The 288,358-nt window shown below is 44.0% G+C and overlaps 1 protein-coding gene and 2 long non-coding RNA genes across 16 annotated transcripts; 1 reads left to right on the top strand and 2 right to left on the bottom strand.

Moving 5' to 3' along the window:
* Positions 1-80,688: 80,688 nt before the first annotated feature.
* Positions 80,689-84,113, bottom strand: LOC109495985. The gene is made up of 4 exons (XR_002151721.2): positions 83,895-84,113; positions 83,511-83,599; positions 82,498-82,609; positions 80,689-80,746 (listed from the first exon to the last, which is right to left on the bottom strand). It is a non-coding gene; the product is annotated as an uncharacterized LOC109495985 (long non-coding RNA).
* LOC123383147 lies at positions 84,100-90,157 on the top strand. Its single transcript, XR_006592584.1, has 2 exons — positions 84,100-84,278; positions 89,923-90,157. It is a non-coding gene; the product is annotated as an uncharacterized LOC123383147 (long non-coding RNA).
* A 2,142-nt stretch (positions 90,158-92,299) lies between these two features.
* FAM110B (family with sequence similarity 110 member B) lies at positions 92,300-236,819 on the bottom strand. Of its 14 annotated transcripts, XR_006592774.1 has the most exons (6): positions 236,471-236,819; positions 200,561-200,658; positions 167,575-167,652; positions 158,640-158,847; positions 153,630-153,718; positions 98,181-98,380 (listed from the first exon to the last, which is right to left on the bottom strand). XR_006592774.1 is itself a non-coding variant. In XM_045050183.1 (5 exons), exon 5 carries the CDS (start codon positions 94,892-94,894, stop codon positions 93,782-93,784), a length of 1,113 nt encoding a protein of 370 aa, XP_044906118.1. In that variant the 5' UTR covers positions 94,895-95,223; positions 153,630-153,718; positions 200,561-200,658; positions 218,744-218,842; positions 236,471-236,814; the 3' UTR covers positions 92,300-93,781. The 14 variants fall into 14 exon arrangements, 9 of the variants coding, with proteins under 9 accessions (XP_044906118.1, XP_023104432.1, XP_023104435.1 ...); XM_045050183.1 differs by lacking the exons at positions 98,181-98,380; positions 158,640-158,847; positions 167,575-167,652 and adding exons at positions 92,300-95,223; positions 218,744-218,842 and having other exon boundaries at positions 236,471-236,814; XR_006592773.1 differs by lacking the exon at positions 153,630-153,718.
* Between the last annotated feature and the right edge of the window lie 51,539 nt (positions 236,820-288,358).

Raw genomic sequence — 288,358 nt, 5'->3', positions numbered from 1 at the left:
TCACCTTAGAAAGTTCTGTCATGCTACTCCTAGGTTAAGTCTTCCCTTCCCAGAGCCAACATTTTTGTTCTGATATTTTTTGACACTGATGAGTTTTGCCTTTCTAGAACTTCCTATAAACTGTATTATATAAGTAGGCACTCTTTTGTGTCTTGCTTCCTTCACTTATAAATTGTGTGGAATTCAACTATGTTTTTCACCTGTCAGTTGTTCATTCCTTTTTATTGTTAATCAGCATTACATTGTTCGATATACCACAAATTATCTACCCATGGTTCTGTTGATGAGTATTTGCAATGTTTCCAGTTTGGGGCTAAGTAAATAACTATGAGCATTCTGAAACAGATAGATATTTTCATTCCTTTAAGTAATATCTAGGGCTGAAAATTCTAGTTGATAGGGTAGGTAAACATTTAATTCATGATAAACTTCCAAACCTTTTTCCAGAATGTTTGTACCATTTCATCAGCAAGGTATTTTAGTTGTAGGCACTCCACATTCTTACCAACTCCACATTCATACCTTGAGTTGAACTCAAGGGTTTGGGTGTTTTGTTTTAATTAACCATTTTAGTGGTGTGAGGGGCATTAATTTGCATTTTGTAGATGATTACCAATGTTGAACACTTCTTCATGTGTTTATTGGACCTTTGTATACATTCCATTTTAAAGTGTCTTTAAAAAAATGTTTATTTATTTTGAGAGATAGAGAGAGAGCACATGTGTTGTAGGGGGAGGGGCAGCAAGAGAAGGTGAGAGAGAATCCCAAGCAGCCTCCACACTGTTGGCCCCGAGCCCAGTGTGGGGCCCGATCTCATGAGAACCGTGAGATCATGACCTGAGCCAAAATCAAGAGTTGGACGCCTAACCAACTGAGCCACCCAGGGGCCCCTCCATTTTAAAATGTCTTCTGAGGATTTCTCTTCATCTTAATTTTTTAGAGTTGTTTGTCTTAGTGGTAAGAGTTCTTCAAATATTCTGGACATATATTTAATATTCTGGACATGTATTATGTGTTATAAATTATGTATATTTAATACATAAATATATATAAAATATATGTATATATGCAATACTTTTTCTAGTGTGGACTATTTACGTGCCTGTTGGCATGTAAAATTTTTAGGAAATACACTTCACCAATATTTTCTTTTATGGAGAATGTTTTCTGGACCCTAAGAAATTTTCTCCTACCCTAAGTTTGCAAAGATATCCCCCTGTTTTCTTCCAGATGTTCCCATAGAATATTAGGTTTATTTTTAGCTCTATGATCCATTTTGAGTTAATTTCAGCCTTTTGCTCTATCAGAATTTGTTGACAAGACTTCGCTTTCTCTACTGTATTAATTTTTTTCCTTGGCTAAAAAATCACTTGATCATATAAAACTGGATCTATTCTATTAGTTATTTATCAATCCTATATCATTACCACATTATCAAGATTAATACAGCTTTATAGTAGCTCTTGAAATCTGGTAGTGAAAGTCTTCCAAATATTTTCTTTTCTACTGCCACCCGAGATTATTTGGCTATTTTAGGTCCTAAACATTTCCATATAAATTTTGAAGTCAACTGGTAAGTTACCTACCAAAAATATCCCGCTGGGATTTTAACTGAGATTGCATTTGCTCTATAGGTCAATTTTTGGAGAAGTAATATTTTAACAGTATTGACTCATCCAATCTATGAGTATGGATTTGTTTATTTCTCCATTGAATTCTGTCAATGTTTGCTTTGCTATTTTTTAAGCTCTTCAGCTATTGCACAAACTTTATAATCATTATGTATTTCTGGTGGATTAAGGTTTTATCATTATGAACTGGCCCTCTTCCTCTCTGGTAATAATCTTTCTACTGATGTCAGTTTTCTTCTGGCATTAGCATAGCCACTCAGATTTCTTGTGCTTGCTGTTATTTTTATGGGGTATCACTCTCCATATTTTTACTTCTACTCTCTATATTTATATATAGATTGCCTTTATATTTAAGGTGTGATTCCCACAGATGGCTTTAAAATTTTAGTCTGGTAATTTCTGCTTCTTATTGGGAGTCTGTAATTCATTTATGTTTAATAATTATTGATATGTTTGGATTTAGGTTTATACATTTTATTATTCATTTCTCTTTCTCCTATCAGTTTTATATTCATTTATTCCTCCTTCTCTGCCTTCTTTTGCTTTATTGAATACTTGTTAGTGTTTCATTATGATGCTTCTGTGGACTTTGTAGCCATGCCTCTTTGTAGTGTGTGTGTGTGTGTGTGTGTGTGTGTGTGTATGTGTTTGCCAAAGCAATTACAATATAGATACTTAATATTACAATGTACTAGAGCTCATATTGTATCACTTCATGCAACATGTAAGGACAATGTGATAGTTCATTGCAATTTACCCTTCATCCCACGTGCTCTTGTTGTTGTGTATCTTACATCAAATACATTACAGATTCACAGCTCCTATCGGCTCCCTTTTACTTCTGCTTTAAACATTCTTATGGCTTTTAAATATATCTAAAAAGCAACAAATACATATTGCTTCATACATATTATATGTGCATACAAAAATACATAGTCAAAAAGAACAAGAGAGAGTCTTATATATGTATCCACATAATTAACATTTCGAACACTCTTTAGTTCTTCCTGTAGATCCTTGCTTTCATCTGTTGTCATTTCCCTTCCAAATGAAGAATTTCTATGAGTACTTCTTGCAGTATAGCTTTGCTGGTGTGCTTTCAGTCGATCTCCACTGCCGACGTGTAGTTGTTTGTTTTTAAAAATATTTTGCCCAGAGTTTATCTTTGTTGTCTTCAGGGAGGTTAGAGTCATAAAAAGTCCTTTACCACTACCAGAAGTAGAGTGCCCATTATACAATTTTTAAAGACATTTTTGGAGGTTAAATAGGGTGCTTAACTAAATATATATAGGTCAAAAGTTATGTACTTATCTTTCAATGAGTATGCGTCACATATCCAATTATGTTGCAAGCCCATTGAGGGTTGGCTCTTGGTCTAGCTTCCTGTAGTCCTATTCCCTAACCCTGATACTCAACAAAGGTTTTATGATGATGAAGAATGCCTCTATTCCTCGTTATGTGGTTAAAGAAGCCACGTGCAGGGGTGCCTGGGTCATTCAGCTGGTTGAGCATCCGACTTTGGCTCAGATCACGATCTCACAGAATGTGAATTAGAACCCCGCATTGAGCCCTGTGGTGATGGCTCGGAACCGGGAGCCTGCTTCGTAGTCTGTGTCTCCCTCTCTCTCTGCTCCTCCCCCACTTGTGCTCTGTTTCTCTCTGTCTCTTAAACATAAAAATGTAAAAAAGAAGCCACGTGCAGATTTTTACTTTTATTATCTTCTACATCCAAGAAGAGAGGTCTCAGTTCTGAACAGGTGTGGCAGATTTTACTTAGGGGATTAGAGATTTCATAGCTTTAGTTTTTACGTCAGCAAACTATAGCCCACAGGCCAAATCTGGCCCGCTGCCTGTTTCTGTATAGAAATTTTCATTGGAACATGGCCAAGTTCATTCGTTGATGTATTGTCAATGGCTGCTTTCACATGACAATGGCAGAATTGAGTAGTTGTAACAGAGACTGCATAGTTGGCAAAGCCAAATATATATAAGGTCTGCCCCTTCACAGAAGAAGTTTGCTGATCTCTGATCTAGATCAATAGCAAATAATCACCAACACTTAAACAAAAGCAGTTCAAAGTGCATGCTGCATTGACATCAATATTTCGAGAAACCTTTTTTTTTTTTGTTGTTCAATATGATAAACACTAGACTCATTATGGTAGGCAGAATAATGACCCTCTACAGATCTCTGTGGCCTAATCCCTGGAACAGGTGAATATGTTACCTTACCTGGACAAAGGGACTTTGCAGATAACTTAGGGTATGACCTTGTAAGGGGGCAGGGGGTGATCATTCTGGATTATCCAGGCAGACCCAATATAATCACAAGTCTTTAAAAGCAAGAATCTTTATGGGCTGTGAAGTGACAGTGGAGGAAGGACCAGAGACAAAAAAGAGAAAGGGGCCATGAGCCAAGGAAAGCAGGTGTTTTCTACAAACTGAAAAGGACAAGGAAATGGATTATCCTTTAAAGCCTCCAGAGAGAAACACAGACTTGTGGACACCTTGATTTTAGTCCAGTGAGGCCTGGGTCAGGCTTCTAACCTCCAGAACTGTAAGATAATAACTTTTTTTTTTTTTTTAAATTTTAAGCCACTAAGTTTATGGTGATTTATTATGGCAGTAAAAAAACAAAACAAAACAAACAAACCAAAAAACTAATGTATTCACATACTATAATGCATGAGGAAATGAATTCACTTTCTAATTATTAAAAAACTTCTATTATACATTAAAAATATATTAGCTAATGAAGCAGAGTCTCTCTTGCTGCATCAGCTTTGTTTTTGCAGCAATGCATTTAAAGCAGGTATTTCCCTGCTATCTGTGATGTCTATAATCATTAGAAAACCTTCATGTGTGAAAGGAAGGCAGTTCTAAGGGCTTTCATTGGGTTATGGTTGCCATGGAAACCATTTTACTTGGTAATCAATATGTTCAGTACGTCTCTGTGGCTTTGCACTTAAGTCCTGAAGATACCATTGCAGAGTGGGTCCATGGAAAAGACTGAACAGGGAAAAAGGAAAACCTTGAAATGTTAACTTCAGTGAAAGACATTCTGGTTAACTTATTCTCATTCCCATGAAGCAGAAAAAAAAAAAAAATAAGAGAATGAATGGCTTTGCTTTGATTTTTGTGCAGATTGAATAGACTGAGATGCATTTTTCAATAGCAGATTGGCAGGGCTAAGTAAGGTCCTCCGGACTCTCTCGCAAGGCCACGGAAGCAAAGACGCAGCCCCTCCAGCAGCCAACCAAGGTTTTCTTTTTTAAGTTTCCCTCTCTTTCTTTGTTCTCTGTCTCTGTCTCTGTCTCTGTCTCTCTTTCTCTTTCTCTCCCCGGCATTTTTCCCCTGAATTGTCCCTCAATTAAGAAATATGAAAAAATGAAATAGACTTGTTTTTAAGGACTCTGGTCAGTACACAGTATTAGAGTCTATTCACTGTCACATAACATCCTAGACTGCTTTACACAGCCAAGAAAATGCAGCCCTACAGAAACAGAGTAATTCCTATTATGCGGAACTAGAGAAAACCACAGAAATGTTTAGGGAGGAACTCAGGGCACCAAGGGACCATTTCATGTGTTACATTTTGAGGTCATTAAAGTACTTTTTGCTGAAAAAAAATGTAAAGTTGACACTTGTGTGTTTGATCACAGCCAAGCAACTCAGGATGAGCATAATCGGGTGACACCGTGACTCATATGCAAATACTTCCCCCAAATTAGCAAAGGCTAGTTCTTGAGAAATAGTCTGTCTCCGAACCTGAGGGATTTAACATTTGCACATCAGTACAGTTGCTTTTCCTTATTTCGCATGTAAATCGTTTTGAAATACATTATTATGAGCATGATTAAATTTGAAATCATCTTGGTTAGAGAGATAGGCAGGCAAAAAGAAATGACACAAAGTGATGGAGTAATAAAAGAGCAAACATGAAAGAGATTTAAAAAATTCCTGTAAGGAAAGTGGAGAATTGCAAGTGGATAAATGAACGTATTAGTATCTATGTTTATCCAATTCAGTAAGAATTTTACTTTTGCATTACTTTTTGTTAAACAAATGAAATTTCTGCACTGTTTGGTTATGAAAGAAGAAATGCAGGGTGAGATATATTCATCTAACTTCTCTTTCAAAAGACAACAGTTAATAAGCGTAAAAGACTAAAGTGAGATTTGTACCTGGTCCTGAAATGGTCCAAAAGGATGTCAGAAACAGTTTAAATGGTTTTTAATGTTTTTTTTAACTAATTTTTTTTTTTATTTTTGAGAGGGGGGAAGTGGCAGTTAGAGGAAGACACAGAATCCGAAGCAGGCTCCAGGCTCTGAGCTGTCAACACAGAGCCTGATGCGGGGCTCGAACTCACAAACCGCGAGATCAAGCCCTGAGCCGAAGTCACTCAACTGACTGAGCCACCTAGGTGCCCTTGTCAGAGACAGTTTAAATGAAGACACAATAGCAACAACATTTCTGCATTGCTTCAAACAAAGAGAATAAAAATTGCTTAAAAGATATATAGTTACTGGGGCACCTGTGTGGCTCAGTTGGTTAAACATCTGACTTTGGCTCAGGTCATGATCTCGCGGTGTGTGAGTTCAAAACTCACCTTGGGCTCTGTGCTGACAGCTCAGAGCCTGGAGCCTGCCTCGGATTCTGTGTCTCCTTCTCTCTCTGACCCTTCCCAGCTCACACTCTGTCTCTGTCTCTCTCTCTCAATAATAAATAAATGTTAAAAAAAATTTTTAAAGATATATAGTTACCTGAAAGATATATAATTACATAGATACATATTTCCCACGTGAGTGTCCCCTGTGACCTTGTTTTTGAATCCCCTCTGATGACCTCTGTCTTTTAATTAGTGTATTTAGACCACTCATATTTAAAGTGACTATTGATTCTGATGAGGAGACTGTTGCAATCCCTCTCCTATTTCTCTATAGGTTAAAGTTCTATTTTCCTAGCTTTTTGAAGTTCTTTTCCTCTCTCTTTGGTTTTCTGCAGTGTGAATATGATATGCCTAGACGTAGACCTTTTGGTATCTATCCTTCTGTATAATCCTCTGAGTTTGCTGGATTTTTTACTTGTTGCCTAGCATTAATTTTGTAAAATTCTCAGTCATCACTAGCGAAAATATTTTTTTCTGCTCCCTTTCCTCTTCCTTCTAGTTCTGGTATTTCCACTGCATGTATGCTATACTTTTTGGCTGTTGTTGAAAGCGCTACTATAAACATTGGGGTACATGTGCCCCTATGAATCAGCACTCCTGTATCCTTTGGATAAATTCCTAGTAGTGCTACTGCTGGGTCATAGGGTAGTCCTATTTTTAATTTTTTCAGAAACTGCCACTCTGTTTTCTAGAGCAGCTGCACCAGTTTGCCTTCCCGCCAACGGTGCAAGAGGGTTCCCATTTCTCCACATCCTCACCAGCATCTGTTGTTTCCTGAGTTGTTAATTTTAGCCACTCTGGTGTGAGGTGGTATCTCAGCGGGGCTTTGATTTGTATTTTCTTGGTGATGAGTGACATTGAGCATCTTTCCATGTGTCTGTTGGCCATCTGGATGTCTTCTTTGGAAAAGTGTCTATTCATGTCTTCTGCCCATTTCTTCACTGGATTATTTGTTTTTTGGGTGTTGAGTTTGTAAGTTCTTCATTAGATTTTGGATACTAACACTTTATCCTGTATGTCATTTGCAAATATCTTCTCCCATTCCGTCGGTTGCCTTTTAGTTTTGTTGGTTGTTTCCTTTGCAGTGCAGAAGCTTTTTATCTTGGTAAGGTCCCAATAGTTCATTTTTGTTTTAATTCCCTTGCCTTCAGACATGTGTCGAGTAAGAAGTTGCCACGGCTGAGGTCAAAGCGGTTGTTGCCTGTTTTCTCCCCTAGGGATTTGATGATTTCCTGTCTCACATTTAGGTCTTTCATCCATTTTGAGTTTATTTTTGTGTATGAAAGTGGTCCAGTTTTATTCTTCTGCATGTTGCTGTCCAGTTCTCCCTGCACCATTTGCCAAAGAGACTGTCTTTTTTCCATTTGTCCTGCTTTGTCAAAGAGTAGTTGGCCATACATTTGTGGGTCCAATTCTGGGTTCCCTATTCTATTCCATTGGTCTATGTGTCTGTTTTTGTGCCAATACCAAGCTGTCTTGATGATTACAGCTTTGTAGTAGAGACTAGAGTTTGGGATTGTGATGCCTCCCGCTTTGGTCTTCTTTTTCAACATAATTTTGGCTATTCGAGGTCTTTTGTGGTTTCATACAGATTTTAGGATTGTTTGTTCTTCCAGGTGTGCCTCCAGTGGCAGAGGTCAGGCACGACTGTCTGGATTCTGCTGTTTTTTTTTCCAGATCTCTGGGTAGAGGTTTGCTGTGCAACCCCAGTTCTCTGATCGGTCCAAGAAAAGTAATTTCTTTTCCATTTGTTTCACTTTTTCGTACATTAAGGGCTGGAATGACAGATGTCTAAGCTTATTTCACGTCAAAGCTGAAACTGGGAGTGGTTTTCTATCGATTTTGTCAAACCTAATCTTTCGTCTAAGGCCGCACTTGTCAAGGGAAGTTAAAAAGAAGAAAAAGATACTACAAAGTAATTATAAGCAGTTATTTCCGGCACATTTTGGGGGAACATGGACTCTCTCCTTTAGGGAAACAGCCTACATAATGAATTGAAAAAGGCACTCTTAGACATCTCTTCTTTTCCCTTTTTCTCTTTCCTACTACAATTTGTGCCTTTGGTCTTTGGTTCACTGGGGTTTAGACTTATAAAATTGACATTTTGCTGGATTTCTTTCTAGTGTTCCCAGATTACCGGAGGAGGTGGGGAAGAAAGAGAAGCCTCTGTTCCCACCACCATCCATCCCTTCCACCTGGGTGATTGTCTCCAAGGAAAGCCCTTTTTCGTAAATGCTGCCGGAGTTCAAGGAATGCAGTTTTCAATGGTCCTGTGTCAAATCTCCTTTGCAGCGACTTCACCTTTGTGTCCCTGTTTGTACAGCCTCTCCTTAAATATGGGTGGAAAATTTTGAACAGCGAACGAGTCAAAGACAGGGTGTGCAGCTTTGAGAGCAAAGACCTCTACTCTGCACCTCTCATAATGAGATTTTCTCTGTGAGATGAAATTTCTATGTCTTCCCCAAAGCCCCAATTTTCCAGGCCAAAAAAAAAAAGAAAAAAAAGAAAAAAAAAAAAAGAAAAGGAGTCTAAAGAAATGGCACAACTAAGGAGAAAGCATCCGTGTGACACAGTTTTCCCTTATGTGATATAGTGTCACTTAATACTTCAACCCATTTCACATCTCAGATAAACAGCATCTTGACTTTCAATTTCCTCTCACTCTATTCAGCCTGGAGTGGCCCTCTCGTGCCGTGTTAGAGAATCCGGCTCATTTTGCACAAAATGGGTTGAAAGAAAACTGCTTATGGTGAACTTGCCTTTGCCTGTAGCAAAAATGTGAAATGTGGAAGGTTGTAATGGAATTAACGTTGTGGGCATGTGTCGCTAAGAAACTTGATGCAGAAGTGCTTATCATTAGAAATTCTTTAGAAAGCGCGTATCTATGAGGAAAAGGGCTCTTCCTTCTCATACCATTAAATAGAATTCGGTTCCCATTAACACGCTGAGCTGCCCACTGCACATTCAGAAACGAAAGTTCCTGGAGTGCGCATCAACTTCCTATTTTCAAAGGCTAACCTGCATTGGGGGCTTCCGAGGGGAGTCCAGCTAGGGGGGCTCGTCATGAAAAGGTTTAATAGGTTAAAAAGGTTTGACGGTGATGAGAAGGGGGAGGGGCAAGAACAAAAGGACAAACAATATGTTAGGATTATTCATAAAGAACATTTCAGAGGTGACTGTCTCTCTAGGGCAGAAGAACAGAAGTGGTGAATATGGTGATATTAAGTATGAGTAGCGGGGCTCCTGTTCACGTTGCACCTTCTTTCTCCCAGTGCTTCAAGACCCCCCAGTCATTACCACCCGTCTTGCCTATGTTTCCTCCAGGTGGACGGGGGGCTCTGTCCCTTGCCTATAGCTGGGAAGCGAAAGTCACCCTCCAGGTTTGCTGTCAATCCATGTGTTTCTGGCTCTCACGGTTAAATTTGTTACAGCCCCGTGTTTCCTAATCAGTGGTTTGCAGGCAGCACTGGTTTAAGATAAAGTTTCCACAAGTCCTTGAAAAAAGAGTTTTCATAAAGGCAAATTCATTTCATTGGAAAGACTGACGGCCTCTAAATTGCAGTTATGTCCTTCCTATTTTTTTGGTTCTTGGAAACTTACCATTGTTTGCTTATTTAGCAAAATTAAAAGAATGTTGGCTCTAAATTTTTTTTTTTTTAATTATTGGTCCTGAAATCCTAAAGACTGTTTATTGGTCCTTAACCCCCAAATTGGGATACCCATACTGACTTGTCTGACAGTCAGATGTAAGTAATGAAACACATTGAAGAAATTCCCACGTGTATTAATACAGGCAATTTTTTCCCTACTGACGTTTCCGAGGGCCTGGGCATTATTTATAGTAGGACTATTCCATGCTCCTTCCGGCTACTATATATTGAACACTTACCCTCTGTTAAGCATTGGGTTGATTGCTTGACATGAATCATCCCATGTAAGCTGCAAACACCTCAGGAGGGGAATACAACAATTATTCTCGATTTACAAATGAGGGAACTAAACCACATGGGGTGTGGCTTCTCAAGATTCCACTGCTTTTTTTTTTTAATTTTTTTTAATGTTTATTTATTTTTGAGACAGAGAGCATGAACAGGGGAGGGGCAGAGAGAGAGGAAGACACAGAATCTGAAACAGGCTCCAGGCTCTGAGCTGTCAGCACAGAGCCCGACACGGGGCTCGAACTCACGGACCGTGAGATCATGACCTGAGCCGAAGTCGGACGCTTAACCGACTGAGCCACCCAGGCGCCCCAAGATTCCACTGCTTTAAGTGAAGAAGCAGAATTCAAAAGCAGGCAAAATTCAGAACCTCCCCCCTTAACTATAATGGGGTTGTGCCTTTTGACCTTTACATGTGGGAAATGTTCAGAAGGTAACAGAACCATTGAGCAGTATGTTCAATTGGAAAAAGCGACTAGGTGCATAACTTATTGTACAAATTCTCCTGGTTTTAAGAGTCTGTCAAATTCTGGCCATGGACTGAGTCAGACTAATAATAAAAAAGATAACGGTCAGTATTTATCTGCCCTTATTATCTGCCAGGCACTGCCATGGTCATCACAAAGAGATGATCTGATTTAATTCCCACAACAACTCCGTGGGATAGAAGCCTTTATTATTACCCCCATTTTCAGGTAAGGGAAACTGACACTTTGAGAGAATAAGTTGACCAAGATCGCAGTTAATAGAATGGGTGCATACCACCCTGTTGTAAAATCCTGTGCTATTTTCTCTTATCAAGTTAGGTGAGTAAAAGCTCTAACCTTGGGGCATGTGAGTAGAAAAAGGATGATGAACCAAGTACACTTTTTTGAGGAAGAAGTTTGTCGACTTTTTAAAATTATCATCCGAACGTTCTAACCTGGCTCTTCCTCATTCCTTGCTTTTGGTTTTGGTTCTAAATGTATACTCAAATTGTGCAAAAGCCGAGAGTCCTACCTTACCTTACATGCTGTATACAAGTATCTGCCTTGTCTATTTTCTTTTCTAATGCTAAAAAATACGAGCGTTTGCTAAATCCATGGATATTGGACTCAATACCAATCTTGGTCATGAATGTGGCAGAGAAACCACCAGTGATTCCCACATCCTGGTACTCACACCCTTGTGTATCTCTTCTGTTTGAATGTGAGCAAAACCTTTGGTTTGTTCCTGAGCAAAAGAATATGGCTGAAGCCACGGGGTGTGACTGCAAATTGTCCATGCCCCTGGGTAAGGCAAATCCCTCTGCTTGTCTGCTACTCCCGATCCCTTCTGTCCTACATGAAGGCATTTGCTTCAGCAACTCTCCCCTCTCCTGCATTATTATTTTGACTTTCCTTGTTGGATCACGGTCATGTACTTATGTGATAGGCTGATAATGGCTCCCAAAGATCTATTCATGCCTTCAACCCTGGAAACCGTGGATGGTCAACTAACGTGGGAAAAGGGTCTTTACAGATGTGATTAAGTAAAAAAAAAAAAAAATCTCGAGATGGGGAGATAATCCTGAGTTATCTGGGTTGGCCCTAAGTGCAATTACATGTATTCTTATAAGACAGAAGCTGAGAGGATGGGGGGTTGAGATACACAGAAGACGAGGAGGCGGTGTGACAATGGAGGCAGAGTTTGTAGTGATATGACCACAAGACAGGAATATGGAGGCTGCCAGACACTGGGAAGGGTAAGGAAGGATGCTCTCCTTGAGTCTTAAGGAAGCATGATCCTGCTCATAGCTTGATTTTGGACATTTGGAACTCTGGAACTGGGAGAGAATAAACGTCTGTTGCTTTAAGCTGCCCAGTTAAAAAGACACCCTCAACTCAACTCTACTTTCCCTCTAGCTGTCGCCATTTCCTTTAGAGCAAAATTCCTCAAAATGGTTGTCTACACTTACAGGCTCCAGTCTATCCCCTCTCATCCTCTCTTGGATCTATTGCCATCAGGACTTTGCCTCTCTCGTGCTACTGAGATTGCTCCTCAATATTGTTGCTGACTTGTACGTCATTAAAGCCAATGGTCAGCCATCTTGGACACAGAGGATTACTCTCTTTCCCGAAAAACATTCTTCCTTTGGTTCCCAGGACATGGCACCGGGCTGGTTCTCCTGTGTGCTCTTAAGAAAGAGGTCTGTGCTGGTTCCACTTTCTGTTCTTGAGGATGGGGAGATGGAGGGCTTTTCTCTCTTCTCCCATATTCCCTTTGTCCAACACCCAAATTTATGTCTGCAGCCCAAGTCTTTCCCTGGCATTCCAAACATGCATCTTCAACTGCTTCCCCAACCTGTCTGCTCAGCTGGCTCACCGGCATCTCCAGCGTAGCCCGTCCAGAACTGATGTGAGCATCACTCGAAGGTTGCTTCTGTTTGAACTCTATCACCAATCGTGCAGGTGCAGCTGTCAAAACCTTTGGGGCCCTCTTTGTTTCCCCCACCCCCACATTGCACATCCACCCGACTGTGCATCTTGTTGGTTCTCCCGTCCAAATACACTCGGAATCCAATCTCCCTCATGCGTTGTGGCACCCAGGGCCACGCCCCCTTCCCTTTTCACCTGGATCATTGCAGGACTTCCTTCCTCACTGGCCTCCCTGTGCTCCCCTTCCCTCTTTTGTACTCTTCACAACTCGCAGCCAGAGTGGTGCGGCCACATCCTACGTGAGGTCCTGACATGCCTCTGCTCAGAGCACTCCCGGCACTTCCTGTGGCCAGCTAGTTCTCCATGGGTGGGTCACCTGTCTGACTTCAACTCCTAATGCTCAGCCCCGTCTCTCTCCATGGCTCCCCGCCAGCAGTTTCTCCCAGCTGTAGGTGCATGCGCCTCCCCCATTTGCTGTTCCTTCTTTCTAGAAGCTTCTTCCCCTAATAGCTCCATGGCTTGTTCCCTCATTCCTGCGGTCTTCACTCAAATGTCACATTTCCAGTGAAGCCTTGCCTGAAGGTTCTAGCTAAAATGTTAACTCTCTTGGGTGCCTGGGTGGCTCACGTCATGGTCTCGCGGTCCATGGGTTCGAGCCCCGTGTCGGGCTCTGCGCTCACAGTTCAGAGCCTGGAACTCGTTTCAGATTCTGTGTCTCCCTCTCTCTGCCCCTCCCCTGCTCACACTCAGTCTCTCTCTCCTTCAAAACTAAATAAACATTCAAAAAAATTTTTTTTAAATGCTGACTCTCCACCCCTGAACCACCCAACTTTCAAGGCACTTTCTTTGCTTTATTTTGCCCCTTGATTCTTACCCCTTATATTTTACTCATTTATTATCTGGCACCCACTAGAATGTAAGTCCCCTGAAGGCAGGGAATTGGGTTTTACTGGTGCAATGCGTGCAACATGAAAACACTGATCAAATATCTTAAATAAATGAGTATATGAACATGACACATGAATATTATAAACAGCATGAAGGCACAGGCAAAAACAGATACACTGAGTGGATAAGAATAGCCATTACAAAGGCCAGCGGAAGGAAAGTATGATTATCATGTAAACAACATAAGATAACAACATATCATGTAAACATATCATATCATATCATATCATATCATATCGTATCATGTAAACATATCATGTAAACAACATAAGATAAATTGGGCTTATACGTTACATTAAGACCTTTTGCCTCCCCTGTGATGTAAAGCCTTCACGGTTATTATTTGCTGTATCTTCCCGATGTCTCTGGGAGGTGGGCCAGGAGCTTTATTTTTGTTTCCTTTATTTAATTGTTGGAGCTCCTTAAAATGCTATTTGAATCATTCAGATCGTGGCCTTGATTTTTCCCTTTGTTTTTGTAGTGGAGACAAGGCCAGTGGGTTCTTGGTACATTGACAGATGTTCTCATCAGGGACCAAGGTGAGGTCTATAACCTCGTGAGCAGACACTCCGATTCCTGTCTCAGTGGTCAAGGATGGTTTTCCCCTGCCGGGGGTGGAGCGCGGGAGGGGGTTTACATAACACAACACTGCATCTGCCGATGTCAGACCGCTCCTCCCCACTGGAGAGAATGTTACTGGACGTCTCTTTCTTGATAGAAACCAGTTTCCGTTTCAGTTTAACCAAGGCCAGAGTCAGCGTGAAAGAATGCAGTCAGTGGCAGCTGAATGGATATTATGAGAGAGATACATCATTGCCTAATTCTCGTGAATCTAGAAGGATGAGGAGGATACTACAACAGAGGTGTGCACGAAGAGGTTAGAGGACGTTCACATCTGTTCATTGTGCCAAGTGCAGGGACTCAGAGAGGGGTTGACGGAGTGTGAGGACACCGGGCACGCGACAAGACAGCTGCCCAGTCTCCAGGCTGGAGAAAACCGGCCTCAGTTTTAGCGCCGTCGAATAGCTTTGCTCCGCTGAGCGTCTTTTCTGGGTGTCATGCTCTAAAATACCTAAATGAACACATACGGACTAATGGAAAATACAAATCATTTGATGTCAACTGCGTTTTATTGGAAGACAAAATATTTCCCCAGTCTGGGGAACATTTTCTTTTGTACGTGCCGGGTTTGGGGAACTGGGAGGCTCCTACCACTCCACGGGTACCAATGGCCATCGCCTGGGCTGTCTACCTAGATTTTGACACCTTTGGTCACATTTTGAGTGTTTATAAGTGACTTTATTTTCCCAGGTGGCTTTGGTGATTATGTATTGGAATAAATATACCTGATGGCATGGAAATGCTTTAATGTTCTGGGACATTAGAACCCTAACACGGGTTAGGAAGACGTGGATTTTAAGCTCCTTCAGGGCAAGAAACGTACCCAGGGCATGTCTGTCTCCCCCTCTGAGCCCCAAACGAATGCTCACTGTGTATTTTCTGTGGAGTCTGAACTGTGGCCCCTGTCAAGGAGAACAGTGACAGTGACGACGAGGACTTGGTAGAACAGACATGTCCAGGCACATCAGCGGGCCTGCCTTATAAGGAGCTGAACGGGCGCTGGCAGGATACGACCTGACGAACTTCCACGGACACTCGTGAGGGAAGAAGACATCAGTCCCTGAGAAACCGATCGTGCCACTTGTCGTTGGGGAGGGCACCCTCCTGGTTCTATCGCGCCCTTGTTGGCAAAGGCAGCAGAGGACATCAGAAGCTTCGGTCGGTTTCCTTTGCTATTCGGGGGTATTTTCGGTATTGCGGGGACCGCTGGCCTCACCGAGCTCATTAAGCTCGATAAGCTTTGTGCCAGGAATCGTGACTTGGTCCAAGGTGACCAAAGGCATGTCTTCCCTACATCACGTAGGAGTGGTTTACAGCCCTGGTCAGAGAGGCCTGAGGCGTGAGGTCATGGACGCACTCGAAGCTTCGTCTGTAGGAAAACAGGTTGAGGGGGGACAAAACATGCAGAATGTGACCAACAACTGCAGAGACGTAAGCAAATATGAGCGCGTGCGGGTGCGTGTGTGTATTTGACCGAGAGTCAGACGGGCAGAATGTGAAGAGAGACATACAGTGCCTGACAGTTGTGTTTGGTTTTTTGTTTTTGTTTTTGTTTTTGATAAACTCAAGTGTTTTGGATTCCTGCAACTCAGTAGTACTAAGTACCAAGAAGCCGGACTCAGAAGCGAAGCCACCCCTGGAGCTGTCAGGCTGCACCATGCACCAACCAGATATACTCCATTCTTTTTTTTTTTTTAATGTGTATTTATTTTTGAGACAGAGAGAGATAGGGCACGAGCAGGGGAGGGACAGAGAGAGAGGGAGACACAGAATCCGGAGCAGCCTCGGGGCTCTGGGCTCCGAGCTGTCAGCACAGAGCCCGACGCGGGGCTCAGATCCATGAACCGTGAGATCATGACCTGAGCGGAGCTCGGACGCTTAACCGACTGAGCCACCCCGGCGCCCTGTGATATACTCAATTCTTAAAAGCTGAGTCAACCAGAACACCTGTAGTATGTTTTTAAGGAGAGAAGATGGGGAGACAGGGATGCCAGCTGCTAGACTCACTGGTCACTGCCATCACATAGCGGGCTATTTTCTTTTCCCCCTCACATACTCCTTCTCTTGGAACAGTTGGCAGAAAAAAAGCAGGGCAGCAAACTTGTTTAGTGCAAAACAGCTAAACAGTGCGTCACCTGGTCACCCCTAGCATGCACCCCAGTTTCCTGTGCAGCACAATGCTTCTCACCAGGGGACTCAATCCAGACAGGCTCTTGAGAGTTTTCCATTTGGTGGATAACTACTTAGAGAGCTTTGGCGGTCACCAAGCACTTTTTGCAACCCTGGAGATCCGTTTTATTATTCCCCCGTGAGGAGACTGAAACTGGAAGAGGCGCGGGCTGTCTTGTCCCCAGCTCTACACTCGGTAACTCGAAGAGCTGGATTGTGATCCAGACAGTCTGGCTCCAGACGCCATGCTCTCAGTCACCACACTCAAGTGCCTCTCCGTCTCAGGAGCTTTTCAAACATCAGAAAGCATAACTTTGGAAAGTAAAACAACGTTGGAATGTGTAAGGAAAATGCCAATATTACTCCCCAACTGTTCTAAATGAACATACGACAGTAGATTGGTCTGGCTCTTTCCACATCACCTTTTACTCCATTTTTTCTGTAGGCGCAAGTGTAAGGATTTTGGTTCTGTCTTTGATTATACAGAACGGGATGATGTAATGATACAATATGCATTATATCACCACTTACTTTTTTCGCTCAACAGGATGCTATGGACATTGCTTTGGGTCAATATTCATAGAGCTAGCTAATTCTCTTCAGTAGCTGAACCACATTGCTTACAGACCACGATGTACCATAAAATATTCAATCATTCTCCTAGTAATAGATATTAAGACTGTGTGTGTGTGTGTGTGTGTGTGTGTGTGTGTGTCTTTTTGTGGTTTTTTGGGTTGCTTTTTGTTTCATTGTGTTTTTGCTGTTCTGCAACAACTGCTGGAAACATTACTGAAAAAAAACTCTTTGCGTATCCATAAGTACTGGAATATTTGTTTCTATATATGGACCCCTCAAGTTAAAATCATTAGGTCAAATGGGATGCAATTATTGTGGTAAAAGTTTAACAGATATTGACAGATGTATGCAATTTGATCTCTACAAAGTACAAAAATGTGTCTTTATCTTCAACTTCAAGGCCACCAATTTCTCCTTTCAGCGAACAATTGCTCTTGCCAGAATCTTTCAATTACAAAATATTCCATGTCTTTGGAGTCTCAAGTTAATGAAAATATCTTACTCCCCACATGGGCCTAGTGATTGATATCAATGGCATTTCCCAATCAAGCCACCCCAACTAAGCTATCTTAATAAAATGTGTGTTCATAACTTCTAGGCAGGTCCCCAGCCCTGCCTCAACAGGACTGCCCCTTCCTAAGATGCTCCATAGTGGAAAACCCAGAGCTGACCCTCTCACCTTGACGATTTCCTTGAAATGATGAGTCTGTTTATTTTAGTCTTCACACGATTTTTATCTTCTATATCAGAGGGTAGTTGATAGAAGATTGATTCTAGAAGATTCTCCAATATTGGTCTTGGGAAAAGAGCGCAAATAGATATGGTTTAGTAAAAATATATGGAGTATGGCTATTAATGTCTATAGGCTAACTACTAAACAAACAACCTCAAATCCCAAAGACTCAACCAATACATTTTTTTTAAAGTTCTTTATTTTTAAGAGAAAGAGAGAGACAGAGTGTGAGCAGGGGAGGGGCAGAGAGAGAGGGAGACAGAATCTGAAGCTGGCTCCAAGCTCTGAGCTGTCAGCACAGAGCCCGATGTGGGGCTTGAACTCACACACCGGGAGATTATGACTTGAGCCAGAGTCAGACACTCAACCGACTGAGCCACCCAGACACCCCTCAACCAATAAATTTTATTTCTTACTCCTGTCATTATACAGTGCCACTCAGTAGGGGACAAAGAGAGAGAGCTGTAATGGGGGTGTCATACTCCATACAGTCACTCGGGATCCCTACCCCTTCTGTCTAGGGCTCCATCCCTTGTTGATCTTCTGCGTTTGCTCCAATTAGCCAGTGGAGTGGAAACAATCAGGATTGGGAGTAGGAGAATCAAGATTGGGAGTAGGAGAATCATCACATCGCAGTGGAGAAGAGTCCATGGTCCGTGGCTCACCTAACGGCAGTTAGAAGTACACTCCAGCTGAGTGCCCAGAAACAAAAAGTACAGCGTGGTTTTGTACTTCATTTTCAACTACAATGAGAGTAAAGAGTATTTGTGAGAAAACAATGGAGAGTTAGGGTAATCAGTAATGAAATGCTGATATGGGACGCAAGTTACCAGTGATTGAAGACAACATAGGAGATTGTTGGCTGGCCAGCTCATATAAAAAGAGAGGTGGGATGGGCAGCACTGGTGTTGAGTGGGAACCAAGATAGAAGCTCCTCATCTTGACTCCACCATGAGTTCTCTGGGCAAGTAGCTTCGTTTCTCTGGGCCTCAATTTCTTCATGGATAATAGACTTGAAGCAGAAATACATATATTCTAAGATGTCTCACTATTCTTAATGGATTGACTGCAAAAATATGTCCTTGTTATCCACTTAGGCTGTGATAGGATTGCCTTTTTTTTAATAAAGTTTTTTTTTAGTGTTTATTTATTTTGAGGGAAAGAGAGAAAGAAGGGGCAGAGACAGAGAGAGAGAGAGAGAGAGAGAGAGAGAGAGAGAATCCCAAGCAGGCTCCATGCTCAGCGTGGAGCCCAATGTAGGTCTTGATGCCATGACTGTGAGATCATGACCTGAGCCAAAATCAAGAGTTGGGCTGTTAATTGACTGGACCACCCAGGTGCCCTGATATAATTGCCTTAAAATTTTTTTTTTATATTATGTATTTTTGAGAGAAAGAGAGAGAGAGAGAGAGAGCAGGGGAAGGGCAGAGACATAGGGAGACACAGAATCCAAAGTAGGCTCCAGGCTCTGAGCTGTCAGCACAGAGCCTGACACGAGGCTTGAACTCACAAACCATGGGATCATGAACTGAGCCAAAGTCAGACGCTTAACTGACTGAACCACCCAGGCACCCCTATAATTGCCTTTTTTGAAGAAATTTAGATGCCTACATTCCATAGTTACAAATAACCCTAAAGAGTCCAGTTTGTTGTGTTTACTTTTTGTCATTTGAAAATTTAAAATCCATTAGTTCAAGATTTGAAATCTCTTCGATTTAGATTGTCACTTTAGTTTTGGATAATAATACCCACACTTTGCCTAGCACTATCTCTGGGCCAAGTCCTTTACCTAGTATATCCTTACAATAACCACTGGAGATAAATGTCGTTAGCCCCATCCTCAAGATGATGGAATTGGGGAGGACAGATTGGCATGACTTCGTATGCCACGGAGCTGGAGTTAGAAGACAGGCATATCTATGCTTCTTTTGACCCACAAAGAGTTTCAACAGCTAACACAGAGTGATTAAAGTTTCAAATTGGCCTTCTATTTCTGAGTATTATATATTCTCACATACATATTTCTTGTTGCTTGTATTTCTTGTTAACATTTTGAAAATCTACAAATGTTGGTATCCTTGATGCTATTGTTTGTAGCTATCAAACTTCCTCACTCTTATTCATGTAATATACTCTTTCCATAAATTTCAGGCATGCAAGTAATAATGCTACTTAAGCATTACTCTAAATGCAAGTTTGAGAATGCTTTGTAAAATCAGGACTGATTGTCGAAATGAAATTGGAAATGACGATCTCAAAGCCAGCAGACAAAAATTCTTGAAGCAAGAATGTGGATTCCATTGCTTTGCTTTCCCAACAAAGTCATTTTACTTTATTTTTTCAGTACTGGTTTATTTAGTCTGATAACATTTCCAGAGAAATAATAATCCTAAAGAAAATAGAAGGTGGGGGCCTGGGTGGCTCAGTCAGTTAAGCATCTGGCTTCAGCTCAGATCATGATCTCATGGTTTGTGGGTTCAAGCCCCACATCAGGCTCTGTGCTGACAACTCAGAACCTAGAGCCTGCTTTGGATTCTGTGTCTCCCTGTCTCTCTGCCCTCTCCCACTCATGCTCTGTCTCTCTCTCTCTCTCTCTCAAAGAATAAACATTTAAAAAAAATGTTTAAAAAGAAAATAGAAGCTGTTCTTTATATTTATGATGTTGGGGAGATATTCCCTATGTTCATTTAGAACACTGAAAATACAGTTGAATATTTTCAGTAAGTATGAGAATGTTAGCTGTGTTTTTGAGGAGTCTGGTGGGTTTGCATAACCAATTAAATAGCTTTTATTTATATATTATTATTATTAATATATTATTATTAATATATTATTAATATTAATAATATAGTATTTAATATTTTATATTGAAGTAAAATAGCTTTTATTTTATTTATTTTATATTGGGTAACAATATATTGGTATTTTGAATACTGTTGAAACAGAAGAGCCAGTATATTAATTCCATCTAAAGAAGACATTTGCTCATACTTTATCACATATAAGAGAAATTTACAGCTAATTTTCTGTGTAAAGAATTGTTTGGGCTTATTTAAATATTGATGCACAAAGATGTTCATTTCCCTCTCTGTAGAGATGGCCAAGTAAATTGCTCTGTGGATGTTGAATTACCTGGTTATTTATCCTACTTTTTTGTGGGTTTACTCAAAATGTAAATATCATCTATAGGAATATGTATAGTTGATCTGTATATTACACAGGAAGCTCATTTTCTAACTTACAGAGATTTTATCAGATTTTATCAGGGTTCTGCTGCAACATTTTCTAGGGAGGTTTAGAACAAGCAGTACCATAAAATACATTATATATTTCTTGAAAGCAGGCAGAGTAAGAAAAGCTTAAATTGGAATTGTCACGCCTTTAGTTGAAATACAATTTTGAGAGCCCAATTTGTATCATTAAAATATAGGGCTCGGATTAGCAGTACAATGATTATCTATTGTTGTTACCCAAATTTGTCTTCCAGGCCATACATTCCTTTGGTTCAATCTCTTGCCTGCCTGCAAAGGGAGGTGGCCAAGGAGCTGTTTGTAGTATCAATTTTCAATTATCACAATCATGCAATAAAAAATAAGGTAAGAAACATTTCGATGATAATAGTGTCTCAAAACTGAGCTACCAAATTGTCATGTTCATTCATTGCCTGGCATGAGATGTTCAAATTACTTTCCTAACCTTTAAAATCTGTAAGGCTCATGCTGTTGAAGGAAAAAAGCAGTGTTACAGGTTTTGTTTACCCCTTTGTTAAAAGCATGAATATCAGCAACTTGTATCAGTTGGGAAAGAGATGATTAGAATTAAAGGGATTTGGTGGGGGGGGGGGACAAAATAGACCCACAGGTGCAATCACAGATTAATGGATCTCTCCCCCCATTTGTGACGTGCCTCCTTCCCAGACCTTAAGTCATCACTTTGCCGCTTGCAAACGTCAGCATGGCTTAAACCTGTGGTCTGATGGATATTTGTAAATACAGATTTAAAAACACAAATAAAGTTCTGAGTCCAGTATGAGCCACTCTAAAATCTGCCACCGCCTATTAGAAGAAATCTGAAGGGCTTATAAGGATAGTAAAAATGTCTTCTTCCAAATCTTTTGGGAAGCCAACATTTTTCATTGGGAAAAAAAAATAGCACCCTCTTTCAACAAGAATCCTTGGTAAGAATCTTTCTAAATATAGCGTGTTTCTTCAGAGCGGCTCAGAGTACTGACTTTTATATTTTGGTTTTTTGAAAATAAGATGTAAAGGACAAGAAGAAATAACCAAGGAAAGGATTTTGTTTGTTTGTTCTCCGGCCCTGTTTACTCTCAGTTCCAGTCACCCACGTGAATCTGTGCCCCTGTTCCCACGACTCCAGGTTACGGGAGTTGAGAGATCTTGGTCCTTAATGTTGGTAGATTTCCACCAGAGGACACGACAAGCGTCCTATTAATTTTAAGCCGCTACGACCACCTGGGCACTAGACGCCTTGTGCCAGGGGACCAACAAGCAAGAGGCTGAGTCATCATCCTGAGGGGACAGTTGGCCCTGGTCCCCAGGAGGAGGTAGGGCTGCTGTTACACATGAAAGAGACAGGACTACGTTGGACATCCACTGTCTCTTTCTCTTCTTCCCCAAAGACGCGAGGCCCTCCAAAATCCTAAAGGAGGTGCTTCCCGAGCTGGTATGAAGCAGTGGCTCAGGGCACGCACTACAGTGGACAGGAGGCGGGTACTGCCCAGATTACTGTTGGAGAAAAGGCTTGTGCGCCAGTTTTCAGCACCAGGCCCACAGCTTCAGCTCCTCAAGAGTTTGCCTTCCCTGCGGAGACGGCTCTCCCAAAGGCACGCCCACCCAACCACTGATTGTGGCCCTGCCACGTCATCTTGAATCCAGACAGCTCTGCTGGGCCCTAGAGCTCCCCGTTGGGCTTTGTTCAGGCTTTGCTGCGCCTGCCTCATGATCTGACTTTTCCTCCTGCCCAGTTCGGCTTCCTCACCCTGCTGTCTGTGGGTGCCGATTCCCAGGAGACATCCTCTCGGCATCTGCCTCTGGATAACACGACCTGTAGCAACCAACTCCACCAGTGCCATTTTAGCATATCAGATAGGGTCTCAAAAATCTCTTAGGAGGATTTTGATTTAAACGGGACCTGAGTTTCACGCCCTTAGTGGACTCTCCAAACCTCCATCGAGACAACTGTACAGGCATAACAAAGAATACAAACGCACAACGTCGAGGATCAAACTCTTGCCACGTTAGGGAGTTTTTACTGATGGCAAGGCCAATGAAACTGGGTTGCAATACTGAGTCGGTACAAGTGAAAACCGAGCCCAGGTTCCTGAGCATAAATATGGCAAAGTACTGATACAGCCGGGGCAGCCGGCACGTCATGGCACGGTTGTATGGCTCGCTGACATCTTAGCCGATTTTTATCATGTTTACTAGATCAGGTAAATTAGTAAATTGCTAGAGCAAGTACCTCACTAAGCCTTAGCTTACAGAACGCTGATAGCCAGTCCTGCTGTAGAATGTAGGGGAGGGTACACAGAATGTGCCCTTGGGTCCTAATAGAGGCTTATCACCAGGGAGGAGGGATGTTGTCTCAGATCCCTCTAAGGATTTAATAATGCTCTTGACCACAGCTGCAGACAAATGCATACACTCAGCCACATTTATATAAAACTGAAGTTCACCTATGACTCCTCCAGGGATCCACGGATCCTTGGTTAAAGAATGCTTGCGTTAAGAGTTGGTCATTTTTTTTTAAACTTTTTAAATGTTTATTTATTTTTTGAGAGAGAGACACACACAGACAGGGATGAGTGGGGGAGGGACTGAGAGAGACACACACACACAGAATCAGAAGCAGGCTCCAGGCTCTGAGCTGTCGGCACAGAGCCTGACGCGGGGCTCGAACCCACGAACCGCAAGATCATGACCTGAGCTGAAGTCAGACGCTTAACCGACGGAACCACCCAGGCGCCCCAAGAGTTGATCATTTTTAAATGTAATTTCTCAATAACAGATATTTATTTAAAAAAAAAGCCCAACACTGAAATAAGCAATTATCTATTAGGTGCTACTCCCCACTTGGTATTTTCTACCTATGTTTTCCCAAACTCAAATCCTGACTCTGCCATTTACTTGTGGCAAGACCATGGGCAAGTCACTTAACCTCTCGATATGTCAGTCTTCTCAGCTATAAAATAGAGGTGATAATAATTCCTACTTCATGGGGAGATTGGAAGAGTAAATGAGCAACACAGAGCTTAAGACAATGAGGGCTCCTAGGATGTTAGCCACTGTTGTGGTTGTGGCGGCATTAAGTACCTTGTTATCACTCCTTCTTTGTCCCAGTGAAGGGTAAAGTGCACTTTTTCATTCTTGTAGATGACAGTTTATAGAGAAAAGGCAATTTTAAATTCCATACATCACCGCAATATTCTGTTACTCAGGGCAGCACAGCAAATAGGACTTAGCTTCCCATAGACCCTGGGGAGGCGGACTCTGTGAGACAGCACACCCAGTGCTGTGCCTTCTTGACAATATATCAGGAAGTCTGGATTTTTTGGATCTCAGTTGCCATGATGCAAAGTAAATGATTTTGCACAGGGAACTTGCAGGTCATTTGAAATCAAACTGAAGGGAGGAATTAGCCATTTCCTAAGTCCCCAAAGAGTACATGAAGCTTTAGAAGGAATTTAGGTGGTGGCTTGTCTATTTAATACAACTTCTAAGAAAAAGAATCTTAAAAATATTAAACGTGTCCTTGGGATAATGGGGAATGAGGCTATGATGCTACAGAAGATCTTTCGATTGAAGAATCAGACAAATTCCAGTTGGCGAATGGAAAGAAGTGGAGATGAGTTGTAATATAAATGAGATGTTCTTTGATTTTAATTGTTTATTTATTTGTCCTCCCCTTAAAAGGGCTTAACCATATATGGCTTATATAGAAAAATTTAGAAATAAAATGGGGTTTCCAAGGTCTTTAAGATTATCCAAGAGCACATAGGAAGAAATAGCCAAGAATACCAGACCCATATTGACCTCCAGAGGGAAATGAAAGAGACAAAGCTGCTATAATTGGATTTTTCCCAGAACATGTCAAGAGTTCTTGCTTTTGCAAAAATGTTCATGGGTCAGTAATCATAACCTAAGATCTGTATCTCTCCTGAAAACCAAAAGATACTTCTTTGGTCATGGCCTAGATGAATTCCAAATGGCATAGAATACTTAATTTTCAATTTCCCACATGCTTATTATTGACCCAACACTCAACATATCTAAAATATAAGTTCCATTTATCCAAATGGTATTATTTCACTCTAAAATATTTTTTCTCTTGAACAACCACGCTGTGTTCAAATGTTCTCAATGGATTCCCTGGGACAGGAAGCATTAGATGCGGATCAGGCCCTTCGAAAATGTTCTGGCACTTAAAATCTGAGTGCCAAGGGCCATGGCGTGAACATAGCCAGAAGAGCCATGTTTCCACCTTCCAAGGCTTCAAGAGCAGCCCGGATGCTTTCTGAAGAACTGTGCCTGCTTGTTAGATTCTCCAATGGGAGATGTTTATCCAATTTTAGAGACAAAGATGTCTCATGGGGAATCTGGCAACTCCCATATACTTCATACCACTCACAAGTGACAGGGACTGGGTAGAGGCAGAGATATTTTCACATTTTATTTATAAGCCTGTGTACCATGTAGAGCAATAACTTCTCCCAGCTATACATTATATATATATATATATATACATATATATGTATATATATATATATATATATATACACACACACACACATATGTATATATATATGAATTTTTAGTGTTTGTTTATTTTTGAAGGGGGGTAGGAGAGAAAGCGAGCATGGGGGGCGGTGGGTAGGGGCAGAAAGAGAGGGAGACACAGAATCTAAAGCAGCCTCCAGGCTCTGAGCTGTCAGCACAGATAGGGTCCAATTCAGGGCTCAAACCCATGAACCCATGAACCTTGAGATCATGACCTGAGCTGAAGTCGGACACTTAAACAACCGAGCCACCCAGGTGCCCCACATTTCATGTAGTTTTTAAAGTCACATACTTTAAACTTGCCCCCCAATTTTTGTCTGAGAAGGTGCACACTCTCTTCAGAATAAAGATATAAAATAAATTAAATGGAATATGAAAGGGTATATCTTGGAAAGGCCTATTATATCTTATAGTAAGAGCATAGTCTTGTTTTATTATACCTTCTAGAACCTTCTGTAGTTAATTTCACAATCACAAAATGTTTCATAATCATCTTAATTAGTAATTCCTTTTAATAATTTAACAAGCCACTTATCATCTGCATTTCGTGCTTGGGCAAACAGCTTGTGGAACCAGAAATAGAAGAAGTTGTGCCTTTGAGCTTTTTCTTTGAGGTTTATTCCACTAGGCAGGGATATCTCCGTGTGTCACATTTTTTTTCAAAGATCCCCACAAAGCTCCTCCAAGAATGTCTCTTCATTCCCCAAACCGAGTTCCCCTATGGATCCATCAGGGAGGCAGTGGTGAGAGAAAATTCAATATTGTACATTTATGCTCAAATATTACCTTCACGGGAGCCTGTAAACTACACATCACAGGATATCTGGCTGTTTCGAGTGTCTTACAAGCAGCTGGAAATTCACACAATGCTTTGGTTCAGGTCTCTTGGTAAACAAGACCTAGGTATGTGGGGCAGCCTTGCCACACTGATATATAAGGAGGCAGCAGGCCCGGTAAGGCCAGAAAACACCTAGCCCTGCAATTTGAAAAGTGGGAAAATGCTCTTACTGCAGACAGGGTTGTGGATTTATGGAATATGCAGTCTGTGCTCAGCATATCGCCACAGAACGTGCGAAGTGGTGAAGATTTCTTCTTCTCCATCCCAGACAGACTGATGTGATTTTCTTGTCCTTCCTGGTTTGAAGCCTGACTACTTCATGTCGGACCAGACTTCAGCCTTGGACGTCTCATAGTCAGTGTCCCTTTGGTGTAAGGATGACAAACAGCACGTACTTCACTTCACAAGTAAATGTCAATTGGGACAATCCCGTGGGGCATTGCACTTTGGTGCCCAGTCTTATTTAAATGAGCCTTAAGCAAAAAAATAAATAAATAAAAAATAAAATAAATTTGAATATTTGGTCTTCAGAAAAAATAAATAAATAAATGGGCCTTAAAATCCTCAGCTGCTTTGCTAATATGGGTCAAGATATTGATTCCCCGGGTTTTGGCTGTGAGCGGCTTTTGATGAAAAGCGTCGACTCAGCTGTTCAACTCAGCCGAGCTCCTTTGAATGCTCAGAATGCGCTGCTTTTGCTGCTGAGTCGTGAAAATCAGAGAGGATCTTTTAGTCATTGGAAGCCTATTCAGATCCCTGTTGGGTTTGAGCTCTGTGTTGCAGAGCTGGGAAAATAAAAATAAAAATGATTGCTTTCATCATCACGGGGTCCTGCTCTGTGCTTCCCCGCACACAGAAGCATGGGATATCTTGAGAAGAGACTTTGTCATATGTGATTTCATTATACGCTTTCAGGGATAGTGTTTACAAACCTTTCCCGGAGTCACGGACTAGCCAGTTTGCTACTGTGCTCTCCCTCATTGGAGAGCCAGCTCAGCTCTGAACATCAACAGCTGCGGGTTTCTTTGGCTGTGTCTTTTTGATCATTCAAAAATCGCTGATTAAACGGGGTGCAGAGATGCTGATAAACATGATTTCACAGTGTAAATTGACCAAAAAAAAAAAAAAGGCACCAAAACATTTACTTCTGGAATGCAGACTGTAAATTCCTTCAGGTCAGAGAGGACTGGGCTTGAAGAGAGTCAGTAAGAGGCTGCTGTGTACCACAGGGCTCGGTAAGCATCTCTATCATTGACATCATGATCAAGTTATTAAGCCCTAGTCTTTTTTTAAATGTAGATTTATTTATCTTAGAGAGAGAGAGCGCGCACACACAACCAGGGGAGAGCAGAGAGAGGGGGAGACACAGAATCTGAAGCAGGCTCCAGGCTCTGAGCCGTCAGCACAGAGCCCAACGCGGGGCTCGAACTCACAAACTGTGAACTGAAGTCGGACACTGACTGAGCCACCCAGGTGCTCCTCAGCCCTAGTCTTGAGACCAATAGTATACTCGGAGGAACTGGTAAGAATTTAACCGTCCTTGGAGGATCAAGAGAGGGCAATAAATTCTTCCAAAATATTAAATGAGTATATTGCGGCCCTAGGCAGTGTACCTGACTACATGATATGCAGGGGCTCTAGGAATGCCTTCACCTCCTTTGGCCGAGCACTCTGGCCTTAGGTCTTCTGTGACTCACCCGTAATGCAACCGGCCCTTCTAGAGCTTTGGAGAGGCTCATTTGCTAGTTCTTATTATGCGGATCACATTGCTTGAATGCCAAAAGTTTGTCCACTCACAGCTCCTAATATGAGGTTTGGAAAACCTCAGTCTCAAACATATACATATATATATATGTATATGTGTGTACATACATATATATATGTATACATATATATGTGTATATGTGTATATATACATATATATGTATACATATATGTGTATGTGTGTATATATACATATATATGTATATGTGTATATATACATATATATGTATACATATATGTATATGTGTGTATATACACATATGTATACATATGTATTTATGTATGTGTATATATGTATATGTATACATATGTGTATACATATACACATATGTCCCCAAACCCAGTCTCAAACACATATATATATGTGTATATATATACATACACACACACACATATATACACACACGTGTGTGTGTGTGTGTGTGTGTGTGTGTGTGTGCATTTCAAAATCTAAATAGAAGTGATGTGCTTCAATGGTCCGGCTTTGCCATGAGGCTAGATGGCTTAGCTCACACAGGTTCATGGATGCCTTCATTCTATGTGGAATATAGCAGATACTCCCACATTACGATAATTGTTTTCAACTGACTACAATAGCTGCCCACTAGCAATCCACGATGCTGCCCTCCGAATGGCACTCGAGCCATTTACTGAGTACGGTCACAAGACAGGTGGCGTGGAAAGGGTTTTTACAAACAGCCTTTATTTCAATCCTCACAAAATTCTAGAAATTAGATGTTATTCTCTCTAATTTATGGAAAAAGGAGAAGTTAAGGTGCTTGCGTAAGGCCGCGTCCCTAATAAGCCTACAGTTGTGGTTTGAACAAAAATTGGTCCAATCCAAAGACGGGACTCTTCCCCTTTGTGTTAAGCCTGCAGGGTCTGGCGTGAAAGTGCTCTACTGCGCACTAGAAATGAGGACTGTGGCCAGTCCAAGGTGACCTGTGAGGTACACACTGGCTTCAAAGACGGTCTGAATAAATAGGTCAAATGTCCAAATAATTTTACATATTGATTAAACGCTGAAGTGATAGTATTTGGGGTCCATTGGATTAAACAAAATATGTTATCAAAACTGATTTCAGTTTTTTCTTTTTAAAATGTGGCTACTTGAAACATTTAGCGTGCCTACGTGCTTCTCTTTGTATTTCCAACGGACGGAGCTGTGCCAATCTGTATTCCGTTCGAAAACTTTTTCCACTTTCACAAATAAATGTAGGTTTAGATCTGAGAAATTCTTTTCTCTCTTCCAAAACAAAACGAAACAAAACACCCCGTTATTAACAATAAAGAGTGAGAGACTAGTTTTACAAATTCCCCACCGTTTCTAAGGATGAAATATAATTTTGCCTTGAACATTCCTCTTTCAAAATTTTAGTGTCATTGCTTTCTGTCACCTGAGTTTTCTTCAAGTGTCCACAGTTGTTCGTTGTATTTGTTTTGCCTTGTTTATTTGCTTGCTTGCTTTGGTTGATCAAACGCCATGGTGGGGGGAAGGGGTCTCTCTCGATGTCTCTTTCTTTTATAGGGTCTCTTTTGTAATCCATTCATTTAAAAACTGTGTACAATCCTATGGAACCTTCCTGAAATGCTTTCAGGGCAGGACAGGAGACACCCAGCAGAGAGCTATGGCACTGTAGCAAGTGTTTAAAGTCTGCACTTCTCAACTTCTAGAGGCATGAAATTCAGAGTATTAGACTCTTCTTACCACATCCCACTGAAGCGTTTCTCTGGGGACTGTCATTGTGTGTGTGTGTGTGTGTGTGTGTGTGTGTGTGTAACAGCTGAAAAACAGAGTTCTGATATTAAATCACGTGACAATCCCAGGTGTTCCGGTTTTCAGTTCTCTCCCTGACGGCCCTCAAGACTGCATCTGAACCACCATTTCAAGGTGTCTGAGAATGGCGTCTTCAAAAACCGTGGCACATTTTTCAGATCAGACATTGCACTCCGTTTAAAACAAATAAACAAACACGATCCCGAACCCTTGCTGATGCCACTGGGGAGACGCCCAGTAAAGACTGACGGGGCCTATTTTGCTCATTTCTGAGTTGGACCGTCTAGCTTCAGAAACAGCTTCTGATTCTTAGAGAAAAAGGCACCCCCAGGATAAGGCACAGCAAAAAGAGCTTTGCCCACCTGATTCCAGACCCTCTTCAATGTGGAGGATTTGGGGTTTCTTTATTCTCATGATGTACTTTTTTGTATCTTGTTTATTGTTGTTGATCAGACAATCTAATCTTGTTTCCAATTCTACTGCAGAATCTGAATCCGAGACCTCTTCTAATCATGGATTTCCCAAGTTCCACAGTGGATTAAATGCTTCTTTCCAATAAGTAATGTGAGTGAAGCACCAAGTCTGTCCTATCACAAACCAAACCAAAATGGGACCCACCATGATGGGCCGGTTACCAAGGACCAAATTGCTAGGTGACTTTCTTAATCTATCGCTAGTAATCATCTATTTGCTAAATAGCAAAATCCCTATATAACAAATAATTAAATTCAATCTTTTCTTTTAAGGCACTACACTGGCTGTAATTTCCCTCTCCTATACATTAACCTTTTATCACAGGGGAGGTTAAGATAATGGTTCCACTGGTACAGAAAAGACTTTCATAAACAACTTGTAGTTTGCAATGATCCTTTGGATTTTCTTCTAATTATTTCCCAAGGGGACAGTAGAGACATACTACTTTCATATATGCAGCACGTTATAATCACAACCTTTGCCCCCCAGTTGTGTTTAAGGAGCATGCTGTTTTTCTTCACAAAGAGTCTGGAGGATACAAAATACCATTAGAGTGACTTTTCTGTCTTGGAATTTGGCAGGATGCTTTTGAATTCCACCTAAGAAAAAGTACTGCTCATACATAGAACTACTTGCATTTATTTGAGTCCTTCAAAGTAGCCTCCTTCTTTACCTGGTAAGTGTGTGTGTGTGTGTGTGTGTGTGTGTGTGTGTGTGTGTAGTCAAGCAGTGAAGCAAAATTTACCACTACAATTCACTTGGGCATACATCCCATGAAAGAATTTATAACACTTTCATCAGGAGAATGCTGACATCTCAGAAACATGACAACACAGTGCTATAATGAATGATATTTACAGTATAGGTGTGATGAAGAACCCACCTGGGAGAGGCAGAGTTGAAAAGACACCACGATCTATAAAAATCAGGAGCAACCTTGTGTTGTACATGAACCAGAGAAAGATGGTAAATACTACGGTTGAGTTTCTCAGTTCACCTCGTGGAAGCTCCAAGATGTTCAGACCCATGCAAGTCGGTTCCTTTTGACTGTCCCGCTCTAAGAGCCCCCATTAGAAAGTACCATTTTATTTATTTATTTTTAGGTTTATTTATTTATTTTGAGAGAGAGAGAGTGCCTGCAAGCAAGTGGGGGAGGGGCAGAGAGAGGGGGAGAGAAAGATCCCAAGCAGGCTCCTTGCTCAGCATGGAGCCCAGAGCAGGGCTTGATATCATGAATGTGAGATCGTGACCTAAGCTGAAATCAAGAGTTGGACGCCTAACTGACTGAGCCACTCAGGTGTCCGAAAAGTACTATTTTATTTATTTATTTATTTATTTATTTATGTATTTATGTATTTATTTATGTATTTATTTATGTATTTATTTATGTATTTATTTATGTATTTATTTATTTTTAAGAGAGAGAGAGAGAGAGACAGAGAGACAGAGGATGAGCAGTGGAAGGACAGAGAGAGAGGGAGACAGTAAATGAAGCAGGCTCCAGGCTCCGAGCTATCAGCACAGAGCCCGATAAGGGACTCAAACTCACAAACCATGAGATCATGACCTGAGCCAAAGTGGGACCCAGGTGCCCCCCAAAAGTACTATTTTAAATATTGGCCAGAATGGCTATAACTATGCCCTCAACGGAGAGATCAGGTAGCCCTCTTGGGACTAAGGTGACAGACATCTCTCCTTCTTTTCTGTTTACTTCTTTGTCTTCTGTCCTCATCTAATACTGAAGCAATTGGCGAGGAGAATAGAGGTGGAGAAAGGGATTTGTTTCCCCAGGTATCTGTTCTTCGCACTGTAGTACAAATAATTTTTATAATTTTTACAACGATCTACCAATGCATGGTAGTAAACAAATTAGAACAATTAAATTGCAAACCCTTATTTCAAAGTGTGTGTATATTAAAATTATTCAATACAAGTGTGTGCTAGTTATAACACTTTCTTAATTAACCTTGCCAAATATTAGAATTTACAAATACATTTAAAGGATGTTTATTTATTTATTTTTTGATGGGTGGGAGACACAGAGAGTGGGAGACCGAGAGTCCCAAGCAGGCCTGATGCCGGGCTTGAACTCACGAACGGCGAGATCATGACCTGAGCCCAAGTCAAGAGTAGGAGGCTTAACTGACTGAGTCAGCCAGGTGCCCCTGTAATACATTTTTAAGTTTGAAAGCAAAATAAAAGAAAAATGCGTTTTGAGACTATCAGAAATATCAGCTCATGTTTCTTCATCTTAAGTAACTTAATTTTAGGGCTGGATTATTTCTCCCCACGGAGGTAGCAACTATTAGGCTATCAAAAATGTAGACTTAAAGAAATGCATGATAACCTCAATGTTACCGTCATCATATCTCTAAATAGCATTGTCTTAAGAGTAAAGCAATGATCATACGTGGATGGCATGGGAAACGAAGCCAGATTTTTGCTGTTTTGGTTCCTCATGCTGGGGCCTCCTTGCATGGCATGTAACATCTCTGTGCCTCAGTGCCTTCACTTGTTTAACGGGGACCATAACATTATGTACCCCATAGGGTCGTATGAAGATTAAGTGTTTCAATACATGTTAGAAGCTCAGGGCACTATGTGTTAGATGTGCTCAGAAAATATTAGCAATGGTTACTTGTGAACCTGGTTGGAGACTTAAACTTGGTGGCAAGTCCTCTGACAAATTTGGACACTAACACGTCTGCAGTGTCACAGACTCTCTTGTTTCCACAGAAAAGTGCTCACCATGTACATATCCGTGGATATGCCAAGTAGGCGATAGAGGCAAATATTTAGGAAAACTTAAAAACTTAGGGAGTGTGAGTTACCCTGTAACATAGTATTCTTAATCAATTAAATAAGGGCCCATACAGATTATTGAACCAGATCCCTAAAGAATACCGGTGTTCCAGAAAATTCAGAAAAGTAGTATTTTATTTCCGAAAACGCTTTTTACTTGGTCTGTCTCTCACACGACTGAAACAAATTTTGCTCAAGAGATATGGTAATAATAAACAGAAGACAAAAACTTTCGTTGATTGATTTAGACAACAAATAAAAATCTGAAGGTAATTAAAGGAAAATTGTAAAAGCTCTCCATTCTATGATATAAGAAAGAGTCTCTAAATCCCAGTTTAATATTTCCTGTCATGTAGAATATCCAGCTGCAATAAAAAGATGAAATTTTCCAGTCTCTGCTTTTGTGTATAGATTTGATAGTCTTTTCTGCACCTTAAATGTTGTCAATTAAGTCACTAGTCAATTAAGTCACTATCCCCAGAGCCAAGGCATTTTGCTTTAAATTCAACAGAGCTTAAGGTTTAAAATAATGAACTGCATATGTAATGATTAAATATAAAATCGCCATTTATCATATTTTATTAACAAAGATGGCTCGGAGATGAGTTCATACGAAAGAAATTTTTCATTACCAGCAAAAATTATTTGCTAAATGAGACAGATTCCGATGCTCCGTCTACAGGAGGGAAATTTTCATTGTAAATAATTAGGCGTTTTATAGATTAATACTGTTTACAAGCAACAATACTTTAAATTCTTCAGGATCGGGGATGGTGGGCAAAAAATATTTAAATGGAATTGGCCTTGTACGCCTGTCATGGGAGAGGAGGAATGAACTTCAGAGCAAAAAATACAGAAAATACAAAAAATACAAACATTTTTGATGATGCTGAAAATAATAGTCCTGGCTGTTCCATGATGAGGTAGCTGGCCCCCTTCCTTCCCCGGCTTCAGGGCACCTTCCGTGGGATGGATGAAGGAAAGTTCCCTTTTCGGCTTTCCTCTTCCACACCCAGCTCCTCTGCCATATTGTCTGCCTTCTGTACTGCCTCATCGCCACTACTCTGTCTTGTTGTGCAAGACTCCTCTCCTACTGACCAAATGTAATCTCTGCGAGTGCTAAATGTTCCTTAAACTGTACTAAAAACAAACCAAAAATGCTTATCGAGATCTCTTTCGCATTTTACTTCTTCACAACCCAGCTCTATCTTTGGCTGTATTTTGTCCGCACTCTCGAGTGTGGTGAATTAAGTTTTCTGGAATGATCTCTCCAGGTTTCCCCCGTCTGGGTTTTTACCCCCTCCCTTTGTTTCCAGCTTTTTACTACTCTTGTTTAGGATATTTTTTATTGAATCTTGACTTGTTTTGCAGCAAACTAAGTCTTACCGTCCTTACCATTTTTCTGTCTATTTCACCTCTTTCCTTACCTCCTTTGGCGGCTCCACCAACCATCATCAGAAGCATTTAATCTCTTGGTCAGAACTCTCTTGTCAACACCATCCCTTGACCCTGACTGGAGGGGTCCCTGCCCTGTGCTCTGCATTTTAGAGAGCCTTTCATTGGCCCTCTTCTGGAAATACCCTTCCCCAGGGGCTGAGGAATCTGTGGGGGAGAAGGCAACACGGCCAATTGAAATCCAAGCCCCCTTTTAGAACTCTTAACGTCACATTTAGGTACCCAGAACCCTCGAATTCCCTGCCCAAGCCCATGTCCTGGGCCTCCACAGATCTCTTCACGGAGACCATGCTCCCAAGTGCAGATACAACCTACCAAGTGGCCACAGTTTGCCGGAATGTAGAGCGTTTGCACTCAGACATCCCCAGGCAAGTGCGGATCCCTTGTATATGGGATGAAGTCAGAGCGAAAAGAGAAGCGATGCAGGGCTTCTCCCCCAGGGAAAGTTCTCATCGAAGAACTCAAGAGAGCACAAACATTCTATATTTGACGTGGCTTTCTAGGTTACAAAGGGCCAGGAGTCCAAATAGGAGCCTAGAACACATTTTATTTAGCAATTTCTTACCTTGATTTAGATCTTTCGACCATTTAGTCTTATGGTATCTGGTCTTCCTATCCTACAAAGTCTGTCTTATGGTCTTAGTTTCTGTTTTATTTCATAGAGCCCCTTTAAAATATATTTTTGGGGGGGGCGCCTGGGTGGCGCAGTCGGTTAAGCGTCCGACTTCAGCCAGGTCACGATCTTGCGGTCCGTGAGTTTGAGCCCCGCGTCGGGCTCTGGGCTGATGGCTCAGAGCCTGGAGCCTGTTTCCGATTCTGTGTCTCCCTCTCTCTCTGCCCCTCCCCCGTTCATGCTCTGTCTCTCTCGGTCCCAAAAATAAATAAATGTTGAAAATAAATAAATAAATAAAATATATTTTTGGGGGGAAAATGAAAAAGAAATATTTTTGTCCCTTTCTCTGCTGCATCACAATAATCCCAAATGCCATTCTTCTGCTTACTTTTACCTCTTGTTGCAACGCTCTGTTTCCATCTGCCTCATTCTGGAAATAGTTTCTGATAGATCAGTTTCTGATTCAGCTGTCCAGGGCTGCAGAACGGACTAAGCTATTCCATATAAGCCTTAAAGCCCGGCTTTGGACAACCAGCAACACCTTTCTATCAACTCCTTCAGGGCTTCTGATGACAGCCAGGTGTACCTCCTTCTTTTGTTTCATGGAAAAACTACACAAAATTGTTGGCAGTCAGAATGTGAAAATAAATGGCAGTATTACTATACTTCCTGACTTAGGAATGCCAGCACTCTTGATAGGAGTAACAACGATTATAAGTTAAGAGGCAGAGATCAAATGCCCCCAGGTATTGCACAAACAATTTGCGTTGGCTTTTTAAAAAGTTTACCCTTCTCTAACAATTGGATTGCTCAATTCATATTTCAACCAGTTGGCCGTGATCCTTGGATCGTTAGTATCAGGTACATACGACCTGATGTCGTATTAAATGGCCATTTAATTTTTAAAGCAAATGTCAATTCTCTTTACCCTGGCTTCCTTGTGTGAGATTATCATAAAATCCCAATAGATGGGGCCGATTTTGCGCTCATATTTTTCCCCCTAAATCTGACATGGGAATTGGAGATTTAAATCTCTGTAAGTCTACTGTTTTGGTTTTATTTCTAACTCTAGGACCACATCTCCAGGAGCTGTGGCTCCAAGGGCACTGGGATAACACAGGATTGACTCATAGAATCTTGGGCGGTTTGGCTGATGTTATGGTGTCCCCAGCACCGTAAGTGCAGCTTACATGAGTGGGAAGCTGGAGATCTAGGCTTGTATATAGAAACTCCTTCTCCTCGTCAAGCACTTCACAGACCACTTCTAGGCTGATTGCCTTCATAAGCAGGAGAGGAATCCTTTGCCACTTCTACTGTACCCCGATTGCACATGCTTGCTTAGAAGTCTCTTCCTAGCTTCTCCTTTGAACTATTAACATCTCATGGCCTTAGGTCAATGGTGTCTTGTGGGGCCTTCCCCATGTCTCACATCCTTTGATCAGTTGAATAAGTGAGAACCTTCCACGGCCACTAGAAAAAAGGTAATTCATCCTAAAACAGAGGGTTGTCATCGGTCGAGCTGGACAACAGTAAGAAGTAATAGTAACTGAACTGACTCATTCGTTTATTTATTTTGTTTAGCTCTTGGCTCAGGCCATTCCAATGAGGATCCCCAACATAGTTCCTTTGATTTTTTTTTTCTAATTTAGGTACAACTCAGGGCACCTGGGCTGCTCAGTCTGATGAGCATCTGACTCTTGATTTTGACCCAGGTCATGATCCTGGAGTCCTGGTATCGAGTCCTGCATTGGGCTCAGTGTTGAGTGCTGAGCATGGAGACTGCTTAAGACTCTCTCTCTCTCTCTCTCTCTCTCTCTCTCCCTCTCCCTCTCCCTCTCCCTCTCCCTCTCTCTCCTTCTCCCCTGCTCATGCACTCTCTCTTTCTCTCTAAAAACCAAAAAGAAAAAAAAAAATAGGTGTGGGGAATAAGTTTAAGGAGTCTCAAAGCTTGGCACCAACGGATTAACAAAGCTTAGGGTGGAAAGCCACCACGGGAAGAAAGCGCTCAGCATAGAACAAAGCTTAGTGCAGAAAGCTGCTTCCACAGGATGAAAAGCGTCAGAGAACAAGTAGGGGGGGGGAAAACCACCGCAACAGTTGGTGAAAATGCCCAGAATTTATCATTAAGTAAAACAAAGCATAGAGTAGAAAGCCACTGCAGGGCGAAAGTGCCCAGAGCTAATTAGCGAAAAAATGCCTTGTTAACCCTGTGGTATCAGGGTTAACCTGATCATGGTCTACCTGTCTTAGCCCCTAGAAAAATTAAGATAGGGACGCCTGGGTGGCTCAGTCGGTTAAGCGTCCGACTTCGTCTCAGGTCACGATCTCACAGTTAGTGAGTTCAAGCCCCGTGTCGGGCTCTGTGCTGACAGCTCAGAGTCTGGAGCCTGCTTCATATTCTGTGTCTCCCTCTCTCTCTGCCCTGTCCCTGCTCATGCTGTGTCTCTCTCTTTCTCAAAAATAAATAAACATTAAAAAAAAATTAAGATAAACAGACACGGTGCCTGGTGCCTGCAGTAAATGGCCATCTGCTCGGTGCTGGGACTTTGATTTGTATTGACCCTAACCCCTAATACCACATACCTTCAAAACCCCCCTTTGCTCACACACGAGTTAACGATCACTGTTTTATTGTCTCCTTCTGCACGTCCATCACGTATGGACGTCCATCAGCCTTCTGATCCTAATAAATATGGAGCAAGGACCTTTACTGAGGGCTCTTGTCTCCTCCCGGACATTAGCCTCTCTCATAGTCAATGCTGTGCCTGCCCTCTTGCTGGACAAGAGAGAACTCCAGACTCAAAGTCGGCAACATTTATGTATAATTCACATACCATAAAATTCATTTTTTAAGGGTGTACACTCCAGTGATTTTTTAAAGTTGTGTTAATTCTAAAACATTTTTGTGAGTCCCAAAATAAACTCCATAACACATTAGTAGTGCCTCATTCCCTTCTTCCCTCAGCTCTTCGCAACTACTAAATCTATATTCAGTATCTATGGATTTGCTTATTCCAGACACTTCATATAAATGGAATCATGCAATATATGGTCTTTTGTATCTGGCTTCTTTCACTTAGCATAATGTTTTCAAAGTTCATTCACGTTGTAGTATAAATCAGTACTTCGTTTTTTTGTTTTGTTGTTTTTTAATTGCTGAATACTATTGGATTATGTGGTCATACCACATTTGGTTATCCACTTGTTGGTTGGACGTTTGGGGTTGCTTGGTTGTGTCCAACTTTTGGATTTTATAAATAATGCTGTTTCTTGACGATTCATGAATTTATGTGGATATATGTTTTCGATTCTTTTGGGTAGACACCTGGGAAGTTGAAATTGTTGGATGATATGGTAAATCTATATTTGAGCACCTGAGGAACTGCCTGACTGTTTTCCAAAGTGGGTGCACCATTTTACATTTCCACAGCCTCATTGACATTTGTTATTGTCTTCTTTTTTTTTTTAAATATAACCATCCTAGTGTGAGGTGGCATCTCATTATTATTTTGGTTTGCATTTCCGTAATGAGTAATGATGTTGGACATCTCTTCATGTGCTTACTGGACATCAGTAAATCCTTGAGAAAATGTGTATTCAGATTCATTGCCCCTTTTTGTTTCGTTATTATTTTGTTTATTATTATGTTTTTATTTTAATTCCAGTATAGTTAACATACACGGTTGCATTAATTTCAAGTGATTCCACAATTCTATACATTAGTCAGTACTCATCATGATAAGCACTTTAATCTCCTTCAGCTCTCTCACTCATCCCCCCCCCCCCCCCCCGCCCCACTTCTCCTTTGGTAACCATAGTAGTTAAGAGTTTGTTTTGTTTGTTTTTTTTGGTTTGTCTCTTTTTTTCCATTTGTTTATTTATTTTGCTTCTTAAATTCCACATATGAGTGAAATCATTTGGTTTGTCTTTCTCTGACTGACTTATTTCACTTATCATTATACCCTCTAGATCCATCTATGTTGTTGCAAATGGCAAGATCTCATTCTTTTTTATGACTGAGCAATATTCCAGTGTGTGTATGTATGTGATAAAACTTGAAGTACCAATTCAATATCTTTTTACACGTCTATTCATATTTTTAACTTTTTATTGAGTCAGTTTCTGCAGTTTATATATTTCTAGGAATCTGTCCATTTCAAGTAGAGTTTCTAATTTGTTGGCAAGTAAGGGTTCATAGTATTCCCTTAGAATCCTTTTTTTCCCCATAAAGTCTGTAATGATGTTTCCCTCTTCCATTCCTGATTTTTGTAATTTGAGTTTTCTCTCTTTTTAGCTTGGTCAGTCTAGCTAAAAGTTTGTCAATTTTGTTGATATTTTCAAAGAAGCAACTTTTGATTTCATTGATTCTGTTGTCCTTTTTTTTCCTTCCTTCCTTCCTTCCTTCCTTCCTTCCTTCCTTCCTTCCTTCCTTCCTTCCTATTTATTTTTTAGAGAGACAGAGAATGTGCGTGAGCTGGAGAAGGGGCTGAAAGAGAGAGAGAGAGAGAGAGAGGGAGAGAGAGAGAGAGAGAGAGAGAGAATAGTAAGCAGGCTCCATGCTCAGTGCAGAGCCCAACCTGGGGCTCGATCCCATGACCCTGGGATCATGACCTGAGCCAAAACCAAGAGTTGGACACTCAACCGACTGAGCCACCCAGGCGCCCCATCTTCTATTCTCTATTTAAACTCCACTCTGTCATTTCTTTCCTTCTGCTAGCTTTGGGTTTACTTTGTTCTTCTCTTACTATTTCCTTCAGAAGTAAGGTTAGATTATTGATTTGAGATCTTTTAAAAAAAAATGTGTGTGTTTACTGCTATAAATCTCACTGTGAGCCCTGCTTCCTCTGCATTCCATAAGCTTTGGTGTGTTGTGTTTTTGTTTTCATTGGTCTTTATGCACTTGCTAATTTCCCTTAAGATTTTTTCTTTGACCTTTTAGTTTTGTAAGAGTGAGCTTTTTAATATCCGCATATTTGTGAATTCCAGTTTTCATTATGTTATTGACTTTTGGCTTGATTCCACTGTGGTCAGAGAAGATACTTCATGCGATTTCAATCTTTTAAAACTTATCGAGACTTACCTGGTATCCTAATGTACAGTCTATACTGAAGAATGTTTCATGCGCACTTGTGAAGAATATACATTCTGCTGCTGTTGGGTGAAGTATTCCATAGATGTCTGTGAGTTCTAGTTGGCCTATAGCATTTTTCAAGTTTTCTGTTTCCTTATTGATCATCTGTACAGTAGTTTTATTCATTATTCAGAGTGGTACATTTGACTATAACCTGTCTGGTGTGGCTTTCTTTGCAGTTATTATTTTTGGAAGCTGTCGAGCTTTTCGGATGTAAAAACTAATGTTTTTCCTCAATTTTGGGAAGTCCTATTTCTTCACATTTTCTTTCTGCCCATTTCTCCCTTCCCCCTTCTTTGGGGACTCATATTACGTGTATGTTGCGACGTTTGATAGCGTTTCACAGGTCTCTGAAGCTCTGTTTATTTTTCTTCAATCTTTTTCTTTTCTGTTCCTCAAACTGGATAATCTCAACTGACTTAGCTTCAAGTTTGTTTATTACTTCTTCTGCCTGCTGAAATCTGCTATTGAAATCCTCTCGTGAAATTTTAATTTTAGTTATTGCACTTTTCAACCGCAGAATTTCTAGTTGATTCTTTTTTGTAACTTCTCTCTGTTTATTGATAATCTCTGCGGGGTGATTTAAAGACTTCTCCTATGGCTTATGTCCAGGCTTCCTCATGGACAGTTTTTATTAATTGACTTTTTTCCCCTGTGTATGAGCCATACCTTCCTGTTTCTTTGCTAGTCCCATGGTTCTTTGTTGAAATTGGATATTTTAAATAATGTATCGTGGAAATTCTGGCAATCCCCTCCTCCCCAGGGTTTGTTGTTTTGACCGTTTGTTGGGGTTGTTTATTTTCGTAATGGGTTTTCTAAACCAATTCTGTAAAGTCTGTCTTCTTTGTGTGGCCCCTGACATCTCTGATTGGTTAGCATATTGGTCAACTAATGATTAGAAAGAGATATACTTTACAAATAAAACCAGTAATTCTTACCAGTATTTACTAGAAGTTCTGTGTGTGTTGAGGCATGCCTCCAACACTCAGCCAGGCAATTTGCCGTTCTGTCTGGTTTTCACTTCCTGCTTGTGCAGGACCTCAAGGTCACCCCAAGGTGAGTGCCTAGAGCCTTCTCTGGTCTTTTCTGAGGCATGTGCACAACCAATCCCAGGCGTGCAAATAGCCCTATCCAAGCGTGTGGCTTTCTAGATGCCCGGCAATAGGTCATGGCTTTTCAAAGCTCCCTATGGACATCTCATGCCCCCACTTTTCCTATCAATCATTTCGGTCAGGTTTTGTTTGTTCCAACTACCTTCTGTTTCAGGTAGCCACAATATTCAATTGCTTCTGATTATTTTCAACAAATGTCTATGGGAAAAGGGCTTTTTTGTATGGGGTGAGCGCCAAGGAAGACCAAACAAAGGGAGTCTTGCAAATGGGATATTGCAGGAAAATGCCACACAGGTCAGATAATGTTAATTCTCTGGGAACGGGTCTTGAAGGAGCTCTAGCAGCTCCATTCTGCCTGCAAGCTGCCAGGTTGCTGATCTTCACCGTGATTCGTGGCTGTTCGTTTTCAAGGTTCCTGCAAAGCTTGAGAGGAGAATGAGGATAGGAGAGGTGGAAACTCCCCAAAACTTACTATTCTTACCGAGACTTCGCTCTTGTACTTGCATAAGTGCTCCCCGGATTGCGACAAGCTCTGGTTAATTTGCGGAGCCCAGAAAAAGTTGATTCTGACCATCTTTGCCACTGCTCTCATCGCTTTGATGGAGGAGAGAATTTTTGGAGGTCTTTACTCCACCATTTCCGTTGACGCCCTCAGCGCCTTTGATTCCAACGGAAACAACACCCAATCTGGTCTCTCCTAGCAAATGTATAAGAAAAGTCCTCTTTTTAATTAATTATAGTACCTCTTTGAAAAGTCTCCTGCATTTAAACCTCTTTCTTCCTTCGCTGGTTTATTTTCTGTGTCATTTGAAGCCAGGGACGCAAAAACACCACCACCATATACCTTGGCTTTCTCCTGTTCTTTTTCTCCATAGTACCCATTCACCTCTGGCCCCAATTTTGCAACTGTCTCTCCCGAGCCCCTGCCCTTCAAGGCTGCTGTCTGTGCTGCTGGCTGGAGTTCGCCGTGCCAAGGCAGGAAATACTTCCAGATTGTGTATCTCTAAAATCCTGCTGGTCTCCAGCTGCTCCTGCCGTTTATACTTTATTTCATTCTCCCTCCTCCATGTTCATCTTAGTTGTTTCTCCAGGGCAAAGGCTTTCACCCTGGAGTCTACAGAGCTTGACATGTGGGGACGGGGGAGGTTGGGAAAGGCCACCGAGGTGAAGCTCCAAGCCTCAGTCACTCTGATCAGATCCGCTCAGCTTTTATCTGGTTTATTTGCTGAAATCTCCCTGTAAGCCTTCCTTTAAACAGAGTGCTCCCCGGTATTTAAAAAAAAAAAGTTTGAAAATTAGTTCTCTAAGGAAAACAATGTCATTGTGGCCACAGATGCAACCGATAGAATACAGAGCCCAATAACATTAAAGGAAAACTCATTATTAAAGAATCCCTGTTTCAGAGGACAAACTTGAAACTGCTGGATTCTCTAGAATTCCATAATGAAAGGGAAGCCTTTTGTTTTATACATGAGAAAACTAAAGCCCAAAGGAGGTGAGTGACTTATCCCAAGGTCAAATAATGGTGCAGCCAAAAGTGAAGGCCACGGTGTGTTGGCAGGGGTGGGTCGTTCTCAGTGTCCTTCAGGCAGAGCAGTTTCTCAGCCTTTGTAGCTCCTAACACATGAATGCATGATTCTCCTTCACCCAGCCTGAGGCTCGTTATAGGTATTCTCCGCTCTCCTTCACTTTCCACTTGCCTGCCTTTGGTGAGCCTCTTGTGTGCTTCAGAAGATGTCCACGAAGCCTCTTATAAGGACTTATTTTCATCAGCCCTGTCTGGTCTGACCATTCCAATGTCTCTTCATTCAGATCCCTAAGATCAAACACTTGTTTAGTTCAGCCCAGCAGATGGATTAGCCACCTCTAATGTTCCTAGTCATTATCCACCTCTGGTCCACCTCTGGACCAAGAGGTTTGGGATACCTGGAGCTATCATGACCACACAGACCTGCCCCCTCCCTGGGTCTTGAAAAAATTCAGAGTGGCGGGTAAGCCAGATATTGAGAACAAGGCATATCTTCTCGAGCAATCGTCTTTAGTGTGGTTTTAGAAACCAATAAATATGGGATCCAGAGTTCTATACGTCTACTGATGAGCAACGAGTACAATTGGTCTGTTGATGAATATCGTACTGCATTAGTCAAGGCTCTCCAGAGAAATAGAACTCACACACACACACACACACACACACACACACACACACACCTCGTGTGAAGAGATTTATCATAAGGAATCGGATCGCATGGTTATGGAGACTGGCAAGTCAAAATATGCAGTGTTGGCCAGTATGCTTGAGACCCAGGAGAGTTGATGGTAAAGTTCCGGTCCAAGAGCCAGGAACCTGGAGACCCAGGAAAGCCAATGGTGCAGATGAGATCTGAAGCCACTCTCCTGGAGACTGTCTCTTACTTGTGAAAGCTGGTCTTTGTGTTCTACGCAGGCCTTCAACAGATTGGATGAGGCCCATCCACGTTATGGAGAGCAATCTGCTTACTCAGAGTTCAGTGACTGAAATGTTAATCTCACCCCAAACACCCTCCAAGTTGGCACATAAAACTCACCATCACGTACGCTTTCTGGGATCTCATCCAAAACAGCTCAGGTACCACGGAGGGAACATGATTCAATAGTCTTCTTCAGGGACTCATTCCAATTCAGTTTTTCATTAGCCCCGACCATTCCTGCTTTTCCTTAAGTAAATTTTATGAACTTCCATATGTATAGAACTGTCACAGAGTGCAAAGAGACTGATATGAGAAGAGTAGAGCATTAAACAGAGCAAAGGGGCTGTGCTATCTTGATAGAATCTCCCTGACGCAAGGCTCCCTGGGGTTTCTGTCAGCCCACCAGTTTGACCAGTGGATAAGTGATTGTTTCAGAATGACCCAGTGTATTCTGTAGGGTTGGAAATTCCTCGATTGCTGACTAACTTTTACATCAAGAAACACAATAATAAACAGACTTCCAACTGCTGTGGCCACATGGTGAGATTCGTCACTAAAGAATGCCTCTTTTTGCTCTCTCTCTCGACTTCCTCTTGAAAAGCCAGACATCCTGTTTATCATCCAGGATATGTCAGCTATATAAACAATGCCACAAGACCTAATTCACAGAATGTGGTAGAGGCACACTAATTCATGATCAATAAATATTTTACAGTATGTGTACTCTATGCTTTTTTTAATTTTGGAGAAAGAAAGAGAGAGGGGGGGAAAACGGGGGAGGGACAGAGGGAGAGAGAGAGAGAGAAAAGTCTTAAGCAGGCTTCACGCTCAGTGGGGAAATCAAGAGTCGGACGCTCAACCAACCAAGCCACCTAGGTGCCCCAGGACACATCCATCGTTGCTGCCATCACCCCAGGTATCAAACCAGTAATGTTTAGGGATATTGCCCCTCCCACTCCTACAGGTCACATGAGGATCAGTTTCTTTTCAGAGATGTAAATGACTTATTAAATGGAAATAACATAAATAATTTATTTGCCACTCTTCTTTAAAAATGACACAACTCTCAAGATAGCACTTGCACCTTAGGACTTCCAGACAGAGAGCTATGGTTTTTGGCATTTCATGGTGCTGAAGGCCATGAGTATACTTTCAATTATATGAAGGAGAGTACAATATGGAATTCATTTTTGATGTTACATCTTTTCCAATGACTGATAACTACTGACATAGGGCCAGTACACTATCCAACGGTGTTAGGCAATGTATAGGAGAAAAAATGAAAAATGGAAGTCTGCTAAAACAGTTATTCTGTTGGTACGATAGAGCAGCGTGGGTTCAACTTAAGCAGGTGAATGTGATAAAACCACAGAGATAACAATGCTTTCAGCGCCATAGCCCGATAGAGACAAACAACGGATTGCCTGTGTACAACATCATTTTCCACCTTAGTTTTTTTTTTTTAAATGTTTATTTGTTTTTGAGACAGAGAGAGACAGAGCATGAACAGGGGAGGGTCAGAGAGAGAGGGAGACACAGAATCCGAAGCAGGCTCCAGGCTCTGAGCTGTCAGCACAGAGCCCGACGCGGGGCTCGAACTCACGGACCGTGAGATCATGACCTGAGCCGAAGTCGGACGCTTAACCGACCAAGCCACCCAGGCGCCCCTCCACCTTAGTTTTTGACAGTCCTTTTAAGTTGGACCCTAACTGGAACATTTCTAATAGTGCCTCAAAAATTGCTTTTATGTCATGCTCATGTATGGTAGGATGAGGAAGCATTTTAGGAAATAAATTACAAGCAGGGTACAAAATCTGTACCTAAAGAAGTTAGAATCGCATTAAGTCCGGTAGAACTTCCATTTTTTTTTTTTTTTTTTTTTTTTTTTTGGTATTCTTTCAGGTTGTTGGATCCTGCAGTGTTAGCTAAGCTATGTTTTAGAAGTTTGAGGCTGTTGGTCGATATGGCTTCAGGCTACCAGGAATATTGTTAGTAGGCGTTATCCCCCAGTCCCCAATTTCACCATAGCTGTTGAGCATAAAGCAGTAAGTGTTTGGTTCAGTTCAGTAATCGCTGTGGAGCTTGTACGGTGAGACCTTGGGTAGATGTACACCGAGGGAAGTCAGTCTTGCGCCTCATCCATGAGGAATGTCCAGTCTGGTGTCTGAGAAACGCCCTATGTGACTGTTGACCACATGATCTGGTAGATATAAGCACAGATGGCTGATAGACATGAGCGGAGAAGGGGACCTAAACCAGCCTAGATTCAAATAATGAAAGACCTAGACAGGCATTCAATTCTGAGTTTGTGTTTCATAACTCAGCCCGTTGTGATCCAGAAGTTCCCGCATCCAGTGCTTGGGGCAGGCGGGTTTCTCAAGCCCCCTGCCCTGCCCTGGGCACTTCCCTGAGAAGCACCTCCCACCCCTCCACCCCCCCCCCCACCCCCGCTCCGAAATGTTTACTGGAGAATTCAAATACACTGCTCAGCCTGGGTACAGCAGCTCAATAAAAAATGGGCTAGAAAACCTTTGCCTCCAGGATCACCTTCCTGCCACCCATCCTCCAGCCCCTCTCTGAGAGGCAAGTGTGATGTTCTCTTCCCGGATTAAAGCCCTGGGGGGTGGGCAGGAGCCGAGCGGGTGTCTCTCCCACAGCTGGCCTGGTAAGGTCTACAGTTCTCTTCCTTCTGGCTCCGCCCCTTCTCTGGCTCTCTTACTAGCCCAGCTCCCATTCCACTGATTTGCGATTCCTCCCTCCTAGAACGTTCCCTCGCTCTTGGTGATAATCCTAATCACCTTTTAAGACCCAGTTCAGGAGTCTTCGCCTTTGGGAAGCCTTCGTCGGCCTTCCCGCAAAGGGATCTCTACCTCCTCTGTGCCACCGCCGTGGCCCATTCGCATCGCTTCGTTGTAGTAGCAACAAGGGTAGTGTCTTGAAATCGTCTATGTGTCCGGCTCCACACCAGGCCTCTAAGCACCTTGACAGTGCAAGAAAATATCATATTCATTTTTATTTATTTTATGTTTATTTTATTCATTTTATCCTGGCATACAGAAAGTCCCCCAAAAGTAGCTTGTGATGAATTACTCTGCTTCGTCATAGCAATTAATTCAGTGTTTTGCAACTATTTATTTACAAAAGCCACTCCACTTCCAGTTTAAGTATCTTGAAGGCAGAGACTGTGCCTCAAATATACTGTTGACCCTTGAACAACATGGGTTTGAACTGCACGGGTCCACTTATACACAGATGCTTTCTGATAAATACGATACAGTATTGTACATGTGTTTCTCTTCCTTATCATTTTCTTAATCACATTTTCTTTCCTCTAGCTTACTTTATTGTAAGAATACAGCCTATAGTACATATAACATACAAATATATGTATGTTAAAATAACTATGTTATCATTAAGGCTTCTGGTCAACAATAGGCTATTAGTAGTTACATTTGGGGGGAGTCCAAAGTTCTGTGAGTTTTGGCTGTGTTGGGGGGCATCGGCGCCCTTAACTCCTGTGTTGTTCAAGGGTTGACCATATTTATCTGCCTAGCATATAAGAGGAATGACTAAGCAAATCGATGAATTAATTTGGGAAATTACCAATAATAATATTCTATATCTGTGATGCCTAGAAAATTTTCTTAATGAGAAGACTTACAGCATAAATACTGCACTACCTGTGAAAGGTATGTCAGGGGTGCTATGTGGCAGATGTTACCAAGCAAGGTGATCTTGCAAGAATAAAAATAACCCTGTGTTTTCCCCTCCCGTAGAATATTAACTAACGATGATCTGGAAAAGATGTGGTACCCGATACACTGGAAGTCACCAAGCAACAAATGAATTCAAGTGGACTTCGGGGCATACATTCTCTTGCAAAATGACTTCTATGTGGCCGTGCCATTGCTCACAGGCTTTGGGAGAGATCTGAGTCCTGGGGCATCAGCCCATTTTGCTGCTTGGGGTAATCTAATGAGGAGGCTTATAAAACTCTAAGTGCCCCTGACTTGAGAGAGCTTCCAGAGCATGAGCTAAGAGCCTTCCTTCCACTCACCAAGACTCAGCCTCAGAACATTAAAGGGCACCTGCAAGACTCCAAGGCTCCTGTTCTCATCTGGCTCCTAGCCAATGAGTGTGTTGTCTCTCACAATGAGATGTCAAGCAGCAAACACTCTAAGCACGAACTGTTCTCCTTCCAGTTCATTTTCATTAGCGTTCCTATTCAGTAGTTCACTAAGCCCATCTAGACCTCCAAGTCATTTGCAATTTGTCACATGCTCCTGTGTCCACGTCATGCATTGCCCATTCTCGAGTCCATCACTACAATAAGTCCCTTGCATACACTCGCCAATTCCCTGGCCAATGGGACAGTCACCGAAGGTCCCGAGGCCAGATCGGCCCACTGTTTTTATAAATCACATTTTACTGGAACACGGTCACACCTATGCAGTTGGCGCATTGTATTTGGCTACTTTTGCACTGAAGCGGGGAGCTGAATAGTTGTGACAGGGACTGTATAGCCCACAAAGCAAGTTTAAAATCTACACCGCCTGGCCCTTTACAAGCAAGGTTTTCTAATCTCCACCCATCGGTGTCTATCATACCCACTTGGAACAACTCAAGTTCTGCACGTGCTGCTTCCGGCCTCGGAGCAATAGAATGGGCTGAGCAAAAGCTCAAGCTGAAGCTGCACACGCTTGCTGTAAACTGAAGGCTGTATTTTTCCAGTAATTCTTCAGCACTGCTCAAAACTTCACCTTAATTCCCTAGCCAATGAATGATTCCACTCTCTGAGGTTACAATTTTCCATCTCTTTCCTCAAAACTCCAATTACCCTTTTCCTCTTCGCACTCTGAGATGATTGATTTACTTCTCATTTCACTCAGAAAATAATAATATTAAGAAAAGAAATACCCTGCCTACCTTTCATCAAATCTACCAACCTATTGACAGCTCGGCCCATCTTCTCTGTGTGCCCTCTTACAAGGCTTGAACCACCTCTACCCCTATAAGAGGCCAACCACTTGGTGAGTGTTTGGATCTCATGTCCTCAAGGACTTTGATCCTCTAATTATTTCCTCCTTCTTCTGTTTCATCAATTTATTTTTCTCTATTAGACCATGACTGTCAATACACATACTATAGTTCCCATAAAAATAAAAATGCTCTTCCAAGAATGCTCACTGCCTTTAGCCTCGGCCTTACTTACCTGTTGCCTTGTCATCATCCAGCTAGAAAGAGTTGTCTCAGCGGACCATCTCCACATTCTCATCTTGAACTTTCTCTGCAACACACTCTACTCAGACTGTTCCCATGCCTCCAGACTGAAAACATAACTGTCAAGGCCACAAAGTCATTGCACTCACCCTCTCAGGAGCATAGGATGTAGGGATCACTCTTTCCCTCCTGAGGCACTTTCTTCTTTTGGTTTTCACAGCACCGTACCCTCCTGGCGTTCTACCTGCTTCTCTGTGCCTCCTCAGCCTTTATTGCTGGCCTCCCCTATCCTCGGTTGCTAAATTGTGAAGGTCTCAGAGCTCCGTGCCCAATCCTTAGAACTTTTCTTTCTTATCTATGCTCAATTCCTAGAGAGTCTTGCCCCGTCCCATGGATTTAAATACCATCCATATCCTGATGCTTACCACATTCATATCTCCAGCCCAGACCACTTCTCTAAACTCTGTGTTGACTTCTCTACAGGCATCTCAAACTTAACGGGGCCATAATGAAGAGACTTCCGAAACATGCTTCTCCAGTGTTCTGTTTCCATAACTTATAACTCCATTCTTCCAGGTATAAGCCTATAAATATCTGTATCCCACTATTCATCTCTCCCTTCACATTCAGTCCATCAGCAAATCTTATCAGCTCTTCCTTTGAAATGTACCCAAGTGTGACATCTTCTTGTCACTTCTGTCACTATTTCTTGTTCTAAGTCTCAGCCATCATCTCCTGCTCGGTCTTCTTTGCTTCTTTGCTTCTACTCTTGCCCATGATCTCCCCCTCCCCTCGCAGTGATTCCATAACAATCAGAAAGGTTTTATTTTAAATACAAACCTGCTATGTCGTTGCTATGCTGTCAACTTTCCAGTGGTTTCCCATTATTCTGAGATGAGATTTCAAGTCCTTCCCATAATCGGGAATGCCACCCATGATTTGACTTTGGTCAGGCTCTCTGACCTCCTCTTGACTCACTCCATCTTAAGCTTCATCAGCATTTCTACTATTCCTTTTATGTCAAAGCCTCTCCTCTCTCAAGTCTTCTGCATTTCCTCTTCCCCTGGGATGCCTCCCACCCCACCCCACCCAGGCCTTCTTCACGCGGCTCGCCACCAACCTTTGTCAGCATGATTCTGTGTTCAGATGTCACTGCCTCAGAGAAATCTTCCTTGACCACCAGGGAAGTCTTCCTTCTCCCAGGTCATCCTCCACCCACTGATTCTGCTTTTCTTTACTTCAAAAGCCGTTGTCACTGTGCCCATGGCAACATGTTTAGTTTGTATTGCCTGGATTCTCCCCTAGAACATAAACTTTGAGGTCAGTGACTTTGTCTAATCACCTCTGCATCCTGGGGTCTAAAATAGTGCCTAACACATAGTAGGTTTACAGTAACTGGTTTTTTGTTTGTTCTGTTTGTTTTTTAATGTTTGAGAGAGAGAGAGAGAGAGAGAGAGAGAGAGAGAGAGAGAGAGATCATGAGCAAGGGAGGGGCAGAGAGGGAGGAGAGAAAGAATCCCGAGCAGGCTCCATGCTGGTAGTGCAGAGCTCCACTTGGGGCTCTATCTCAAGAACCATGTGATCATGACCTGAACCAAAATCAAGAGTCAGATGCTTAACTCACTGAGCCACCCAGGTACCCCTATGTTTTGAATAAATAAATAAAATCATTTCTATCTAATTTCATATCCTTGTAATCATCATTAGGAGTAGAATGACTTCTGTAGTCTTAAAGTGAAAGTCAACAGAGGAAGAAAGAATTTTATTCTGTGAAACACAGAAATGCAATTTAATAATGACTTGATGTTCTATTAAAGGTCAATTAAATCTCTACTCTTTACTTTATTTTGGCTTCTGCATTGAAGCCCTTATGATAGAGTAGAGATCTCTTTTTTGGTTATGTCTGTAGGTACAGGGGACTTGACCAGGGCTTATGTTAGGAAGGAAAACAGAGGGTGGTTAGAGATGAAGTGAATTGACCTGCAGGATGTGTTTGGCTACCATAGGGAAGACTTAATTTCATTAATTATCCCAGGTCTATGCAGTGATCACATTTGCCAACAGTCTGTCACTTATGCAAGAATGCATATTTCCTCTTAAACGTCTATCAAGAGAGTGAAAGACTTCATCAAACTGCTAACTCCCATCAAGTTCTAATTCATGGAGGTGATGTGGGCCCAGGACCAGCCAAGAAGGTCCTTGGCTTTGTGCAGGATGGAAATCAAACTCAAGCTGGAGAAAGTGAAAGCAGAGTTTATCAAACAATGTGAGTGACAGACATAGAACAGCAGAGTGTCGGGGAGACTCAGAAAGGAAAGAAGAATGAGTTTTTGTCATAACTTGGGGTTTGGGCTTTATATTAGAAAGGGCTCTAGGATATATACTCCTTCAGGAACACAGGGTAGGGTCCAGTCAAAGGTCAGTAACAGGTGAATACTCAGTGTTATTTTCTAAATTATCCAGAATAAGGGGTATTGATGTCAGCATTAGCCAAGGTTTGTTTGAAACTAATGTTCTGGAACATGTTTGGGATCAGGCTCTTCTTAGATGTTATCAGATGTTTAGGGGGCCTAGGAAAAACTAGAGAATGATTAACTCTCTTGTTTCCCCCTTGGAGGGGGACCATAGCTTCTTTGGTTTATTTAGAGACAAAATACAGAACATGAATACGTGGGGCCGAGCAGAAAAACAGCCGAGATAGAGCCTTTCCAAAATGGAGTCTCTTCAGTTTCCCTACCTCGGAGGTAAATTTCTCTTCATGTGAGGCCTCTATGCATCAGACTTTGCCTTTTATAGACCAGAAATTCTAAATACCCTTCATCTATTTCTGATAAACATGTAATTACATTTGGCCAAAAAATAGAGAAACCTGTTGTTTCAATAAAATGAGTCTTTTGACAAATACCCATGGAGCTATAGCCAAGGAAAAAAATGACATATTCACATTAAAAGAAAACAAACCCTCTGAAGAAAAGCACACGGTAATTATGCACATTCAAGAATTTATTCTCAAAATACAGTTGAAGAACAACATATGCATTTGATTATCTCCTTCTTATACTCTAGGCTTCCCCTTTACATCCTTTTCCTGCACAGACACTTTTCACAATCATGATTTTGATATACAAACAATGTCACCAAGAATCTGCACTCTCAGTGACACAGAGACAGCCAGTAAAAGGCCAAATAGGAAATGAACTAAAGTTCTGATTTTATCCCAACAGGAAAGAAGATACGTTTATAATTTCCCCTTGGGAAATCAGATCTATTTCTCTGCATAGCTTGACAAGATGATGGTATGTCTTTTCCCTCTCTATTAACATAATATCAAAATAATGGTAACCCAGAGTTAAATAAACAGGAATAGACTTCTAGTCTCAATCAAAACACCTGCCAACTTCACTTCTACTGTCGGTTGTGTAGAACTCAAGTTTATTACTAAAAGTATTTATAATGTTCTTTCCTCGTTGTCTAAATCAGAAAGAGATTTAAGAGAAAAAGGGGGGAAAAATGCCAGGTGACAATATTATCATATCATTTCGTTTGGAGGATTACCTTCTTATGAATTTTTCTCAACTGTTCTCATCCAAACACCCACCCTCCCACTCCCCCCTCCCCACCACCATTTTTAGCTGGAAGGTATTGGTGATGGGCTACTTACATTTACCTGAAAATGTGAGCATAAATCCTTTTATCCAAAAGTGATTCTTCAGTCAAATTTCCAGACTCAGAAACCTCCCGTTTCATTTGCAGAGGTAGCTTCAGATGAATTTCCCTCAGAGAAACATTCTGTTGCTTTTCCGAGTTGAAAAACATATTCTAGATGACTAACGTTTCAGTGCTATTTTTCCCTTAGCAACATAAAATGGACTTTGGGGTAGAAGGAGCCTGATTTACTGACAACAGTTCTCTCTCTCAGTTGGGGGGCATTGCCAAATGCCTCCATATGCTCTGTACTTAAGATGCTCCTTCTAGGAGGCTTTTATCAAAACAATGTGTAAAGCAGTGACACGCCTGGAAGAGTTACAGGGTAAAGAGAGAAACTGTGATCTGGCACCCAAGACTGGCCTGGGCTCCTCTTAGGACGTCCATGAATTCCTGACCTGAATACTTCCTTCATCCTGTGTGGGTGGTCATAAAGTTTGTGGTGAGTCTGGAGCTGAAATACTAAAATGAAGAGGGCGGAGGCTTAGCTTCCATACTTGCATTTATTTACGCATTGGGCATTTATTCAGCGGGTACGGAAAGAATAGCTTGACAGACCCTGGGCTCCTGGACCCCATACAGAACGGGCACAAAGTAGAGGGAGAGAAATGGAGTTGGTTAAACAGTTTCACATACACGTGTCTGTCTGTCTCTATTACCTATCTATCACCTATTTATCTATTAAAAAGAGTATACACCCGTAAAATTTATTATCGAAATGTCTTTGGAGAATGCACTACCTCAAAACAAACACACCAACAAACCCCGAAAAACCCAACTCAGGCTTGCACTGAGCATGTCAGTATGCAGTTAGTTAATGACCTTGTTGCTTAACGTCTAGCCAAACGCTTTTTACCTTTGAGGCTGAAAATATTTTTGGAAGGTAAAGTTCCAACCATTCTTTACATTCAAATTGTTCTTTTTCACTGTGTTCTTCCATAAGACCCTTTCGGGAAGCTTTATGAAAGGTTAAGAGGAACTCCAAACTTCGCCCCGCCCACCATGAATGCCGCAGTCATTAGCTGTAGCTAAGGCTTAAATTAACTGGTATAGTAAGACCTTCTAGAATCTCACATGTGGATCTCTTCATATAGGTAGCTCCTTGAAAGAGCCCACAGAGTTCACACAATGTTTGGGAAGAGCCAAAGATTAGGAAGAGTCCTATTCGATTCCATAAATCTAGGGAAGGTTATGGCTTACCAACTACAAATAATGGCTGTATTTAATGTACTATATGAAGTTGCTTCTTTTTAAAATAATACCGCCTCGTAGGTGCCTCATGTAAATCACTTTTACTCTTGATCTCCTGAATTTGATACTCTAAAAGCCTATTTTATGATTTATTAATTAAAATGCACCTCTTATGCCTGCAAGTCTTTTGTAAGCCCCTTAAAACAGGCAGAAGGAAGAGAAATTAAATCAAACTTCTCAGTTGTTGTTAGATTATCCAATCTGATAAAGGAGTCTCAGTGAACTCTACACCAGCAGGCAAAAGCAACAAATAAAAGGAGCTACTGTAAAGTTAAAATCAAAATCAGCTGATTAGCAACTCCTTGAAATTCCTTGGTAACAAATGCAGATAGTCTTGGCTTTGTTCTCTGGGCAGTGATGTTGCTGGAGTCAGAGCTATTTAAATCTGAGCTACACCCATTGGTTAGGAAAATTAAAAAGTTTATTTAACTCTGGCACATAACCATGTGGTGGCAAAACTACTGTGGTTAAAAAGAAATTAATTTAGGCTTTATAAGTAAGCTTTCTCAGCATGTTTTTATCAAGGAAAAAATCATCAAAGTGATAAAGTAGTAAGTACAAATGTAAAAATAATACACAGACTCTCAAAAGAGCCCAGCCAGTCTCTGAGTGCACAAGGAATTGAGGAAGAAGCCAGTTCTCAGAAAATTGAGATTTGTTGCCTATGATCCAGGAATACAGAATAAAATCTATATTTTCTAAAACACAGTAGTTCCCACGCTAAGATTCTGCGTTTTTCTGTTTTGTGTTGTTTATTTTGTGAATGTATGGTTACCGGAGTGAAATTTTCCCAGAAAAATATTTCCAAAATGTTTCAGTTTACATAAATGGTCAGGCAGATCCTAAACAGATGTATTTTTTGCAATGAGTGCTAATATGGTGTCATCACTACGGAGGGTTTACTTCCAAAAGGAGTCCTACAGAAGCATTTGACGATTTGTCTGCCATAATTTGCAATTAACAATTCACACAGCCGCTGGTTTGTACTGCAGTTCATATGAAATGCAATCCCCTTAATTAATTCTTACCACAAAATATACAGCTGAAATGATAGATAGCATTTATATAAATATTTAACAACCAGGACTTGAGGCTGAGGGTTGGAGTGTTGCCCTGATTTTAACATTTATCTATATTATGGGTGTCAATATGCCCATCATGACCAATTTCAAGCTACCAAGCTGACATCACAAATTGTGGAGTTGGGGAGAGATGTACGATTAGCCAGCATTATGTAGTATTTCTACCAAGTAGGTACGAAAAGAAGTAAAAATCCTCAAGAGCACAGCTGATAGTAAAATGCAATAAAATGATCAGAAACTATTGAGTTTCAAGTGTTTATACCTTTTTATAGAACATAATAATGTAACATAATATTGTATAATGTGCAATTTTTAATAATGGCTACCTTTAACAACCGGCTTGAAAAATTCCTGAAACTTTGATAATTGATTCTTGTGAATTAGTGTGAACTGGCTCCAGCATATCATGGTAAGACTTTCAGAGCTAAGTAATATTATTCCGGAAAAAAGAAATTTCATTTAAAAAAAATTTCATTAAAAAAAATTTTTTTTTGACACTTATTTCTTTTTGAGAGACAGAGAGATAGAAGAGCGTGAGTGGGGTAGGGGCAGAGGGAGAGGGAGACACAGAATCTGAAACAAGCTCCAGGCTGTGAGCTGTCAGCACAGAGCCTGATGCAAGGCTTGAACTCACGACCCGGTGAGATCGTGACGTGAGCCGAAGTCGGACACTCAACCGACTAAGCCATGCAGGTGCCTCAAATTTCACTTTTAAAGGATGAAAACTTAGACGCCTTCAGTTAGCATCCAGATTAGTACTTTCTAGACATTCCATTTCTCTCACCATCCCCTTCACACTTCTTAGGCATCTTCTAACACACGTTTTCAGTGAAGGGGATGCAATGAGGAAATAAAGGTTTCTTGTGAGTGAACACATCATCATTGATCCCTGACATTTCGTTTTCACATTCCCTCCTCTACGGGTTGTATCTATTCTACAGAGCATGTCTGGTGGCCAGCTTTTCCATTTGCCCCATCCCATACAAACCCACAATGCTACCCTAACTGCTCAGACAGGGGTGCACTGCTTCTAACCCTGAATATGGTCTTGAAAACAGAGATTGCAGAAGTGCCGTAACTTACCTACGTTCTCCTTCTCCATTTGATCTTTTCTATGGCAAAATGGTCAAGTACAAAATGAGGTTCTAAAGATTAAATGGGGCATTGTATTTAACTCTACCTTTGCCAAAGTCTCTTATACAGCTTTGGAAAACTTCCCAGGGTGTAATCTAATAACAATGGTTCCCAAACCACAGTTGGATGACATATTTCATGGGGTAGATGTGGCCATTCATCCACCGTTCCTCTTTTTTTCATATTCTCCCTTAACAATGTTATACTATCCTGCAACGCCAACTATTGAGCTGAAGTGGATGTTATAAGTAAGAGTCACCATCCATTCTGGGTTGCCTGACATAGCTGCAATTTATGTTCACTGTCCTGGTGTAGGTCTTAATACTGTCCAGTGCACTCCAAAGGGGTCCATCCTGCTTTGGTTGATAAATTGTATGGTCATCTTTCCCCAACCCAACCATGATTTCTTGTTCCGATTCCTGACCCAACTAGATATCCCAAAAGACATCGAAAGTCAGTTCATCCCAATCTTAACTGAAAGTCTGTTCCCAAAACCTACACTTACAGGCTGCTGTTTGTGTTGATGGTATCTCTAATTTATCACATTATTGAGGTCTTTCTAAAAATTGCCCCTTCTTTTCCACGTAAAACAATTTAGGAACTTCTATCCACTTTCCATAGATTTGTATCCTGAACCCACCCCACTGCCATCAACTTAGCTTAGGTTTTCTTTCCTGGGCTGCTGAAAATGTTTTCTAACGGCCCTCATTATTTTGTTTCTCCAATTCATCTTATACAGTCTCACCAGACTAATGAAATATTTGCTAGAAAGGACCATACAAAGTTCTCTTTATGTTGCCATCATTTAAAACGCACCTGGCACATTTTAAGAGCTCAACGTTATTTGTTAAATAAAAGAATTAATAAACACACGTTAAAGTAATCTTCCTAAACCGGTCACTTATGCCGAAGACCCATTTTACAATGTTCTTTCAATAGCCTCCTTCTATCTCCCACAGCAAAGTCCTTTCTCTGCATCCAAGGGCCTTTGTGTCTTAGGCACCTCCTCTTTCCACCATGTCTGATCATCTGGGTTCCTGTGCCATCACGTGGGTCTTGCCACAGAAAAGGGCACACCCTTCCCAGTATTGTTCCATGCTTATCTGCCTTCAAACTGTTGGTCCTGCCATTACCTAAACACCAATCATCTCCCTCCTTAACTGTCCCCAGCCCATCTTCCAAGAGTGCGACAAATTGCTAAGTAAAAAGACTGATTATTGCAGCAAGGATTTAATGGGATGCAAATCTCAGCGTTCACTCCCAAGTCATGACTTGCTAAAGTCATGTTTCTGTTTCCATAGGTAATCAACTGTACCTTTGGGGGGGGAGGGAATCCAGTGTGTTTATAAATAATGTACTTCATTTTTCTAAAATGAAACTAGATAAAAAAATATGACACCCAAAGAGATGATTTAAGATGATTTATTTTATTCAGAATATCGCAGCTTATAGTAGCTTTTAGTCTTAAGATGAATATAAAATACTCCACATGAAGTATTTTATGTGTTTTTTATGGTTCCATCAGTACATTTCTTTCTCTAGTAGCTTTATAATAGATTCCATAAAAAAAAGTCATCACCAAAACATAAAGTTAATATTTGTAGGTAAGTCTTCTAAAATTTGAAAATAGGACACAATTCAAGAGGTCTTTTGTGCCTGACTTTTTTTGTCAGGAGCATAGATAAGAAATAGAAATAAACAATAATATTTTAAACAAATGAAATGATAGCAAATATAAGAATTGCTTTATTTGTCCACTTAACTCATACCCTTTGGAGCTATTTAAGGAAAATTAAATCAACAGTTTTAGTTCCATTTATAATTACTTAGGAGACTTTGAGAGACAGATTGTATTCCCAATATTTTTTTTCTGTGACTTCTTTTATAAAAAAATAGGAATTTTAATAATTCTAAGAGTAAGTATAAATCTGAACTTTGAAGGGGTCACTTGTAGTTCAGGATTTGGAAGATAAAATGTTTAAATGAGCCTTGAGCTTACTATAAACACATGTGCTGCTTCTATCCTTTTTTGCAATAATACCTCAGAGCAAATAAAACCAGCTGTGTAAATCAAAAATTCAAATTAGATATGTTTAGAACCGCCGCTAGTCCCAGAGAAGCCATTTGAAAATCTATTCTATTCCTTCTGTTACCAAATACAAGCAAACAAACTGTCGCTAAAACTTCACGAGTGACCGAGTCAAGACATCTCGGACTTATGACAAAAATTAATGTAACCCAAAGGTTATTCCCTAGTAGAGCTAAAAGGTATCGGAGTGTAAGATATAGACAAATGATAGATGGGTACATAGATAGATTGATAGATGATAGACATGAATAATGGGTTTGTGTTTAATATTGTGAATATAAAATATCCCAAGAAAGAGTCAATGACCAAGAATTTAAAAATTGTATATTTGTTTATGGCCCATATAAACCAGTATGTGATGTAAATTGCAGAATGGTGTCATTTTCCTGTGAGACAGAAGTTTGGAGGGATTAGTTTATACTTTTGTCTTCGAGAGTCGGTATACAGATCACTCCTCAAAAGTCGATGACCTGTCTTCCTGGAAGCGTTGGCCACATGAATGTTGCCATTGGTCAAAACTCGGCTTTAGTGCGGCCTGAATCCGTTTTCAGCTCACGCAGATATATCGAGCCCCATGCGTTTCCTCCGAGGAAACGGTATGAGCCCACGGACGTAGCATACTCATGTCCTACCTGTCCTGATGTGATTCCCCACTGCGTTCCATTCCCAGAGCACAGCAGATCGCTCCCCTGCATGCTCTCTACCAGGTGGCTAATCCCAGCCCATCGTGGCCAGAGAGGTCACTCTGTCACTCGATATTCCATTATCGAGGGCTCAATCTTTATGAGGGCCCAGTAGCACGTGAAAGCCGCCGTTCAGTTTCCTGCTGCAGAGAGCCGGTCCTCACTCCAGAACTCTAAGGATCTGGGCCCTTAGACTCTTTAGCGAGGACAGCCATGCAAAGAAATTTCCGGCACTGTTGGGTCTGCTGGGCCATGCAGCATGAGTGGCAGGGCATAGACCTGAAGCAGGGGTGCCTTGGGCACCCCTCCCAACAGGCAGCCTTCCGAGTCACGTGATAAATGGTTGGCGCAGTGGTGGTCCCGAGCGTGGTATATGTTGCCTACAAATCCAACCGATACAGGTATGCATGCGAGGTCTTGTCCTTCATCATAAAGGGGTTGACCTAGCTTGCCCAGACCACTCAGTCCCTTAAAACTTTACAACGTGGCAGGCCACTCTATATTTCTAAGGCTGATCTCCTTCTCTTTGGCACTTTCTTGCTTACCAGGGCACCCAGAGGCTGGGTCCCTTCCTGTACACCGTGTGCACAATGTCATCAATATAGGGGACTAACACGCTGTTCCGCAGAAGGGTCAGAGCATCCAGGTCCCTGGAAATCTTGTTCAAAGCATTATGTAGGCCAAATGGAGAAAGTTTACAACAGCTGCTGGGTGTAGTTGTATGTCTTTCTTTTTCACCTGGTGTTATTTGTAAGTATCTTCTCATGTCGTTTAATATTCCTTTAAAAAATTTTTAACACTTATTTTTGAGAGAAAGAGAGCATGAGCAGGAGAGGGGCAGAGAGAGAGAGGGAGACACAGAATCCGAAGCAGGCTCCAGGCTCCGGGCTGTCAGCACAGAGCCTGACACGGGGCTCGAACTTATGAGCAGAGAGATAGTGACATCAGCTGAAGTGGCCGCTCAACCGATTTAGCCACCCAGGTGCCCCCAACATTTAATATTCCCTTAAAGATAAGTCTTAAATGGCTGTATAATACTCCATCATATTGCTATATGATATTTGTCAAACTGTTCTCCATCTACTAGATATTTACATGTTTGACAATATTTGTTATAAAAATAGTATTGTGAAACCCTTTTTGCATTTAACTCCCATTCATCTTTATTTCCTCCAAAGAAATTCCTAGACATGAAATTACTGCTAGAGTGTACTAAATTCATACAAACGGTTCTCTAGAAATGGTATCCTGATTTATTGCCAACTGCCCATGTTTCAGAGGGCTCATTCCCCATGTGCTGGCCGGCACTGATGTTGGTATCGTTTTAACTTCTGCAAATTCTCATTATTATTTTCCTGATACAGACCCTTGAACAACATGGGGGATAGGTGTGCTAACCCCCACCCTGTGCAGTTGAAATTCTGTTTATAACTTCTGACTCCTCCCAAATGTAACTACTAACAGCCCACTGCTGACCAGAAGCCTTACTGATAACATAGTTGATTGGCACATATTTTGTATGTTATGCATAATACAATCTATCTATCTATCTATCTATCTATCTATCTACATGTATATATACATATATATGTAAATATACTATATATATGTGTATATATATGTATATATATACAATATTCTTACAAGGAAGTAAGCTAGAGAAAAGAAAATGTTAAGAAAATCAAAAGAAAGAGAAAAGGAAATTATAGCACTATATTGTAGTTATTGAAAAAAAATCTATGCGTCAGTAGACTTGTGTGCTTCAAGGGTCAATTCTCTTTTATTTTGATATAAAGTTGAATATTTTCATGTGCTTATGGGAAATGCTTATTTCCTACTTTTCCCCCAAACTTCCCAGAGAAGGAGATAGTATGATTGCCTTCCTATTATTCCATGTTCTCATGGGCATCAAATCTCTCTCATCTTTTTAAAAAATGTTTATTTATTTTTGAGAGAGAGAGAGAGAGAGAGAGAGAGAGAGCGAGCAAGGGGGGAGGGGCAGAGAGAGAGGGAGACCCAGAATGTGAAGCAGGCTCCAGGATCCTAGCTGTCAGCACAGAGCCCGACATGGGGCTCAAACTCACAAACCCGGAGATCATGACCTGAACCAAAGTTGGACACTTAACTGACAGAGCCCCCCAGGCACCCCAAATCTTTCTCACCTTTAATATTGTGTTACTACCCATTCAGTTTAAGGCTCCAATATGTTATCAAGTTTTCAGAAGAATAACTCCCTTTGATTCAATAAAATATTCAAGATACTCATTTAATAGCTACTCTGTAAACCGTTTCATTGTCCTGACCTTGTAGGATGAGTGCCTTCACCTCTCTTCTTCCTTATTGTTTTCTTTTATGTTTGTTTGTTTGTTTATTTATTTATTTGAGAGAGAGAGAGAGGGAGGGAGGGAGTCCCAAGCAAGCTCCATACACTGATAGCATGGAGCCTGACACAGGGCTCGATCCCATGACCCTGGGATTATGACTTGAGCTGAAACTGAGAGTTGGACACTTAACCAACTGAACAACCCAGGCTCCCCTCTCTTCTTCCTTATTCTTATCTACCCAGCCTATGGATGCCATTCAGTCTGAGGTCCCCTCAGGTTCATGGCCGATCATTCTGGGATGTGATTGCTATGAACAGTAAGTAGGTAATCCCAGGGTTTTTCATTTGGAGAGTAAATGTTGATGCAGACCAGTGCTTAACTAACCAAATTTTAGTTATTTCTTTATTCTTCTCTAAACTCTTTCAAAGTGTTTACTGTTCAATTTTTACTCTTCAATTACAGAAATGAAAATGGAATGGGTACTACATGCAACAATATGGATGAATCTCACAAATACAGTGTTGAGTGAAGGAAGGTGGCCCCAAAGTGTGTACATACTTTATAAGCGGTTCCATTGACATAAAGTTCGAGAATAGGCAAATTAATCTCCAGTGATAAAAGCAAAATAACAGTTAGCTTTGGTTGAGGGAATATTGGCTGCAAGGGCCTTGAGAGAGCCTTCTGGGATGTCCTCCTATTTTATCTGAAGGAAGGGTTCATTCACGGTATAGCCACGTATTAAAATTCATCAGTTAAGATTTGTGCATTTTACCTCAATAAGCATGTAGACGAAAGGGAACAGGGTGCCCTAATATGTCTTTTGTTAAGTAAGTAAAGAATTTTATGGGTTTTTTTTCTGTCTGGATGTCTCTGTAACTAAATAATCTTAAACCTCTTTTGTATGACTTTTATTCTGAGGTTAGTATCTCCTTCCAGGTGAAGTGCAAGAAAATCATTTCTAACTAAAGCTCTGGAAGTTACAAGGATAAAGATCTATATAGTAAATTTTTTTTCCCATAAAGCCAAATATTTTACAGCAAATCTCATATATCTTTACCCATTTCTTAGGTTAGTTTAGCATCGGTAATTCTTAATAAGGAAATGCCACAGAAATGCACTTTGATATTAATTACACTAGATGCTAATACAATTGACAAGATTTGTAACCTCACCAAGTAACTTATAAAGTTGTCTCAAGAGAATAAGAAAGCAAGACAGAATCTTCATATCACTGTAATTATATCTAGCTGATTAATGGTTTTTAAAAGCTTTTAAAAAGTGTTTCTCATCCACTACCTATATATTTTCTCCCACTCTCAAAAAAATAAATGGTAATAACCTTTTGTTTACATTTTCTTTCTTTTGCCATGCAAGAGAATAATGCATGATAATTGTTTTGTCAGAAACCAGGAGGGTGGGTGTGGCTGACTCAGTCGGTACAGCAGTCAACTCTCGATCTCGGGGTTGTAGGTTCAAGCCCCATGGTGGGTGTAGAGATTACTTAAAAATAAAAATCTTAAAAAATCTTGACAGCCATTTGGGAAAACTTGATTTTGTTTTCTTCCAGGAAATATCTGAAAACAGTCAATTTTAAAGTGGTTCTCACAAGGGGACCTCTTCTGAGGTATTCTATGCCAGGTATTAAGTAAACAGGTATCATATGGCAAATCGTTTCAAGAATACCTTTACTACGTTACGTGTCTAAGAATGCCCCTTGCCCTCCATCGCCTTCATTAAATCCCAAATTAATCTATAAATGTAGTAGAATTCTAATCACCATTCCTTGAGAGATTTTTGGAAACTGGAGCATAATTCTGAAATTCAACTGAAATAACACATGCTAAAGAAGTGAGGGATGTTTAGAAAAAAAAGCAAGATAGGAGCATGCCTACCAGATTCCGAAACATGAGCTTGTAATTACCAGCCACCATCTACTGCAGTGTACTGTGGTCTACTGGCTGCTGAGCTATAGCAACCGTGACCACTGTAAGTCACCTTGTGACAGATTGGTGTGCCTTTCGTGGAGTAATAATAATTGGTCCTCAGTGGAACATACACAGGTATATTCTATATTTGAAGTTACTTTCTTGCCCCAAACCACTTGTGACTGATTTGCTGAGGACCTTATTTTCTATCATGAGAACCCAGACAACATTATTTTTGACCAAGGAACTTACTTTACTTCAGTAGATGTTAAGATGATAATTATTGTTCATGTGACTTATCATTCTTACTATGTACCCCACGACCTAGAAGCCTATTATTGATAGAGTGACTATCTGTCTTGCCGTGCCTAGGGTGGCCTTGATTTATGCCTTGTTGTTCCAGAATAATTAGTCAAAGTGCTCCCTTTTGCTCTCGAAATGTCCTTCTTTAGATGATAAATTGTATGGTTATTCAACTTATGGGCATCTCAATTACAGCTTTAACTGGAAAACCACCCTTGTAGGTTTGTGATGCTGTCCTTTAGGATTCAGTATTAGGTCTGAGCCCATCTCCATAAATAAATAAAATACAACCATCCAGGAACCCATGGATGTAACAATGAGTGTATCTCTCACTATTATACTTAATGACCCTCTTGCATAATTTTTTTTGCTTCTCATACCTAAGACTTGGACTTTGCTGGCTGGAGACTATTGCTCAAAGGATTTGGATTAGTTACCTATTGCTGTAGAGAAAGAATTCACTCCAACACTTAATGGCTTAAAATGGTAATTGTCATTTATTAGCTCCCATGATCTCTTTGGGTAAAAAAATGTGGGTGTATTTGACTGAATGATTCTGGTTTGTGGTTTCTCATGAGGTTGTAGTCAGGTGGTAGCCTGGACTGGGAAGACTAGAACATCTGGAAGCCAGAATAGCTGGGGCTCATTGAATATCTCATTATGTAGCCTCTTCATATGAAGACTTCATATGCCTCTCCAACATGGCAGCTTCAGGGTAACTCAGAGTTCCCAGAGTACATAGAAAGAGAAAGAGTGAGGAAAGGAAGGAGACAGAAGAAAGAGAGAGAGGGAGAGGGAGGGAGAGAGAGGGAGAGAGAGAGAAAAAGAGAGAGAGAGAGAGAGAGGCATTACGTTGATCAAGGCAATTAGAAGAATTTTTTCCAGATTTAAGGGGGAGGGGGTCATAGACTCTCAGTGGGGGAGTGTTAATAGCACACTGGGAGATGAACATGGGGAATGAAGTATTAATGTAGCAATAAAATGCAGTCTGCTATAGGATACCATACTTGTTCCATTGAATTAAAAACTGAGACTCAGGGCCAACTCATGGGCATGTGGTCACGGTAGCCGCACAGTGTTCCATGCTTAGAGCACCCCAGGCTTGGTTTAATGCTCAGCTGTTGCCATCTTGAAATCCTTCATACATTTTTAACCAAAGACCCACATTTCATTTCACAAATGATTCTGCAAATTATGCACCTGGTCATGCTGAGATTGTCACCTAGATATTTCGGGCTCTTCACTCACTGGACAAACAAGTAAGAAAATAGGGTTATGGTTTACTGTGGTGATTAACTCTAGGGAAAATCAGGTTGCTAATAAACTATAGACGTAGTTAGGACATGAGCCGGTACATGAAAAACTAAAGGAAGCCTATAAAGGAAGTACTACCAAGGGAACACGGCCCCTAGAAACAAAACTTTTCATCATCCCATAAAATGCTGGCCGAAGGCAAAAGGACTGTGTAGAGAAAGAGGCAAGGCATAATTATCAAGTGAAGCCTGGGGACTCGTTGTGGAAACAAGGACTGTGGCATGTAATTGCATTTTATTTCTTGTATTTTCACGCATATATTTATTAACTAATATTGTTCTTTCTTTTATCTCTGTGTATGTGTGTGTGTGTGCGTGTGTGTGTGTGTGTGTGTGTGTGTGCATGTGTATGTTAGTGGTTGTTGACTATACCATGTAGTCCATAGGCTACAGAATAAAAAGAAAGGATTAGGACAGAGCTAGAGAAAGAATGGACATAGTTTTGACATTTTGAATCATGATGGCTGAAATAATTGAAGAATTTGCATTGATTACTTTTGGGGAAGTGGTGAATATATTTTCAGTTGTGAGAAGGTTAACTGCATTATACGTTGCATTATAATTGTATTGTGTGTGTGTGTGCATGTGTGTATGTGTGGTGTGTACCATTGTTTCTATCTTTGTTTTAAAATTTTTTTTAAACGTTCATTTATTTTTGAGAGACAGAGAGATAGATCATGAGCAAGGGAGGGAGACAGACTTGGAAGCAGGCTCCAGCCTCTGAGCTGTCAGCACAGAGCCCGACGTGGGGGCTTGGACCCACGAACAGTGAGATCATGACCAGAGCTGAACTCGGCCGCTTAACCGACTGAGCCACCCAGGAGCCCCTTATCTGTCTATCAAGAGGTGATTTGTAGTGGAAATTTGTCTTCTTTTTAGGCTGTAGCATCTGTGAGGAATCATACGGGGGAAACTCCTTATTTTATGGATCCAAACTTGGCTTCAACTACAGAAGCTGAAAATGTCAGATACTTCTTTCCCTGGCTCTCTTGCTGCTAAGGTGTATATGCTTACCAAAGGCCTTTGCCAGTCAATTGAAGTAAAAATTGGTGATGCAAAAAATGTATTTTGGTGATGGATTGCATGGGTAGCAATAGCCGTATCCATAATTTCCAATTTTGTGGTATCATTTTGAGTGCTGTTTTGGCCAGTGAGCTTTACCCCTGATTCTCCAGTTCCCTAACTGAATCTGCGAGCTACCCAATATCCTTTTCCTAAGTTCCCTTTCTGTTAATTTCAACCAGAATCAAGTTTTGTTGATTGCGAGTAAGAACCTTAACTAATACACGTAAAAAGATGATTATGAAACATGACGAGTAATTGGGAATTTACCAAAAAAGTACAAATATAATCTCATTTTAAGGATAGAGAAGGGAAATACCCATAGCACGAATATTGGATAGAATACACAAAAATTCAAACAGTAACTGTCTCTGGCTTGTGAGACTATCAGAGGTTCTTCTTTCTTTTCTTCTTCTCATTGTCTCTGTTTCTCTGTTATTCCATCCTTTCTCATCTTTTCTTCTTAAGACATCTTGTCAGGTGTTCCTTTACTGCGTACAGAATAATTGTTTGAAATGCCTTTAGTGATTCTTAAAACATGAGGCAGAAAGAGGGTTTACATTTCCAGATTTTAACAACTTGTAGAAATGGATAGGAACTTAGAAATTAAGTACTCCAACTTCTTCACTTATACGGACAAGATATTCAGGACCTGCAGGGTTATTAACTCTGGGTCGCACAGCAAGTTCAAGGTGGAGGTAGCTCTGGAACATGGATCTTCACTCCTTCAACAAATATGGATGTGTCAGGCACTGGTCTAGGCATTGGTGACAGAGTAATGAATGAGACAGATAAGGTCACTGTTATCCTGAAGCTTAAATTCTATTGGGAGAGATAAACAGTAATCAGGTAGAATAATAAATAATATAGTTCTAAGTAGTGATAAATGTTATGAGCAAAATAAAAGAATTACTTAATAGAAAGCGATCAGGCGAGTTGATAGGAAGCCTAGGGGAGATTCTTTGTAAGGTTTCCACTTCAGTTGAGATGTGACCAATAAGAACGAGGCAGACTGGGGGATTTGGGAAGAGCATGCCAGGAAGAATGAACAGTCAATGTGAGGCACTGAAGTAGACATGAGTTTTACATAATCAAGGAATAGAGAAGGCCAATGGGATAGGAGCACTGGGGTAAAAGGGGGGACACGCCATGACATGTGATTAGAGATGTAGAAAGGGACCAGAACATGTGGGATTGTACGTGCTTTGGTTAAAAAAATTAAAAAAAAAAAAACAACAAGTTGAAGCCATTGGAAGTTTTCTTGTGAGACTGTATGATCTAAGACAAAAATTCAGCAGAAAAAGTTAACTCAGCCTTCTGGGCTGTATTAGAATCCCCAGGAGGGCCTGTTAAAACGCGTATTTCTGGGCCCCACCCCCAAATTTATGATTCAGCATTTCACAATTTGTATTTCTAGCAATTTCCCAGATGATGCTGATGTTGTTGGTCCAGGGACCATACTTTGAGAACTACTGGTCAGGTGCCATATTCTTGGTGACAGACGGTGATGTCTTAGACGAGGGTGGTAGTTGTGGGGTGAAGGAAAGAAACTGGGGATGCATGGTGATAATAAAGCCAATAGGACTGACTTAGTGATTTGAAGTGGGGTAGTGAAATGGCTTGAAATGCCAGGGGGCAGTGATGCTGATCGCCGAGACGGAGAAGGCTGAGGGGTGAGGAGAGAGGTCAAGAAGTTCGATCAGCGATTAGGTGGTCTTTTGTTGCCATGTATTTCATTTTGGGTTGAAAGTTATCCAGGTAGAGATACGAAGCAGAGAGCGGGCCTTCTAAGTGTGCAACTCAGGTGTGATGGGGGAGCTGAAGATACAAATATGTGTCATCAGCATATTGATGAGACTCAATGAGAAATCAGGAAAAAAAAATGAAGCAGAGGAGAACAGTGGCCTCCAAAGCAAGCGCTGAGGCGCTCCACCATTTTCTTGTTTTGGCAAAAGAGAGCAAAGAAAAGTAGGAAGAGTGGCAGGCAAAGCCAAAGGGAAAGCACGTGCGGGTGGTCCATGAAATGGGAGGGGGGAGGCGATTCAAGGGGGAGATGAGCGAACGGGCCCGTTGCTGCTGCAAACTTACCAAGAGCCGGGGTGGGCTGGGAAGGCCCGCGTCATCTGGTGACGCGGGGGGGTCAGGGAAGGCCCCAGCGAGGGCAGTTTCAGTGACCTGAAAGCATCAGAGTTTGATTGTAGTGAGTTCAGAAGAGAACCTGACGTGAGAAGGCAGAAGCAGAGAATGCAGCCAATCTTCCCAGAAGTGTGGCCTTGAACAGACAGACAGAAATGAGACAGGGTAGCCGGAGGAGGGTACGGATCAATCCCAGGAAGGGGATTGTTGGTTTGGTCGGGCTTTTAACTTCAAGGACTCCCCCGCCCAGGGTTAAGTGCTAATAGGTAAGACCACACAGAAGGGAGCATCTAAGCCGCACAAGACCCGGGGATCAGCACTGCAGAGACTGAGTCCTTGGCCGATGGGAGAAGTTGCCCCGGATGGTAGCTTTGCTGCTCCCCGGTGCGGTGAGACCCCAGCCTTCTTCCTCCTGCCCTACCCAAGGAGACAGCCACCATCATAACACATTAATCAATTGCCGTATCTTTGTCAAACAATTTGGGAAGCCATATGAAGGATTGATTAGGAGGTAGATGAGACAAGGGAATAGTATATCCCTGATGAAAGGAGGTAAAGCCCACGAGACTTGGACATGCCCAAGGATGTTTGGAACCCGTAGGCAAACTTGGTTTAAAACACAATACAAGGGGAACATTTTGACTGATGAGTGACATAGTGAAAACGTTACATGAGTGACATAGAAGAAAATAAGATGCCTTTATATTATGTTATATAAGTAATCAGGGGAGAAAGGGTTGGCATGAAATACTTTACTTCCTCCATCCCGAGGAACAAATTATGTGTTAAAGAGGCTCTATCATGCCTTTTTTTCTTTTTAACTTTTCCATGATTTGTTACTCCGAGTACAGAGTTTAAAGATCTAATCAAGGTGATAAGAATTATGCACTTGAATTTAAAACATTCAAAAACTCAATTTGGTATTTAAAAATAAACCCAATGGCCTGAGATTCAGATGTTTTAATACGTTCCAAGTTTTTATACTATTAGCCATCTGCTTAAGCAGCAGACAAATTGAAAGCCCAGGAATATACACACATCAGATATTCACGGAGATCAAATTCATGGAGAAATACATTCTTCAGGGAGAGACATTTCTACTTCAAGATGTGTCACAACACACAAATCTACCGGATTTTGCTGTTAGGATCGTGTCTGTTAAGGGTACATCACACGCTATTTACTGTGTTTTAGATGTGCCCTACATAGGCTGATGGTTGTGGCTGATCTCAAAATATTGTCTGTCCTCCTTCTGCGGGAAGCCACTAGGAGCAAGGGGGCATTTACACTTAAACGTGATTTTTATTCATGAGCTCGCTCAGTCTTTCTTATTCTCTTGCTTCCGCTCTTTTCGTGTGTGACAGGTTCAGAGGTGTAGTCTTGATAAGCGTGCAAAACTTTGGATGTTTGTGTCAGCCCCCTGCATCTGCACGAACCTGGCCAGAGTCTCCTGAGGGCTGCTTTCTTGCAAGTTCGCCGGGCTTTCTTTCATACTGGCAGTCCTGGGCAAGTTGTCTACCTCAGGCATTTCGTCACTTCTGCTCTGAGCCCAGGCAGCAAGGGACAGATGCAGGGACTGAGTGAACATCGACATCTTGAGAGAGAAAGAAAGGGCTGCATTTTGGGCATTGGCCTTCGGTGACATCAAGGGACGCGTAGGGATGGAGACCTGGCGTGGCTGTTTCAGAGTCGAGACACTGAGTTGTTACCACCTTTGAGGGACGCTCTGCCTCTGCGCTGGGAGTTTTGGTATTAGTAATTTTAATCCTTTGGATAAAAAGTCTTGTTCATCTCATATACATCACTTTATATTAATCTAACTTAGTTTTGGTATTCACGCATCTATTTATGTTAATTCCATGCTCGATGCCAGACGCTGGCGGAGGCCCTGGGGATCCACTCACGGATAAGCCTGCATAAATAACGACTCGAGGAGGTGCTCTTCTAGAAGGACTTCTTTCCACCCCCCGCCCCGTCCACCGTGTCAGTACCTTTTCTATGCCCCCCATGGCACCAGATACATTATTCCACAAATATCTCTTGAACCTTTTGTGAGTCAGGTATTGCTGAACCATGATGGCAAACCCTCAGTGATACGCAACATTAAACATTTTATTTCTTGTTCGTTCATCTTCTGGTTGGGCAGGTGTTGCCTGATGGAGGCTGGCTTTGCCATTTGGTTCTCAACCATGAAATAGTCCTGAGCCTATGCTATTCCATATCTTCCTCAGACCAGTAGATACCTAAGGATCTTCTAAGGGTAATCGCAGAAGCACCAGAGGGCGAGTGGGAAGGTGATACTCTTGTGGTAAAAGCTGGCATGCTGACCCATTCTATTAGCCAAGCAAGTCACTTGGTCACGTTCACCATCAGTGGTGTGGGATCTACGCATCTTGCTTGGAGTCTGGTTGGGGAGGGAAGGAATGAACGTCTGCTGAACAGTCATCACCTCTATCCCAAGAACCTACTATGTACCAACCATTTAAAAGTTGCTAAAGAGGCAATGCCTTCCAGAAGGGTAAAGTTTCTCACTAAACAGGCAACTACAATGTGATCAGTTAAAAGCAACACAGGTACGGGTTAAGAATTTGAACCCTGAGGTCAGGCGGTCTGTGAATTTTGCTTTTTCCACCTATGAAATCTATGGCCTTGCACAAGATTTTGTATTCTCTCTGAGCCCCAATTTCCACATCTATACATTGAAAGTGACAGTAAGGTACCCATCCCAGAGGCTTCTTGTGGGGATTAAGTAGAGAATGCATGTAAAGTTTTAAATCTAGAGGCTGGCACGGTGTAAATGCTCAATAAATGGGCACTATCATCATCAATCCCAGGCATCCCGAATAAGCAAGAAAAGCATCCTTGCTTTGGAGGTGCGGGGGAGGAAACTTAAAGAAAGCTTTAGTCTGGCATCTATCCGATTGGGCTACAAGAGTCTGTTGGACCATTCGCTTTGCCCACCGAACGGTGCGCCCCTCAGGGACAGTCTCCAGGCCTCCTTCCCCAGCGGCCAGCACTCAGTGCACGTTGATAAACCACTGAAACCCACCCCCCTCCCCACTGTGCTCGCCATAGCACTGCTGTTAAAACTAGCTGCAGTGAAGAAGGTTTGGGGTTTTGGTTTGTTGTTTTCACTTCTGATCTGTCACAGACCAGTGTTCCTCGCCTCTGCTCTGTTGGGGGAAATGGATCCCTCGAGCATACGCTGGAGCATCATGGCCGTGTCAAATTGCCGGAGACGTTTGTCAACGATGACTCAGTGTTTCTGTACCGATCTCTCTTTGAAGTAGCAGCAATCCTTGTGGAGGCCCGCACCAGTTCCCAGACCCCACCTTCGAAGAATGTTGCTGTACAGTTTGTGTTTCCTCATTATACAGTCTGATGGGAAATCCTTGCCAAAGAAGGTATGTGGATAAGCAGGCACACCCTTTCTGCTATCCTTCCAGATACTTAGAGCCGAGGGGCAAAACCATCATTTATCTTGTCAGTGGTTCTCGCTCGGATGCTTCATCCCTCCTTGTTCTCCATAGCCCGGTTTTCCCAAGGAAAACAGCAGAGGCCGCACTGCAGAGGCAGGTACGGGAGTGTAGCGTTGGGTCAGCTCCAAAGCACCCAGTTCGGGGGTTTCTGTAAATGGCTACAAGAGTTCTGGGGCGCCTGGGTGGCGCGGTCGGTTAAGCGTCCGACTTCAGCCAGGTCACGATCTCGCACTCCGTGAGTTCGAGCCCCACGTCAGGCTCTGGGTAGATGGCTCGGAGCCTGGAGCCTGTTTCCGATTCTGTGTCTCCCTCTCTCTCTGCCCCTCCCCCGTTCATGCTCTGTCTCTCTCTGTCCCAAAAATAAATAAATGTTGAAAAAAAAATTAAAAAAAAAAAAAAAGAGTTCAAATTCCTTAGCCCTGAAACTACCCTTCCAGTATCGTTGCCCTCTCCTGAAACGCACATGCACTGAAGGCAACTGAACTGAATGAGACCAGTGGTTCTTTGTACAGGACCGACTTCTCACCCCTTGTGTTTGCTTGTACAGCTCCTTCCTTCCATCTCTACGTGTAGACTCTCCTCATTGTTATCCCCCTTAGTCTACATTAAACCTTCCTTGGTATCCCAGAGCCTAATGCCTTGCACATAATAATGCTCACCAAATATCCCTGGAATGAGAACATTTAAGCAAAGACTGCTTCATCTTCACGGTGGGAGCGGCAGTGTCTTTCTGTTGTTCAGATGAGCCAATCAAGACTTAGGTTTCTAACCTCTAGAGGGGTTTTACAGAATGGAGATTTGTTAGAGATGTGGTTTTGGAAGTAATGGATCAACCACATGATTGACTGATTGGATGAATGAAGGCATGAATGGTTTTGACCTGTGGTTGGGAGTCCTAGAAGTTTTGCTTCGTTTTCTATGGCACCTGGAAAGGTTTTCCTGATGGCGTATGATTTTTCCTTTTGGTTCCTGTCTCAAATCTAAGATATTGTAGTCATTGTGTCAAAACATCTGACTCTGAAGGAAATTGCTCATCTTAAAAGATTCACAGCAAGTTTCCAAGTCACATGACAAATGAATGGCTGCCAGGTCTATGCATCAAAAGTCTAGACAGAACTATCTACTTCCTGGAATCATAGATGATACAGGAACCATCTTTTGTTGTTTAAATACGTTTATTTCTTTGAGAGAGAGAGAGAGAGACAGAGAGAGACAGAGAGAGAGAGGGGAACAGAGGATCCAAAGCAGGCTCTGTGCTGACAGCAGAGAGCCCAATGTGGGGCTGGAACTCGTGAACTATGAGATCATGACCTGAGCTGAAGTTAGATGCTTAACTGACTGGACCACCCAGGTGCCCCATTTTTTTTTTCAAGAACCATCTTTTACAGAAAAGGAAGCAGTGGTGCAGAGGACCCCTCATCTGCGTTCCCATGGGGGGTGGCCGGGGTGGGGCTGGAACTGGCCTGCAGACTCCCTCTCCATGCCCTGGAGTCACTCAGTCATCTTTTTTGTGGGTTTGAGGGGCTGGGAGAGGCAGCAGGACATGGGGGGAAGATGCAGGTCAGAGCCAGAAGTCCTGCTTAGAGGTCGGGCTCTCACACTTTCTAGGGCTGATTGTTGGCCAACTCATCGAGTTCCACTGCAGGTGCTTCCTTGTTTGTATTATGGGTACGGGCCCTTCCTAGAATCACAGGGTTTGTGTGTCACCGGGGTTGTCATGAGAACAAGGAAAAGTCTTTCTGTTCCTTCCATATTCCAATCCTACTCCACATGTTGGTTTGTCCCGATTGGTGACACTAACTTGGATCCATTGGTTAAGGTGGTATCCGCTATCTTAATCCATCCATGGTAAGGGGTAAGGTTACTATTTTTCCTTTCTAATTAACTTGTAATTTGGGGGGAGGCTCTTTGAGGCTATGTAAGTATCCCTTTTCCTCATCAGACGTGTATGTATAAGTTTTGTTGCCTGAATCAATTGTTGCTCTGTTGGTGGTAACCTGGTGAAATCTTAACTCAAATGATGTCTTCCACATTTATTAGTTGCCTAAATTGAGCTCTGATAATATGAACAATGAATAACACAAAGGAGTATACGTAGTTTGCTTGTTGGTTTGTTTTTGTTTGTTGGTTTGTTTTTACTCCCTCGGTAAATATTCATGTCCTGGTTACTGTGGTTAAGCACTGGGGGGACATCAGACATGACATCACTGTCCTCTCTCTGTGGTTCTCACTGTCTAATGCCAAACATATGACCATCAGCACAAGAGCAAATAGCTAAAAGTAGACAAAATCTGCAAAAAGTGCTATGGGATCATAGGACCAGGGTGTCAGGGAACGCTGTTTAATCTCCGTAAGTGGCATTTACTGAGAAACAAAGAAGGAGGTGGCCTTTGATGGTGAGGGCATTAGGGGCTGACCAGCACATTCCAGGCAAGGGTTCTCATGGGCAGAGGTCGGGACAGACAGCTTGTAGGGATGCCCCTTCGTACCCTTCAGCACCTCTGTTGGCACTCACACAGAACTGAAAGGCTGAGTTCCCCTCCCCAGGAGGGAACCCCCAGTGGTCGACTTTTCTGGAGGCCTCCCTTGCCCTCCAGCCTCTCATCCCCAATAGGCCCAGTCAGAGAGATGTCCTTGTGTCTTGGAGGGAGAAAAAAAGAAAGATCTCCCTAAAAGTATTGGGTCAGACCTCAACAGCCCACAGAAAACAGCCCCCAGAAACTCTGGCCCCGAGATAATGTTCTAGACTGAGGATGTACGGTCAAAAGCTTACCTGGGTGGCCTGAGTCTCGGCTTTCGTCAGCTATGCAGAGGGGAATCCTGCACTTCTCTCTCAAGGATGCTGCTAGAACTAAGTGTGATTACGTTTGAAGAGCCCCCTGCTCAGTGCCCCCGCATAACTAATGAGATGCGTGTATTAATGGCTGCTTCTCATGATCATTTTATTTCTTTCTCATTTAGAGACAGGGCATATTTGGGGGATTGTTATTATATGGCAGAACATACCAACAATTAATACAATATAGGATGCCACTAACATGCACAATACAGCAGCACCTAACACATTTTACTTCAATGTAATATTCATTAAGATATCTTTTCGATATAATTTTACATCATATAGAAAGAGAACAGGGGCGCCTGGGTGGCGCAGTCAGTTAAGCGTCCGACTTCAGCCAGGTCACGATCTCGCGGTCCGTGAGTTCGAGCCCCGCGTCAGGCTCTGGGCTGATGGCTCGGAGCCTGGAGCCTGTTTCCGATTCTGTGTCTCCCTCTCTCTCTCTGCCCCTCCCCCGTTCATGCTCTGTCTCTCTCTGTCCCAAAAATAAATAAACGTTGAAAAAAAAAATTTATAAAAAAAGAAAGAGAACAAACATAGTTTTTGAACGCTGCTTTGTTTCCAAAAGAGAATTTTAAGATCTAAGCTTGCACTTAGGTTCAGACTATGATTTTTTTGTTGTTGTTTATTTATTTATTTTTGAGAGAGAGAGAGAGAGAGAGAGAGAGAGAGAGAGAGAGAGAGTCGGGGAGGGGCAGAGAGAGGGAGACACAGAATCGAAGCAGGCTCCAAACTGTCGGTACAGAGTTCGACACGGGGCTCGAACTCACAAACTGTGAGATCATGACCTGAGCTGAAGTCGGAGGTTCAACCGACTGATCCACCCATGCGCCCCCAGACAATGATTTTTAAGGACTGACAGATAAAAATTAAAGAGGACCTTTGCCCCTCATTGCTAATTATTAGAGCTGGGCTTTTCATACAAGCCTGCAAATTGGTCCTTGTAATCCCTTCGATACCTGGGACTGAGTGAGGTTGAGCAGGGTCACTAGGCCATGTGGGGGTCGGGTGCAAGACAAAGCACACATATTGGCTGTGTACTAGTAATGCTCTCTTAGACAATAAGTGGATGTGATCGCGAGAGACGCTTGACCCCATTCGAATAGTACATTACATGTTCCCGAACTAAGGTGACTGGGTATTTCCAAAGTGATTGCAGTTGTATGGTATTACGATAAGGACATATGCTTTTCAATAAACTGGCTGGAACTCATACATTTAAACGAGGCTTATCCTTCAGAGCAGTTATTATGGGAGAGGATACCCACATTCTCACAGAGGCGTCATTTCTTAAAATATCCTGGAGCTCGGTTTCTGGAAGGGCTCTGTGATAACATTTAGTTTTTAAACTACATCAGAATGATCAATGCATGCTCTACTCTATAATTGTATCGTATCCTAAAATAAAAATAAAATTCGATCACGCATATTATTTTCCTTTCATTGTTCTCCCAAATGGATCCAATTTCTAAATATCAGGATGATCCATCCAAAGCTTAATGTATCCCGCTTGAGGTTTGTGGGCCCAGGTTCAAGTCTGCATTCCAAGGAGGGCACTCCCTGTCCCGGGACAAGGGCTAAGGAAAGAAGAATCATGGTTGTGCGTCTTGAGAGGACAGACCCAGCATGTAAGATCACTGCACCTGGCATTGATTGAAACTCAAAACCTGGTGCATCTCCGAGCCAATGCAAGCCTGACTCACTCAAAAGCCAACCTCTGTACAGAACTACTCCTGAACTTCTCCAACTGCATCACGAGATGTGCCTGAGATAGCGCAGCTAAGCGGGGCTAGGTCTTCAACTGCAAGTAGCCTCATTTATCCCAGAGTGCTTTGCAAATATGACTTTCTCATGGGAGCCCGGAGGGTTTGGAAGTACTCCATTGTGTCGCACCATTTTCTGCATTCGCTCGCTCGCCCGTTATTTTCATCGCTTTTCATGAGGGAAGCATAGTGCTATATCTTGGGATCATCATAGCAATAACCCTGTCTGTGTGTTTCAAGTGCAATGGAGGGACTGACAAAAATTCATGACATGTTTACCTATATGTACAGTGAGAATTAGGGCGAAATGATCCCTTTTTTCTTTTTATCCGATCTTTTTTTTTTCTGATTTCTTTTTTGTTTCCATCCGATCAGTTTTTCCAGGTTTTCTATAATTACTATGTATTGCTTGCACAATAGGAATAAGCAAGTTTATGTTTTAAAGTGCCCATATCATTTCAGAGGGCAGTTCAACCCATGGTGGAGGGAGTCCTTGACTTGGGTAGTCGAGTGGTGCTCTTTGGCCCCGCCCATTCTTTCTTATTTATTTTATTTTATTTTATTTTATTTTATTTTATTTTTTTAAGAGAGAGAAAGAAAGCATGAGAAGGGGGGGAGAGAGAGAGAGAGAGAAAGAATCTCAAGCAGGCTTCACAGTCAGGTCAGAGTCTGATACAGGGCTTGATCCCATGAACCTGGGATCATGACCTGAGCTGAAATCAAGAGTTGGATGCTCAACGGACAGAGCCACCCAGGCACCCCTGGCCCAGACTATTCTTAGCAGTCCAGGGATCGGCTCCTTCTGGTTGTGCCTCAACACTCTCATGACTTTGTGTGGCCGAGGTCTCCGAGGAGAGCATGAGACCTAGAAACTGGCCCCAACTCAAGGCAACTATTCACCATCTTTAAACTAACCAACCGTCTCAAAGGCACCACACCCAGGGCATTAGTGGGGACTCTGGTGTTGAAAGTGACAGAAAACCCAAATCAAACCTAATACAGAAACGTAGGGGGTGGGGTTTGGTTCACAGAACTGGAAGTCGGATGGGCGTGGCCGAACAGTAGCCCCGTCTCTGCTGGGCCTCACTCTTGGCGGTGACCCCCAGCAGCTCCAGGGTCACCACTACCGTTTATTCTGGTAGAATCTCTTCCCCCTTCTCACTGAGGACCTCTGATTGGGCCCCATGGCCTGAGAATTGGGACACTCTATTATCGGCCCTGCCCGGGTCACTGCCCGGGTCACAGCTGATGCACAAGGGTATGTGGTGGCAGGGTGGGGGGAGGAGAGAGGGGAGCCGGGGGGGGGGGGTGGTGCGGGAGGGCCGTACTGCACGGTCACACCAACAGTGCCCACAGGCACGGCCTCCGAGGACTGTAGCACACTGAGGACGATCTGAGATCAATGGAACTTGTTTGCAGTAGCCCGTTTAGAATTCTCTGGTAGTAAATGACACCAAAACAGAGAGAAGGACAGCAGTGTGCAGACCCTTTTGGTGTTCCTCCCTTATGCTGGCGATGTGGCCAGAGCTCGGGGGGGCCAGGGGCCAGGCAGCCTGGTGGTCTCTCCGGGCAGGCTGCACTGTTCTGTGGATCCACTTGGGGCTGTCACCCCAGAGCCACCGGGCCTCCTGGGCGACCTCGCCGCTTGACAAAATATTTAGGCACTCATCTTGAAAGAGGATAGTTGTGCGAGGTTAACAGACCCTGAGCGTTCACAAATCAAACCACCACCCACAAAATCTAGGCTGGGAGCATCACTTGGACTGGTTAGACTTGTCGTTCTGGAAGTGTCCTTGGCTTGCCTCCCTCCCTCATTTCTGCCCCTGTGTTTCTTGAGCGGATGTTGCCGTTCGCCTCTTCAGCCGTCTTATCCTTAGAACAGACTTTGCCCTTTGTTCTGGGGAGAGCACCCGTGTCCCATCGTCAGCTCTGCATTCTCGGGGATACAATCTCCTTTTGCAAATTGACAAACTGCAGTCGTTTGAAAGAAATGCCACCTCACACAGAGGTCAGTGCTGGTGGAGTTTTAACGAGCTATGCTGAGCGCCGAGCGCTCGTTGGAGAGACAGGATGATTCCTTGTTTTTGCTGGTCTATGACTGCGAGGGAGGGGACAGTGCCAGTGAGGGTGTGTTCGCAGCGTCACAAGCCACCGTGTGGTGTGCATTCCTGCCTTGTGTGTTACCTGCAGGGACATCCATTTTATCCGCAAGGTCTCAGGGTAGAAATGAGATCAGTGCACTTAAAATACCGGCTCAGATAGAATAAGAATCGGCAAACAAGGGACGCCTGGGTGGCTCAGTTGGTGAAGCGACCGACTCTCGGTTTCGGCTCACGCCATGATCCCACGGTTCGTGAGTTCGAGCCCCACATGGGACTTCACGCTGACAGTGTAGGGCCTGCTTGGGATTCTCTCTTCCCCTCTCTCTGTCCCTCCCCCGCTTGCTCTCTCTGCCTCTCTCTCAAAATAAATAAACTTAAAAAAAAAAGGCTCAGCCAACAAAACCTATATTGTAGAATCTTGTGCCCTCTCTTCACATTCAAATCCCGAAAGTAAAGAGGACAACTTCTTTAATAACAGTATGAACACACACACACACACACACACACACATCTCTGTAGAAAGCTTTCACACAAAATCCTTTCAGTTCAACACTTCTAAGTCTTCCAAAGTTGTCACTTTCCAGTAGCATCTAGAACATCATTTACTCCCGTTTGACGGTCTTGCAGCTTCTAGGCCTTTCCAGGCTGGCAGTGGGAGCTGTACCTCTAAATCAGCTCCGACAAGCTCTGAAAATATGCTCGTTTTCACTCGGTCGCCATTCTCGGCCTGTCTTCCGGCGGACCGCCTCTTTCGATTTCAAGTTCAGTGCCATAATACAATTCTGCACAACCAAACCCTGACTTACCACGAGTAGACACAACTACCTACCTCCTAGGTGCAGCGTTTCTAGCCCGTGGAAAAGCCATAATAAGTAATAAGTTCTACAGAAAGCTTTATTTCAGTCAGTCAAGTTCACACGGGGACACGGCACTTAGGGAGAGCTGCTCTCCCTCTCCTTGGCTTCCCTCCCTCCCATGCCAGGTTCACCCAAGTTCCTATTCCTGTGACAGTGCAGCACCGTGAAAAACCCAGTTGGTTTAAGGGATATTGGACCTCAGACGTGCACAATGAAAGGAATAGCAATGTTCAGCTCAGAGCAGGGACTGTCTACCTGGGGTTTTAATTAACGGCACACGTCTATCTACAGTCTCTACATCCCATTTGAATCAAAACGATTATTAGCACTACAGTTAATTTTACAGAGAAATGAAACCCAGAAACTCTTCCGAAGTCAAGTCAAGTGGGAGTTCATTCTGGGCCGCGTGTATGCAAAGTGGGTTTTCCCAGATGAAGCCGCAGTGTGAACATTTAGAGGGGTGGGTTTTCCATCGCTTTCTCGGTGGGAAAAGTTAAATAGACTGACGTGAGATTTAAACAACATTTTGAAACGACAATTAAAACAACAATGGGAGACGTGCCACAGGGCCACGTGTGATTTATTGCCAAACGTTCTCTGCAATAAATAATTGTCACACACACGCGCGGGAGGGAGGTGGGAAGATCAGCTGTGTGGTGTGACGGGGCAGGAAGGCTTAGGAAGGGGGAAGTTTGGTTTGGGGTTCACAGTATTTGAGTTAGAAATTGGGGGGGGGATGGGGTAAGGATGCCCCACGAGTTGTGTCCTCTCCCCTCCTAACCTGTTGGATTCCCCTTTGTGTCCCACAAAACCCTGGACAAGCTGGTCCGCAGCGGGAATTGTTACGTAAATGGATGAAAGAAAGTTTTCCCATGGCTAATTGTTTTCTAAAGTTCAGGCCCCCTTCTTGGTGACAATGCATTCAGAAATTCATGAAATGAAAGAGAACAGGGGGGGAGGAGGAGGGGAGACCCCAGGCCCCACTGGGTGCCGAGTACACGGATTTAACCCTCACAAAAGGATGACCCCTTCCTCCTGAGGAGGAAGAAGCACCAAACAGTGTCTCTGTTTTGCAGATGAGGAAACTGAGGCCGAGCAAGCTTGCGTGAGCTGCTGAAGGTTCACAGCGGGAAGAGAAGGTATGGAGAGCGGAGCCCTCAGAAACCAAAGCGGAGTGGGGAGTGGGGGGGGGGGTCTGGCACTTTTCTGGGGATGGGAGAGTGTGAGATGCCACCACTGGCTGGGGCACGGACACGGAAGTTTCCAGTTCGCAGAAATGCTTCTGCCTCCGGTTGGCTGCAGTCTAGGCTACTGATTTTTCTGTCTCCGGGAGCCTCCACCCTGCGAGGGTTTGCTGGTCTGCACTGGGCTGTTGGTTTCCGTGGTCTTTGTCCTGAAAATGAGGCCTGAGGGGCGCCTGGGTGGCTCAGTCGGTTAAGCGTCCGACTTCAGCTCAGGTCACGATCTCGCGGTCCACGAGTTCGAGCCCCGCGTCGGGCTCTGGGCTGATGGCTCAGAGCCTGGAGCCTGCTTCCGATTCTGTGTTTCCCTCTCTCTCTGCCTCTCCCCCGTTCATGCTGTGTCTCTCTCTGTCTCAAAAATAAATAAACATTAAAAAAAAAATTAAAAAAAAAAAAAAAAAGAAAATGAGGCCTGAGCTCAAGTTGTGTGACCAGCTTATGTAGGTATGATATATATATACATATATATATATACACACACTTGCGCATATATATTTTTATTTATACATTTGTAGTATATGTATGTATATTTATGTACGTATATATGTATGTATATTATATATGTATAATTGTATATGTATGTCTGTTATATACGTATACATAATGTATTTCCATATAGTTATACGTGTATATATATATATTTATATACAGATCTTTTACTTTATTATAAAGATATGAAAAAGTGTTTATTTGAAATCATGTATTACTTGGTATCATTTACTTTTCTGTTACAGAAATGATTTTAATTAAACAAAATAAAAATAAGACTAGCGTGGGGCACCTGGGTGGCTCAAGTGGGTTCAGTGTCCAAGTTTGGCTTGGGTTATGATCTCACGGTTCGTGGGCTCCAGCCCCGCATTGGGCTCTGTGCTGACAGGGTGGAGCCTGCTTGGGATTCTCCCTCCCTCTCTCTCTCTCTCTCTCTCTCTCTCTCTCTGTCTCCCTCTGCCCCTCCTCCACTCGCACTGTCTCTGTCTCTCTGAAAATAAAGAAATAAAGCTTAAAAAAAAGTAAGACTAGCGAACAGTGGCACTTGGTGGTGATTAAAGTAGGACTAAGCAGTCGGTTGAGTGTCTGACTTCAGCTCAGGTCACGATCTCACAGTTGGTGAGTTCGAGCCCCATGTCGGGCTCTGGGCTGACAGCTCGGAGCCTGGAGCCTGCTTCGGATTCTGCGTCTCCCTCTCTCTCTGCCCCTCCCCCACTTGTGCTCTGTCTCTGTCTACCAAAAATAAATAAAATGTAAAATAAAATAAAGTAGGACTAAGCAAACAAACGCTCTGTGTCGGGAGAACATGAACTTTTGCCAGTGTGCCTTCTGTCATCTGACGCCACGGGTCACCGTAGCCCTCTTCTTCTCTTTCCTGGACGTCTGACTGTTGTGGACTGGGTACGGAGGTACCGGGGACACAGCTGGTGACAAGGGCGGGCCATGAGGCCACGCACCCGCCTGGCCGTCAGCTGGTTTCTGTGATCTTCAGGGAACTGAGCTCCTCCAAAGCGGTTCCTGACTCAGTGCAATCGTCTACACTACACCTGTCTCTCAGGATGGAAGCGTCCCCACGGGGATTCCAGAGAACAAGCTTAGGTTTACTGGCGTGTCCCAACCCGCAGCGTCCCCTCCAGGGCATCTGACTGATACTACCTTTTCCTTTCTTAGGGACTCACCACTAAGTAGCTAACCCCTTTTCTTCTCCTCAGCCCCGTGGGTCCCGCAGTGTATTTGCTGTGTCTGTAGCCGGGATTGCTTTTCTCTGATATGTCCGAGGTCCCTCCCTCACCTCCCTCAGTTTTTCCTCAAATGACACCCCAAGTAAGGCCACTGCCTATCACTGCGGCCCTGTTGTATTCCTTTGTCCCAAGCTTGTGTGATTGTCTCAGCGTCTGTACATCTGTCTATTTAGTCTGTCTCACAGGGAGATCAGAGCTCTTGAGAGGGGGCGCATTCTGCCTGCGGGGCTCACCGTGGTGTCCCCAGGCTCAGAGCGGCGCCTGGGACAGGGCGGCCACTGGCAGAAGGGAAGGCTCTCTGCTAAGCCTTTCTGGTCTCTCCCCTGAGATTAGGACTCCTAATCTGAGATCTTGGGTTTTTTTCCTTACCTCGTATTCATTCAGTGAACATGAAGCACCTTCACGCAATACGCGCACCACAGTCAAGGAGGCACTGGCGACACAGCAGCGGGGCAAGGGTCCCCGTCTTCAGGGAGGTTACCTCCGCACGGGCGCGTGTGAGAACAGAGGAAAATGGAACGGAACTGTGTTACCACCTTAGCTGTGGCTCCCTCTTCTCACTAGGCAAGATGTTTGTTCTCTAATCTTTTCTTTTCCCCCAAACCTGAATGCGTTCAGGACGTTCAATCACCAGGCAAAGAGGGCTCAGAGTACGTATATGTTAGAGAAGATGCTTTACTTTTTCTTTTCAGTTCGAAATCGGCCTTCCTATCTGCTGGGCTACATGTCACGTCAAATTCCCCTGCAAAGAACCCCCTCTGCCAAATCGCCAGGATTTTAATTAAAAAAAAAATAACGGAAGTGTGGGGCGCCTGGGTGGCTCAGTTGGTTGGGCGGCTGACTTCGGCTCAGGTCATGATCTCACAGTTCGTGAGTTCGAGCGCCGCGTGGGGCTCTGCGCTGACAGCTCGGAGCCTGGAGCCTGCCTTGGATTCTGTGTCTTCCCCTCTCTCTGCCCCTCCCCTGCTCACGCTCTGTGTCTCTCTGTCTCTCAATAATAAATAAACGTTAAAAAAAAATAACGGTAGTGTAATGTGACCCCCAGTACATTTGTCTGGAGTACATTCTTCAAGGAGTCTGACACGTGCATGCACACGAACACGTAATCATTTAAGTGCAGAAAGCACAAAAATCCACTTCGGCCATTAAACTGGATTTAAAAGGCATCAGGTGGTGAATTAAAGGCTGGAGACCAAACCTTGGGAACCCGAAATGCTGTCCAAATCTCAACTCGCAGATTCCTTACACCAAAGAATTCTCAGCAGATGGAAACAAAATCCATAAACTCCGAGCAAGGAGTCTTTAGGGAAGGGGGTGGTTTTTAAATCCCAGGCTCACACACCGAGCTGCTCTGAGAAATCCGCAACATGGACAAAACATACCAAGCCTTTGTTCAGACCGAATGGAGTAATTTTCTCGCCACCGCAGACATCCGCCCCACGTTCCCGGACCACGTGCACCTGTCAGTTCACTGGGAGAAAAGAAGAAAAGCCTTTAGTGAACTAGCCACATGCCCATGAGGTTACCGAATAAATGTGTCCACCACGTTTCCTTCCAGAATAAAATGCCTCGTCGTTCCGGTCCTTAACATGGTCGAGAACCCCGTGGGGGAAATGATGTGCCTGCCGGAAACATTTGGAGTTTGGAGCTCGGCAGCCGAGAGCTCAGGGTGCACACAAGACACTCACCTGGCTGCCGTTCTCCGTCTCTTACAAAAAGGCACAGATTAAGCACGCCTAGAACTCCTCGAAAGCTTCCAAACTTACCTACACTCAGAAAGGCAAAGCAGGCTACCCCAAGCATCTTGGGAGGCAGAGCCCTGAGAGCCCTCCCTCCTAGTTTCCCTTCTCCCAGTCGATCTTCCGTATGTTCCCAATCACCAGCCACCACAGTTTCATCCAGTTGAGAGAGAAATTGCATTCATGCATGGTTGGCCTTTTCCTTTTTTTTTTTTTTTAATTCCCCAGTGAGCAGAATTTCCCAGAGAACAGGCTGGTGAGCCCCTGGTTGAGAGGTCAGTGTGCACAAACTGAAAGGCTCAAATGGGAGGCGATTCTGAGCCAGTTTTGCCGTGGAGACAGACTGCCAGGGGGGCTTTCAACGGTGTATACCCAGGAGCGCTATCTTGAGTATGTATTTTCATTCAAAAGGTAAGCTTTTGTATTCAGGTAAGGAAATGGGGTGTGTTACTCCTTGGCCTTGGAGACAAATGGAGGAAGGAAGTCAAGATAAAGATTCTGCATTCTTAGATGGTCACTATCCCCAGCCCATCCCAAGCAGAGCTCCCCGCTGCTTTGAGCTACGGTTTGGAGGGAATAGGAGACTTTTGCTTTCATTTATTTATTTTCTGAGAGAGGGAAGGAGGGGAGGGGTGAGCAGGAGAGAGGGGCAGAGGGAGAGAGAGAGAATTTTAAGCAGGCTCCATGCTCATTGTGGAGCTGGCCAGCAGACTCGATCTCACCCATGACCCTGAGATCACGACCTGAGCTGAAATCAAGAGTCCGTTGGCTCAACCCACTGAGCCATTCAGGCGCCCTGATTCCCCTTCTTTTTTTTTTTTTTAATGTTTATTTATTTTTGAGAGAGAGAGAGAGGGAGAGAGAAAGAGAGAGAAGGAGAGAGAGACCTGGGAAGGGGCAGAGAGAGAGAGAGAAAGGGAGACATAGAATCTGAACCAGACTCCGAGCTGTCAGCACAGAGCCTGCATGGGACTCAAACTCACGAATGGCGAGATCGTGACCTGAGCCAAAGTCAGATGCTTCATCCACTGAGCCACCCAGGCCCCCCTCCACTTCTTTTGAATGAGTGAGAAATTCTTGCTTATAAAATCCTTTTATGCAGGGAAGTCCCTCTTGTGGACTCCTATGACCTTAAATGTGTTTTTTTTTTTTAATTTTTTTTTTTAATTTTTTGCTTTTGTGTTTTCATTTTCCAAAAACAAATACTAGGGCGAGAAACTCTTTTTTTTAAATTTTTTTTATTTTTTTAAACATTTTTATTTATTTTTGGGACAGAGAGAGACAGAGCATGAACGGGGGAGGGTCACAGAGAGAGGGAGACACAGAATCGGAAACAGGCTCCAGGCTCTGAGCTGTCAGCACAGAGCCCGACGCGGGGCTCGAACTCACGGACCGTGAGGTCATGACCTGAGCCGAAGTCGGACACTCAACCGACCGAGCCACCCAGGCGCCCCTAGGGCGAGAAACTCTTAGATGCCAACCCCAGTTCTCATCTGTAGCAGGACTCTAACAGAGTGTCACTGTCAGAGGCAGGAGGGGCAGAAGGACAAGCTGATGAGGGGACCCTGAAGCCATGAGGTGGGATTAGGTGAGGAGCTAGGTCTGGATTCTTCCATTCATTCTGAGGATACCCCACAGTCAGCACTCCTGTACCTGGAGCTCAACGGGGTGAAGGGGGCGAAAGAACACCCAAGATCGACCATAACTTACCGAATGAGAGGATTTCAGATTGCGCTAAATGCCAGGAAGGAAATTAGCAGGGGACGGAGATTAATGAACACAAGGAGTCAACTTTACGGCAACAGAAATGAAACCTGAGAGGACAGGTCTGCCACGTGAGGAGGGAATTTCAAGAGGACAATGGCCTGTTAAGGAGGCAGCGACCCTGGACCCTGGGAGTTGGGGTGAGAGGAGCTGGTGCGCTCACAAACACGAGTGAGAGCGGAGGGAATGGGGAGCCTCGGTGTTGGGGGGCCAAGCCTGTGAGAGACACCACAGGGTCTCACGGCCTGAGGTGCAGCATTTTTAATTTTGTCATAGTACAAAATTAATATCGGTGGGAAATCACTGAATGGTTTTGAGCAGTGGAATGATACTACGCACGGTTGGTTTTGCAAAGGTCGCCTTTGGTTGTTTAACGGGAATGAATTGAGGGGGGAGCAGAGTGGAGCAGGCGTTCAGAGGCTACGGCTCAGAAGTAGGATTGCAAAATGTAACAAAAGTATCTCCTTTCTTTCTTTCTTAAATGTTTATTTACTCTTGAGACAGAGACAGAGCATGAGTGGGGGAGGGGCAGAGAGAGAGGGAGACACAGAATCCGAAGCAGGCTCCAGGCTCTGAGCCGTCAGCCCAGAGCCTAACGCGGGGCTCGAACTCATAAACCGTGAGATCGTGACCTGAGCCGGAGTCGGACGCTCAACCGACTGAGCCACCCAGGCGCCCCTCAAAAGTATTTTCCAATACCAGACAATGATAGCATTCTCCCTGGTTTCCATTTAGTCACTTTTGGAGGGTACAGGTTAAAAAGGCAGATACCTGGGCCCACTCCTTGGGATTCTGACTCAGGATGTCTGGAGTGGCACTCAGGAATTTGCTTTGTATTGAGAACCTCAAAGGATTCAAATACAATGTTTCAGGGGCACTTTTCGAGAAACAAAGTGTTGGAGCCGGCCCTTTGATCCTGCCTCTTGCTGGAATAATGTGACCATCTTTTAAGCCTTATTGGTTGCATTCCAACTGAGGCAACAGTCTGGATGGGCCAGGCTGTGCCTTAGGGCAAAATAATCCCCCAGATGGGGGTCATTTACAAGGGCAGAGTTCATCCCCTGGGGTTTGTATATCCACTCTGTGTTGGGGGTGGAGGGCTCTGTTCTACATTGTCCTCATTCGGGAATCTAAGGGCCACTCCGCCTTCTGGAACTTTGCTGGCTGCCGTGTTTGAGGAAAGAGAAGATGAAAAATCTGGGACTAGCTCCTCCCTCCTCTAACATAGTCACTTCCATTCATGGTTCATTGGCCACAACTAATGCTAGGGGATGTGAACAGGCAGTCCTCTTGTGAGCAGGAAGGAGGAAGAAGCAAATGCCCCAGAGGATCCGGGATGCCGAGAATCAGGCCGGTAAAAATGGTCCCTAAGCTCCTGAGGAATACTGGGCAGCCACGGATGGCAGGGTTACCAAAATAACACGAAAACAGTGATAAGTCTTTCCAAAATTGCTAGAAGCTTCCTGAGAGAAATTTCTTAATCTCTATTAAGTATCTTATATCTGCTATGGTTAAATTGAGAAAGAGGTCATGCACATTAATAGGAAGTCTAATTAAAGTTTCTTTAAATATCTAGTAGTTTTTGAGGCCAGGGGCCCTGCAAAGGAATGATAGGGTAGATGGCGACCACGTCACGTGACGGAATTGTTAGGGGGCGTGGTCCCCCCCCCCCAACCCCGTTCCCTGGCCCTGGTGCTTAGTGAGGGTGGTGGAGGTCTCGTCTCCCTGTTCTGGCTCCACTGGTCAGTTCACCTGCTCCGCAGCCCTGCCTGAGTCCCGCCTCCTCCTTGCTCGGCACCCGTTTCCTCCTCTATAAAATAGGATAGAGAGGGCTAGCTGATCAGTGACGTCCCTCTCAGAAGAACCAAGAAGCTTCAGGCCTGATGGGATCAAAAGCGAGAACTAATCTGGAGTCACTCACTGCACGGAAGAATCACAAGCCAGCCTACGTAACTGGGTTTGAAAGTTCTGGGGAACGTCCGGCAACACAGTTTACCTCCCGCAAAGGAGCAAAAGTGGCTCCCCACCCTGCTAGGTGCTAATAACTCATTACGGACTGAGTGCTTTATGGACATGGATTTGCATTTCACTCTTCCCACTGACTGGATGGGTGCCTTGGAGAAGTTGCCCAAGCCTCAGATCTCTCATCGGCAAAGCAGATTCTAATTCACTTCTAACGTTCTTGTGAGAATGAAATGAGAGAATGTGACAAAGGGCTTCTTAGCATCGCATCGAAGGCATACTAATGGTTGTCTCGTGAATGTGGAATGAATAAAGTGCCCGATAAAGTGAACGACTCTGTCATTATCATTATCACGGCTTTGTACATTGGTGTGCACTCGGCCACGTTCAGTTCTGTCACCTTCTGACACCAGGACATGTTTCTGGAGATTCCTTCCATTCAGAGAAGAATCTTTCTATAGGCTTCATTCCTTTCCCCCGCTAGAGGCTGGTGCAGACAATGCCAGTAAGTGAAGTATTTGGCCCCCATCAGGCCTTGCCTGCCATCTCACTTGCCATGACCACATGAACCCAGCCTTCTCTGAATTTTCATAACCCCGCACTTCATTCTAAAGTTCCGAAAACAGCTCTCGGTGCTGCCACGAAGCCCTGAGGCCAAGGGAACACCCGCGCCAGATGACTTTTCTTCTGTTTTGCAGGTGAGGGAATGGAGGCAAAGTTTTGGGCAGACGGGTCTCGGTTAGCGGAGGAGGGGGGTCTCACAAGGCTGCCGAGGCCCATCTCTCTTTGGCTTTTCCTTCTGCTGGGTTTCCGCCACAGCAAGAGAGTGTGAACCACACATAGGAGAGAAACCCTCCACGCAGGTGACTTTGTTCAGAGCCAGACACACAACCACAGAGCCTGTCTTTCATCGCGTCACTCTCGGACAGCTGTGTAGAAGCCGAGGGAACTCTCGGTCACCTTACAGGGCTAAGTGGACAAAGCAGGTGTCACATTTTCAAAACTGTGGTGAGATTAATCATCCTTTCTGAGTGAAGGACCTCTTCAGTTTTTCGGGAGCATCTTTAACCTTCTTATTCCTCCCCCAGCGCATCTTCTGGCCAGAACACTCCGTGTACCTCCCCAAGGACGGCAGAAGGGAATCATGCTGATTCACCAAATCGCCCAAATGTGTTCCCTGATTGTTGAATTACGGGCAGACATTCATCTCTGTTTATCCCTTCTGAAAGTCCTTGGTCAGAAAAGACAGGACGTACCTTCAAAACACAGCACACCCAGAACTGAAAGAATGCCATTCTGAACAGCGTTGTCTCTTTGAACTTAGCAGGCTGTGTGTTGTTATTCATAATGCAACGGCTTGAAGTCTTTTTCTAAATTTTATTGGTTACCGTTTTGGTAAGAGTGAAAACTGCAGAAATTCTGACTGTCTGAGACATGTTTGTATATACAGACAGCAGATGAAATTATCAAGATGGATTTAAGAGCACTTTGGTTTTAAAGTACAACACTCAGTCTGCCTTTTTCTGTCTTGAGCTGGAATTGCAGTGTTGAGTTCACGCCCCTTTCTGCCACTTACTTCCTCTGGGATCTCGGTTAAGGAGCTTAACCTCCATGGAACTGAGGTGCTTCACCTGCAAAATGAAACAATAACGACCACCTTGGGTTCATCTGAGAACACTTTTGGAGTAACTAGCACAGGACAGAACAGTGATAGGTTAAAAAAAAATCCAGTCGACACTTACGAAGCATCTACTATATATTCTAGGCGGCTGTGCTGTGCCCTGGCCAACTCTGGGATCACAGTTCACCTTATACTCTGGAGATTTATGAATTAATAGGGCAGTTTTGTTTTTTTTTTTTTAGCCCGGCAGAAAATAAAATGTTTTGAGGAAGGTATACCTTATAACAATTTACACAAAGGCACCATTTAGGCTGGCAAAGGCTGGGTCAGTGGGCAGGACAAAAAAGTTACTATGTAGTGGGAGAAGGCAACATCGAAACTCAAAAATATCACTGGTTGATGGTTGTGTTGAATCTCGAAAAAGCAGGAGTCCGCGAAGTCAAGGAGGAAGGGAAAGGCATTCCTCACAGAATTAAAAACTACTGAAACTCAGCAGTAGTGATTTTAAAAGATGGGTATAAATTCCATGATGTTTCTTCCTTTAAAAGATGAGGACTAATCCTCCTCTCTAGGAGGGTGGGTTGTATTTAGTGACACGCTTTTAGTCAATTGAATATGGTGGAGGTGTGTGTGACTTCAGATATTGGGTATCAGCAGATATTGGATCATAAAACGTATCATGGCTTCCTCCTTGCTGTCCCTGTTCAGTCACTCCCTGTAGAGGAACCCAGACGCCATGTTGTAAGGACTCTTGGCAACATCACGTGATTCATCTTGGACTTTTGGATTCTCCAGCCCCAGTCAAGCCTCCAGCTGATGCAGCCCCAAATGACATTTTGTCTGGAGCCTAATGAGATACCCTGAGCCAGAAGCATCTGACTAAGCCACTCCAGGATTCCTGACCCACAGAGAGTGAGATAATAAATACTTGTTGTTATAAGTTGCTCAGCTTTGGGGAAATTTATTTTGCAGAACAGATCACTACCACACTGGCAAAAACTCCCAGTGGAAACTTCCTCTGATTGGAGACTGGGGCTTGAGTGGTTGGAGCCTGGGGGCCTGGAGACAGAGAAAAGGGGGTCTGAAAAGTAAACACCCCACATTCGCTTAGAAGAAGTTAGGATTTATCCTATCAGCAATATATTCAAGCTGGAGGATGTTTTCACATAGAGAAGAGACATGATCAGAGTTGATTATGATATCTTTGGCATGAAGTGGAATGGGAAGGGAGATTGGCTGGCAGCAGAGGGATCTCCAGTTAGGAGGTTAGAGGAACAGTAGTTCAGGTACAAAGACATGGCAGAGGGGTGGAATCTGGGAGGACTGTCTTAAAATTTGGTGGTTCTCAGAAACAACCAGTATTTGGGGCCATCTTGTGAAATCATGCTTCACCCTGCATTGTGCGTGGGGAAAAGTATGCTGAACTATATTCCTACTAACGTTATCATTATCATCAGACACACACACACACACACACACGTGCGTGCACACACACGAGATAACTTTTCGTGCTCTAACAGAATCAGCACTTTGTGAAAAGGACTTTAGGAAGTCCTTTTAGGAAGTCTCTCACGCTTAGGATTTAATAGTAAGCCTCTGAAACAGTCCTTTATGGAAACTCTAATTTCAAGAACAAAAAGGAAATAAGGGGCCCCCACCTTCTATGAAAGGAACGAAAAGGCTCACATTTGTTCACTATTCTAACGAGGCCACACAGGATTAGACTGAATTATGGTGGGATGCAGATTACATGTGGTTTTCAAATGCTGGAAGGCTCAACAGGATCCATGACTAAAACAGCATGGGCAGTGATGTTAAATTAGCTAAGAAGTGCTCTTCTTCCAAAAAAAAAACTGGTTTCCTTAGAAAAATGACACAATTTTTGGTATTTCAATAGCCCTAGAAAGAGATGGATATATAAATACTAAGCCATGAATATTTCAAATGGCCACATTTCTTCCCTAATGGTTAGGGAATATAAGAATATATATATATGTGCGTGTGTGTGTGTGTGTGTGTGTGTGAGTGTATTATATATATATATATATATAATATAGATAATATATATAAAACATATATAATATATATTATATATGATATATAACTATAAATGTTTTATATATATATAAAAAATATATATATATATAAAACTTATTTTGAACTAAATGAAAGAAACCTATTTTCATTCTATTATCCTGAATGTGCTGTGTCATCACCCACGCCAAGCTGCATTTCAGAATGTTTCTTCTGGGAAGTAGAAGTCTAGTTGAACTGAAAACTAATCAGAGAACCAGAAAGAATTCAAACCCAGCAGAGAGTCAAGGAACCAAATTTGATCTCCAGAAGGAAAGTGTTACAAACAGTAGTGGTTGGGAATCTTATCATTTCTGTTTCTGAAAAGTTTTCAAACGATGCGTTCTTTCACGCTAACATATCATGTGGAAATTTGAAGAAGTGTTAGCCTTCAAATAACTTGATTCAGTAAACAGTTGAATACTCAATGTCCTCATAAGAGGAGATAAGGTAGGTCCATTAAGAAGAATGATGTTTCTCGGAAAGTAAATGTGAGAACCTGTGCTCCTTGAGGCAGAGACCGTGATGTTGACCACGATAGTCATGTGCCTACCGTGGGTGCTGAAAAAGGGAGCCGCTCGTCCAATGACCTGTTGAAAGAGGAACGAATGAACGGGTGGGCAGGCGTATGGACACAGGTAATGTTCACGATGTCGGGCTTGTACAAATAAAGACCATTCAAGGGGATGTCTCCGCTGTATGAACTCATAAATATTTACAACTGGAGTCTTGGAGAAGATGTGAAAAATCCTGATGTGTAAGAAAAGGTAAAAATAACAAACGTGTGAACTAAGTAAAGAAGAGGCAGCATATTTTAGGAAGCCGGATGAAGCTATTTTAACAAAAGCACATTGCTATCGCTATCATTCGGAAGAACTGTGATGTGGTGAAAATAACTTAATGAAACAATGTGTCTTCAACACGATCAAAAATCCGCTTCTGGCCCACAGTCCAAAGTTAAACGTTGAAGGAGGGAGCAAAGAAAAGGACAAAGAGAAACCACCACCATTAGTGCCTGCACCAGAGCTATTTATTAGCGTAACTTTTTTTTTTTTGTTTCTTAAAGATTTCATAACAACTGAAGTATGTACAAAGTCTTACAGCATTTACACCATAAAAAGTTTCCCATTAGCCGATGAAGTCTAAGGTAGTGCTGCTGAGAACTTCGGGGCATGAGTACAGAGCAATGAAGCAGACTGCCACACGTTTACCTCTCTGCGACCGCACCGCGACTATCAGCTGGTCCACAGCTAACTAACCACCTGCGGGACAGGTTACTGGGGAAAACGGGGAATAAGGTGATAGGCAGCACTAGAGACCAAAGGCGGGGGGGCGGGGCGGGGGGGGGGACGGGAAGCTACATGGCATCATGTCTCTACAGTTTCCTAGAGCTGTAACAAAGGTCCACAGCCTGAGAGAATAACATAGGCAAGACAACACAATCGCACTGCTCGGATATGGTTCAGCTACGGAAGGTATTCACTTCTGCATGGGAGGCTCTATACTGATATGGCTGGTATTTCCATTTGTGTTTATGTCTTCAGAGAACTCAAACCTGCTCAAGCCCCACCCCCCTCTCCCAAATAAATCAACAACGCAGGAAGGGGAGGAGAGAGGGAAGAGAATCAGCATAGAATCAGTTCTTGATCAAAAACCTTTTTGTTTTGTTTTGTTTTGTTTTTTAAGACATTTAGTATCAGCTTTAGGATGGCCATTCCCGTCAAAAGATTAATAGTAGGAATTTTGGAATCAACCCAAATCAGAACATCAACAAAACCCCCAACCCCCGGACTCCTAGATTTAATCGCCCTCGTTGTATCTGATTGTCTTTCCTCGGGGTCAGTATTACACAGAAGCACCAACATTTTACACACGGAGTCGGACACAGAACGTAGCACGGTTGCCCCATTACTTTAACGAGTGGCAGGAGAATTCCAATACGCGAACGCTTAACATCAGGCTCACCGCTTTTCTTCCTCAGAAAACCCAGCCTGGTTCTCTCACTCAGGTCAGTCACTGTTATCCGTTTGGTAGCAGATCCCATTTCCTTCCCCACCGTTTGGGTCTCGCGTGTAGGCAAATTGGCTTTTTACTTCGAAACGGTTCTCCTCTCAACTTAAAAGCCAGTGGATGAGATTTTTAATTAAGACACAATAGCGCGGGATAGAAAAACACAAGAACCACATAAATATCGAAGAAGTTGTCTACCGTTTTTCGTGTAAACAGTTTTGCTCAAAAGATCGAAGCCCTAGTTGGGTTCTGGCCGCAAACTCTTGGCAGGTGACGTGCGTTCAGCCGGGCTCTGCAGCGATGGTGGACGTGGAAGCCGGGTCGGTCCCCATGTTGACAGGCATGCAACTTGGAAACATTGCACAACAAGCAACACAAAGAGAGTGGAGAAGCTCACAACACTTCAAGGAGACCTCACACCCTTCACGACTGCGGATGCACAGACAGAGACCCACCCCTCCCTCCTTCCCACGGCCTTTCTGTCTCACACGTGGGAGACCTTCTGTGACTCTCTGGCTTGTTTGATGCTATACAACCACTTGATGATCCTCGCGTTTCTTTCGATGGCAGAGATGCCGTAGGGCACCCGGTCATTGGCACTGTCGTCATTCCTAAGGTCACTGTTACTGTCCTGAGACTGTTCGCAGTCTGAGCTGATCATGCTTGCGCTGCGGAAGTTGAGGGATATGATGTCGGAGTTGGCCCGGGCAAAGTTTTCCATGCCGAGGTTCTCCAGCTCCTCGGGGTCCAGTCCGCAGTAGTTGAAGAACCTCTCCACGTCCGCGTCCACCCGGAAATACCGGTCGCTCAAGTCCGACTTGGACCGCTGGAGCGAGGGCCTCCGGCTGACGCCGCAGGCCGGTTCCACCGCGTCGGCCTCGGGGGACTTCGCGGTGGCCGCGGCCGCGACCTTGGGCTTGGGAGGCAGGGGGGGCGCGGAGCTGCTGCAGGGGATCGCTTTCAAGGGCTTCGCGCTGGTCACCCTGCGGATGTCCGAGGAGCTGTGCGAGACGTGGAGGAAGGACTCGGCCGCCGGCTCCAGCAGCCGCCGGCCCCCGTGGGAGCCGCCCTCCTGCGGGCTGCCGCGGCCCTGCGTGGGGTACACCTTCAGGGACTCGGCGAACGAGTGCCGCTGCAGGTCGGCGGAGTCCGGCCGGTGGGGCGGCCAGTTCCGGGCGCTGTGCTTGTGCCCCGAGCCCGAGCTGGAGCCCTCCGAGCTGTTGATGATGTTCTTCAGGATCTCGAGCTTCAGGGTCTCCCTCTGCACGCCGCTCTCGGTCTTGGCGTGGCCGCCGAACACGCGGAGCGTCGGGCTGCCCAGGGCGCGCTTGGCCGCGGGGCACACGGGCGGCTTGGCCAGCACGGCCGGCTTCACGGGCTCCTGCTTGGCGTTGATGACCTCCTGGCTCTTGACGTACTTGGCCTTGTCGGCCTCCAGCCTCTCCACGGCGCTGAGTCTCTTGGGGTTGGGCTCGGCCTGCCTGCGGAAGTAGTCGGGGCCTTTGTTGAGGATGCGCAGGGGCACGGCCGAGGTGAAGGTGCCCGCGGGGCTGACCGGCTTCACCATGCTACCTGTCTGGAGCGTCTCCGTGGGCATGGTGGGTGGCCTCTCCCCGGCAGCCGTGTTGGATTCTCGTCTGGGCGCCTCCGGGTGCGCGGGGCAGACACATGTACATGAAGCACGCAGGGCGGCGCACGGAGCCTGGGGTCTGGGAGTCGTCAGCAGCAGCAGCAGCAACAGCGGCGGCGGCGCCTCATCTCACGGCTCGCCGACCGCCCCCCGCGCCCCCCGCCTCCGATCCGCTCGCCCCCTTCTCCGGAAGGCCACGAGCCACGAGTGCCTCTGATGCGCCCGGCCGCCTCCTTTCTTCTCCCCGAACGACGTGGGAGTCTCCTCCGGGTCTTTGTGTTCGACTGCAGGCAGAGCTGAAACACACAACAACCAACCGCGGGTTAGGACGGGCGAGTGACATCACGGCTGTAGCAACAGAGAAAGCCCGCGGCGCCCCCGCCCCCGCCGCCGCCCCCCCCCCCCACCCCACCCCCGCCGGCCGCGCCTGGGCGGCGGGGCCCCGGGGCCCGGAGCGCGCGCCCCGGGCGCCCTCAGTCGGACGCGGGGGCTCCGGGCGCGCGCGCACGGGGGCCGCGCTCTCCCACGCGTGCGGGCTCTCGCGGCTGCCTCCCCGTGGCCGCGATCCGCCCCCCGATCACGCCCGGCGGGCGTCCCTCGCACCAAACCCAGCAAATCCTGGGTGGGTGTGGAAATGCGGGCCTGGCCAGGGCCGGGTCCCCGGGGCCCTGAACCCCGCGGCGTTGCGAGGCTCCCGCATCCGCGCCGGCGACCGCGTCGGGGAGTCGGGGAGTCGGGGAGCGCCGTCTCCTTCCCTCCGGCGGGCGGCCGGCCGGCGCAAAACCGCTTCGGGGTTTCTTCCTACCGACCGCTCAGTAACGTCTGAAAGGAGCGCTTCCTTCACTCTTCAAAAGCTGAAGATAACGGGGCGAGCCACGGGATTGGCAGCAGAGATGGAAACAAGTTTTTTAAAAGCAGGTTTCAGTTATCTTACTTTGGACAACCCATATATTTGAAAGCACTTTCTCCCGAAAGCCAAGTCTACGGCATGGAGCTCCTCCTGTTAAATAAAGCAAGCTTATTTATTTATTTATTTTTTAATTAAAAAAGAAAACTAGAAAGACCTCCGGATTAACCAAGTTAACTAATTTGATTATAAATGCTCCATAATGTTTCACACTTCATGAGCAGAAATCAAGGGTTTCTCTGTGGTATGTGTTTTCCCCAATCCCCTGGAGAACTAAGAACCAAGAACACGTGAAGATGTCAATCATACCTAAGCATGTCTGTGCTCTAGAAAACTGGTGCAAGAATTGAGTATTCACGGATGTATTATTTGTGGCTTTCTGAACACTCTGACCACCCCCGCCCGCAACCAAAACCACCACAACGAAACATTTATCAATACTCCCAGTATCAATCTATCGGCTGTCTCTCTACTTAGTGAACGATATATGTAGCATTTTTCAAAAAAAATAAAAAAATGTTTATTTATTTTTGAGACAGAGAGAGAGAGACAGAGTGCGAGCAGGGGAGGGGCAGAGAGAGAGGGAGACACAGAATCCGAAGCAGGCTCCAGGCTCTGAGCTGTCCGCACAGATCCTGACATGAGCCTTGAACTCACGAACCATGAGATCATGACCTGAGCTGAAGTTGGAGGCACAACCCACTGAGCCACCCAGGCGCCCCCTAAAATTTTATGTTTATGTATTTTTGAGAGGGAGAGAGAGAGCGAGCACAAGCGGGGGTGGGGCAGAGAGAAAGGGAGACATGGAATCGGAAGCAGGGTCCAGGCTCTGAGCCGTCAGCACAGAGCCCGAGGCGGGGCTCGAACCCAGGAACTGTGAGATCATGACCTGAGCCAAAGTCCAGCGCTTAACCGACTGAGCCACCCAGGTGTCCCATGTAGCGTTTTTCTAAGAACAAGTCTCTTTGCCTGTTACCGCCGACAGAGAACATTTATGAATGCGTCAGCATCCCAGGGTAACTGGTTACAGCACTTTTCAGCATCTTTGGTTATAATAAGCAATATTAAGGGTAATGTACTCACTAACATCAAATAACTAATTTACAAAATAAAGTGGCGTACGTATAAAATCATCTGCTCTCACGTTAAGAAAATGAAGGGTCCATTAATAACAAGCATGGAGGTGGGGAGGGGAGGGAAGCCTGAGATTCCTCTCTCATCATCTTTTACAAGCTCAATCTCCAAATACATCCATCGCCGTGTTTTGTTAAGAGACGATTTGGGGAATCTGCAAAAGGATTTGTTCTAATAAAAATATTTTCCTATGCGAGAGTTGAGAAGCCCCAAGGCAATTCCTACACAATAACTTCCTTTAATTGTGCGCTATGTAGTTTAAAATGTCACCGCCTCCTCCCCCCTCTCATGGATTCAGTGAGATTGTTTCTTTGAACACATTTTGAGCGAAATGCCAGAAGGGAGCGACTATTTCTCTGCGGAGTCTTCTGCGTTTGGTCATCCACCAACCTGGGTCCACCTTCCTGGGAAGATGAACTGGGGCTCCCTTCACAGAGGGGCTCAGGGCCAAAACAGGCAGGAGAGCCTGGGGTCAGAGGCAATCCACCGGATCACAAACGGAGTGCGCGACAGCAGGCTGCCCCCAGGACAGGCGACGTTTCTTCCCAGCATGTGTAACGTCTCCTCTGATTAGTTACCTCTGGAGTTTCCAACCGTGTCCACAGAGGGGACAGGGGCAGTACATCTGGGGACACAGTGAAGGACAGGACTGAGATTGGCGCCCAACAGCTCTGTGCTCAGGGACCAAAGCCAACCTCTGGGAAGGTGAGCCGAGGGGAGAGGATCGTCCAGTGGGTTGCAGGAGACAGAGCTCCTGGAGCCTCTTCTGCTGGGGCCTCGTCTCCTCATCTGGAATAGGAGGTGCTTGGGTGAGATTCCCAAGATCTTGAGAATCTCACCCAAGCACCTCCTATCCCTCTAAGTCATGTGGTTCCCTCCTCCCTCCAAGTCATGTGGTTTGGAGCAGCCAAGAAGGAGCGAGCTACTTCCAATTTCAAAATGGCATATGGGAATATTGGCTCAGGACTGCATTGTGGTTCCTGTATTTACCGTTCTTAGGACAATATTCTCCGCATGATGAATTGTCCTTATCATGTAATATGAACTGGCATTAGAGCCCATGCTGGCCTGCTCGACTGTCTCCCCTTCTAACCCTATCCTGCTAAGACCAGAAGCCCCAACCTCCACTGCTACTGACCTGACCGTACCGCATGGCCCTGTCTGTTAAGGCGGGCTTTGGTGTCGTTGAGAACACGAAACAAAAATCATTACTTTCGGCTCACAAGACTGGCAGACACCAGTTTATTTAAATACCCGGGCACCCGCCTCAGAAAGCTCCCTGTCTTGCTTTCACAGTTTGCTTTCTTCGTGGAAAAAAAGGCGAGGCAATGGGTAAACAGAGGCAGACGCTCAGGATGGCTCCCGCAGGCACTCCCATCTGTTCCACGCCATCTAACCTTCGGAAGCACGCACTAGAACAAAACCGGTGTGAAAAGATTATGTTAGAAAGGTTGTGACTGGAAGCAGTTCGCACTGCGTTTCCTTGTTGTTTCCACCCCTTCCCTCTCCCTTTCCTCTGGCACCCCCAATCTGCCTAGTAACTTTCAATGCCCTGATATTTACAAACGACCAGGTTCCGAGCCTACACGTTTTAATCCGGACTCTTTGGAGAGGAAAAGGAAAAGCATCTTCCTGGAAGAAACAGGTTGGGTGCTACAGGATCTGTTTTGGCCAACAAACTACAGCTACTTCAGACCTAATGAAGGCGGCTTCGGTGCTCCTTCTTTTAATGCTCCCATAATCCCTAACTTCTGTTCTTTTCCTTTTCAACGTTGACACGGTGCTGGCTGAGATCGGTCAAATGGTAGATGCCGTGCCTGGAACCCCGGGGCCACATCTCGAGGTCATGAGTGTGTGACAACCACGATCCCTGCTCGGGGAGCAGAGGACGCCCCTCTGACCCCTGGACAGGTCCCTCGGGTGTGGCCAGGCACCGGCCAGGAGGGGCTTCTACTTCTTTACCTTATTCTAGGAAAGGAAGATCAGAGCTCTGCCGCCTAGAATTTCATCGACAAAGGTAATTATACAGTCCTGCCTGATCCCTGACTTACCTCTACGAAGAGGGAACATAAGCCCGAGGCAGAGAGACACTTCCGCTCACCAACTATTTGGCTACATTCTCCCCTGTTTAATATCCATTTGAACATTTCACGGAAGTAAAAAATGAACCGGAGAACAAAGCTTGGCAGAGGTGAGACACAAAACGGTCCGCCGTATCAGGGTGCACGTGAACTCCACAGCAATCTGGCCTCGGGTGACAGGGGCAGGGCCCTGCCGGTTCCTCCCCCCGTGGAGCAGAGGGGCTAGAGGGGTCACGTTATCTGTGGGGGGGTCCTGCTCTGGGTGGGGAGGGCTGGAGGCCACAGACGCACATGGTGACTCTCACCCACTTGAAGCAGTGTTTCTCAAGCTGTTACGTGCCCGTGCACCCCAGGGGATGCCCTGCAAACGCCCACTCCTGAAGTAGATCTGGGGTGGGGGGGGACCTAGATCCTGTGCCGCTCACAGATCCCAGGCGAGGCCTAGGAAGCTGGTGCACCTTTGAGGGGCGAGAGGAAGCCCACCGCTGCACTCGCGAGCATCAGGTTAGAACCCCAGTGCCTCGGGCGCAGAGGAAAACAGCCAAGCTTTCTTGTCTCTCAAGTGAATTCAAGTCTGGGGTCTTTGGGGCACGTAGGGAGAAAGCAAGGGAGTTAGAGCCAGGACCTGGGGACTCGACACAGTCCCGGATTCACCCACAGACATTCCTTAGCTATGTGAAGACTGGCCATTTCCCACGCGCGTTACTACGGAGAAAAGGTGGAAATGTTGCCGTCAGGTGGGAACCGAATTCCACTTGCGGTCACCAAACGTCACCTTCTCCACGAAAACTGAATGTGTTGAATTTGGCGAGCTTGGAAATGCCTTCAGCTCAAACATTCCTGGAGGCGGACAACAGAAGAAGCGGTTTACCTTCCAGGTAAGTAAGAATTCTCGAAGAGCCGATCTTCCGACTTCCTACCAAGTCAGGGCACGGAACACTGACAGTACGTATCAACCTGGGCCATGCTGCTTTCTGATCTTTTTGTTTGTTGTGGTAACAGTATTTGTGCTACCGCCTTGAGGCATCGAACCCCAACCTGGTAGGAGGGTCACTCTTGCAACTACAGTCTCGGTTTTTCCCACTTAAGGACAGACAGACATCCTTGTCGGCGCGGCAAAAATGCAGAGTTTCACACGACAGTGTTAACCTTTGGATTCTTTACAAACGTAAGAGAAATGCACTCACAATAGAAGAGTCAGAACCGTCCGGGGGAGGGAGAAGGTGGCTGGGCTTGGAGTAGCTGCCTCTGGGTCTGGATCCTGGCTCAGCCCTGCAATGGCTGAGCCGCCGTGGGCAGGTTAGGGCATCTTCCTGGGCCTCGGGTTCCCCGTCTCCAAAATGGGGACGATAATAGTACCCACCTCTTTACAGGACCCGAGAAGGTTAGATAAGGGCACAGACACTTTTCATTCATAACCGTTATGCGGAGGGTGTCTCTGGGGATGGAGAGAAGTGTGGACAATTTCGAGAGACATTGGAAGAAGTACATTGGGCTGAACTTGGAGACGCGCTGGGTGTGGAGGGTGAGGGGGGCGTGTTGAGGACGATTCTGGCTCCCAGTTTGACTGCCGAGAAGTGGTTTGTGGGGAGGTACACACTCTCTCTTCCATCCCTCCCTCCTCTGCACCCCAGGCCTGAGCCAAAATGAACTATGGTAGTCTGTCCCTCCAGACCAGCTGTGTGCATTCACACCTGTCCTCCCCTCTGCCTCAGATGTCTCCTAACCAGCAGCATGGTGGTGAATGGTCTCCTAACCATTCACAACGTTTGTCACGTCCTTAATACCCATCACACACGGTTAACAATATTGTGGTTCTCACAGAAATTATTTTATCGAAGCAAAATGCATTCACAAATAATGCTCAGTTCTGTGGGTTCAAGGGAGCAACGCCATTCCATTTGGAAGACGTTAATGCGTCCATTTTAATTAATATGCCATGTTCTCAACGTGTTCCCGTCCTAGCGCATGCTCATTTTTATTCATTTCTTTCATGCTGGGAGAGTAACTTGCAAAAAGTGCAAAAGCAAAGGAGAGTACCAAAAGTGGAAAAGTAACTGGGGAAGTCACAAAAGCACGTTTGAAAAAAAGACTGCATTTGCACGCTACAAATTGCACAGAAACTAAGAAATCAGAGGGCCCACCATCTGGAAGCATTAAGTCAAAACCACTGCCCTTTCTGGACCTGTACTTTTTCAATTACTGAATGACGTGCCTCGTTCTGTCTCATCGCCCGGTGAATCCCTCTCGTCTATAATTCTGACGGCTGAATCTTCTCTTTTTTGGCCTCAGTGTTGCCATCCACATCAACTCCAGGCTGTCGGTGAAATAATCCTCTTCCAACCACACTATCCCTTCGTATGTTCTTGGCAACCGGGGACTTTTCCCACTAACATTTTGACTTTTGATTCCAGTATCCTAGTCCTTTTTCGGCTTATTTTTTCGGTTGGCTACAGAGTAGGTCTTCACAGATGATTTAATAACAAACCCTTGCCCTAGGTTTCCATTCCTTTGTTTTAGTCTTCCACAGGTGGCGTAAACCGTTACCCCCCTTTTGCGGCGCCCCCTTTCAGCCCTGTTTCTTCCGGCACATCCATTCTCTACAACCGCGGGATAGAAAAAGATGTTGGAATGGGTGCAGAGATGATGGACAGGCCAACTCTTAGCTTTTTTTTTTTTTTTTTTTAACATTTATTCATTTTTGAGAGTGAGAGAGATGGAGCGTGAACAGAGGAGGGGCACAGAGAGAGGGAGACACAGAATCCGAAGCAGGCTGCAGGCTCTGAGCCATCAGCACAGAGCCCGATGCGGGGCTCCAACTCACCGACAGTGAGATCATGACCTGAGCGGAAGTCGGACACTCAACTGACTGAACCACCGAGGCGCCCCGCCCCCGCCGTTAGCTTCTTATGACTTCATAGACATGGACGAAGAGGAACTGTCTGTCTCACTGGCTCTCATATGTGCCAGGTGCACTGGTGGGGCAGCACACAACTTGTGCCTGCATTTTGATCAAGGTGTGAAAATTACTGGGACAACCGGGGAGGCCCTGTGTTATGGAAATATCCCCCAGGTGGCGCTGTGAGCTGAGCAAGGCTGGAGGGAAGAGCGGAGGGGGGTGGGTGCCACTTGCTACGCCCAGTGTTTCCTCATGAAGCTCAGGGGGCACACAAAGGCGGCTACGGGAGACAACTCTGCCTCAGGAAAGCAGTATGGAGGGCAGTCTCAGGCTCTCTGCTCGGAGCTATGATGGAGGACGGTGGCTCCTGTCTACCTTCATCTCAGTGAGATGAAGCCGTGTTTCCATGAGTACAAGAGTGGGGGTTTCTTAGGTGCACCTAGGTATTTGGGAGAAGGTGCTCTGGAGTGATGGTAAACAGAATTGCCCCCAAAGATTCACCCCCAAAAGGAAGCCCCCAGCCCTGCGCTGAGTGGGAGGCCGTGAGCACCCCCTAGCGGTAGGAGGGGTGCGGCTGCCCCCGGGGAGCCCCAAAGCTCCCAAAGAAAGGCAGCTCTGAAATCCCCCGTCCCCAGGGGACCACACCAGATGACAGGTGTCAGAGCCCAGGGCAGGAAGCTTGCGATCCTCCCCTTAGCACTCTGCCTGGCCTGCACATTCACACAGCCTCGCGGGACCTACTCAGGTCAGAAGGGACGCCTGCTCATGAGAGGGAAAGAAGCTGGAACAAGAAAGGGGAAAAGCCACGATGTTTATTACGTCCCCTCCTCCACAGTAAATCCTCACCCCCCCCTTCTCTCCTGAGCCAACACAGGCCTGAGCTGGAAGAGGGAGAAGCTAATTTAAACCGGATGAAAGGCTGGAGTTTGGGTTGAGACAGACCGATGGACTGGGCTCTTTGGTTCCTGAAACTGATCTGAGAACTTTCAATTATTTAAGACCCGCTGAAGAGGCTATGGGTGCCATCTGAGATTTCATCCCAGGGACGGAAAGGAGAACTCAGCAGGGTGAATTCTTCAGGCACAGAGAAAAGCGCACACTCACTTCCTGTTTATCCCTCCTGAATCCAGGCCAGAAAACAAAAGGGCTCCATCCGCACAGTATCCCTCAGGTTTTCTGTTCCCCTGTTCACTCTCTGCCACTCCTCAGTTCAGAGCCCAGGTCCAGGGGTCAAGGTCGACCACACCTAAAGGTCTGCAACCCTGGGAAGTTACTCAAGCTGAGTGTGCCTCAGTTTCCTCTCTTATGCGTAATGACTGCTACCCTCCATAGGGCTGATGTGGGAACTCTGTGAGGTACATAAACGCGCTCAGCATGGAACTCAGCACCACGTTTGTTCAGTAAATGTGAGCGGTTATTAAATTTCGTCCCCAGTGTCCGCAACTTGGCACTGATAATCGCCGTCATCAGATCTCGAGCGTTACGGGAACTGAATGATCTTTTGTCTTAAAATGATTCCATTACTCTCAAGCCATAGCGTGTGTGTGTGTGTGTGTGTGTGTGTGCTATTTCTGTCAAAGTGGATTGACTATGCAGTTTCTGTCTGAAAGGTCATTCGCATGACCCCATTTTTATTTGAGTTACAGAGAAAATATGTGGTTTCAAATTTCAAAGCAAACAGTTATGTGAGTGAACCAGGCTAGAGTAAATAATAGAGCCATTATTAAAAATGAAATCAAACCTAAAACTGGGAGGAGAAAAAGAGCAGGTCAAATCTCAATCCATGATGGATTCTTTAATGTCATTCTCCAAGGTCATTTAGAAAATGCTTCGTTTTCATTTTGAAGTCAATCCGTTATTTTAAAATGTTACGGGTTCCCTTTAAAATGCCTTTCTACGGGGCGCCTGGGTGGCGCAGTCGGTTAAGCGTCCGACTTCAGCCAGGTCACGATCTCGCGGTCCGTGAGTTCGAGCCCCGCGTCAGGCTCTGGGCTGATGGCTCAGAGCCTGGAGCCTGTTTCCGATTCTGTGTCTCCCTCTCTCTCTGCCCCTCCCCTGTTCATGCTGTGTCTCTCTCTGTCCCAAAAATAAATAAACGTTGAAAAAAAAATTAAAAAAAAAATAAATAAAATGCCTTTCTCCTATTTAAGACCATTAGAATGAAAACAGAATCAGGGGGACAAAAATCACATTTCTGGTCCAACGTTCTTCCTTGGCCAAAGGCGAAGAAAATGCTGCGAAGAAAATGCCAGCAACTTGTTCCACTGTTGGGGAGCCCTGCCTTTCACCTGAGATTACAGAAATCAAGGCTGCGTGTAGCTGGGCCCCCAAAATCATTTGGCAATACAATGGCTTGCTTAATGACAATAACTACAAGTAATTAAAAAACAGGGCCACTAGGATTCCTAATGAAAATCCAATAGGACCGCTTGCCTTATCCAAACAAACATAAAACGATCCCACTCGCAGCCACTTTTTATCCTCTCCTAGAGTTTTATGTGGTTTTAAGTTCCGCTGTGAGAATGCGGGAGGCCAAATTCTAAATTAACGTCAAGTTCAAGGGACCACTGTCCTCTTTTAAAGACTAGTGTGCTCAAGTCACAGGCTTTAGAAGTCTTGCTAATTAACGTGGGTCTCAGTGTTAGCTGGTTCCCTTAGTCAGGTAGACCAGGCGACCCTTCCAGGGGCTCAATGATCTCAAAGATTCAGAACTCTAAAAGGATCCGTGTTGTGCATGGAGACACTGTCAGAGGACCACCTCATCCGTGCTCACAACTGCCTCCTCGAGGCTGCCTGGTGCCCCTGTGTAAGCAAAAGGGTAAGTACTTGTGAGTGGCCCCTGATGGCCCTGACCAGAATCCAGGGTTGGGTGCATCTGGGGACCCTGCACCTACGTTCTCCCACCAGCATCGATGTTAAGCATCTGTGCTTCACATACTGCTTTTTCCTTTAGCTGTGTGTTGACTTGTCCTCTACGGCAATCGTAGCTCATATATACGATAACAGAGATTAAGGGTGGCAATATAGATCGAACCCTTATTTCTGAAAGTATTTTTAATTTCTAGTGATCAGCCTTGGGGAAGAGGAGATTTTACTCTGGAATAAACCTTAACATGTGTTAACATTGTGAACCATTTTTCAACTTGAAGGGAGAAAAAGTAAAGCAGCATTTTTTTTTTTTTTTTTTTTTTTTTTGCACAGTGGGCCAAGTTCGCTGTAAGTGGATTAGGTAAATTCCTTTGTATTACGTTTGAAAATGAACCTGTTAATCATGGCCACTTCTTATAAAGCATATACAATGTCCCCAGGACTGTACTAATGCATCTTATAGGTTTTTAAATTCAATCCTGCCGATATCTCTAAAGCAAGTATTATCCCGATTTTATAGATGAGGACACGGAGGTCCAAATAGTCTAAGGTATTCAATACTGAGTGGCTGTTGGCTCTACACCCAGGTCTGTACAGGTACACTTCGGCCCACCTGTCACCCCAGAGCTCTTAATGATGTTGTTTTGAATGTTTTATATTTGGGTAATATGGCCATAGGAGCCCATACTAATTATATTTTAGTTCCTAAAAATCTCCTCTTTTGGCTGTGTGCTGTTCAGTACCAGCTTCCCCCAGAAGGTGGAGAAGGAACAGAAATCTCCTTAATTTTTTGCTAAATCAAATAACCATGCCATTTGCTAACAGCTTAAATGCACAAGCGGAGAAGGTGAAGTGTTTATAAATTGGGTTCCATTAATTTCATTTTCTTTCGTGATACCACTGACTGCGGATCTATGAAAGTTAACCGAACTTTGATGAAAATAATGAGAGATATTAAAAGGAACAACAAGCAACATAAGACTGTGATTTCATTCTGTCTTACTACACAGAGCATCAGAGAGCAGGGATCGCACACTTTTTATTGCCATTTCCAGTAAAGCTGCCCGCCTTGCACATAGTTAAGCACTTGAGTTGAACTAAAACGCTAACCACTCCGTAGAATATCTAGCACGTCAATTTATATTGCAGAGACCCAATGAAGATGTCAGATATAAAGCTTGGGAAGTGAAACTTGGAATAAACTGTTTACAAATTTGAAACCACACTCAAATCGCCTCCTTTTTCTTTCTAATGTTTTTTTTTTTTTAATTTATTTTTGAGACAGAGAGAGACAGAGCATGAGCAGGGGAGGGACAGAAAGAGAAGGAGACACAGAATCCGAAGCAGGCTCCAGGCTCCGAGCTGTCGGCACAGAGCCCGGTGTGGGGCTGGAACCCACGGGCCATGAGATCATGGCTCTGAGCCGAAGTCACTCAACCGACTGAGCCACCCAGGCGCCCCAGAGCACCTCCTTTGGACTGCAGAGTTTGGTATAATAGGACACAACTGCACAGAACCTGTTCTTTCACAACTTCATGGGCACATTAGCCCGGAATTGTGGTTAGGGAACAAATACGCTGCAAAAGGACATCAATGCAAGGTAGAATTTTCAAGCATAGCCAGTGGGTTCACTTAAAAACAAACAAAACACGTGGTCTCCTTTGCCAGGGAACACCTAGAATCGTCTTCGAGTTCTCGAATAGCTCTTAGTACCGCAGCGGTTCGGACAAGTTCTTTGCCTCAAACGTACTCAAAAAACGTAACAGCATTTTCTCATTTTCCAGGATTCAGACTGCACTGTGGGAGAAAAAAATAACCTTCAAAATAAGATATGTAAGTAGCCAGACACGTGTTTTGTGCAGCACATCTTTTGATCTTGAGCGTTTTGACGCGTCTCACGCGAATCATCTCCAAACCTAGAACGCCACGAGGTAGGGCTTCACCACGACTTGGGCTTGAAGTGATACTTTTGGGTCCAAGTGACAAGGAGCTCAGGAATGACTGGTAAGTTCATTCTACTTGCCCGGGCCCGTTCCGGCACCAGAGCACCAGGCACGGGGCCAAACTGTTGGCTCTGCTGGGCAGTTTAGCCTGGAGGTGTCTGGGGGCAGGCACTGGGCCAGGAGGGACGGGAGATCCCGGGGGCCAAGGGCAATCTGGGTGTGTGGCCGCAGCCCCCTCCCACCTGCCGCCAGGACCCCGTCTTCGCGGCCACGCGCTCTGATGCCTGCTTCCAGCTCCGGCTCGCTCCTCTGCCAGGCCTTGACCGGAGCCTTCCAGGCTGGAGAAAGTGTCCCCGAGGCCCCTGAGAAGCCTCTACTGACCTCTCTCTCCGCATCCGGTCCTTCCTCCCTGGCGCTTCCCTTATGGTCCTGATAGTCAAGTGGCGGTCCCGCCCTCTCGTCTCCCAGCCGCACACACCTGAGGGCAACCCGGCTCTCGTCTGTCTGTCCAGCCCAGCACTTACTGCTGGGGACGGCAGGCTTCAGAGATCTCTCGCAGGGACGCTTGTCTGACCCGAGTCCAGTTCAGGACATGTCTGTGCCTCAGTGTAAAAGAATAAAAGCTGGGGCGCCTGGGTGGCTCAGTCGGTTAAGCCGCCGACTTCGGCTCAGGTCATGATCTCGCGGTCCATGAGTTCGAGCCCCGCATCGGGCTCTGTGCTGACCGCTCAGAGCCTGGAGCCGGTTTCGGATTCTGTGTCTCCCTCTCTCTGACCCTCCCCCGTTCATGCTCTGTCTCTCTCTGTCTCAAAAATAAATAAACGTTAAAAAAATTTTAAAAAAATATGAAAAAAAAAAAAGAATAAAAGCTAACGCTATCCCCAAGGCTTTGCTTACTTCCCCGTCTCCCTCCTCCTGCTGCCCAAACGCACAAACACACAAACAAAAAGCTGCTCACTTAAGAGGCGCGCTAAGGATTACAGTAATCTTAAATCTATATCAAAAGTAATCGGATAAAGACTTAAAAAAGCCACAGGCGTTGCTGGATGAACAAAATGCATCTTTCACGCGCTCTGAAAACTCTGCCTTTGGTATCCACTCACATACAATGTACTTTTTTACTGCCCTCCTTCGTGCTTTCACTTCAAAGCGATGCTATCTGCCTCTATCTTGATTAATTTTAAGCTTCTCACTCCTGTTTACTGAAGAAAAATGACTCATTCAAAGTGAGAAAAGGGGGTAGGCTTTTTGAAATAGTTTTTTTTTTTCCCCTGTCTCTAGCATTTTTTTGTTTGTTTGTTTGTGTGGCAAGAAATGGGAGTTTTCCATTACTTTTTAACAGGAAAGAATTATTGACGTTCAGTGCTTCACGATCTCTCAAGCTTTTGATTTTAGGCGCAATCCCTGGGTCTAAAAAGAGAAATACAGTAGCAACCGTTTGTGGGGTACCTTTCCTCTGTCGGACCTCATGCCGGATAAGTGCCTTACATTTATCAGCCTCGCCCAACGGGTGTCATGTGTCCCCCTTAGCAGATGGGGAAACTGAGGCTCGGGAAGTCTGAGGGGCTGGCGTGAAGCCGGTCAGTCAAAGGAGCTCAGTGTCGACCTCAGGTCTGTTTTCTAAACCTGTGCTCTCCCACTGCTCTGCGGAGACATGGAAACATCTGCGGCTGCAGGGAGTGAAGACGGGCCGGATCTGGACGAGAGCCAGGAAGGAAGGGCGGACGGAACAGAGCGGGCGCCCTCCTCACCACCCCCAACCCAGATGATGCCAGGCCTCTGGCTGCTTTCCTAACGAAACCTCCTTCCTGCTGTGGCGGCAGAATCTGGGAGGCACTGCAGTTAGCGGTAGTGGCCGCACCAGAGGATAAAACAGTGAGGGGGAGTAAGAGGCAGGAGGATGTTCTGAAAACTTTGTGAGACGGCATTCGTAAAATATGAAAAATCGGCCCGATAAGCCCAACTTGTGGCAGTGCCCATAAAAGCTCTGCTTGGTAAGATGCTCCAAGGGGATCTCAAAATTGCGCTCTACCCTCCTTGTGGGAAATAATTATTCTATCTTTCTAAGGAAATGACAGTGTTTTCCTAACGACCGAAAAATAACAATCCAGTCATCACCGGATGAGATAAAAGCCACGTTCTGTCTGGACGAAGCTGGGCCCACCCCTGGGCATGAACCCTTCGGGTCACGGAGACCCACTCAATATGGCAAAGACAGCTTCCTATCATCTCCCTGCCCTCAAGGGTACAGGCCCCTAAAGGGACATGGTCCAGCCAGTTTGTACAGAGAGAACGGTCTAGAATGCAGGAAGCGCCAGAGGCATCCCGGTTCATTCAGAGGATGCTTCCTGAGCACCTACTATACGCCGGGCCGTGAACAAGATGAACGATACAGACGGGGCTCACGTACATGGCAATACCTAAGAGAAAGAAAGAAAACACATAGTCCGGTAAGTAGAGCCGCTAAAAGGAAAGACAGATCGTGTATTTTAGCAAGGTGGAAGCTACGGCCGACTTCAGGAAAACAGAGCTTGGCAAAGCGTCGGGCGGGGGGTTTAGGAGAGAATGGAAGAAAGAAAGGAGACACTGAGGGCTGGCGGCTTGGTTCAGGAGGTGATAGCTGGAGGGGAAGCAGGGTCAAGGGAGGGTTTTTTCTTTAAGGGGGTAGAAATGACAGCACGTGTGTCTGTGACATGTTTTTGAGACAGAGAGAGACAGAGTGCAAGTGGGGGAGAGGCAGAGAGAGAGGGAGACACAGAATCCGAAACAGGCTCCAGGCTCCGAGCGGTCAGCCCAGAGCCCGACGCGGGGCTCGAACTCACGGACCGCGAGATCGTGACCTGAGCCGAGGTCGGCCGCTTAACCGACCGAGCCACCCAGGCGCCCCGCCACCGTTCTTTTTTAATGAGCTGGAGCAATACCGCGAGGCGGCCGCAGAAGTAATCTGCAGACCGGTCGAAGGAAGCATTTTTGGAACAATCAAAAGTATCCTGAGCAGGAGTTAACTCCTTCGTACCCAAGAGCGAGCTCCTTCTCCCAGGACGCGTGTGTACAGACACCGACCTCCCACCTGTCCGAGAAACATTAGAGGGGATTCCCGGGGCGGGTGGGAGGGCGCGGCTGGCGAATGTCAAGTGCCTCTCCGAGAAGTCAGCTTCTCTGAAACTTCTCTCACTGCCTCGACTTCGTTTACCGCGCTCAGAGCAAGAGGACAGGAACGCGAGGACAGACAGCACGTGAAGTCAGCAGAAAGATTTGCAGACAGACTGTCCTAAGGTACCGAGCACTAGTTGCACAGGTGACAGCAGGATAGCGGCAAGAATGCTTATGATAAGCTGTCGAGGTCTTCCGAGAAAGAGCGAAGAAGAGGAAGGTGTGAGTGAGGAGGGCTGGCTGAAGGAGAGGGGAGAGAAGAGAGAGCAACACGTCTTGTCAACCGTGGCGCGGAGACCGAGCTGTGCCTTGCAGACCGACGACCTTTCTCCCCGCGCTGTTCTCCTGGTTCTCGGTCGGCACCCGGGGTTGATTTCTGACATCTCTTACGGCCCTGAAATTCTTCTCGCAGGGCGTGTCTCCCGATGCAGACTGTGCAGAGTCCTTCGAGCAGTGCACAGCCCCTGAAACTGCCCCACGAGTTTATGGGCTCACCAAGGAAATCACCACGTAGGAGCCGTTCACTGGGCTAAGGAATGATGACAGGTGGTTGATACCTGAAGGCCAGAGGCCGCCTCTAATGTGACCCAGAGCCGGGCGGTTAAACGTGACACCGTGCTACCAGCAGCATTTCGTTTGCGTGTGATGCCTCAGCTCATTCGGGAGGTCACGTCCTCCCAAAGGCTTTCGGAAAACCTCCGCCCACGACTGCAGTTCAGAGATGGGAGTCATTAAATCCTGCAACAGGTGGCCACTGGCTCTGAACTGAGAGATATCACCAGGAATCACTGGATATAATGCCTACCTCTCCAAAATGAATGTTTTGATTCATGCCATTTCCCCCTCCATTAGCTTCGAGGGCACCTAACTCCTTTGTGATATTCTTTTTTCCTTATCGATTTCTAGAGGGAGGGCACTGGATTTTTCTCTTTTGTTTAAGAGCTTTAAAGATAGACAGAGGCTTTTCAGTGTTCACCTGTTTTACTTAACAAGGCTCTCTCGATCTCTGCAATTACTGTTTCTGGAACATAAGGAGGTTAGAGCATAAGGAGGTATATCTAGAAAAATATTTCAGGGGCGCCTGGGTGGCGCAGTCGGTTAAGCGTCCGACTTCAGCCAGGTCATGATCTCGCAGTCCGTGAGTTCAAGCCCCGCGTCAGGCTCTGGGCTGACGGCTCAGAGCCTGGAGCCTGTTTCCGATTCTGTGTCTCCCTCTCTCTCTGCCCCTCCCCCGTTCATGCTCTGTCTCTCTCTGTCCCAAAAATAAAATAAAAAAAAAAAAAAACGTTGAAAAAAAAAAAGAAATTTATCTAGGGAGGAAACAGGAAAATGGTATTTTTTTGAAAAAGCTAGTGTCTATCTCAGAAAAAAATCTTAGTAATCCATATCTCGTCTTTGGACGAAGAACTACTCAACATGCAACTTCTCATTTTTCAGTGTCACCTTTTTCAAGTGTTATGAAAAATACTATAAAGTGACCTATTTCCTGACCCCTACAGAAAGTAATGCGTCATTCCAAAATCCATTTCTTCCACTTGCGGGACAAAACACACCTTCTCTGACAGATGGGAAAGGCCCCTTTACATAATCCCTCCGTCGCCCCCACCCCGACGCACGAAAAAGTTACTCTACAAAGTATCTATTAAATGTTGCCTTATAGCTGGACAATCTACTACAACCTTCGGGTCCAACTCTCTAGCCAGAACTGGAATGTTATGGTACAGTGGGGATATTCAAGATACGGCCTTGCTGGGAACTAGGTAGCAAACTGATACAGGGATTACAGTGATTTTCAAAAAGTAGGATTATCTGAGAAAGCGGTTGGTAGGAGTCCCTCGCAGGAACCGAGGAAGACAGCAGGACCCCTGCGTGCAGGGCAGGCTCTGGACTCAAGCTGGTCTGTGTTTCGAACCTGCTTCCCTACGCTCTAGTCCTGTGACCTTGGGTGAGTAAATTCCCCCGACGTGCTATCCTCTACTTTTCCGTCTCTTAAGTGGAGACGACAACGCCTTCCTCCTTGGGTGGCTGTGAATTTGAAGTGATAGGAAGGACGGAAGGCCCTCAGCCTGGGGCCTGGCATAGCGAAGGTGTGTGCTCAAATTTTACAGTAAAGGTGTTACTTCTAATGGAAAGTATTAAAAGCACTTGGTGGTATTGGCAAGTCATTTCTTTGGTCATCATTTTCCAAAACACATGGAAATTCTAGACGTTCTTGTTAAAATAAATGTAGGAGAATGAAAATTGTACCAACAAAAAACAATCTTTCTGGGGTTTTGGGAGGCATCGCATTCAACCTGTTTAGCAATTTGGGGACCAGTGACATCTTTACTAGACTGAGTTTTCCAGTTTGCTAGCATGGTAGGTCACTTCATTTATTTAGATCTTCCCAGACCTCTTTGTCGGAGTTTTAACCGTTTTCAGCATACACGTCCTGCACGTGTTTTGTTAGATTTACCTTTAACTATCTCATTTTTTTTTTTTAGCCATTGTAAACGATAGTGTATTTTTAATTTTAGTTTCCATGTGCTCATGACTAGTGTATAGAAATAGAATTGACTCCTGTGTGTTGATCCTGTACCCTGCGACCTTGCTGAATCTGTGTTTTAATTCTAGAGTCTGGTTGTTTTTCTTTAAGTTTTTGGTAGACCCCTTGATATTCTCCAAGGAGACAATATGCCAGACAATATAGACAGCGAGAAGAAGCCGGCAGAAGCACAGCAGGCCAAAACGAAACAGTGCAAGGCAGGAGGAGTATCAAGTAAAACCTCCTATCAGTTACATGCAAACTCACAGAAGATTCAAGATTTATATAGAAAGGAGGGGCACTTGGGTGGCTCAGTTGGTTGAGCATCTGGCTCTTGATCTTGGCTCAGGTCACCGTGACCTCATGGTTTGTGAGTTCGAGCCCCATGTCGGGCTCTGTGCTGTCAGCGCCTGCTTGGGGTTCTGTCTCTCTCTCTCTCTCTCTCTCTCTCTCTGCCCCTCCCTCTCGTCCGCGGTCTCAAAAAAGTAACAAAATAAACTTAAAAAAATTTATATGGAAAGGCAAACGAACTCTAATAGCTGAAACAATTTTGAGAAAAAAGAATAAAGTGGGGGGAATCGCTCTACTTACTTTCAAGACTTAGTAAATAGCCATAATAATAAAGACTGTGTGATACTGTGAAGGGACAGACTTACAGATCAGTGGAACGGAACAGAAAACCCAAATATAGTACCAGTATACTCACGCACGAGTACAGTCAGCGGATTTTGACAAAGGTTCAGAAGCGATTCAATGAAGGAAGAATGGTCTTCTCAACAAACAGTCCTGGAACAACTGGGCATCCATAGGCCAAAATGTGAATCTTGACCTAAATTTCATACCTTATGCAAAAATTCAGAAAGGATCACAGATCTACTTGTAAGACATAAAACTATAGAATTTTTAGGAGACAACACAGGAAAAAGTCTTTGAGATCCTGGGGCTCGATGAAGCAAAGTTCTCGGGTACGACAACAAAAACGTGATCCAACAAAGGAAACATGGATAAGTCGGACTTCTCAAAATTAAAAAAAAAAAACTTTTGCTCTGCGAAAGACCCTGTTACCAGGAGGAAAAGACAAGCTACAGACTCAAAGAAAATAGTCGCCCAACACGTATCTGACAAAGAACTCATATCCGGAACATATAGATAAGTCAAAACTCAACTTAAAAAAAAAAAAGACAATCCAGTTGGAACATGTGCAAAAGACACGAAGAGATACTTCGACAGGGAGGGCATATGAAGGGCAGAAAACACGTGAAAAAGATGTCCCACATCACTAGTGGTTAAGATGGCAAAGCGATATCTTTACACGCTTGTTAGAGCAACTAAGATAAAAAAAAAAAAGCGCCACCACGGAGATCATGCCGGTGAGGGTGCAGACAAACTAGATCACTGTGTGCACCGAGTAGGAATATTTTCCGGTAGAGACACGCCGGGAAAGAGTTTGGCAGGTTTCTGTTTTTGTTTTTTGTGTTTTGAAAGCTAGGTGTAGACTTACATAGAACTCAAGAATTGTACTCCTGGGCATTCATTCCAGGGAAATGAAAACTATACCCACATAAAACCTATGCATACTTGTTCACAGCGGCTGTATGTGTAATAGTTGAACACTAGAAGCAGCCAAAATGTCCCTTAATGGGTGACTGCTTCAGCATAAGCATCCCATGGAATGCTTCTCAGAAATCAAAAAGAACTACTCGTCCATGCAACAAGTTGGACGCATCTCAAAGGCATTACACTGGGTGAAAAAAGCCAATATCCAAAATCGTATACTGACTCATCCCAGTTATGTAACATCCTCAAAATTATGTAACTACAGTGATGGAGAACAGCACATACATGGCCATGAGGGGCTGGGGGCAGTGTGTCCATGTGTGTGTAAGGGGGTACGGAAAGGGAGACCTCTGCATACAGAAGAGGATCTTGACTGCGGTGGTGGTTACATGAAACTATACATGTGATGAGAGTGACATATGTATGGCATCCCACACATTGTCCCAATGTCCATTTCTTGGCTTTGATCTCTGATACTACACTATAATTCTATCAGACATAACCGTGGGGACAGAGAGTGCTGGGAGACGGTACGTAGCATTTCTGTTATCTTTGTAACTTTCTATGAATCTATAATTTCAGAATAAAAAGTAAAAAAAAAAAAAAAAAAGCCTTGCCCAGGACACAGGGTGGAAACACACAATCTGTTTCCCAAATAAGTGAAAAATCATTACTTTAAAAATAACAGAAATTTGGGGGCACCTGGGTGGCTCAGTGGGCTAAGCACCTCACTTTGGTTCAGGTCATGATCTCATGGTTTGTGAGTTCAAGCCCCGTAGGCTCTGTGCTGTGAGCACAGGGCCCAACTGCAGATCCTTCGTCCCCCTCACTCTCTGCCCCTCCCCTAGTTGCACGTGCGCTCTATTTCTCAAAAAGAATAAACGTTTAAAAAATTAATTAAAGGGGCACCTGGGTGGCCCAGGTGGCTAAGCATCTGACTTCAGCTCAGGTCATATCTCACGTTTTGTGGGTTTGAGCCCTGCGTGGGGCTCTGTGCTGACAGCTCAGAGCCTGGAGCCTGCTTCTGATTCTGTGTCTCCTTCTCTCTCTCTGCTCCTTCCCCACTCACCCTCTGTCTCTCTTTGTCTCTCAAAAATGAATAAATGTTAACAAAAATTTTTTTTAATTAAAAAAATAAAAATAAAACAACACAGATATAAAACATAATAGGTTTTACGATAATAGTTCTATAAAATAGGTTCTACTATAGAAATTAACATGTTTGTCAGATTACGAGACATTTTATATGGAGAAATGGGCTTTAACATTTCTCAGATTTTCATATTGAGAAACCAACCTGAAACTCAAGCTTTGGCCTCAAAATAAAAAAATGGGACCGTGTTTTCTAAATTGCTAGGAGTTTCTAAAATGAAACTTTGTTTTGAAAAAAAAAGTGTTTTTCCCTTATTACAGTTCAGAATCTGGCCTGGATTGTAATATGCTATTTAAATAGTACTGAAGACAGTAATGTACTAACCTAAGAACTTACTCATGCTTATGAAGGTACCAAGCTGGAAGTATTGGAGATGAGGTTTAGAGATAAAAGAAATTTCACACATGCATAGTGTTCTTTGAAATTGTTTCCCAAAAAGTGTTTTCAAGGAAAAACTTCATATGTAATTCAAACAGAGCAAAAAACCAAACAAACAAACAAAAAAAAACCCAAACAGAACAATTACAGATTTCGATGATTTCCTACTCCAGACTGAAGTGCTTTAAACTTATTTTAACAAGAAATTTAAAAAAGAATTAGCATCAAAGAAAGAGGATTTGGGGCAGAGCGGACTTCACGGTCTAGCAAACTTGAAAGGAACGAATCATTTTTTCTTCTTAAATTCCCCAGTAACTGATTTAGAGGAACAAGATTCAATGATTTCACATTTGGCATTTCCTAAGCATTCCCCATTCATTCTATATTTTAAATGACCATGCTAGCACAGATGTATGTAAAGTCGGTGGGAAAGTTTTAAAAACACGTGCTTTGCGAATTTAAGTTCTATTTAAGTATGGGATAGGTGATGTAACAAAGGCGATTTTCCTACCGTCTGGCACATCTTAAAACGTACCGGTCAAGTTGACGGTGTTGCCTCCTCCTTGCCTCTGCCTGTCTTTGCACGCATCACTAGGGTGCAACCTATTACGGCATTTGTGGGATTGAAAGGCTGTGAGCAAAGATAATGAAAAAACTGAGGTGTGCATTGTAACGTGGAATCCCGATGTTTACGTATAGCTAGTCTATCAGATCTGTTTGGATTTGGGAATGAAACTTTGTTGGCGGACAGTGCAACCCAAGAATAGATCCAGTACAACTTTTCTGAGCAATGGTCTACTATGCTTCGCTAGCAAGAAAGCTGAGGGGTTCACGGTAGATGTTACCATCAGAACGGCGTGAAGAATCTCATCTGGTCCAATTCATTTTACTTCAGGATGACTGAATATCCTAATTCATCTACTGAAGGTTCTGCCAATATACGTATGGCCTCTCATCTGTAGACCAGAGACCAGGGCTAATTATTACCCCAAGAGTGGCCAAGAAGATGTTACTTGGGAACCCTGTCTTCCTTTTTAGAGCTGAATGCTTCCATTATTATCTTCTCTAGATAGACACTCCTATTAAATAACCAGGGATCCTCCCCCCAGAAGAAGAAGCTAAAAAAGATAACAGAGAGATAAAGTAAGGCAGATTAGCAGAGGTGCAAAAGAGCAAATCCAATTAAGAAGAACTGTTTCCTATACGGATCTCATATCCTCCTCATTTGTGTAGAATCAGGAGAACACGTTTTCTCTATAAATAGAAGAGAATTGAATCCCTGTCACAAACACTGTTAATTAACTTAGAACTCTGCTTTCATACTGTCTTCCCGAGGAAGTCCGGACAGCAAGAAGCTGTGTCTCAGACTCTACAGTCAGGACAGCTACGCAAACGCGCCTGGCACAGCCGACAGAGCCTTTCTCAACTGATCCTTATAAAGCATAAGTCATGTCAATTAAATAATTTATAATTAGTGTCGGTGTGCAAAATCTTTACCGTATCATGTTGATGTGTTACAGAATTTAGCATTTTCTGCACGGTGTTTTCTAAAGGTGGATGCCTCATGTGGAGAATACAGTTAGAGCAACGGCTATAATTTGAATAATGCAAGATGCATCTAAAGCCAGTGGGGGGAAAAATACCAAATGTGACTTTCGGTTCAGAACGGTCGCGTGATTTCTTGTATCTCCTTTCATTCCGCGAATCTTGTTAACATGAGACGAGAAGAATAAAAATGGCAAAAAAGAGAGTAAGAGAGACACAAAGCAGAGGAATGAATAGTAGCTAACCTAACGGGTCGCTGGAAATTAAATCCCACTGTGTGTCAGAAGATCCCAGTGACAAGCCAGTGGATGTTCCTGGCGACACCCCCAAAGAAGCAGGACCCTTGCACAGGACAGGCCCAGAGTGGAGGGCTAGAAAGCAAGCTGAAAGCGTGCTCCGAACACAGTACTGGGGGGCCCCTGGGACCCCCACCCTGACATGGCATGAAGGCAAGTGTCCCCCCTCCCCCATCTCTGCCATCACCCGCGGGACTCCAGGTGGGCAGCGCTGGGCCCAAAGCAAGACTGAGATACAGTGAAGGCACCAGCACGGGGAAGAGGAATAGGCCTATGTCTCATTTCCTCTGCCAAACTCTCAGTGCCAACAGCAGGACATAAGATGCTTTCCGGGAAGGAATTTTTTCCCTCGGAAGAAACCGATCAGATCGGGTAGGGGTGTGTGTGTGTGTGTGTGCGTGTGTGCGCATGCACGCACGTGTGTGCTGGGGCAGAGGGAACGGGGCACCTCCTGAAGTTTAGGGGTTCCAATCTGGAGAAGGTGGCTCAGCACAGGGTTTCATACAGCGCATTTCTCCATCCACAGCGTTTACCTTCTCGCACGGAGACCCTGATCTGATTCTCAGTACCTCCCTTTTAAGTGGTAACGGGCGGCCAAGACTCTAACATGAAAGCCAGAGACCAGAATAATCAAACAGAAAAAAAGAAACCTGGAGGAAAACAAGATACTCAAAGGACATTTGAAGAAAACTTCAAAAGGCTTAGGAAATCGTTTAGAGAAATAAGTAAAGGTATTGCAGCCCCAAAATAAAAAACAAACGCTCCCTTAAAAAAAAAAAAAAAAAAGCAAAAATAAGAGCTGTTAATTAAATACGGAATTGAAATAAAGATTCCGTAGGAGAATTTGAAGGAACATCAGGGAGCTTTCCCAGAAGGTAGAGCCAAAAACCAACAAACAACAAAGTTAGGAAATAGTTAAGAAAAAAGGTGATGACATGAAAGGCTCCATCCAGAAGTCCCAGTATTCAAGTAATAAAGATTCTAGGCAAAGACAACAGAGATTAAGGTGGCAGAGAAATTATCTAAGAAATACTACTAAAAAGTTAGTCATGGGGGTGCCTGGGTGGCTCAGTTGTTTAAGCGTCCGACTTCAGCTCAGGTCATGATCTCACGGCTCGTGAGTTCGAGCCCCACGTTGGACTCTGTGAGGACAGCTCGGAGGCTGGAGCCTGCTTCGGGTTCTGTGTCTCCCTCTCTCTCTCTACCCCCCCCGTGCTCACACTCTGTTTCTCTCTCTCTCAAAAACAAATAAACATTAAAAAAAAAAAAAAAAAGGTTAGTCATGGAAGGACACAGGCATCCAGGGCCAGGACGAGCAGTCCCAAGAAGAAAGACCAAAGAAAGCAAAGACTAAAAGAAACCAAAAATTCACGGTAAGTCACATCACTGTGAAATCTCAGCCCATCAGGATCAAGAAAAGATCTTTTTTAAAAAGCTTCGAAAGAAAAACAGGACACATACAGGCACCCGAATGGCACTGTCCTTCTTAAGAGCACCACCAGATGTCAGAAGACGATGGTGCCGTGTCTCCAAAATTGAGGGGACGTGCTCGTTTGACCCGCAGTCACATGCCCAGGCACTCCTTCTTCAAGCAGGAGGGTCGAATAAAGACACTTTTTAGGAACGCGGGGATTCAAAAGCACCCCTCCCAGGCAACTTTATTTAGGGAACGTACAGAGGGTGTGCTTTGTCAGATGGCAGAACAAACCTACAGGGAAAACGCCCAGGAATCCAAGAAGAGAGACGGTCTCCCCCCGACCCCCTCCGCTGTCTTGCATTGTCTCGCACTGTGTTGAGAAGTCACAGCACAGCACCTGTGGAGGGGCTTTAAGAGTAACCAAGAAATGACCCTGGGGGATAAAGAGCTCCAGGAAGGAGAGACATATGAGTATTTATAATTAAAGGCACCATGTATGCATACGGGCAAAGGCGATCGATGGCCCTCTGGTTTCCTCCCCAGGCTCAGATGTCACTTCTCAGACCAGCAGCCACACAGCATGTACATTCCCATTACAGTCCCATTAAATGCTTACCTTTCTGCATACGCTTGCCACTAACCGAAATCTTATCTGTTTGTCGGTCTCCTGCACCAGAAGGTAAGCCTCCCTGAGGACAGCACGGCGTCTGTCATTCGCCTCTGTATCTCCGGGGGGCATCACTAGAGTCAAGTGATTGGAGGAGCAAAGGGGAAGTGAGGAGGGAAAGAGGATTCTCATATGCCTCCGGGGCAGCTTCGTCTGCGCACCCCCTGAACTGGAGCTTTTCACGGGGACACTCTGCGTCCCAAACCCTTCAACTCCACCTCACGCGGACGTTGTCTGGACAGGCGAGGGATGTGTCTGTTGAACAGCTGCCTCAGCCGACTCGGATTGCAGTCATCCCTCCAGTGTTTTAAATCACTGTCCCCTCTTCTCCCTTACGGCTCGGTTTCTCCACCTTGGGGACTTCGTGGATCCCAGAGGCATCTTCTTAAAGGCTAGATTCTTTATATCAGGGCTCTTGGGCAGATAAGGCAAAACCTCAACAACGTGGGTGAGGTATTCCCTCCCTTTGAATTCTTGAGCAGATTATTCGCTGTGGATTATCCTTATCTACAGCAAAAGGGCAGCCCGCTCTGGGACGGGAAGGCAGTCCGTAAGCAAGTATTCTGATACAAAAATAAACTACAGAGGAAGAAGTTCACCTGTTGAAATACCAGACTTACTCCCGGAGGTACCCTGCCTGGAATTTCTCCTGGTAGATAATAGGTATCAGTGGGGCTATTCCCTTATTCCTACATCCCCCATCATTCTTCACCATTAAATAGCGTACAGGGCATTCCAGACAAGAAAAGCTAAATCAAGTAGGTCAAAAGGGAACCACCCAGAAAAAGTGATTTCCCAAAGCGATCTCAGTAAGAAAGCAACATGTTAGGTACGGGGCGGGGGGGTGTCCCCCATAATGATAAATATTTATGAGCACCCACAATTTGCCTGTCTTCTTAAAATATGCTTAAAAAGGGCCATGGGCCCTTCCTCAGCCTCTGATAGAATTATCAGAAATCGCGTGCCCTTGCGGAAGGTGCCCTTGGAGTCGCTCAGTCAGGGACACAGGTCTGGGAGGCAGGATGTTCTGCCCACTGGTTCGGTGACGGTACAAATAGCGACTGAAAGTATGAACTCAGACGTCAGACGGATGTTGGCTTCACTCTGGGCTCCACGGCCTACTGACTGCATGTCCCTGAAGCAGATTACGGCTTTCTTGACAGCAAAGGAACGGCACATACAACCTACCTTACCAGATGGCCGTGGACTTAAAATGACGTAACACGTACAGAGCACCTAGCAGGCAGGTGAGTGCCGAAGGGCACAGCCGTCACTCTTGCCGCACAGAGAAGGCTGAGAAGCAGGACAGTCCCAAAGAACGTCTGAAAACAAGTCAGTGGGAGGAAGCAAAGCCACCGGAGTCGTCAATCTATTTTATGGCGACTGCGACGAGACGACTACAAGGACCCACGAGTAAAGCAAAGCATACGTCTCACCCAATTTCTCAAAACCCTGCTGATGAGAAGCGAGTTACTTGGAGCGTTGGATCTACTATCACAACGAGAAATTTACATACCGCCATTTCCCCAAACCCCGATAAAGAGCAAACAAATTAAGATAAAAGGAAGCATGCAGGCTAACTTTCTTCAGATTTGCTACTCGATTTCCATTTGTTCCATCCTGAATTTCAGCTCAGCCATCCCGAGACAGCAGGCACGAGGATGGGCACGTATCCGAGTTTCTCGGGCTACAAGAGGATACCCTTACCCTCCCTGTTCAGAAGACTCATGGATCATACGAATTCTGAATGTTTAAAGTAATAATGTCTGCAGGCGATGTTAAAACGAGGCTCTGCAAAGGAGATTCGAAGGCCAGAAGCACAAGTACGGTTGAGTGGTTTTTTTTAGACGTGTCAGTATTATGATGTGTTTTAGCGTCGTAAAGTTAGATGGTTTTCCCCAGTCTGCACCAAACTAACATCTGAAATGGTAGCTGTAAAAAAAGAGGTGCTTTGCTAACCACACTTGTAAGGTTCAGAGGGGGAAGAAGTTTTGGAGTCTTTACCCTCAATGGCACGGAAGATATTTACAACAGTAGCTGCTACAGATCCTGCTGATTTGCAACTGAAAGTATGAGTGTGTTGAGTAAAAGCATCGCTCTTAATGCAGGCTCTGTGGAAGCATCTTGGCAAGCGTTACCGTGGTCACGCATCCCCCTCGATGAGAAGCCCCTGCTTAGAAGTAACCGTTGGCAATAACGCTTTCCACGGAGGCTGGCCACGTAGCTAAGCTGCCCGCCACTGTTCTGATGCAGCGCGTTGACCTGACGTTTGGTCCCTCCCGCCTCCTGCAAAAATAGATGACCAGTTTGGGGAATGAAAAGCGTTTGAAATCTGAATGCCCTGCAATGTATCTGGCTCCTTTCCCTTTAAGTTTTCGGTAAGAGGCCAGACGTTTGTAGCCCTTGAGATGTGAATGATGTGCGCTTCCTCACTGTGTCGACCTGCAGTACCCCGAGTACCAGGGATTGGCGTTTCCAGGATAGAATACGCGCATTCATCAAATTTATGAGAAATGATGTCATGGAATAAGGTCAGTAGAGAGAGGAGGAGAGAGACAAGAAATCTCTTGGGATCATGGCAATGGTATTATTATCAATATAGAGATTGATGGTAACCAGGTAAACTTTTTTTTCTTTTTTAATTTAAGGTTCCTGACATTAGCACACATAAGATCTATCTTTTTTTATAACTAAGGACCTTATTCTAGAATCTTCCTGAGACTTTTTGGAGGCCGAGAGATTTCACGGTATTGCATAAGTGTTTATAAAGATACTTTTTGATTTAAATTTTTTAAATGCTGTCCTTTATTTAATCTCTTTTTGTTTTCTAAGGAAACTAAGTTTAATGCGGATTAAATAAGGAGATTGCAAAAATGCCTTGGTTATAGACTATGTTTATTAATATACACATGCATTAGGTGCCTCATACATAGGAGTAATGATTACAGAAATAACTCCTGGCTGGTGCCTCCTGTAGGTGCCTTATGAATATGAACACGTTAACGCCTACAACAGTTAGGAGGGGCTATTACTGTCCTTCACTTTACAAACGAAGAAACTGAGGCCCTAAGATGTTACGATGTTCAGTAACTTCCTCAAGAAAATGCCCGCCCGACCACGGCTAGAAAGAAGTAGGGCTCGAATGCAAACAAGGCAGTCTGGGTCCGCGCCAGACGTCTCTCGGGGTCACGTGTGGCCAACAAAGGAAGTGCAGTGCTCAGAGGCAAAGAGGCCCCCATATCTGCCATCCCCACTTTTGGCAATCGTTCTGTGGCTCTGTGCTTCTCCATGCAAACTGGGGCCTCTGCAGCTCTCCCCTTTCTAAGTTTTCTCTGGCTCTTTTGCTGAATGTGGGTTCATGGATTGTCCCACTGGGGAGTAAGCTTGAACAAACCCCTCTTTGTTCCCGTATCTGCGTCCAGCTGCCACCAAGAAAGCGGTGCCCAGAATCATATCAGCTCTTCTCATGTAGCTCGGCTTGCCTTCTGCTTTATTGGACTCACAGAAACCACTTCACTTAGGTTCCCTAATTGGTTTACCTACGATCGATTTTTTTTTTTTTTTTTTCCTGCTTAAGGGATTCTGGACGGGGCTAGCACAAAAATGTGGAAAACAAGCCCACCACAAAAGAGGCCCTTTGCTTTAAGCCATCCCATGGGGTCCCGAGACACGTGCTTTCTAGCCTTACCACTTGTCCTTCTTTAGGTCTTGAGAGAGCTTCTAGCCTTAGCATCCTAGAGGCAGCCCCCAAATGCTGTGTGCATCGCACTCAGGAGAAGCTTGAAATGGTTTGCGGTTAACAAACCTTTCCTGAGGCTCTACAGTCTATTGTATCCCCCAGCCTCCAGAATCCAGAATTACAAGCCTGAAATGGAAGAAATTCTGCACAGGGACAAATAAGGTAACTTGCTTGTCTTTTCCTTATCTCTTCCAAATAGGATGAATGCTCATTCGTTCATAATCTCTGGATTTATTATCACGACACCTCTGAATAAATGTCAGCGTCTATAGGAAGAAGGCTCCCGAAACCTTCAGAATAGGTTTTTATTCTACTGATGGGTTAGCGAACTATTAAAAGTACTAAGGAACACATCTGGTCTGAATGTTAGGGTTGGCATATTTGTATGTTCAACAGGTATGGTAGCTCCTTCCACATTCAGGCAAGATTCTGTATGTCAAAGAGGGAGGCTTCATTGAGGAAGAGATCTCTGAGCCAAGTTCTGGAGGAGGTGAGGGGGTGATCACAGAAATGCTGCAGAAAGACAGATGCAGAGGCCTGAAGGCACACGTGTGGTGAGCGTGAGAGGGAGGAGGGGGGCCACCTAAGGGGCACAACCTCGCCATACTGTGCGATGCTACAAAGGCCATAACCACTTCCATGGGAACAGGTGCCACTGTAGCGTTTCAAGCCCAGGAGTGAGGATTTGGACTCAGGAGTTAGCCTGGGCTCTTTGGAATAGGCTGTAGGGGCCAGAATGGAAGCAGGGACCAGTTAAGAGACTACTGCAATGATCCCAGCGCTTTAGATCTCAATCACAGCAGTGGAACCGTAAGAACCAGTCATTTCCTGGAAACGTACCGAAGGCGGGCCAACAGGATGAGGACATATTTATTTATTTACTGTCTGTCTCCCACGCTAGTATTAAGTTGCGCTGGAGCAGCCTTGGTTTGCTTTGTTCTCTGCATCTCCAGAGCCCAGAACAGTACCGGGCACACAGGCCCCTGGCAATGTCTGCTGAATAAGTAAAGGAACCTGCCAGAGTCTGGAGTGCTACCAAGAGGCTAAACTAGGATTCCAGTCCAGGGGTTTCTCACTCCCAAGTTCCAGTTCATAATCACTATGCTGTTCTGCTTCTACTAACATATTTTTTTTATCAGGAATAAGAGGTCCCCCCCGCCAAGTTATACTCAGGGTAACACACTTCTTAACATCTGAGTAAGGCACACACTGTATCATTAGTGTGTGTGCAGTGTCGACATCTGGAAGAAAAGGGTCAGAAACAAGGCAAAGGTCCCAAGAAGCTCCTACATACTCTAACATGACGTTAGCATGGCCTTGGTTAGTGTGTGTGTGTGTGTGTGTGTGTGTGTGTGTGTGTGTAGAACTTACTATCTGGTAAAGATACTATATTAATAGCACTCTATAGTTACACAAAAGACATACAAGGGGAATTCTGTTTTGTAGTTCCACAAAAAAAAATGGAAAATGAGCCAGAGAAACAGTCTTTAAGAAACTGAATGGGATGGGGCATTGAGGTCGGCACAAGTAAGTGAACAATGAAATATTTTAAACAACGGTGTTAGTCCAGATGAGTCACAGGTTCGGAGGAAAATGGGATTTTCCTGGAACTTACAGTGATCCCACCACAAATTAAAACAACAAACCTTCCGGGAGACAGGAACAGGTAGCCTCAGAGCACCAAACTAACTCTAGAGGTCTGATGCCAATTAAGATGACCTGTCATATCACCCTTAATCAGAGGACAGCACAGCATGAAGCCTGGAGAGACACCTGCTGGGTTTAGATAGTGCCTCTACCCGACTAGCTAAATGTCCTTTGGCAAGATACTTACATTCTCTGTCTCAATCTCCTCATCTGTAAAAAGAGGTAAAAAATATTACCCTTCTCCGAGGATTAAGTCAGGATTAATTATACTAACACATGCAAAACATTTAGAACTGCTCCTGGCTCATATCGATAGTTAGCCGTTACTGAACACTTGGTTGTTTCACCTAGTGACTTTGTCTCTCAGCTCAGGGCCAGAAAAGGCCCCTAAAGCACCCCCCCCCCTGCCCCTACCAACGTGTCCAGCTAACTTTAAGAAGGGGAATCCCTTTCCGGTGTTTCAGTCCAGAAGGAGGAGCCTTGCGTCCTGTGCCTGGGGTTCAAAAGAGGTGAACTGGGAGTCTCATCAAGAATGCAAAATCACTGAGGTCAATGTGAGGCTGGCTGGGACGAGGAAGGCCACTGGGCCCGAGAATGAGCACACTTGGAGAGAATGCCACTGAGTGTTACACATAATTACAGCTTTCAAAGAAAGTTCTGAGAATCCATGGAAATATTTCATTTATTACTCTATCATTACCAGAATAAATCATTATGAAATATCAATCTATTTGACCTGAGGAACAACAATGATGATTCTAGGAATAATTCTCTCAGACTGATACACTCTCTTGTCACGGAAAGCGGACAAGTTATAGATGGAACCTAGCAGGACTTGTGATTCCGTCTCATATCATAGTGATCATCTGGGAAAAGAGTGTCTCCCTCTACAAATATTAGTCTTTGAGTTATTAGTGAGTCTTTCCCTTCTTAAGGGACAGGGTATGCTCATTAAAGACCCAGAGGGCAGGACAGAGCAAACTTCCTACGTTTGCAGATGACATTAATGTAAAGGCAGGATGTGAGTTACTTTAAAACAGAGAATACCAAAATAAAGCGACAAGGGGCTGTGAGTGAGCACGAACCTTTTAAAAAATGATGAAGAAGTCACTTAAACTCTCCTCTGACATTTATTTTCCATGCTTACTAAGCTTTAGCCAAGACGTGAGTCCAAAGCAATTCTGTGCACGGATACCTATGAAACACCATTAAAGATCTGTACCCAGGAGACCCTTCTTTATTAACGGATCACCCCCACTCAGCGATTTGCTTCCTTCTTTGCAGGAAACTATAAAAGATCCCTTAAAACCATAAAGCCAGATGATGTTTCCTATGGGAGTGTTCTTGGGAAGACAAAGCTAGAAATTGTTTCCAGGTTTCATGGGAATCAGCATGCATCTGGAATGAGGCCGGATCAGGTCAGGGCTGCATATACCTAAGAGGTGGGGCCGCAAACCCGCCAGGGGGACCCAGGGACCAGGTCCGGCCCTCAGCAGCACCCTATACATGTCACAGGGGAGTCACAGACAGGTGACGTTCACCTGCAGGGTGAGTGAGGATTGTTACCAGACCTACAAATGCTCAAGGTACAGATCTAGATACTTGGGGACTTGGAACTCTAGCTTTTTACAAGGTCATATTCATGATGTTTCAAGCAAAAACGAGTTAGAACTTCCTTGTAAAAACTACCAAGTAAGCTGTCGACAGGATGATATTAATTTTAAACTTGCATATCGTGATTTTAAACAGCACTAAAAAACAACGCCAGAAGGATTTGCTTTTTACCAATGACCTTTTGCTTTACGTGTAACTAATCTGAATTACGGGTATCTGGATAACTGAGGGTGAATTTGTTTTTATCTCAGTTAAACAAGACATGGAAAGTGCCTACCACAGTGCCAGGCACAGACTGTGTGCTCAGCGAGTGACTGACAGAATGCAGAATTAATCCCTCACTACTTTCCACGGTTGGGGGAGGAGGGGCTGGTGCACACAGAAATTAGAATTCGTCTTTGCACTCAGACTCATCACATGTCTATTTAAGGATCCAGACAGTTTGCTTAAATAAGCATTTGTGACGGTATCTTTTACTTATTAAAGTTTATTTACTCTGGAGCTCTCGAGATAGAGTGTGAGCAGGGGAGGGGCAGAGAGAGAGAGAGAAAGAGAGTCCCAAGCAGCCTTTGTGCTCTCAGCATAGCTGACCTTGGGCTCGATCTCACGAACCTCGAGATCATGACCGGAGCCGAAACCAAGAGTCAGACACTTAACTGACTGAGCCACCCGGGAGCCCCTGTGATGGTATCTTCTCAAAGTAGTTTATATACTTGCATATCTGTGTTTATTGATGATTCATGGTTATTATACAACTATAGTACATAGAAACCCTGCCTGGAGATGTCTGCTGTTTTAGGTTTCTGGTGTTCCTCATGGAATCAGGCTATTAGTTCTAATTGGCCATTATTCTTGGGTCCAGAAGTTTCCTCACCCCGTTGCAATTCCTGCTTCTAATCTACTGAGTTCAAAAAGAATTAAATTAAATTATAAATTAAAAATTTAAAAGTCTGCATTAAATGTAAGCCAACAAGATATCGATTGAATGGACAGTTTAGGAGTGGAGAGCATATTCCGGTGCCATTATATCTAGACAGCCATTTTCTGAGCACAGCATTATTTTTTAAACTTAGGGGGTACATGAGGGCAGGGTCTCATACAAGACGAACACGTGTGTTTAGAATGTTGCTTTATATTTGCAAAAAGAGATTCATGGAATTGTAAATAAATACAAAACATAAAATTATCTTCATAAAGATTAATTAATTCTCATTATTCAGAAGTCCAATGTTTTTTGTAACATAAAATTTATGAATTGCTATCAAGTAACAATATTCAATCAAATCCGTTTCATACAATTAGGCGTTACACTATCTTCTAAAAGTGATGTTCTAAAACAACGTTTTAAAGGTTTTATTTTTGGCCTCCTATAATTTGGAATCCATTTTCCTGGAGCAACTTTTATAGCTATTTAAAGACTAACCTTTTATTTGAGGAATAATCACCATCAGTGTTCCCGCCCCGCCCCCCACCGTGTCACTCAAAACGTCTGGCACAATTTTACACTATTGTTCAAGTGACATGTTCAAATGCCTGACGTATAAATGACTTTCTGTGGAAATTTTCTCAAACACTGAAAAAAAAAATCCCCAAAATCTGTTCTTTCAATCTGATTTCCTAACCCCTGTTGGTCTGCATTTGAAATAAAAGAAAGTGTAATACTGGGCTGATAACACAGTCCAAATCAAGTTCTGAAGTAATTTTTTAGAAAAGAAAAAGAATCTTTGGTCAGAGGCTCTGATCTATGGTAAAGAAAGAAAGAAAGAATAAGGAAGCTAATGCTACCGCGTAAAATACACCACGTAAAATACGCAAAAAACACTGTTACCTTTACGTAACACGGAACTAACTTTTCATTACACACAACTTAGGGTAACACTTCCAACTATGACCCCTTTCTGAGCGATTTTATGGGCCACCGATTCTCCAAAGAAAAATTGAAGTTTTAATCATCTTAACCAGTTCCTTTCTGTTTTCTCTCCTAATTAAAATGCACAATAACGTCAGCAATAAACTTCATCAATAAACCAACAGATTCCTTTTTTCCTTTTTCTAATCATAGCAGTTGGTCGTCCTTTCTGGTTTGGGGCAAACAGACTGATAAGTACATTTCCTCGTCCAAACAAATGAGTATGATGATACGATCATCTGCCTTGAAGAGTTTCTTGAATAAATAATTCTAACCAGCCCAAATGTACACAATGGCTATGAAGTAGGTAGCAAGTTTAATTCCCCCGCTAGCCCCGAATCTTGGATTACTTCTGTTGGATGGAACCTTCAGGCCTCTGGGAACCCCACCGCTCAGTTTCTCAGGACTACCGTCCCTTCTGTGGTTTAGTCGATGACCGTGGAAGAGAAGAATAATCAGAATAAACATGGAAGGCACGAGGTTCCCAACTTTTCTGTTCGGCCTTGTCTCTGAGCCACTCACTACAGCCTTCGAATGAGTAGATTGAATACGTTACAGTAGACTGTTCTCTCCAGGCCGGACTCACCTCCCTAGTAAATGAATTGCAAAGAAGGACAGAGTAATGACTCGAGGGCACTAGGGTGTTATTTAGTCGGAGGGTCACCAATCACGGCAGGCGGGATGGCGCTGGCTCAGATGGCCACTCTGGCAATCCCACAACCTTCTGCTTTTCTGATGGCACGGGGCATGCCTGCTGGCCCTCTGGATTCTCCATCAGTGTCCCGGGCACCCTGCCACTGTGTGGGATCGTCTGGGATCTTCCACGTGTGGCTGGGCTGACGTATGAGGAACTCTAGACAAGCCCCCCTCCCCAAACTGCCCTTCACATGCTGCCTGGCCAGTAACCAGAAAGGGGGCCTACACAGAGTTAGCGCTGTGGAAAAACTAAACTCCCATGTTTCAGGGCCCTTCATCGAAACAGCTTCTGTGCCTTTGTTTGAGGCCAACGAGTAAACTCAGCCCTAGAGACTCTACGAGTTCTGTTTACGTAGACTCTCACCGTGGCCAGATACGTACAGCCGAAAAATATTCCCGCAAATACGATGTGCCGTTTATAAAATTGGATTTCAGTCTTTATTCTTACCCTGTGGCTACCCGGGAGTGGATTCAAACTTTCGATCAGTCACTCATCTGGTCCTCCGATAAACTTTATTCATGGAACAAGGACCTTGGGCCAAGGGTGGTGGTGCTGAATGTTTAGGGCCGAGGTAGAAGTGATAAGCCGATTACGACAGAGAACCTCACAGTCTAGCGGGGAAGATAAACATGAAGCAGGCACACAACCACACAATGTGTGACATGCTATATGAGAGAGCAAGTATTTCAATCCAAATTTCCTAATTACTGGTGACTTCTGGATCGAGGTGGTCGTTTCCTCATCTATCAGAGTCTGTAACAGGGCTGAACAGGGCTGCTGGGTGGGTCGACATCACTCATGTCAAGTGTATTGGTGCATAACAGGCACCACCCCCCCACACACACCCAAACAGGAGGTGCCATGGTGGCTAAGAATAAATTACTTCCGGAGGAAGGTAATGAAGGCAAAGAAGTAATAAAGTTCTTGGGGAAGGAAGGAAAGAATTCCTTATCACTATCTGTGGTTCACAGAGTGACAGAGTGACAGTGACGCAGTGGGAGAGGGGCAGGCAGAAGGCATGGTCTGAGCGAGGGCATGAACCACTAGAAGCCGAACCAGGGAGGGTGGGAATTTGCAGCTGCCAGAGGAGGGGATGGGGAGGGAGGGCAGGGCTGTGGCACCGCAGGCTGGCCTTGTGGCCATCAGGGGCGGCGGGATGCAGTCAGGAGGCCCGGGCTGTGACGCCCGGTGTCCCTGAGCGGGGGACATCACTGGCCAGGAGGCTAATGAGAAATAGCACCAAATTCCAAGTCACCCATTTTCTTAAAAGGTGCTAGAAAGCCTCCCGTGGGATCTGAGCCAACGGAGAGGCTTTCTGTAACGTTTTAGACCGAGTCTGAAGTGCAGGCCTGTCCCGGAGGGGCCCGGGGTGGCCTTCTGTGGGCCTACGAGGATTGCTGAAGGTCTCCCCTATGTCACTGTTGGCTCAGGTTTGTGCCTTACTCATTGTCCTGCTGCAGAAATTTCCCTTTTTACAGATGGAAGTCAAAGAAAATAACTGGAATTTGAGAATTAGCGAAGGGTCTTCAAAATCACCATTTCTGACCCTTCTTTATGTTTAATGCTTTATCATTTACTTTGAGGGAGAGAAAGAGAGCATGCGGGAGTGAGGGAGAGAGAGAATCCCAAGCAGGTTCCACGCTAGCAGCACGGAGGCCGACGCGGGGCTTGATCCCATGACCCCGAGATCATGACCTGAGCCAAAATCGAGGTGCTTAACCGACGGAGCCACCCGGGTGCCCCAGACCCCCTTCTTTACTATGTCTGTCACCTTCTCATTGTACGTCATGGAATCTCCACCTCAGATTCAGGAAACAAATGTTCTGGAGTAAGAAAAAAAAATTTTTTATAGAGCTGATAAATATGATAGGATAAATTACATGATAAACAGCCATGTGCAAATTCATGTACATAAAGGGGGCAGGTCCCGAAAAGAACAAAAGCAATTCATCTCCTTGCTATATCCACAGACCACAGCACAAGACATTAAAGATAACCCAGAGGCCCTTATTATTATTCATTATACTAACATCTTTCAAAACCAACCAATTTGGAGGTTTTAAATTACAGGCAATTATTACAAGGTTGAATGATACAAGACAGGTTTAATTATTTTAGAGGTCTTCAAATCAAAACGATCTGCATGCATTAGCATGAGATACACAACAAATCCCCTCCGCTTGGTGACTTAAGCTAGCAAACAAGATTACATTTCTCACCCCTCAAGAGACTGCAGGTATGAACGGGAAATCTAGTAATCACGACAGAACTGTCACTAAAACCTGCTACGTATAATGCAGTGATCTGCCTGTTTGCCTGCGAAACATAGCAGCAGGGCCTTCTTTTATGATGAAAACAAAGAAACAAACCACTTTCGTTGTGCAAAAATATTGCACCAAGAGCACCACAAAAGTAGGAGTCTTCGAATATTTAATTTCTGGCCTTTCGGAAAATTCAAAATAACCGATATTGAGAAGTCAGAAAAAGGTCTACGATCAGTAAGGCATCTGTTAGTAGATGAACTGCCTTTAAAAGGTGAGGACAGGGGCACCTGGGTGGCGCAGTCGGTTAAGCGTCCGACGTCAGCCAGGTCCCGATCTCGAGGCTCGTGAGTTCGAGCCCCGCGTCAGGCTCTGGGCTGATGGCTCAGAGCCTGGAGCCTGCTTCCGATTCTGTGTCTCCCTCTCTCTCTGCCCCTCCCCCGTTCATGCTCTGTCTCTCTCTGTCCCAAAAATAAATAAACGTTGAAAAAAAAAATTAAAAAAAAAAAAAGGCGAGGACAGTAATTGAAAATAATGACAATATTAAAGAGGGTATGTGAGCTAATTTTTCAGTAATGGAAAATCCATATGGCAATAGGATTTGTTTTGACTATTTTTCACTGCAGATGGCCCTCACTTTTTCAAGGTTATGGCTAGAAAAAGAACCTCAGGGGCACCTGGGTGGCCCAGTCAGTTAAGCATCCAACTCTTGGTTTCAGCTTAGGTCATGATTTCAGGGTTCGTGGGTTTGAGCCCCCCACTGGGCTCTATGCTGACAGTGCGGAGCCTGCTTGGGATTCTCTCTGTCTCCCTCTCTCTCTGCTCCTCCCCCACTCCCATTCTCCCCCCACCTTTCAAAATAAATACATAAACTTAAAAAGAAAAAAAGAAAAAAAGAACCTTATAGGCTGAAACCATGCAGTGGGTACTTACTAAACAAAGGCAAAAATCATGAAGGCTCTGTGGCCTCTACAGTTTCTTGTCAAAACCTTGAAAACTTGCTTCTTGTCAGTTATAAATGTGTAGGGAAATGAACGCTACAATTGAAAACACTATACTCGACAACATAAACACATTGAGAATTTTTAATTTCTTGTGGGAATTTAGCAAGAGTGATCCAAACGATCAATGCTTGTTGCCTTCTCCACCTCACCCGACAGGAATGAAGTTGAGCATCTTTTCTACGCCTTGGGGAACCGTCACACTCTGCTCCCACCATTTAATCCTTTCTGCTTTCGATGCCATGCATATCCCCGAAAACTGCTTTAACAGGAAGTCGTGGATCTTCCTCTGGGACATCTTCAACCTGGTCACCTCCGCTTCCCTCACTGACGCGGGAAGCATCAGCTCTCACTGCACATCTGGAAGTCTCTCAAACAACGCAGGGTCAACACTCCCCACGGAACTCTTTCTTCTGTGTCCCTTTGATGCCAATGTCATTGCTCTGTGGTGCTCCCATCCCGGCTTGGCCAATTTGCCTTTTTAAGTATCCACTTTCATAAAATGTCGCGAGATATTACCAGGAGACAAGGGGGCACTGCAACTACACCTACAGCTGTCGGTAGACGCTCGATGAGCAGTGACTCTGAAGGAAGTGACATGACTGTGACATTCGCCAGAAGGAGCACCTGCTATTTCTGTAGTGATCTGTGGCCTGAAGGGCTGGCGATGAAGTTTGCTCTTTATGCAATTATGGTCAGCACACTAATGAGAACTCAAATCTGAACTGTGGTGTGGGGTAACTGTTTTTATGAACTAAACGGCGTGACTGAAACTCATGTAGACTGCAACCACGTAAAGGAAAGAGAAAAGACTGGGCACAATTCCAGTCCACTAGACAGTTTTATTCTAACTCCATGGCCTACAACTATTTCGCATTTGTCTGTGCTGGGGCAATCACCAAATCCCCAAGCTTTGCATACACGCTCAGAGTTGAAATGACACTTGAGTATTGGAAAAAATGAAACACTGAAACACAGTTCAACCCTTTTCAACGCAATGAAAATTGGCCCATCAAAATAATAACAGAATAACACGGTATACTAAGTATTTTACATCCAAATTCCCATTTAATACATCAAACCTTAGGAAACAGAGGCTTATAGAAGTTTCCTGGCTTGCCAAGATCACTCCCCTAATTGGTGGTAGGGCTATAATGAAACCCAGGTGTTTCCAGCTCTAGACCTTGTTCTTCAACCTTAGGTAACATGGAGGCCAAAGCCATTTTAGACAGACTTCGGTTTCCTCCATTAAGAAAGTGTTTTTCTAGCCTTTAAGAAATCGCCGAGCCAAGTCATCTGAGAAACTTTTTGGAATACAACTTCACACAATGTGCTTTGATTTTGATTGGTTTTATTTGCATATAAAACCGTAATTTCCAATATTTAAAGAAGAGTGAAAAAGGCAATCAGATACGAATCTTGGAAAATATGTAACGGTAACACCAAAGTAAAGAATATCCGTAGAAAAACTGTGGGGAGTAATTATTTCAAAAGCAAGTAGGTACCGCATTACAGCACAGAAGACTGCAAGCAAGTTATTGCAGGTTGACTTTGAACAGTGAGAATCAATTTTACACATTATAAAAAAAAGCCTACGATCACTATCTTTTAATCTAGTCTCACTCTGCCCTGTGGTCTTCCTCCTCCCAGGTGCAAAGAGGGTGAGGAAGAAAATGCCCTGTATGTAAAAAGATAGGTTTACATTTCATTTTTATTTGTAGTTTCAATAGATGATTTTCTACTTAGTCCTAGAACCCAGCTGGCTCTCAGGTGTTCTGCAATCTTCTTTACCAGACTTCCGTTTTAGAAAAAAATTAAAAAAAAATTTTTTTTTAACGTTTATTTATTTTTGAGACAGAGAGAGACAGAGCATGAACAGGGGAGGGTCAGAGAGAGAGGGAGACACAGAATCTGAAATGGGCTGCAGGCTCTGAGCTGTCAGCACCGAGCCCGACGCGGGGCTCGAACTCACGGACCGTGAGATCATGACCTGAGCCGAAGTCGGACGTTTAACCGACTGAGCCACCCAGGCGCCCCAGAAAAAAATTTTTTTAATGTTTATTTAGTTTTGAGAGAGACAGAGACAGAGACAGAGTGTGAGCAGGGGAGGGGTAGAGAGACAGGGAGACACAGAATCCGAAGCAGGCTCCAGGCTCTGAGCTGTCAGCACAGAGCCCGACCTGGGGCTGGAACTCACAAACTGGGAGATCATGACCTGAACCGAAGTCGGACACTTAACCAACTGAGCCACCCAGGCGCCCCTTCTTTATTAGACTTTCTTAAAACCTGTGACATGCTCACACGACTGCCAAGTCTTTGCTGCAATTCTTGGAGAAAAACAGGTGGAACCATAGTGTCCCTGTCTAACCACAAGATTCCGTACAACCAGGAAACATCTGAGCCGATCAGTATGTTTCTTAAGTTGACAGGTTAAACCTCAAAAGACTAATCTTGGGAAAAATCAAAGCGTGAAATAGAAGTACGTAGAGAAGCAAAGATTAAGGAGCCGGCTGGAGGCTCAAGACATCGCTGTCTTCCTCCTTTATTCGTTCATTTTGCAAACACATATTGAGTAATAAACCCAGCGCTGGGTGATGAGAAGTGAGTCAAAGAATGACACAGTCCCTGCTCTTGACACGCTGGGCTCTAGCTGGGCAAGGCAACCAGACAACTACATTAGAGGGTGATATGCCATCTAGTAGAATTATGAGCGGGGCACTAGGGACGCTTCAAGGAAAGGCTGGTAAGTGTCAGGTAAGGAGACAGAATGTGCTGGGAAAATAAAACTGTTATGACTCATTTTTGTCCTCTTATGGCTCCTGGAAGGAGTCAAAGTAGTGAAAATGATGGGGACATGGGGAACTGCACCCGTGCAGTTTACTATCAAGACTGATTGAAATGGTCGGGACGTAACACGGGTACTTGCGTACAGAAATACACGGCAGGACTCTATATACTGCATTAATTGGGTCAGCTGTACAAACCGTTCTCTGTATCCCCTTACAAAGTTTAATTAATTTTGAGAACTGAAACCTGCCTTAGACAAAACAAGAAAAATTTAAAATTAAGGCATAAGACCCTCAGGTATATATTCAACCCTTTTATTGCCTTATTTCATTCAACAGGTCTTCTTTTTAAGATGCACTATACTCTATAATATTACACACGGAAAAACGATGACAGGCTTTTCTAAAACACGAGTCTCATCATGTCACTCTTCTTTCAAATCCCTTTACTGGTTTTGAAGTTTCTAGCCTGGGTGACCAGTCTCCATCCTGGGTAATGGCACGGCTAAGGTATGAGGAGTCGTACGTGCGAGAAGGCAGTGGGCTTGTGTGCAGGTATGATGTGAACCCCACTTGGGGGCTGAGAGTGAAATATGTTGTTACGACCTTGGGAATCAACTCGTTTCTGCAAAAACGTAAGCAGCTTTGTACTAACACTTGCCCAGATAAATTTCTTTCCATCATTAGAACTCATGTATTCTGGTTTAAAGGAGCTGGCTACATTAAAAAATATATATATTCTTAAACAGTTTATTTAGATATACTCTGAACCCAGGGTCAGACAGGAGAAAGCTGTATTTTATTGGAGATCAAATTATATAAACAGTGGTAAACCTCTAGGATGAAAATCAAATTACATAATCAGAAATTGGTATGCTGCGAATAGATAATTTCCCAATTTTGGCTCTAAAACAGAAGTGGATTGATTCGTGGGAATATCCATTTGTTGCTCCGTATCGTCTTTTCCAAGTTCTGTCAATCAGAGCCCCTCTTTCCGTGACTGAGGCAGGGTGACTCATTCTGAATGCCACCGAAGCAGTGCAAAGTTATCTGCAATCTGGGTCTTCTAACATCCTGGCTCTGCTTTAATGTAAACACATTCCTGAAAAGTGTTGGTGAATAAGCTAGCATTGCTGAGAGAAGGGAAAAGTAGACGTGACGGTCCAGAAAGATAACTAAAAGCAGCATTAATACTGAAGATTTCCTTGCCTTTCGAGTTTTAGATGTAGGGCCCGAGCGCCATTTAAATAGAATAAATAGAAGTTGGTGGATGCTATAGTTCCAGCTTGCCGCTTTAGTGTCTCCCCTTGGGGGGCACGTGAAGCCTGTGCCCTGGGACTCCAACTGACAGCGACAACTGCCACATGGCTGGAGGGCACAGACTCGCAGCTTCGAGGAAACGGGTACCGAGAGTGCCAATGGTGAGCCACTGGATGCCATCTGCCACTGAGAACCTGGCCCTCTCATTGGCCGGTGACTTACGTAAGAAAATTTTAAATTAAGGTTTAAGACCTGTAGGTATATATCCAATGCTTTCAAATCCCCTGTGATTAAATGACAGTGTAGTCGAGCACGATCAAGAAACTAATTCTTGAAACATGAAGAACATGAGGTTTCGGAGGAAGTGAGTTCATCGAGGTTGGAAATCAATACGGCTCTCATTAATAATATACCGTGGTTTACTCTCAGTAAATATTCATATGGTCCTGGTTATTTTTGGATTAAAATGGAACCATCATCTGATGAAAAGGTTACAGTGACGTTGAACGATCTCACTGTCATGTGGGGGGGTAACAATCGCTGGCACAAATTTAGACACAGTTCGTTTATTTTTCAAATGAGGTTGAGCTAGTATGATTAGAAATGAATGGACCCTCCAAGTACATGAACAATCAGAGTGCCAAGCAGAGCTGGCCAAGGCGTAAATGCTCACGACTTCATTTGTTAAAAGCACCCACACCAACTGTGTTTGACTTGTACCGCGATCCAAACACAAGGTCTACCTGTTGTAAAACCATGGAGTAGACTCAGGATATAAAACAAATTTTGTTGTAATGATATGAGCTAGGGGTTGAATCGGGTCCCTCTAAAACTCATACAGTGAAGTCCCTCCTACTCCTCGGTAACAAAGAATGTGACCTTGTTTGGAAATAAAGGTGTGCTGATGTAATTAGCGAAAACGAGGTGATAGTGGAATAAGGTGGGCCTTAGCGCAATACGATCGGGGTCCTTATAAAAATGGGGAGATCAGGGGCGCCTGGGTGGCGCAGTCGGTTAAGCGTCCGACTTCAGCCAGGTCACGATCTCGCGGTCCGTGAGTTCGAGCCCCGCCTCGGGCTCTGGGCTGATGGCTCAGAGCCTGGAGCCTGTTTCCGATTCTGTGTCTCCCTCTCTCTCTGCCCCTCCCCCGTTCATGCTCTGTCTCTCTCTGTCCCAAAAATAAATAAATGTTAAAAAAAAAATTAAAAAAAAAATGGGGAGATCTGAACACAGACACACACAGGGAGAATGCCATGTGAACACACAGGCAGAGATCAGGGTGACGCTTCTACAAGCCAAGCAGTACCAAAGATTGCCACCAGAAATTGCCAAGGATGGAGGACCACCAGAACCTGGGGGAGAGGCAGGGAAAAGGGAATGAGCCCTGGACACCTTCATCCAGACGTCTCTGTTTCCAGAACAGACAGGGAATACATTTCCGTTGCTGTAGCCACTCAATCTGTGCTACTTTGTTATGGCAGCACTGGCCGACTAATATGTGAAATGTATTCCACTGAGAAGGGGACCAAAACATAACAACTTGTATGCTGTTCTTTGAAGGAGCCCATCCTCCTTCAGAACACATCCTGTGGGAATAACTTCAAGGACCCTAAATTGAATTAACGATTGTTTTTTTCCAAAGGATAGGAGGAAACGCCGAACAAAATTTAGGGCATGCTATTTCAGTATCTAGAGCTCGGGAATGTACATGGGCTGGATAGTACAGAGAACTAGAGGAACAGAATCCCTGGCTTCCATGAGATTTCTAGAATCTACATGACAAGAGAAAAGAAAGGGACAGAGATCAGAGAGTGGGGAAAAGAAAAGCTGAGCGGACGGCACTGACACAGCACTCTGGCGGAGCAAACCGTGCACGGATTCCCCAAACGGGAGTAGGACGCGGGAACAAGAGGCTGATATCTCGAATGCTTAGCAATCGGGTGGTAGGAGAGAAAATGAAGAGATGGACGGGAATCAATGAAAATTTTCAAAACTGGAAACGCAGCACACAAAACACAGAGCCTTCGTTCGGCCCACTTACGTGTAAGGCCATAGGCTCCATGAGAAAACACAAAACACACTTGTGAAATATTATGAAATATTATGAAAAGTACACAGGAAACAGATGAGATATACTCTGAAAGATATACTCTGCCGATATACTCGGCAGTGAGGTTGGGTACGTGTGTGTGCGCATAATATATCAGTGCGGTATTCATATCTATACACACTTAAACATCTAGACGACAACTAAATCCGCCCAGGGAGACCAGAGGATCGGACCTGAATGAACTTAACGACCAGAACGAAGAGAGAAACTTTCCTCGGAATTTACTGAAGAGATTTACATGCTGAAATTCCTTGTGTTCAATTTTTTGGAATGTAAGTATTCACTTTTAAAAACTACATTTAAATATTTAATATACCCCAATTAATGACTATCAACTTGAATATTTCTGTACATTCCTTTAGATTCTATTCTCACTATTTTTTTTATTTATTTTGAGAGAGAGAGAGAGAGAGACAGCGAGTGAGCAGGGGAGGGGCGGAGGGATAGAGGAAGAGAGGATCCCAAACAGGCTCCGTGCTGTCAGCTCAGAGCCCGATGCTCAACTCACTGAGCTGCCCAGGTGCCCCTATTCCCACTTTTAAACTAACGAGTTAGCAGGCATGTAGACACCGCACACAAAAGCTACTGTCGACGGGGAAAAGTGAACAGTCACTTATCCTGTCTGTGCAGGGACAGTACGCTTGATAAATATAGCGTGTCTCCATAAGGAAGCTGAGATTTAAAAGACAAAAATAGTACATAAACAGCAAAGTCTGACAAAATAAAATTATGTTCTCCCAGATGACTCCAACGCCAAACCCAAACTATGATACGGGAAAAAGAAGGCTTAGTTAGTGGCAGGAGAACATCGACCTCCTAGCGGTGGTTACTCGGCTTGTGCGAAGCATTATTATTAATAAGAAAAAAATGCAATACCCCTCAGATGGAGAGTCTATTTGGAATTTGAAATGAATGCTTTTCCTCCAATAATGGTGCATATTCAAAAGCCAGCTATGAACCTTAGGTTTATTTTTTTAGGACTAGTATAGAGTTAATGTTCCTGGAACTAGCCAGAAGGGCTTAGAAACTAGTAAGTGCGTTTCCATGGTAACGGGCTGCTCTGCCAAGGAGAGATCGGTTCACACATTCCCTATAACCCAGCGACCGCATGGGGAGAAGGGAGATCTGCATTTGGGGTTTTCAGGGTCACTGCCAGCTATGATTTTTGCTAGGTTATTTGTTTTCATGAGAATTCACGTGGCATTCGTGTTTACCTAAGCTTAATGGCGACGGCCATCGGCATGGGCTCTGAGGGAGGTATGGTGGTGACAAAGGCACCCACAAATTTCACTTTAATTCACTCTGTGGGTTACAGACCCCTGGCTGGAAGAGTCCAACGCGGAATCCCGACAGAGGAGGGGCTGCGCCCAACAGGTGCGGCACCCTTCACGTACATGAAGCGCAGAGAGTGGCTGCTGTCCAGCAGGGGCTTCGCGAGCCCCGCTGGACAACTGACTTGTGACAACCGACCAGGGGATCGTCAGAAGGATCAGGCAGAAAGCATGGTTTCCAAAGACACGGGAGACAAGTGCGGGAGACGCTCCGTAACCCGGAAATGAACGATCACAACTTCCTGAATAAGGGTGCCTTCTTCAAGGGAGATTTTTTTCCCGAAGGAAACGTTCTCATTTCTGCTTTGCTTCACATGTAATTCTGGGTGGCGAGAGGAACATGAAAATGTCCTTCTCTTTTGTCTTACAGGGTTCGCCTTCTGGAGTGGCATTAACTTTTGGCCCATTACAGAGGTTGTACGGTCAAGGATTCACTAGATGGGTGAAGGCAAGGCCACACTTATAATGCACAGCTGCCCCCCCCCCCCCCCCCCGCAGAGAGTGGTCCCACGAGGAGGGCACTTGCGTGCTGCAGTTTCCTCCCCTGTACCAAGGGCATATTGTGAAGATGAAGGGGGAAAGTCCAGGTTAATGCTTAAAATGGGGCCAAGAGTACAGCAAGCATCCAACAAATGTCAGCGGCTACATGTCATTACCATGGATGTTATCAGATTGTTAATATTAAAATTGAGGCAGGGTCTCTTACGAGGCCTTGGGAAAAGTGCAGGTCAATCTTATAAATGATGAGATGAAAACACAAGAGATTCTCAAAGGAACTCTCCAAAAGTGTATACAGATACCTGAGACTTTATTTTGAATCAAACTAATTAATTGAAGGTCTTCTGAAGACCTTCTGAAGGTCTTCTTGCTAAGGTCACAGCACATTTGGGGAGAAGCACAGAAACTGTACTTCAAATGTGTAAATAAAACGTTCTAAAAGATGCCATCACGGCAAAAATATGTCTTTAATGTAGCGGTTAGTTTTGGTGGTATTTTACTTCTATGAAACGCTTTCTCCTAAAAGAGGACTGCCTGATGTAAAAATAGAAGAAGGACTATGTGAACTTTTAATATGAATAGCCAGCTTTGAAGCAAAACTTATCAATGCACACCCATAGTATATCTACTTCTCAAATGACCTGTATCAAATCATTACAATGTCAGGATGTTTACGGCCTTCTCCCACCCAGTGAATGTGTTGTCCAATTGCCATAATTATTTTTGTCTTTATTTCGGTCATAACCTATTTATCATGCCAAATAGAGTATCTGCAAAGCAGAGCCATGGATGCTAATCAGAAGAAAATGACCAGGGAAAGAAATGTACTCTGGGCAGTAGAAGGTAATGTCTTTGGACTCAGCTTTTATTCTAGTTTTTTGTGGAAAGCAGAACTCCTAAAACTAAGGCACCCACAAATAGATCAAACCGTGGAACTAAATCACTGCGAATTTAAGGCACAGTGTTTTAAGCACTACACTGAGGGAAGCAGCCGCCAAAGAGAAGCAGTAAACATCGAAACAGATCCCCAGTGCAAATGACAAGGCTGGCAGAGATCTGGAATGTTCTCAGAACTGTAGAGATTATAGCTCAGCCACAGATGACCTTCACCCGATGACATACTTTATGAGCCTCGCCCACTGAAGTTCACCGATCCACGCGGATGATACACAAAGGCAGCAACTGATAGACAGTATTAAGACCACAGAGTTGATGTGAAATAAAACCAATCATCTGTGAAGGTTTTATTTCAGCTTCTCCCTGCCCTTTGTGGGACCATTTGATTGTCACCTAAAACTTCAACGCCTTACTGCAGAGTTTTCACTACCGCTAAAGGCACATTCGTGGCACTAGCTCCGATCCCGTCAAAGGCAGTATTTATGTACACGGGAATATAAAACTGTTGTAACAAGGAAAAATGTTGCAGATTTACAAGGGATCAAATTTACAAGGGAGCAAGTTGAGGTGCATGGGTTTCATCTTGTAAACGCTCCGATCAGAAAGGCAGCATGAAAAGCAGAAAAATCTGTCCTTGATGGTTTTCGGATAAAATATCGCTTCCCCTTGGAACACGCTCATAACTTATTGTTCCTCCTCACATCCAGGATGGGGCCACGCCAAGCACCAGGCGTAACTTGGAAGCAGAGTTCTGTGTTCTTGGGACTTCCACATAAATTCTAGCGCGCGCAATCAACTGACAATCATGTCTTTCTCAAGTTTGGAAAATGGAGAACATACGATTCGGTTTATTAAACTAAGTGTTCATTGCATCCCATAAAAAGAAGCATACACAACCCCCCCCCCCCCACACTCAAATCTCCTCCAAGAATGAAGAGAATACAGACAATGGATTATGGAAGGAAAAAGGACCATTTCACTGAATTCAGAACTGAACTACAAAAGATGGGGAAGCCTGTCTGGAAACGTCATTTTATCACAGGAGTTCTAAACTGGATGTGTGAGTTGAAGACATTTAGGCCTTGCTACAACTAGAAATTCATCAACTCAGGAAAACAAGGAAGACAGCTACGGAGTGACTGGGTAACTGGGGAAATGCACTGTTATGTACAAACTCACTGAATATATGTATGCACATAGCAAAATGAGATTTAATGGAAAAACCGAAAGATGTGATTATCCTTTAAAATCAATTATGAAATTATTTATCATCCTCGCATACTTTAACAGGTATAAAATAAGTACATTTTTGCTATTCTGTGCACCGCTTAAAATATATACTATAACGGAATTTAGTTTTTCATTTAATTTCACCTTAGCAAACATTTACTGGGCCCCTCTCATGAGCCAGGTGCTAGACTAACCATGAGGGATACAAAAATGACCGATACCTGTGCTCTGTCCCTGAGGAGATCAGATTAGAGAGGGAAAAAGATACCACTGGAACTGAAACATTTGATCTCAGTGCAGAATAAAGTATGTAAGAGCCACGAAACCACCCAAGAGGAGCACGTGGGGGTAAACTGTAGAGTCAAGGGTAACGAAGTCTTCCTGGAAGGGATGACGTCTGGGCAGACTCCTAAAGCTGACTGCCAGGCCAGAAAACAGTCTAAAACCCAAGCCCAAGAGCATTAAGAATGTGCTATTCACAGAGGCTGTGAGTCTTTTCATGATCCTTCAGGGAAACCCTGTGTGTGTGTTGGGGGCAGGGGCGGGCGGGGGGAAGATGTGCAGGAGACCGTCATGGGGAATCTCATCTGAAGTGAAGCGGCCTGAACCTGACCTTGTAAGTGATGGGAGCCAGTGAATAGTGGGGGCCAACGTGCCACTTGAAATCACCTGTGCTCTTTGGAGCGCGCAGGTAGACCTGGGCAGGCAAGGGGAGGAGCAAAACTTCAGAGAAGGTAGGACCAGGGCTTGAAGGAGATACATGTATCGAGCTGGGTATCAGATGTTTTACTTCCGGGGATCCCTGCTGGCCTCACCCAACAGAAACATCGTTGGAAAGCTGCAAATTAATTTGGGAAGCCAAATCATATTTGGTAAGCCAAATCACACCACCGACAACTTACTCGTGTTTCTATTAATTTCACTGATTATTAAGTTGGCGCTGGGCCCTAAAGGGTAGAGCTTAGAATGTAATACGAATGGAAGTCTTCACAGCATTTTGTCGGCTGCGGAAGTTGTCTCTAAAGGAAAGGTTATGTGGGACATCGGCGTGTAAAACAGACAGACACACGGTGGTTTTGGCTAAAGCAGGGCCTCAAATCTCAATGCCCCGTCAGCCTGGAAACGTCTGTACTCCAGGGAACGGTGCTGAAACCACTGAAGAAGCCCCATTCATTGACTCCACTGATAAGCAAATGAGGTCTCCCGGGCAGAGGCCTTGTTTCAGAGTTGTGATGGAGAAGGAGACAGATGGGTTCACTTGCACGGCTTTTCCAGTTATGAGCCACGTTACTTAGACAAGTCACTTTCCTTCTATGCTTCTGTTGCTCCTCTATAAAGTTGAGGTGGCAGTGCCCCCCATTCCTCAAAGCGTAAGCGCTTTGTAAAATGTATACGTCTATGAAAAAAAAAAAAAAAGCAAATTGCCAACCTCCATTCAGAGAGCTGGCAGCAAAGCCCAATGATCCGAGTCCCAGACGGCCGGGTGAGCCATCCGAGACCCCTCCCCCTAAGGATAAGGATGGAGGTGACAGAGAGCATGGGTCTCTTTGAGGCCACTACAGAATCCACAGCCTGGAGGGGAACTGTTGTTGGCATCTACAGCAAGTTTTTTTTGTTGTTGTTGTTCAGAGAATCCTTTAGTAGATCTAATCTGCCAAAAGAATATGGTTTCTAAATAAGAAAACATTTAGCTCCAAAGTCTGGGATCTGGCACGTAAACCATCACTCTTGACACGCTTTGGCAAGGTGTACAAGAAGGCTGCATCTGCAGCCAAACATGGGCTTGTATCTTGCCCCCTGATTACCTGCTCCGTTCCAACAACCGCCTGCTATGAGAATTAAGCGAGATGATGCATAAAGGCCAGATGACTGGCCTCTGAAAAGCGCCTAGTAAATGCTAGGCCAACACCGGTTCCACAACCTTCCGCTCGTGCCCCATCGTGTAAGTCACTATGCTATGGAGCTATTTGTCCATTGATATTCCACTGTCTTCACCGGGAAACACAGCAGCATTTAACACGTCGTCTTAGAGGATCACCATCCGTTACTGACCAGTGAGGAGACTGGAAATCAGAGAGGGCAGTTTGTGAAGTATTTTACACAGCAATAAGGCGTGGGCTTAAAACAGAGGTAGCACCCTCTACAAAATATCCTAAGACGCGCACGGTGGTCTTGCTTATGTATGAGGCCAACTGTCAACGACATGGCTACTTTTACTTTAAAATAGAAGAACATTTCAGCTAGCAGTTCAAAACCAGGTCTCAACAGTCATAAAACATGAGATCGACTGGATGTAAACGTCTAATGGTCATAAGGTGCTTTGAAATACGGTTGTTGTATTTAAGGTGAACGCATGCCGTCAAGTGTCATTAATACAATGAAAAACCCCCAAACGTTGCAGATTTGGCATAAAGTGTCTTCAGGGAGAGACTTAAAGTCACACATCCATATAATTTTTCTTAATTGCACTTTAGCATCTCTTAATCGAAAGCTCAGTGGCCAAAGGATGTGAAGAATAAGAGAGAGATGCTCTTCCAGGCTCCAAATGAGGCCATTTGCTTTGGTCTGGCACCCCCGGAAACCAGCTGAGGATGACTGGAGAGTCAGTTACGAAGACGTGAGCACTGGCCACGGCTGATGAACAGCAGGGCAGCGGGCAGGTCCTCATTTGCAAAAGGACAGCATCAAGGAATGCGGCAAGGAATCAGTTACACGAAAGCAGAATGCAGCACGTTACGTAACAGGGACAAGTTCCGGGGAAGGTTCAAAGTGCAGAAACACACGTCGGTAGGGGAGGAAATGCACGCGGCCTTCAAATGCCTTATAAGTAAACGTGCCAGGTGTATTCTGAGATCATTCATTACATTCTCTAAAAACCCAATGTGAATAAAACCTTTTCAGGCTCAAGTTCAACAAACGCACGCATCTATCTTTCTGGTTCGCGACAAGCCAATGGTCAAAATCTTAAATCTATGAGGGTATTGGCTTTCTAAGATCTCCTCATTGATTGTATGAAGAAAAGAAAGGGGGGGTGGTTCTTAAAAGTATAGCATGAAATGAACCACAAATAAAACTAGGAGAATAAAAGAAAATGAAGCCCTGCCTTCTCCCCTTATTTTTGCTGTCTACTGCCAGGGTTCTGGAGCAAGGACACAGAGCCTGAGACAGAGGCAGAAGAGGCAGTGGGATGGGGAAAGACAGTCACGTATCAGTGCCGACCCTGACTCACCAGGGATGTCCATGCTGATGTAGTCTGTAAGACAGTGTGCAGAAGGGGGTCTTGAGATCGCAGTATGGGAGCTCACGCCTTTGCTAAGTTTAGGATCTAAGGCTACTGGGTGGGGATATTGACCATGATTCCAGCAATCAAGTATAGATATCCCACTGACACCTCGGTGGAACCTCTTGGGAAGTAATCCACATTAACAGATGGAAAGAACAGCCTCGCAGCCCCCTCGCTACCTGGGAGATGGAGAGTGGCAGGGTATAAAAGGTGTTAAGCTTTGCAGTGAAAAGTCTTGTTTTCAAAAAACGGGATTCAAGTCCACGGTTCACTGGATGGAAAGCAAGCACGAGAATCTCACAAAACCACTTAAAATCTCAAACTCTGCCACTACGTATGGGCCAACTGCCTTCAAAACGATGCTTGAAAACAGTATGTTTGTCTGTTAACCGGGGTGCGCACCATCAATGCGTTGCACTTCCTCCTTTGCACGTCCACTATATGAGATGAATGTCAGCCAGCAAGGTCTAGGTCACAAACACACCTCTCAGGAAAGATAGCATGGAGGTTTCAGAGGACACAGAGAACAGACCCTTGGCATTCACAGACAATGCGACGATCTACGAGAATAGACCAAAGATTCGAATACACAGTTCAGTCGTACTGGAATCTTCCATAGGTCATGGATCTGAGCTACCCACGATTTAGCCATTCTCTTCTGGCGTGTGATCAGGGCTTCTGTTCTGCCTAAAATCCATCATTTTCTTCGATCTTTTCGCATTTTCTTTACAACCAACCCCAAGATGAGTTAACGGACACTCTCCTCAAAATTAGTTTTCAAACACAAAGTTTTTATCCCTTCATGAGAAGGACTGAGAATGTCAGTGTCTCAGGGGGCAGGAAAGGTTCCTTATACCCATTAAATCCCCAGGTGCACTAGGGCAGTGCATTCCTGTATTTTTTTATTTTTATTTTTTTTAAGGAAAAGATGAATGGATTAACACACAGGCAGAACGCGAAGCCGGGGTGAGTGTGAACAGTAGGCATGGCTGTGCTCATTCCTCATTTTTCATGAGCGCTGATGTATGTCTTTTGAGGCGGTACCTCCCCCCAATTGCAAATTAAGGCTATTATTGAACTTGGGGCCAAGCACAAATAATTGAGCTTTTGAATGCTGAATCTGAGTCCCTAGGGAACACAGACTTTGAGCTAAGGAACAGAACTGTATCTAAACTAAATTTTGTAAACAAAACCCTATTTAAATGCAGTTGAGGAGTCCAGATTTAAAGAGCCTTTTGATAAAGCTAATTATGCGTTCACTGCTCCCTCGTTTGACTAGCTGAAAGTTGAAGCTCAAGTTCTTACCATAACATTCAACTGTAACTCGCTACAAATAACTCAACTTTTCCTTCTTTTTTTCCCCTTTCTTTTTCCTGACTTCATTTTCTCCTTCCTTTTCCCGCATGTAGACTGTGTCTTTGTCTTCCAGCGAGGTGATGCACCCGGTCCCGTTAACCCCTCCTGCTGCCATGTCTTGTGTCTGCAGAGGATGCTGCTACCAGAACTTGTAAAAGACAGAGGAGACCTACAGTGATTTTCCTTTATACGCAGAGGAAACCCTTGAGTCCTATTCAAGTCCACAAACTATTCTCGATCGTCTACCGTTTGCTAGATTCTGGGCTGGATTCTAAGACACGGGGTTCAAACATAATTCCTACCCTCCGATTGCTTATATAATCCGCCAGCAAGAAGCAGAGGAAACGTAACCGTAACACAAATCAGGTAGCGGTAAGTACGCCGTATGTATGCAGAGACTGAAGAAAGTACACGACAGAGACACTCATGGTCCTAAGGGGCTATGAGTGCTTGTAATGTAAGTTCTGAAATAACAACGATTTAGGAAAGAGCAAAGTCTTCACGCAGGAGGGGAAACTTGAACCGGACCTCACAAATCACGGGGGGATTCTGATCGGGTTTCTACTTGTGTTTCTGGCCGTCGGTGGGTCTGTTTTACCTTCCAGTGGAGATGCTGTGGTTTCCTCTCGACTGTGTTTTCCCTAAGTCTATTTAGATGTCATTCTATTATGGACATTTCAGAACCGACAACGGCTCTCCAATCTGTGCTGTTGAGCGAAACTGTGATTTTCCTGAAGGGCTTCCAGCATTGATAAATGACTTCTTTTCCCTTCAGGAAGCTCGTCGGTCCACAGAAGCATACTGAGGCTGTAGGACATCCTAAAGTCTTCTCTAAGATTTCAGCCCCACCCGTGCCCCTTCAGGGCAGGTGCCGATGGATGCCCGCCGTGGCTCAGACGCCACCGTTGAGAGCCTGTGTTCTTTACAGTAAGAGAAAATTGTTAAAGAAACTTACCATATCATTTGAGAATCATACAAATGCTTACACCAAAGGATGACTGCGAGACTGTGCCTGTAAATGTACATGGTATATACTAAATTGTGAAGAAACTTGGTGAATGAATGAGTGGTAGAAAGTCTTGGATTTTGCTCAACAAAAGCTTTTTTCTTTTTTAAGGAACAGGTAACTTTTGAGATGGGCCTCCAAGGAACTCCTCGACTCCGAGAGTGAGGCGCTGATAAGGAATTGTGGGGAGGAAGATGCACACAAACTCTGCTGAGCCAGGTGTGAAGGGCACACGAGAAGAGTAATAGATCCTGACTTTGGGTACGTGTGGAGAGGCCAGCCGAGAGGTGGCTTTCGCTGCAAGGCTCTGGACTTTAAATGTGATCGATGGGTACCTGGGAGAAAACAGGGTTTTGGAGCAGGGAAGGAACAAGATGAAAACAGTGTTGGCAAAAAAATGTTCTGCCTGCTAAATGGACTGGTCTGACAGCAGAGACCAGAGGGCAGGCTGACTGATACAATAAGGCGAAGTCAGTAACAGAGCTGTTTGGTGTTGAAGGGACGGGGTCTGACGTCTAATCCCGGAGGAAAAGCCGGTCAGGCTTGGCCTCCCTGGACACGGATGGTAAAGAGCCAGCAGTGACTCAATGGGGCTTCCTTCCAGAGGAAGTTCCTTCCAGTGACCGTCGTGATGGAAACTGCATGTGTTTGTCTGAGGATGATGCTGAGCTGAGCTCGGCTTTACACGTGTCTTCTAGAGTGAGACCCACCAGACCCAAGTAAAAGCAAGAGATCAATTTCAAGACAGTGACAGACCAGTGCTATGGGAAGCTATGAGAGCAGGTACGTCCAAACACCATCCAAAGGCCATGTGCAGAGGCAACTTTCTCCTAGGGGTCTTAGTCTGTTCCGGATGCTACAACAAAATGCCACGGACCGGGTGGCTTATAAACAATAAGCATTTCTTTCTCACAGGTCTGCGGGCTGGAAGCCCAAGATCGAGGTGCCAGCGTGGTTAGTCCTGGGGAAGGCCCTCTTCTGGGTGCGTCCTCACATGGCAGAAAGGGCAAGGGATCTGTCTGGAGCCTCTCTTACCAAGGTACCTTCCCATCCCGAGGGCTCCACTCTCATGACCTAAGTACCTCCCAAAGGCCTCAGCTTCTAGTACGATCACATTGATTAGGATTCCAACATATGAATGGGGTGGGGGACACACTGAGACCACAGCACTAGGCTCTGGAAGAGAGTGACCAGTTTGGAGAGGATACTCCAATGCTCACTAGTCACGTGGTCCTGATAAGCCTCCACCTCTCTGAACTTTGCATAGTCAGGATGCTTGGACGCTTCCTCAGTCCACACCTCATGGTGGAGCAGAAACTCAACAGGCTGGAGAATCAAAAGTGAAGGGCTTGACAGGCCAGCTTTTTACTTGCCACTACTCTGTATGTGTCCTCCTCTCTCTAATGGGTGTTTTCTTACAGCCCCTTTCTGTCATCACTTGGCTTTCTGGTCTCATCCCTTCTCTAATTGAAGACCAGCCATAGTTTCTAGGGAGTGGTTCCAACATTCCACAAGATATCCATGTTGTCTTGTGACTTTCCCGTTCCACTTTCCCACTGTCCAATTATCCTCAACTATGTTTCCCATTCCATTTATGACCCTAGCATTATAAAGAAATCAACAGGTATGAAAAGTCTAGTAAGGGATTGAAAGAAGAGCCTGGGGGTAGACTTGGGATTTTATACCCAGTGCATCTTATCACACGGTTGCCCTTTCAGGAAGTTTCAACCCCTTCAGTTCTTGGATCCTCATCCACACGATGAAGATTCTTAAAGCCTTCTCTGCAGGGCAAGTAAGCAGACGAGGCACAGGATGCCTCTAGCACAGCACTCCCCAGGTAGGCCTTCCACGGACCATGGGCTTAGCTCTTCTTCCAATCTTTGTAGAAAACCAGTGACTAAGGGCGCCTGGGTGGCTCAGTCAGTTAAGCATCTGACTCTTCGGCTCAGGCCATGATCTCACAGTTTGTGAGTTCAAGCCCTGCATCAGGCAGACCATGTGGAACCTGCTTGGGATTCTCTCTCTCCCTCTCTCTCTGTCCCTCCCCCACTTTCTCTCTCTCTCTCTCTCAAAATAAATAAAAACACTTAAAAAAAAAGAAAAGCAGTGACTACATTGACAATGAACTGATGTATACTGTAATAATCACTAGTAATTAACAACAACAAAAAACTATGGGCACACAGTAACTTACAGAAGTTCTTTCCTTTGATTAAAAAAGAGCATTTCAAATATGCCAAATAACTTAACTGGTAATTTAACAATTTAAATTGCCATCAGTAGTGGCCTCTTGAATTTCATAATAAATATGCGCGAAATCCTCAAAAACAGAATTCTACTTTCCGTCTGAGTATAGGACTATTTTGTTTTAGAGAGGAGAATATCCCTACGTCTAACTTCACAGAAGCCTATATGATTTTTGTGAAGGAGAACGAGACAAGTAAAATCCCAGCTACTTTTTCCCAGAGAATGCCCCTCCTCTTCCTCTGCTTTTTGAAGAAGCACCAAGCAAGGTCAAAGCCTGGCTCCACTGGGCTGCACGGCGGGTCTCATTACCGCCGCTGGCTTCCCTGGCTCCTGGGGAGACCTTGCTCAAGGTCAGCTGAGCCGGCTTTGGGAGAGCCACACCTGACTGTACCGGTGGAACTTGAGCTCTGGGTCATTTGCTTGGCAAAGAGCTGATCTGGGAAAAGGCAAAAAGTCAGGGATGCTGGCGTGAAAGGTGGATGAGTCACGGACAAGGAACAAATCTCTCGTTAGGGAGGACCAGCGTTAGGAGACACTAAAATGGAGGAACAGCGGTTTGGGGAAAACTAGCGTGGATTTTTGGTCAGGAGCATTTAACACACACAAAAAGCAGGCCAAGGCTGCTTTTGCTCCCGGCAATGTCTCAAGTACCCAGCACTCACACTACGAAGGAACAAACATCTGTGCCAGAGAAGTTTTGGAGAAGGAAGCTTTCTAGGCGAAACTGCCTTTATCACTTGCTTAAGTTTGATTCCAATAATAAGAAACTGAAACACTGTAACTTATTTCCTCAAATTGTAATCACATGGATAATGCACAGAAACCGTTTGTTTCTTTCACGGTGACTTACATAAACATTACACAGGGGGTTTCGTATTCGAGACTGAAAAAACTCAAACGTGTAACCAAGAGAACACTGCGAGGTCATTTTATGCCTTTCTTTTCTTTTTTCGTTTCCTCGAGTAAGGAACCACGTTTTAAAAAGACACACCTTGTACTCTTAAAACAGCGTACTCTTAAATGCACGTCTTGAGTAATAGTGAAAAACACAAATGACAAGATTAGTACCTAGGTCTCCAGAGGGTTACTTATCTCTATTTCAAGAACGCAGAACAAAACAAAGTTTGACTACACTTCAAATGCAAACACCACCCCAAACAGTTGAACACATTTGGATGGCGAGACAAAAACTATGCTTTTCAACAACGATCTTTTAGAGCCCTCTTGAAGTAAATGTTTCCATCTTATTTACGGGAAAACCAGCAGAAAAACAACTGAAATCAGCTTGTGTACAATTAACTGACTTAGACACGGGGCCAAGAGTTAGTGTCTCCAACCCAGGCGACATCGCATTAATGAGTCAACGTGGCTGAATCCTTCCTCATCTCTCCCATGCAGGACCTCAGCTAAATGAGAATACTGACAAATATCGACAAACTCAAGATGGTTATGCCTGGGACAGTAACTGCCTGTCTTCTCCGGAATCTGTCTGGGCGGGAGGAAGGACGTTCCTTCACTTCTTGCATGCCTCTGCGGAACCAGGCACTCCCACAGCTATGTCCTTGGCCTTCTCCAAACCCCTACTAGCTTGCTGTTATCTTAGCTGGCATGTGGGCAACTGAGGTTTCAGAGAAGTAAAGTCCGTTCGCAGGGTTGGTAAGCAGTGGAGCTGAGTTCACACTCGTGTCTACTCAACCCCTCAGTGTTTTCCTGGCCACCAGGGTCGCAAATTCACCTGCTCTCAGGAGCGAGCCCCCCCGGGCATTAACATCGCACGGCGGTGTCTGAATAAGCACAGGAGCTGGGAATCATAAAAGGGACCCACAGGCCCATTGGTGGGGGGCCTACTTTTAGCACCAGAAAACCCCCTCCCTTGTGGGCACATCGGGATGGGTGGGCTCCTCGAATGAGGCCGAGTGGAGAACACGGGCCCTGCCGGAGGCACTCCCTATGACATCCCGTGTGCAGGGGCCGTTTTGCAATCTCAGACCTGGGGATGGAGGGCGTGGAGTTCCTTCCAGCCAACAGGAGCCTAGGGCTTTCCTCTCGGCACTTCTTAGATCCGGGATAAGAAGATAAGGTGATGGATTTCAGGGCATATCACTGGGGGGCACTGTTGGCTTTTTCTGTAATGCCTCTCTCTCCACAGATGGCAGAATTCCACCTGGCACAGGCCGGTTCTTACCTGTCAGCCTAAATTAGATTCTGAAGTTCCTGGACAGTGGTAACATCTACCCAACAATGTCATGCATAATGCAGCAATAATAAACTACAGAATGCGTGACATGCTATACGGGCAATGGCCCAACTCATATGGATGCTGGAAAAGAGGCTTGAGGAAGGCTGTCAATCAAATCGGAGCTTGTGGCCACTTGGGAATATGGCGCTGAGGTTAAGACTGTGCTCTCGCGACGTCTGCGCCTTAAGTGACTGCAGACGTCAGTTAACTGGAGAGCTGTCTCTCAGCTCCCTAAACATTTCCAATGTCCTCGTTTGGTGATACCGAACTCTCAGCCCCTCTGGAAAAGGGAGGAACCGCCTGGACCCTGACCACTGTTCATCCACGTCCTTGCTTCCTTCGGGGGAAAATGGGTCTGGTTCTAGGATGTTTCCAGGCTCTCGATCAGCTCTGGAGACCAGGAAGGAATCCTGGGGTGGTGTGGACGCAGGAAGAAATGCCCAGCAGTCTCTTCATGAAGCACGCACATTTCCATAGCTGTTGGCTATCTGCCAACACTTGCCCCCGGCCTTCTCGGTCTGTCCCTTGGCTGGCCATTAGGTTCTGGCCTCTTGACATGGCCTCCTTTGGGAGCCATCCTGCAAAACTCTCTCTCCCCAAAACTCCCAGGGCACTTAATGCTGGCCCTACACCATTCGGCCTGTCAGAAAACACCATTTCATTCCCCGACCATAGACAGTGTACTTTTCATTAAAGTACAAAGATGTTCACTTTTTAATGTTGCCTTCAAACCCACGCACTGACAAGTAGCTGGTCACTGATTATTGGTAAATACAACACGGCCTTTGAAAAAACCGTCACTACTAAGCAAATACATAGAAGACATATCATGGAATCCCTTGGAAAAGCAAAAGTAAATCAAGGTTACTGTAACTTTTAGTCCCGGTAGAGACCTCCAAGACAGGGGCTCCTTGTTTTTCTTTGTCTTTTTTTCTTTTTTGGTCAGACAGCAAAATATCTGAAACCTCAGCCTCTCAGCCGCTTTGTCTTAATGTAATAATGTCACAGGTTTTCAGAGAGAATCAATACCTTCTGCTCAGAACGGGTCCAAATCAAGCAATGTACTTACTTGAAAGAGGAATGAGTATTTTATGGACGGTAGGCAGAAGTCACAGGGAATCCTTTCTACCCTAAGCTACTCTCTGCAGCATGCAATATCTGAAAATAGAGAAAAAACTGCTATTGCTTTTTTATTTGACAGAAATAGGCAGGCTACTAGATATATATAGCAATGGAAAACGATGGTTCTTTTAAAAATGTGCGCATGAATTAAAACAAAACAAAACAAAACAGATAACAAACAGGTAGGTACACCAAAATGTGTTAGTTCTCACACACTTCACTTAGAGGCGAAGGGTTTTTTGCTCACCTCAGCTACGCTTTTAAGGAGACATTTAACCATGGGCGCCAATTATATAGAAGAACCTGCACGCTGAGTTGTGAGGAGTCACATAAATAAAGGCTGACAGGACGTCATCTCATTTCTGGAACTGCTGCCCTGCACATCCCGAGTCTGAGTCTACCCAAGGTCTGACAGGGTGTTGGCATGTCAAATGGCCTCAGGGCCATCTGGTTGACCCCCCACCCCCACCCTTTCAGAACAGGAAACAGGCCCGCTCAGGTAAGGGGCTTCACAAAAACCACTCAGCTGGCTGGGGCAGAGCTCCAGGAGTACCCCTACCTGCACTGTCAAGCCCCCATGATGGTATTCATTCATTCATTCATTCATTCATTCATTCATTCATTCTCAGGTACTGGCAGAGCACTTTCTATGAACCAAGTTCTATTCTAGGCTCTGTGGGTGAAGGGAAAAATGTCTGACCTCAGCGTCTCCATTCCAGTGAGGGGAGACTATATTCTCAGAATGTCTCGCTACCATGGCGGCTGGAGACATCTGAAGGCAGCGGGGGAGCTAGCCAGGGGTCTACTGGGGGAGGCACATTCCAGGCAGAGGGGGCAGCCAGGGCCCTGAGGCACAAGGAGCCCAGGAGGCTGCTAGGACTGGAGCAGGGGACATGCGGGGACCCAAAAGTAGTGGCTAAGTCTGTGGCAATGGACGAACCAACCAGTGGAAAGCAGGTGTCAGAGAAGCTGAGGAAGCACAGGACTTTGGAGGGTACCTACTGAACAGGTGGGCAGAAAAGAAGGAGCCTGGAAGGAAACAATTCAAGACAGGAGAAGAATGGAAGGGGGCTGTTTCCCAGAGGCCAGCAGGCCAGCTCCCAGCTGCTGCCTCTGGTGGTCAGCTCTGAAGGAGAATACGTCCAACACAGAGAGTAGCGGTAGAGCGAAGGCAGAGGGAAGTCAAGGCTGCGATACGACAGCTGTGAAAACGTGGATACGGAGGCCCGACTAGAGCAAAACACTGCAGAATGCTGACTGCAGGTCCCGAATATCAGAAACGCAGGACCCGTATCCACGCAGACGATTCACTGGTGGCAAGATCTAATGCAGACTTGTCCTTCAAGTGGACCTTCCCCCCACATTGGGCACGATTTAAAAGACGCCTAAATTCGATGAAACGTGTAAGGAAAGGAAAGCGGAAGGCCTCCATCATAGTAAGGCCAAAGGCAAGTGTTCTCATCCACGCCCCAACTTTACAAGCCTGTCTTTGGTGAGCATCGACAAAATAAATGACTCCCACAAAAGAGTCGACAGGCCTCTAAGAGCAAAAGATTATTCCTGGCAAGGCGCACGGTTGCAAAAGTCATCACTGAATTGCTCGGGAGTACAACAGTAATGAAGGTATCTTGCGATTCCTTGAAGGTGGATTTTTAAATTACGAGGTACATTTAAATTACTGGATGCCTCAAAAGAGGCTTTTTTAAGGCCCATGTTATGTAAATCTCCTAAAACATAAATACTTCCGTGCAACAATCCAGGGTGCATTCTGCAAAGGTGCAGAAGGAAAAAAAAAAAAACAACGGTTTATCTTCAGGACGTTCATTACAGATCACAAACAGGACCACATAGTAAAACCGAAAGTCAATATAAGCTACAGAACAGCCCTGTGGCCCACGCCAACTCCTACAAGACATTAGCTCTGGTGGATGTGGTGCAAAGTGAGTGGCAATCAGAAAGTTCTGGATGGGGGGCCGGGCGTTACCATCTCTCTTCTCCTGAAGCCTTCCCTCCCTGCCCTTTCTCCTTGGGATCACCAAGCTAAACGCCTCTGTTCTCCTCTTATCCCCTATTATTATTTATTTCACGGTCTCTCCTCTACCACAGAGCTGTGTCTTCTACCCTTGTCTCATGAATGCTTAGCGCAGAACCTGGCACTTGGTAGGTGCACATCATCACAGAGTAAAATAATAAAAAAAATGAAATACACTTAAATGAGAGCCCTGTCTCTTCAAATATTTTTCCAACCCAGGCAAATCTGGGGGGGGGGTCAATCCTGAGATATTAATCACTTGCTAAGGACAGATGTCCCTTGCTTTTTGCCATCACAGATGCCCAAGCATCTGGCCAGAAAGCCACCTCGAGGTGCCATACCACAACCTCACATCCAAGACCCTGTACGACACCTTGGTCTTTCTTCTCTGCAATTATTTTCAGGCTGCGATCAGCCCAGGGGCTTTGTGGCACATCCTATTCTACATGGAATGACTTTTTGTTTTTAAACTCACTACCATTTTTTTCGGCTATGATTACGAGCCCCTAGGAGAAAAAGTCAGGAAGTAGCCCTTGATGTTTTAATTTAAAAAATTAGACATTTTATATTCTAGTTCATGCTAACGGACTTATTTCCGATTGGTCAGAAATGCCGTTCTCTCAGCAGTAAAGAGCCACAGAATTACAAGGATGGGCAGAACAAAATTTTAAAGTGTCTAAGAAACTTATTTTCACTTTCTCATTTCAGAACTACATAAAGAATCCTCTGAGCGTAGTAAAAACAGGTTGTAATTGACCTGAAGATAAAAGTGTAGGTTTTGGTACTCTAAGAAAAGATGGCTGGCGTTTTGTTTAGTGCTATTTGAAAAATGCCCCTTTAGTATATGTTAAAAGGCCCTTTGGGATATCATAGTACCTTACACAATATCCGTGCACATTTATAGTTACATCGCATTTTTAAGAAGTTCCTTCTAGACACAGAAAGTCTTTTAAGATCCAGCCCTTGAGAATCAACGTCATTTACAACTATTTCCCACAGCTTCCCAAATGCTAAGTGGGGCTGTGCTCAAAAGGGAGGTTTACAATGGTTATGCAGGACAACAATAATTTACTCTTCAGGCAGCTTCCTTCTTGGAAATTCTGTAAGACTAAGGTGATTAAGGAGGGGTTTCGGGAGATTAGCAGGAGAAGGAGGACAGGCAGTTACGGAGCCGCATCAATTTATTCTTGTGCAGATGAGTGTCCACGCCCAACTGTCAAATGCGGGTTATTTTCCACACCTGCAGCAGGAAGCATGTCAGGCAAAGGATGGAGGGCTGTAACTGGAGAGAGGGGTCAGGCCGTGTGAAGGACAGCACGATCACCGTAACCAACTGCGCTCCCGCCACGGCGACGCAACCTTCTGAAGTCAGAACCAGGCGTGGCTGGGGGCAGGGGAGTCCGAACAGGAAGTCGGAGCTCTCGGGAGGGCGACCCTTCCCACATTCATCCCGTCACACGTGCTATCTTAAAACCAAAACGCTGCCACTGCCTGTAGTCACAGAGAGCCCCTGCCTTACAATGAGCGACTGCCAAACTTTGTTATTTATAGATGACGCTGCATTACCATAAATGACCCCCTTTCTTGATATATTCTTTATTTTTTTTTCTTAAAACTGTGATTTGGGAGAAATGTCACATTAGACAATTTATTACAACCTCCGGATAGACTAGGGAGGGGATCGGGGCGGTGGGGAGTGAAGCAAAGTTAGTATTCTGAAGTTTTCCTCTGCCTAAGAATATACGGAAGCCCTTCCCACCAGATCGTAGCTTTCAATCAAATCAGTCATTTTAACAAAATACTTAAATGGCACTGTTTGGCTTTTCAGGAGCAGGGCAATAATTCCTGACAGCCTTCAGATATCAGCAGGGCTCTCCACTGATAGCAGACCAGACGCATGGTGGCAGCCAGCCAGCCGTGTGACCGGTGAGTCAATACACAAGTTTCTCTGGTCTCCACAGTCGGCGACGGTAAGGACATCAATTGTTAAGTTTGAGGACCAGATGATAACAAGGGGTTCTTCTGTATCAAACAGCTCTATGGCGAAGGTACGCTGAGAAACAAAAACTCACGCTGCGTTTGTCTGGGTATCTTGAAGCTCAGCCTTGGCCATTTAGATATTTTTCCTCCAGACTATACCACCTTTATTACACCATTTAAGATTATTTAGGGTTTGATTTGGAAAACAGTCCAGGCGACCATGAATAGAAATTTTCAAACGTCGTCAGACCTCAAAGTGCTCAGAACCCCACCTTTCTGTGATTTCCTTTCAACTCCGAAAGCAACGTAACATCCCTGTGAAACAAAAGCCCCGAGTGAAAAATTCTCTCTTTGGCACAGCTGAATACGCACCTCGACATATTTCTGGCACAATGGGATATGCTAATATTCTCCATATTAAAAAAGCTTAATGGGAACTACAAACAGTGAAACAAAGAAAGCCATCCAAAATGAAGGCTGCACACATCTTTGCAGAAACAATAGCACATTACTTCTGCGCCGACACCGGGAGAATCGCTCCCCCGTCCTCATTAAAGTGTGTTTCACTGAACTCTCCTCGATTGCTCATTATTCATGAGAGTCCGGACTCCATGCAAACAAAGTCACCCGGCTACGGAAACGCACCTCCACAAAGCCACCTAAATTGAGGCAACACCGGACTTTCCAAAACAGAAGAGAACCAATAAGAATCATCCCCCGCTACCTGCACTCTTGAATCCAGGTAAAAACAATATTCCTTCGTGAACAGGGGAGCTGTTTACCAGCCAAGCCTTCTCCAGGAGAACACATTACAGTCTGGGAAAGCTGGAGCACGCGTGATATTAACAAAAGCAAGATCAAATTAAAACGGAGGACATGACGAACGCACTTCGTTTCACGCATGGCCCTGTTTTTCCCTGCGAGATAAAGCCTCAAAGTAATTACCATGAACTGAAACTTCTCCAGTGACCTCCGGGAGCCGGCAGCCGGTGCCTCCGATGAACCACAACAAAGACGGACACCTTCTCTCCGGTGCCTTCCTCCTCCTTTACTGTCAGCAGCCAAGCACCTCCGCCGTCGCAAGAACACAGTAGAGTATCTCTGTATCTATGTCTCCAATGCAGCATAAAGAGTACTGTGGAAACCTATCAAACTGGCGAGCAGCAGGGCGAGCAACCAATGAGGAGAGGCTCATGCAGAATCCAGCACATGCTCTCTGAGGCGCAGGCTGTCACCAGCGCTTAGCAGGCTGCTAATCTAATTATAGCTAGTTTGCTAGCACAGGGCTCTTGGAGCAAAAGCACAGGAGCAAATTGCATTTTAATAAATTAAGCCCCACAGACAAAAATCATCTTGATTTCCTGTCATTTTGAAGATGGATGCATCACCTCATAAACGAGAAGTGTTTCTTACAAGTGCATGCCTGTGTGCTCTCCAGTCTGGAGAAACAAAGAGTGGTGAAATCGATGTGCCGTGCCACCAGCTTCCTTCAACTTCACAGAAGCCAGCAGGGAGAAATAATAAAATCGATACCGCGAGGATATTAAAACCCAAGTCCTCTAAAATCTGCGCCTCACTTTATTTACCCTGGGTCAGCAATTTGCCACTCATTTGTCCTAAAGTGCTAATTAATCTCTCAATATCATTAGAGATACCACGCACGTTTGTGTCCATCGGGGAAAAGGGCTACTCAAGGTGTCAAAAGTCATAATCTTGATTCTCCTGATGAATAACAATTCAGAGTTACAAGGGATGGAAAAGGATTATCAGAAGTCATTATAAAAGCAAAAATTAAATAAATTTGCCCACCTCACGCTTTAACGGTAGAATCAGTTCTAGAAGCCAAATCCTGTCAGGGATGGTTTGATGCAAACCTAAAGGGCATGCGTCTAAGTGGCAAACTGGCTGGGTTGAAGTTCTGGATCAGCTATTTCCTACCTTTGTGACTGGGCAAGGGACTGGATTTCTCTGTGTCTCAGAGGCAATAATGCGAGACACCTTGCAGGATTATTGTCAATGGGCTATTAGCACTTAGCACGGGGACTGGCACACAGTGAGTTCTCATCAAGCTATTATTAATAGCAGCAATCTCTTCACGATGTCCTATTACCTACCTTCTTTTCCAGTATCACACTACTCTAAAGAAGTATCTAACCACTTCTCCACTGTGGAATTTTGTCAGAAACACCATTTAGAATTAACAGTGACAAGCTAATGGCAGACTTGATTAATCACAGAGAATCATTATTGTATTCACTCTAGTAACAAAAAAAAAATATGACACCTCCTTCTTTTTGCCTACGTAATTGCTACAATTTCACTTGATTCTGTTAAGAACCGATCTTAAAAGGACTTTTCAGGAAATTATGGGCATATAATTGTATTTCATTTACGACTTGCAATATGGATTATATGATATACATTTTGAAAGTGTTTTCTATGGAATATAAATTGGGGAAAGTTGGTAATGAGAAGTTTGATTAAATTTATTTTTTTTTTAATTTTTTTTTTTAACATTTATTTATTTTTGAGACAGAGAGAGACACAGCATGAACGGGGAAGGGTCAGAGAGAGGGAGACACAGAATCTGAAACAGGCTCCAGGCTCTGAGCTGTCAGCACAGAGCCCGACGCGGGGCTCAAACTCACGGACCGCGAGATCATGACCTGAGGTGAAGTCGGCCGCTTAACCGACTGAGCCACCCAGGCGCCCCAGAAGTTTGATTAAATTTAAATTGACAAATTTATATGAGAAGGGGAGAGGAGAGAAGTCAGCGAGTCAAAGGCAACTTTTGTCCCTGCAGCCTACTTACACATTTGTTTTCCCTGAAAGTCATTTCTTTCTTGTATGTTCCACAAAATTAACGATCCCGGGATGATATTTATCAAATCTGTTAATCTGTTCAGTGTTCTTTCAGTAATTCCCAGAAACTGGTATGTTCTACCAGTTAAATTCTGATCCGACGATACTGGGCAAACTTCTCATTTCTATAGTTTTATTTTGCTCTGCTTTTTATTTGAAAACCTTGATAGAAAGCTGACATTCTCAAAAGGCACTATGATTTGCTCTAAGGAACCAAATATCCCCAGGGATTAATCAGTGGCCATAGAAAAAGGAATCCTGCCTAAGGATCATTTTTCATCCACCAGTCTTTGTGTCCCACAACCTGTTTGGGAAATAAGCTAGTGAAAGGGACGACATGGCCCATAAACTCCAAAGGAGAGCACAGAAACTCATGGCCCATCAACTTAAGAATGAAAAAGGGCATAGAAACGTACACACAGACACACAGTCGGGGGAAACGTGATGGAGACAAGTCTGCTAAAGGAAAGTATTGCCGCGTGCGTTACTTGGAAGCATCGACCACCGAATTATCAAAGCGCAATCAGCATCATCAGGAGCTAAAACTCCAAGAGGAATTGGCTTCAGTGATTTGGCCTAAGGCACAGCTCCCCAGAGGCTGCCAGGATACAGACTAGTAACACTTCCAGGCATTTATCTAGGAAACATCGAACAGCTCTGCCTTCCCCTTCATTTAACAGACTGCTAGCTCAAAAAAAGGCACTTTAAAAAGCTGTTTGATTAATTTCTCCCATGCCTGTTTTGTAGAGGCATTAAACAGACCCTTTCTGAGAGACGGAAGCGACTGTCCTTTCTTCGGTCTTATCTTTCCACATGTTTAGAACCAATATTTGTTCGAAACTGGGTAACAGTTCATTGGTCATCTTTCTTACTGCCACTCTGCTGGGCGAGCCTATATATTTGGTTTTAACCTCCGGAACGAGCATTTTTGTCTTTGAACTTTTGTCAACTCGTCCTTGATTCTGAAAAGCCATTCGCCCCCTCAACGAACGGTGCTTGGCACCTCCTGTGTGCAAAGACCTGCTGGACATTGACAACAGCGGCACAGGGAGGCGTCAGAGCGTTCAGATTCTTAACGGAGCTTCCACTCTAATGAGGGAGATGAACATCAAGCGATTCATTAACAAATGAGCAACCATGATGGCGGTAAACCCTTGGGAAGCGCTGGGGGGGGGCAGGGGGCGCTGTGAAAGCATGTAAGTGGGGGGGTGGGGTGACCGGTCTGTGGCTGGAGTGTGGGTGAGGGCCAGGGGTGTGTCAAGGTCCTGGAGAGGCTGGTGGGACTGGAGGGCAAAGGAGGGACTTGGGAGACACAGCCGGAAACAGCATCCACCAGAGAAGGAAGGAAGGGAGTTTGGTCCAAGCCTTCTGAAAATATGACTGCTGATTTCCTTTCCAGTTCTTTCTAGAGTAAGAGGTTCCCACAATCTTCTAGGTCAAAACCTTCGCTTGCCCTGCCCTGTACAAACAACAGAAACGTGTGCATCTCACATGTGCCACACTGGGCAAGGAGGAGCAGTCACGCACCACGGGCATCAACCTCCCTGAACGGAATCCCGCAATTCTGTTTTGATCCTCTAACCTTGGAGAATGAAGAGAGGAAAGCGTTAAGCGTCGAGACTTTCCATACAGAGTTCTGTTAGAGTTTTCTTCTTCCCTTGGGAAAGAAACCAGAGTTCCCATACTAAAAATGATTCTTTCTAAGCCTGTGGCTCCTAGATAACTTTAGACTGATCCGAGGTGTCTCTGTTTTGGTTGTCTGTCGGACTCCAACTTGCCGCAAGGGGTCCAGGAAAGCGGCTCCTGCTCTGAGGAACCAGATCCGGTTCCACCGTGGGGAGGGCCGCTCATAAGCTGGGCCTCCATGGCCAAGGATTCTCCCGCTTGGCCGACCGGAGCCGCAGCTCAGCTCTCCTCTCCCGGCTCTGCCAAGGGAAGGAGCAAGGACCAGCGGCTGACTGGTGGTCCGAGACGTGCCACGGATCCCAGCCCACGTGGAGTACGGGCTGGCCAGTATCGGAACAGCCAGCCTGGGATGGCGTGGCCCTGACCAGCCGCGTTTCCATCATGGGGTTTCAAGGCGCCAACCACCATGCAGTCGCCGTGCGTGGGACTGGGCAGAGATGCTAACAATCGGCTCCCCCCAGACCCTATGAAGGGCTTTAGCATACCACCGACTCCCAACTCCAAGGGAAAGAGAGGCACGCCCAGGCTGTGAAAGCCTCCTCTGGCTACCAGGGGTGGGACAGCTGATGGAACAGCATATGAGTAGTTAGGAAGTATAGTGCTCTTTCCTTCTCTGTTCCTAACACCCAAACACTGGCCTGCCTTCCTTCCTTCCTTCCTTCCTTCCTTCCTTCCTTCCTTCCTTCCTTCCCTCCTTCTCTTGCTTCCCTTCTTTCTTTCTTTTTAGAACGCAGCACACGGGTGCCTGAAGCAGGTGTAACACGGACAGGCTGGGAAAGACCAAAACGGGCTGCTGGAAAGTCCCCCACCCGTGCCAAAGACCAGGTGCGGTCCTCAGCCCCCCCCCCCCCCTTCATTCGGATGCTTCGCACACTGCCCCGTGCGCCACGAAGTGACCCCGCGGTGCAAACAGGGCCTCCGACGTTCCTTCGTCCATCAGCGCAGGATGCCGTCGTGTGAGTCGGCTCTCGGGGCCTCCTGGGAAGCCACCTGCTGAGGAAGATGATTATGTCTGGACGACCATCTTGCCAGCCCTCGTAAGCAGCCGGTGTGAGTCTTCTCAGTGCGGCTCGGTTTCCAATCCAGCCGTGCATCCTGTAGGGTCTTCTCAAAGCCTTGTCTGCGCCATCGCCTTTGCTTGTCTTTCTTTTTCTCCGAACGATTCATATTTTATAGTACCGGTGGAGACAGATGGGAAGGTAGGGGACAGCGAGACAGCTAAGGAGGTATGAATCTGTGGGGCGGCTAGCTCCAGAGAGACTCTGTCCTGGAGGCTGGCTGTGAATGGCTAGCAGTCGCTCGCAGAGTAAAGCCTTTCCGACATCCTCGCACTCTCGGCATCTATCCTGTCAACGAGGACCCAGGGCGGCCCAAACACCCTCGCGGAGGGACTTCACAGGATCCACAAGCGCATGGCTGCACAGCACCAGTCGGTGGTACTTGACCACAGCACTTGGACGGACTGTTTCCCAGGGGCCCCCTCTCCCCATTTCCTTGGGCCCCTTTCCTGCTGTATCCCCCTATAACAAACCTATGAGGCCCTGTCTGCTCTCAGCCTCTCTTCCAGTTTGCCACCCCAGCCCACCCAGCGGACCACCGAAGTTAAGGCTTTGGACTTTGACACGACTTAATCATAGGTCAACATTGCACGGGGATTAGCCCTATCATGCCGATTTAACCGAGAATGTAACTGGTTTCTCAGGCCCAGAGGTAAGAAGTCACCTGGGGGAGAAAGAGAACAAAGAATTCCTTAGGTATGGGACTAACCCTCAAAACAGCTTCTACAGGCAAAGTTTACCTCTGCAATGTCCCATACCCTTCTGTACCGCACCCTGACGCCAAGGATGCCCAAGTACCAAGCGCCTACAACCGTAGCAGGCCACGTAGGGCTGCCCAGCCCCCAAACCTCCTCGCGTTCTAAAACTAACCAGCCAGGACTTTGTCCTCTTACAGGCAAACGGGCCTCCTACGCCTGTTGTGCACAAGAAGTAACAAGTCTCCTGCCCTGGGGGGTGAGCTCCTGCACCTGTTAAGAGGATGGTAACCTCAACATTCAGCGTGAATTAAGGAGAACCCACAGAGGTGCTTCCGCGCAGGTCCACGGGGTTAAGAAGAGAGCTGGGATACGGTAGTGCAAAAGGGGCTTCCCCCCCACCCCCCCAGACCTGAGAAACTAAACGATTAGGGTGACATAAGCAACTTTTGAAATTCCGATGCAAAAAGCACACTTCCGTGCCTAATGAACATCAGATTAAGAAAAATCGTCGTTAGATGATTTCATTTTGCATCTAACTCACAAACACAACATTCTTAGGAAAGCATCTTTTCGATTCAGCTACTTCCTACAGCAGCCCATTTCCACCCAAATGATTGTTTCTTAATTATAAAGTCCAACAGTCAATTACAGGGAGTGTTAAAAGTATCTCAACGCGCAGGAATTTAAGCATTGCATAATAACGCACAGGAATTTAAGCACTGCATAATAAAAGAACTTCTATATTCTCCAGAAACCAAAACTCCTACCTTCCTTTCACTTATATTTATATATGGTTACAAGTCAAACATGGGTTTTTTTTTTTTCCAGCCGATGAGGCAGAACGCACAAGGACATTTCACGCGTGTGTAAGTACATGTTGGTATCAGAACACGCATGTGGACAGCAGGGAGCCTTGCACGAATGGACATTCGAGCAATTAAAAATTAGTATCACTTAGAAACTTTAACAATAACAACAACACAACCATGGTGGTGGAATAAGACATCAGTGATCTATACCTTAATGGGAATGATTTTAAATAACCGATAAGAGGGGCGCCTGGGCGGCTCAGTTGGTGAAGCGCCCAGCTCTTGGTTTTGGCTCAGGTCATGATCTCACAGTTCGTGGGTTCAAGCCCCGAGTTGGGCTCTGTGCTGACAGCACGGAGCTTGCCTGGGATTCTCTCTTCCTCTCTCTCTGCCCCTCCCCCACGTGTGCTTCCCCCCCCCCCTTCTCTCTCAAAGTAAATAAATAAACTTAAAAAAAAAATAACCAGTAAGATTAATCCTCAGCATTCTGACTTGTAGCCTTTAAGAAATGTAAGTTTAGGACAAGGAAGAGAGGGTTATTTGAAAACCTAAAAATAGTAAGGAGACATTGCCTCAGTAGCTCGAGAAATGTATATTGGGCCCCTACTTATGTGATCGTGGGTTGAGATATACCGTCTTCCTTGATGGAATTTACAGGTGAGGGAGGCAGTGAGCACCAGAGAGCTTGTTGGGAAGGAAGGGAATCAGAAAGGGGAGTCACAAACTAGGACTTGCTCAGGAACTCCAATTTGTTCCTATTTTGCTCCTTTTCTCGCTAAAATCATGTTTGTTCTTATACACAAAAAATTAATTACCCCATGGGTATAATAATTAAATATTATTAAATAATCTTATATATATCTTATATATAAAAATAACAATACTGTATAAACACATCACATATCATATATAATATATATACATAAATCATCTTATATAGAATAATATAATACACTTTGAATTGGCTTGCAGTAATATTCCTAAGCATATTACCTTTTCTTCTGTTCTCAAATCATACCATGGTTTATGGACACTGACAGGCATCTTCTTGGATGTGAAGGTGTTTACCTTATCAATAATCTCTGTTCTACCAAAAGGACTCGGGCTTGGACTCTTTCTCTACTGACCATCGATAATTCCTACACAACTTTAAATTACAATAAATGGACTAACGTCCTAAATCGTAGCTTTGACTCCTAAAGCGGCATGCGTAAATATTTCAGTTAAATGAAGCTTCCTATAATTGTAAACAGTTCTGCATAGTATCAGCCCCCGTTCTGGAGGGCATCTCTACAATTACCGTCCAAAAATCAAGGCATGTAATCTTGCATGACTGAAGCCTACTGCAATTTTAAGCAACAGCTTCAAGGAATCACTTCAAACATGTATCGTACGAAATGTTCATAATTATGTTTTAACGTTACTAACTTTGAAAGGTTACTTCATCCAAACAAATATCATTTGGTATGAAATTCATCTGGGGTCTTTCTGAAACATTTAAAGTTTCCTTTAAAGCCTAAGGATAGGTGTCTTGAAAGGGGTCATATGAAAACTTTGGAAGTCATATCCTCCTGAATGATATTCTTTGGGGGAAATTATGTTGCTAGAATAACATCATCATGTACTTCTCACCTCCTATCCCATTACACTTTATACCAATCTACTCCTTTCCAGCTGGCCACCTTGGGTAAATTACTTAACTTCTCCATGCTTGAATGTTCTCATCTACAACATGAGGATGACATTATGTGGATTAAGTGAGTTAATATATACAACAAGCATTTAGAGAGCACCCAGCATTTTGTAAACATTAAGTTCTCCACACTTGGCTGATGGCAAAATTAAACATCCAGGCCAAATGATATTCATGTTATTAGAGAAACCGACCCTTTCTTAGAAAAAGAAGTATATAATATAAATACATAATATATACATAAGTATATAATATAAATACATCATGCCCTGCGTGCAACCCAGAGGGGAAATGTGATACTGTTAAGAGCTTGTTAGTAACATCTAGAAATCCTGGAACTTCAATGAGCATGGCTTTTTTTTTTTTCCTGGGGGCAATGTGGGAAAATGTCTTGAAAATGTGACAAATGTGTATACCTTTACCCCTGGCCATTCAACACGGGGAAATTATCCTACAGACCATATGCAAAAATAAATTAGAAATAATTGAGGATATATGAAAAAATGTATAGAGTGATGGTATTTGTCATATCACACTATCCCTTAGAGAGTCAAAAGAGAAAGGAAATCCCATTCAACAATAGCCAATCGGTTACATACATTATGGGGTATAAAATTAATGGAATATTATACTGAATTTAAAAAATTTTTCTACTGTGCTATCACTAACATAAATTATTTACTAAAGCTTTGTGTTTTTTCCCACTCCCACCCAAGGAAAAGAAAAACCTAGGGTGGCCAGTGTTTAATGAGTAGAGCCCCTGTAATGTCTCGGCCTGGAGATTCTTGTTGCCCCCCCTACCCCGGTGGACAGATCTAGCCTACAGCCAGTCTTCAAGGTGCAACTCAGCCTTGCTAACCATTAGGTGAGGAATCAGCCAGTAAGCAGCAGCCTCAGCAACCACGATTTTGATGAGCTAATTGTTCTCAGCCGTAAGTCAAACCATTAGAGTAGGAACCAAAAGTTCAGCCTGGATTGTCAGCCAATTTGCTGATGATTATTAGACATCAGGGCAAGCCTCTGCTGGCACTCACACAAGCCCTCATTGCTAAGTGCAGCTCAGATATTCCTTACCTTAGTTATTTGGATAATTCTCTCCTTTTATCTAAAAGCGTTCTTACATACTTGGAAGACATGGCCAGGTTCAGACGTCTGGAAAGAAGCCAGTAAGTTTAAGTGCTGTAGAAAATGGAAAATAATTTCTTTGGATATAAAGTTAGAAACATTAGCATGCTTCAAGATCGACTGGGACCTTGGCAGGTGTCTGAAGCTTTATGGATTGTTGCTACTACAGCAGGAATCAAGTTTAAAATAAGGTAAAGCGAAACAATCCCCTTTTAGCGTGTCTGCCTAGATACTGTTTTTACTTTCACAGTTTAAAAAATCTTGTGAACCCTAGCTCAGTATCATTAATAGATAATGGTTCAATGGTTTTGTCAGAAAGATATTTCCATTTACATGTGTATATTTTAAAGATAATTTTATTATATCTAGGGACCAATTTTTTAAGTTCCACAATAGAAATTAATGTGCAAGTGGGATTTGTTTAAAAGAAATCTGCCTTGCAGCAACCTGAGCCCTACTCCATCTATATATATTATTAAGTGTGTAATTACCTGTAAAGTCAAGACTTTTTTTTTCCTGCTGAAAATAATCACCCCCAGTTTCTTTTTTGAGTGTTAAGTGTTTTTTTTTTTTAATGTTTATTTATTTTTGAGACAGAGAGAGACAGAGCGTGAGGAGGGGTGGGGCAGAGAGAGAGGGAGACACAGAATCTGAAGCGGGCTCCAGGCTCTGAGCTGTCAGCACAGAGCCCGACACGGGGCTCGAACTCACAAACCATGAGATCATGACCTGAGCCGAAGTCGGACACCCAACCCACTGAGCCACCCAGGCACCCCGAATGTTAAGTTTTTCATACACGGTGACCAGTTTCTGTATCTGGATTCCCTATATGTCTCCTGTTCCTACTTCCAAATGTACACATTCTTTCCATGTTTTCTTTTAGAGCAAAGAAACAATTTTTCATTACATAATCCCGTTAAAGGCAGTGGCAATAATTAGGGAACCCTTTTCCTTTTTTTTTTTTTTTTTTAATTTTTGGGACAGAGAGAGACAGAGCATGAACGGGGGAGGGGCAGAGAGAGAAGGCGACACAGAATCGGAAACAGGCTCCAGGCTCTGAGCCATCAGCCCAGAGCCCGACGCGGGGCTCGAACTCAAGGACCGCGAGATCGTGACCTGGCTGAAGTCGGACGCTTAACCGACTGCGCCACCCAGGCGCCCCAAGGGAACCCTTTTCCTTTAACTCATGTTCCGCTCCTGGAGCGTTTCACCACTCAGTGATTTTAAGGAGAAAAAAATAACGTGTCCCTCAAGAATGAATAAGTTATTTGAAGAGAAAGAATCTTCTGCAACTATGAACATCTGACAACTTTCTAAACAAACAAGAAAATCTGTGTTACTTACTTAAGGTTCTTTCTTGGGTTGTCACTTTATGCTTTATGGACACAATAAAGGGGAAAGTTCCTCCTCCAAACGTTACCGAAACAGTGTGTAAATCTGTGGCGATATCTGAAAATCATTTCTGCGGACGTGGGTTCTCTTTCTGGAGGGTATGTTTTCTAAGCACAGCGTCAGTATATCAGGAAGAACAAGCACAGGAAAAGATAAGCTTCACTGCCTATTACTTTTATCGTGGGTATGTTATTAACTTTGAAACTGGAAGCGATGGGAAGGACATGAATTCACCTTCGGGAAACTTTCTCGCGTCTCTCTTCGGCTTTATTTTCAAAGTCAGATTACAAGCTAATTTAAATTTCAGGCAGTCAATTACATTCCTCTTGACTTGACTGCTCGTGATCTTTGCCAAATCAGCGCTCCATTCAGGGAGAAGCTATTTTATTTCTACTGCAGGCAGGTCTTCTTCTGAAGAGGAGAGTTTAAATTCCTTTTCCATGCAACAGCACGTGATGAATGCTTTTTATCCTAAAGTCTGAGTCAAGCCTACACAAGTGGATTGTGTACTAAATTACATAGAAGGCTTTTAAGTTAACATCACAGAAATGGTCTGCACTAGGAATAAATGGCATAAAGTACCTAGCAGGTGAGCGGAAAAGCGCCATAGGCGCTCAGAGGGTGCCAAGGGAAACTGTCCACCTGATACCTTGATGGTACCCACCGCATTTTATAAAGCAGCACGGGCCGTTTCGGTCGTCTTCCTCCAAAGGCGCAGCATAATCTTTGCATTCGTTTTTAATGGTGTTTAAGAGCAAATACAATTTGAGGATGTGACGTGAGTCGATGCCAGGCTTTAAAAGATGGTTCCTGGCGTTCCGTGAGGACTCCTTCGGATGCTCCAGATGAGAGGGCCAACACCTCCTGCCTCAAACCCCAGCCGAGGACAGGCCAGGGAAGGAAGCACAGAGAGGGAAGACCTTTCTTGATTTGTAGTTGCTACTGTTCTTCAAATGTCCTCATTTTCAGCAACGGAGCTGACACGGAATTTCTTCTCTGATTTTTTTTTCCTTCGGAAACAAACGTAATTTCTGTTTTCCCCAAAGAGGCCAAAAGATGTTCGTGCTGTGTACCTTTTGGAAAGGATGTATTTTTCAAGGAAGAAAAAATACTGCACCGACAACCAAGAGGGAGCTGTACTGAAGCACCGTCATTTTGAACCCTGGTTGGACTCAGCTGTGTGATATTAATTGGAATATCAATTAACCGAGCTTCCTTTTTTGATTTACTAGTTTGGGGCTGCTCTGTAGTCTGTGCTCGCTCAGGCCTTCATACATACTTCTTTTCAGCATTGTTCTCTGACCCAAATTGCAGTGAAATGGAATGTATTACACCAAATTTTTCATATCTGAATAAACCGAACTCATCCAACTGCAAAACACATTCCACCTGCAAAATTCCGTGTCAGCGTCAAACATCCGTGATGTCTCACACTTTGTGTTCATGTGTCCCGCTGTGTGGAACCTAGATGGTGAGTCACCTGTGTTTCCACTGATAAGAAAGCGTCCTCCTCCTCCTCGGGAAGGACACTAAGCTGTTCCAGAAAGACACTGAAAGGCCAACACTATGGTGTTAGTAAGAAGCAACTGTTAGAGCAATGACCCAGAAGAGTCCAGAAATAGATCCACAAATACACAACTGATTTTTGAAAAAGGCACTCGGACAATTCAATGGAGAATGAAATGTATTTCAATAAATGATGATGGAACAGCTGGATACTCACTAGAAAAATAGTAAACTTTGACCCTTACTTCACACCAGAAGTATAAACCTGAGATAGATCATAGACCTACAAGTTAAAACCCAAAACTGTAAAGCTTCTAGAAAAATCAGATGAAAATATTTTTGCAACCCCGAAGTAGATAAAAATTTTCTAGAGTCACGAAAAACACTGTTAAAAAATTGACAAATTGATGGGGTGCCCGGGCGGCTCAGTCGGTTAAGCGCCCGACTTCGGCTCAGGTCATGATCTCGCGGTTTGTGGGTTCAAGTCCCGTGTCGGGCTCTGTGCTGACGGCTCAGAGCCGGAAGCCTGCTTCGGATTCTGTGTCTCCCCCCCTCTCTCTCTGCCCCTTCCCCACTCACACTCTGTCTCTCTCTCAAAAACAAACATTAAAACATTTTTTTAATTAACAAATTAAATTAACAAATTTAATTAACAAACATTTTTTTAATTAACAAATTGGTCGTTGACCAAAGTCAAAACTTCTGCTCATCAAGTGACACTATCGAAAAAATGAAAAGGCAAACACCAAACGGGAGAAGTAGATCTATTACTTACATCTGAAAAAGAACTTTTAGACAGAACCAATAAAGAACTACAAACCAGTAACAGAAAGACCAACAGTCCCACTTTTAAAAGGGGAAAAAGGCTTGAACAGACACTTGGCAAAAGAAGATACACAAAAGACGTGTAAGCACACAAAGAGGTAGATACTCATCACCACTAGTCATGAGGGAAACACAAACTTAAACCCCAAAAGACACTAGCTCATGATGTGGGAAACAAAGGCAAAGTTTAATTTCCCTACAACTGGCGAGTCCTTGAGACAGGCAGGGTGACCTTCTTCTGAGAGCTCCACTGTCTTGATGTGGGCACTCGGCTAAGGTAAATAGACAATCTTAGCCCGACCCCCTAGAATCCTGTGAGTCTACTTTAACATATAGAAATTCGTTTGGAAACGTCCTTTATTTATCTCTACCTCTCCAAGATATATGTTTCCAAGCATATGGCCCACTGATCTACATCTGGAGGGTGTCATGACTGAGAGTTTACGAGACAGTCGTAAATGACCTTTTCCTGACCATAGCTAGCCTCCTCGAGGTCCTGGAAACCTTGCTTCCAAAATTCCTTAGAGACTTATGCTGTCCCTAACCCCCAACTAAAGGTATAAAATCCGTCACCCGTCATAACGCCAGTGCAGCTCTTTCTGCCCACAGGTCACATCCCTGTGCTTTGACAAAACCACCTTTTTTTGCACCAAAGTCGTCTCAAGATTTCTTTCCGGGCCGCCGGCTCTGAACCCCATCACTTCAAACCACATCAGTTCGCAGCCACTCAAATCACTGAAAATAAAGAGGCAACAGCAAATGTCCGCAAAGACGTGGAATGACTGGAACTTTCACGTGGTGCTAATGGGACAGTCGGAAGTTAACCAAACATCTGGCCTCTGAGCCAGCAATTCCGCTCAGGGGTCGTGTCCGAGATACAGGAAAACATCTGTCCAGTTGAGCGATGCTCGTAGCAATTTGATTCAAAATGTCCAACTGGAAACAAGCCAACTATCCATTAACAGAAGATCAGAGAAAACCCAATCGCGCTATTGACACACAATGGGGTGCCACTCAGCAGTAAAAGGACCCAGCCACTGAGAGAGACGACAACATGGATGGATCTCCAAGACGTGATATTGAGTGAAAGGAAACAGGACAAAGGGCATTTACTGTGATTTCACCGATAACACGATTTAAAACCAGATAAAACTAACTTATGGTGATAGAAATCAGAACAATGATTTCATCTGGAGCGGAAAAGGGGAAATAGGGCTGCAAAACAGCAAGAGAGAACTTGTGGGAGTGAAGGAAAGGGTCCACATTTTTATTAGGGGCGTTGTAAGAGTGTTTGGGTTTGTTAGACCTTCCTTACCAGACTGCACACTAAAGATCTGTAAATTTTACCCCCCAAAAATCCCATATTGTATAAAAAACCCAATTATTACCAACAGAGTCTCACTACAAAGTGTTCAAGGTTTTATTACCAATTTCACACCTTCACAAAACTATTTTTATTTTAAGTTCTTCTGAATTTTTCTTTTTCTTTTCTTTTTTTTTAATTTTTTTAACGTTTATTTATTTTTGAGACAGAGAGAGACAGAGCATGAACGGGGGAGGGTCAGAGAGAGAGGGAGACCCAGAATCTGAAACAGGCTCAAGGCTCTGAGCGGCCAGCACAGAGCCCGATGTGGGGCTCGAACTCACGGACCGTGAGATCATGACCTGAGCCGAAGTCGGAAGCCCAACCGAGGCGCCCCAGTTCTTCTGAATTTTTCAACCTCTTATTTCTATGTAGAATGCCGCATACACACAAAGAAGAAATGAGAACTCAATTCGACACGAGTTTATGTCAGGTACAGTTTACGCACGTGAATGTCACATTGTACCTTTATCTTCAGATGACTCTATCAGGCCTGAGAATCTGTTTTTCTACTGAGAGGCCCTGGGAAAACTCATTTCCAACAGTTAACTGCTGTTAGCAGCCATTTAAAACGCCTTTCCGGTAAGTTATTTTTGCGTCTTCTGCCTTTACCTGACCAACTTTTCTTTTATTTGTCTCATGTTTGTAATAAAGCAGTTTTCTGGAAGAAATCAAAACATATTTGATATGAAAAGACTGCACCCACTTGCCATTTTCTCTGACTTGTGTGTCACAGAAATGAGCTCACGGCGAAGCATCTTGGGCTCGAATTATCTGTTCCATTCCTTACTGGTTACCGGCAGGTAGGTAAAATTACTTAATTTCTTTAAGACGCAGTTTTCGCTTAGCGAGAAAGTTGTGTGGATAGCTATTTCACAGCTTTGAGAGGGGAGGGGTGCTGGCCCCCTTAAGCTAATAAGGGGGTGCACTGTCTACAGAAAATTAAAAAAAAAAGTCAAGCTGCACGCAGACGATGCTAAAACGTATCAGTGATAAAGCTCCTGTCCCCAGTGACAATGCGTCTGAAATTCAAAGCAATGCAAGCTGCCCACCTGTGAGGGTGGGTGAAAAGAAGAAACAAGAGAACACAGGACTGAGGCTAGTCTCCCGTGAAGTTCCGGCCCAGGAGCAGCTCCCCTTCACTGAATGCCGTCTGCGTACCTGGCCCCATGAACGAACCCATTAATCGCTCAATCCTCGCAATGACTCTGTGAGGCAGATACGAACTATTGTCACCACTCCACAGTTCAAGAACTGAGAGGTCTGTGACCTCAAGGCTACCAGCAGGGGCTGGTCGAATCAGGGGCGTCCTGGCAGGGGACCCTGACAGGCGCCTTTGCAACCATGAAGCCACACGATTGCCTCTGAGCTCCTGAGCCTTCGCAGGGGCTTCTGCAGGTGACCGGGAAGGGGGGGGGGGTGGCGGGGCAGGTCACAAAAGGGGGTCTCTCGATGGAAAGCATTCCACTTTGGAGAATGCGGGTCCTCAAGCTTGAGGCACAACAGCACGAGAAACAAGAATGAGGAAGAGGGCAGTTCTATTCTTTAGGAAAATAAGCTAGTTTCAGTTCCCAGTGCCCTGGAAATGGACAAGAGCAGCCTTGCCAAAAACGTTGCACGGAGCTGTCTCAGTGTGCATTGTGCGTGCGTGTGTGCGTGTGTGTGTCCAGCAAGCCCAGCAGGACCTCACCCATGCCAGCATCATGTGCCTGAGGGGCCCTGGCATGAGGTCGTCCAGGCTGTGGACCTGCAAGCCGGCCCGGTGTCCTCGCCAAGGAGAGCAGCCCTACTGCAGGGGCCGGCGGAGGACAGCAGAGCCCTTCAGCCAGCCCATAACCGGCGGAGTGTGTTTCATGGCAGGGAACTCGCCCCTCAGCTATAGTGTGGATGTGGCTATAAATCAAGCGGTAATTAGATTTCGCCACATTTAACACAGCCCCTCTGTTGCCCTCATTTACCAGCTCCGGATGGGAAAGAAAGGCCGATCGTTCCCACTGAAAGCACAGACTTCTTCGCTCGGAGCTCTGTGTCCTGCGTTAGCCCTCAGAGCCCAAGACCGCCGTGGAGAGGATGTTCTCTTCGGGTCCGGGTCGTAGGACAGTACCCTGCAACTGCTCCGGTGACGGGGATGGCAAGGGCACCGGGAAAGAGGGGATCATCTGTCCTTATCATGCTGGAACACACATTAACCACCAAAAGCCTACGGAAAGGGAAACGGCAGTTCAAAGAAGCCGTGCATTACTATGAAAATGTAATTAACGTACCAGAAAAGCACTGAGGTCTTCCCAGACGTGCGCACACACAAAGAAACCTATGCAAACTAGCCTCTCATTTGATTGTAGTCCAAGGAAATCCAGCCTTCCCGTTAGGCTATAAACATGTCAAACTGGGTGGCTTACGAGGGAGACCTCCAGAGAATTGTGTGAATTATGCCTTCGTGAAGGTTTTAGTTCTAAATGTTATCAAGCCCTGTGAAAATGTAACCTAACACTGAGGTTCTGTAGAAATGCCAACGTTCTCTTTCAGCGTGACCTCAGATGCTTTTCATTTTACATCGCCACACGTTATGCTTCCTAACCTGTGAAAATGGGAAGTGGTATTAGACAACCAAACAACGCTGAATTTTGATGTATTTTAAACCACTGGCTGTTTTCTCAATGGACTCTCCCCGACACTTTTCAAAAGATGGAAATAGCGATGATTCCAAAATTGGGTTATGGCCGAAAATGTTTAGTTGAAAAAAAGTTATAGATTTCAGACCACAGTTGGCAAACGTTTCGGTAAAGGGCCAGATAGTGAGTATTCTAGGCTCCACAAGTCTCTGCCATGACTTCTCACCTGTGTTACTACCGCACGGGGCAGCCGCAGTCAACACATACACAGATGATCGTCGCTGTGTTCCAATAAAACTTTATTTACCAAACCTGACAGTGGGCTAGATTTGGCCCATGAACCATCATTTGTCAACCTCTGTTCCAGACCAGACTAAAAACAGAGGGGAATCTGGTCTTTTATATCGGAAACTGACGCTTCAGAGCAAAAAAAGGACTATACGCAAGCAATGCTCTGCATCCAAGTATATAATGTTAGATGTGGCAAATGTTTCTTGAGTTTCTGGAGGTTGCTAATTTTTATCAAGAAGCAGAAGACTTGAGGGTGTTTATGCTTTTTTGCACACAGCATATTAGCCGGTGTCAATGCTGATCCCAGCTGGAAACAGCACGTCCTATGCGTGACTCAAGATGGCCAGAGGAAAGGGTTCTTACAAAGGAAGGCTTCACTTGACCACGATTGGATCTCCACAGGCCCAAAGCATCTTTAAAAAAAAGTCACTGCTGTTACTTAAGAGCACAATTGATTCACTCAACTTGAAAAGGGCACTGAAAATGCCATTCTTTGAAAGCATACACGACACTAAGGGAGCGGGGAAAAGCATGATGTCTTCTTCTCAAATGACACAAAAGAATTCGTGTTCACAGGTTTAAGGAAAATTAATTGAAGTGAAATCCTCAGAATGGGCATGGTAAGTATTTAAATGCCAAAAAGGAATATAACCCGAAATGGGGGGGGGGGGAGATGCCACACAGAGGTGGGAGAAGGGTGAGCTTTCTGCAAATGAAGTCAGAGGGGAACAAAGATCCTGTGCTCTGCGGTCGGGTCTAAGCAAATGCTCCGGGCAGGTAGAAAAGGACAGGCAGGCTAACACCATAAATCAGGGTGCATACCATCCAGCACTGCTGCCCTTTGACCCCACTGCTCACTGTCCCAGGTGACAAGGCCAGCATGGTGTCCTCATTCCAGAAGGCCCAACCAGTTGAAACCCAAACTCTTCATGTTTGCTGCTCAAGCCCTTTCTGGAGCAAGAGAGGGTATGAATAACCGTCTCAGCTCCCAAAGATTTTATATCACCACCTGGGTGACTCTATTTTAAAAAAGGTACTACCTTTGACAATGTAGCAATTCAATACTAGATTAAATGACCCACCTGATACGATGATGGAAAATGGAGAAAGAGAAAAAAAAAAAACAGAGAAAGTACAATGAAATAACTGTTCATTTGTAAGACTTGTGAATAAATATGTAATTAGCCTTATAGAGAAATTTACAGACTAAAGGGATTACTTACATAAACACAGATGTATCCACAGGTAGGCTCTTTTGCTTGTGAGGGTCACGCCTCTCCCCACACCCACCAACCCCGACGAGGCTTGGGCTACATACACCAGCCCCGGGGCTCTTGATAAATGCAGGTTTCACAGGGGTCCAGGCACTGCTCTCTCACCTCCTCCCAACTGCCCTGCTTTTTGGAGTTCTGATCTTTCCCGATCTACTAAATCCCCAGAGGGTGCCTTCCCACTCTTGTCTATCGGCTGAGTTGTGTCTAACTGAAGAAATACAGCAAACTATACGAGCGAGCCACGGGTCTTCTGCAAACCCCATCTTGAAAAGCCACACTGACTGCTTATCTGTTCTTCGGTAATGAAGCCGAGGTCAGGGTAGGATATATAAATGCTTTGCCTGCTCTTGTGAAACTGGGGCTAGGAGGAGGCTCTAGGCTTACGCATCTATTTGCCCTCAGGAGGAAGAGATCTGCTCCTAGTTCGTGCTGGAATCTTCCCACCAGGGTCCAGCAGGTAATACCATATATTGAAAGCAAACAGAAAAAGTGAGCTGAGATTCTGGAGAGGAAGAGAACAACATTTCATCCCTGAGATAAAATAATTGAAGATATTCCACTGGTGCGCCAATGTTTCGGTCTTAAATCTCTTTCTTGCCCGTCTACAGTGACGGTCTTAGGGTCCTCATGGCCTTAGGTCCCGTACATGTGCTAACTACTTCCCTGTCTTCTCTCCTGAACGCCAGACTGGTACACCCAGCAGCAATTCACTGTCTCCCTTTGCACACCAGCAGCAGCTCGAGTGTACGAGGCCCCACGATCCTGTCCCCATCGTCTTCAATGGCAGCACCTTCCTTCCGGGTGTTTTAGTGAGAAACCCTGGAGTCATCCTTTATTCTCCCCTATCACACTATGCATCTGAGATGTCATTAAATCCCACACGCTCGATTTTGAAATATTTCCTGAACCTGACCTTTCCTCGCCCACCCATACAGCTGGACCTTGGCTCAAGCGGCCAAACCTGTGCTCTGAGTGACTGCAGGTGTCTTACTGGTCTCGTCCAGTGTCAGCACAGCAGCCAGGGAGACCTTGTTAAAAGGAAGGTCGGATTCAGTCACCCTTCTGTCTGTAATGACTTCCCACTGCCTTTAAGGGCAAACGCCAAAACCTTAACAGCCCAAGGGCCCTCCCCACTCTGGCTCCAAACACTCTCTGACCTTACTTCTGATAGCATGGGGCTCCCCTCCACCCCATTAATGTTGCTCATCTGGCCGCTCCCACTGCCTGGGCCCTTTCCCACAGAAACCTGCATGTACTCTCTCAGGTACAGGCTTGACTCAAATACACCCCCCCCCCCCACCCCCAGCTGCAGTCGGGCCTTCCTTGGCTCTCTGTCTGCCTCAGGTCTCTGCTGCTGTGTAACCAGCTACCCCAAACCCTCCGGCTTAAAACAACACCCAGTGAGCATCTCACTGTTCCCGTCAAGGCCCACAGCAGAGTCCTCGGCTCAAGGTCACACAAGGCTGCAGTCGAGGTGCCCCCCTTTGAGTTCTTGTGGCTGTTGGCAAAATTCAGTCCCCGGGGGCTGGCGGACTGAGGTCCCGGGTTTCCTGGGGGCTGCGAGCTGGGGCCATTCTCGTCTCCGAGAGGTCGCTCCCGGTCTCCTGCCACGTGGCCTTCCCACGGCTCACTTCTCCACGACCAGCAGGAGAAACTCTAGCCCAGTCTGCTAAGATGGAGTCTTACATAACGTCATCCAGTAACGCATCGCGGCAGTGACACTCATCACCCGCTCCACACTCCGCTGGCCCCGCCACCCAGCACAGAGTCCTGCCTACTACAGCCTCTAAAATTGCCCTCTCCTACAACACACATCTATCCCCCTGCCCTTTAGTTTCCCGTGTGGTACTTCTGCCCATTCGAAGTCCCAAATATTTCATATATTTATCTTCTGTACGTCTGCTTCATTTCACTGAAATATAAGCCCCCCAAGGGCAGAACTTACTGCCTCTTTTTGTTTACTACTCTAGCCCCAGCTATCGAAGAACAGGCTTGGGGCAGGTTAGCGATAAATATTTATTGAGTGGGGGGCGCCTGGGTGGCTCAGTCGGTTAAGCATCCGACTTCAGCTCAGGTCATGATCTCGTGCTCCGTGAGCTCGAGCCCCGCGTCGGGCTCTGTGCTGACCGCTCAGAGCCTGGAGCCTGTTTCCGATTCTGTGTCTCCCTCTCTCTCTGCCCCTCCCCCCCCTTTCATGCTCTGTCTCTCTCTGTCTCAAAAATAAATAAACGTTAAAAAAAATTGTAATATTTATTGAGTGAACAAGTGATTTATTACGTAGGTTTCCTTTAAAACCCTCAGCATCTCAATGTCTCCGATCCCCCATCGCTAACCTACAGATCACTATGCCCTCTTTTTACCGTAGATGCGTTGCCAGTTTTGGTCACAAAGATGAAGCTATGTGTGCGCCTTCTCAGGCTACAAAAGCTCTGTGGTTTTAGTTTATCTAGAGTTTTATCAGCCAACTGTGCGGTGAGAACTCCACGCTGAATATTTGCAAAACCAGCAGTTTTATACTTCCGTGCAAACGGATATGTTCACGGTCTGGTTCCCAGGCCCAGGGAGGACTTCTATGTTTGTTTGTTTGTTTCTAATCTTAAGAATCTTTCAGTCAAAAAAATGCATGGAGGGAATAGGAAGTAAAAGCCAAACTCCTTTGGAATACTGACTCCAAGAAAACCAAGGGTATGTGATTTAAACAGAGAAGTATGGTATTCAGAAGCAACAACCCGTCACTGTAGTAATAAATGTTACGGAACCACTACCCATCTCATTTAAAGGAGTGTTACTTTTTGCCAGGGGTAGGGGAACAGGCAAAGCCAAGTGCTATAAACGTGAAATACAACTCCCTGTAAAACACACATTGGGTATCCATTTTACCCCATGTGTCTCTGGTTAGCAAAGCTGTTTGGACGATAAGAAAAATGTATATGCACCTCAAACAATACGTATAAACCCAACTGCAAAGGCGGGTAAGTTAACAACAGACTGATCACTTACCTGATACGCAGCCTGAGAACCACTTATCCACGGTCTCCCCTAAACCTGACTGATGCTATTCAGGTGATCACAACTCATAAAAAGCAGTCTGATTTTCTCGTTTATCTTGTTTAAGCTCCCCCACTATTGCTATTAAGGTAACTCAAGAAACATAATTAATTCCTGAATCTCCCTTGCCACGGATAAGTAAACATTCACTTCTGAATTTCTGGCTAGTTTCTGCTTCTGGCTTCTCCCCTGTAACCACAATACAGTTTCCAGGTTAATCTGCCAAAAAACAGTGATTCTGGCAAGTCATTTCTCTGGTCTTGAACGGAGGGAGGCTCTCTATGGCCTGGCTTGTCAAGTTCACTGCCTTCCCCATGGCCTCACTTGTCAAGTTCTTCTCCTGGATGAAGCCCAAACTCGGGTCAATTTGGTTTCCATGTTAATTGCAGACTCTGCTCACTTGACTCCTGTCCTCACATCTGGCCACCACTGGCCCTGGAGTGACTGTCTGAAACAATACAGATCAATAAATGAAAACCACAAACATTCAGCCCTATGCCCTCCTGACTGTAAAAACATCCCTTTATATGAAGGACTACTTCTCTCTTAGGAATATAGTAAGGTTGAAAAAGAGAGAGCCCATGAAACACAGTCTTCAGGATCTCAAAGTATAAGTATGAAGGTAAATTTGGTCTTTCCCAAGTATCTTATCTGAGCTTTTTATGGAGGCAGAATTCTAACATGGTCCCCAGGGATTCCCAACCCGGTACGCACCCTGCATGGTCCCAGGACAGTAAATATAATGGATTTTACTATGCTTAGGTATGCCATATGGTGCATTAACCTTAAGATGGTGAGATTATCTGGAGGGACCTCACCTGATCTCATGGATCCTCTGGAAGCAGAGAGGTTTCTCTGGCTGGTCACAGGAGAGAAACCAAAGAGCTCAGAAGTGAGAGGTATTTGATGAGAGATTCTGCTAGGGTCAGTCAGAGGGCACCTGAGAAGGCCCAGGGCAAGGAACTGCCAGCAGTTTCTAGAAATTTCTCGGAACTGAGGGCACCCTTGGCTGATAGCCAGGATACAGGGACCTCCATCCTGCCAAAAACATGAATGAGCTTAGATACTGAATTTTCCCCAAAGTCTCAACCGAGAATACAGTCCGACCAACACCCTGAGTGTGAGACTGTGAGCAGAGGACCCAGTTGAGCCATGACAGACTGGGGGGCAACTCAACTGTGAGGTAACAAATGGCTGCCTGCGGAGATCTGTTACCAGACACAGAAAAACGAATATGCTTTCTTCTAAGCCAGCCTCTGTTCACATAAAAATGACACTACCCTAAAAGCACCTCCCAGGATTGGCCAACTATCCTCAGGAGCATGAATGTGTAACCAACAAGTGGAAAAGAAAGAAAAGCATAAGGAAGCACTGAAGGAAATCTCTATCCTTCCTATGAAATGAAGGCCATGAAATCTGAGGCCAAGCAGGACGCACACATCTTTAATGAGAGTGACTATTCTAAAGTACTGCATGCAAAAAAAAGCAATACTTCTCAGAAATGTTAAAATAGAAATCAGCCCTGCTGCAACAGGCTAATGCTAACATCAATAAAAGCGACATCATTGTTATAGCTTGTTTAGGTTCCTATGATGTATATTAGGGAGAGTGTCCGTCTTTTATTCATCAAAATAGTAATTGACTATCTACTATATGCAGTATCCTTTGTAAGTGCTTATTGACTAATTCTAGGGAATGCTAAGGTACATGTGACAGCCACATATTATAAGAAAAAGTAAGCATCAGAGGCTGTTTGCCTATTGCTTTTCCTATGAGTAAATACTTACTAAAATATAAATATTCAGCATCTCATTTTGTTTCTATAAGCAATTCTGCTGTGATTTCAACTTATAGAAGTTTGTTTCATTTCAACTCCATGCTAGGCTCTCTGCTAGGTGCTAAAAACAGATAAATAAGTCAGCCCCTGCTTTCCAGTAACCCTCAGGCTATTAAGAGCGAGAGAAACAAGTCTATTAAGAATTGAGATAAACAATTTAAATCAATACAGTACTATTACTGGTACGTATGATGTGTAAGATACGGTATAACCTGGGTATTATATAATGTTTGGTGTGAAGGTGCTGAACAATCAATTCAGAAAGTGTACATTTCATTTGCTTGGTTTTTTGCTTGTGTGTGTGTGTGTGTGTGTGTGTGTGTGTGTGTGTGTGTGTGTGTGTGTTTCTGAGATTCCACATATAAATGAAATCATAAGGTAGTTGTCTTTCTGGGTCTGATTTATTTCACCTCGCAGAATACTCTCTAGGTCCATCCATATTGTCACAAATGACAAGATCTCATTCCTTTTTATGGCTGAGTAATATTCCTGTGTGTGTGTGTGTGTGTGTGTGTGTGTGTGTGTGTGTGTATACACCACTTCTTCTATATCTATTCACTTATAGATGGACATTTGTGTTGCTTCTCTATCTTGGCTATGCTGTAATAAACATAGGGGTGCATGTACCTTTTTGAATTAGTATTTGGTATTTTATTTTCTTTGGGTAAGTATTCAGTAGTGGAATTACTGATCATATGTCTTTCTATTTTTAAATTTTTGAGGACCTCCAAACTCCTCCATACTACTTTCCGGATGGGCAACACAGGTGATAGGGAGGGGGACGTATAGGCTTCCAGTTATGAAATGAATAAATCACAGGGATAAAACATACGGCATAGGGCACATAATCATTGGTACTTTAGTAGCGTGGTGTGGTGACGGATGACAGCTACACTTGTGAGGGCAGCATGACGTACAGATCTATCGAAATCACTACGCTGTACACGCGAAGCTAAAGTAACGTTGAACGTCAACTATACTTCAATGAAAGAAAGAAAGAAGATGCAATGAAATTAAAGACAAAAAATGAGCAAAGTAAAATCACAGATTTTGGGGGGAAAAAGCGTATATTTCCACCCATCCATCCTTCCATCCATCCAGACTTATATTAAGAGTTACAAAGAAATATCTGATCTAATTCAGGGCAGTTCGGCCATTTGTTGTAGGTACGCCTAAGGATTGTGACCAACTGCATTCTTCTCATTAAAGAAAATGAAATTTTCATGAAGTATTTCTATCCACTGTCATCTATTCACATATGAGAGGTAGTTGACAGTTCTTAATCACAACCGAGTTTGCGCATGTCTGAAACAATAGCCTAAGTACCACAAAACGGTGCCCATCCACGGGAAGGGGACACGAGCTCACCAACTTCTAAAATTCCCCAACCAGAAACTTGTACGAAAGCCAAAGTGACTTCCCAGAAACAGAGTATATGAGAGTGTGACCTAAATCAAACACGAAACCTTTCATTCTTGACCCAGCAATATAAAATGAAAATAACCATGCTATTGAGGAGACAGAATGATTCTAATAGATAATACTGAGCACTACAGTTTAAAAGCGCACACACGCACACACACACACACTCAAGTATCTATCACACTAGTCTTGTTGGGAGGAAATAAAAATCTTAATCCCTATTACTCTACAAAGATTTCTCTTAAGTGAGAAAATCCCCCCCCCCCCCCGATAATGCTTGTCTTGCTTGGCATTTACTTTTTAAACGAATGAGCTATGACTCTTTATACAAGCTGTTTACAAATTCCACCACCAAAAATTATTCCTAAAAGAAATTTCTTAAACTCAGTTGTCAGATGTTTAACATCTGCTGTGTGAACTAGACGAAGTCGGGGATGCAAAACACAGTGTTTAGAAACAACAGGCACATAACGAATGCACTGACTTAAGGCAACGCAGCCAAGAGTACGGAACCCAAGTCTTTAAATAGTTTATGTATCAACGGTTGAGATGTGGCTAATAAACCCATGAAAAATTGAAAATAATATAAAACAATAACACACCACCACTGAGAACTGTACACTTAGAAATTAAGACGGTAAATTTTATGTTGTGTGTGTGTTTTTTTTTTACCACAGTTAAAAATAAAACAGCGAAGAGACCCACTGATAACTCAAAACTAATTGCCAGGTCTTAAGACAGGAAGTGCTATAAATTCATTTAGAGTCTTGTCTTTAAAGGAAGCACGAGGTGACCCTTCCGTTTTGTGGGCGACAGCACATATTGCCGTGACTGAGCTAAGTGAAGGAAATGGGACGGGGACTCTAGGCCCAGGTGAGAGCAGAGGAATCGAGCAGGGTTTGCCAAAAGCATTCAAGATCTCAAGCAGGTCAATAAAGCTGATGGGGAGGATTCCAAGATGGAGAACAGAAAGGACTGGAAAGGTAAGTCAGAGCTCGTCTATGGCAGCAGGTAGGTGCCCACCCTACCCCCCTACCCCATCTGTACCGTTTACCCCCCACAGTCCGTGGAAGTTACTAAAAGGTTTTTAAGAAGGAAGGTAACACGAAGACAGCATTTTATCAAGATGCACCTATAGGTAACACACAAGCTGGACAGGAAATGGAACCCCTGAGGGATGGAGTCGCCAGCTGGCGACAGCTTTAGTGACGCCATCTGATGAAGGAAGATGGGCACTCGACTTGGAACTCAGTAAAGAGAGAAAGAAAAGGGCAAATATGAACAAGTCAAGGAACAAAACCACTTAATGAGTGAATGCCTAGGAGTGTGGTTGATTCTCCAAGTTTTTCCAAAGATGGTTCCTCCGTATCAGAAGCTCAGTGGTACGTTAGCAGAAAAGCTAGGAGAGATGCTGGTTTATTAGCAGGAAGATCTGGAGATCCATTCGTGTCCTCGTGAATTTGAGTTTGGGGTAGACTATCGATTGAGTGAATCTAGCAAGAGACATAAATGTTGAGATAATCACTGCAGGAAGAAAAGCTGGAACCAGGCTTGAATGTGATGTTCCAGGTTGAAAATGACCAAATGGCTGAGCGAGACCCCTGGTGGGTGTGCACATTTCAGCCATAGTAATGGAATGAACAAAGAGGACAGGAAAGGGAAGAGATGAGAGCCCCTGACCTAGAAGACAACAGAAAACAGAGCAGTAAGTCACAAAGTCCCGAGGCCAGGGGGGGAAAGGAATGAAAGCGTCCCAGATTTGTGTATCAGGATGGAGAACCTCCAGAAAGTACCAAAAAGAGTGCCGAGGGAAGGCAGAGGGGAAAGAAAGGACCAGGGTGAGCACAAACAGGACAACAGAACCCACTGACATGTTGTGAGATATGAGGCAAGGAGGGAACTCGGCGGCGGTGGAGGTGAGGGGGTCAGGGCTCAGCAGGGTAAGAACAACAGTGAGATCAACGTGAACATTCTTTTTAAAATGAAAAATATCCATCGGGCTCTGGGCTGATGGCTCAGAGCCTGGAGCTTGTTTCCGATTCTGTGTCTCCCTCTCTCTCTGACCCTCCCCCGTTCATGCTCTGTCTCTCTCTGTCCCAAGAATAAATAAATGTTAAAAAAAATTTTTTTTAAAAATAAAATGAAAAATATCCAGCAGCACCAAAATATTCTCCACCAAGCCTGCACCAAAGGAATATTCAAAGCTTCTATTTTTATCCTCCAAATATGAACAGATAATTTTCCTGAAGAGAATTTGCAGGTGCATCTGAAAGGGACTAAGCAAGAGAAAAAACACTGCAAAACAGCTAAGTAATTCACTGCTGACTGGCTTCGTAATAATGAACTGTGCCTAAGCACCCTAGAGTTTCAGGCTGGGTGTAGGGATTATTAAGCAAGTATTGAGAACCAAATGCTGAATTTCAGCAGCACATATATAACCCAGGGAGTGTGAATCCATTAGGCTTTCATGATAATAACTTCTGTAGAAGGTGAAAGAGAGTTAAAAGAAAGAAGCTAAAGTTTAAATCAAGTCCTACTTTGCCATTAGCTTTTTTTTTTTTTTTCAAAATTCTCAAACTGGTGACCGAGCACGATAACCTCCTGTACGAAGCTGTTTTTAAAAACTAAAATCCCGATATTCATTACCCACGTGAAATGGCCTCTTACGTATGACGAGAGAGCAGTCATTTACCAAAACAGGTATAAACTGTACAAAGACAGAATTCCTCTATTACTGTTTGATGGGACATTGCCTCTTCAATGATTTACGAAGCATCACTGTTTGATTAACATCGGTTTAAAATGAAGAGAGAGAGAGGCGGAAAGAGAACACGGTTCATTACAATCTCAGGAAGTCCCTCGTGCCTCTGGACAGCCGCTGTGCCTCAGTGCCTGGAACCACAGCCCACGCCCGGTGGCCTCTGGGGACAACCCCGAGGACACAAAGAAGAAACAAACATGGCAGCTCCCAAGTGCCCCTCAGATACAGCTAGTCCTCAAACCTCATGACAAGCACCCTACCAAACACAGACCATGATGCCAAAACTTGGGTAACTGGTATTTTCCTCTTCCCTACAGATAGGCAGGGACCACTGGATTGACTTACTACATCATTTGATGCCCTTCAGAATGCTCGTATCACCGCTTCCCAAAAACGTAGAGTATCTCATTCTGACATAGTCTTTACTGTTTTCAAAGGAAAGAAATCTACTGATTTCCACATTCGCTCCTGGGATGACTGGATTTCGGTATCGTTCGAAGACGCCCCCTACCACCACCAGTATTTTCTCTCTGGAACTCTCCCACCCGACTTTCTCCTGGTTTGAAAGTGTGCTAGCCTCACGGTTGCCCAACAACATCAGCTCTGGAAATCTGCCGTGTCACGGGCTCCCCGGTTCAAGCTACGGCCTGTAAAGCAAATTCTCTCCAGCATTTGTCAAGCCACCTGCCACTGCATATTCCATTGGAGAGTGACCACTAATAAACCAAGACCCCACAGCCAACGTCTGGCAGAATGACACAGTCTAGCGTAAGGCTGGAGACGTCGTATTTTGAAGTGGACAACTGGTAATCGCTGACTTGACGTAAGTTATCGTCTTGCAAAAGTGGACGTGAGTAGGCGATACAAGTTGAAGATCAAGAAATGTGAATACGAGTCCATGTGGCCAGCTATGGGAAGATGTACACACGGAGTTCCTTCTTCAGATCTCTGCTCTAAGAAGGTTCCTAAAGTTGAAAGGTCAAAGAAGAAATAGATGTATAAGTGGTACTAAGACATTCTGTTTATTCTGGGTTTGTTAACGGGTGATGACGCACTTAAGGAGGGCGTACCTTTATATCTGAAAGGTAATGCCTGACCCCCTACAACCTCCCTGTGCCTCAATTCCCTCATCTATGAAACGGGCACTCTTCAGAATCGCCACAGAACATACAGATCATTTCGGAGAATGCAGAAGTCCCAGAAGTCTGGATCACTGGACCATGGACCGGGTATTAATATACAATATGGGGTTAGATCGGGACACAGTTGAATTCATTCCATTTGGTGACTATTCATAGGGCACCCATTGGGTGTTAGGCACTGCTCTAGGCGCCCTGGGGAGACAGCTGCCAACACACCACACTTCCTGCCCTCACGGAGCTTACCACAGACCTCTATTAGGCGACGTTCGCATGGAAGAACCACAGAGCAACAAGGGAGAGTGTGACCATGCTGTCAGAGAGGGGACCCCACTGTGTGGCCGTGATTACTGCTGACGTATCCAGAGCTGCTTTGAGCGGCTAGAGAAGGCAATTCTAGTGTCCTCTGAGCCCCGCAACGTGGCCCACTCAGGGCTCTGCCTCCCCCTGTAATAAATGTGGCCGTAACTGTTCTAATTGCACGCGCGTACATCACACTGACTTACTGTCAGGTTACAATTAATTCACTTCACTAATTTTTAAACAACTTTTCAACAGACGATTACGCTTAAACTTCTCACCAATTAAAGCTGCTTAAGAAGACAGCTTTATTTTTACCTGGTTCACTCATTACTTCCTAACACTACATAGTACAGGTGGTATATAACCTATTTACTACTGAGCATATTTAGAGAGTACAGCAGTTTGAGGGCTTTGTGTCCATCCATCCTTGTGTCCTTGTCTCATGAGAATTTCCAAGTGCCACCCGCTTTTAGCCAGAAGTGGCACTTGGCTAAAGAGCATCCCCGAATCTCTACAATCTGATGCATTGCGCGAGTTGTGCTGCCTTGAAGCTAAGTGACAGCTGAAATAGTTCAAACTGGCTTTTATTTCGGGACCTTGCTGGGTGAGGTCTGTAATTTGCAAAATTACTAAGCTGATGAGTTTGTAATTCTAATACCCACACAGTCTGGCCAACTAACGTCCCTGTAAATTAGAAATTAGTACAGGGGCTTATTTTGATTCTTCTGTGGCATTCCAAACGGCTTCTCTATTTACCTGGTAGCTACTGCTTTCACATGGGCATCTTAGCATCTAGAGGTTTGCTATGTAAAGTATTTATTTTTTTCACTTCATTCAAAGGTAGCTTTGATACACTAAGGTGGGTTTATAAATCAGGAACTATGATCATAGGTACACTACATTTTCTACATGTTCATGAAAGTTTTCTAAAAAATTTTTTTTAATGTTTATTTATTTTTGAGACAGAGAGACACAGAGCATGAACGGGGAAGGGTCAGAGAGAGAGGGAGACACAGAATCGGAAGCAGGCTCCAGGCTCCGAGCTGTGGGCACAGAGCCCGACGCAGGGCTCAAACTCATGGACTATGAGATCGTGACCTGAGCCAAAGTCGGACGCCTAACCGACTGCGCCACCCAGGCGCCCCGAAAGTTTTCTAAATAAGGCTGTCAGCTTGCAAAAAGCCGGGCACACAACTGTACAGGCTGTGGACAACGCAGTCTAAGAGATGTCATGATCTCGCACAGGGGAGATCATGGGTCCTAGGGGGCCGTCTATGCGAGGGGCCCCCTAGGACCAACACAGAATTCATCTGTACCAGGCTATGTGGTGCCTCTGAGCACCCCAACGTCTAGGTAGGAATCCACGCTGCTGCAGGAAGTGATTCCTAAGTAGCATGGTACTTTGTGCAGCCCCCGCAGAATGTATTTAAGTACCAGCCAAACAGCGTTCACATTCATTGGTTCAAATACCTCCCACGAAAGAGTAAATGTACATTCACCAATTACAAAGGAATCAGTGACTATTATACCACTTTTTTGGAGAGCCAGTACCGCGTATCATTTAAGGGAATGCAATTCTAGAATCATCCTGGTTACATGCAAGTCCTATTTTACTACTGTTACCTGTGGAACCCTAGACAAGCTCTTTTACCTCTCTACGCTTCAGTGACCTCATTTATAATGGGGATAATAGCAGACCCTACCCCAGAGCTGTTAAGAGGATCAAATGAGGGAATAAGTTGCGCAGTACCCAGAATGCTGCGTGCCCACGGTAACCACTGTTGAAGCGTTCAGATCTGGAGTATCCACTGGGCAAGAAAATCAAAGCAGAGAGAGGTTAAATAATTTGTCGTAGGTTTAAGGGTTAGTCAGTGATCTCTTCCGGAATGAAAATTAACTCTTGATCTACAAGAAACAGTTTTTATGAGACCACGCTGTCTTATTTATTTATTTTCTTGAGAGAGAGAGAGAGAGAGAGAGAGAGAGAGAGAGAGAGAGAAGGGGGAGGAAGGGGGAGAGGGAGAGAGAGAGAACCCCAAGCAGACTCCACACCCAGCACGGAGCCCCCCACTCAAGGCTTGATCTCGAAACGGTCAGATCATGACCTTGGCCGAAATCAAGACTCCCACGTTTAACCTACTGAGCTACCCAGGCATCCCGAGACCACATTGTTTATATCCCAACTTTCTGACCAAGGCAAAACCCATGGCTTGAAGTACTTATTACATCTGAAAAAGTAAACGCCCACGACACCCGAGTGCTTTGATTACTGACACGCGTCATCCTTAACAGGCCACCACCGGGGCTGGGCATTCTGAAGCCACATGCTGCCGGCCCTGGGCTGACATTTACTAGCTGCCTCTCCTTGCAGGGAGAGGCACGCTCTGTGGACAAACAACTCCAGTTTGCACAATCAGCCATCGATAAGACTTGCAATCCTAGGAGGAAATAACTGTCCAAAAGCTGTAGCCTCGTGCCTCTGCAAGGCACCTAGCGCTTTCGTTCGCGTTCTTTAAATACCAGCCGATCCCGGGTGCCCTGCCCTCGTAAAACCATCTCATTGGCTACAGTGCAAACAGCGTCTGCCCCCGGTGCCCTGAGGGAGAGGGATGTGTTCTAAAGTTGAAAGTGTCACTCAAAGTCTCCGGGGCCAACAGGAGCCAGGCCCGTTTCCAGGGTGTGAAGCGGGACATCTAGAAATCACGAAAAGGCCTGGCATGCTAATGACCGGATGCTTTATATCTATTTCACTTCTTCTACAAGGATCCAGGGAGGTTTGATAACGGGTTTGGACACAAATTGTAGCTCTTTTTTTTTTTTAAGTTTATTTTATTTATTTATTTTTGGTGGGGGGAGGAGAGGCAGAGGGAGAGGGGGAGAGAGAGAGAGAGAGAGTCCTAAACAGCGTGGAGCCTGACGCAGGGCTCAATCTCACGAACCGTGAGATCACGACCTGAGCCGAAATCAAGAGCGGGACACTTAACCGACTGAGCCACCCAGGTGCTCCTCCCCTTTAGATCGTAGCTTTTAGGTAGCGGAACATAACACGACACTGGAGACAAGTTCCTCACCCACATCTTCATCTAGCATATTAGAAAGTGGAGTCCTACGCCGTAAACTCTGGCACACAGAGTTCACGCACTACCTCGGTGTGCTACAGCCGGCCAGAGCACCTCTCAAACCGTGCTACAGAGGCTGTGTTAGCATCACCTAACTAGTCTCCCTCACTTATGAAAGGAGATGGGGAGAGCTCGCTGGGAAAAAGTTACAATCCGCAGAGCAGAAGATCCAGGTAACCTAGAAGGGTGAATAAACTAGAAACAGACCGGCTGCGGGAAACGATCTGTATAAAAAAGCAGCCCAAACCCAGAGAGGTCACGTGCTGTCATCTCTGCGTTGACACTGACATTGCACCCACAACCCTCATTACTGTTGCTTCTGGCTACACAATCAGGAAAAGGCACCCAAGCCCTGTTGGTCAACAGCTGAATAAAAACGCATATGTACTATTTTTAAATCAATTAACATCTGCAATTTTAAAATGCCTTCATCATAAATGCAATTTTAGTGCAATATCCTGGATCGAGTATAGGGTTCAGTATCTAAAAAGAAGGAATAACATTATTTTCAAGTCCAATAACATTACGTGTTCTAACTTAGCCCCTGATCATAATGGTCGAATCAAAACTTGTAGCTTACGGAAGCAGAGAAATCGGAATCTATTTCTCCGCACGGTACACACAAGGAGGCTAAGGCTGGGAGACTTTACACAGCCTCTCTGAGGTCAAATCCTTCTAAGAACTGAAGCTAGACCCCTGCTTACTCCCTGTGAGAGACTCAGGGACAAGGAAATATGGTTCCTTTTTCGAGCCGCTTCCAGACTTAAAGCAGAAGTTAGCCGTCTGCCAACCATCTGGTGATCAGATTACCGCAGGATTACCAAACCCTATCGCTAAAATGGAGAAAACGGCCATACACACACCACTTTAAGGAACGTCTTCACTTACCAGATGGTTCACACCAGGAAGTGCTGTTGACCCCAAGTTCTTCCTCCACCAGCCAGTGTAGCCCCACACCTCGATGCCACATGTGGGTGACAGCTGGCCATCACTACGGTGAGTGAACTGCATCATCCAGGGTAATGCCCTCACCTTCCCTATCTGGCATCGACACTCCCAGCTTACGGTGCACCTGCTATAATTTCCTCTGGCTGCGACTTCCCTGAATAGGGGCTACAGAATACTGACCAATCCAGTTGAGGGAGGGGGGAGAACCAGTAGCATATCAACTTGCTAACATGGTGGCTGAAATGTCACCACCAATTAAGTGATGGGGACCACCAGAAATACCTACTCATGGCGGCATGTTTTAAGTTTTGGTAAAAGGGAGAATAACAGAAGAGTGGGAAACATCACCATGCTTTACGCTGAAGGCGTGGTCCTATTTCCTGCTGGAATGAACATTTCCACTTAATGTTTATTCACGTGGTTAAGTTACTGTGGTGTACCTTAGCAATTCAGCTTTCCCCATTTCTGACCCCCCATCCCCGCCAAAAACAAGAAATTGTGCGCATTTGTTGCGAAAATTTATTTTTTTATTTATTTTTTTTTTTTTAAATTTTTTTTCAACGTTTATTTATTTTTGGGACAGAGAGAGACAGAGCATGGACGGGGGAGGGGCAGAGAGAGAGGGAGACACAGAATCGGAAACAGGCTCCAGGCTCTGAGCCATCAGCCCAGAGCCTGACGCGGGGCTCGAACTCCCGGACCGTGAGATCGTGACCTGGCTGAAGTCGGACGCTTAACCGACTGCGCCACCCAGGCGCCCCTGCGAAAATTTATTTTATCAACCATCATATGGCAACAAGACTGCTGAAAAAAAAAAAGGATCGTAGAGAAAGGAAAAATATCATATGTGGACATTTTAAGCCTCACTGAACATGGAATTTAAAAATGCTGGTCCTGGGGTGCCTGGACGGCTCAGCTGGTTAAGCGTCCAACTTCGGCTCAGGTCACGATCTCGAGGTTCGTGGGTTCGAGCCCCGCATCCGGCTCTGTGCTAACCGCTCGGAGCCTGGAGCCTGCTTCGGATTCTGTGTCTCCCTCTCTCTCTGCCCCTCCCCCACTCACGCTCTGTCTCCCCCTGTCTCAAAAATAAACAAACATTAAAAAAACTTTTTTCAACGCTGGTCCTGATCTAGGGGGGCGACCGTCCAGGAGCACCTGGGTCTCTAAATGTTTGTACATCAACTTCTCTTTGTGAGCATTATTTCAGATACTGGAAAACACGAACTGCTTAGAAAAAAACCAAACTGCTTTGCCTTTATGTTCAATAAATAAACTGTCACAGCACACAGACGGATTAGCTCTGAGGACAGAATGATCTGTGCCCAAATCAAAAGCAGGAGAAAGTAAATGTTTTGCAGGAAAAGAAAAAAGGCAGGGCGGAGACAGTATAGTACGTCAAAGAAGAGGTGACCTTCCGAGGAGGAGCTGACCTGTCCGGGCAACTCAAACCACAGTGAAAGAGCAGAGCAGGACTCAGTTCCGAAATTCCTGCAGCATTTCCCACGGTCCAACCGACTGACCTGGTACCCAACACAGCCTACCAAACAGAGATAATTAATTAAATTGCGGTTTTAGAAACAAATCACGCGAAAGGAGTACCAGGGGAATACGATGTCAAGACCCGTGACCTCCATGCGATCCCATATGGGTAAGACTTTCCGCGTGGACGGTGAAGGTGTTCCAAAGGGAGCAAACGGAGCCGGTGACAAAGGCCTCTTGGGGAACACCGCCCGTGGCTGGTGCTTCCGGGTTGGCCACCGGCCCTGTGCCAACCAGCATGGGATCGAACAAACAGGTAGGTAAGCTCGTCACACGCATTCTAAGGGAAAGGAGTTCAGTCTTTTGAGTCACACGAAGGCTAATAATCTAAGCTCTTTGCATTTTTAACGTGACCCACACGGAGGAGGCCCTCACAAGGACTTCCTCCCAGCATTCTTAGAGTGAGGATGAGTCAGGGCTCAGTTTCCCTCCCCAAAGCAGGGCCAGTGAGGAGGCCCTGAACCTGCCAGCCAGCCAGGATAACTGTAATCCAGTCTCCGGCACGGAGGGCAACACTGTGAAGAATTACCTAGAAGGACAGGGGTGGGGGGGGGGGGGAGTTGTATAAATTAACATGGTAGGGATATGCTTTCTTTAGCTCCGTCGGGGAGTTTCTTTTTTGGTTTTAATTTTTTCAATGAAGTTTATTTATTTTGTGTGTGTGAGAGAGAGGAGAGGGGCAGAGAGAGAGAGAGAGAGAGAGAGAGAGAATCCCAAGCAGGCTGTGCCCTGTGAGCACAGAGCCCAATGCGGGGCTTGAACACACGAACCCATGAGGCCATGACCTGAGGTGAAACCAAGAGTCAGAGGCTTAACCGACTGAGCCACCCAGGCACCCCTCCCTCAGGGAATTTCTATCAAAACAATCTCTGTGACCTAGTGGAATGCTCAATTTACAGAAGTGCAGGAGTGACAACAGAAAATGACATCTTTGCTGAATTCTTAACAGATATCCCAAGCGGAGGCGACTGTAAACGTGGTCTCAATTTTCTCCTCTGTAAAATCAAGGAGTCGGAGTGAAATCTGCAATGCGTGTATCTTGAACATGCCATGACGTCAGGCGCAAATATGACACGGCGCTGAACAGCCGTCAAGAATGTTCCCAGGGCCGACGGGGAGCCACGAGGGCAGCGTTGCAACCCGATCTGGAGTGAGTGATACCTGAGATTTCGAATGTAAGTGAAAAGAGGCTAACACAGATTTATATGCCAGCAGTAATCACTCGGGGAGAGAAAGACCTTTTGCAAGAGGTTCAATTATCCTCCTAGTAGTACCTTTTGAAGATGCAGAAACAAAAACTGGGTGAGTTACTAGGTCAGAACCATCTAGAATTCATTTGGCCCCCTACACCCTGCATTTCAAACCCAGACAGTCCCTGCCTGTGTCACGTCGTGGTGATGCCTAGCCATCCAGCCGACAGAGAGAGGAGAGCAGCCTCGGAGATAAAATGCTAACCGTGGAGGCTGGAGAGGCGAACCTGTACAACAATGAGAAAAAGAGAAAAGAAACGTCTGCTTTCCAGTGCTAATTAACATAGGAAACAACTCTGAAAACAGAGCCGAGAATGGAACTCATTGTAAAGGGATGCAACGAGAAAAGCTTCAAAGATTATATAAACACCGTATTCCTGGTTGAAACAGAGCCTCGTCTGTACGACTGAAGTGTGCGACTTAAATCAGAAACATCTGAAATCCATACAATAAACAACCTTCCTTTTAAAGAAGGAAAGCCAAATTCCATATTTGTGTATGAAAACCGGAAAAAGTGCTAAGGACTTGGTTCTTTTAAGAATCATATGTAACAATTAGAATTCATTTACTGTCGATATCAGGCTTTGGAGGTCAATCAGAGCCTAGGATTATAAAATCAAATAGGAAAAAAAAAATTAACATGCACTTAGTGCCACTCATACATGGAAGGCCTACCGATTACTTAATTGTCTCTAAAATCACCCTGAAAAACGACAACATACTATCAGATGTTTTTCTTCGTCCTCTAAACATAAGGAAGTGAGGGAAGGAAGTGAGGGAGGGAGGGAGGGAGGAAGGAAGGAAGAAAAGAAGGAAGGAAGGATGGATATTTATCAGAAAAAAATTGAAGAAAATCTAAGTTTACATTACAGAAATACAATAAAAAAATAAAATAAAAAACAGGACACTCAGTACTTGGAAAAGGGAAATTCAAATGTTTCTAGGATTTGAAGAACTGTATATTTAACCTACTCAAATACACTCCTGTTTAAATGGTTTGCTCTTCGATGGCACTCAGGTCAGATCTATACCAAAAGCAAACAAGTCTCCGTGAGAGTTTAAAGCCCAGGTGACCCCAGGGTAGAGGGGACAGGGGTATGGATAGGAGGGACTCACTAACATCCCTTAGCAACTAAGGGATTCAGAATAGCAGAATAGCAACTAAACTATTCCCTGGTTTCCAGAAACTTTCACTGGTCACTGCTACAAATTTTGAGGAGTAGCCACACTCTTTTTACTTGTTTAATCTCAGGGCAAACCATAACCTATGTGCAAACACGTAACAAAGTCGAATTTGTCAAGTTGTGCACATCTCCAACGGAAAAAAATCGTAACGATTGCGTGCCAACTTACGGTCAAATACAAAAACTTTTAAAACTCAAAATGAAAAGAGATTAATGTCTATTGCTGGGAATACTAAGCCAGTTCAGGAGTCACTGTATCGGGTCTCTTTCTTTCTTTCTTTTTTTCTTTTTTTGTAAACGTTTATCTATTTTGAGAGAGAGAGAGAGAGAGAGAGAGAGAGAGAGAGAGAGAATGCAGGGGAGGGGCTGAGAGAGAAGGAGAGAGAGAGAGAACCCCAAGCAAGCTCCGCACGGTCACGCCCAGAGCCCACGCGCAGAGCCCAATGCAGAGCTTGGTTTCGTGAACTGTGAGATCATGACCTGAGCCAAAATCAAGAGTTGGATACTTAACCAGCTGAGCCACCCAGGCGCCCCCACAGTGCTAGATTTCTATCATGAAGAACACACACTGACAGATAAGAGAATAAGTCTGATTCCAAACAGAACTTAACACTTCTGGCTGAGCCTGGGTCTTTCCTGTGAAACGCAACCATAATACTGTTCTCTGCCAGAAAACAGTGATGTTAATAGAAGCAGAATGCTTCCTTCCCAAATTAGCTGAGGAATGATGTAGCAAAGGACGCCGACAAAACCACTCTAAGGGCGGATGTAACTCAAGAGCACAGACGTACCACCACGGATTCTAACAGAGAGGCAGAAGGCTCCCTCAGGTGTTTAAGTAATAAAGGGGGGCTGCCCACCAGAATACAAGTCACAGCAGAATGGGGTGGTGGCGTTACTGCTCGCTGCTGTTGGTTTGAGCTCTTACCAGGACCTCTGAAGACGACACCCAGGCCACTGCACAGGGAACACGAGAGCAGGGACAGACAGGGGCTTGTTTAAGGTCCATCTCAAGAACAGGCAGGAGGTGGGTGGGGGGGGAGGGGCAGGAGGGTAGATAGGGAAGGAGGGGGGGCAGGGAGAGACACAGGCGGCAGGAAGGGAAGGCAGAAGGAAGGAGGAGGTGGACCCCGGCCCATCAGCATCCTAAACTTAGGACAGAGCAAAAAACTCCTTTCAAATACACCCAAAGTGTCACCCCCGCTACAGGGTCTTGATTTCTACTTTAAACTCGATTATGGTAAGATGAAAGGCAAAGTTGAAAAGTCATCATATTCTCAGTATCCTAACAAAGGCATTTTCAGTTCTCCAATTGCCTTTGCTGTGTTTTTAATTCAGTTCCCAGCTTCACCGAGCATGTCCGTTGCCAAGCACGGGTGCAAAGAAAACACGACAGGCCTCTATCACCAGAAGGGCTCAACAACAACATTCACATCCTAAGGTCACTCACGGGCACTCGAATCATATACTCTGTCCTTTAACTGATGTTCTTAAGCCACGGAATGCCATTTGTCTCAGGTGTACCCAAAGCGAACATATAAAAAAAGGGGTAAGAAATTCTCCAATACACCAAGGATTCAAATGTGCTTTGGTTCCAAGTATAGGAAAAAGAATGTCAAAGATTCTTCTAAAATTAAGCCCCATTTAATTTAGGTCTAGTAGAATCAAATGTTATTAGAGTTCAGTTTGCTTCCTCTTTTATAAAGTTTCTGAACAACCACATAATATGGGTGGTAATATTTCAGTATACTTAAGAATGATGAAGGAAAGGCCGTGTCTAATGAGAGAGACCAAAACATCGACACATCTATAAATATGATCAAAGACATGTGTGGACAGGCTGATGGATTCTAACATTGTTCAAGAGCTAATATCATTTATTCTTAAGGTAGTTTAAAAATTTTGTAAAAATTCAAGAAAAGGCTGTCCTTCATATTTAAAAACTTAGAGGGGCGCCTGGGTGGCGCAGTCGGTTAAGCGTCCGACTTCAGCCAGGTCACGATCTCGCGGTCCGTGAGTTCGAGCCCCGCGTCAGGCTCTGGGCTGATGGCTCAGAGCCTGGAGCCTATTTCCGATTCTGTGTCTCCCTCTCTCTCTGCCCCTCCCCCGTTCATGCTCTGTCTCTCTCTGTCCCAAAAATAAATAAACGTTGAAAAAAAAAATTAAAAAAAAATAAAAAATTAAAAAAAATAAAATAAAATAAAAACTTAGACACTAATAAGAATCAAAAGATGAGCGGGGTATATAATTCTCAACTATTCGCTCCAATAGTTAACCATACACAAAGCCTTTTTGAGTTAACTTTTGTGTCCAAAGCGTAGACAATGATTTAACCAGCTAATGATGAGATTTTAAACAATGTCAAGTTGTCAATACATACGTACCGTGTGGTCGCCAAACTGAACTTGTAGCTGTTCTTGCCTGCTACTGTTACGTATCAGCTAGCGTTCAGAGTCACAGTCTCTGTCCCCTTCTGTCCACACTTGCTGTGACAATGCTATTGTCATTTTGATCAGCACCACTGAGGGCGACCATATGTTGAGTGCATTTACGTGCCTGGCACGATGTATTTTACCGCTGATGCTTGAACAACGTGGGGTTGGGGCACCAATCTCTGAGCAGTCAAAAATCCACATATAGCTTCTGTCTCCCCCCAAACTTACCTACGGATGGCCCACCGGAGACTGGAGGCCTTACCGGTGACATAAAAATATCGATCGACTATATTTTGGATGTTATATTGTATATATACATACACATATACATATATATATATACATATATATTTTGGATGTTATATGTATTATATGTATACATACATATATATATGTATACATACATGTATACATACATATGTATACATACATATATATTTTGGATGTTATATGTATTATCGACTGTATTCTTACAATAAAGGAAGCTAGAGGAAAGAACATGTTAAGAAAAGCATACGGAAGAGATTACACATTTGCGACACGGTACGTAGATCTATTGAAAAAATCCGCATAGAGGTGGACCCACACGGTTCAAACCGTGTTGTTCAAAGGCCGCCTGTATATGACCACCTCATTTAATAGGTAGAGTAACCAGGAGAGGGAAACATTACTATCTCCACTCTGCAGAAGGTGATGGCAACAAATAGCTACTAAGCATTCCCCATGAGCCCGTCTACGTTGCAACTCAATAATAACTCACTGAAGGCTCACAATAATCCTATGATACAGCACTACTATCATCCTGACTTGACAGATGAAGAAACTGGGGCACCAAGCCAAGAGCTCTCCCAACATCACATCCACCATGTGGCAGAGCACAGATGCTGACCCAGATGTGCTGAACGCCGAAGCCACGACCTTATTTACCAACCCCGAAGAATCTGGCTCTCCCATGCCTGCCCTCCATGCCACCTATGATAAGGGCTATAAGAACAGACAGGAGAGGGCAGGGTTGGTGCGGCCACAGCCGAACACCCTAATCCACAAGCCAACTCATAAATCTGGCTGGGCACCCCCCCCACCAAGTTTCCCTGAAGAAACTCACAAGGAGGAAACTGAAATCTGGCCTCATAGCTGGCACATGTGACCCAAAGGCCAGGGCTTCTAACTGCCCAGAGCACAAGGCATCCCAGAATAAAGAGCCCTGCACAGATGCCCTATGTCCCTTCAATGGTCACCAACGGCTATGTGCCCAGCCACACTAGGCTCTCAGTTACTGAGCTTAACTAGTCAGGGACCTGCCTCACCAGCTAACAGTGCAGGGAAACCAGCAACTGGGGAAATGACGGAATAAGGGCTTTTGGAATCATGGCAAATTATTTTTGGATATAGTGGGGAGGGGGTTCCAGGGGGGACTGACTAACTTCACAACCGTCAACCTGAGGACAGACAGAGGCACTGTGCAGAGAGGAGACTCACGTCCCAAGAATCATGCTTGAAAAGGTTTTCAGTTCAGGGAGAAGCTCCCCATTCCCACCGAGCGTCCAAGGCCCAGGTTCCCTAGGGAATACTGTAGTGACTGACGCATTCCTAACACCCTGTGGCCTAAGTAGTAGCTTGACTAGCGTGTACTACAAAACATGAACATGAACCAGGCACGTGGGAGCCCCAGCGGCCACCCCCTGCCCCCCCCACCCCCGACAGAAATTGCCCGTTCAACTTGGCAGTTACCAGGAACGCGAAATAAATAAAGGTGCGATATTCCACAGAAAATATGAAACCACTTTTACCCCTGATATTTTTGCCAACTGGTTCAGGGCACTTATTACTGACTGAATGTCTTTATTAGCCACACGAGTCCATGCATGGGGAGGAAAGGAATTAACATGTTCGCACCTCCATTTAGGCAGTATTATCGCTAGGGAGTAGCATGAGTGCAGACGGTCACATCCTGTGTCGCAGACCTGTAACGTTTCATTTTTGTGCAATCTCTGTATCATGTTAGTGGCTCGGAAAAAGATGCCAAATCTCACACCGAGCGAGAACACTTACAAATTCACCAGTCAGGGGCCAGCACACCGCTGCGCCTTTCTTTACTTACCCCGTGAAGCGACTGCGATCCTGACAGTCCCAACTGGGGAGTTAAAATAGCCACAGAATTCACGGAAAAGCCCCTGCAGGTAAACGCCCAGGCAGCTTCAAAAAGGTCGGGGAGAGCCCATGGGTTTCAGGGACAATGAGGACAGTGACAGCCAGGGGCAGGAGCAGAGACCAGCAGACACGGTGCTCAGGTGGGCAGCAGGTCCCAAGAGGGGCTTTCTGGCAATCCCTCCACTCCCCCAGGGCAAGAAAGACAGGATGACATGGGCGGGCTCAGGACAGTGAGCTGCACCACGGGACAGATGTCACAAACATCTGCTGGATGAATGCATGTAAAGAAGGGGGGGGCGGGGTGAGAAAGAGGAGGGGGGAAGGAGGAAGGAGGGGAAAGGGAGAAAAGAGACAGGAACAGCGAAAGGAGGGAACAGAAGAGAGGAAGGGAAAGTAAATAAGAATGGAAAGGTGGGGGCGGGGGGAGGGCAAGTGGTGGAAGAAAACACCTAAATTCTGCTCAACAAATAAAAGGTTGTATTTACTTTACGATCATCAGGGTTACACATCAATTTAGTAAGAAAAGTTTTAATTACCTTTTATTTCCCCTTCAGACCTTAGAGTGTCCTGTTAACGCTCGATTCAAGATGCAGAAAGAACAGGGTAGGCGCTCTGGATGCCCAACTGGGGATTTCTAAAGGAAAAAGACACACAAAAATTATTCTGGAGGATATAAGTGATTAACTTTTCAAGTATCATTAAAAAAAAAAAAAAGACCGATTTTCACTGAATAACAGAGACAGTGTATTTCCTAACATCCCCAGGGAAAACAGAGCCCAAAGCCTCTTTCAAATGCAGTTGCTCTAACAAATTTCAAGCATGGGGGGGGGGGCTGCGTTTGGGAGTTCATTGGAAAACAAACCCAACAAGGAGCCTGTGTACTGCCATCTGCCGGGAGCCCCCACCCAGGTGGCTTTATGGCACTCCAAACTCAAGGCCCCCACAGGTCTTGTCAGTCCTAGTTCCCCAAACCACGCAGGAAACGAGGGAGCTCCTTCACCAACAACTGTATCACTGGGGAAGGAAACAGCTACGCTGGAGGAACTTGGTTAACGTTTGGAAGGGAATAAGATATTACGAAACGGGCCACACTGCTTGTCCCATTCTCCGAATGCAGTTAAGCATGAGCTCACACACACACACATGCCTCGTTGTCCCGGGGCTTCTTTCTCTTGGAGCCAGGACAGACCTCGGAGGCAACGACGTCCCAAACTGTGAGCGCACAATGTTTCATTTTTAGGAAGGAAACAATTAACATTGACCAGGCGTGCGCTCAGGCCCAGAAACAACGCGATTCCGGTTCACAAAGGGGGGAAGAGACGGAGAGTCCAATCCGTATATCTGTCTGACACATAAATGCTCTTATTATACTTGGATATACTTGCATCGGTCATGAAAGTGCTTGTTCTCTAAACATCCGGCAACTCAAAAGAAAATACCGCGGTGGGAAATGTAAACGTCTTCTCCTCTTGTACCTGTTCTCCTTGTGTATCCTCAATCCAAATAACTAGATCTTTGTTTACGTGAAAGTGGGAGCTACAGACAGGAAGGAAAATGCACTGACCGTAACAAGTTATCTTTTTTATTGAGATCTACTGTATATTTTGCATGGATATAGGAGTAAGCAATAGTAAAAATTTTAACCACTTCATTAAGGTCAATGCCAACTTTCCCAACCATCATTATCTCCTTTCTGGAGTGATGCGTAATGAACGATAAGCCAGAAGTTTATCAGCAAGGCTGCAGATCTTGACCTAGATTTTGCATAGCTTTAAAAAAAAAAAATAGAAAGCAAGCCTGAAAATGTCTATTTAAATAACAACTCAGACTGACACTTCCCACACTCACAGTTAAAACTTTCAAAACAATCTACTTTCCCTGTGCCTGTAACTAACAAGGTTCAACAAGAACCTAAAGTAAAAATTAGTACCAGATCAGAAGAGAAATATGAACTCCAAGTTCTACATTTCTGTTTAATTGTTTACTAACTGCAACTTAAGACTTTATCTGGTGGTGCCTGGGTGGCTCAGTCGGTTGAGCGTCCGACTACAGCTCAGGTCATGATCTCACGGTCCGTGAGTTCAGGCCCCGCGTCGGGCTCTGGGCTGATAGCTCGGAGCCTGGAGCCTGCTTTGGATTCTGTGTTTCCCTCTCTCTATCTCTACCCCTCTCCCACTCACACTCTGTCTCTGTCTCTCAAAAATGAATAAATGTTTAAAAAATTAAAAAAAAAAGACTTTATTTGCCTGCTGAAGTATATGATTCCAGAATTCAAATGAATAAAATCATACACCTTTGACAAAGCATTAGGGAAATTTTTATTAAATTGGGCCCAGAGGTATTTGGGATTGATGGTGACTCATGATAACAAAGTAAAAAGTTTCACATTTTACTATTTTCCAACTACAATTTTTTTGTTTTGCGCTAAATCGTATCACAAATTCCTTTTCACCTTTATCATTACTTTTGCTTTCTCTTTCTCACACTTTTGAAGAGAGAAAACAACAAAGAGGTCAACCTTACTCTAATGATTGAGAGATGTCAAAAGTCACACCTCGGATCGGGGTGGAGAATAACACCGTAAATGGATTTCAGGATTGGATTTGTCTTCAAAGTTGCCACATGACACCGAAATCATCCTCATAAAAAATAATTCACAGCATGTATTTCAAAGCTAAGACCATTGTATGGTCATCGGCTCGAATTGGCTCATTTCACATCCGAGGAAATGAAAGCCCAGAGTGGTCAAGTGACCTCTCCAAAGTCACACAGCTCACCTGGTCCTATATCTCAGATTTCATAGGTGCCAATCCAGTGCTCTATTAGATTCTCACTGATCTTTAATTCCTATAAATAAATTCTTTAGAGCTCACATTTTCATCTATTTTCTACACACCTATGACTCTACACAGCATGAACACCACTTGAAACGTCAACTTAGCTTTACATTAATATGAAACGCTACTCAAAATGATCAAAAACATACTCTGCCCTTTGCTCCACTGATAAAGCTAGATTAAGCCACAAATGCCCAGGAGAAGTCCCAAATAAAATGTGGGATACTCTTAGGTTTTCTAACCTAGATACGTCTACTCTAAAAATAGAATTTCCCTCTCTTATTCACAGTCAAATCATAATCATAGCTTTGCTACAACACATTTTCAAGAAGATTTTATAGAGAGCTAGCAAGCAAAATGTAGGTATTCTACAGTAAAAGCTTATATAAGCAGTTTTTAAAGTAAGATAAGATAATTTACTTTTAGATCCATCAGTTCAGACAGAACTCTTATTCTCCAAAACTCTGGAATCACTCAAGAGCACTTAATTTACCTAGACCAGCAACTTATTACCATCAGCAGTCATCTGTCGCCTCCTCAGTTATTTACTCTGCGCCGAGTGCCAGGTACAAGGGAACCAAAAAGCATGAGAGGCTGTCCTTGCCTACTGTTGGCTGATGAGGGGAATAATTAAGCGGGCTTTCATAGAGGCGTCTAGGTGAGGCAAGGTTTGCACATGATCAGTGTATACGTAGGTATGTGTGTTTGGCGGGGGAGCTAATAAAACCACGTGGGTTTTCTCAGAGAACGAGTTGACAGGTTTAGTAAGCAGTACAGCTGACCCTTGACCAACATGGGTTTGAACGGTGAGGGTCCACTTATACGCAAGCTTTTCCCGATAAATGGGGTACAGTACTGTAAATGCATTTTCTCTTCCTTAGGATCTTGGTAACATTCTGTTTTCTCTATAAAACATATGACCTAGAAAATACGTGCCCAATTTTGTGTTACCAGTCAGGCTTCTGGTCCATAGGAGGCTGTTAGCAGTTAAAGGGGGGCTCAGTCGGTTAAGCGCCTGACTCCCGATGGCGGCTCAGGTCGCGATCTCGTGGTTGAAGAGATCAGGCCCCACGCACTACTTGGCTTCTGTGCTGATAGAGCAGAGCGTGCTTGGGATTCTCTCTCTCCCTCTCTCTACCCCTCCCCTGCTGCCTCTCTGTGTCTCTCTCTCTCCCAAAATAAAGAAATAAACTTAAAGAAAATAAAAATAAATACTAGGCTGTTAGCAGTTAACTTTTGGAGGGAGTTAAAAACTGGATGTGGATTTTTGACTGCATGGTGGGGGTTCAGCACCCTAATAACCCCTGCATTGTTCAAGGGTCAACTACGGATGTCAGGAAGCAGGGTGAGATACATGAAAAGAAACCAACAGATAACAGATGAATCCCTTTGGCCATGCCCACAACAGCAGCAATAAATAAATAAATAAATAAATAAATAAATAAATAAATAAATAAAAAGAAAAAGAAATTTAAAAAATGGTGCAGGAAACAAAATACCCACTGAAAGGAACTCCCTTCTTGAAAATAAGTCAGCAACAAAATACCTTCCTTGTATCTCTTCAGAATAACTCGTTAATGGTATTAAAACCCAATGCCAGACAAAAGACCCCACTGGGCGGGGCAGGGGGGAAGACAAGATTTAATTTTTTTTTTTTAACGTTTATTTATTTTTGAGACAGAGAGAGACAGAGCATGAACGGGGGAGGGTCAGAGAAAGGGAGACACAGAATCCGAAACAAGCTCCAGGCTCCGAGCCGTCAGCACAGAGCCCGACGCGGGGCTCGAACTCACGGACCGTGAGATCATGACCTGAGCCGAAGTCGGCCGCCCAACCGACTGAGCCACCCAGGCGCCCCAAGATTTAAACACCTTCAACGAAGAAAATAAACAAATGCCAAGTGAGCACAAGAAGAAAGCTTCAATATAGTCAGCAGGAAAATGCAAAGCAAAACCTTAATGAGATACCACTAGAAACTCACAAGAATGACCAACTTTTAAAACAGCAAAAATACCAAGTGTTTGCAAGGAAACGGAGCAACTGGGATCCTTATACACCTGCTGGCAGAAAATTCAACATGTCACAGGCACTTTGAAAAATAATTGGGCGGTTTCCTATAAAGTGAAACACACACCAGATGACCCAGCAATTCCACTCTGAGGCATCGGCCCAAGAGAAATTTAAAGACCCAAATGCTGAAGACTTACACAAGAATGCGGAGAGTAGCCTTATTCATAATAGCCCCAAACTTGAAAGAATGCAAATGTCCACCAACTGATAAAGAAGGAAACAAATTATGGTGTAGTACACAAAGGAACACAACTCAGTCATAAAAAGAATTACTGATGCATACGGTAACGTAAGTCAGTCTCAAAAACGTTATACTAAGAAGCCAAACACAAGAGACTATATGCATAAATCCATTTACATAGACTTTTTTTGGAAGGCAAAACTCTAGCCAGGAAAGCAGATCAATTATTGCCAGGGGCCAGGGTGCGGGGAGAAGGGGTGAATGCAGAGAGGGCTGATAGAACATGCTGGGGGCGGGGGGGAAGGAAATGATCTATGTCATGGTAGGAGTACTGTTACATGATCGTGCACATTTGTTGTTGTTTTTTTTTAATTTTTTAATGTTTTATTTATTTTTGAGCAAGTGAAAGTGGGGGACGGGGAAAGAGAGAGGGACAGAGGATCTGAAGCGGGCTCTGCACAGAGAACAGTGAACCTGATGTGGGGCTTGAACTCATGAACCAAGAGATCATGACCTGAGCTGGACGCTCAGCCAAGTGAGCCACCCACCCAGGTGCCTCGGTCGGGCATATTTGTGAAAATTCACTGAATTATACCCTTAAAATCAGTGAACTTAATTGCATACACAGTATAACTAAACAAACTGATTAAGAACAAACAAAACTCAGTGCCACCACCATTTAACTTGAAAATCAGCAATCTCATTAATAAAACCTAAAAATGTACTCAACATTTTCCAATACTTTATTTTTTTAAATTTATTTATTTTGAGAGAGAGAGAGAGAGAGAGAGAGAGAGAGAGAGAGGAAAACAGAATCCCAAGCAGCCTCTGCACTGTCAGTGTGTGCCTGATGTGGGGCTCGAACTCACGAAGTGTGAGATCATGACCTGAGGCTTTCGAAATCAAGAGCCAGACACTCAACTGACTGAGCCACCCAGGCGCCCCAACATCTTCCAATACTTAATAAAGATTATAGCAATCAATGATGGGTAAGTACCTAGAGACCACCAAAAGAGAAAAAGAAAAAAAACCAATAGTCAAATTGCTGATAGGGAAACTAAATTCTTCCATTTTTCTACAACTTCCGATACGTTGTAGCCTTATAACAGATTTCCAAAAAAATGGGCTAATAATATTTAGTCTAAAATAAACTCCCCCTCATTGTAAGCGGATAATCTTCCTAAAACTACTGATGATCCATGTGGGGTAATACATAGGAGATTGAAGAATTATCAATAAATGCAGAGACAAAAAAAAAACCAACAAGTATGGAAATGTGAAGAAATATGGGTCAGATTGTAAATCAACTCCAAAATTATTACTTAAAACTCTCTGATAGGTTAATCGGGAAACATTTTTTAAGCATCCACAAGGCTCTGAGCTGGTCTACTGGACAAGCTAATCTATGATGTAAATAAGGATGTAAGGTAGGCTTATCAAAATTATAGCTGATTCAGAGGTTAAAAATGGCTACAATATTACATAACAGTGATTCTACATGTATAAAGATGGGATAATTTTATAGCGTTAGTGTCAGATATAAGGGAAAATTGCATTCATTTAGCAAATATTCCCCGAGGGGCTGCCACGTGTTGGTAACTAGATGGAAAAAGACACCAAGATTAAGTAAGAAAGAGCCCTTGCCCCTCCTAAGTTTATCAACGAAAAAATATAAGTAACACACTCTGCAGTTCGGAGTGATAAAGTAATTAATCTGAAAAAGACCTCTGAGCTTGAGTTTATCACTCAAGTGTTACATATACATAAAATACTGGTAAAATTACAGGCTGAACTAACAAATGTATCACATTGAAAACAAATACACACAAGTAAGGGCGCCTGGGTGGCTCAGTCGGTTGAGCGTCCGGCTTCCGCTCAGGTCATGATGTCCCGGTTCGTGGGTTCCAGCCCCGCGTCGGGCTCTGGGCTGACGTCTCGGAGCCTGGAGCCCGTTTCAGATTCTGTGTCTCCCTCTCTCTCTCTGCCCCTCCCCCGCTGTGCTGTGTGTGTCTCTCTCTCAGAAATAAATAAATAAACGTTAAAAAAAATTTTTTAAAAAGAAAAACAAATACACAGAAGTACTACTCTGCTCTAACTGCATCAACCATACAGGTGGAAGGGTAATGCTCTATTACGCTCTGGACGCACGCATTACAAGTCTCATTCTGAAGTCCAGCTTAGGTGCCCGAACCTTCTGCATGTTGCCATCCGCCCACCGCTAAGTCCCCAAGATGATGTATGAGCCTGGAATTACCCCGTACCTCCTATACAACCCAGGCTGATCGGGGTGTTGGATACTGTCGGACTTTGACACACTGAAACATGGGCAGATAGGAAAAGGCCCAAGAAATACATTTCAATCAACTAGGGGATTGAGGGGTGGAGCGTAGGAACGAGGAGACACTATTCTGAATGGCAGGAGTTACAGGAGCAAAGGTAGCTCGTGATATCAACATAGCATCACTGAGCAATCACAACGTCATCTTTTTTTTTTTTTATGTATTTATTTAAATTCAAGTCAGTTAACATACCGTGTGGCCCTGGCTTCAGGAGCGGAACCCAGTGATTCATCCCTTACATCCAACACCCAGCGCGCATCCCGACAAGTGCCTCCGTGCCCATCACCCATTTTCCCCACCCCGCCCCCGCCCCCGCCTGAACAATGTCAAATTTGAAGACGCTGCCTCGTGAGGTAGGGAGACTTGGCAGCACAAGTTTACTGAGCCGAGAATTCAGCCACGTTCTATTTCTAAGACTTCATGGTAACATGCTACCTGTCATCCCACAGCCCACAGCGTCTCTCAACGCCCAGATTGTCAAGCTTCCGTGCGGTGGCAAAATCAATCTTTCTCGTATCCTTTTAGGACCGTGTGCCCCCACCCACCCCCGTGCCCACAATGCTTGCGCTCTTTCAGGGGCTCTCGGTCACTGATCACTCCAGGATCCGGGCCCAACACCCCGCAGGCTGGCAGACAGGGCCCCCTATCAATTTCGCCTCTCTGTCACTCTCCCTCATACGCTGTGTCCAGCAGTTCTGAATCACTGCGGAACACGATCACAGGGCCATACTTTTTCTTGCCTTCACTGTGTACGTGCCACTCGCAGTCTGAAATACCCCACCTGACGTGTGTCTGGAGCCTTCGGCCCACACGGCCTTCACAGAGTTCATCCCAGCCCTCTTTCGAGAATTCCATGCTTTACCACGTCCCCCCCCCTCCATGCCCACGGCGGCTTACTGGTCTCCAGGAAAACGCTCACCCCGTATACACAGATTAGTTATGGCTGCATCTCCCGGCTAAACCTTAAACCCCCTGCCTGGTTATCCTAATCCCTAGGATTTCGCCCAGGTTGTGACACTTTATAGGTATTTTCGACGAGTCAGGGATTCCAAGGTAGCCCAGTTCTGTATGTCCCGTCTGCCCTTACACCCATGAGCAGTGTATCAACTCGGGTTATGCAGGAGACACAGAGGAAGCCCAGACAAACGCTATCATTCTGGAGCTACAGAAGACACGTGGGCATTTTTCTAAAGAATCCAAGCAGCCCTGGTTGGGATAGAATATTAGAACCAAAATGATTACCCAATGGACGCGCTCGGCTGTTGCAAAGTCAGCTGGGCTCAAATCTTGCTTCCACGCCTTCACCAACTAAGTGACTTTGAGTAACTAACTTGACCTCTTACAGCCCAGGTATCGTAGTCTATAAAATGAAGATAATTATAGCCCTTACCTCGAAGGGCCATTGTGAGGACGATGTGCCAGTGTATCATAAAGGAGGTAATGAAGGAACCAGTACATGGCAAACACTCACTAAATGCCGATGTCTCAGCCGCCTCGTCCTGCCTGCTTTTCCCTTAACGAATGGAAATACTGCCTACTTCGCAATAAGATGTCTCAACAAAATGTGTAAAGTTGCCAGGCACATAGGAGTCACTGGATTATGAATCACTGATTTCTAAGCCTAGAAAATTACCTTTTCTTTCCAAAAAGACAGGATTATACCACTAAAGAATCTTCTGGAGGTTCAAACCAACAAGACCATAATCACCTGACATAATACTCCTCACATGCTGTGAAGACAGTTTAAAAAGAGGCTTTTAAAAAATGTTTATTTATTTTTGAGGGGGGGGAAAGAGGCAGAGAGAGAGGGGAACAGAGGATCTGAAGCAGGCTCTGGGAAGACAGCAGAGAGCCCCATGTGGGTCTTGAACTCACGAACGACGAGATCATGACCTGAGGTGAAGTCAAGATGCTCAACCGACTGAGCCACCTAAGCACCTGAAAAAGAGGCTTTTTATGTATTCCAATAATTAATTTAACTGCACTAAGTTTAAACAGATAGATATATTTCTCTAGGCTTCACAAAAAAAGAAAAAGCACACTTAAAAGTTTCATGAAATTCACTCAAATGTATCCCATCACTTTTGCTCACTGATTCTCTATAAACAGTAACACTTATTAGCAAAACACATTTGGGAAACGAAAGGTTAGAGTCAAGACAGAAATTTCTGAAAAATGTCATCATGGAAAACCCCTCAAGTGCTTACTACAATATCCGTGTCACAAATGTATCCTAAGGATAAATGCACCTGGTTCCAAACGACACATTTTTTTTAGAAAGAACGCTGCACATTTCCAAAGTTCATTTTGTAACACCCGACACAGAGCTTATTATACAAATCCATGTTTAAAAAATCGAGGACGTAACTGATTGGCTATGATCCAATTACTAATGCCATTTTCCAGGGTTTTGGTGATTGTCAGTACCTGAAAGATCTCATTTCGAAAAGATTAACAAAATCACAAAACCGACAGTGTATGTAAGTAGCTGTGTGTGCCAGCAGGTGTGGGTGGGACAAGTTATTTACGGGCATGGACGTGAATATAAACAAGGGTAGTTTTGATACCTTCTGTAGGACTAACATGCTACTTTGGGAAGAAAGAATACAGGAGCCTCCTTCCTTGAAATTTTTCGAACTTGTACACCATCAGAGATTTCCTAAATCCAAAATACACGAAGAGATAATTTTTTGTCAGATTCATCCTTCCAAAGTCACTGTACCTCTTTGTCCAGCAGAAACCGTTGTAGAAAACGTATATTTTGTAAGTTACTCAAATTTTTCTGTGCAAAACCCCTTATTAACCTACCTTATGGAAAAGACTTCTTTCAAGAAGACACATGGGAATGAAGAACTTACTATATAACCTACGCCAAAAAGCATCGGTCGTCTCTGGAGACCGATCTTTAAACTGCTATTATTGTTTCATTTTCTGTGGCGGTCAAATACCCAACACAAAATTTACCATCTTACACGGTTTTTACGTGTACAGTTCAGTGCTCTTAAACACATTCCTAACGTTGTGCAATCATCACCGCCATCCATCCACAGGACTCTTTTTATCTTGTAGAACGCAAACTCTGGACCCATCAAACAACAAGTCCCACCCCCACCCCGCCCGCCCCGTCCCTGGCAACTATTTTCTGTCCCTATGATCTCGACCGCTCTGAGTATTTTACATAAGTGGAATCAGGCAGTATCTGTCCTTTTGCGATTGGCCTACTTCACTTAGTGTGATGTCTTCAAGGGTCACCCCTATTGTAGCCCGTGTCAGAATTTCCTTCCTTTTCAAAGCTGAATAGTATGGCTTTCTAGGGATATACCAGAGGTTGCTTATTCATTCATCCACTGACAGATACTTGAGTTGCTTGTACATTATAGTTACCGTAAATGATACCGCTGTGAACGTGGGTGTACAAATATCTCTGAGACCCTGCTTTCCATTCTTTCGGGCGTATACCCTGAAGCAGAGTATCTGGGGCATATGATAATTCTACTTTTATAAGCTACACTTTTTGACCCAGTATCTATTAAATTAATCACTACCTCCCTCAAAATTATAAAAATTATGTAATAGTACTTAAAAAACCTCACCAGGCCACAACATATGTCAACAAAATTCTCTTCTCTTCTATGATTATAAGCTGGCGATTTCCCATCCTACAAGGCATCTCCCAATCCCAAAAAAGGTGTTGATCAGATTCGAGTCTCCCCTCACCTTTTTTTTCCTTCAAAGAAGGGGTGCCCTGGGGTGCCTGGGTGGCTCAGTCCGGTAAGCATCTGACTCTTGATTTCAGCACAGGTCATGATCTCATGGTTCGTGGGCTCGAGACCCCTTTGGGCTCTGCACTGACAGCATGGGGCCTGTTTGGGATTCTTTCTCTCCCTGTCTCTCTGCCCCTCCCTGGCTCACGCGCTCTCTCTCTCTCTCAAAATAAATAATAAATTGAAAACAATTAGTCTTCATAATATATTCAATGTGGACTGCAGGGACTCTAAGTATTAATTAAACTGTTTGTAAGACACACACACACACACACACACACACGCACACACACACTAGTTACGCTCATCAAACATGCAGGCACAGCGGCTTTCCCACACTGTTGTTTTTTATTTGGTCCTCAAGAGACAAATCCCTGTTTAACAATGCCAAGGTCTGGGGCCCTTTGTCTAGGTGAGAAGTAGCACCAGAGTCCCTTTCAAGTACTTTCCAGAGTGGGTGGCAATGATTTCAGGCCAAAGAATCTCTACTTTTAGCTTTCTCTAAAAAAGCTATTTGTCTCATTAATAAGCAAGTATAGAACAATGCCAACATCAACACTGGCATTTTCTGCTATCCTATAAAAATTAGGCATAATGTCAATAAAATGTAACACAATCTACTGGGCACTTCTTTTTCTTCTCAGCATCAAAATGCATACTTTCCATCATGTTTTATATCGTTACATTTCTTAAATAGTGGCATAATACACATAACATAAAACTTACCATCTTAACCATTTTTTAAAACATTTAGTTATTTTGAGAGAGAGAGCACGAGTGGGGGAGGCGCAGAGAGAGGGAGAGAGGGAGAATCCCAAGCAGGCTGCATGCTGTCAGCGCAAAGCCCAACGTGGGGCTTGAACCCATGAACTGTGAGATCGTGACCTGAGCCAAGCCAAGAGTCGGACGCTTACCCGACTGAGCCACACAGGTGCCCCCCATCTTAACCATTTTTAAACATACAGTTCAGTGTCGTTAAGTACACATTCCTATTCTTGTCCAATCATCACCACCACCCATCTTCAGAACTCTTTTCACTTTGAAAAACTGGCATTCTGTACCCATTAAATACAAATTAATGAATGAGTGAATTCTGTGTCCTGTTCCCTCAACCAATACTTAGCACCCACCATTCTTTCTGGCTCCACGAATTCTCTAGGGACCTCATGTAAGTGGGATTCATTGGCATTTGTCCTTTTGTGACTGGCTCATTTTGCGTAGCCTAAGTCTTCCAGGTTCATCCATGCCTTAGCCTGCGTCTGCGCGTATCCCGGGAAAGTCTTTGCCCTTAGGATGTAAGTGCAGAGCCAGACGGGTCTCTCCAGTGAGGCCCTTGCGGATGGACGGTCCCAATATAAGTCCCTGTGTTTATTACAGCAAGAGTCTGACTGCACTAGTGGGATCCAGGAAGACCAGCATTCAGTGCTGCTCATGGCTCCCTTCTCAAGGCTGCTTCCGGCAATCGAGAGGGTGGGGAGTGCGAGCCAGGCCACCTGGCGTGTCTGTAAAATAAGTCAGGGTATAGTTACACCCGGGACTGAACGTTTCATTTTTGATGTCTGCTGTGCCCTAGCTTCAGGGCTTTGGGAAAATTCGTGTCAAAATAAATGGCCAGGAAAGAGCGACACCACTGGTAAACATCAAATTAATGGCTCCATCACATTTAAGGCAATTTTGCGATCTTAACAGTAATACTAAATTGCATGATAAAAAATACAGCTTGCTCCATCAGATATAGCAGTTATTATATGATCTTTTGTAGTAGTTTCTGGCTATGTGGCTATTTTATGTAAGCCTTCGCCAAACGAATTATATGTTTCAGAAACATAGTCTTTGAATTCTTTTATATCCATCTCAAATCAATGTTCGCAAAAAAAAACTAGGTATTGGATAAAAATACTACCGACTGATTAAAAAGTAACCGATAAGACAAATATAACACCCCCCCCAAAAATGAGGGGGTATATTATGTGGTATAATACACCACATAAGTTAAACAAGGATTAAAAAGTGGTTAAACAAGGGAGTATTTATAGCTTAGTGGTTAAAGGTGCATGTTCTGTAGTCAAACAATTCCCAACTTAAATCTCCGTTCTACTCAGAGGTGTCCTGAGTTAAAGGATAATACATTTACGACCACTGGCTTGAAACCCGAAATAGAGTAAATAACCCTTTATGGTTGGACCCTCAGTGGTAGTAATGTTATTGCAATGAACCCACTGCGATAGTATTAGGAAGCAGTACCACTGGGGGGTCGTTAGGTCATGAGGGTGGAGCCCTCCTGAATGGGATTAGTGCCCTTACAAAAGAGACACAAGAGACCCCTTCTGCCCTGTGAGGACACAAGACAAGACAGTTGTCTACGGGCCAAGAAACGGGCCTTCCTGACGCACGGAATCTGCCCACACTTTGATCTTGGACTTCCCTGCCTCCAGAGCTGTTAGAAACAAATGATTATTATTTAAGCTACGCAGTCTCTGGTAGATTGTTACAGCAGCCCAAACAGACTAAGACAGCTCTGGGTTCACTTTATGTATGCATCTTTAACTTTTCCTGCTTCCCGACTTGCATTTGATCGGGCAGTTTCATGACTGAAAAGAAGTCTGTCTCACAGCAAGTGCCAGGGAACAACGTTTGATTTTATTTTTATTCTCTTGCGGACTATCGTGTTTTATTGTCGGCTATCGGTAACTAGGGTTGGCTCATTAGAATTGCGTAGGTCCCAGATTTTCGTCTTGGGAGAAAGGAAAAAGTGGAAGAATGTCACTCGGCACCTTCACTGTGGTAGGGTCCCCTCCCTAAGGAGGGAGAAAAAAGGGAGAGAAAACTTCCAAGGTAACCTGGCTACGCGCCTACGTGACAACATCCCTCATGACCTTGTCAACTGAGCCTGCTTAATCAGACGGCATGTTTACGTGTGTTACCATATACGGGAGACAAAGAAAGAGAAAATGTATAAAAAAACTACGCCATGTGATGTGCGGCGCCCAGATCTTGGGGGCACAAACCCAACTGAGCGGTGCCGGCATGAATAAAAGTTGCCTCCTGGATAAAAAGCCTCAGCGTCACGACTCTCTCTGTGTGAGAATCCCGCCACATCACCTCACACCAACCATCTGCCAGTGTTTTCCACCGGTCGAACCCCACCGGAACCCAGGGAGCTCACTGTTGGAGTTCAAAGTTTTGGGTATTTGCTTTCAAATAAATGTACAATGAGACTTCCATTTCCAATTACGACACAGAACACGTAGAAAGGCCTGTGATCTCATGGTAACGAGAAATTTCACCCGGACCAAATAAAAATATACTTTTCTGGGCATCCAGCAAAGGGTAATAAATGCACAGAAGCCTCAATGACCCACATTCAGTAAGAAACAAGCCCTTCACAGGCAAGCTGAAAGCCAGCCTAGGGTGCATGTCTGCATAGGCTGAGCCTGGCTAGTCTGAAGAGGGGGGAGGAAGTAGTCCACGGACGGACCTGACCTGGCAGGAACACGGAGAACAGCATTACGGGAACCGGTAGGACAGACAGACTGGAATCTGGAAGAACCAAAAATGCAGTAGCAAATCACCTTTCCTAGTAAGTCTTCCAATCTACCCCCCATACCCTCCTGTGCAAAAGCAGACAAGAGAGCAACAGTGAAGATGCTAGAAAGCCAAGGGAGATCACAAAGCCCATGCATTCTCATGGTATTTCAATCACTGAGGACAAAGGGGAATCAAAGCATCTAAAATGGTAGTCCAAGCCTCTCCCAGATGAAATGTTGAGATCATAAAAAAAAAGGAGTATCAGGTGAACTCATTTTAATTAAAAGTATAACCCATGGTTTAGCTAAATTCTGAGGGATCTGAATATTCAGTTCCTCACCCTAATCTCCATTATGAAGAAAGAGCAGGCAGGCTCTGAGATCTGAACCAAACAAAATATTATACTTCAGTCTTTCCTGTTTTATTTATACCACCTAGGGTACAATTTTTAAAATTATGAAATATACAAAGAAACAGGAAAATGTGATCCATAATTAAGAATTAACACATGTCAATAAGAAAAGAAACACAGACGACTCCATTAATGAAATAAGTAGTTAAGAACTTTAAAACAACTACAAAAAAAATATATTGAAGAATATATAGAAAAATAGGGGTGCTTGGGTGGCTCAGTTGGCTAAACATCCAACTCCTGATTTCGGCTCAGGTCATGATCTCATGTTCCTGAGATCGAGCCCCACATCAGGCTCTGTGCTGACAGCATGGAGCCTGCTTGGAATTCTCTCTCCCTGTCTGCCCTTCCCCCACCCGCAGCACACACACTCAGGCTCTCTCAAAAATAAATAAATGTTAAAAAAAAAGAAAATACGGAAAAATAAGTGTACAATGGGAGAAGATCTGAGATACATTAGTACAGAACAGAAATTCTAAAACAGAACTAAATAAAAATCTAAAAATACAGCATTTGAATAAAAAGTTTCTTGGATGGGATATCTCCTGAGGCAAAGGAAATAAACGCAAAGGTGGGCTATCGGGACTACATCAAAAGAAAAAGTTTCTGCACAGTGAAGGAAACAATCAACAAAACTAAAAGGCAACCGACGGAATGGGAGAAGATATTTGCAAATGCCATACAGGATAAAGTGTTAGCATCCAAAATCTAATGAAGAACTTACAAACTCAACACCCAAAAAACAAATAATCCAGTGAAGACATGGGCAGAAGACATGAATAGACACTTTTCCAAAGAAGACATCCAGATGGCCAACAGACACGTGAAAAGATGCTCAACATCACTCAGGATCAGAAAAACACAAATTGCAACTATAATGAGATATTGCCTCACAGCTGTCAGAATGACTAAAATCAACAACACAAGGAACAACACGTGTTGTCAAGGATATGGGAAAAAAAAAAGGAACCCTCCCGCACTGCCAGGGGGGACGCAAACTGGTGCAGCTACTCTGGAAAACGATATGGAGTTTCCTCAAAAATTGCAAACGGAACTACTCTACCACCCGGTCACGGCACTACTGGGTATTTACCCAAAAGGTACACAAAAAATTTTTAATTCAAAGTGATACGTGCACCCCTATGCTTACAGCAGCATTATTTATAATAGCCAAACTATGGAAACAGCACAAGTGTCCGTCAATAGACGAATGGATAAAGAAGATGTGTTTTATACACACACACACACACACACACACACACACAAAGGAATATTATTCAGCCATAAAAAAGAGTGCAATCTTGCCATCTGCAACAACATGGATGAATCTAGAGGGTACTGCACTAATTGAAATAAATCAGTCAGAGAAAGACAAATACCATACGATTTCATTTGTATGTGGGCTTTCAGAAACAAAACAAATGAGCAAAGAAAAAAAAGTGAGAAACACACCAAGAAACAGATTTTTAAATACAGAAAACAAACTGATGGTTATCAGAGGGGAAGAGGGAGGAGGGATGGGTTAAATAGGTGATGGGGATTAAATGGTACACTTATGATGAGCACTGAGTAACGTATAGAATTGTGAATCACTATATTCTACACCTGAAACTAATAGAACATGGTATATCAATAATACTGAGATTAAAAAGAAAAAATTAACAAAGTGAAAATCTGGAAAAAAAGACATTTATTGGATGGGTCTGCTAACTGGACATTTCAAAAGAACAAGTCAGTAATCTTATATTCTCCAAATTAAACAGAGAAAAAGAGAAAGAAAAAAAATGAACTAAGTAGCAATGACTTGAGAAATAATATCAAACAATCCAAAATATGAGTAGAGGAGAGAGAATGATGGTATTTAAAATATTTTAAAGGAATGTGAATGAAATGTACCAAATTTGAAAAACATCAAACCGCTAACTCGAGATGCTCAATGAATCCAAAGCAGAAAAATACAAAGAAAACCATACCTAGACATATCACGGTCTAATTTCTGAAAGCTAAACATAAAAAGCAAAGGTATAATAAACAAACAAACAAATAAATCAATAGCAAGAGGGAACAAACACATTACATACAAAGATATTAATGACAGCCAGTTTCTCATTAGGAGAAATAGAAGCCAGAATTTGTCACGAGCAGATCCACATTACAGGAAATGATGCAGGAAGTTCTTCGGGTTGAAGGCAAATGACACCAAACAGAAGAACTCCGATCTACAAGAAGGAGTAAAGAGTGTAGGCATGGTAAAAGTGTGTATAAATATTTTAAAGGTTTTTCTTTTTTCTTTTTTTTTTTTACCTTTTTTAAAAAAGATAATTGGCTACAAAGCAAAACATACTATTGTCTTGTGAGGTTGATAACTTAGGTAGAAGAAAAATATGTAACAACAGATCAGCAGAGGGTAAATGGAAATGTATTGTTGTAAGGTTCTCAGATGAAACTGAAAGTTGTAATACGAATTCAATATTAAATAGATGGATCCTTAGAACAACCAGTAAAAAATAAAAACAAACCTTGGCTAAACAGCCAAGGAGATAAAATAGCATACTAAAAAATACCTGATAGGGGTGCCTGAGTGGCTCAGTCGGTTGGGCGTCCGACTTCGGCTAAGGTCATGATCTCACGGTCTGTGAGTTCGAGCCCCGCGTCGGGCTCTGTGCTGATAGCTCAGAGCCTGAGCCTGCTTTGGATTCTGTGCCTCCCCTCTCTCTCTCTTCCCACCTCTGCTCATGCTCTGTCTCCCTCTGTCTCAAAAATAAACATTAAAAAAGATGTTTAATAAAAAATACTTGATAAATCCAAACTTAGGCAGAACGAAAGGACAAACCCATCAAATAAACAGAAGACAAGTAACAAGAGAGTAGACTTAAAATTAGCCATATCAATAATTACCTCTCTCCCGATTTCCCTACCCACACTGTGCGAAGTTCAAGCCCAAAGCAAAGCCAGGTTCTCGACTTCGCCAATAGCCAAGCATCACCCGAGGCCCCTCCCCCAGAAATAAATAAGCCTAAGGCGAGGCCTTGAAATCTTTACTGTAAATATGTGTCTCAGGTGATTCTTACAAAAAAACCAGTTTGCATCTCATCTGTACCTTCAGGTTTTCACACCGATGCGGACAGACCCTAGGAGCCCCCGAGTCACGGGCTACATGACCTTGGCAAGTCAATTCATCTCCCTCAACGAGGCTCTCCTCTATACAATGGAGACATCTCCACCTTTCAGAAGTGGAGCCGTGCCACGCCTCAAACCTAACAGGTGCTCAAGTCTTTGCTGAAGGAATGAACGAGGAAATGTGCAGCACAGGTACCGTGACCACGTGCCCACGCTGCACGGTTCGGAAGCTAGTCCAAACGCCACTACCTGGGCACACGGGGCTTCTCCATCCCTCCGACCTCCCCAACCCGAACATTTCAGCTTAGGCTGCAAAACTCAATTGCTTGGAGCATCCCCGACTGGCCCGTGCCGTCTCACACTTCAGTTCCCTGACTTGGTCTGGCGCATCTGGCTGCAATTTCCCTCCTGAATTTCTCTCCCCAGCCCCCCACCCCCAGTCCATTCCTTCACCTGCGCAACACCTACCTTAGGGAGGTAGATGTGACTCAGCTCAGGGATGACCTTCCTCAGGAAAACTTCGCCAGGCACGTTCCCTTTTAGGCTAGCACATGCCGATCACCGCGCCTGGAAGCAATGAACATTGCAGGTGTCTCCCTAGAGCACTTCCTGGAGCAAAGGAGCACCTCGGCAAAAACCTGGGGACTACGGAGAGTTGGGGAGGGGGGTAGCCAGTCTTCCTGGCCAAGAATTGGACCTGTGACCGAAACAGTTCAAACAGGGGTAGGAAAGGCCCCGGGTGGGGAGGAACTGAGGTCCACCCACCCAACCAAGAGCCAGCCAGCATCAATGCACCAGGCACCCAGCTGAGCCCCCTGGATGTAGCTCCTCCAGGCCCCGTCCAGGCTCCCAGTGGCCACTGCCCCAGCAACGCGCTGACTGCAATTTCCCGAGACACCCCAGACCCCCACAGAAATGGGAGGATGAGACACATCATTTTTTGAGCCACCAAGTTTCATGGTCACTTCTTATGTAATGATAGACAGAGAATACAGATTTCACTTCAACTCCTAGGCTTCTTTTTGCTCCGTATACCCATTTATCTAAAAGTATCCGTTTCATAGATAAAAAAAAAAAAAAAATCATCAAAGAGCCACAGAGGATACATGTTCTAGCTCCCTCTGGCCACACTCACCAAAGAGACATCGGATTTCTCAGATTCTAAAATGGTTTAAAAGATACCCTAGTTTCTGTTTTGTGAGGTATTCAGATTAAATGGGTCGACTATATAATTACGCCGTAAAAATAGAATGAGTCAAATGATATGATAAGGAAGAGTTCGATATTCTTTGAGTTACACTTGTTTCCAAATAGGACTTATTTTAATTATAGAATACACATTTCATTACTTTAAATCCTTGTAACTCTTTAAATTTTTTTTTTAATGTTTATTTATTTTTGAGACGGAGAGAGACAGAGCATGAACGGGGGAGGGTCAGAGAGAGGGAGACACAGAATCGGAAGCAGGCTCCAGGCTCTGAGCTGTCAGCACAGAGCCCGACGTGGGGCTCGAACTCACGGACCGTGAGATCATAACCTGAGCCGAAGTTGGCCGCTCAACCGACCGAGCCACCCAGGCGCCCCTCCTTGTAACTCTTTAAAGACATGTTTCACTTCACGAAAGGCATTTTTACCTATGGACCCAAGAGTAAATTTAGAAATCACCTTTACTATATTCCTCCAAATTTAATCAAGTTAATAATATCTACATTAATTTTTATTGAAATAAGAAAAATTATTCCAAGAGTGTAAATTTTATGTACCCTAAAACAAAAAGAGCCTAGCTGTTTCAAAATAAAGAACATCAAATTTATCAGCTAAAAAAAAAAAAACACTCCCAAGAAAAGGATACCATTTTGTAAAAATATCTTTCATTTTTATTTTTTTGAATTTATTTATTTTGAAAAAGAGAGTGCACGTACACACACGCATAAACAGGGGAGGGGGTGGGGGAGAGAGAGAGAGAGAGAGAGAGAGAGAGAGAGAGAGAGAGAGAATCCCAAGCAGGCTCCATGCTGTCAGCACAGAGGCCAAAGCAGGGCTCAATTTCATGAGATCACAACCCACGCCGAAATCAAGAGTCAGACGCTTAACTGACTGGGCCATCCAGGTGCCTTTTTTTTGTCATAAAAACATTTTTTTAAACCTAAGGAAGTAAGTACACTTTTGTGGCTCAAAGTTTTTATGTTAACGAAAATACCTCAGAATCACTACGTTTAAAAATATTTTATGAAAACTGAATATGTTCCAGATTTCCATTAATTATTTTTATTTTAAAATAAAACACAGTTTTATCATAGTCTTGCTCCCAAGCGTCTAAAACTGTTGAATAAACGGTACTCTGAAAAGCAAATCATAACTCAGCTGATAATTTTTTCTTTTTCTTTTTCTTTTTTTTAGAAAGAGAGAGAGCATGAATGGTAGAAGGGAGAGAGACAGAATCTCCAGCAGGTTCCATACCCAGCGCAAAGCCTGATGCAGGGCTTGATCTCACAACCCTGAGATCGTGATCAGAACCAAAATCAAGAGTCGGACGCTTAACGGACTGAGCCACCCAGGCAACCCCTCAACTGATATTTTATTTTATTATTTTTTTAAAATTTTTTTTTCAACGTTTATTTATTTTTGGGACAGAGAGAGACAGAGCATGAACGAGGGAGGGTCAGAGAGAGAGGGAGACACAGAATCTGAAACAGGCTCCAGGCTCTGAGCCATCAGCCCAGAGCCTGACGCGGGGCTCGAACTCACGGACCGCGAGATCATGACCTGGCTGAAGTCGGACGCTTAACCGACTGCGCCACCCAGGCGCCCCTCAACTGATATTTTAAATGTGAGTATCCACACAGACTAAAGACGAAAGCAGAATGGTTAGGGGAAAACATACATACGCACAGCTTATTAAGCAGAAGTGTTACATTAAAAATTATGAGCTTTGTTTCAGATTCTTGATGAGAAATGAAAGCCTGTGATAAGGCAGATCTTTGTCGGGAGAACGTCTGTAACTCGGCCCTCTGCGGCATTTTCCCACAAGACATCCACCTTCCATGAGCCTCCCTCCCTCCCTCCTGTCCAGGATCCTGCAAAGTTTACTGTGCCTGGGGGCTCTCAGGGTAGCACCATGCACCCCTAAGATGAGGGTTTCACCCCGATCAGCAGTTCGGCATCCACAGGGAACCTGTTAGAAATGCAAACTCTCAGGTCCTCCCTGGACCTTGTTAATCAGAAACTCTGGGAGCCGACTGGCAATCTGTATTTAACCCTCTAGGTAAGTCTGCTGTTTTGGAGTCACTGACCCAGATCCAGGGCTCCCACAGCCACCTGTGTGCATCACTGTCACCAGCAAACTCCTCAGTGCCCCCCAATTCCTACCCGAAGAAGGTAGCCCAGGACACTACAGAATCCCAGACGTTCTTACTGGGTCGACAGTGTGGATCACTGGATTAGGCAGTCTTGAAGGCCCTTTCGAGGAAGAGCTGTTTCGCCAAGTCAGCCCCAGTAGTTCCCGTTTTGCTTGGGCACTTGCCAAGCCAGAGAGATTGGAAGGCAAGAGAACTCTGCACCCGCGGCTGCCGGGATCTTGATGCACAGAAAATCGCTGATCCCAGGAGACACAAGCTCCAGTCTCCTTTGCAGCACGGTGACAGATGCCCCAAACTGAAGGCCAGCCGCTTTGCCCCTCTCCTAGTCTGCTTACAAGCAGTTATCAGTTTACTTTGGTGTTAAAGAGAGATGTGACCTTATTTTCCAACACCGTGCCCCTGAGAGAGTGCCCTGAATAGATTCTGTTAAGTCTACCGTGGAGCAGATTCAGCTTGCGAGGCATCATGAAATAAACCCAAAATGAGAAGTCAAAAAGATGCCGCTGGAAATGGCGACAGCCATGGGGGTTGTGGGTGAAGCTGGGAAGTCAGGATGAAAACAACCTGGGTCTCAGCGCAGGGGACAGAAAGCCCACTGCCCAGCTCCCTCCAAACCCCCACTTCCCCATCCCAACAACAGAAAGTCCACTTTATATAGCAGCCCATTCTGATCTGGGTCAGCTGTGACCTTCATTAAGTTGAAACCCGCCTCCGTATCACTTTCCCCCGTGGGTCCTGGCTGGGCAATCGTCAGAGCATGCAGTCACTAATCCCTCCACCCCACAGAGGCTTTTCGAGTATAGTCAACTACTGTGTGCTGAGCCCAGAAATGTGCCGGGCTGGGCGTCTGGACAGGAGAGTAGCCCATCTCCATCCGACGAGACGTGCGGGTCGGGGGACGGCCATTGGGATATCCCAACCCCCCCCCCCCCCAATCTTCTTACACTGGCCTCAGCACTTGCTGTCATATTTCATGTTTGATATACATAGGTAAAGATTCTGGAACGCCAGGTATTTGCCTTCATTTGCGGTACGGAAAGAAATCTTTAAGTAAAGCCCAGTCAGTCTCAGTTGCACCCTATCTAATTCTAAAACAGCCTGTCTGGGTGGGGAGGTGCTCCAGGAAAACCGATCAGAGGGTCACCAACAATCCCTCTCAAGCCTGGGGGGGAAGCAGGGTTGGCAGAAGGGACATCCCGGGGGACGGTGAAATGCAGGAGCTCTGAGAACAGCTCCAGGCAGGGAGGCACCTGCCCGAGAAGGCAAATGCGGGAATGCTCGCTCACTCCATCTTGCCACCTCAGGGAAATGAGACACGCGACCCCAGGAAAGGGAAGAGCAGGCTGGGGGAGGGGGGTGGGCAGGGGGGAACGCCTCCTTCTGCCCACTGAGTATATGCTCTACACCAGCTTTTCCACTCCCCAGTGACTTGAAGATGCCACTGGTGCTACCTTTTGGCCCCAGTGTCCCTGTAGGCGGGACCATAGTAATACCAACACAGCAGTGTTGTTGTCAGAAGAAATGGGTAACCTCAGGTGACCGCCAACAGCACCCCCCCCCCAAGGCACAGGATCCCAAGGGTATGCCTGCCTCACGCTCCCGTCACCACACCCTCCCAGAGAATGCACTGCTCGTGGCCCAGAGACATCGCCAAAGCCCCCTTTGAGATGTTCTACCCAAGAGGCAATTAAGTTGGAAGAAATTTTCTGCCACAGGACTCCATAAAACTTGTAATTGGGGATGGGAAAAAAGAAATGACCTCTAAGTATTTTTCACACCCACAAAAGGTAAAGAATTAAACACCTGACCGCCCCAATGTAAATATTTAGTACGCAAGTTTCAACAAGGTCACGTAGGTAACTCCTACCTTCCGAATACCAAGGATTTTCAACAACCAACTTATAGACCAAAAATCACATTAAGAACTCTTCTGGTTTTACCGTGAACCCTGCCTTCTTTCACAAAAGATGTGAGATACCTTTAAGAAAAATTGTCATCAGAGGGAACCTGATGACAGGTCTAGTTTAAGAACCTAGAGAAAATTAAAGCACAGAAACCGGTCAAGACAGAGAAACACTACGCATAGTTTCCTACTAAGCCGCTATAGGTGAGCTTAAATTTTGCTTCCAGTTTATTGTTTCTGATCAAATTATTTGCCTCACATGTTTCTGACGCATTTTCAAGTGCGTAAAGTGTAGAACACCCCGGCTGCTAGCAGTGGAACAGGTACTTACTGACGTGTCCACCAAAACACAGAGGGAGATGTCATGGCCACCTCTGGAATAGTCTTCAACCCAAACAGAGGGCAGGAGGGACAAGAGGGCCACGCTGTCAGGAAGATGATTCTAAAAGGACCCAAGATAACTCCTGGCCGCCCAAATGCTGCCTAGCGCCACCTACGTGGAAGGTCAAAGTTGACAAAACCAAAGCAGTGGAGGAGCTCCGTAAACTCGAGAAAGAATCTTCCCCAACAAATAAGCCTCTTGGATTGTTAAGAGCTCAGTCGGTTCATAATTTTCAACGGAAGTCCCAAAAGCCTGGTCAGAAGGCAGAATTATGCGCTTCTGTCCCTAGCGAGCAAAGCCAGAATGTTCTTTGAGAAGTAACAGTTTTGAAGGACCCACTCTAGTACATGGGCCCGGTGAACCCAGATGTCTACTTGAAATTTGCTAAGAGGGTAGATCTTAAATGTTCTCGCCACACACACGTGCGCGTGCGCGCACACACACACACACAAGGTAACTCCGTGAGGTAGTGGATGTGTTACTTAGCTTAACTGTGGCCACCATTTCATAATGCATACATATGCCAAAACTTCACGCTGTATATCCTATGTATGATTTTTCTTTGTCAATGGTAATTCAGTAAAGCTGGAAGAATATAAATAAAACCAATTAGGGAAAAAAACCCTCTCATAAATGAAGGTGCCATATATGTTAGATATGAGGCATTAAGGATAACAATTTTAGTTTCAGACCAATTAATACTACGCCATTCTCTGGGGCCGCAGAGGTGAGGTGCCTACACACACATGCCTCTACCGATGCGTTACCAGCGAGTGTGCGACTTTATTGGAGGTTTTCTTTCTCGCCAGAGGAAATGTTGAGGTTAGGGATGATGTATTATTAATTTTTATTCTCAGCACTCAACGGAGCGCCGTGAGCACATATAAACTCAATAAATGTGTTCGCTGAATGGGATCCAGACCATTCGGCAGAACGTGGCTGGTGTGGCATGCCTCCTTTCAGACCTGGTCAAACTTGACCTCTTCACAGACGACCTTCGTTTATGTTCCCTCGTGTCACCCAAATGGAACAAGCTCTCCGGGAAGCCTGAGAGCATCCCCACCTGTTCCTGACACCACAATCAATACAAGATATTCCGAGAACCGAGTTCAACCAGCTACAGACACAGTCACGCAATCAACCACGATTCTATGGGCTCCATGTTGCTCTCGAGCTGATCAGCGGAGATGTTTCAAATGTTTTTACAGAGAGCCAAATAGAAACCTACAGAATCATTCCGATCTTCTAGGCTAGTAACCTTATGAAAAAAAAAATGAGGTTAGCTTGGCATGATTTGTTCTTCGTGAAACGATTCTTGCTTTCAGTTATGACTATTTCCTTCCCTGCGAGTACACAACCATCTGCTTAACACTATGTTTTAGAACACTGCCAAGGATAGGGAGTAAAATAATTGAATTGTAGAGTCTAGAACGGCATCCTCCCATGGAAATATAATGCAAGCCACAGATGTGAGCCATATAGGTCATTTCAAATCCTCTTGGTAGGTGTATTAAACATTAAAAAGAAGGAGATGAAATTAATTTTGACAGCATACTTTATTCAACTCAATCAATCCAAAATATCATTTCAACTTGTAATATGAAAAGTATTAATGAGGGATTCTGCATTCTGTTTTCAAACGAAATCTGCAAAATCCGAGATATCGCACCTGCAGGATATCTGAAGTCATGCTAGCCACACAGCCGGTGCTCAGGAGTCATGGGTGGCCACCGTATTGGACAGTGTGGGTCTGGAATCTCTTGTCACTTTCTGAAAAACCAGGGCATTTATCTCGATTCTGGCACCTCTCGTCTTCTCCGTGATCTCTTGGGATTATTACCAAGAGTAATGCCTTGATTTCAGCCGCCAACTCCTTCGGCATCTGAGAAATCACTCACCTCCATCTTGAGATGCAAAGCCACTCAGGTAGCTTAAGGCTGAAGCAGATATTCGCAAGAATAAGTCATGAGGCAGAGATCTACCTTTATGCCTTTGCATTCAAGTTATTTAAACATCATAAAAAACATGATTGTTTCTTCTGCCCTTTTTCATTCAGACCATATGTGGTCAGGGAAAATAATTAAAGAGGAGACATGACAGAAGCCTTTTAGGGTGGCCAGGACTGCACGAAGCAGAGCGGAGGCGAAGGGGCGCCCGAGGCAGAAGAAACAGCAGGTGCAATGCAGAGAGACACCAGAGGCACACGGGAGCCACACTGGGAAGAACAGGAATGGCATGTTAATAAGACTTTGTTTTGAGCATGCGGTCCGGGCTTGGAGCAGGTGAACAAGGTGATAGACGGATACCTTGGCTAATGTTGGAGATGGCACAAGAGAGGCAGGAAAGGGAAGAAGGTTCAGGGCAGGGCCATGAAACAGAAAGGGCCATGGCCAAGGAATGGACTAAGGTGGAAGATGCACCGAGAATGCAGCCAGGCAGGGGGCTCAGTCACTTAAGCATCCTACTCTCTGACCCGGCTCAGGTCATGATCTCAAGGTCATGGGATGAGCCCATGCTGACAGTGTGGAGCCTCCTTGGGATTCTCTCTCTCCCTCTCTCTCTCTGCCCCTCCCCCACTTGCTCATGCTCTCTTTCTCCTTCTCTCAAAATAAATACACTTAAACAAAAAAAAAAAGAATGCCGAGACGGGCAAACAGGAGAGATATTTCAGACTCAGGGACAGAGAGGATGTCAAAGGGGACCAGGGTCCTAACTTCAGTATTAAGATGCTACACATGAGCTGGCAAGAACCATCCATCTGAAGGCCTCTCTCCCTCACGGGGCACATTCCTGATGTCAGCGTCAGCTCAGATGCAGGGGAAAGAATTCACCCCTTTCCGAAGACAAGCTTTTCATGATTCCTACGCTGTCATTTCATTAGACCACAAAGCATCGACTAATCGATTAAAAATCTATGAGCACAGACAAAAGTTGTCTTGCTTGCGACTACGTTTGCTAGGTCAGGTTTGAGGCATTTACCCTTTTATTGGGAGAGGGGAGTTTCTTACAGGAGTTTGGCTTCTTCATTTATCAAAATGCAAGGGGAAAAAATGCCTGCTGACATCATATTCCCTTTATATGACTTTCCGTTCCAAGACGGGATAGAGGGGCTGAAAAGTGATGGAAAAAAGAAAACGTGATGAAGCTAAAATAAAAATAAACATAAAATAAAAAGATGAACGTTTGCTAAGCTTTCTTTTTCTCCTAAAATAAAAAGATGAACCTTTGCTTCATCGATGGTGTGTCCCCCATGTCACGTAGGCATCGCTGGGGTACACGGGACCCCATTTGCAAAGCACACGGACAATTTCAGCACGAGCACCCAGACACTTCAGAGGACGGACAAGGTCAAAAGCAGCACTGAGGTCACTTCCATTCTCCTGCAACAGGCAGTGGCCTGGCATGAGGACTAAAGAAGTGTACCCATCAACCTGACTGGGCCACCAGGTGCCCAGATACTTGGTTAAGCAAGAGTGTGCTTGGAAGGATGTTCCTGGGTGAGATTAACACTTGAACCTGTCCACTGAGTGAAGCAGACTGCCCTCCCCGCCCCACCCCCCCCACCCCCCCCCCGACGCGGGTGGGCCTCATCTAGTCTGTGGAAGGCTTGAATACCACAAAAGGGGAGAAGGGACAATCTGATTGCTGCCAGACTCTGTGAGCTGAGACATCGTCTTGCCCTCCCCTCACACTGGAACTTATACCATGGGCTCCCCTGGGTCTCCAGGCTCCAGGTGACAGATCTGGGACTTCCCAGCCTCCATACCCGCACGAGCCACTTCCTTATAATAAATCTCCCTTAAAAAGGGACGGAGACAGGGATAGAGGCAGAGACAGCAACCTATAGATTCTGTTTCTCAGGAGGATCCTGACTAACACAAGGTCTGTATGAATCTGGTAAAATACAAGGTCCAAATTAAAATGAAGATATTTAAGTATTTCGGACACCAAATGTATAAACACGTCTCATCACGTCTTCGTGTCCTGACCTTACAAGGTCTCGGTGATGCCGTCTCTCGATCGCTAACTCGCGGCCCCTAAACACCTTTTGGGAAAGGTCCGAAGGGCAGAGAGAGCTTTTCAACAGCTGAATGCCTCGCGTTCAATGCCTCACATCAACTCCTATCTTTTCGGTGGAATATTCACGTAAAACCAATTTCCAAACAACACACGTTGATACGTATTTCAACTTACCACGAGATGCAGATGTGTGTGGTTGGAAAACTCTTCCCCCTCCAAGAGCTATACATTTCAATCCGCTAACAGGAGTCAGATAGAATAAAATCTCCATGAAATTAAATAACTGAGCTGCTAGACAGCTAGCTGATCCCTTCAAAGATGGCGGCCACGCTGACCAAAGCACTAGGAGAAGGTTTACGTGGTCACACACCCGATCCGCGCTGCAGGTTGGACCAAAGCCCGCAAAAGCGAGGTATCGCACCCATGAGCGGCCATATTCAGAACCGGCACAAAGATCTCTCTTCTCCTCTCATGGTCACTACACAAGAACAAAATTTATTGGGAAGAATAACATTTGATTCTGAAAAATCACAACATTCCAATGAATGACCACTGGAATGAGCACAGGCCAGGGGACAGATTAAAAGGATTTTTTAAATCCCCAACTCACAGTCAAGAGGACAATGAGCCTTCCCATTTCACCTTGTTCTGACCGCAGAGTCAAGACACAGAGCGTTGTCAGGATTCACTGGTATTTCTCAGCACGTCTGAGTTCCTAGTTTCCAACGGTCTGTTTCTGACCCACTGTGGAAGCGATGACCCCCTGGTAGCCAGGGAAGAGAGAGCTTGTACGTGTATGTGAATAAATATGCGCACACATCCACGATGGTGGGGTGTCCGCACGGAGATTTGAAAATAAGTCCTTTGATGTTAGTCACTAAACTCCACTCAAAGACTGCAATCAACAAGCAAGTACCGTGAAAGATTAAAAGCCTGGAAAAGAATATGCAAATAATTTCCTTTTGCAAAATACAAACAACATGAAAATGCCCCAACCAAAGTCACTGCAATGAGATGGGGCATCACAAGTAACTGAATATAACTCAGAAGCAGGGGAGATAGCCCACAGTCCACGCAGCTGACCGGGCAGGTCTATGAGGCTGACGGCTGTGGCCACAATGTCAGGGCCGGCTTCTGGAATGGCCAGCACAGTTTCCCAAGCACTGGTTGCATTTTTACAGTGGGTGCATTTCTCTATCGTGTTTGCTCTTGTGGTTTTTAGAGAGGGACTAGGTGCCTGAAAGCTGGCATCTCAGACTTTAGGGCCTTCGAGGTCCCACAGGCAAGGACCTCCTCAGCTCCCACCCCGGTCGGAGAGCCTGCCAGGTGCCTGGCACCGTTTCCGGCCAACTAGGAGATTCAGCAGCTTCCGTGGATTCAGCAGCTTCCGCGACAGCATGCCTCTCACCCTGGAAACTGTATTTTCAATATGTAAACAAATCCCACAATTTCAGCGAGGCATGAGGGCTGTGCAGAAAATGCGGCAGGACGATGGGAAAGAGCGAAAGAAGGGTGGTCGGAGAAGGGGCGACCTCAGCTTCAGCGGTCAGGGTGAGTCTCTGGAAACGTGACCCTCGTCCTGGGACCCGTGTGATGAGAACATACAAGAGCGATGGACGGGGGCGCCTGGGTGGCTCAGTCGGTTCGGCGTCTGACTCTTGATTTTGGCTCAGGTCAAGATCTCGATGGTTCATGAGTCTGACACCGCCCCACCCCCGCCCCGGCTCTGCACTGATGGAGTAAAGCCTGCTTGGGATTCTCTCTCTCTCTCTCTCTCTCTCTCTCTCTCTCTCTCTCCCTGCCCCCCGCCCCGCCCCATATTCTCTTTCTCTCTCTCAAATAAATAAATAAACACTTAAAAAAGAGACAGATGGAAAAAGGCACAAAATCTACGAGACAGTAACACGTAACAGCAACTCATCTCTGTGGAGCACCAGGCATTGGGCAGCATCATCTTACTTAACCCTCACGGCAATCCGATGCTATACGTTATCCCCGTTTTACAGATCAGGAAACTGAGCTTCCAGAAGCCTCCACAACTCGCTCAAGTTCACACAGAGCCGATCTCCACACCCAGAAAAACTCAACTATAAAACCTCGTCTCAGTCTGTCGGTCATGGGCTCCACCACTTGCTGGCTTACAGCTAAGTGTTTGGCCTGGAATCCGCATGGCCCTGACCGAGCCCTCACCCTGCCCTCACCCTGCCTTGCTCCCAGTGTAACAGAAATAAAGCTTGTGATTCCCAAGGGCTCTGCCACCCCGTTTTGAATGTGCACACAGCGTCTGTGACTCCCCTTGAATCTGACGAGTCCGGGCCGTCCCAATTTCCTTTATCTCTGACACTAACAGTCTGTTGTGCATCTGGGGGCAAAAGAATCTGTGAATGCCTTCTCTACACGTTTTTAAAGTATCAGAAAGACTGCTTCCACCGGATGCAATTGTCTAGCTTCCAGTCCTGAGGTAGGGGATTCCACTATATATGACCACCTCCCCCCGGCCCAGGTCCTTCCAAATAACAGGATTCGGTTTGTATCACTGATACGCAAATAGAAATAAAACAGAAAGCAGCAAGGCCCTCTCAGCGTGAGCTCCAGAATGTACCCTATTTCACCGATTCTAAGACACATCTGTTTTCCCATTTTAATACCTGAAATGAGGATTCATATCACAGCGGGTGGTGCGTCACAGTTTAACTGGTAGTATGTTTTCTCTTCTGCCATACGATAACTATGCATCTTAAGATCAACAGTGGGTTAGGTTAGGAGACATTCAAAACAGTGCCAATATCAGGCTCCCCACCCCTCATCTCCTTTCTTTCCTCCCAGCCCAACTGGCTGGTCACCACAACAGCTTTCTCATTGACTCCCCATTTCCACTCTTTCCCGACAGTCCATTCTCCAAAAGGTGGGCCACGTGAGCTGCCGGAGCCTGGTCCTCCTTGCGTCCCACCCTCCAGCAGCTCTCACGACTTTAGAATAAACAGAAACTCTCCCCTCCATGGTCTTCAAGGCCCTGCTGACCTGGTCCCTCTGCTGCAAGTTCCCGTTCTTCACAAATGCAGGTTCTGTCTGCCTCAGGGCCTTTGCACAAGCCACCCTCTCTACCCAGGGACTTTCCAGAGGTTGCCCCCCGCCTTTTTTTTTTTCACTTAAGGCTCAGCTCAAACATCCTTCTTGGAGCCCTCCCAGACCACCCAGCCCAGTTCAGATGGTCACTGTCATTCCTGACTGAACTTACTACTGCTTTAAACTAGCTTTTCATTTGTTTATCTTATTAGCTTTTGCTTCCACTTATGCCATAAAGCCTAAAAGAGGTAGGAACCTTGTCTTCCTTGGACACTGCTTATCCCCAATACCCAGGCAGGTGCACAAAGGATCCTCTATAAATACCCATTTAACATAATAACCATAATAGAAGATATTACTAAGCTACATTTATGTGTATAGTTACTATTTAATTTTTTTTAAGTTTATTTATTTATTTTGAGGGAGGGGGCAGAGAGAGAATCCCAGGCAAGATCCCCACTGTCAGCACAGAGCCCAGTGCAGGGCTCCAATTCACAAACTGTGAGATTATGACCTAAGCCGAAATCAAGAGTGGGACACTTAACTGACTAAGCCACCCAGGCGCCCCTCACAGTTACTTCCTTTTCATTAAGTTCCAGCCAATGGGACAAAAAAAAAAATGCTGACAATGATCATTTTGAAGTGTATCTGTGATTCTTCCTGAAAAGTCAAAAAAAAAAAAAAAAAAAAAAAGAGAGAGAGAGAGAAAGAAACAAAGAAAGAAATAAACTTCCAGTGGGGCTTATGAGGAACAAATGCTTTGCCTTCCCAGATAACCACTCAGAAATTTCCCATATGTTTCTAAATTGTATCTTTAAAAGCTTTATCTAGACTGGATAATTTCAAAACCCATTGATTTTGCTCGGATGTATATATAAAACATACCACAGAATTCTTATAATTCTTCTAGAAAACCTGTCGGCCAAGTGACATACTGTTTCCTTTTGCTCAGTATTCACCTTTGAACTTCCCTCTAAAGTGTTTACAATTTTAAACCCCAGCTTTAGCTCCAGTTCCAGTTTGAAATTGTTTAAATCATCCACATGGTCACTATTTCTATCACCAAACATACACTGGAAAGAGGAAGCAATTTGCTTCATCTACTAACTACTAAAGTTTCTAAAACAAAACAAAACGAAGAAATGAGTCTTATGTCTTTGAATGCTGTGGTCTTCTGTAATTCTCTTTATGAGACTCAGTGTTACAAATGTAAACATTATATTCGTCCTTTCTCACAAGAAGGAGGAAATCTAACGTGTCAGAAAAGGAAGATACATGACGGAAGGTCATTCATGTTGCGTTACAAAAGATCATCTAGAAACAAACCCAGGCTTAAAAACAGGAGGAAAATGTATTCTGCAGAAATTCTGAAGCTTTGCCCATACCTCAATTATCTGCAGTTACCTGCGTGGATGATGACACACACAAACAAAGAAAAATTGTATTTCTTACTACTTTCTCCCCAATCTTCCGGGCCGGACGATCCTGTAACGTATCCATCCAAACTTCAAAATCAACGCTACCTTTAGTTTCTTTGGTAAACATTTTGGGCAGAATTTGTGTTCTCTTCTGAACAATTCCCCCAGACGACTTCTTTGTATTTCTATAACAATGTCAATTTTAGTGGCTGCGAGAAACATGAAATTAGGCTCTGGCTAAAATGTCAGGTTGAAAAAAATGAGCACACTGAAAGAAGTGTTCATCCAACGTTTCATTCATCACCATAACGTATTTGATTATTTGATGTTTTTAAGTGATCAAAATGAAAAAAAGGTCCTTTAACCCAAGGGAAAGAAAGTCGGTGGGGGTTCAAGGAGGCTAAGACTTTCACCAGATCCCCTGAGCCAGAAAGCCAGAAACAGTCCTAACACTACCCCTTCATCCTCTAGGCCATGTGCATTCGCCTTTACATAGATCAAGAAAGTCAAACCTGCCACCCTTCTCCTCAACCCTCTTAAAATAAGGAGGCTTTAATAAAGTATTGCAAAATCTTAAGAGGTGGCCTCTAAGCACTAAAATTAGCTTAAGGTCTCCTGCCTTGTACCCCTTAATGACTAAGCACTGCTCAAGAACTTCAAAGCATGTCACTTGGTTATGAAGAAGAGATCTGTTGGTATCAGACCCAAAAAGAATGTAGGGGAGCACCTCCAAGACAGAGGTTATCCCCCTCGGTGTGGTGGAAAGATTCAGGGGCTCCGGGGCACACACGGCCCAGGGGTAAAACCACTGTGATTCACCCAGTCACTTTGCGTCACCAGTAGAAAGGAGATAACAACTATCCTGCTTTGGAAGAAAGAGAACATGCTGTCAACTGCCCAGAACGAGGCCGGTCCCCGAGCCGGCCCACAGAGACAACTCAGATTACAGTCCAGAAAGCCTTCTTCTTCTGAGTCCTCTTATTCACTCGCTACCCTTGGTGCTGTACTAAATAGAATGGATATATTTTTTCTCGGATGAGTCATGGCTTTGCAGAGCTTCAGATCCTTCGTCCTGCATATCAATTCTCACTGCATCATACCGGGAGTCAGAAAACTGGTAAAAACGAGAATAAATGAGAAGTTGTTCTCTCTCTATTTTTTTTAATGTTTGTTTACTCATTTTTGAGAGAGAGAGAGAGAGAGAGAGATAGGGAGGGGCAGAGACAGAGAGAGAAGGAGGCAGAATCCCAAGCAGGCTCTGCACCATCAGCACTGAGCCCGGTGCAGGGCTTGAACTCATGAACCGTGGGATCGTGACCTGAGCCAAAACCAAGAATCGGAGGCTTAACCGACGGAGCCACCCAGGCGCCCTGAGAAGCTGTTTTCTTAAATCAAGTCATGACGTGACTGGGTTTCTTATCATTTGTTTCTCTCTCTTAAAAGTTAAGTATTGAAAAAAGGTCCAGGTTACAGGGTGTCAGGGTAGTCAGAGGGTTAAGGCGTGAGACCCCTGATTTCAGCTCAGGTCATGATCTCACAGTCGTGAGATGGAACCCCTTGTCAGGGAGCCTGCTTGAGATTCTCTCCCCACCCCCCGCCCCTCCCCTGCTCTAAAATTAAAAATTAACAAACATTTTTTTTTAAGTCCAGGTTACTTGGAGATCCTCTGGGCTCAGAACAATCAACCTTCTCCTATCACGGAAAAAAATGAGAGTAAAGAGTACGGTCGATCAAATAAGATTTTTACAAGCACCGTTCGTCGTAACACCTGGAATACCGTGGCTTTTCAGAGAGAAAAATGTGGCCAAGTAAGCAGTCTAAAAAAGTTGGACATACAAAGGACAGACTTTTTGCAGAGTTGATTCCTAAGGAGGCCGTTAGACGGGATCGGTGTGGCGGGAGTATATTTTGGGGAGAGGGCAAACAATGGGATTACGAAATTAATCCGGCCCATTCTCCTGGACCACAAATGGGCCTCGTCTATGCCAGCATTACCCACAGCTCCACCTACCTGCCACACTGTGTCTACAGCAGCTATGGTATGGCAGGGCCCCAAGAGTTAATGCCATGCCTCTGCTTAGCTAAGTAAACTGTTTGGGAAAGAGAGAGATATCATTTCAAAGTTAAAAGGGCTGGGGGCAGGGGGAGAAAACCTCACAATGAATGCACACTTCCGACAACCTTTTAAAATACCTAGGTAGCAAACGTAATTGTTTGGGTACAGACACTCGGCAAGTAAGTCGTTTTAATTTTTCTCATGTTAGCTAATTAGGCTGCTCTAGAGATTTGAAGTACAATTAAGAATTACAGGATCTGGGTGATGTATATACAGGGCACACATTTGTATTTTATTCCCTTTTGACCCAGCGGGAGTTACCTAACTGTTGTGCCAATATGCTTCTTTCAAGTACAAATGGAAGTATTATTGTCAACCTAGAGAACGTGGGGGTTCAGAATGGGGTCCAGACTGGGTTTCTCCCAGTGGCCAGGCTTCCCCTCAATTAGGCCCTTAAGGATAATTAAGTCTCCTTACTATGAAATGTACCTGGATAGGCCTGTTCAGGACTATGCTGGCCCTTACAGATCTCCTTACTGTGCAGAAGAAAACACGCAACAGATCGTCAGTCATAACAAAACAACAACCCGATCTCAATTCTGATCTAAAATTAAACCACATACTTAAAATAGACCATGCCTTAGAAACTCTTCCATGTTAAAACCAAAAACAACTGTACAGAAAAACACAGGGACTGATAACAAAAATTAAAAAAAGAAAAGTAGGGTGATACTCACCTAGCACTGGGTTTCGGGCACTGCTCAAAGCGCTTTACCGATTATCAGGATGACAAAGCACGGCCACCTCCCTGTTCAATTAGTGACTTTACTGTTGTGAGATCCATACTAGCACCAGAAATATCGTAGGATAAATCAGTGGGGATGTTACGGGCAAAGAAGGCTGGCTTATCGTCACCTCGCCCTTAGGTTAAAATAATTATGCTTATTAATAAATAGCTCATCTGAATGACCAGGGGTTGTGATGTCACAAAATATATACAAGTTAGTACAGGTATTTTCCATAGAATGACTCTAAGTGTGAATTGGGGCGGAGGGGAGGGGGGAACCCAGTGTGCCCGGATCTCAGGCAGCGAAGAAAGCCCGTCCATTTCTGCGGCTCACGAAACGAGTCACAACTTGAAAGGGTCAAGAAGCCGGGCACCAGGTGTTTTCCTTCCACTTTCCCCGAGTAACTGAAGCACACGGCAAAGTCACCCCTGCCACCCTCCCCGCAAGCCTGCGCAGAGGCACCACTGTCACTGCCATTTCCACCACGCTGCTCCTGCTCCGACAACAATCGGCGGGCACCAGGCTGGGCAGCGGGCACCGGCGCCTCCCCACAGCCTGCAACGCGCTGTGCTGCGAAGTTATGAGCTCCGCTGGGTGACGGGGGCACGAGGGAGCCAAGGATACTTTCATTCCCTCTCGAATCTGTGTGCTTTCAAAGAAAGTGGAGACGAGGGAGGCGCGGGTGGAGCTGGAGGGGGCAACCAAATACAAACTTTCGGAGCCTCTGAATCTGCATTTCTTGCCAGAATGGCCCAGCCGGCGATCGGGAGATCCAGACACACCCCCCCCCGCCCCCCCTCCCCCACCCCAACAAGTATTCAGCCCCGGAGGCTGCAGACCCCGCGAGGAGACGCGGTCCCTCGCCTGCCCGCTCCCCCAGCAGCAGGCAGCAGGCGCGCTCGGGGAGCCCGCCGCTCGCGCCCCGCAAGCCCGCCCGGCTCCGCAGCGCCCCTGCCCGGCCTCCCCGCCCAGCCCGGACGCGCAGCCGGGCGCCTCCCCCCTTCGCGGCCCACACCGCCGGCCGGGGTCCGTCCGGGCCAGCGCGGCTGCGGGACCGGGCCGGACGGACAGCCAGGCGCGGCGCGGAGGCTCGGGGGCGGACCCGGCTGCGCTCCGGCCGCGCGCGCCTCCCGCATTGTCCGCAGCCGGGGCGCCGCGCGGCCCCCCGCCCCGACCCCCAGCCCCTGCCCGGCCCGGCCTTACCTCGGCCGCGCTCCCCGGCCCCGGGCGGTGCGGTCCCCGGCCGGGCGCCAAGCTCCCGGGGACGACGGGTAGGAAGGTCGGGCCCGCCACACACGGGGTCCGGGCCGCCGGCGCCGCCGGAGGGCCGAGCGCGGGCCGCGGGGGCCGCCGAGTCCTCGCGCCGCCTCCGCGGGGCCACGGATACGGAGCTGCCCGCGCGAGCCGAGGCGGCCCGGGACGCAAGGCCGTGGAGGGCCCGGCCGGCGGCGGCCGCGATGGTTCGGTCTGCACCGAGTGGGAGGGCTCAGGCGGGCTTCGCGGAGCGCGAGGGAGGGAACTTGGAGCGAGTTGCCGCGGCCCAGAGCGCGTGTCCCTGTGGAGTGTGCACGCCCCTAAAGAGCGCCCCGCCCCGCCCCCGCCCCGCCCGCCCCTCCCCTCCTCACCCCCTCCCCGTTCCCGCCCCCTCGCACCCCCACTTCCAGCCCGGCCCCCTCCCCCACTCCCTCCTTGGCCCCACCTCCAAACCCCTTCCACACCCCCACCGCCGCTCCCACCCCGTGGGGGGGTGGAGAGGGGGGGAAGAAGCCACAGGGTCTCCGCTGCCGCCGGAAGCCCCACATTAGACCAAGGCGCCGGGGACCCTGGAGTCCCTTTTGTGAATGCGGTAACCACACCTGGTAGTCAACCCATCCAGATGATCTGGGTGCCTGACATTTTCCGTGGGCTCACTTGCATACACTCTGGGGAGCCTGCTTTGAGCATTTGCAGACTTAATTTCTCCAGGCATTTTTTTCAGACTCCAAAAAATGTTTGGAGAAAACAGTAAAGAATATTTTAAAAATCGCAAGCACGATGTACTGCCCCTAGAGTGCAGGCCGGCTGATGTTTCCAAATTAACTCAGTGTTTCAGGGTGTATGATGATTCATGTTCATCATGTATGGCTTGTAAATAAATGCTTTTTCTTTCGATGCGCTTAATCACTTGGTTGGGTTTTCTGAGGGTTTTTGTTGTTTTAGGAATACCGAGCACATTCCAGTTTAGTGTTTGCTATTGGGAACTCTAGTAGAGGAAATCCCTACTTATCGAAACGACTGAATGAGATACGAACTCACAACATAATTACTTCTCTAGAATATTTAGCAGAGATTTCCTTATACCTTTTGTACGTTTGAAATGAAATTATGTTCATCCCATTTGCTCAGAAAGATCATCTGTATTTGAACTGTGTGACTTGTAGCATTCCAGGTCAGAAACGATCAAATAAATGAAACTCAGACTTCCAGCGTCAAGTTTTGGCTACTGACAAGGGAACCATTTTAAGCGAGTGACATGATACCGGGAACTTTCCTTCGCCATGCTAATGCATTCCATGTGATGCTCACACATCACGCCGTGTCCAAAAGTCATGTAATGGCAGAATAAAGTTATTTTGTGTAGCACATTAGAACTGACTTCTCTCATCCCAAGGTAAGCTATTAAAAAAAAATGAACTTCATTGCCCCGACCTCTTCCTTTAGGGAATTGTTCCTTTACACTGTGCAGGAGAGACCCTCCCTGCCATCAGAGAGGCACGTGACCCAAGCTTGCCAATGAGAGTACCTCTCCTCCTCTGGGCACAAAGGGAAGAGGGGAAATACAGAGGATCTAATCTGGGAAGATGGGGGGGGGGCTTTTTCGGAGTTGATATGACAGCTTCTGAGACAGTGCCATGCAAGACAGAGGTAGCCTGTTAGAGAGTAAGGCCAAAAGAAGAAAGCCACCTGAGCAATGAAGACAGGAAAAGTAGTGATGGCATTAATGAGGCCCTCCAGGCAGCCATGTCTGAAACCAGTCAAAACCCTGGATTTCTGCAGAAATGCACCCATAAATTGTCCTTCTAGCTTCTTGGGAGTTAGGTTTCTTTCCAAAATACTCACTCGTAAGGCCGTAAAAGATTCCCATGTGAGCCAGGCTCTGAAGATCAGGAATGTAATCAACGAATCCTAGCTTCTCGATCACCTAAATTGCTCCTTCATAATAAAATAGGTGCCGAGAAGGTCGCTTAGTAGTTAAGTCTTAACTTTTAATAGGACTGAGGTTCTCATTTAAGGTATTACCGTTGCCCAGTGCAGACTTAACATTTTCACATTGCCCTCCTTAAAACCGAAAGTTAATACAAGATGTGGTTAGAAAACCGGAGAGAAAATATTAATATGTCTAAACCAGAACATCCCGGCAAATTTTTTGTCTTGTCAGTCAGTCCAGTAAAACGTGCCTCCGTAATCCCCTATTTTTGCTGATGTAGGACATTTCCTCTTTCCTGGATTGAAAATGTTAGGGCCTGTTACAGACTTTCAGGGACTGGCGAAATTGGTCGTCGTGCTGGAATTTTATTGTGTTGCGTATTGTTCAGGAGAAGTGGGCCATTGGCCTATGCTTGGAATTCTTTTGTTCCACAGAACTTGTTGTCTCTAAAACTATGTGACAATATTTGGCTTGGTACCTAACGAGCATCCATACACTAATCTGTATGTCGCTTAACCATTACTCACAGGTCACTGTGAACAGTAGGAGTTTGGGTGGCAAGAGAGTGGGTGGGACAGACCCAAAGGCATTGCTCTGAGCCTCTGATCGCACGAGTGGTTTCTAAAGGGAAAAGAGTTTTCGCTGGTTTTCCTTCAGATGAATATGTACCTGGCCATGTCAATAACTAGTGAAATTTCATGCATGAAATCCCAGAAGCTTAATAATTATAGTATACCGTACGTAGGTGTGAGCCCCACAGAAAGACAATGCAAGGAGGTGAATCATCTCCAGAAACATGACGAGGAAGCCTAGGAGGAAAAGAAAAGGAAAGTTCTAGAATCCAGGCCCAGCTCAGAGTGACACTTGTTCAAATGACTGGCTATGGTTCCCCAAGGGAAAATTTCAGCCCGATATTCAGAGTCCCTCCCCATCCTTGTGCTGATCCGTGTGATGTCTGTGCCATTTCCTTATGCTATAGTGGCGCAGAAATCTCTCATGTAACCTGGGCTCCCCTCTGTCCAGAGCCTACCCTAGAAAAATGGCACACACCAATAATTTTCAAACCATGAAACAGATGGTTAGGAGCACTTGGAGTGCTCCTAACAACGCCCGGTCTCCAGATTAGGGGGAGGAGGGACGGGCACGTATATTGTTTTAGGACTTCTCCCAAGAGAGGTTGTAATGATCAATTTAAAGTAAATCACGTCTCTGAATTTGTGCCCTTCAGCCCACAGGGGGGAAAAAACAACCTCTAGAAACCATCTGATCGGACTCCATTGACTTAGAATTATATGTAAAATTAAAGTTATTGATTGAACAAGCTCAATTTGCCTTTTTTTCCTGAACAGCCTGTATAGTTCTTCCGAGGTTATGGAAAAAGCAGTGAGGACTGCTCCTTAGGATTTGCCAGAAGCAATCACACTGAAAAAGGACAGCTCACAGCCAGCCAGAGATAAGAGAATCACTAACGAGAAAAACATCGTCCTTTGTTACAGGAAGAGGTTACTCCACCAGAGGCAACAGCCCCAGGGTTATCACCTAGTGCATATTTCACAGTTTATTACATGTTCAGGCTGATGATCGGAGAAATCAACACAATTGAATTACCTTCACGAATACTGACCTACATCATTTAATACTAGTAACGGCTATCGTTTACCTAATACGTGGTCTGTGCTAGGCAATTTACAAGCCTCGTTTCTAATTGCAACAATGCCCCTGAGCATAAATATTATAACCCCCATTTTATGAACAAGAAACTCAGGCCCAAGGAAGGTCAGTGACATACCCAAGGTCACAGAGTTAATATTCGAAGGATTTAAAGGCTGGTCTATGTGACCCGACCTCAGAGCCTATATATTTTTTACTCTAAAAACTTGCCTGTGAGTCATCTGTTTAATAATATAGTGCCTGGCCACATGTGCCCATTTCAATGTAAATGAGTTAAAATTGAATTGGACGAAGACCTCAGTTTTGCAGTCACGCTGGCCGCTTTTCAGGTGTCCAAGAGCCACATACAGCCCCGCTGGATGGCACAGATAAAAAAAACATTGCCATAGTCATTGCAGAAAGTTCTGTTAGCACTGATGTTTCACATATTTGTTCATATCACCAATGAAGACACTGTTCTTTGTGACTGAATATCTCACGTACATTACTCCAAGTATTTCGAAAGACGGAATTCTCTCTAAAACACATAATACATTGATGTTCCTGTGTCTTAGTCCGTTTGAACTGCTATCACAAAAATACCAGAGATTGTATGGCTTATAAATAACAGAAATTCACTTCTCATAGGTCTGCAGATTGGGAAGTCTGAGATCAAGAAGCCAAAAGATTCAATGTCTAGTGAGAGCCCACTGCCTGGTCCATAGACGGACATCTTCTCACTGTGTCCTTCACATGGCAGAATGAGAAATGGACCACCATGCTCTCTGGAGTCTCTTTTATGAGGGCACTAATCCGATTTATGAGGGCTTCACCCTCATGACCTAATCACCTCCAAAGGCCATGCCTAGTGCTAACATCAGTTGGGGAGGGGCGGGGGTTAGGATGTCAACGTTTGACTTTCGGAGAGTGCAAACACGCATCACAACCTGCCTTAATCATAGAGCACACTGAACAAGAGGCCTCTTGAATGCCTCAGTGGACCCAAATGGCCTGGTGTGGGGCTTACGCTTCCCGGTCCTCCTCCGGGGGTCTCTCTTCCCCGACTTTGCTTCTTGTTTCTCTATCTGCCGCATTATGGTGCTCACGGATGTTCTGCCCCAGCCTGTTTCTACTTCTGTTCCTATTTCTTCCTACGCGCTGTTTTCCAATTCCGTGTCCCCAACTACTGCTGACTTGTCAGGGACTCCAGAATTTTGATCTCCGACCTCCACCTCAGTTTCTGATCTTCAGAATAGGGTTTTTTTTTTTTCTTTTTCCTAGCTCTCTACCAGACTAGTGCATTCAGAGCGCCGTCTGTAGACCCACAAGCAGTCGTCTGTAAATTGATTATTGTTGTTCTGGGACAAGCGAAGTTAGAAAGTAAAAACTGCAATTTAGAAACTTTTAGAGCAATTTGTTGTTGTGGGGATCTTATATTTTATTTTATAGTATATATGCAAATAACAGGCCGCAATGGACTGGAGATTAAAAATAAACAAACAGGGGCTCCTGGGTGGCTCAGTTGGTTAAGCGTCTGACTTTGGCTCAGGTCATGATCTCACGGTCCGTGAGTTCGAGTCCCGCGTCGGGCTCTGTGCTGACAGCTCAGAGCCTGGAGCCTGCTTCAGATTCTGTGTCTCCCTCTCTCTGCCCCTTCCCCGCTCATGCTCTGTCTCTCTCTGGCTCTCAAAAATAAATAAATGTTACAAAAGAATTTTTTTTTCAATAAACAAACCCGAACACAGTAAAACCTTGGATTAAGAGTAAATTGTTCTGTGAGTGTTCCATAAGAGGAGCAAACATTCTGAGTAGATTTTTACTTGATCATCAAACGACGTCTTGTACTATGAGTGTATGTGACACCGAATGTCACATGATCACCACTGAGCCAATGGTTCTTGAAACTCACTTTGGTATACAAGTGCTTTGGATTCCAAGCATGTTTCAGGAATGAGTTATGCTGGCAAACCAAGGTTTCACTGACTGGACCTGACTCCATCTGGCTACCTCCTATGCCCCCAATGCTCACTCACCACCTGCCAATAATGACAGTTCTTCTTCTCCCCACCCCCCCCCTGCACTGATGCCCCCCACTCTTCAGTCAAGATCCCTGCAGGAAACGGGGGGTTGAATACAGGGAACTACCTACAGAAGTTCTTGAGAAGCTGAAGCACAAACAAGAAAAGGGAACTCAACCTAGATTTTAGCAGGAGCCAGAAACTCTATCGTAAACAGCACAGATAAAGGACAAGTTGGTCTCATGGGCACCCAGGAGCTGGAGCTGATGACGGAACTTCTCCCCAGATGCTGAGACCACAGAGGGCACATGGGTGCTGTCTTTTCAATTGAACTGAATGAACTGATTTTCCTATTCTATCATTGACACCAACCACGATAAAAAATTTCCTGAGACATCCTAGATTGCCAAATACTGCATATAATAAGTTAATTACGCAGAGGAGCTTGACATTGTTAGGTCCTTTCAGGCTGTCAAACTGACCTAGGGGCGCCTGGGTGACTCACTCGGTTAAGCATCTGACTTCAGCTCAAGTTATGATCTCACAGTTTGTGGGTTCAAGCCCCACACTGGGCTCTGTGCTGACAGTTCAGAGCCTGGAGCCTGCTTCGGATTCTGTGTCTCCCTCTCTTTCTGCCCCTCCCCTGCTCGCACTCTGTCTGTAACTCTCAAAAATGAATAAATGTTAAAAAAAAACATAAAAAGAAACGTGATCTACGCATCAGGACTGAAGATGTGTCTGTTTTTATAAAATAAATATATGAGGTCTTGTTTCTATTTAGCTCAGAACTTTCATTTACTTCCAGGTCTTCCAAACTTTTGAAAAATATTAAGCTGCCAGCATTTCTTGCATGGTATATGGAACATTAGGTTAACATATACACTTTCTGTATTCCTATAGTGGGAAATAATGTGCCACATATACGCAGCATTTTTAAACCATCTGTGGCAAGGTGAACTTAGAACATTAAGCTCCTTACTTAATAGAACTATAATCCCTTTTGTACACAGCTCACTAATTCTCATTTTCCCTGGAATCAAAAATCAGAGGCGGCATGAATAACTGAAATCTCCAATTCAATTCAAACCTCGTCCTAATCAAATATTAAACCAGTTCATTAGTAGCCAGAAAAATGAACTAATTTGAACTTTTCTGCTCCTTTCTACCATGATTCGGTGGAGACGCCAACCAGTAAAAATAGGTAGTAAGCAAGAGAGAACATGGAGAAGGGGCCAAGTAAGGGAATATTAGGTCTCTGAGCCACAGATGGTACTGATACATAATAACCATTTTCCTCTATTTAAAACATGCTTAAAGTGGGTGTGTTTATTCCCTGAACTCTTTTTAAAGTGTATGGTATGGTTTCTAAATGTTGGGTAAAGATATATTCAGAATTTCATGTAGGCATTCGATTTTTTAGTCACCTGGTAGTAATCCGAAGGCTGAGCAATGTATTTCTGACATTTGCAGAAATCACCTGTAAATTACCGGGAACTTGCAACAAAATGTCAGAGTGCTTTTGGTATAGATGTGAATTTTAGCTCGTTCACCCACTCAATCCTCCCTCACTCATTCTGTCAGCAAATCTCTCATTTTCAATGTTTTCACTTATGCATTTAGTCATTCACATCTTACCTGCACTTAGTACAATAGCTTTCCTGGTTCACTGTGTAATACATGACAACCAGTCAAATGTGTTCTTTATTACCTCTTCTATGATTATTCTTCCATTCCCCAAATTAGTAAAAATCAATCTTTTGGGCAGTTAGTCTGATGACTAACTCATTTTATTTACCTTACAAATTACACACACATACACATACACATACACACACGTGTGTGTGTATGTGTATGTGTGTGTGTATATATGTGTGTATATATATGTGTGTGTGTATATGCGTGTGTGTGTATATGTGTGTGTGTATATATATATGTATATACATATACATGTACATATACATATACATATACTCTTGTTTAGAGAGTGTGTGCGCAAACAGGGGAAAGGGATAGAGATAAAAAATTCTAAGCAGACTCCATGTTCAGCACGGAACCCGGCACAGGGCTTGATCCCATGACCCTGCGATCATGACCTGAGCAGAAATCAAGCGTCGGATGCTCAACTGACTGAGCCACCCAGGTGCCTCATAAATTACACAGATTTGAAATTTTCTGCTTCTTTCACCACCAGCAGTCAAGACTTCTAAGTAGATATCCTTTCAGAACATCCGCAGTTGCAAATTGCCGACTAGCACGTCACAGAAGAGGGACAAGGTAGAGGGACCGAGGGAAGGAGGTTAATAAGAGACAGAATGGGGCGATGAAGAGAATGTCTCTACTCCCCAGCTCACCATCACACCCAATTCAAAAAGTGTCCAAACTCTGCCAGACCGTAAACAGGAAGACTAAAGCATAGTATGTCGAAATCCTTTGAAAGAAAAGCAAATCAGCAAATGTTGCCATTTTGGTGCCGCTGATAGCACAGAAGTGTGGCTACACACAATCACCGTAGGCTACAAAAATGTTGGTACGTAATTATGGCATTTATCGACAAGCACATCTCGCCCTGGACGTCTCCACCTCCTAGTTAGCTGTGAGTTCAGAGTTTTATGCAAAGTAGTAAGTAGAAAATTTAAATACCCAGCACAATTTGCTCATAACCATCAACCGTAACAGTCTTATGAATTTTGGATGGGCTGGGTTCCCCCCTCTTAGTAAATATCTTAATCATGCCGTTCTTAGAAGGTCCTCCTGCGTTATATTTGATTAGATTGCCTATTTCTCCGAACTCAGGCCTCACTATGCGCTAATAAATTGTCCTGCTCAATCAGTGGTATTCGGGTGGCTCTTCATTAACCCCTTGAAGTCTGTAAGCTGTATGAGAAGAGTGGGTGCAGCCAACGCCTCTTGTGAAATTTCTCACTGCTGCGTAGCGGCTGACAAAATTTCACCAGCTATTCACTGAGATGAATCCATGCTCTGATAGTGGCGTAATTGTGATGTCACTTTATATTCATCAACGTCCAATCCCTGGGATCTCGTCGAAAGTTTTATACCGCAGTAATTCCTGCTTGACCACGTGGAACACGGGGAGTGCTGACAGGCCAGGCAGGAGAAGTCCCTAATCTCCGTGCAGCTCCTGACGGGCTGCAGGGGACCCTTCCCACCTGGCGATGCGCATCAGAATCCGGGAGAGAACGAGAATGGAAAGTTATGGGAAGATCTAATCTTCCTTGGATCTGAAAAGGTTTGTGAAGCCACATGTTTAAGAATATGAATAGCAAAATATTCCTGTTAATTTCCTATGCGTAAGGTGTTCTTGTTCTCTACCTGAAAATATTATATTTGAGAAAATAAGAGTTGCGATGGCAAACGAGACGTGACTCACCCAGGCAGAGCTGTGGAGGTGGTTGGGGAGTCACAGGAAAGCGGGCTTTTCGGAATACTGGGAAGCTCGAAGCAGAGCAGTTCTCTGGGCATGCCCGACAGCTAACTCCGCTTTCTTCCTCCAGGATCACAAGGCTTTGCTAATATTTTCTCTGCCCCCTCCCCCTCCGCAGTTTTATTGAGATACAATTAACATACAACATTGTACAAATTTAAGGTGTACAAATAAGGAATGATTCCATGTATGTAGATACTATGGGGCCCCCAGGTGGCTCAGTCGTTTCAGTGTCCAGCTCCTGATTTCAGCTCAGGTCACGATCCCAAGGTTCATGGGTTCAAGCCCCACATTGGGCTCTACGCTCACACTGTGGAGCCTGCTTGGGATTCTCTCTTTCCTCTCTTTCCTCTCTCTCTGCCCTTCCCCTGTTCATTCTCTCTCTGTCTCAAAATAAATAAACTTAAAAAAAAAATAAATAATATGTTCCCCACACTAAGTTTACTTAACATCCATCACCTCACATAGTTACACATTTGTTTTTCTTGTGATGGGAGCTTTCAAGATCCTTTCTTAGCAACTTTCAAATATACAAAACAATATTAACTATAGTCACCAGGCTGGACATTACATCCCAGAACATATTTATGTTATAACTGGAAGTTTGTACCTTTTGACCACCCTCATCTTCCCCCAAACCCCTGGCAACCATCAGTTTGTACTCTGCTGTTATGATTTGGGTTTTTTTTTAGATTATTTGCATGTGTGTTTTGCTGTTGTTGTTATTGAGTTGTATGAATTCTGTATATATTTTGGATAGTGACCTCTTATCAGATGGTAAGCAAATATTTTATCCCATTCCATTGGTTGCTTTTTTACTTTGTTGATCATTTCTTTTGCTATGCAGGAGCTCTTTAGTCTGATGTAGCCCCACCAATTTACTTTTGGTTTCGTTGCCTGTGCTTTAGATGTCATATCCAAAAACAAAAAAATAAAAAATAAAAAAAACATTGCCAAGTCCAATGTCAAGGAGCTTCCCCTTATGTTTCATTCTAGGAGTTTTATATTTTCAGGTCTTACACTTAGGTCTTTAATTCATTTTGAGTTAATTTTTGTAAGTGGTTTAAGATAGGGCCCAGTTCGTTTCTTTTTCTTTCTTTCTTTCTTTCTTTCTTTCTTTCTTTCTTTCTTTCTTTCTTTCTTTCTCTTTCTTTCTTTCTTTCTTTCTTTCTTTCTTTCTTTCTTTCTCTTTCTTTCTTTCTTTCTTTCTTTCTTTCTTTCTTTCTTTCTTTCTTTCTTTCTTTCTCTTTCTTTCTCTCTTTCTTTCTTTTTTGATGTGACTATCCAATTTTAACCCAGCAAGATTTATTGAAGAAACTAACTTTTCTCCAGTGAGTAAACTAAAATTCATTTGGAACCACAAAACACCCTGAACAACCAATGAAATCCTGGGCAAGAAGAATGTAGCTGGAGACATCACACTTTCTGATTTTGAACTACATTAAAAAGCTATAGTAATCCAAGCAGTATGGTACTAATATAAAAACAGACATATAGACCCACAGAGCAGAATTGAGAGCCCAGAAATAAACCCATGCATGTCGAGTCAACTAATATTTGGCAAAGGACCAATTCTCACTGGAGAAAAGACAGTTTTTCCAATAGGCTTTTCAGAAATCATAATTTTAGTTATTCCAGAATGGAGCCCCAAATACAACAGGATATAGGCAGAGGAAGTTACTGAGCTTGTAGAATCCCAAGAGATGTTTTCCTGCATAGCTTGGGCTATCTGTAACTCCATCTAGGTTATATACATAATATATATTTTATATTCTTGGGTAGCTAAAATGGGCTAATTACACTCATTTCCCCTCAGTGTATAGCCTACCTGACATGTTGCATTTTCCATATAGCTTTAGAAATGCAGATGTTATCTTATATAAATATAAACAAACTACTCCTTAATTTGCATTTAGCTAATATGAAATCAGTGTTTGTTTTCCTGTGCCTCAGCCTTTAAAAAAAGATTTAAGCTCAGGGGCGCCTGGGTGGCTCAATCAGTTGAACGTGCAACTTCAGCTCAGGTCATGATCTCGCGGTTCATGGGTTCGTGCCCCGCATCGGGCTCTGAGCTGACAGCTGGGAGCCTGGACCCTGATTCCGACTCTGTGTCTCCCTCTCCCTCTGCCCCTCCGCTGCTCACACTCTGTCTCTGTCTCTCAAAAATAAACACTAAAAAAATTTTTTTAAAAAGATTTAAGCTCAAAAGTATATATTTTTTCTGATGTGATAGGTAACAAATTTCAATTTTCAATGTTTCATGTGGTTGAATAATGTTTAAGAGCTACTGTTAGATGACTGAGAAATAACCCAGAACATACAATTCACATGAAAGATTATATGCTATTACGAAAGCTTCTATGCTACTAATTCAGCATAAAATAATTAATTTTAGCTTTCATGAATGATGGGTATTTTAGAGACGGAAATGTCACTACAAAATCTTTCCTTTTTTGAGACATAAGACTCATGTAAGCAATATAAATTTTTAATGTTTGTGGCATATTTGCAGACAGTTTAGACTGTAAAAGTCCTTAATTTTAGATGCTAGTCATATCACGTTTTGTGCTTTATTCCTCACTTCTATTTTATTCACAAATATCCTAAATGCAGAATTTGCTTTTTATTGTTATATCTTACTTTTTATTCTCAACTAAATAAAATGATTGGTAAGGGCCATTGTGCATTCTGACAACACGGGCTATAACAGATTGACCAGACATCCATCAGAGTCTCAAGACTATTTAACTAAAAGGACTGGCCCTGAAGTTCAAAATTATGTAATGTCCTCTACACTCTGGTTTCTGCAGGGCTATCATGTAAAACCAAGTGGCCTCCGGTGCCCAACTCCACGGGCCACACTACAGAAGGCCCTCCCTAATGGGGTGTACAAAGCACCCCCAACGCTAGAAATTTCGCCCACAGACTCTGATTTTCTGTCTGGTGCAATAGATCCAATGCTGTAACTATAAGTCACTTTGCGGAATGTTATATAAGTCAATAACTGTTGCTCATAAGCTTCTATCTTCCCGATCATAACATATATGCACATGCATTAATAATTGCAGTGAGAAAGCCTTTGCTCCTCTTAATGACTGAATCTTTTAAAGGACAAAACTATTTAAATGCAGAAGTGTATTATATTTAAAAGAGCATTTTAGGAAACCACCGCACGAGGAATAGATTGGTACGTGCAGGCTGCAATCTTCTGCCCCAACTGCAACCCCAGAATAAAGTGATTACATAATTTATGGAGGTGCACCCGTCTGTAATTGAGTTTGGTCATAATGAGAGATTTTCCAATGATCTGTGCAATTTGTAGAGAATCCATGGTGCATATGATGAAGAAAGGCTGGAAGAGGTCAGAGTTATAAGCAAATTATAAGATGTCATTTCAATCCATGGGTAATTTCCTATTTCTTTAAGTAATAGAATATACTCAGGAAAACACGGAACAGACAAACGAGTTCGAATAAATATAATGCAAGATCAGTTTCAAGTAAGTACCAAACAGACATTGTATAGAGAAGTCAGATGTAGGATGATTATAAAATTTCCTTGAGGAAATAAAATTTTAATGTGACTGTATACAATGAGAGGGTTAAAAAGAGGACTGTAGGGTTTTTCTGTTAGAGAAATTACAATTATAAATAAAATAAAGAAACAGTTGATAACTGCTTTAAGAGTCTATGGTGGACGAAGCTTTAAAAAAAGGAAGTTAACTTCAGAAGAGACGCGAATAAGAATCTTCAGTGAAGGGCACACCAGTCAGTTGAACGATTACTTATAAACAGTGTTTCAAAAGATGCTAGATGGTAGTCATAAGACAGTCATTGGGCATTTATCACTAACTTTAATATACAATATTACTGTTGAGAACTTTTGATCTTGCTGACAGACATGATTAAATGGTAAGACAAAATGTTTTAAGGTACACACAGACAGGATTAATTGAAATACATAATAATACGAATCATAATATATGGTTTCATATTCAACAAATTTTAATATAAAACAGATGTTTTAAAATGGTACCTAAAAACAATTTTGAGACTTTGGAGGAAGGAAAAGTTTTGGTCTGTTTTCAAAATCATCTTAATTTTATCTTCAGATTAGTAAGTCTAATATTACAGATACAGCAAAACAATATTAGGTCCTCATGAATTCTCACGATCCCAAAGAAAATAAAACAAGAGATTTTTAAGGTTCTGTTAATCCTCAAGACTAACTCCAAAATGGGTTATTTAATTATTTTTTTCGTGAAATTGATTAGGTCATTAAAAGTGTCAGAAACTAAACCAAATATTTTTGATGAGTTCTTAGAACTAGTTTTTTAAAAAACTAAACCAAATATTTTGATGAGTTCTTAGAACTAGTTTTTAAAAAAATGTTTCATAGCAAATAAAAGGAATGTGTGAGGCATAGACTTTGGATGCACTATACACATTAATTTAATCCAATAGTAGAGAAATGATGTTATCTGGAGGAGAAAAGTTGAAAATTTCCTCTTGTGAGCAAATCTCGGGTAGTCATAACTCAGAATTCTCCCTTTCTGTCTTTCCTGATAGATCCGATTCATTCTGTACACTCCCATGAATAAACGACTTCAGTAAACGGGAAACATTTTCCCACATCTGTGGGATTGGCACTTTTTTTAGTAGAGGTAAGGGGCAGACAGAAACATACTTGTTTAAAAGAATTTTGTTAATAAAAGTGACGTTTCTTTAAGCAAATTCACATTAATTATTTGGAAGAGATTTCAGCCTATTGGATGTGTATCATGAAATATTTGTGAAAAGAATAAACCATCTAAGTTACATGAGACCGTAACTATACCCTGTGCAATGAAGGAACTTACTGTATTTTTCCACATGTTGAGGTCAACCACATACTGCAGAAGTAGTGAAACAACTCCAGCCACAAATATGCCTCCAGAGTTCCAGCTTCTGGTCCTTTCACTCGCATTTCTTTTCTCTGCACTGATAAGAGAAGCTTCAAAACTCTTAAAAGAGAATCTAAGAATGCTATTTTATAGAAGAGAAGCTCCAAGTATTTAAAAAGACTACTTGGATGGCAGCGATAGTATAAAGATTTGTTGGTGCTTCACCAAATGGCAGGCAAATCATTTGTAACAATGTGACCAATCCAAGATTAAAGAATTTAAGATATTTTTTAAAAGTTTTTTAATGTTTATTCATTTTTTGAGAGGCAGAGAATGAGTGGGGGAGGGGCAGAGGGAGAGAGGGAGACACAGAATCCGGCACAGGCTCAAGGCTCTGAGCTGTCAGCACAGAGCCCGACGCGGGGCTTGAACCTAGGAACTGTGAGATCATGACCTGAGCCAAAGTCGGACGCTCAACTCACTGAGCCACCCAGGCGCCCCTAAAACATTTTTTAAAAAAGAATCTGGAACATTTATATATTGCAGGTTAGGTTTGCATGATTGTGTGTAAATAGATTCTTAGAATTCACAAAGCAAGATGAGATCACAGCAGTTACGCTCTCGACGAACCACAAGCATAAATCACATGCAATGTTTTTACAAGAACAAGTCAGAATTAGGAGGAAGACAGGAGAGGAAGATGCAGGAAGAATGGGCATAGCATAAAAAGAGTTTACTCACTGATTTGGTAATTTGTTTATTCTCTCGTTTATTCAAGCGACGCATATTGTAAAGTTTCTCCACGGTGATACAACAGGAAGCAAGCAGACAAAGGTTCTTCTACTGTATTCTCATGGTGGAAGAGCAAAAGCAATCAAATAATAAAACATGCATAAGATAATTCTAGATGATGATGAGTGTGTTTATTTTCAATAGATGATGCTGTAGAAAGCCAGTGACTGCGGACGCATGGAATTGAGTTAGGTCAGGTGGTCAGGAAGGTCTCATTGGGAAGATGGCATCTGAGGAACCAGCCACGCAGGGATAAGGGGAAAGGGCATTCCAAGCAGAGGGCATGGTTATCACAAATGCCGGGAGGCAGGAATGAGCTAGGCGTGTTTGAGAAAAAGGAAGACAAGTACAGAAGGATGCACTATGTGATGGTTAATCTTACGATTTTTCAACTCTACAATAGTGTGAAAGCGATATGCCTGTTCAGTAGAAGCCGTACTTTGACTTTTGAATTTGGCTCTTTTCCTGGGCTAGGGATATGGAGTAGGATCCTCTGTTGTGTTGCCAGGCAGTGATACAGCTCCCAAGCAGCCACATGATCACAGGGGTCAACAACAAGCATACTTATAACCATTCTGTTCCCCTGCAACCATTCTGTTTTCCACTGTCGGTATACTAGTCAATAGACTACATGAGATAGTCAACACTTTCTTATAAAATACACTTGGTGTTAGACAATTTTGCCCAACTGTAGGCTAACAAAAATGTCCTGAGCACATTGAAGGTAGGCGAGGCTAAGCTATGATGTTTCGTAAGTTACATGCATTTTCAACGTACGGTATTTTCAACTTACTATGAGTTTGTGGAGACATAACCCATCATCTAAGTCAAGGAAGACCTTCAGTGAGCAAGGAGAGGTTGGAGGCATGGCTGGAGAAGAGGTAGGACTGTAGTAAGGAATTTACATTTTAGTCTGCATGCCTCCTGGAAGCTGTATAATCTGCCTTTTATTCCCGCAGGACCAATGTAGCTGAGATGTCACAAATTTTCAGGGGATAGGGGAACGGAAGCTAAGAACGGAAGCTGGGCGACCAACATGGAAATTTTACAGTGGTCCAGGGAAGCAGATGGAGGTCACTCACACCATGGTGGCTGTAAATTAAGATAAAAGAACCTTTAATGAAATTGAGTTGTATTTCTGAAGTAGGCTTCAGAAGGACTTGAAACCTCAGTAGACTTCAGACTTCAATCGGTCTTGAAAATGGATTATAGATGTGAAGTGGGATGATATAGAATAAGGCAAAATGATTACCCCTAGTGGTAAATACTGACAACAGAAAATGTAATACGGTGCAGGTTGAGGAAGTACTAAAAGGAAAAATCCTGAGAGTCAAAAAATCTCAGCCTTCGATCTTAGAGAAGGTCTCATTCGATCTCATACCCAAAGTGCCTACTTCATCATGGGGTGATGGTCTCTGCTTACAGACTCCAGTGATGAAAACGCTTTTGCCAACCACTATTCTGTTAAGGAGGGTCCACTGAGTTTAGTAGTTCATAAGCTGAATATCAGATAGTTTTGAGACCTTTCATTTCATAAAATTCAACAGGATACTGGAAAGGTATATTTGGAAGAAGCTTAATTTCAAAGTCTGAGAAGTTGCCTTTCCTTTCCTTTCTGTTTTGTCTAAGTTTCTGTTATCACATTTTAAAGATAGCAGACACAATTTTTTAGGGAATTAGAAACAGGTCATAGGAGGACAGAGAAGAGAGACAACTCTTAAAGTTTCTGAGAGTCTGAGGAATGCAGCAGACAGCAGGCTGATCAGATGTTCTGAATTTCTGTAAAGGACTAGACATGAGAAAAGTGATATCAATTAGAAAAGGAAAATATTTTATTTTGCAATCGGGAAGAGTTTTGTGGATTTAAGAAGTAAAATAGTTAAAAATTCTTTGGAGTCATGTAGTCCTAGAAGATTAAATTAGAAAACAATTCATTCTGGGTAATTAAGGCCATGTATTGAAGGTAGAGGGTCATATGATTCTCTAATGTTAAAACAGGGTCATGAGTCTACTAAGTGAATTAGAACTCTCTTAGTTGCCTGATTGATTGTAGGCCAAAGTATGATAGAAATACTGTTGATTCCATTTTAGGGTCAGCAGAGATTTTAATCTAGTTCACAGGAAATAGCAGGGAAAGAGACATTTTATCACACGGATGTGATAATTTCACAATTTGTAGATCATTTTCCTAGTGAAAAAATGATGGTCTTGCTTTTAGTAAGTTATAACCCATTGGATTAAAAAATTCACAGAGAAAACAATTAAGCAACTTTTCAACAATTTAATTTTATTTTTTAAATTAAAAAAAAATTTTATTTATTTTTGACAGAGAGAGAGAGCATGAGCAGGGGAGGGGAAGAGAGAGAGGGAGACACAGAATCCGAAACAGGCTCCAGGCTCTGAGCTGCCAGCACAGAGCCCTATGCGGGGCTTGAACTCACAGACCGCGAGATCATGACCTGAGCTGAAGTCGGATGCTCAACTGACTGAGCCACCCAGACGCCCCTCAACAATTTTATTTAAGGCTATCTTGAAAAAGGACGAAACTGGGGGAATTTTACTACTAAGTACCAAGAGTTGTTATTAAAGCTATAGTAATTAAAACATAAAATAAGAGACTAATAAAATGAACTACATCAAAATTAAGAAGTTCTGTTCACCAAAAGGTAAACCACAAAGTTGAAGACAATTGCAGTACATCTGACTGACAAAAGGCTCATGTGCAAAACATGCGAGGAACTCACAGACAATGAAAACTGAGCCAAAGACTTAGACAGGATTCCCAAGGATATGCAAATGGCCAGTAAGCATATTTAAAAAAAATGTCTTCAGCCACATCAATAACCAGGGAATACAGTTTAACACCACGATAAGTGACCACTCTGCAACTACGAGAACGAGTAAAATTAAAAAAACAAAAGACCTGACAGCTTGTGTAATTACTGGAACTCTGATACATGCCTGGCAGGAGAGAAGTCTATACAAGCACTTTGTCAATCAATGTCTGCCAAAGTTGACCGTACTTATGTAAGAATAAATAAACTGCTGATATATAAAACCACAAGGGCGAAACTTAAGCACGTTATTAAATAAAAGAAGCCAGGTACAAAGGAACGTGTACTATATATTCCCCTCATACAATGTTGAATAAAAAGCAGAACTGAGGAAGCCTGGGTGGCTCAGTCTGTTAGGTGCCTGACTCTTGATTTCGACTCAGGTCATGATCTCACGATTCACGGGATGGAGCCCCGCGTCTGGCTCTGTGAGACAGCATGGAGCCTGCTTGGGATTTTCTCTCTCCCTTTCTCTCTCTGCCCCTCCCCTGCGGTCACGCACGCTCTCCTCTCTCTCTCAAGATAATAAATAAACTTAAAAAAAAAAAAAGCAAAACCGATCTATGCCTTTAGAAGTCAGGATAGGAGGGACTTCTTTAGGGGAACGGGGCGGCATTACTAATGGGGAAGCAGCATGAAAAACGTGAGAGGTGCTGATCATTTGATGTTTCTTTAATAAGTGGTGGTTGCACAGCAGTTCGCTTTGTGCTAATTCAGCAGGCTTCCAGTCATCGTATTTAAATTATACTTTAATTAAATACACATAAGCATGTAAATCTTTATGTGTTACATTTTAATTAAATATATGTAAATATATGCCTGGATGCCAATTATATTTCACTTCAAATTGTATTCAAATGTACAAAGACAGAAGTTAAATTAACACTGCGAAATTTCTCAACTTGAACGTAACCCACGACATCTCGAGCAGCACAAAGTTGCATGTAATTACAGGAAAAACATGGAACAGATTTTAAAGGGATCATAACAGGTTAGGACAATAAACCTAACCTACACGGTGGGGCTTAAGAGGTATTAGGATCAAGTCACTCTGGTGCGTTAAAAGAGCAGCAAATAACCTACCCTTCAAGTAGCCAACACTACAAGTAAAAGAAATCCAAAAGTTCTTAGTAGGGAGATTGAGGTGGTTAAAAAGTAGTCTGTACCGTAGCTCCTATATGACTCCTGTTAACTTCTTTTCCAAAAGAGAAATAAAGATGCTGCAAATAGAATGAAAAGACCAAAGACCAAAGACGGACCAGCTGTCCGTCAACCTACTGCAACACTTAGACCCTTTTCTGAGACAGTTTTCCATAAGGTATGAAAAAGGATTGGTGGCGTTGAACTAAGAATTGCAATTGCTAGCCTGAAGCTATTTGGTCAGATGAAATGGGGCAAAGCTGCTGGTGAGAATAAAGGTGGGAATCCGGCGATATCCCCCCTCACTTCCTGCCCACCAAAAGATAAAACAAGTCTGCCCCATTCAGAGAACAGACAATGGCCTCCCTCTTCATTCTCCTCACTTTTACCAATAGCTGCTCTTAGAGTTGGGAGGTTGCCACTTCCTGAAAAGAAGGAAGGAAATTGAGTATGGGACCAGCAGAGCACACGGAGCCCAGGCACAGGGTCCAGATGGGAGTCTAGTTAACAGTATATATGTAGGGCCTTGGGTTTGTGAATGTCATCAGAGAAACGGTCACCGGGCAAAGGAAACACCTGCCATATTCCAAGTGAGCTTCGTGAAATGAAGACCCGTTAGGCTTTGATAAAAGCAATGAAGGCAATGATAGAAAGTGATATGATAACTTGCCACTAGGTAGGAGGATAGTGCTATATGAGATGGGGTGCTCAAGGGAACCACCCCAAAAAAGATGGTCTTTGAGCTGATATCTGAATGACACAGTGGAGCCAGCCAAGTGGGCAGAACATTCCCGTCAAGGAAAAGACTAGCTCAAAGGCCACGATACAAGAACTGACCCAGTGTGTTTGAAGAATGGAAAGCAAGTTAATGTAGATTTATTACTGTTATTATTTTTAAAGTCTGCTAATTGTGCCTAATGTTTTAAGCTTCTGTCATTTTTGCTCCCTTTTTAAATTCTAATTTGCTATCAAATATACTTTTTCTCCAAGCTCTGTGTTATTCGTAAATTTAATAAACTAGTATGCTAGGATTTGTTGAAGTTATCGATAATACTTTGAATAGGACTGCATTGAGAGAAACCCAAAGACAGGATCATTCAAGATTCTACTTCAGGGTAACATTCTTTAATTAACGGTTTTGGAGACGGACTCACAAATTTACATAACTATATAATTCTTTATGTTACCATTTTTAACAATTGTAATGAAATTAACTGCCACTTATAAGCACCTAGTATTTGAGGGCTTAGAATTGGATTTTACAGGATTCTGTAAACAACCTTCAAAATAGTGTGCCTTAGAGTTAACTGGAACCAAGAGAGGTTGGATTAATTAATTGCCTGAAGACCACGGCTAGGAAATAGAACTCTTAGTACTGAGACATATATGTAAGTTCCACTGAATGCACTGGAATTTCCCATGGTTTGATGAAAAAAGTCGCTTCTTCCCTAGGGGTTGATGTTCCCTGAGATTTGGTTTCGGCCTTTGTCATTCTCTGCTGCTTCTTAAACTAGACCCTCTATCATCAGGTTGCTCTTTACCTAGAATGCACCTTCCTCTTTTCTAATCGATTAGTTATCTATACATTTTTCTTTCTTTTTTTTATTTTTAAAGTTTGTTTATTTTGAGACAGGGAGAAAGGGATCAAGCACCTGCAAGTGGGGGTTGGGGGGTGCAGAGAAAGAGAGAGAGAGAGAATCCCAAGCAGGCTCCACACTGTCAGTGCAGAGCCCAATGTGGGGCTCGACCCCATGAACTGTGAGATCATGACCTAAGCCTAAATCAAAAGTGAGATGCTCAATTGACTGAGCCATCCAGACACCCCTCTACCTATTTTTCTAAGACTCTGCTGGTATTATCTCATCCTTGAAACCTCTTTGGCTCCCACTCCAACACCCTCACCCCCTGCCGCTCCCCTAGGTTAGCTTGAGAAAAACAGAACACTCTTTCTTTTCTTATAAGCTTTATTGAGGTATAATGGATACCACTTCTCTTAAGCTCATTCAGGTAGAAAATGTGTCCTCCCTGTTTCCAGTCCCTTCCCCTTTTTTTCCCATGGTCCACACTGCAATCATAGAGACTTCTATGAATACTATAAATCTAATGACATCAGCCTTTTCCCATAAGCTTAAATCTCTTCAACGACTCCCTACTGTCCTCAGCATAAAGTGCAAACTGCCCAGCCTGGGTTTATGAACTGGTAAATAGTTATACCTCCTTGGTCTTCTGGGATCTTTTCCATTTTCCTCAATTCCTAAAAAAAAAAAATAGTCGAAGTTCGAAAATAGAATTCTCTTAGTCTTTTAAGTAATTTGGATGCGGAGATATGAACCTGGGCCAGGACTAGAGTGACTGAGACAAGTGAGGTGCTTGGCACACACAATTTAAAGAGGCTTTCACAATCGGGGTAGTGCAAATGCTAGCCATCAGGGGACGGGGAAAGTGGGTAGATCTGACGGAATGGGTGAAGAATGTGAATCTATTTGCGTTCCACGTGGATGCTTACTAAAGAGTGATGTCAGCCGAGGAGAATTTTAATGACATAGGTAGATGAGATGACCTCTTCTGTCGAGACCAGTCAGCTTTAATCCTGGCTATTCCCTGGCCTTTTGAGGACCTTGGAGAGGTAGGAAAACTTCCTCCAGGATGCAGTATGTACTTCAAATCAATAGTGTCCCCCAAACTCGGGATTCAGGCATCCAGGAATGTGGGATTGGAAATGCCTTACTCTGACTCCTGGTCATCTACAAGAAAAAATTGTGCTTCCTCTGTCTTCTTCTTTAGACTCTGTCTGTCTGGAAATCTTATTCCAAAAGGATCAATCTTCCACGAGTGAGAACAATAATTCCACTCAACTGAAAATTAAGACTGTCGCCTGGCCACTTTGAGATGCTTCACCCAGTGAACCACCAGGCGAAGAAAGTCCTTACTATATTGGCTGGGATGATTGATCACGATCATTAAGGAACAATTGGGTAACTCCCCCACCGTGGGGGTAGGCAACAGTATGCCTGGAATGTAGGAGATCCCTTGGGGGCATTTCTTAGTACTTTCAAGTCCTGAGATTAAAGTCATTGGAAACTACAAAAACCCAATTCAGGAAGAATTGCTAATAACTCGAGCATTCAGGAATGAAGGTTTGGGTCACTCAAGAGTGCCCAACCATTACCAACTGTTGGCACTTTCTGAAGGCAAAGGGAATTTTGAATGGGTGGCAGAATAATTTAGTTATAATTACCAGCCATTATCATGTGAACATTTAGAGAACTAAGGACTGTAATAGTTGGGTATTTTCTTATCTTGACATGAAGGCTTATATTAACCAACATTTTTGTTTTCTGCGACTTTTCCAGTCTCCTTGTTGACATGAGATATATTAATAGTCGTTTATATTTTACCTCAGTTTTTAAATTACAAAATGTCAAATGAGGAGTGTAAATCATCTGGAAGAAGATGATTTAACCGGAGACACCAACACATCTTTGCATCCATTTGGGGGGGAAAGTCTTACCCCGTATTTACTCTTTGCCTCATGTTTAGTGGCAATGTGATTTTACTCTTATTTCTATTTGGACGTTAAGAGTGGTTTGAAGAGACAGGTATGGGTGGCAAGTTGATAAGGGGTGAATTGGTGTGGTTTTGTAATGTGTCACACTCATCTGGAATGAAGTGTTCCCTGGAGTTCCCTTTCCTGAATATTTCTGGTGCAGGTGAACCACCGTCGTATTTTCGTGCAAGATTTGGAATGCAGAAGTGAAGAAGCAGCCCTTTTGTGTATTTGCTTCAGAGGTCGGAGCAACTGCTTCTGCAGCTCACTCTTGTTGGTGTTCACCTGCTGGCTCACCTCCTTGGTGTGGGGCAACACCTGGGCCTGTAAGTCCTCCACTTACCCTTAAATCCTCCTTCAGCTTTTCTATTGCTGAGACGCGTGTGCTCATCTCCGTGGTTTAGGGTGTCGGCTTCTCCTGTAGGACATGCGATTTGTCACGGTGGAGGTGAGAACTGATAAAGGTCCAGGGTGTGCTCTTGGATTCCAGGCAACTCATACACATAAGTTTCAGCTTATATTTATGGGTTTCAGTTTGTCTTTGCTGTTCCTCACTTTACATCTATCTTCCATTCGGAATTATCTGCTCTGTTCCAGCATTAAACACAAAGACAACAGGCTTAGAGAGTCCCATGATTGCACTAGATCAAGTTCCCGTTAAAAATGCATATATATGTAAAACTCGGACTGATACAGATACATAGGAATAAATAACAAAAGAAGTTTAAGACCTCCACACTGTAAGCTACAAAACGTTGCATCGACAAATTAAAAATGACCTAAATAAATAGAGTGACATATAGACAATGTTCATGGATTAGAAGACTCAATATTGTGAAAATGCAAGTTTCCCCAAAGTGATCTATCAATCTGATACAGTCCTAATCCATATTCCAGTTGACTTTTTTTTTCATAAATTTTAAAAACTAATTTAAAAATATGTATTAAAATGCAATGGACCTGTGATAGACGAAACAATTTTTAAGAGGTAATTAATCTCTCACAAGTAGGGCTTACTCAGATGTGAAGGCCATCTGGCTGCAACATTTATCACTCCATTGATCTCCAGGGTTGATTTGGTGGATCTGGCTGGCTAGGCAGGGGTCCCTTTCCTCCCTCACCATTCCATGTGTATCCCTTCCAAAGATGCACTCTAGGTGGGAGAGGATGACCTTCCGCCATAGAGAAAGACCGTTCATTTTTTGGTCAAGGGTATACAAGAAGCTGCTCTTCCCTAGTAGAACCTCCAAAATAATCTCACAAGTGAGCCTTACCCTATTTGATTTTACAGAATTGAAACATTTGTATTAGTGAAAAGGTGAACATACAGATCAGTGGAACAGAATAAATAGTGTGTCTGGAATGTAGGAGGTATGCTGGGGTACTTATTACTTTCATGTGCTGTGAATAAATCCACACATATAAATGTAGATTTTAGGCAAAGTTTCCAAGAAAATTAAATGTAGAAAACGTAAGACTTGTAAACAAATAGTGGTGAACTAACTGTGGACTTGTATGGAAAAAAAAAAATCCTCAACTCCTCACGTCATAAACAAAAATTAACTCAAGATAGATTTTAGAGTTAAATACAAATTTTAAAACTCTGAAATCCACAGAAGAAAACATAGGTTAAAAAAAAATCTTTGAGATTTCAGAACAGGCAAAAATGTGTTAGGTCACCAAAAACATGAAAAACAAAAGAAAGAATTGATAAATTGGACTATAGCAAAATAAAAACTTGGTTCTTTGAAAGACATCATTAAAAAAACAAAAAGGCAAATTTGGGGTGTTTTTCGACACAAACGACCAGTTCTCTGATTTTCCAGACACCCCATCGGGTGTTCAACAATTCACTTCAGTTCTGACACTAACCACTCAGAGTTAGCACAGACCCCACAACTTAAAGTCTTACAGGACTGTCCCTTACGTCAGATGCCAGCTGCATTTCTGAGACCTCCCATACTTCTGGCCCCCTGGCTATAAGTTGAGAGTTCCCATGACTCCTTCCTAGGGTTTGATAATTTTCTAGAATGGCTCATAGAACCAGAAAGACACTTTACTTATGTTTACTAGTTTATTATGGAAGATACAAATGGATAGCCAGACAAAGACATATATAAAGTAAGGTCTGGAAGGATCCAAAGTGCAGAAGCTTCTGACCTCGTGAAATTGGGGCAGGCCACCCTCCAAGTGCATGGATATAATCACCAGTTGGGAAGTTTCCCAAATGTCCTTGTTCAGGAATTTTTAGAGAGCTCAATCTCCAGGTGACCCCTTCCCTCAGATAGGTGGGTGGGGCTTACAATTCCAATCATCTAATCACTTGGTCTTTCTTGTGATCAATTCCATTCTGAGGCTTTTAGTGGCCCTAACCTAAGTCCCTTCATTAGCATATATTCAAAAGTGGTTGAGGGAGGCTTCTTATGAATAACAAAAGATAGTTCTGAATAAGTCACAGGATGAAAAGTACGTCATAGGGAATATAGTTGATAGTATCATAATAGCATATGATGACAGATAGTAGCTACAGTTGTGGTAACATAATGTATACAGTTGTTGAATCACTGTGTTGTACACCTGAAACTAATATAATATTGTGTGTGGACTATACTTAAAAACAGAAAAAGACATTTCTATTATTGAGGAAATTCCGAAGGTGCTCTGTGCTGGAAACCGCACACAAACACCAAGGACTTATTTTTTTGCATTAGATCTCAGCTATTCACAGACTGGGAGAAAACGTTTACAACATGTGTGTTAGGCAAAGAACTTATAACAAGGACATATAAAGATCTCTAGCAACGAATGACAACTCAATTTAAAAAGATTTGAGGGACGCCTGGGTGGCTTGGTCGGTTGGGCGGCCGACTTCAGCTCAGGTCATGATCTCGTGGTCCATGAGTTCGAGCCCCGCGTCGGGCTCTGGGCTGACAGCTCGGAGCCTGGAGCCTGTTTTGGATTCTGTGTCTCCCTCTCCCTCTGCCCCTCCCCTGTTCATGCTCTGTCTCTCTCTGTCTCAAAGATAAATAAACATTAAAAAATTTTAAAAAATAAATAAATAAATAAATAAATAAATAAATAAAATAAAAAGATTTGAATGTACAGTCCACAAATGGACAACGTATATGTCAAAAGATCCTCACCATCAATGATCATGAGGTAAATGCAGAAAAACATGACATACCACCATATACTCAGCAGAATGGCTAAAAGTTAAAAGACTGATCATACCAAGTGTTGGTGAGGATGTGGAGGAACTGGAACTCCCATATACTGCTGAGAGGAAAGTGAAATGGTACAAATACATTGGATAAATTTTGCGAGTTTCTTAAAGAGTTAAAGATATACCAACCATATGACCTAGTCATTCAACTTTTAGTAATTAGCAAGGAAAGCAAAGCTTTCCAAAAAATATATTATATTCATAATGGCTTCATTTGTAATAGTCTTAACTGAAAACAACCCAAAGTTTCCTCAACCGTGGAATGGATAAACAAATTATAGTACATCCGTACTCAAGTCAGCCATGAGAAGAAACAAACTATTTATGTACACAAAACACTGATGATTCTCAAACACATTATCTTGAGTGAGAGAAATCAGGGCAAAAAAACAAACATCCTTTACTGCATGTTTCATTTTAGGCAAAGTTCTAGAACATGCTAACTCATCTGCAGTAATGGTAGGCAGGTCTGTGGCGGCTTCAGTAAGGGGAATAGAGAAGGATAAATTGCGAAGAAACATGAGGCCATGTGGTGGTGATGAAAATGTCCGTTACCTTGATTGCGGTGATGATTTCAAGGGTGTATATGTGTCAAAACTGATCAAACTGTACATTTTAATACATGACGTTTAATGTGCTTTAATGACACCAAAATAAATTTGTAAAAAACAAAACAAAACAAAACAAATCCATACCCGGAGAGAAAGCTAATACTGACCTAACAAATGTTCCGATGGTTTGCAAGCATGTGCAGTAAGCACAGGTGTTATTTTTTCACCTTTTCTTCGAAAACATTTCTCCCTTCCTTTGACCTCCTCCCGTGCTCTCACCCCAACCTTGGTAACAGGGACATCTGACTCAGGCCATGTTGCTCACGTTACTCTCTCTCCCGTCACGGAGATGGGCATGTAACCCAAGCCATGCCTCTCAGTGTCCCTCAAGATTAAAATGGAGCTGGCGAGGAAGACTCCTTTTCCTTCTGCTGTTAGAGCCATCAGGTAGGAGTACAGGGCTGCTGGTAGCCTGTCCCCTTCCTACGTGGAGGGTGCAGCACTTCGAAAGAACAAAGGAACGATGGAGAACGAGACAGAGAGAGGAAGGTCTGGAGCCAAGGAGACAGGAAGAGGGGGAAGGAAGGTGAGTTAAAGAGGAGAAGGAGAGGAGGAGGGTGGGCGGGTGGGGGGCGGGGGAGGAGAGATACTCGGATATAGTATCTGGCTTTCTCCAAGACCAGCTTCACCTCTGCCCTTTCCACAGTGTAGATATCTGAGCCAGTAAACTTCCCTCTTTGGCAGCAGGTGAGTTAGGCTTAGGTCATTTCCCACAGAAAAGAGTCTCCACTGATACAATACTTATCTAGTGCCATTCTTTTAGACTGAGGCAATAGGGGGGATTTGTATTGTTCTCTTTCACTTGCATCCAGAAATCAGAATGTTTTCCTAATTCCTTCATCGCAGTCGCATTGTATCGGTATCAGTGTGGGGTGACCCATGATTCTTTTTCTCAGTGGAGTGCTCTTTTTTTTTTTTTAAATTTTTTTTTTCAACGTTTATTTATTTTTGGGACAGAGAGAGACAGAGCATAAACGGGCGAGGGGCAGAGAGAGAGGGAGACACAGAATCGGAACCAGGCTCCAGGCTCTGAGCCATCAGCCCAGAGCCCGACGCGGGGCTCAAACTCACAGACCGTGAGATCGTGACCTGGCTGAAGTCGGACGCTTAACCGACTGCGCCACCCAGGCGCCCCTCTCAGTGGAGTGCTCTTAATGCAGTAGTTAGCAAGAATTTGCCCTAGACTCTTGGCCTATCATTTTCTGTAATTTTTAGTCTACAATGCAGATGTAAACTTTTATATGTTTTTTTTTTAATATTTAAAAAAAATAACTCAGTATGTTAATGGAAATTTGGGAAAAAGTTAACCAAGTGACACTTGGAACCTTCCTTGTTAAATGGGAAGGCTGGCAACTTGGTCTTTAAACGTACGAGTTATTCCTTGCTTCCATCAGACTTCTAAGAATGGAAACATTTAGCCTTCCATTGGTGTTTCTCTGGTTTGGAAACCCAAAGGTGTGAAGTTTTCTTTTATGGTGAAATGTCAGTTGTCTTAAGTGGATAAAGAGAAGCATTTCTGGAGAGGGAGCCAGCCCAACATCCTCCAAGGGGCAGGACGTACTCAGTCTACTAACTCTGTAAAGTTGGCCCTGCTTCCAAAAGGCCAGAAAGCGTAGTATAGGGCAGGAATAATATTTGAGGAGGATCTGGAAGTAAGAACTCACATCTGGGCCACAGAGAGTCAATGGAAACATCCCCAAACGAGCCTCAGAGGGTTGTCTCCATATTTGCTTCTCAGATGCCTCTTCCTAGTTAACAAACCATGATGGCTGTCAGTTGGAGAGGCAAGCTATAGTCAGACAGGGGCTGAGAAGTTGGGAGAAAAGTTGTGGAAGAGGTGATTTATCGCTGGGGTATTTATATTTGGGGGCTTAGCATGTTTTTTCCCAGAAGTTCTAGGCTTTCTAATTTGAATGTCGCTGTAAGAGAATATACTTATCTAAATGTAGAATTGTTGGAGGAGCATTGCCTATGATTTATACCCCATTTCTGTGAATGTCTTACATTATATACCTCCCCGAAAGAAGCAAATGGACTTATTTAAAGACAGAGGAACCTACAGATGGTGTTTACAGAGCTCACCTGGGTAGAAGGCACAGTAAGACCTGCCTCTGAAAAACTCGCTTGTTGGCCCCACGCTAACCCCAGGGCTCTGAGAATCTCTTGAGAATTCCATCTAGGTTCTTCAAACTCATGAAGAGGGAAATAATATTATGAAATTGGATGTCCGAACGGTTGTTATAAATCCTGAGATATTTCTTCCATTACACTCTGTCCGGAGAGTCTGTTTTCCATGATGGACAGTTAGCTAATCACCCTGATATTGGCTGCTTAACTTCGTCTTTATAACATTACGAATCTCTTGTATTTAGGCTCAGAGAAATGATCCTCGAAGAACGACTTTCTAAATGAGTGATATTTACACTCTATTAGATTCAGGACGTGAAAGAATGCACAGCAGACTTCTACTCTTTGTTAGTTCCTCTGATTTTCAATATGCCTTTCAAGTGGACTGCAGAATATGTCACGTGGGTTAATAATCTACATAAAACATTTAAGGGGCGCCTGGGTGGCTCAGTCGGTGGAGCGTCCGATTTCGGCTCAGGTCATGTCATGATCTCACAGGTCGTGAGTTGGAGCCCCGCATCGGGCTCTGTGCTGACAGCTCAGAGCCTGGAGCCTGCTTCGGATTCTGTGTCTCCCTCTCTCTCTGCCCCTCACCCACTCGCATTCTGTCTCTGTCTCTCTCAAAAATAAATAAACATTAAAAAAAGAAAACATTTAAAAAAGTTGAACATGTGTCTCTAAAACACATTAAGCGGTAATTAATTTCAGGTCAGCAAGATGGAAACCCTCACAGACCCCTAAAAATCATTATAGATAAATTTAGTGGGGAATTTTAAATATAAATTTTAATTGGTTCAGTAATGTTTCTAGTCACTATTTATTATGTAACTTAAAAATTATAGCGTACCTTGCTGATGTTTTTTAAAGCTGTTATTAACGTAATTTATTTATTAAAGAGAATGGGAAAACTGTACTGCTAATCCTCCTGACTCAGTCATAAATCTTTACTGTTCTGCAATAAAACACATTTCCAATAACGCTGAATACACTTTCCCCTGAACTTCATTCTCTTCGGCTTTAGCCACTTCATGTTCCTAACATCATGATATATGTCCCCCAGTGAACCAGATGTTCTTTGGGCTCTGAAATGGAAGATCTTATTAAAATGTGCGTGTGGGGGTTTTCTGATATCTCATGAGTATTATCTTCTCAGACGGCATAAATGCCAAAGATTTCCAATTAATTTTTATTTATTTAATCAGAGCGAAGCTCTATGAAGAGTCAGCCCTGGACAGAACAAGTGTGAGAAAATCAAACGGACAGTCTGGGGACTATGCCAACAGTGTTCGTATTATATGGTGCTTCCTTAGCCTCGTCTTTATGTGCTTTCAAACATTCAGCACCACACAGCATGGGCTGTCTAATCTATTTGGTAAAACTTGTGAAAACAACACCAAGAAAAAAAGATAAATATTCTCTGCACCCAGAGTTAACAATCAAGCAATACAGAAAGCATAACACATGGGTAAATTCCTAGCAGTGCTATTGCTGGGTCATAGGGTAGATCTATTTTTAATTTGCTGAGGAACCTCCACACTGTTACAGGAGTGCTGAAATGAACAAATCAGGAGACTATAGATGCTGGCAAGGATGTGGAGACACGGGAACCCTCTTGCACTCTTGGTGGGAAGACAAACTGGTGCAGCCACTCTGGAAAACATTATGGAGGTTCCTCAAAAAATTAAGAATAGAACTACCCTATGACCCAGAAATAGCACTGCTAGGAATTTACCCAAGGGATCCAGGAGTGCTGATGCATAGGGGCACTTGTACCCCAATGTTTATAGCAGCACTTTCAACAATAGCCAAATTATGGAAAGAGCCTAAATGTCCATCAACTGACGAATGGATAAAGAAATTGTGGTTTATATACACAATGGAATACTACGTGGCAATGAGAAAGAATGAAATATGGCCATTTGTAGCAATGTGGATGGAACTGGAGAGTGTGATGCTAGGTGAAATAAGTCATACAGAGAAAGACAGATACCATGTTTTCACTCTTATGTGGATCCTGAGAAACTTAACAGAAGACCATGGGGGGAGGGGAAGAAAAAAAAAGAGGTTAGAGAGGGAGGGAGGCAAACCATAAAGAGACTCTTAAAAACTGAGAACAAACTGAGGGTTGATGGGGGGTGGGAGGGTGGGGAGGGTGGGTGATGGGTACTGAGGAGGGCACCTGTTGAGATGAGCACTGGGTGCTGTATGGAAACCAATTTAAGAATAAATTTCATATTTAAAAAAATAAATAAATAAACAAAAAACCAAAAAGTATAACACATAGGAATAAACATAAAAATATATTTATAGAAAGCATATATACACATGCAAAAGAATTCAGGAGACTTCACTAAGATTGTTTTCCTAAAAAATTATTTTGATATAGAAGTTTACATAGCATTTCAGCCTTACTGGATGAGTTAGCTTCTTATAGATACCTGATACATAAGCAGATGTTAACAGCAGTGAACCCATAAGCTGGGCTAAAAACATGCTTGCATATACTTGTTTCCTTTAGAGGATGCATATCATTTTCAGTACTTAAGATTCATACTGGTTTGGGGGCACCTGGGTGGCTCAGCCGGTTGAGTGTCCAACTTCGGCTCAGGTCATGATCTCACAGTCTGTGAGTTCGAGCCCCGCGTCGGGCTCTGTGCTGACAGCTCAGAGCCTGGAGCCTGCTTCGGATTCTGTGTCTCCCTCTCTCTCTGCCCCTTCCCTGCTTCTGTTCTCTCAGTCTCTCTCTCTCTCAAAAATAAATAAATATTAAAAAAATTTTTTTTTCAAAAGGGCCAGGACTATATGGCAGGAGAGGTATGTTCTTCAAGATCCATGGAGAGCCAGAGACCCAGGAGCATGTCACATGGGGACAGAGAACTGGAGCCCAGGTCAGGAAGGTAAGGGGTGAGGAAAGTCCAGGGAGACTGGGGCCTTACAGGCCACAGGGAGGCCCCCTTTATTCTGGATGAGATGGGAAGGTTTGGGAGGGTTTTGAGCAGAAGAGACAACATAATCATGACCTGACCTACATTTTAACAAGATCACTGAATTGGCTTCTTGTCGTGCCCCTCCCTGCCCCATTTTAAATTATAGTTCTATTTTGGTGTTAATCTCATTCTTTTTTTAATAGAAAATTCATGGCCGTCACCCTGTAGCATGTATAAATATATCACATGATTTTGAAATCACACATCAGTCCCTCACCTGTCAGTAAGCATACCAAATACTTTATTACTGGTATAAAAACATTCAGAATTATGCATTTATTGAACATAAAAAAGTTTTTCTCAACAGGCCTTTTGGTATTCACGGATGGTTACGGTTTACCCAAATAAAAGCTTCATTCTTAAGGTCCTCTGCATGTGGTTTTTAAAAATCATTTACAAAAATCCAGTAAATAAAACACTTCACTTTATGATAGTGCATTAAATTCTTGTGACATTCTGCACATGCTCCATCAAATAAAAATTACAATTTCTCTCTAGTCTCAAGTTCCCTTTATGAGAAATACGAATCTGTGAATTTACTGCTAGCATATGTGAATTTACTACTGACTCGGCATCATCAGAATCTGGGTCCATTTGAAAGAAATTGCAGGCCCTCTTTGGTGGGGATTGCAAAACAGGCAACTTGAGATTGGAAGTAGAACAAGGAATGACAAAACAAGAATAAAAAATAAGAGAATAAGAAAAGTAAACAAAAATTTGAAGGATATTTACCTTCTATTCCCTGAACTTGTTACCTTTGTTCTGCCATTTTGGAAATTCTTTCTTCCAGGCCTGACTTTTTTTTTGTAACAGATTTTTTTTTTTTACTGTTTATTTATTTTTGAGGGAGAGAGAGTCAGAGTGTGAGTGGGGGGGGGGGTGGGCAGAGAGAGAAGGAGACGCAGAATCCGTAGCAGGCTCCAGGCTCCGAGCTGTCTGCCCAGAGCCCGACGCGGGGCTCGAACCCACGAGCCGCGAGACCATGACCCGAGCCGAAGTCGGACACTCAACCGACTGAGCCACCAGGCGCCCCTTTTTTGTAACAGCTTTGTGGGGATACCAGTACCATACAACTCACCCATTTAAAGAATACAAGTCAGTGTTTCTTAGTATAGTCACTGAGTTGTTTTGCCTGATTTAAATGCTACCCAATCCTTGAAGTTCACCATTGGTACTTTCCTGTACCCCCACCCACCACATCCAGCCCCTTTCTCAACACAAATTTTCTATACCTTTTTTCAACTCCATTCTTTCTTCCATGAGCAGTTCCGTTAATAGCATTATCCGTGGAGGGGCTGGGTGGCTCAGTCAGGTAAGTGACTCTCTATTTCTGCTCAGGTCATGATTTCACACGTCTTGGGACGGAGCCCCACGTCAAGTTCTGTGCTGACAGCATGGAGCCTGCTTGGGATTTTCTCTCTCCCTCTCTCTCTGCCCTTCCCCTGCTCATATGCTCTCTCTCTCTCTCTCTCTCTCTCTCTCTGAAAATAAATAAATAAATAAATAAATAAATAAATAAATAAATAAATTTAAAAAAACAGCCTTGTCCACACTTTTGAATCAAGCCAGCAAGCCAGGGTCAAAGCCTTGTCGAAGATGGCTGATTCTTTTCCTTTTCCTACTCAGTGTGAACACTCCAGCTGACTCCACCTTTGACATGTCCCGCCCCCCCTTCCCAACGCCAATCATTTCTGAGCCTTGTTTCAGGCCTCCCTACGTCTTCACTTGGATTGTTGTGAAGGTGTCCCAAATGAGTTCCCACCAGAAGACTGGTCCCCATTTTAATCTACTCTTGCACTTGCCTTGCCAAACCCAAATTGTATCATCTTTCCCTTCTGTCTCAAACCTTTCCAGGTCTTCCAGTGACTTAGAGGTAAATCTAGATTCTTTGGCCGGCCATCCACGTCCTGCACCCTGTGGCTTCAGGTTATGCTTCTTGTCTTACTCCCTACCCTTGCTCCTCTTGTCATGCATCCAGAAAATTCCAGCCGCTGTGTTCTGAACCAGTAGGCTTCGGTATATTTATACAAATTGATACTTCTGAGCGTATTTAGGTACCGCAATTGCCCCCTTCTCCTTTGTCTGTCTGGGGAATTCTTCCACATCCTTCATATACTAAACGTGATACCAGCTCGGGGAAACCTTTCCCGAATACCCAGGACGATGTTTCCAGATCCTTCTAGCTGTTATTGCATTAGGTTCAAACCTCTTTTTCTGCCTGAAATTTAGATTGTGGTCATTTGGTCCACGTCTCTTCTAATTGCTAAGTTCAAGGGCCGTCCGGCCCTCACGCGGTGCCTTGTACCATTCTCAGTCCATAGTGGGACTCAACGTGTAAAGCTGGATGTCGCTAAGTACATCTTCACTACAATTGACGTCACAGTTTTCAGGAACAAGCTGGCAACTTCTTTGGTGCTGGTCTGGTTTGGGATTTTTAACTCTATACTGGTTTCTGGTTTGTCTCACTTCTTCAGTCTTCAGAATAGTCTTCCCACAAAGCAGAAAGTGAGGCATCTTAGAAATGGCTAGGTAAGGGACAAGGAGTGGCCCTTTTTTGGTGGCTAAGCCCCACAAAGCTCAGCTACCTTTTTAATCCAGGAGGTCGGTGAGAATAGAGGAGGGGATATAAAGAGCAGTTGGAAGGTAGGACTACGGTAAGAGAAATTTTAGTAAATCTGTTGAAGGTTTGGAAACGAAGAGATGGAGAGAGAGAATAGTGATATACTGTGAGTGTGACATTAGATTTTGAGCATACTTATATTTAAAAAATCCATTCCCCAGTAAATGCCTATAATATAACAACCAGATGGTATATTTTGCTTTTTAAGATTTCTAACCTTTACAATATGCTGGCTTTATAAGGAGCCATTTGAATTTTAATGATCCAGATTTCCAAAAGGAGATGGTAGTTGATATAGTTTTAGGGTATCTGAAGTTTAGGATGGGAAGACGTACCCTCATATAGCCCCTGCTACCCCAGGTGGTATGTTTTTTCGCACATGGCCCTGCCTTAATCCTTTCCCCACTCTGCCCTTGGATGGGAATTGACGAGGACTTCAAGGTCAGCCAATCCATAACCTCTGATTGTAGTTCTAGTTCAAACAAAGCTAGAGAAATCAGACATTTTGTCCTTTGAAGTAGAATCACTCAGAAAGAGATCACCAAAAGCTATTGAGAGACAAACTGACCGGGGTAGCCGTCATGGGTCCCACTCAAACCGAAGTCATGAAGAAGTCATGAAGAAAAGCACACTGAGCAGGGGCACCTGGGTGGCTCAGTTGGTTCAGCGACCGACTTCAGCTCAGGTCATGATCTCACGGTTCGTGAGTTCCAGCCCCGTGTGGGGCTCTGTGCTGATAATTCTGAGCCTGGAGCCTGCTTCAGATTGTGTGTCGCCCTCTCTCTCTGCCCCTCCCCCATTTGTACTCTCTCTCTCTCTCTCTCTTCCTCCCTTAAAAATAAATAAACAATAAAATTTTTTTTAAAAAAGGCAGAGGCAAATGCTCAAGGCCCGAGAAAGGGATAAAGACGAACTGCTTTGGGTCTAATTATGTACTCCATATATATTCTCAGAATAACTCCACCCCCAGGTGGATCTCTACCCCTTGCACCCAAAAAAACCCTTGCTAAAGTACGAATATTCTGGTCTGTTTTCTGCTGTTTTTACTATAATAAAGTAAACGAGGACCATTTTCTCCTTAGCTAACCTCCCTTGACAAACATCTTTATGGTCTGCGGCTCAACGAAACACCTACTTAGCAACCTTTTGTTATATTTCAAGTTCTGTGCTAGTCAGAAGGCAAGTGTCTCTTAATTTTGAGTTTACTGATGTGCTGTTAAATTAAAATAAGTATCATATATATATATATATATATATATATATGCCAGCAGCAATTGCAAAGTTGTGGCTACACATTCCTATGATGGCAGCCACAGGCATTATCACTCCTTGGCCTGCAAAGGCAGAGCCTAATATTGTCACCTGTTTGAGAGTAGCCGTCGTAGGTAAAGCCCAGTGGAGCCCTGTCAGAGTTGGCTTCTAGTCAGGACCTCCAGTTGCTCTTCGGGATGTTGGGCTAAATAATGGCCACCCAAAGATATCCTGTCCTAATCCCTGGAATGTGTAAATATTACCTTATATGACAAAGGGAATCTTGGTAGATACGATTAAGGATCTTGACATGAGGAGATAGTCCTAGACTACCCAGGTGGGCCCTAAATTCAATCTCAAGTGTCTTTCTAAGAGACAGGCAGAGGCAAATGACATACCCAGAAGATGGGAAGCCATGTGACCACAGAGGCAAAAATGGAAGCGATACAGCACAAGCAGGGAATGACGGCAGCCACCAGAGGCTGGAGGAGCTAAGGAAAAATATCCCCCTTGGGCCTCGGAGGGGAGCAAGTCCCTGCCGACGTCTTGCTTTTGGCCCAGGGAAACTGATCTTGGACTTCTGGATCGAAGTTTCTTTTGTTTTAATCCACCATATTTGTGGTACTTTGTTAGAGGACGACAGGATTGCTTTTCTTCAGAAATCAGAAAGGGAGAAATGAGAGAGGCTGCTGATGAGTTTCTTAGATAAGCACAATGAATAAAGAATGTCCTCGGCTGGAATCATTTCGACCTCACAGATTTTATACTTGTGGGGATTTTATGAGCCTCTACCTCGATCAGTGACCACAGATAGCCTCCTGACTTGTGTTGAAGAATCATGATAGGCCTCAGGTCTCCTTGATTCTAGAAGGACTTGGTTCGGCCCAGATTATACAGAGATCTTTCTGAACTGATGTTTGCCATTCAATGCTTGTAAACCTGAGTTACTATCTGGGAGGCTGTGGTATGAAAAACAGCTCCAACGGAAGACAGGTGTGTGTGAATTGCCAGTTCTGCCCTAGGGGACACTTGGTATCTGGAGCTATGGCTGTGGTGACATTTGGAAGTCTCTTGTACAATGTCTGCAGACCTGAATTCAAGGGTCTCCAAGAACAACGTTCATTGGAAATGATGTTATGAGACATCACGATCTTGTTCCCGATTGCTATCATTTGACCATTAAGTATGTTTGTTGTAAACTGTTAGTGAATTATTGTCTTCTATTTCTAATTTGCCAAGAGTTTAAATGTTTATCATAAATAGGTTTTGAGTTTTAGTAAATAATTTTTTTCCCGAGTCTATTGAGAATATCATCTGTTTTTGCTCTCTTAATCTATTAATGTGCTGAATTATTTGAGTACATTTTCTTTTTTTTTAAATATGAAATTTATTGTCAAATTGGTTTCCAGACAACACCCAGTGCTCATCCCAACAGGTGCCCTCCTCAATACCCATCACCCACTTTCCCTCACCCCCCCCATCAACCCTCAGTTTATTCTCAGTTTTTAAGACTCTCTTATGGTTTGCCTCCCTCCCTGTCTCTTTTTTTCCCCCTTCCCCTCCCCTATGGTCTTTGTCAAGTTTCTCAGGATCCACATAAGAGTGAAAACATATGCTATCTGTCTTTCTCTGTATGACTTACTTCACTTAGCATAACACTCTCCAGTTCCATCCACGTTGCTACAAATGGCCATATTTCATTCTTTCTCATTGCCACGTAGTATTCCATTGTGTATATAAACCACAATTTCTTTATCCATTCGTCAGTTGATGGACATTTAGGCTCTTTCCATAATTTGGCTATTGTTGAAAGTGCTGCTATAAACATTGGGGTACAAGTGCCCCTATGCATCAGCATTCCTGGATCCCTTGGGTAAATTCCTAGCAGTGCTATTTCTGGGTCATAGGGTAGTTCTATTCTTAATTTTTTGAGGAACCTCCATAATGTTTTCCAGAGTGGCTGCACCAGTTTGTCTTCCCACCAAGAGTGCAAGAGGGTTCCCGTGTCTCCACATCCTTGCCAGCATCTATAGTCTCCTGATTTGTTCATTTCAGCCATTGAGTAAATTTTCTAATGTTAAACTAACCTTGGATTCCTGAAATAGAGCACTTTGATATGATCAATTACACTTTGACATATATGGCTTGGATTCACTTGGCTAAAAGATATTTCTGAGAAGGCTGCTGGGTGGCTTAGTTGGTTAAGCTTCTGACTCTTGATTTCAGCTCAGGTCATGATCTCATGGTTCCCGAGTTCAAGCCCCACATCGGGCTCCATGCTGACAGTGAGGAGCCCATGTAGGATTCTTTCTCTCCCTGTTTCCCTACTCCATCTCTGCCTCTCTCTCTCAAAAATAAATAAGTAAACTTAAAGATATCTCTGAGTCTATATACATGAGCGAATTAGCTTCTTTTTAATAAAAATAATTTTTATTTGATTTTCTTATAGAATTTTAGCATGAAGGTAATTTTAGTCTTATGAAACGAACTTTAGAGTATTCCCCGTTTTCCTCTTATTTGGATGATTTAAAAAAAATGAAATAGTTCACAAAACAACTGAATTCTAGGTTTTCTTTGCACGAAGATTATTAGCTGCTGATTCAATTTCTTTAAATATTATAGAGGTGTTCAGGTTGTGTGTTTCTCCTTTAGCCAATTTTAATAGTCTTTTCCACAATGCATTTTAGCCAAGTTTTAAAATTTCATAGGTATAAAGCCATCCATGTTATTCTCTCATTACCATTTTAATCTATGATTTATATGTGCTATGCTTCTATTTTCACTGTTAACATATTTGTCTGTGTGCGTATCGTCTCTTTTTGTCGTGACCAGTTTCAGCAGACATTTTTGTCTATTTTAGTGTATTCTTTTCAAAAAACCAATTTTTGGCTGCCTTGATCTTCATTATGATGTGGTTGCTATGTTCTTTAATTATTGCTCCTATTTTTATCATCTGATTACTGTCATTTTCTTTGGACCAGTAATTTATGTTTCTCTTTGTCTTAGTTTTGACAATTAGCTCATTAAATTTCAACGTTCTCTTTTTCCAAGGTAAGAATTTATGGCTATAAATTTCTCTGTAAGTACAGTTTGAGCTATATCCTGCAAATTTCGGTAGGTAATATTTTCTTTCAGTTCTGAGTACTTTCTAATTCCCCTTAAAATATAGCCTTTAATAAATTAATTATTTAAAAGTATAATTTAGGGGTGGCTGGGTGGCTCAGTTGGTTAAGTGCCACTAGTGATTCAGGCTATGCCCTCTCAGTTTGTGGGTTCAAGCCCCATGTTGGGATCTGTGCTGCCAGCTCAGAGCCTGGAGTCTGCTTGGGATTCTGTGTGTGTCTCTCTCTCTGCTCATCCTCCGCTCATACTCTCTCTCTCTCTAAAATAAATAACCAATAAAAAATTTAAAAAATTAAAAGTATAATTTAAATTTTCCAAACATGCTTTAAGTTTTTTTAAGTTTTCTTTTCATTTTGTTATAGACCCATATGGTTGCCCATATGATACTGAATGTGGTGAACATCTACAAGTGTTACGTTCGTGTTTAAGAACCAAGCAATAGCACTACTAGGAATTTATCCAAAGCATACAGGAGTGCTGATTTACAGGGGCACTTGTACCCCAACATTTATAGCAGCACTTTCAACAATAGCCAAATTATGGAAAGAGCCCAAATGTCCATCACTTGATGAATGGATAAAGAAGGTGTAGTTTACATATACAATGGAATACTACTTGGCGACGAGAAAGAATGCAATCCTGCCATTTGCAGCAACGTGGATGGAACTGGAGGGTATTATGCTAAGTGAAATAAGTCAGTCAGAGAAGGACAGATATCATATGTTTTCACTCATCTGTGGAATTTGAGAAATGTAACAGAAGACCATGGGGGAAGGGAAGGGGAAAAATAGTTTCAAACAGAGAGGGAGGCAAACCATAAGAGACTCTTAAATACAGAGAACAAACTGAGGGTTGATGGGGGGTGGGCACAGGGAGAGGGGAAAACGGGTGATGGGCATTGAGGAGGGCACTTGTTGGGATGAGCACTGGATGTTGTACATAAGTGATGAATCACGGGAATCTACCCCCCAAACCAAGAGCACACTGTATACACTGTATATTAGCCAACTTGACACTAAATTATATTAGAAAAAGAGAGAGATGTGTATATTCTCTAAAAGCTGGATAAGCTTTCTGATTATATCCACTAAATAAAACACTTTTTCTAACTCGTAAATTAAGAATGTTTTAAGTGATAAGAGGCCATGTTCTCTATAAATTCTTTCTCCTCTTAGAGTGTTTCTCTTAAGCCTTCCACACATTAACTGCATCAGAATCTCTGAGGTGCTTGCTAAATATTCAGATAGACGGGAACCACTCCCCTACCCACCAGCGATTCTGATCGAACGGTTCTAGGTTCTATGACCAGAAATCTGCATTTAACATGGTTTAAGAAACAGGAAATAGTGGGCACCGGTGTGGTTCAATCGGTTGAGCGTCCGACTTCCGCTCAGGTCACGATCTCACAGCTCGTGAGTTCGAGCCCCGCGTCGGGCTCTGTGCTGACAGCTAGAGCCTGGAGCCTGCTTCGGATTCCGTGTCTCCCTCTCTCTCTGCCCCTCCCCCACTCATGTTCTGTCTTTCTCTCTCAAAAATAAATAAACATTAAAAAAATTACAAAAAAAAAAAAAAAAGAAACAAGGAACAAGACTATGGAAGGAAATCCACTGGAAGGTGATTACGTAATACTGTTATCCTCAATATTTTTTTCTAGTTTAATCAGCCTCTTTTGTTCAAGAAATCATTTTTTTTCCCTCAAAGAGTACTTTATGAACTATTTTAAAGATTTTTTTAAAAGACAAACATAGTTATAACGTAAACTGTGAGAGTCTAATTTCCTATGGTATGTAACTGATAATACTTTCAGGCTCATAATACCTTCAGGCTGATTCATGACGTATTTCTTTTAGTATGATGGATTTCTCTCTTACTGAGGTTCTTCTGTTTTATTTCATTTCATTTCATTTTTTTTTTTAAGTTTACCTATTTATTTTGAAAGGGAGAGACAGAGAGTGGAAGGGGCAGAGAGAGGGAGAGAGAGAATCCCAAGCAGGCTCCACACTGCCAGTGCAGAGCCCGATGCGGGGCTTGAATTCACAAACTGTGAGGTCGCAACCTGCGCTGAAACCAAGGGTCAGATGCTTAGCCCACTGAGCCACCCAGGCGCCCGGAGATTCTCCTGTTTTAAAATAGTGCCAAAGAATGCTAATTACTTTACTAATAATAGTTTATTAAAACTCACAATGCATTTTGGCTTGAATCATGGCGTTTAGTATTACATTATTCTCTGTTTTGTGTGCATGGGTTTTATCTGCTTAAGTCAATTTTATATTATTTGAGTTTAGGAGCTGTCCTATATGCATTTTTACATATTGACTCCAATATGTAGTATTATGTGGACTGGTAATATAGATAGTGAAAAATACGATATTTTAAATTGATAGTTTTCAAAGGTTATGTTTTTTTTTTTGTTTGCTTGTTTTTGCTTTGCTTTGGCACATCCTTTTTTCAAGTTAATGAATTTCAGGGTCTTAAAAAACAGCATCGACTTCAAAAGTAATAAGTAAGACTTTTAAATTTATCATTATTTTCACAAAGTCTTTTACTGCAATATTAATTTTTCTTTGTCTTTATAACAGGATCTAAGGAAAAATATAAGAAATGCATCTACCTGTTATTATCATCATAACATTCGTAAATACGTTTTAATTTACAAAGTGTTTCCGCACTGCTTTTTATCCATTTAGTCATAACAACAATCATGTGAATATTAACCTTATCAATAAATACAAAAATTTATTTCTACTCGAGCAATGGTTCAGACAGGTTTCAGAGACTGACTTAAGAGCAAACCAGAATCAAGATGTCTTTCTCTTTGTCTGCGTGGCAAATACAAGCACATCATAGTCTGACCAAGTACAGTTCACAGAACAAGTGTTAATAAGGATGTGAAAGCAACTGTAAGACAAAACTGAATTTATTACACCTGCTCGGCAAGAAAGACCTGCGTTTGGAAAAATTCTCACCAGTATATATCAGTTGATCTTACATATATCATGTTGGGTAAATGAATAGGGTTTCCACTAGTTGTGATAGAAGCAGAAAAGTTATGACTGGCTCTATGAGAGAAGAAAAAGAATTTCATCGCTCCCAGATATAAGTGGGGGCTCAGCATTCCAATCTATCTCAGTGTACAGTTTGTTTATCTAGTCCCTGTGCTACCCTTGAAGCTTATTAGCCAGGGAAACTTCTACAGATTTCCATAGCATACATATGTGCCTACACAATCTTGCCATTAACTGCAACAACTTTATCAAAGTGTGAAGGAACCACTGAGAAAGAACAGACATCAGACAATAAAGACCTACAAAACCAAGTTACTTTTTGTTTCAGTTTGTAAATGAAAAGAATATAGATAGATAGATAGATGCAAAAATGCATGCTTTTACCTATTGTTATTCTTTGATTTAACCTAGCATATTGGATCTTCAGGGAGGTGGATCTATAATAATCTACTTGGAAAACTCTCTACAACTGTGTCTGAATTCTGAGTATAGTGGAGACCATATTGGTGGTCAAAATTGCATCATCTTTAAATGCCTCAAGTTCAAAATTAGTGCAAAGTGAGTCTGGAAGAGGGGTTTAAAACTGGCACCTCACCACAACATACATAGTTTGTAATAGGAAGTCTCGTGACTAAGGGACGTTGTCATTATCTACGTTAAGCAGGTTTGGAAATGGCATCTGGATAAGAAGATAGAGACTAAGTCCTAGGAACGTATTATGACTCAGGGTAACTTCTTTCCTGTCTGGGTAGAAATATTGATCTGAAGATCAGTTCAGTGACAACCATATAAATGAAGCGAGGCATTGCAATCTGATACTTTGATTTCACCCAAGAGTATTCTTTTGAGTTTAACGACGTTCCATAGACCATTAAAAATATTTTCATAAGTGGATTCTTCTTCACCGAGAACCAGTACGTCAACATTTTCTACTAAGAATTCCCTTGAAAACAGTTTTTCTTTTCCTACCAAACCATTAAAATGAAAACAGAAGAGAGGCGTTTCTTTACCCTACTGATATTTCTAGTGAATAGCATCTTTTAGCGTAGTTAAGCGAACTGATATAACGTTTGTAAACAAGCAAATTAATTTATGACCTACTCTACCTAATTAAGAAATCCAAATTTTTTTCTTTTAATGGCATGATTTGAGACCAGAGAATCTGTCACGTCTGTGGGTAAAACTTCATGTTGATTTGAAAACTTTCCAAGTTCAACTGTGCCTGACTTGCTTCCTTGGGGGCAGGGAAGTTATTACTAGATGCATTCCTGAGGATGCAGGGTTGACAATACTCCCTCAGAACCTTCCAAGTCCTAAATCATGAGTCCAAGTGGGGCTGAGGTTTGGGCCAGGGATGTGTGTGTGTGTGTGTGTGTGTGTGTGTAGTGGGAGCGTGGTTCTGAGTGCAGAGAAACCTCCACAGAAACTACCAGTTCTTCTTGGTGACAAGCCTGAGTTTGTCTCTCCCACTTTTAACTAGAGTAAGTTCCTTGCACCTTTCTCAGAATGAGCATAGAGGTAGCCTCGCTCTTCTGGACATTGGATAGGAACAATGCTTTCCCTGTCCATGAGGTGGAAGAGAGAAAAATCCATTGTCCTTCTCTCCTGGCTGAGGCTGGAGGAAGCTTGGTGAGCACCTGTAGAGTACTTGTAAGATTCCTAGGCACTGAGGGAAAATGATAATGACTAAATAATTTAGGAACTATATAATTTAGACTTGGATGGAGCTGGTCAGAGGGGAACCAAAGGGCAAAAAGGAGGAAAAGATAGAAGAGAGAAATGGAGGAAACAACCATGAATGAGCATTTCAGCATATGCCTCTTATAAACTAAGATTCGGCTCTCAATGGAAAGAAATAAAGCTCTCACTTCAAGTAAGAAAGTAAGAGGAAGGAGATGGAGAGCCTGGGTGGCTCAGTCGGTTGAGCTTCCGACTTCCGCTCGGGTCATGATCTCACGGTTCGTGAGTTCCAGCCCCGCGTCGGGCTCTGTGCTGACAGCTCGGAGTCTGGAACCTGATTCGGATTCTGTGTCTCCCTCTCTCTCTGCCCCTTCCCTGCTCATGTTCTGTCTCTCTATCTCTGTCTCTCAAAGATAAATTAACATTTAAAAAAAAGGTAAGAGGGGGGCGCCTGGGTGGCGCAGTCGGTTAAGCGTCCGACTTCAGCCAGGTCACGATCTCGCGGTCCGTGAGTTCGAGCCCCGCGTCAGGCTCTGGGCTGATGGCTCAGAGCCTGGAGCCTGTTTCCGATTCTGTGTCTCCCTCTCTCTCTGCCCCTCCCCCGTTCATGCTCTGTCTCTCTCTGTCCCAAAAATAAATAAACGTTGAAAAAAAATTTTTTTTTAAATAAAAAAAAAGGTAAGAGGAAGGAGAGAATCTGGGAGAACAATTTGAATCAACTTTCAAATTTATGTACCCTTCTCACTTTTTACCAACATTTCTCTTAAATTCAAATGGAATGAAACCTTTTTTCTTTATGATTTTTTCCAGAATTAAGTACTTTTTAAAATGGTAGATCAGAGAAAGTTGCCAAGGTCTAGTCTTCACCAGCTGGAGAGCTAGAAAGTGGGTTTTTGTTTTGTCTTCCTTTGTTTTTGACTTTCCACAAACAACACTCTTCCATTTTCAAGTTAAGATCGTATACAAAGTGGAAAACATCATAGTAAGAGTTCTTCCAGAAATCCTTCTATCTCGGTAGAAAATAGGAAATCTTAGAAACTTGGGAGAAGAGAAGGACAGATTTAAGCTTCCTCCTGTAACTTAGTTACTGCGTTTAGAGACCACGCTTTGAGATGTTTGGAAAAAGGAGCCCAGTGAACGGCCACTCCGGGAATTTTTGTTCCAAAGTAGGTAGAGAACCCGAATCAACAGTGGTTTACTTTCCCCTTTTTGTTAAAAATGGCATCCATGGGGGCACCTGGGTGGCTCATTCGGTTAAGTGTCTGACTTCAGCTCAGGTCATGATCTCAACTGTCCCAACCCTTGACACAGAACAAACCTGGCCATAGTCTTACTAGAGACAGTATCAGAAGATGATTCTATCCAGATGTGCCCTCCCAGATGGAAAAACATCAGTGTACCTCTATGGGTCTTAATCATTCCATTCCTAGAGAGATGGAGTGACCCATGTGGTGATTTTGGAAGGAGAATCTGAGCACGTTAGCTAGCCACTTTCATTTGGAATTTGTTGTCTATAAAGAATAAGCGTTCTCCTTGACTACCCCCCCCCCCAGGGGAAAGCTCTGTGGGGGAGAGAAACATAGGGGAGAGGTGAGGGGCGGGACTGTCCTGGTCCCACATTATTCTTTGTCCCAAGCTGCCCCGGATGAGATTTTAGGTTCATTATGAAGGAATACATTTGTCTGAGCCACATTCCCCAGTCGTGGCTTAGTCTTCACCTGCCTTATTCCATTATTTTATTTCTCAAATGTTTAGAACTTGGTAGAGGTCACAGTGATGCTGACTACTGTAACATCTTTAAAATCCCAACAGGCAAAAGAGTATGAACTGTAGAGAGTATCAGAACATTCGGAGTAACTGTGCTGTTCCCCCAGTGAGGATAGTTTAATTGGTTTATAAAACTACAGAATCGTGGAGTTGGATGGATCCCTCCAGAAAAAAATCTGTGCAGAGTGCTATTATTTAAGGCTTAGACCAATGATGACAGCTTTTTTTTTTCCTGAGCATACATAACAGATTGTCATAGTCCCAAGACTCCTTAACTCCACCTTACCTTCCCCTTCCTAATAATAAGTGCCAATCAATCCCAGAATAGCTCCTTATTACACTCAGAATGAAGACATAAATTTGATGAAAATGGAAATTGCACGTTTAAGTTGTCAACATATCAAACCTATTTATCTCATTATTTTAATGAACACATTCGAATATTCTTCAGTATTTTTCAGAAACACATGAATAATAATGTTTCAAAAGCCCAATTTGTTTTTGTTTCTTAGAAAGACTGCCAAAGAACACCTTCCTGTATTTTACACTCCCTCCCAAGTAAATTGCTTGAGACCAAAATAAGAAAGTTGGTAAGTTATACATACAGTTCGACTGTGATTTTACTTTCGTGTAGCAACGTTCCTATCATCCTGAGACCCAACTTCCATTGTGCGTCGGCTTTACCGAGATGCTAAGAAAACTTTCTGTCAGCAAAAAATGCATTTGAGGATCTCTTTTGAATTTTAAAATGTACGATTCTACCTTTCTGTCCTATTTAGAGTAAATGAGTTTCCTGTTCTCGGGTGACTGAAGATCATGACTCAAACACATTTTGTTCAATGACTAAAGCCATATATGGCAGACAAAATGGCAGCCTTCATTATGGCTTAACATATTCTTCCATCTTCTACCTCGTTAAGAACTTACACGGGGTGGGGCGCCTGGGTGGCGCAGTCGGTTAAGCGTCCGACTTCAGCCAGGTCACGATCTCGCGGTCCGTGAGTTCGAGCCCCGCGTCGGGCTCTGGGCTGATGGCTCAGAGCCTGGAGCCTGTTTCCGATTCTGTGTCTCCCTCTCTCTCTGCCCCTGCCCCGTTCATGCTCTGTCTCTCTCTGTCCCAAAAATAAATAAATAAACGTTGAAAAAAAAAATTAAAAAAAAAAAAAGAACTTACAGGGGGTAAGCTCATTGATCACACTTCATTAAGGTGCCTGTGCCTTTCTTTCCTGCAGACGAAAGAGCGTTGAGCTGAAAGGGCCGAGAGCTCCGCATAGGTTCTCAGAGTTCAAGTTAGCCACTGTTAAAGGGGAATGCTCCCTGTCTTGCGTGAGCTACTGATCACAGACAGGGCATGTGGTGAAGCTCCCCCTTTAAATGGAACAGGGAAAGGCAAAGGGAAAGAGGAGAAGCTTGCATTTCCCAATCCCTTGGATGTGAATTTGGCATAATATTTGCATTGCGCTGTGTCTCTCTGCCATTAAACCCCCTGTTCAGCACGGAGCCCTCGCTCGTGGAAAATACCTAATGTGGGACCAGAGGGTGTATTTCCCCACCATTCAAAGGCCTGTGCCATCATTTACAGACCCTCTTCTCAAATACTGAATATGACAGTGACCTTGCTGGGCTTGCAGCCTTTCTAAATTCCCATTAGCACTAAATTCAGGTTTATTCTTTTCTATGAGAACTAAGGAAATTGACTATCATTTAGCGATGGATCTCTAACCATAGGAGTCCTATCGAGATGACGGTGTCGCCCCGTCTTCCTTCTACCCACAAGCACATACTCAGAGTCAAGAAGGCAGTGCGTTATACTGGGGGAGACAGGGAATCGATGTAACGACGCCCCTCCAGGTAAACACGTGTCTGGGAGACTTCGCAGGCACCTGGGGCCGAGTTTCCACAGCCCGGAACTTGTCGCGGATGCCAGTCTGGCCTCAGTGCCACCAGGACTTGATCTCCTATGCGGTGACCCCCTGCCCCATCGTGGGAGCAGAAGCACCAGTGAAGCAGGCGGTGCAAGTCTCCTGCCTACACTCTCCGAAAGTGCACCTGCTCAGCAATTCCTTAGCGTTTGTTGACATGGTGGTTAGAAGACGGAGGAAAATGGCATCGGAGGAGACCCCGGGGGGCAAGACGGGAAGACGTATAGGGAACCCTTTGCCCGCTCGCCGCCTTCTGTCTGGCTGGCTTCCCGGGGCGTAAGAAGTTTCCTTTCTCTGCCTGGGAATCCACCCATTGTCCTTGATTCCATTTGTCAGGCCTGTCACCCTGGCCCGGAGGAGTCTCCTGTGCTGTACAAGATAGACTAGATGTTTTCTTTATCTTTCTTGGAGGAGGCACACCCCAAAGGCCTGGGATGCCAGGGGAATCAGGAAGTGACAAGGATTAAGTAAGGCTTCTGTATCCTCTGTCTTTCTGGGTGAGGGAAGGAATGCCTCCTCGGATCGTAAGACGAGAGCAGAAGCTGGCCAAAAAGGAAAGAAAGGGTTCAAGGAGTGAACGGAACAGGGGGGAAAACTGCACAAAGGGATCCCCCCCAGATTTGGGGCTCTTCCCAGGAAGCAAGTATCGGCACCATGTGAGGAGAGAGGAGCTCTCTCACCAGCAAGGGGCACCCACAGGGCCCTGGAAAGGGCTGTGGCCCTGCCCTGCCAGGAGCTGTTACCCACTCGGGTCGTATGGGAAAGAGAACCTGCCAACACAGGGCACGCAATTGGAAGTGGGACGGGAAAAGACGCTCGACAAAGAGTTAACTTTCATCAGGATCCTTCAAGCCCTCTTTGGACTGGGCCCCGTCCTTGGGCCTTGATCTCGAGAGCAAGAATCCTGCGAAGTCAGTTTAGTGAGACTACCCTGCCCTCAGTATCTGACCACCCTTGATATCTGATCACATTCCTCACCCTCCAGCCCTCCACCCCCCACGTGCTATCTGCTCACCCTGCCTGCCTTCTGCAAGCATCCTGCCAAATTGGTTTAGCCAGAAACCCCTTTCCCCCATCCCCACGCCACCTCTTAGTAATTTTTACGCTGCTCCTTGGCCACAAACGCCCAATTTTCCTTGCTGCATGTGGAGCTGAGCCTAGGTCTATACTGAGATTTGGTTTCCCCTGTTGCGATGGTTCTTGGATAGAATCTGTTTTTGCCTCTGGAACTACTGTCCGTCTCTGGATTTTTCCTTGACAGGCCTTGCAGAGCTCTCAAACTAGGTAGAGCCTGGTAGATAGGGCCCAGAAAAAGAGGCTTGATGGAGAACGTTCTGAATGATTCTCAAGAGGCAGCAGATCAGGCAGTGTAGGTCTTGGTGATGACCAAAGTGAATCCAACACTTCCGTTCAATTCGCTCCTACTGGGGACCTGGGCTCGGTAGCTGCTTAAGTGATGCATCAGCCTAACCAGAATCTCATGATTAAATAAGAAAATTACTACAGGGGATGAAAAAGCTATATCCATGGCTTTTTTTTTCTTTTTAAATGAATGGATATTACTTTTACTTTTAATCTTCTTTATCACTAACATTATGTGTACTAATGGAAATGCTAGATTGCACAGAAGAACAAGATAAAGGAAGTATAAATCAACCATAACTCTGCTGCCTGGGCGTTATAACACTGATATATGTGCACCTGGATTTTTTTCTGTTTCTGCACGTACACTTGAACTATGTTAAACTCATCGAGGTGTAACTTACATACAATAGAGCGTATTTATGTATTTAGTTATTGAAATTCCAATGCAGGTAACATACAGTGTTCTATTAGTTTCAGGTGTGCAAAGCACACCCATTTTAAATGTGCATTGTGATGAGCTTTGACACACACATACAACCATGCAATTTCTTTTTTTTTTTTAATTTTTTTTAATGTTTATTTATTTTTGGGGCAGAGAGAGACAGAGCATGAACGGGGGAGGGGCAGAGAGAGAGGGAGACACAGAATCGGAAACAGGCTCCAGGCTCTGAGCTGTCAGCCCAGAGCCTGATGCGGGGCTCGAACTCACGGACCGTGAGATCGTGACCTGAGCTGAAGTCGGACGCCCAACCGACTGAGCCACCCAGGCGCCCCACAACCATGCAATTTCTACCAGCGTTGAGATACGGAGCATTACCGCAAAACATTCCCTCTTGTCCGTGTGAAGTCAATCTCCCCGCCACCTGGACTGCAAACCTGGGCCACGCCCTGACCCACTTTCTGTTACCATACCCTGTTTTTTCTGTTCTAGAATTTCATAAAATGCGATTAGACACCATTCACCCTTTCCTGCCTGACTGCTTTTGCTCAGATAATTATTTTAGCTTCGACCAGGGTGTTAGAGGTATCACAGTTCATTTTTTTTTCCATTGGCACATGGCATCCTATTAGGGAAATATACCACAACCTGTTTATCCACTCGGCTATTATCGAAGAGTTCTTAGCTATTATGAATAAGGTGCTGAACGTTCAAGTACAAATCTTTATGGGAACATACATTCTCATCTCTTGGGGTAAATGCCTGGCAATTCAATTGCCCGGTCATGGTGAGTGTATGTTACGTTTTATAAGGAGCTTTCAAACTGTTTTCCAAAGTGTCTCTGGCATTTTTGTAGTCCTAACAGAAATGTATAGCAGTCCCAGGGGCTCCAAGTCTTTGTCGACACTTAGTAGAGTCAATCTTTTTAATTTCAGCTATTTTTTTTAGCGGGTGCGTAGTGATATTTCTTTGTGGCTTCACTTTGGATTACCCTGAGCATTTTTTTCATGAGCTCGTTGGCACACCATTATATATATATTTCTGCAATGGAACTATTCAGATCTTTTGCTTATTATTTATTAAGTGTTCTTGTTTTCTTATTATTGAATTATAAGAGTTCCTTATACATTCCAGATTCAGGTTGTTCAGTGAGACTTACATATGGTGGCTATGTTCTAGTCTGTGTTTTGCCTTTTCATTTTCTTCACAGTATTTTCAAAAAGCGATGCTTTTTTATTTTGATAAAGTCCGATTTATCAATGTAACGATTTATACATTGTTGTGTTCTATCTAGGAATTTTTTTTTTACCCCAACTTTATGAATATATCTTACCATGCTTTTCTTCTGGAAGTTTAAATGTTTATTTTTAACTTTGGTCTGTAACTCGTTTCAAGGTAATGTTTATATTTAGTGCGAGGTAAGTGTCAAAGTCCATGTGTATTTTATTTTTATTTTTACATACAAATATACTATTGTTCCAGCATCATTTATTGAAAATACTATCCTGGGGCGACTGGGTGGCTCAGTCGGTTAAGCGTCCGACTTTGGCTCGGGTCATGATCTCACCGTTCATGAGTTCGAGCCCCGCATCGGGCTCTGGGCTGACAGCTCGGAGCCTGGAGCCTGCTTCGGATTCTGTGTCTCGCTCTCTCTCTGCTCCTCCCCTGCTCACGCTCTGTCTCTGTCTGTCTCAAAAATAAATAAAACATTAAAGAAAAATGAAAATACTATCCTTTCCCCACTGAACTACCTTGATACTTATTCAAAATCTATTGTGCATAATGTAGATCTACTTCTGTACTCTTACGCTTCCTTACTAATTTCTAAGCTCATCATTATGCCCATAGCACACTGTCTTAATTACTATAACTTTTTAGTAACTCTTGAAAGCAAAGGGTGTGTGTTCTACAACTTTGTTCTTTTTCAAGTTTGTTCAGCCATTTCCTATTTCTTTGTACTTCCATTTATAGTTTAGAATGAGCTTGTCAATTTCTACAATAAGGCCTCCTGGGATTTTTATTGGGATTACATCAAATCTTAGGTCAGTGCTGTCCAACAGAAATATGATGTGAATCGCATATCATTTTGGTTGTGGTTTGGGGTGTGGTCTTTGTTTTTTAAATAGAATTACTAGACTGATAGATAGAGTTAGAGAATGAGAAAAAACAAAGAGTATTTGGATAGGCAGCACGGCTTGTTAGAAAGAGCTTGGAATTTGGAGATAGGAGATCTAAGTTTGATTCGGGCTCTGTTCTGAGACCTTCGGCAAGTTATTTAATCATTCTGAGCTTTGGTTTATTTATTTGCAAAACAGGAATGATAATACAACTGGATCCTTGAATGAGATAACGTATCAGGAAATAAATCATCGTGAGCCATGGAAGTGGAGAAAATCCTCATTCCTTTGGGACCCTTTCCATTTTATGCTTTGTGTGAAAAGGAACAACCTGTAAGGATGGCTTTTGCAACGTGCGTACCTGATGCGTAGTGAGCAAAGCTCTAGGTTTATATTTTGTCATTACTACGTACGTTGAGGCCTAAGACAGTGCTCAAATAGATCACTTTTATTAATGACCGGACTCCCCTCTGATAAGTAGAGAAGACTAATGAAAATGCTGGCACAGTAGAGACGATGTCAGGGACAGGGTGATGACAGAACTGCCGTCTATCAGTGACCCTCACCAGATATATACCAGCAGAGCATAAAAGCAGCGGTCAGGGGGCGCCTGGGTGGCGCAGTCGGTTAAGCGTCCGACGTCAGCCAGGTCACGATCTCGAGGTCCGTGAGTTTGAGCCCCGCGTCGGGCTCTGGGCTGATGGTTCGGAGCCTGGAGCCTGTTTCCTGTTCTGTGTCTCCCTCTCTCTCTGCCCCTCCCCCATTCATGCTCTGTCTCTCTCTGTCCCAAAAATAAAATAAAACGTTGAAAAAAAAATTAAAAAAAAAAAAAAAGCAGTGGTCAGTGCTGTCCAAACTGGACAAACTCCGGAATAGATCTGCGGAGGGGCTGTCTTGCTTGTTGGTTACCCTGCATTCCAGTTGCTTCCAGCAGGGGCAAGTGATCCCATGCGTCCTTACCTCAACAGTCATCGCTTTTACCTTCCCCTCATTCCCTTCTGGTGGGCTCAGAATAAGGAAGAGGGAAGCAATGAATGATAAACATCGTTTCTCTTAGTGCTCTGACTGTCTTAGTTACCTGTCAGCTTCTTTTAAAACAGCTTCCAGGTAAAATGCTGCTATACCAGAGAACCATGAAGTTGTCAGGGTTTCTGAAAACCGTGCAAAATACCATTATTCATTGTGGTTAGGACCAATGAGGTCAGCAAAACATTTGACAATGTTTTAACTGACAGTGTCATAAATGCAGATATGAAGCGATCACAGTCGTGGAATTGGAAGAGATAATTTTCAATAGGTAACATTTGCACAGACAGAGGTGTTCATATTACTGCTTTGCAGGAATTCTCTAGCTCTTTCATG

The sequence above is a fragment of the Felis catus genome, chromosome F2 (assembly GCF_018350175.1).
Source record: "Felis catus isolate Fca126 chromosome F2, F.catus_Fca126_mat1.0, whole genome shotgun sequence".
Classification (NCBI taxonomy): domain Eukaryota; kingdom Metazoa; phylum Chordata; class Mammalia; order Carnivora; family Felidae; genus Felis; species Felis catus.
The sequence above is the reverse complement of the archived record's forward strand: the minus strand, read 5'-3'. Positions and strand labels throughout refer to the sequence as shown.

Coding starts and splice junctions, on each gene's coding strand:
- FAM110B (XM_045050183.1), bottom strand. CDS start 94,894: ATGCCCACGGAGACGCTCCAGACAGGTAGCATGGTGAAGCCGGTCAGC.